Raw genomic sequence first — 260,826 nt, forward strand, 5'->3', positions numbered from 1 at the left:
AGCGGGGACCCGGGCCGGAACCCGCGCGGCTCTGCGGCGGCTGCGCGCCCGCCCGCCGCCAGGGGGCGCCTCCCCGGGGGCGTTGCCTAGCAACGACAGGGGGCGGGCCAGCTCGGCGCCCGGCCTCCGCGGGTTGCTAGGAAACGAGGGCTCCCGCGAAGGGAGGGGTGGTGGTGAGCAGCCGTAAAGCTGCGCTGCGGCTGTCGTAAAAATCCGGGGGAAAATGTCGTGAAGCGCGGTCGGCGGGGCCTGCGGCGGAGAGAGCGACCGGGCCCGGCTCCCCGCACTTATATGCCCCGTCCCCTGGCGGCCGCCTCCCCCTCCTGCTCCATGTGGGGCCCGGGCCGGGCTCTCGGCCTCTCCTCCTCCTCCTCTTCCTCCTTCTCCTACTACTATGGCCCGGAAAACAGTTAGCAGGAAGCGGAAAGCGGCGGCGGCGGCCGCCGCGGGGCCCGGGGGGCTCCAGGGGGAGCAGGTAGGCCGGGGGGGGGAGGGGTGACCCTGACCGGGGGTGTCCCGGGGCCTGGGGAAGGGGCCCTGCTACCCTGCTAAATGGGGGGAGGGGGGCAGGAGGCAGTTCCCCCCCCCCCCCCCCCCCCCCCCGCGCCCCGTCCGGGTGGCACCGGGGCGGGCGGGCTCGAGGGCGCCGCTCGGTTCCTTCCTCCCCGGTGCTGCTGCTCTCGTTGGGTTCAGTCGTTCGGGCCGTTACTGCCAGTTCCCCCGCGGGCTGAGCCTCCGCCCGGCCCGGCCGCAGCCCTGCGGGATGCTGCGGGGCCAGCCCAGACCGGGCCGCAGGAGGCCGCTGGGCCCCGGGGTCGGTACCGAGCGGCTCCCGCGCCCCCCCCCCCCCCCCCGGCGCTGCCCCCAGCGGGCTGCGCTGGCGGCGGGGGTCGCTCGGACTGCTCTCCGCTACCTAAAGCTCTCCTAATTTCTTCCTTCTCCTCCTCCTCCCATAAGCATTTTGCATTTCAACAGTGGGACCGCTGCGAGCAGAGCTGTGTGGACCCCTTGTAATGTCACCGCTTGGCTGCTCCCCGAGCAGATATTCATGCTAAATTTTAAAATATTATATTATTAAGGGCTGCACCAACATCCCTAAGTTAACTTTCTTGGATGATATTTTGCAGATAGTTTGGAAGACTTTAGTCATTTGCTCAAAAAAATGTGTCTTCGAATTGGGAAGGGTGGTCTCTTAGATTTGTTCTCTTTGCTCTGTCTAATTTCCATGTTTGTTTTTCACAGTATGGGTGGGATCACTCAGTTCACAAAAGGAAAAGACTCCCCCCAGTGAAAAGGTCTCTGGTGTACTACCTGAAAGGTAGAGAGGTCAGGATGCAGAATGAGTCTAGCTACCACCGTTTGTTGCATGGATATGCAGCCCAGCAGCTTCCCAGTCTTCTGAAGGAGAGAGAATTTCATCTTGGAACCCTTAATAAAGTGTTTGCCTCCCAGTGGTTGAACCACCGACAAGTGGTGTGCGGGACAAAATGCAACACAGTAAGTGCAACCTCTCTCTGTTTCTCTTTCCTCTGTTATTTATTCCCTCTTCCACTTCCCCCTTGATGCTTATCATAATGAAACTATGTAGACTGTACGTATGTAGACTAATATCAAGATATTAGGAAGTAGTTATGAGTGGAATCAAAATGATATGTAATTCATTTTGAATGAATATGATAAACTATGACCCATTCTCATGTGAAAATACGGCACTATGCAGATGGTCTGAGAATCCAAATGCAAGGCCTATACCTAGATCCAACATCTCTCTAATCTGCAAAGAGCAGTTTACTTTCTGTTTGAGGGACGAGGGGTAACAATGGACTTGAATCTTTCTTCTTGTCCTGCAAATGGGAGAGCTAATGAATGTCGTTAGCTTTGGTAAATGACAAATTTTGTGCTTTACAGAAACTGCTAGTAAGACTGTTTTTTTTTTTTGCATTGTGCTCAGTCTTGCACACTGTACCTCTATGAGTTTTTCTGTGCTAATGGCTTTGAAAGCTGTGCTACAAAACTAAATACTATTGTTAAACTTCAGATACTCCTCAGCCTTGCTGAAATATTGTGAACTTAAAATCCTGAAAATGAGATTAATTTTTCTTTGCTTGCTTATTTTGTGATATTTTTTCCTCTTAATCTCCTTTTGGCTTTCAAATAATTGCTATTGTTTATATATTTTGATTTAATGAGAACTGAAGCCTTCTCAGGTTTTTGTAGTGGTGTTTTGGACTTGAAACATTACTGAGGAATATTGAAATGATGTCCTATGTGAATAATAAATGGAAGAGATTATACTTCATAGGTAATATCCTCTCTTGAGTTAGTAGCGTAATTTCAGTGGACGAGGCTGGAATTTCATGTGTGTAGTTCTGTTTGAATTAGTGCAAAGTTCCAAAATGTTTTTTTTGCAGCTTGATTAGAGTTACGGAAATGATTCAAGTATTATAAGAAATGCATAGATGAAGCAGCTCATAAATTTCAGAGTTTAAGGCAAAGAAGCAAGCATATAAAGTTTTTCTTTTTTTGCATAGAAGCTGTGTTCAGTGGTGTGACTTATAAAGAGCAGCAGTATTTTTCTCATTTCAAATACAGTGTAATTGTTCAGTTATATAGCAGGAAGCTTTCATGAAGTAGCTCTAATAGGAAGCAAGGCCTAGCTGTATAAACAAAAGTCTTGTAACAGGAATAAGCCTTAAGTTAAAGCTCACTGCCTTCTTTATTCACACATGTTCATTGCCTCAACTGGGCAGCAGCCAGCATTGTTCATAAAATAACTTGCTTACAGGAGACATACTCCTGCCGAAACAGAAGCACTCAATCTTGCTTACTTTAGCAAGTACGTTGCATGTTTTATAGGGCTACAACAATTTTGCTGTGTTCTGTAACTTCTTTAGTTCCATTGCCGCTGCAGCGAAGATAAATGGGCAAGTGTAGCGTTAACGCAACCTTGCAGAAAATTGTTTGTGACCAGACAATCACAGCACTGAAGGGGGGATTCAACCATGTTGTTTTTGCTGCACACACTACAGTGAAGTGTAGGTTTCCACAGCTGAATACCTAAACTTAGTTACGCATGGACCTTGCCTCTTATTAAGCAAAACATAATGATTACACAAGAAGCCAGCTTCATCATTGTGGAAGATTATATACAAATTAACAATACTGCAATAGCTCTAGCTTGGCTGCTTTGTGTCTTCATTTTAACAAGCAGAGTTTTAAACTCCACACTCTAATTAATAAGATTCTCTCTCATCTTCCATGTAAGCAACATAATAAAGATGAATTCCTTTGATTCTCATACACTGAAATTGTGGTATTTTCATTGAGTGTAAATCTAAAACAACTTGGTAAACTTTAATGGGGTTTGCTACATTGGACTTGCACATAATTAAAGCTAATGCATCAGAGGAATATAAACTATAGCAGTTATTTTAATCAAAGCTTGAATGTGACACTGAGCTTTTAGCATTTAATTTATAAATTGCCTTTAGCTATGTTGTGCCAGGAGTGTTTGCTCCTTTTTAATAGTAAAAGGAAAGTATATTGCTGTTGTAAGAGGAGTAGCTTTGCATTTAGTCTCTTAACAGTACTGGTCACTATAAACACTGAAAGGAATATAGAGCTTTCTGTCAATTGCTCATTTTTATTGAGTATTGTAACTTGTTTGTTTAATTATCTGGGCAGACTTTTTAATCTTTAAATATCTCTGGATCTGGTTTTGTATATTGGATAATTACTCTTTAGTGAATCTTGCTCTTCAGTTGGCCAGCTGTAGAACAAATTTAGATTTCTTAAAGCTACATTTTTATTTGTGAATTTGTAATTATGGAACCTATCCAAGTGTCTGTCTAAAAATTCTGATGCAATCACCTGAGATTTCTTGAGGCAGACTAATGGTTGCAAGAATCTTGTTATTATATATAATGGGCTTCTTAATGTTGTTGAAAAACCAAATTAATGAACAGGCAAACCTGTAAAAGGTGCAGATGTCTAGGGTGTGTGTCACCACAGTATCAAAATACCAAAGGCTGATACCGTGAAGTCTTGGGAGACGGTACTGCCTATAATTAGTGTCTTCTGTTCAAACTTTGCAGAGAGACTTTGAGACTGTGAGAGACAAGCTTATGGCGCAAAAAGAAATTGGGTTGTTGAACTTAATTTTGAGGTTTTTTTTCTGTTGCAAGGAACAGTGGTGGATAAAGCTGTTTCTTCTAAAAAGTTCAAATCATCTTGTAGCTTCTCTGCCTTCCTCAGGTTCTCTGTATTCAGACATTTTTTGTTAATTTTGTTTATTTTGATGTTGAAGGATGGAAAAACACTAGTTTTTCCTACTGATTCCTAAGCGGCTCTCCCTCAGCATGTATGACTTGCTTTCTGGATACTAGATAATAGATACCTTTTCTGTCCTTGATAGATTCATATGTTGCCTTGGATGCCTTGTTGTAAATCACCAGTTCTTGTTTCTGTGTAGAGATCTGTAACTTTTTTGAGATCCCATGTCTGTTTTGTGTGTCATGCCACTGCAGTCTAGTCTTGCAAGTCCTGGGGTTTGTGGTAGTGAGAATATGATGTATTCTTGCATTTATGCATATGTAGTCTGCAGAGGGAAAGTGATTTATTTGCTTTGCAAGCTAATGTGTCTTATGTTTTTGCCCATGCGATAAGAAGAATCTAGAGGAAGGCTGTTTGTTTCCTGATGCCAACGAGAGAATGAAGTCATGTTCCTGCAGTTTGTAACTCCACTCCAAGTCCACTGAACACTGACCAAAACTCAGTGTAAATAAACCTCTGACACCTGTAATTGACACCTCTGCTCACCTTTCTTTCAGTGGCTTTTCAGTAAATAGTCAGGTGTCATTTCTTGTCTCTTAAGAGTATTTGGTTTTCTGTCGGCTGCATGTGATACCCATCTTGGTCTTCAGAGTCTGTTAGCTTCTTTGCCAGGTATAGCGTGGGTGGCAGTGATGCCCTTTAGCAGACTAAGTCTCTCACTTCTCTATCCTTTGCCATCTGTCAACATGTGTTAACTGTCTGCCAGCCTCCTGAAATTAAACATGGAGGGCAAGACGAATCAAAACTGACAAATATGGTTTTGGCTGTGAACAACTCAGTGACATCAAAGTGTGTGCTCGTCAGCTTGCAGCGCTTGAGAGTTTGATAGCCAGGTGGAATGTGCTGTCTTGTCTCTGCGAATGTGAATTCAGAGTCAGCCAGCTCACTGCTTTTACTGTTGCTCGCTTCTTATATGCTACTTTACATTCTTTGTTTCCCTTTTCTTTGGACCCTTTCAGAAAGGGGATAAGGCCATTACCACTTGAGCCACCTGTACTCAACAACCTGTAAGTGGATTTGTGCTAAAATTAGTGCCTGTTCTGATCTCTGCTGGAAAGGAGTCATACCAGTTTCAGAGATTAGTCTTGATAAAGAGTCAGTGTTTCTTTGGGGCTTGACATATGTTAAATTTCTATTGCCATACAACTAAAGAACCTTATGCCAAGCATTTTTATTCAGATTGTAAACACCATGTTCTATGTTTGTTTGACTTTCCCAGTTTCTCACTGTTTTCTTTACAATGTTACTCAGAGTAACAGGCAATGATATTAGTGTAATGACACTGTAAGCTTTGTGTTTTTGTTGTGTTGTTAGCAAAGAAGAGTTTGAAGGAGAGCAAGCTTAGCTGACAGTGAATTTTTTGTGATCAGCTTCAGCTGGTCTAGAGAGCTGTGCTGTTGCAGAACAGGATGTTCCCACCTGCTCATCTTTGCTGGCACTGATGCTCACAGGGCTGGGTAGTCAGCTGGATCGGCTTGCTGCTTTGTATTCAGACAAGTTTTCTGGTAGGGTTCGCTTTCACCTAAGGCAGAGATGTGATCTGGCTGACCCCGGAGGTACCTGAGCACTAGTTGTTGCCACAAAGGTGGTGAGACTGGGTGGGGAGAAGCATGTGGGTTCCCAAAGACTGGCTTAAGCCAGTTGTAAAACTGCATCCCAGTTTATTGTCTCTTGGTGACTGTTTTTAGCAAGGCAATATGTTTATTTTGTGTTTCTTTCAAATGTGAATACAAGAATGTTTCTGATTTCTGAGAGTGGTTTCATGAAGAGCTATAGTGCAGAAAGTTTTATTAGCATTTTTTCTTGTGTGAAGAGTAAGCAGTTTGTCCTATGCATTTTTTTATGCCTTGTGAATCCAAGTCCATCCTGTTCATATAATTAAAAACATACCATAGCTCAGGGTGGCACCCTCTGATTTGCCCTATCAACTAAAGATAGGGCAGCCTGCAGTTCTGGGGGGGTGAGGGGGCAGCAGCAGAGGACACCAGATAGGCCTATGAAACACCAGCATGTAAGACTCATTTTTTTTCTTTTATCTTGCTGTTTATGTGAACATCAGGCTTTTCAAACTTTTTTTTCCTCACTGAAATGAGTAGCAGTATGTCCAGAACATTTCCCAAAGAAATGGATTGCTTAGATGTAACATTATGAAAGCACATGCAGAAATATCATCTGCTGCTTTGCGTAGTCTAATGCTTTGAATCAAAAATAAGGCTTGTGAAAGTCAGATAGTTATATTTAATGAATTAGTATCTTTGCTTTTTTTTCCCTCAGCTGTTGTCCCTGAAATGCAGGTCAGAAATGGAATCCTCTCGATGGAAGAGAAGGATAAGAGATTTGATTACCCACTTTTGGCAAATGGCTTAATTTCCTCAGTTATGAAGTGGAGGTGATTTTCTGATTAACCTGAGTTTTTGATGAAGGGACAACTTCTCAGTAATTATATGGGATCTATTTGCTGAAAGACATTACCATTGCTGCAATACAAAATAAAAATAAGCACATAGTAATCTTACTGGGTGTGAAAAGTGCGGCCAGATCATAAAAATACTTGGCTATGACAAATGTAGTACCCAGCTGTGCCTGTCTGCCCTGATCCTTGAGTGATAGAGCTGTTGCAGTCTGTACCTCTACATTCCTGAAAAAAATGAGAGGGAAGGGCTGAAGATGAATTTGTCAGGTCGTTCAGCCTGTTTCCTGTTTAGAGCAAGGTTGTCTGGCAGAGAACAAGATAGCTGAAGTCTGCTCTGTTTTTCACAAATGAGGTGTGGTTCCTTGGACCCCTGGTAGGTGGCCAAAGAATTCCTTGGTAAATCCTGGATACCAAATCATACCTCATGCTGACTGCTGACATGCAAATCTCTTGCTAGCAGGAAGAACCAAATTATGTGTAAAGCTATAAAATGAAGGCACAAATATGCACAGCTGACTGCTTGGAGGTTAATAGGGGGTTTCCTGCATCCAGTAAAAGTTTCAGTGACTACTTTTTGCTTCTTATACAGTGGCTTATTGAAAAAGGAGCTTTTATTGCCACCTGAGAAAAAAATAGTTTTATAATACAGCTATTGGAGACTTTCTCAAGAATCTTACAGAGATCAGGCTGCTCTAGTTATTTGCAGATGTACTTATTTCAATGTTGTGATGTTAGTGATGCTACCGGTTTGCTAGAGGAAGGTTAGTTTCTGTTTTTCTTCGGCTTTATGCCACTGTATGCTTTAGTTCTGAATAAATGGTTAAACTTGTTTAAAAGCTTGTTTAAAATAGTCAGGTATTTCATACTTATATTGTGGAGTCCTCGATACCCTTAAAAAGATGTTCACTTTTCTGTGTTCTAAGCAGGGAACCTATCTTGTTAGACCATTTTAAGTGCAAAAGGGAGAGATGTTAAAACAATTGTTGGACTTCTGTGTACTGGATTTGCAGGGAAATTCTCTTGGCAATGAGGAGTTCAGCTTTCAAGGGTGACCTATGGTCTTCCTCTCCTGCTCCAGGTGATGCAGTAATCAGAACATTCTCAGGCAGTGCTTGCTTATTTTAAGTGGTGTTTTTTCTTAAACTACATATGATATGTTAAGTTCATTACTGAGCATGTGGAGAAGCTGCTGTTTAAAACTTTGCAGCTGAAACTACAGAGCTAGTCCCTGAAGTAGGTAAAGTTTCTTGTTCAAGAGCGGTTGCTGTTTTGGTTAAGGTAAAACCATGCAGTTGGAGGAGAAAATAAGAAAATAATAAAAGCTATTTAAGGGCAGAAGAAAGCACTGCAAGAAGTTAAATGTGTCCTGTTGTTTCTTCTGAGAATGTTAGTGTAGAAACCTATTGTAGTGAAATGATGTTGAGGTTGAAGATTCAGAGCAGAAGTGAGAGTCTGTGATACTTCAACAGTTTTAAGCTTTTAAGATCTTTAACTTTTCAGAGTTTAGCTTTATCAAAGGTGTTTTGCATTGGAGAAAGTTGGTCTAGTTTTTAACCTAAGACCGAACACCTGGCCTGTGGCATGTATGGCTGTGGCACATGTGATACTTGACTGAAGAATATGCAGGGTTTTTAAATTTCATTCCTTGTATCTGTTGAGATGCTCTTCAAAGTGTGAATTGCTGACAGCTGAAGCATGGTTTTCCTGAGTGTGTGGACATCCTGAGGTGTGGATGTGTTTCCCCAATTAGCACTTTCCATGCCACCTTCAGGACCTGCAGATGACACTTGCAAGCCTTAGCTTTAGGTACTTTAATTGTAGTTATGATTTTTGGTTTTGTATTTTGTTCTTTTTTTTCCCACAGTAATTGGAGGATGGGGGGGAGGAATTTAGAGTTTCTGCTAGAAGGAAATACAAGGAAGAAAAGACTGTATATGTTCATAGGAGAAGGATAAAGGAGAGAGTTAATGGTCCTGTTTGTGCAATGTGGGTGTTAATTCTCAGGGACGTGGTTAGGGCAAGGGGCTGCTATGTACATCATTTTCATCTCAGAAATGAGCTGTGCTGTTAGACTTGAGTAAGGAATGCCTCTCTGCTACCCTCCTGCTGGGCTGCAGCTCTTGCCTGATCCCCACACCTGTGTGCAAAATAAAATTAAGCAAGAAACTTCAGTCACTGTAACCTGCTTGTCTGTGCAAGGCTGTTAATGACAGAGGGAGATCAACTGTTGGTTGAAGATGGTGCATAATTCTAGGTACAGGACACTAATCATGGTGAATGGATTTCTGTTCTCCTCTGTAGTCTTTTACAGGAGGATGTATGCAGCTAGATACCTTCTTAGGGAAGAGATGTTCACTCTGTGCTATCTGTAGTTACTGTTCTCTATATATCACCCCAAAAATAAGTGCCAGTTGTATTAATTTGTAAGGCATGGGTTTGTCAAAGCAAAAGCTTCATGGCAAGTAACTTATCTGGGATACGGGAAATGTGTTAAGTGCCTTGATTTTGGGGCTTACTGGCTATTTTGAGATGGGTGTCCATCTTTCTCGGTGTTCAGGGAAGCTTGAAGACTGTTTTGGTTTGTCCCATTATTGAACAAGAAAATAGGTTTAGATTCAAGATTTTTGAGAGATGGGAAACCTCCCTGACAATTACTGTATTACATAGCTTCTATCCTGCTTCTATCCTGCCTCTTCCATTACTGTGAAAACAAATGGAATCATTCAAACAAAATACACTGAAATTAAGTTAATTTACTTGTTTTAAGACGTAATTCATCTCTTCCTCTGTTTTTCTTTTGCATCGATTGGATTCAAAATTGGAAAGAATACTTGTTCAGACTGGGCAATATCTCTGACTATCTTGTTTTTCTAGTCTCTGTTCAATGATGACTTGCATCTCTTTCTTTTTTTCCAGTTGTTTGTGGTAGATGTCCAGACTGGTCAAATTACAAAGATTCCTATTCTGAAAGATCGTGAACCTGGCATGGTGAACCAGCAGGGCTGTGGTATTCATGCCATTGAGCTCAACCCCTCAAGGACCCTTCTGGCTACAGGTGGAGACAACCCCAACAGTCTTGCAATTTATCGTCTGCCTACACTTGATCCTGTCTGTGTGGGAGATGTAAGTGGAAGTATTTGGGGAAGTTTATTTTGTGACTTGTAAGAATTATTGCTTTGAAGGGCCTAAGGTTAGAGCAAGGTTGGGATTTGGGAATCTGATAGTCAAGAGTGGATTTCTGAAAGCCTGAACCAGTATTCCTGATGAAGTTGTTTTTTGAAAGGTGTTTTTAAATGAGTGAGCAAGTAGCCAAATGTGTGAGAAGACTCTCTCAGTTCTGGGTCTGTTTTTTTTTTTTATCCATTTAAGTCCACTTCAGACTTCTTTTAAGTATCGAAGACTGAAACTTGTAAATGTTAGTGAAGTCTAATTGTGATAGTGACCTCTGAAACTGAGACAAAACCAGTTTCAGTGAAAAAGCTCTTTTCAGAAATGAAAAGATAGAAGTTCAAGTGTTCCCCTTCTCTGACGCAGCCTAAGCGTGTATTATTCTGAAGACAGAAATTGCCTCTCAGGATTAGTTCTAACCCTGTGGCTTCTGCCTGTTTGATATAAGCAGTCCCAGAGTATTTTTGAGATGTCATGAGGCTTTTTTAAAATAGCCAACCTTAAAGAGAAAAAGAGCTGAAATGAGTAAACTGGTGTCCTGTAAGCCCTTCTCTCCTCTTTCTCCTTCCTTTGGAGTTAGTACTTCACCTAGACATTAACTACAACAGCAGAGGTCAGAATTTCTATGGAAGCAGATAACCAGCTGCTGAAAAGCTTGACTCTCAAAGTTTGTATTCATTTGCATGCTACTGTGACTTTGCAGCTTTTCAGGCAGAACTAGAGCCTCATTTCCACCCAACCAACCCCCGCAGGCTTCTGATTAGCTGAAGGATTTTTTTTTTGAAAAATAAGTCTTGAAAAAAAACCCTCATATCTTAGTAATCTAATAAATAGTATTTTGGTTACTACTTTATTGTAGATATGTACATTTTAGGTAACAAAAGTATACAACTGCTTTGCTGAAGTGAAGAATGCTGCTTTCAGTGTGGAAAAATCTAACTCCTTAATTGAGATCAATTCATTTTTGGTCAGAAGCCTGCTTCCATCACCTAATGACTCTTTAGCATTATACACTTGGTTTAGTCAAAGTTAAAATTATTTTTAGATATTGAAGCTACTCCAGCCTAACATTGAAGTCTTAGCTGTAGATGTTTTTACATATGCCTGATCAGAGCTGAAAATCAAACTGTTCATTCAAAGAATGCCTGTTGTCTTTGAGGCTGCTTTAGAGTATAACAGCACAGGGAATCTGACTGACTTTCTTTCTTTTAGGATGGCCACAAGGACTGGATATTTTCAATTGCATGGATCAGTGATACTATGGCTGTTTCTGGTAAAGTCAAACTTTTCTTTTGTAAATATTTGATAGTGAAGCACAGCACCTGATAGCTCTTAGGGAGGTGCATTTATGAAAGCATGAGGAGGAGGCTTGTTTGAGTAACAGTGGTATTAATGTGGCAGTATCCTTGTTCCCAATCCTTTTGTTTGCAATTTTCTGTGATTGTAGAGCTGGTGTGGGGGGGAAAAACAACTCCAAAGCTCAGTATGCTGCAATATACCATCCATATTTCCTGATCTCTAGAGGATGACATGACCAGGACCAAAGCATGATTGGATTTGAAGTGCACGTTGGGCTTAAATGGATTCTAGTTTGTGGGGTGGAATATAGGGCAGTATAGCATCCAGCAGTTCAGAGTCATTGCAGTTAACCACTTCAACTGAATGACTGTACAGGGGATCCTAATTATATTTGCTCCTTTTAATCAGTGGGAAGAAGGAAGTACCTCTAGAGGGAGATTCAGTCTGACTTCCCTTCTGGAGTGGCATCCCTTTCTGTTGTCTGAAGGAAGCTTATGGTCAGATGACTTAAGTAACTTAAATGGGATGAACCTGAACCCAGGTGTCTGAGCCATATGATGTCATCACTAAGATATTTTCTTAATGTGTTTCACAATGTTTCACATTTAAGCCCAGCTAACATAGATTCTTTTCTTGAGTCATGCCTCAAACTGTAAACAGCTGTTCCTATTGCAAAAAAAAAAAAAAAAAAAAAAAGTAACAAGCCCTGGGACCCTGTTGCTTAACCCTTACATAGTGTTTTTTTTTTTTTTTTTTTGTGTGTGTGTTGGTGACTGTTCTGTTTTTAAGAGATTGTTTGGAGTCTGTCTGTTTTGGTACAGCTACATTTAAAGCCACTGGGAACCACCATGGCTATTTAAACCATTCTCAATCTTAGGACAGTGCTTTGTTTTTTTTATTTGTAGGGCCCTGGTTCTGATTTTTTTTTCTATCATGAAAATTACTGTTGTTTAACAAATGATGCTATGAGAGGGTCACTAAATTTAATGAATTAGTTGAGGATTCTGCACAAGAGGAAGAATTTCTAGAGCGATATTGGTTAACAGTTAACTTTGAAATTCAGCATAGCACTATCAATTTCCTGAAAAATGCTTTGAAAGCCTATGATTAATGAAAAGTTGTTTTGTGTTCTCCAGTCATTAGTCTATGTATTTACTACAGCAGTTAGTACAGAAACCTGTAATCTAAAAGGTTAGTTACTGACTTTTTAGTAGCTATATACTTAAAGTATTTACTCAGTTAAAGGTAACAATACCAATATGCTAATGTATTAATAACTTTAATATACTGTCTTTCTGTGACAGCATATAGTAATCCATGCAGGGAGGTGTTAGACTGCAGATGACAAACTATCTCATATAGAACTGAAACACTTTAAATTGTTAATTTGATACAACTTTCCCCAAAAGTGGCTAATCTTGGGATTTGGTTTTTCAATTTAATATAAATGTTGATCATTGTTTTTTTTTAAAAAAAAAAAAAGAAAAAGAAAAAAAGAAAAGAAAAAAAAGGTCAGCAAGAAGGCCAGAAGAGTAGAGAAGATTACAGGTGTCCTAGGGGAAAGATAAGGACCCAATGGAATAGAGAAGTCCAGTATGTGAAACTGAACTATGTTGCTCTGAATGTTTTCTGTATGCTCAAGAGTGGAAGTGTGAGTAGAATAATGCCATCTCCTCTATGTTGTATGAAATTTCAGACAGAGTGTACTTGCTAATGTTCAGACTTGGGAGATACTAGGAAAAATCTTCTAAAACATGGTTAGAAAGTCTGATTGCTAAAGTGAGTTCTTCAGAACTTTGCTGATAGTCCTAATCAGGAGAAGCAATTGCAACCAACTTCTGACATTGTTCTAATGCCACGGGTTACAATTACATCTGTATCTGAAAGTTTGGAATGGCAAATACTTGAACTCAAGACATCTGCTAGGAATTATCAAATGCTTTTATTTATATTGAGGAACTAAAGGTAAATTCTTCTCACTTACTTGAGACAGGTTAAATACCACAGGAGGAGAGAAATGGGCATTTGATTCCATGGTAGATCATGTTAAACCATGTAATTTAGCTGGATGTTAGAGATCTGGCAGTACATTTTCTCATGTGGGTATTTGGAGATGTCAAAACCTTTGAGAGAGTACAAAGAGGAGCAAGGGCTTGATTATTCCTCTTGCTTGCATGTGTTAATTTCAACAAGAAAAAGGTAAGGATCTGCTTCTAAAATGTGCAGCAGTGAATTTAACTAGTCCATAAGCATAAAATTGCTTTTTTTGACCTAAAGCAGCCTTGACAGAGGAAGAATGTTTGTTGCTTTACTGACTGGGCAAAAAATTTTCATGGCAAAAGCATCAGATGGGATGACTAATTCCTAGGATGACATGAGCCTAGGGTAACAAATGGTATTCCCTTTGGCTTCAGGGCTGACCAGTTGAACAACATGTGTTGACTTTTCCCCTATTAGAGTTATTAAAAGGGATAACTTCCTCCTCAAGCATGTCAAGAGTTTTAGAAATTCTACTGCTGAGTATTCAGCCTCCATGACAAACAAGATTATGTACCACTGAAAGCCGTGAGCATGTAAATTGAGTGACAGGATGTAGTAGTGTCCTGTGCTACTTGTTGCTATGCAGTGCTATTAGGAAGCTCTTTTGTATCTGTCTGTAGTAGGCGATGATATTGGCAAAGGACTGGACCTGCCTGGGAGGAGGTGAAGCCATTTCTGCAGTGATCGACCACCAGTATTGCAACACCGTATTTTTGACTCCTTAATGTTTATCTGTCTCTTCAGCTTATTTCTCTGAAGATGACATACCAAAATGTGTAAATTTAGTGGTCTGATGCTTAGTGGTTATTTAGTTTTTTTCAGTATCTTCAAGATGGGAAATTTCTTATGCCTTCCTTGGAAGGAAGGAAGGGATATATTTTTTTTTCACATTGTATGTGGAAGAAATTGAGGTGTTTGTCAGATCTGGCAAACCAGACTTAAGTGGAAGTGAGTTGTCTAGATGCCAAGGGAGATTGATACTAGGTCTTGGATTAAACCTCTGCTAATCTATCAACCAAAAATCTTGGTCAACTTTTTGTCCAGTGTTACTCCTCTTGATTCATGTTTTGGATTATAATCAGTAGAAAAATAAAGAGTTCTTGCTTGCTCAGCCTCAGTTCCTGTGTTTCGTTCTTTTTTCTTTTTTTAAACAAGATGTTGCATGGATTTAAGGAAATCTTTTAAATTAGACTTGATCCAAATCTGTATAAATTGTGGCTTAAAAATAGCTATTTCTGTTCAGTATACAGCACTACACACACATATGCATACACATGTACATACAAATCAAATGATTCAAGACATAAATCTAATGAAGACTTTTCTTAAAGTTTTTGTGCTGATTTAACAGACTGAGTCAATCTCAGTCTTGGTATGCCAGGCTAAATGCACATGAAGGTGCTGTTCTAGTCACCCTGTGAGTTTATTCTGTGTGTGAGTTTGTGATGATGATTGTTGTGCAGGATTGCCTCTCTTGATGACTTCTAGCCAGTATGAAAATGGATGAGGTGATTTCAGCTGCTTAAATATCATGTAGCCATTGATGAATCTTAATGAGTTCAATGTTCTGAACTTCATAGTTTGTCATTTTTGTTAGCTCTTACTAATATTTAAACATTAATGGTATGTTCAGTTAGATTAAACCAATAGCAATGCTATTCTTCTTTCAGATCTGTTTATCTCAATTCCTTTTTTCAGAAAAACGATAGAAATTGTGAAATGTTTTTGTACACTATTTATTCAGGTTCCCGGGATGGTTCGATGGGTCTCTGGGAAGTCACAGAGGATGTGCTGTCTAAAAGTGATGCCAGGCACAATCTCTCTCAAGTTCCTGTCTATGCCCACATAACGCACAGGGCTCTGAAGGATATTCCCAAGGAGAACACCAATCCCGACAACTGCAAAGTTCGAGCATTGGCTTTCAACAATAAGAACAAGGTCAGTAAGATAAACAAGGCAGTTGAGACAAGTCCTAGAAGTATCTATATGTATTTTGTTTTAAAGTGATTTAAGTCAAATATACTGGAGATGCAACCTGGTTCTTGTATCAGATGGCCATCTTCTGTTTCTGCCCCAAGTGAACAGAGAAGACCTGAGAGGGTGGAGGGAAAAATCGAAAGGAAGTTTTCCTGTTAGTTGGTTTTTAGTCTCACACCTTAAGTGTGTGTATATGGGCTGGGGTGTGGGGGGGGGAGGTTTGCAAGATGCTAGTAAAATGTTTCTTGCATCTTGGCTCCTGCTCTTGGTGCTTGCCCCCTTTCATGAGTACTAACTAACATTCAGGCTGTTTCTGTTTTGATGGCTGAATCATTGCTCAGCGAGTGATATGACTGCCACAAGACAGATACTGATACCTGCTTTTGTGTTTGTGTGTTGTGTTTTGTTGGCATTTGACATGAATGCGAACCTCCTCCATGCTGATGTTTTGTTATTACTGGGGATGAATCCCACTGAGGGAAGTGGGAGGAACACTTCTTCCTCTGCTACTTTTGTTTCTGCCCTTCAGTGAACAGGGAAGGTTTGGAGATGAGACTGTGCTTTCTGGGAGTGCAGTGCTTGTGGGCTTTATTTTATGCTATAGCTATTAATTCATCTCCCTTTTGCAGACCTCATCTAACTCTTTCAATAGAGTAGTAATTGGAAGTAAATGATTACTTCAGAGGAGAACCAGCATGAAAGGTGCTGAAGAGAATTGCCAGCTCTAGCTTGTACAATGAAACAATTCATTATTTGATTGTTTGTTCTAATAAGATTTATATTTTTAAAGTTATTTGGTTATTTTATTGACTCTTATTTTACCCAGCACCTTTGTGCTATGTTGCATTCTATCAATCAAAATCAATATAAAATGAAAACTTGTTTTGATAAGCATGTACAGGATCATGGATGAATTCAGCCTGCCTCATAGTCTGAGCCTGTAAGGACATGTATCATATAGAAGCAATTCTTTTTTTTTTTTTTAGGAGCTGGGAGCTGTGTCGTTAGATGGATATTTTCATCTTTGGAAAGCAGAACACACACTATCAAAGGTATTTTTCTATTTGATGTGAAATTTCCACAGTGGTCTAGCAACTAGGGCTGTTCTCTACTTTTCTTCTCCTTCAAATGCTTGAAGAATGTACAGCAAAGTCTGTAAAATACTTAAAAGCTTAATGTTAAAGTGTCCTAAAAACTAAATTTGAGAAGAAGAGCTCTTCATTCCCTTTTTTGGAGGATAAGAGATGCTCTTAGCTTTTTCTAATTGTGGGTGAGCTGGAGATCACTGTTTTGTAGAGTATGATGAACACTTGATTAGCTGTGTTCATAAAGGAAATTGCACTGGTTTAAGTAATTGCAAATGTAAAACCAGCCATACCTATGCTATTGTATGAAGTAAACTATTTCAGCTGGGAGCAGATGTCTCTATACAACTGTATAAGTCTTTCTAAGCTGTAATTCCTTGAAACAGTGTTCCAGTTTCTATAGGTAAGGTTGTTGCTGTCCTCTTAAACCTCTATTTTTGTGATGAACCTATTTTTTAAATGCAGTTTGTTTTTTTCACAGCAACTTTCTTGAATATAGCTTACAGAATTATTATGTTAACTTGCTCTTTTTCTTAGTTGAGTATTTTTATTTCCAGTTACTTTCCACAAAGTTGCCGTACTGCAGGGAGAATGTGTGTTTGGCTTATGGTCAGGAGTGGTCGGTGTACGCAGTAGGATCGCAGGCACATGTCTCCTTCCTGGATCCAAGGCAGCCTTCTCACAACGTTAAATCCGTCTGTTCCAAAGAACGAGGCAGTGGTAAGGAACTTTTCAAATAGTCCTTCAAACAGTTTGCTTGCTGCATCTTAAGGCTGCAGTAAGACAAGCTGCTAGTAAATAGGAAGAAGTTTTCATGTGACAGAGTAAAATATCTGTAGTGTGTGTAGGTTTCACTTTTTTACACTAATATTACTTAAACTAAGAGCATGAGCAATACTAGAGCTGTCATGTCCAGCTAAACTATCCAGAGAGTACTGAATTTCTAAACATGTACATTCTACTTCCACTCTTTTTTTTCAAGTCTATTACTAATACTTCATTTGAAAATAAATGCAGTGTTTGCACTACTGTTAATATTGTCTGTTCTTGCATTTTTCTCTGGGAATGGAGCTCTGCTATCGTATTGGGAGTCTACAAAGTAAGCATTCAGTCATAGCATAATTTTAAAGCCATGAATGTGACTTTGTGTATTCAGGGTATATTTGCCTCAAATATGCAAGAGTTTACCATTAAATTCACTGCAGATTTGAGTGCTCTATTTTCCTTTTCTGATGTGTGGATGTACTCTGTGTGCTTCAACCTTACACCATGGTTTTGTGTGAGGGCTTGCAGGGCGAATGGTCTAACATATTTCTCCCCATGACTTTTATTTTGAAGCACAAGAATGCACTGTGGTGTGATCTGCTACTTAATCCATACTAATCCATGACTAATAAGTTGCAGTCCTTGTTTAGCTAGGCTCTGAACACTCATTTCTTTTTTATCAATCAATTTATCTAAATGGAATGCATGTAGACAAGTATTAGGAAAATTTTACTTATAAGGTTACTGGCGTTTGAGCAATGCTGTCTAGATGTATGTCAGGGTCTGTTTCTTTCATTTATGGGAGCATTTTCTGTAATGTGAGAATTGGTGCTTCACACACTTAATGCTGTCCCTTGACCAGCTTACCAGCAACAGTTTTTGTCCTGAACCACCCTCAGTGAAGGTACTGTGGAGCCTGATACTCTTTGCTATCATAGGGAAGAGGTACCGTGATGCTTGACTGTTGCCCAGTGGCTGTTGGTGGCTAATTCTATCTTAAGTCTGTGATCATTTGTGCTGGAAATCATATGCATAGGTAGTACCTCTAGGGTACTAGTTCATGTCTGGAGAAAGCCACTGTTCTGTACAGTCAGTGTTCTGCATAGTAGGCAAATCTTCAAACAACTATTACTGGTGCTGTGGTACAGGCACTTAAGTAATACTACTTCCCAAGATGCTGAGTGTTTCCACTTTTTTGATCCCCTTGGGACTCGGTGTGGTGCAGCGCCTCTAGAAAGTAGGCTATTGATTCTTAGACTAAATCTGGATCGTTGTTTTTTTTAAGAGCTCTGAATCATTGCCTATGGGCTTTTGTCTTCCAAATGCACCTGCTGAATATGGGAAGTGCACATGGTCTTTGGATCATTAATGTCATTGTACACAAAGGCAAGCCAGAGAAAGGTTGCAATTTATTAAGACTTAAATTAGGGTTGGTGTTTCCCCACTGTAATCCCAAGTGCTCTGTGCAATGTAAAAAGGCAGGTAATGCATTTCAGTGTCTCTTGTAAGTGTTGCTTTCTCTAGCAATTGTAGGTGAAAATGCAGGACTCTGAACTCTAGATCTTGGTCTGCAGCAATGCTTGCTTTCTCTTTGGCTGGCATACAGTGAAGTGTTTTGTGTTCTTTCATACTTCAGTGATGACTTTATATTCTGAAGGCAGGAATGTTACATAGTGGATAAAACATGTGCAGCACAGGCTAACTCTTCCCTTTGGCCAGAATACATCTTCACTTTCTTCTTAAAAATATATGGCCTCCTGGTCCCTCAAGAGTGAGACTCCATTTGCTACCTCAAATATTCCAAGTCCCACATAGTGCAGTGCTGGGTATGTTGAAGGGTTTAATGTGGTCAGCTGTAGGAACAGGTTGTGCTTTTAGTTTGATGTGAATGATTAATCCTAGGTAATTTGGCCTTTTAGGAACTAATTTGAAGTGTTGTTCTTGAAAATGTACTCTAAATATCCTATTAGTAGTGGGTATATCGTTGATTCCTTCAGTTCTTTGATTAGAAAAAGATTTCACATTCTTTATTAATGAAAGGCTATAATTGCAGAAATAGCATTGAAAAATATCTGCCATTTGCATTCATCCTCCACCTATTTCTGTTAAGCAAGTGTTCTGCTGGGTTGCTTCTCAAGAGCACTTTACTACCAAACTTTGACTTTTCCTTTTGCTCCAGTGACTGGTCTCACTGCACCAGCTTAAAGCCTTTTGAAAGCATTTGCCTGCCAGAGCCAGGTCCTTGTAATGGGAAAAGAGATGTCTGACTTGTTCAGATGCATTTGCAGTTCTGTGAATAAAATAGGAAGTTTTTAAACGAACCTGGTGAATGTAATTCACAGATGAGACTTGCACAGTGGTTTCCCACTCGTTAAGCTAGTTTTCAGCAAAGACCTATCTTGCGTCTGAAGCACAGCAGTGTGGCCTTGCCTGATCTGAGTGTGTGCCGCAGATGCACATGACTGAATAGAACATCAGGTTGTGGAGGCAGAAAAAGAGGTAGGTGCTTCTAGTTAGGACCCTGTCTAAAGAGGGCGGGATGCTCCCTGGAACTGCATACCTGCCTTCTGGATGTCTGCAGTCATATGCCCTGCTGAATACATTCTGATATCCGATGTTTTTTGTGACTTTTAATCCCCCTCAGTTGGTACAGTGATGACAGTTGGCACTTGGATTTAGCTGGCATAGTAATTCACTTTTCCCCCTTCTTTTTAGATGCTTATTTTGTCCTTTCCAGTGGAGTTTTAGTCTTAACACCAGTGTTAATAACCTTGCATCATGTTGTGTATGTACCAGAAACCATACAAGTAATGGAGTTTAATCTGTTTAAAAGAACAGTTTGTTAGATTGTATGCGCAGAACAAATATTTTGTAAATAGTGAAGAAAGGACCTTTAGCAAATCACAAATTCATACATACCGAATCCTCCGAGACTATTTTAGAGGGATCCTTGTTTAGTTGAGGGTTCAGATTTAGGTTTTATGAAAGCAAAATGTACTTCTCTGACTATAATATAACTGCTAGAATATACTAAAGTTTTGCTCAGACTGGAATCTTGCTATGGTTTCCCATGTGCTGCTGAAACGTAGTGTTGCTTACTATGTGGTCTGTGTTCATTGCTAGGGGAAGTGCTGATAAGGACAAAAATGCACACACTATAAAAATGTAAGGTGCACTTGCATGAGAATATTTGAGTAGTAGTAGCTTCAAAGTTATTTAGGAGTTTGACCTATCTGAGCAGGAAAAGGAGTAGTGATTGTTATGGTTATACTTGCATGCAGTTATTCTGGCTGCTGCTGATCAGGAAAATGCACTTGATATCAGCTGGGACAGTAATTTTGTTCACATGTTAATTTATCGCAGCTTGGCAGGTATCTAAATGGGGTGTGGATTCATGGAGGGAAACCAGTATGAGTTTCTACTGTGTGCTGCCATGTACTCTGTCACGGTGTGCTCCCTTAGAGCCTCTTCTCATAGTAAAGCAAAGCTTTTCTTCATCCTAAACTACTTGTGATCTTTGCTTATCTGGCAGAGCTGGGGCCTGCTGAGAATGAAGCTTCTTACAATGCACCATCAGTGTAGCTGATGGCCTCAGAGAAGGGGGGTAGCATATAAATAATTGGACCTGCTGTTTCAGTGGAATAAATGGGATTTACCTGCACTGCTTCATAGTGATGGGGAAGTTATGTGCTGCAGGGAATAGCAGAGGTAGTTTCACTTATATTAGACATCAAGCAGCAATGCTGCAGAGCCAGGGTATGCATCTTCCTTACTGGACCATACGTCCTTTCTTTCCGACAGGTATTCGATCAGTGAGCTTCTATGAGCACATCATCACAGTGGGAACAGGACAAGGTTCCTTATTGTTTTATGATATCAGAGCTCAGAGGTTCCTGGATGAAAAACCTCCACGTGCCTGCTACGGCCAGAAGCAGAAACTAGGTGGAAATGAAATTCTGAAGTTGACTACTGGGAAAGGTTGGCTGGTGAGTAGCTTGTAGCTGTAGGAGTCCTTTTATGTAAGAGTGCTACAGGGCTTGAGCACCAGTTCATTTTACAGTAATGGGCTCTATTGTATGAAATGAGTCCCAGTAAAACAATCACGTGGCTAATGATAACTGTAATGAGGAAAAGTAAGAACTTCTGCAGAAATGTTTTCTTCAAAAGCTATGTGCAAGTGTGTTGAATGTGAGCGTAAGGCATGAAGACTACTTTTCCCATGGGCTGGTTTATAAATGGACTAAATATTATCTTTATACTTCTGAAGGTAATCTGACTTCTAGTTCTCAATACCTCATATACAAAATACACTATTTTTCAGAAGAGATGCTAATCTAACATGGTCCTCAAGGTAAAGGAGATAATTTTGTAGAGTTTTAGAAATTATAGCTTCTTGAAATAGTGCTGTGTGGCATGTACTTGAGTCCTGTATGTTATCATAAAGCAGTTAGTGGCTTTGTCTAACTTATCTCCATTTTCTTTTCTATCATTATGATATAACTTTTAAAACTAAGAAAACCTGGTAACATTTTTTTCCCCCATCCTGGCCAAAAAGAAGAGGCATAAACTTGCTCAGAAAAAGCTTCAGGAAGTGTCTAATATATTCTAGTTCAAACTGATCTAAAGCTTCAGGGTATATTCCAGGAATATTAATAGAGAACTTCCCTTTTTAGGCTTTGGAAAGCATCTTTCAAAGTATCTGGATTGATACTTTCCTAAGTATCTAGACAAAACAGATTTTTCATTTTTGTTTGGACTTCAACAATAACAATCTGAACTTTCCTTTAACAGAATCATGATGAAACCTGGAGGAATTATTTTTCTGACATTAATTTCTTCCCAAATGCTGTTTACACCCACTGCTACGACTCGTCTGGAACGAAACTCTTTGTGGCAGGAGGCCCCCTTCCATCAGGACTTCATGGGAATTATGCTGGTCTCTGGAGCTAATAACTCTTCATAAATGCTGATCTTTACACAGATTTCCACTTTTCCTTTTTTAACAAAGAAATTGTGTGATGCCATTGATCTCTGATTTAAATGCAAGTTATTTTTTGGCAAAGTTTTCTGTTGGTCTCCAACAGTTTTGTACATCTTTTTGAACCAGTTTTTTGCTTTAACCTTCTTGATCCTTTATATGAAGGGTTTTTGAAATCCCTTTTTATTGTATTTACTCCAAGTGACTCTTCCCCGACGTTTAGGCTATCTTGGCCATATGCCCTCTCCCCTACTTTGCTGTGAGGTAGGATTCCTTTCTTATAGAGTGGTTGCTCCTGGGCTTTCTGTGAAAGTCTAGGGGCTGTGTGTGTGCAGGTACTTTGTCAGTTACATTACCTGGAGTGAGGACTACTTGTAATTAAAAAAAATATTAAAATATTTATAAGAGATAAGCTACTACTTTATCTGCAGAGCCTGGCCCGGGCCTGAGTTGACCTTATTTTTTAAAAGTACAAGTCTAATGACACTGTTTATATGTAGAGGAATACAGTAAATTTCAGCTGTACTCACTGGAACCCAGGAATGGATTCCCCAGGGATATTGCCCATCAAGCCCAAACTGCAGAAGTGTATCTCAACAGTGTATTTGTATTTGAATAGTAGTTTTCAGCAGTCCTAGGAGCAAAATTTGATCTTCTGTTGTTCTCTGCCTATCCCAGGTATCATCTTGCACAACTGGAGTTTCAGAGTAGGCTGTTCTGCAGCATGGCTATTGCAGGACAACATCACATCAAAACTGAGGGTTAAGGCTTAGAAGTGCAATGAGGAAATGGAGGCTAGGGACATGGGTTGTCTTGTCAATAAATGAATTAAAACTAACCATTTTCCAGATGAGCTAAGGCTCCCAAGTTCACTGCTGTGGTAGCTCATGGGTTCCTCACAGTCTTTCTAAAACCCAGGATCATCTTTGTCCCAGGCTGAGAGAGCTTTCTCAACCCCACTTCAGCTCTTCTGGTTAGTTGTTAGGAGAGTTGTTAGCCAGCACCTCTAACAAACAGATTGAAGAAGAAGAAGAAAAAATTTCCCTTAGGTTGAAAAGTGTATCACAGACTTTCTAGTGAAGGCTAGAAGCTTGCCATGTAGTGAGATAATTTAGCTCGTGTTTGTTCAGCATCTTCTGTCATCCTGCTTGCCATAGGAGATATTCAGCCTTCCCTCAGAGTCCCCTGCCTTCATTCTGCATTCATACTCCCTTGAGCTTCACCTGGGATTGTGGGTGAGGAGAATAGGTGTGTGCACTCCTGGAAGAGTCCAGATCTTATCCAATACTCAGCTAAAACACAGGGCTCCAGGGTGCTGCTTTTGGTCCTCTAGCAGGCACTGGGAACTTTGGGCTTCTTACTGATGCTTCCATCCTCTGCTGGGATGAACACACTCCTCCTGTCACCATCACTGGCAAAGCAGGGAACATGCTTATACCTAGGCTGCTTTCATGCCAAATGGACAGTTTGCTGAAGCTGAGAAAGAAGACAAGGCAGGGAGTCATGCTCTGCTCTCCTGTCACAGCTGGGGAGTACAGCTGCCATGGTAGAATAGCACAAGTCCTTTAAGCAGCTTTTGCCAGACTTACTGGAGCTGGTCTGGCCATGTCCTTAAAGGCCCTCTTGTTCTCCATCGATATGCGAAGCAGTGAGGCTCTGGCTGCTTTTCCAGTTGGTAGTGAAGTTGAGACTTGGATGAAAATCCTGTAAGGAATGCATTTCTCTCCCATCTGGGTGGAAGTCAGAGCAAGTAAAGAAATAGAGATGTGCACCTGTTCCAGAATTATAATTTGCTTAAACTGAGTCCTGACATGGATGCTTGACAAAGATATTTGCTACAGTTTGTAATTCTGCTTCCCTTGTGGGTTGGCTGCTTAAACTGAACCAGTTCAAGCACTGTGTGCTTGGATATTCAGGGTTTTCTCAGAAAAAAGTGGCTATTGCACAATAGTAAGTGAATGAATTCTCCCAAATTATATTTTATCTAGAGTTGTTCATTGATTTTTAAATAACATTTTAGTGTCATTTATGTTGTTCTGTGATGGCAATGTATTGCTTTGGGTATTTTGGAGGCTTTGAAGAGAGGAAATAGGCAGAGAAACAAATTTTGAAATATGGCAGGACGTGTTTTTCTGGGATTACTCCTTCAGCTGCTGTGGAAGATCACTGCTGTTGCAGGAAACATTCTGCTCAGCTCTTTTATTTGGGCTTGATTTGAGTGTGGGGCTTTTTTTGGGGGGGGGGGAAGTGGACATTTGAGCCTTTTTCAGTTTTTTAGAAACAACAGTTAATAGTTAGGCAGTTAGTGTCAAAGGAAACTCCTGGTCTAGAAATCCTTGCCCTGATGTTGATCTAACAAATTGATATTTCAGGTCTGGGCAAGGGGGCAAAGAGGGATGGATGTTCATATGGCCTGAGCTTTGGTGCCCAGATTTGGAGACTGATCATCGTAGTCAGCTGAGCCTTTAGTTTACTGCAGAGGAGCAGCTCAGCACCTCTGGAAAGCATCTCACTGACTGTGATACTGATCTCCCTGAGGTACTTTTATTTGTGGTCCTAAAGCCTGGTGGCTTGAGTGCCCTTTCCCTGCTTCCCCCACCCTCCCCTTTTCTGCCTAGGAACCTTAGGACAATTCCCAGAATAATCTGGAGAATGTTGTAAAATCCTCTGGAGTTTCACAAGCTTCTGTGTATTTTTCCAGAGTGTCTTTCCTCCCTTCCTGTCCTCCCAGTAACTTCTCACATGGAGGGAGCCATCATTGTTGCATTGTAGAAAAGCCCGTAAAAACTAGAAGCAAACTAGATAGCGCTGTCAAGCTTGCAAATGAATTTGAGGCAGAGAACTTCAGTCTGTTTCAGTGGTTTTTAAATGCTTGTAACAATACAGATGTTGCCTTTCCGAGTACTTTGTGTTTGGGTGTCCTTTTAAGGTAGACATGTGAGCCCTTCAGGCATGTCATATTCAATCCGTTCACTGGTAGAAACTGAGGCAGAGAAAGGAAATGCAAGAGCAGCTATCCAAGAGCAGGTTATAGGTGAAACAAGAAGAACCCAGACTTTCTCACTTGGTGCAGCTGTGTTACCCTACTGATGTAGGTGTCAGAACTGACATCCAGGGTCATGGTGAGAAAGGCAAAGGTTTCCAAATGAAGTACGGGAGAGCTGGTACAGCCAGGAGTCTGGGCTCAGCGTGGAGGTGAGTAGGTGGGCATTCCTCATCATTCAAATGGCAGTTATGCCCCTGTGATGGGTGGATATTGTCTTGCTACACTTCAGTAGCTTAAACAGCTTGCTGTGCTGAGACCCAGTGGAGTCTGAGTTTTCAGACCGTTTTAACTTTTACAGTATTTCTTAATAATTTCTCTCCCTCAGTCTTTCCTGCCCTCCTTGAATGATCTATTTGTTGTGCTTCTTCCCTCCCAGATTATCCCAGTTTTTATTGCAGCAATATTGTACTTGGCAGGGGTGACCTCTGTCAGACAGAAATGGGCCTGCTGGCATTTTGACAAGCCATGTTTGAGACCTTCAGTTAGCTTTGTTTTAAACCAGAGGTAGACTTCTGAGGCTGGGTAAAGCTAGAACTGGGCAGTTGCCATTCTGTATGTTAGCTGACTGACGAGATTGAAGGGAGAGGGAAACCTTTAATCGCAGCAGAAGACAGTCGGACTTTTTTTTTTTTTTTGCTATTTGATGTTTCAGTAATGTGGGATCTTAGGTGCTGCAGTTGAGTGTAACAAGCAGTTAATTTTACCGCTCAGTTCTTTTCATTAGACTATCATATTAATTGGGGGTATTTTTGGTATATCTGGGTATTATACTTTCAATATTCATAATCACAAGCAATCAAGCTAGTAACTAGTTATGGGTTCAGTAGTACATGACTCATGAGTAACTGGGTAGCAGCCCGTCAGTAGCTATCAGTTGTGTGATGCACATCCCTGAGGGAGCAAAAGCTGCTTTGCCATGTTAGTCTGAGCATAGCAATGAGAGTTATTCACACCTGCTTTCAAACACCTTATTCCTAGTAATTCCTCTGGCCTTTCCCCTTGTGCAGCAATGTCAGCCAAGGATAATCACTGCTGCTCTCCGCAGGTGCTTTCTGGGGTTGTTTCAAGGAAGTGCGTGAACTGCAATCCACTTCTGTTTAGTTCCCTCATCAGTCTGGTGTTAGCCCAAGGTGAATAGATCATGAAATAAGAGTAAACAGATTTCTAGTTTCAGTTCTTCCACTGAGATCCATTTGAAGGCGCATTGCAGGAGTGCCCAGTAATCTTACTGGATTTAGACTGTCCACAAAGGTTACACTCTGGGTGAGATTTGTGACTCTGAGGGAGACCCCCTGAACTTCATTATGGGGAATGAAGCCTCCTCCATTTGAAGTCTGTGGCAGTTTTTATATTTTAAGGATTAAGAGATTCCTGTTAGTTACTTTCCTCTAAAACTTCATACTCTTCTGTTGTCTGAGCACTTGCTTTGTACAAAGCTCGTAGCTGCAGAGACTGAGATTAAAGTTATGATCCAGCTATGTCAAGTGGTGGAGTTTGTTGTCTTAATTTCAGTCCCTCTGCTGAGAAACGCCAGCTGACCCTGTTAATTAATGTCCCTCACACAATCCAAATGTGAATTAAAGCAGGCTTGGTTAGAACATTTGTGGAAGCACCCATTTTATTTGTTTTCAAGAAACCAAAAACAGATCGGCTGTCAGTCACTGCATCTCGAAGAAGCATCTTCCAGCAGCCAGGTGGGAACTCAGAAGATGTGTTTGTGGTACTCTGATATCATTATTTGCCTTTAAACCCATTTTTCCATGGTGTCTGAGGCGCTCTTGATTTTTAGCTTATGCTGCAATTGCTGCTGTGATTAAATTACTGAACTTGAGTAGAGCTAATGTGCAGGAAGGCTGCTGAAGAGCTGTGTGAAATGCAGACCAGAGTTGATACTCTGCCTAGCCCATGCTGAACCCTGGGCTACTCCAGTGGCCATACGCAAACTCTAGTTTCAAGCCAAGTGAAAACACACCTATATGCCCTGTTGGCCATCCTGCAGTTACAGCCCATGGTGTGACCACAACTCAAAGTGCAATTGTCTGAGTGTCGCAGTCTTCCATAGCTTAAGTCTCTGAAGGACAGACACTAAGAATTTGCCCAGGCCCTAGAGGAGGGGGAATGGGAAGGAGAATACAGCTACATCTCATTTGAACGATTCTCCTGTGTGCGGTCTCCCTTGGCTTTGCGAGTGGTCACTTCAGTGGGAAGGATAGACAAGAGGGTACAAGGGAAGAGATAAAGGCCCAATAAAAGGATTTGCTATTCCTCTTTGGACACCTGAGGAGTTAATGCAGAGCAGGATGCTTCATCATTGCTCAGGAGATACTTTGTAAAAGGGCTGAATCTGAAATGTGTTTTCAGAGAGACCAAGTAGATACTCCTTTCATTCTCATATTCCCATGTGTAATTTCCAAGGATTTAAATTAGGAAGCATCCTCCTCTTTGCTTGCAATACTGAGTTTCTTCATCAAAACTGTCTGGTACTTAGTTAATTAAAAGAATGCTGTTGATGGAAAGGAATCTTCCCAGTTAAAAAATGGAGTGCCATTTTCTAACAGCTTCTCCCTCTAGTATTGTGCTGGGACTGGTCTGGTCTAAGGAAGTGCACAGAGCTAAAACAGAGTGCTAGGGTTGATGGAGTTGGGAAAGTCTGGGCTGCCTAATCACTTCTGGACACCTTCTCCCTTTGGAAAAAAAAAAAAAAGTAAAACACTTGATTATATACAATTTCTGGTCATCCAATTATTGAATTAAAACCAAAAGAAGGATGTATAATACACTTGAAGCAGTGTGGTATGTCTTTACAGCCCTAAATATATATATTTTTTTTGATCTCCCTCCCCCTTGAACAGAAATCGTGGAGTCAATGCTTTGTTTTCTTGGGAACTGTTTTTTTAGATTCCCTTACTAATAGGGAAAATTCAGGTGCTGAATCTTACATCTCATTAAACTTGTACTTTTTATTTGCCCACTCATTTGGTTTCCTTTCCCTTTCAAGGCCTCCCACAGTCTCAGGGTATATAAATCACTATGACTCATCCAAATAATAACAAAATGGACCAACCAGAGGTTAATGTGCCTTTCTCTTATGGTACCTTGATCTTTGTAAAGTTATCTCACAAACACGTCACTGTCTTAGGGCTGGGTACATGCATCATCTTTTTCTAAGATATACGTGTTGAAGTTGCAACAGGTTTGTACTGTTACTCGTGATTCATTTGCTTTAGGATGTGGTATAGACACAAATCAAATGCACTGGTTTGTCTTGGGGATCAGTCTTACCTGTGACATCTATCAGTGCTTGCCTGTGTGTTAACGTGTACACAAATGCTGGATCTTCCCCATTGCCTATGATGTACTTGTATATGATGCACAAACTACGCAAGGCATTTTAAAATGTGGTGATCACAACTTCCTGCCTGATGGTAGGATGTCCTACAGTGAACTGTTGTTTTTTTTTTTTTTTGTTTTGTTTTGTTTTTCCAAGTATATTTAAAGATCCAAAGCCTTGGAAAAAAAATTCAGGACTTGCTGACACTTGCTGGCTTTTGTTCTGAATCCAAGGTCTGATATTTCTTAACAGCTCTGGCAATTCCACCCCTCTAACAGCCTTTCTCAGCTTTCTATTTCTGTCACGAGCTGTGTCAGAGACAGCACTGGATCCTGAACTATCATAGAAGCTGTCAAGTAAAGTAGTAGCAGCTGTCTTCAAATGTAGTGCACGTTTTTAAATGTAAGGCAAAACTGTTTGAAATTGTTGATGCAGTTTGTAAATGAAGCTGTGGAAAATTGCAGATAGTACACAAAACTAACCTGTCTGTATGTACAGCTCGTGTTCAGCATTATTTTGTAAATTGTTTTTCCTCTCTGAAAAGTGACTTTTTTTGAAGACAAAGGCTTCACTTTAGGCTTTGTTTCTGAGACGGCTTTGTTCTTGCAAACTCAAACTGAGATCTGGAATTTGGGCCAGGTTGCTGCCTCTTTTGCTGTTAGCAGAGGATGGTGCAATTGCTACAGGATATCCCTTCCTAGTTCTAAGCTTAATCTGATCATGAGAGCATAGAAACAGGAACGCTTCCTCAATTGTGGCCTTAACTGGGTATGCATACACATAGGTTAGGTACAGAATTCTTCTGATCTATGAGGATACTTTTGTCTTAGAATCAATACAGTTGATGTACTGATATTAATCATCAGTCAAGGAGCTTTAGTATATGTGTATTTCCTGTTCTGTCTTTTCTCTGTACCCCAGCACAGATTTAACCTCAAGTTCAGGTTAAGTTTCTGCTAACTTTGGTGTTTCATAAAATTCAGTCAAGTACCCTCTTTATATGCAGTCACTTTTCAGAGTAGAACAGATTGGTTTCACCTTATTTTGTAATCTTCAGCACTTTTTTCTTTCCGATTTACCTTTCCCTAGCTTGCCTTTAATAATCAATTCAATTCAAATCAATTCAAAGCTGTTTGCCTAGTCCAAAAAATACCAAGTCATAATAAAAAGAAAATGTGACCCACTGTGGAAAGATCAGTTTGTTCTTTTACCATAAACTTCAGTTACTGTCTGGCTGAATCAAAAATGGTGACTTTCACTCCTGCAAAATCTGTGAAGCTGCAGTTCTCTTGCCTCCATATTGCATAGTTGATGTCAGCAGGTGTGGAAGTGGAGGTGGCCTCCTTCTGCATCTAATGTGTTGATCCTTGGTGTTCTAGGCAAGAGAATTGCACCTTTGGCTCTTTTTTCAAGGTCATAACTGAAGACTCATATAGAGGGCAAAAAGCAAAAGGCTCATCACTGACTTTTTGCTGACTTGATCCCATTTAAAGGCTTTTCGCACAGATTTTGTTTGTCTTGCAAATTGATGGGTTATGAGAAAACTGTACTACTAATCACAGCTAAACTCTGCCCTATGCTTAAATGACTAAACTTACTCTAATTGGCTTTGGCCAATTGGCCAGTGGTAATACTAAAAGCTGGCTGTGTTCAGAGATGAGCTGGTATTTGAATGTTTGAGCAATGGAAGCCTTGAGGTTTTGCTCCATCATGCCTTACGTATATGACTGCAGATTAATTGCTTCTAAAGTGCTTCAATGGAAACCGCTGGTCATCCATCTTCAGATGAGGTGTGTAGATGGCATGGGGAAGAACCAGTTTCTTCAGTGGTCATAGTCACTTACTCTCCCCCTCGTCACTCAAGGTTCCCAATGCATTTGTTGTTTCTTGTTTTCATGATTGACTAAGAGTACTATGCTTTACTGCTGCCACCAGCCACCTCCACGTGCTTCCTGCTGGCATGATGGAATGAAAGGGCCTTGTCTGCAGCTCTCTCCACCTGGCTGTTTATTGAATTAGCACTGGGAATGTGTGCAGGGATGTAAATGCCATCTGTGATTTACTACTTCAGTTGGGTGCTCTCCAGGCAGCTCTCACAACACAGGCAATAGCGGCATCATTGCTAAAATGTCTGGATTTAAAACAAACAAACAAACAAAAAAAAACAAACCAAAAACCCACTTCTAACAGGCACTGTCACTCTTGTTCAAATGCTTTGTCTCCATTCTCGGCCTCTTGTCCTGACCTCACTCCCTCCTGGCCACCCTCCACCCCGCTGGACTTGAGCAGGTTCCCTGTTCTTTTTTGACTTACTACTTTAGATACCAGTTCTGAAAAGCCTAGGCACACATGTTTAAGCTGTATTTTATGAAACTTCTGCACCCACTTAAGCAGTAACTTACTGAATTGGGGCCTTGCTTACAGGCTCCCTATTCATTTGATCCAGCTCTAGATGTCTCTCTGAACTAGTATCCCCCTTTCAGTCTGAAGGGCTTTGCTCCAAACTCATTCCTGCTCTGTGGAGGAGTTAGTTCCTCTACTAATGGCTATTTCAATGAGGTTGTTCTTATTTTCCCCCTATTTATACTGGGGTTCACTGCATATGTACAAAATGCTATTGATATTTTTTCTCAACTTCCTCCTGAATGTGGTATAGGGGTCCACCCTGTGGGGCATCAGAACTGTTTGTCCACTTTCAAAGTGCACAAAAGCAAGGATTTCTTAAATGAACAAGCTTTAGTGAGGAAAAGCAGCTGCATACACAGAATTGGAAAGGTATCTCTGGGTAGAATAGGTAAGGGAGCAGTTTAAGATTTTTAAATAAAAGAACAGAGTAACTGAGCTTTGGGGTTTTTTAAAATTGCTTTAACTAGATGCTTCTCTGTGTTCTTGTAACAGAAAGTTGCAATGTATACTGAGATTTTTGTTGATCAATGCAAAATGTGCCTCTCAACTATAATGCAAAAGTCTGTCTGTCTCACTTTGTGTTTGCAATGCAAGGAGTTCAACTGAAGACTTAATTTTAATTCTTGTTTCTTGCTCTTAAGTGTTAACATCCACAGAACAGTCCTTGCTGGTCTTTCGCAAGCATCATACAACACTATCTCCCTATTTCACGGCAGAAAAGGGGATTGCATTGAGCACTGGAACTTGCTGAACTTCCTTGGTTTGAGAGACACACTGGAGAGAAGAGTTCAGGTTCCATGTGCTTTAAATATAACTTTAAAGCAATGCAGCTACTCTGTCAGATCAGCACCATTTTCTACCTTTCGCTCCATTTAGATGGGAATATAAAAGTAAACCCAGCAATATGTGATCCAGTTGATGTGCTTGAAGGTGGAACATGGGGTTTTTGAAATTTGAGGACTGAGAATTTCTCTTGCATGGAAGAACTCAATGTGGGTACAAAAGTTTGGATCTCTGATTACAGCTCTTCTGTCAGCTTGCTAAATGCAAACAAGTACTTTGAACTCTTCTGAAGACAACTGTGGTAGAAGAGCTGTGAAGGTGTAGGCTGGAACTTACCATGTTGGGTCATCTGCGTGTTCCTCAACTACATGGGCAATGTATCAGTGATTTTACAGATTGATATCCATGTGTCTGTCACAAAAAACTGCTGTCTGGGGTGAACCTGTTAATAGATACATTTCCAGATCAAATTAAGAGCCTAATTTTCCATCTTGCATTAACCGGGTTACTGTGTTCACATGCCAGAAAGATGTTGCTCTTTGAAAAAGCATGTTAGTGTGTGTGGCAATGACCCATGCACTTTTTAAATACCTAGATCTTGTACATTCTCACTTGAGTATTGTTAATCATGCTGTAGTCTGACAAATGGATCTTTTACTACTGCCCTGTTATATAGAATAATTGTAATTAACTGCAGTTTGTTTTTCCACTACTTGAAGTTGTGTGATCTGAAAATTGGTGAACAAAAAGTATTTGTGCATCTTACTATGGGTATCTCTAAATAAAATGTATTTGTATAGTGTGTTGGTTGATGGGTTTTTTTACTTGCTAATCTTTCTGTTGCTAGTAGATCCAGGGCAGGCTGAGAGCAAGTAGCCTAGGGTTTCTCCAATAGTTTGGCCTTTGTGCTTACATGACTCTTTCAAAGGAAAATTTTTTTTTCTTCATCAGTGATTGGATTGATATCCCAAGAGCAGGTTCTTAGCTTGTACCTATTTTTTGTTCACTAAAACATCAGTCCTGTTCAATGTACAGCTGCATAACACTCCCTACTCCATAGGAAATGTATCTAATGGCATGGTTGGGACTGTTGTGCTCTTCCAGATGTTTTTGGTAAGGATCTCAAAGCATCCCCTTCCTATTCTTTTGTTCTGGTGTATCATTACTGCTAAGGTAATAGTTTCTTTTTGGCCCCTTTATCTTCATAAGAAAGAAATACCCAAGAGGTGTTAGTCAGTACAGAATGTAAATATAGAGCTAAGGATTTAAGAGAGATCTCTTGCACCAGAACTGTGCATCTGTAGCACTAGATCTGCCACTGTCTCCCCGTTGCACAGGAGAAGTGGGGATTTCAGTCCAGCTGGCCTATTTCACTGCCTCTTTTCCCCTGGCTGGAATTGGGACAGTGGTGTTGGGGAGAGGAGGAATGCTCTCAGAAAGACTACCTAAGCATAAAGCCACGTGCCTAAGAGCAGCTCCTACACCACCATTTATTTTGCATGTGACCTCAACCTGAAATTAGTTTCCACAGTGGCTTTTTGTTGGACAAACTGCAGCTTTGCACACAAGCTGGGAGAAACTATTTCTCCAGCTGCACTAGCTCAGCTCCCTGGCACTGTTACTAAAGCTTGCTGATGCCTGAAGAAACAAAGGGATGAGTAGAGTACCAAAAGCATGTGAATGCTGCTATCCTACTGAGCCTTGCAGTAAATTTTGAGATCTCAGAGATGCAGAAAAATTTCCATAGCCCTGAGATAGTCACGTGGTAAGATAGGACTGAAAAAATGTTCGTACTAGTACAACCTACAGCTCCTGGCTTGTCTTGTGTTATAGCTATGAATTCAGATGGATTTCAGCCACTATCTTAGTATGAAAGCTGCAGGTGAACTGCCTGTGGGCTGTGTTTTGTTTCTAGATGATCACGTTTCCTCTCTGGACAATTGCTGTGCCTGCTTAATGCAGAACCTGGCCCAAAGCCTGAGCGTTCCTGCCAGGTTGATGCTTTGTTTCTATCCCTAGACCTTATGAAAGAGAGGAGGATGAATGTTGAAGACCTCAGGAAGTCCTAAGACAGTCAGTACTCATTCTGCTGGTCCTAGAAGTATGTCTCAGCAATGAAGACTCCAATTCCTCTCTCAGTGGTTGATTCTGGCGTTCACTTATTTCATCCCATCCATCTGGCCTGCAGGTCCCCTTGTTTTTCCATTCACTGTGTAGACAGAGCACAGTTTGTTCCTTTCCATGCTGCAGCTCATCCCTTTGTATTAGAGACATTTTTAAAAATTGTTCAATGGCCATGGTCTTCACTTCTTAGACTTAGTCCCAGTTCCCTCAGCACTTTCTCACAGTCTACGCTTGGCATGCGTGCATGTGGCCATCCTCATTTCTGGCTGTAGACCTGAGAGATGGATTGCATTCCTTGGCCTAGAGCCTGTACCAGGTCTAGGCTGCTATTGATTGTGCTTTTACTGTACAGTACAAACACTGTGGCAGTGCACATTATCCCTCCCTTTCAACACTCAATCTCCTGCTTGTCTCGAACTCCCAGCCCAGCTATTGCATGTTTGCTTGGCTGTCATCACTTTCCTGCTTGAGTGTATTTTGTTTCTGACCTTTACAACTTGGGATCTCAGCTCTTGCCAGTTGGTGGCACCGCTGCTGCAGAACAAGGAAGCCAAATCCCAGCAGCCCTGTGGGAATAGCTTCATACTGGTACTGTTCAGCTCTTCCTAACCATAGCTGTACTCATCCCATCTCCTTCTGAATGAAAGACTAAAATAGGCTTCCCTAGTAAAGGGGTTTTCAAGGTGATGCTCACAGTAAATGAATACACAAATGAGGAGATGTCAAACATGCTGCCTGAGTGTTCCTAGAGCATGGGCAGCCCGTTTCTGTTAGAGACTGAAAGTGAGCAAGTTCACAGTGAACAGAAAACAAGCACCTCAGTGCCTTGTCTCCCAGCCTCCTCAGTTCACCCCAACCTCCTTATCTGGAAGAAAAAATGTCAGGATGGGTTTAGTCCCCTGCATAGCTCAAGGGACCATGCTGCCAAGATGTCACTCGGAAGCTACTGATTAGCTGCTCCAAAGCACTGTCCTGCTCACAGGTTCTTACCTGCCCCTCTTTATTAAGGTGCACCACAAGCTGGGAGAGGTAAGAGATGAGCCACAGGCCTTAGGTGCAGACGTGCAGTCAAAAAGGTCAACATGATGGATGGTTACTGGGACTTTCTGTAGCAAAGATGTGAAAACATGATCCATCTCTTCAGCTGTGGTGGCAGTGTGCTTCCTGTTGCTGAGAGATGCTGGACACCTTGCAGCAGCTGGACCAGCAAGGATACCAGTAACGCGCTATTAAGCTATAACTGCTTCTGATCCTGTTCTCTCATAAAGCCATTTGCTATGGACTCCCCCCCCGCCCCAGGAAAGAAATTCTAGGGTAATGACAACTTGTTATGTGTCCTTCCAGGAGCATCTCTTTCTTGCTAACCACAGGAACACAGCTTTAACTTTTTACCTGTATGATTATGCTTCAACTCCAAAAGATTTATTTTCACTGTCACCTTGGTGCTGCTGCATGTTGTGCTTGGAGCACATTTGATTTTGGAAAAAGGTTTTAATTCTGTACCCTGGGCTGCTGAACTCTTTGCTTAACGTGAGGATTATTTGCTTCATCGTCTTTTAGGGACTAAGGTGAGGTTGACCAGTCTGTATTTCAAGCTAACTGCTTTGTTCCTGCCACTGCCTGTTGCTGCATCTACAAATGGTTCTTTTATAATTTATAGCAGGTGATTGACATTTAAGTATAGTTGGCAAATATCCTTGGACATTCAATTCCAGACATTCTCTAAAATACATTACAGGATAAGAATGGCTGTTATTTATCCTTAGCTGAAGTTTTGGGGAAAATGGCAAATACTGGAGCACCTAGCTTCCTCTTTACAACACTACTAGTTTATTACCTATGAATTACAGGTGCACCTCCGTTATCTGGATTAAGGGAGAGTGGAGATTCCACTAGGCACATTAGAACACAGCTGATAAAGGCAGATGCTCTGTGAGCACTGAGAGAAGCTCTGTAGAGCATGAGGCAAAGATGCTTAAAAGTCTCTAACAGGGCACAATATTAGGTCAATAAAGCTTCACGTCAGCTCAGCAATGGCCTGGCTCATGTTGATGCAGCCAAGTAACTGAAATAGCTTTGCACTTGTGGAGCTGAGCTAATCATCCATCCCAGAGTGCCCTAGCTCCGCATGAAAACAACCTGTGTGTGCCTGCATGATTGATCTGAAACCTGGATACATTGCACAGAGATAAATTATGAGTGGCCTGTAACTAAAATAAAAGAGACAGAGATAAAGCAAATTCTTCTACGTTAGCCAGCTAGAAGAACTTTTATAAGCTGTATCAGCAAAAGGACATTTTACTTGCAAGAACTTTAAAGCTCTTAAAGAACAATTTCCAGCAATCATATTGGTCCATTAGTAGATGACTTTAAAAGTACTAACAGATGATTATAAAAGTAGAAGTATTCCAAAAATATTTGTTCCATTGAGAAGAAGCAGGATACTATGCTAGTGTCAGTAGAAGAGAAGAAATAGTTGGTTATTAACTGATGGTCTGACTAATACTAAGTAACATTTAACAGTCAGAAAATGCTTTTTTTTTTTTTTTTTAATCACTGAGCCTAGTGTATTTGCACCCAAGATTACTTTAAGACCTGACCAAGGAAACTTCTGTCTTGATGGGGATAATTTTAATCTTGGAAAATTATAGGAGGTTGGAAGTGTGCCATTGTTTGAGCAGGGCACACCAGATACCTACAGACTACTTTCCTTGATGTAAGAGGTAGGCAAAATAATGGAAAACTGATACAGGATTTGATTAATAAAGAATTCAAGGCTATGTATACAGTTAATGCTTGGCAACATGACTGTGTAGAAAACAAGTCTTGTTCAACAAAGTCTGTTTAATTTTTAGAGATTGTTTGGCTGATAAAGATAACAGTGAGCATGTCACGCAATTAAATCTGGGAGTATGATGGAACAAAGGCAGCACTCACCATTAGCAGAGCACACACTGCACGGATTAAGAACTGCCAACATCCTCCCTGAAACAGGTGTTTCTAATGAGGTTCTGCAAGATCAATACCAGGCTCAGATGTGTTAAACAGTCTCTTCAGAAATCTGGAAATAAGTAGAAAGTCACTGCGGATAAAGTCTTTCACAGGAAAGTTTGGAGGAATGGAAAATAACAAGGAGGATAAGGCAGTTTTACAGAGTAATTTCAGAATCTGGTCACATGAAAATGCATCATCTTTTTAATATAGCCAAATTACAAGGTTAGAAAATTTGGAGCAAGGGTTGCGGGCTGCACCTACAGAATATGGTCTGCCAGCAGGAATGCACCAATTCTGAAAGGATTTAAGGGTTATAGTGAACAAGCAATCGAGCATGAATTCCCAGGATGATACTTAGACACAAGAGACTAATGCAGCCCTTGGTTGTTAGGAACTTTAATGGCTTAGGCTATAGGAAGGCCAGACACAATGGTATCTTTACCTTTTCTACCACTAATGTTGCAAATCAGTGCATAGCAGCTGTATTAGAAAGGCTTGCTTCCATAACTGAAAATGGTAACCCTTTCAACCACAAACGTTGATGAAACCTTGCTTCTGCGTGGGTATTAACACAAATGCATTAAAACCTATTTCTAGACTGAATTCTTAGGAGCATCATCCCAAGTCTTAATGCAGCAGAACTCCTGGTACACCAATGGTGTAACATCTCTTGACACAATTCTCTTCTGCATCCAAGATTTTCAGTTGGCTCTACTATACCTAAGACAGAATTCCTAATTCCCTGTAAACTCAGCTAAAACCTTAGAGTCAAGTTTGGTTCTTTAGCATGGAACATCTCCTTTATAGAGTTTGTGAGAATGACTGGGTTATGTTAGCTTTCTGGGGCTATTAGAGTACATTTTTGGAGAAAGACAGGGCTGTTGACAAAGGTGTGATCGGTTAAAGGTATAAGAACACTTTGTAGAGAAGAGTAATATCCTTATTAGATCAAGTGATACAGTTCAGGAAAAAAAACACAAAGAAAATGCAACTTCAGACTAAATTGAGAAAAACTGCTCAGAACTTCCTTGTCCGGACAGTCTGAGAGGCAAGGGTAGGCAGCATTGGAAGTAGAAGTGAGCGTTAACAAGAGGAGGGACGATCAGTCACTACTATCCAAGCCTGTGAGGAATAAATGGCTCTCATTTATTGTCGTCTGTAACACAGAAGTAGCGCAGACTTCTGGAACACGGAGGTGTTCTTAACACAAGTACTTAACACACACACACACACAAGTAAATTTGACTGACAAGCAGATTGCCAGCCCACCACAATGGTGGTTTTCAGCCTGTAGTATGCAGACTGCAGGGTATTTAAGAAATCTGCAATAGGTGACAAAAAAAAAAAAAAAAAGCACTCCTGAAAGCTTAAAAATACAGCCCAGTGGGATTTGTTCCTCCACTGGAATAATTTTTAACAGCTAGAAAACTCCAAAGGTTGCAGATCCTTGTAATGACTTATAAAGTTCTGACATAGGCAGAGGTGGGTAGGTTAAGTAGCTAAGTTGGTAGGATTTGCCTGTCAGGCTTAATCAAACCTTTGCTCTGCTGAGTTCAGGGTCTTCTTTCCAACCCTAATGTAATGGACATCCAGAGCGAGGGTGAGAATCCCTGTCCCTGAGCCTCCATTATTTCATGTCTTTACTATTAAAGCTTTCAGAGGAGAGCTAAAGTACACCACTTTCCCATTTGTATTTAATCCACATACAGCAGAGAGAAGTCCACACTGTTTGTGTCCTGATATCCTCCTTAATTTTCTCTTATTCCAAATGCTCCTAGGCTGGATTCTGTGCGATATTCAGCGACATCCTCCAGCCAGCACCACACCATCTGACTATAGCATCCCAAGAGCTCTCAGCCTTTGTTGTTGTGTTGCTGCACATCAAGTATCCATCTTGATTAGCACAGAATTGCCAAGTCATGATGAAAGAATGCTAATACTGCTGATTAAATCTGCACAGATTATGGAGCCACAGACATGTTTGTCACAAAGCTCGTGAAACTTTGTTTAGAGCTGTAATTAACTCTCTCTCCTTAACAGTAATAAAGCAAAATATCAGCAGTTGCCTCAAGAAAATCAGTACTACCTGTATGTTGTCTGCGCTGAAGTTCAACTTCTCTCTAAAGGCCCCTCTGTTTTATTGGGAGAAGATGGGGATTGGGAGGTCTTGCTGCTTCCAAATGGTGGGAACTGTCATGGCTCCTTCCCATCTAGGGACTAAATGACCAAGCAAGTCATTTAAATCTATCTAGTTAATCTGGCTAAGCAGTGAAATCAGAAGCACAAACAACATTGAGATTTGATGCTCTTCTCTACTCACCTGGACAGCTTGGTCTTCGAGCGGAAGAGGATGAACAAACAGCAGTAATGGAAACGACTTCAGAAAGGGACAAAAACTAGAAGACATTCATTCCCTGGCACTTCCAGAGATAAACACATCTCATGCCTCAAGTGCTTTTACCAACTGCGCGTGCTCAGCAGAGACAAATCTCCACATAGGCTAAGGTAACCTCCTCTGCACCTTTAATATGCCAGGCCTTTCAAAGAAGGAATGCCACAAGGGTACATCTGCTACATTTTGGGCAACAAGACAGTTGTTGTGCAGGGCTCAAGGGGAAAGACACACAGACGGATGAAAGCAGAAAGGAAAAGGTTCTATTTTCTTCCTGGATTGCAGCCTGAACCTCCCCTCCCTAGAGGCCAAGCTACCCTTTTCCTCATCATCTGCCCTGTCATCATTCAAGTTACGTTGCCATTTGTGCTTGGGGGCACTGCCAGGAACTGCACGGAGCAGTCCAGACATGCCCCTGCAGCATTCCCCCCATGCTGCTCTCCATTAGTCTCCAGCATCCTCTCCTTCCCCTGGTCCTTCTGCACTGCAGCTATCCTTTGGCCTGGTGCCGTCTGGGACTCCTCCCAACAACAGGATGCCTCCCACCATCCAACTTGCCGAAAGAGCATGATATCCCCCCCCCCCCAAAAAAAAAAAAAACCAAAAACAAAAAACAAACAAACAAAAAAAAAACCTAAGCACGCAGTTGTTTCTAATTCCCTGGCCGCGCAGGCACTGTGCTGGGGGATGGCGAGGAGAGCACACAGAGAAGCCTTTGGGTCCTCCAACCCGCAGGGCGCCTGGGACAGCCGCAGGCCTGCGGTGACACCTCCAGAGGGGGCCGCGGAGCTCTACCGAGCCAAACCGGCGCCCTCCGCGCGAACCGCCGCCTCGGCGAGACCGGGAGCGACCGGGCGGGGATCTGGAGGGCCGGGCCGGGCCCGGCCGGCCGCGGCCACCGCCTCCCGGGCCGCCCCTCCACGGCCGCCCCTCCGCGGCCGGCCCGGGCCAACGGCCAAGCGGCGGCAACGGCGCTTCCCGTCAGCGCGGCGCCGCCTCGTGACGTCACACCCGGCAGCGGGCGGAGCCGAGCGACCCCCTTCCGCGGAACCCGGGTCACGTGACGGGGGGAGGTGCCGGCCTCGCCGGCCCTGCTCACGTGGTTCGGGGCCGGCGGAAGGGCGCGCGCGCTGGCGGTGTGTGCGGGGCGAGGCGCGGCCGCGGCGCGCGCGCGGGCTGGCGGCGGGGGCGGGGCGCGCGCGCGGGCCGGCCGGTAGGCAGGCAGGCAGGCAGGCAGGCAGGCGAGCGCGCCGCCTGGTGCCGCGTCACGTGGCGGGGGGAGCGGCCTCGCGCGCGCGTGGAGCAGGGGAGGAGGAGGAGGGGGGGAGGGAGAGCGAGCGAGCGAGCCGCGAGGGGCGGTCACGTGACGGTGGTGGGCGCCGCTGCTGCTGCTTTGTGAGCACATTGGGCAGGTACCGAGCGGGGCCGGGCGCGGGGAGGGGGCCGCGAGGCCGGGGCCCCCGCGCCCCGCTCCCCCCCACACCCGGGGGGCTGGGGGCGCGCGGGGGGCGGGGGGAGCGGGCCGCGCTGGCGTGCCTCGGGCCCCCTCCCCCACGCCTGCCCCGCGCCGGGGGGGGGGGTTTGGGCCCGCGCGACGCGGGTGGGTGGGGGCGACCGCCGCGGGGCCTCCCCCCCCGCAACGGTCCGGGCGCGGCGGTGACACCCCCCCCCCCCCCGCAACCGGCCGCCACCGCCTGTGGCCTCCGGGCCGGGGCCTGCAGCGCCGAGTCGCGCCCGCCGCTCCCCGTCCCCGGGGCCGCTCGCCGTCCCGGCGGGAGCTTTGGGGCGCAGGGCCCGGGGGCGGCGGGTGCCCGCCCCTGCCCTCCCCGCGCCGCGCCGCACCCGGGGCCTGCCGCCCCTTCGCTGCCTCTCGCCGCGGGCGCGGGGCGGGGGGGAGGCGGCTCTGCCCTACTTTTCCTGGCGCCCTCCCCACTGCCGGTCGCTGGGGAGGAGGCTGCGCCCTGCCCTACATCGCCGGCGCGGCGCCCCTTCCCCCCGCGGGGCGCGGGAAGGGGGCGGCGGAGCGCGGGCCCGGCGCCCTGTGAGGGCGAGGGGGGAGCGCGGCGGTGGCGCCCTGCCCCACACCGCGCCGCGCCCCCCCTGCCCCCGCAGGGGGCGAACGAGCTGCTGCCCCCTTCCTCCCCCCAGGCAGCACTGAAGGAGGCACCTCCGCTTTGCGCCCCCTTCGCTTCTGGCACCCGTTCTGCTGAGGCGGGGGTTTCTGCTGCTTCTCTCCTCCCCCTCCTCGTTTCTCCTCATGCTCTAGAAGAGGCCTCGGGTTTTCTCTCCTCGCTGGTTCGTGCCTCTCCTCGCTCTCCATGGGCGAAGCGGGGAGGGGGGAGAAAGGAGGACTGGGGTGCGGGAGATAAGGGGGCTGCGCCTGGACCCTTCAGAGGAGAGCAGCGGTGGTGGAGGGGGTGTGCCTTCAGGTTTCTTCCTAATCCTGACTCAGGTCAAAGGAGAGCTGACAGCCCAGGAAAGGAACAAGTGGGTGAATAACTATTGATTTGTATGTTGTGTATAGCTTTACTTCCATGTTGTCTTTCCTCATCTTCTTCCTGCGTGCTTCCTCTCCGGTAAGGGGGGCAGGGCAGCCGTGTCACCATCACAGCTACAGCTGTATGCAGTTTGCTAACAACAACACCTCAACAACAACAATGGGTTACTTGAGGACATGACTATGAATGAACTGTTCTCTGTTAACCTCCTGTACCTAGTCTTTCTCTACCCCTGGTTATGTGTAGTTGCTGAGAATTGTAAGTCAGGACAGGGCTTTGCTCTTGGGCTTGCTTATGTGCATTTTAAAAAGCAAGCTCTTCTGTGTTTGCTGCTGTTGCTGAAGGAAATCACAGCAGGAAAGTGAACTGGTAGAAAGAAACAACACAAGAAACTATGTGTAGAAGGGGATTTGTTTCTCCTTCAAATCCACTTGAAGGATTTGAGCTCTGTGATGTTAAATAGACTTTAAAAAAACATGCTGAAATGTCTGTAATGCTGTTTGATACTGCCTGAGAGTAGACTTGGGTGAACTGGATTCGAAGCTTCTCTTTTTTAGGTGTGTTAACGTCCTGGGCACGGATGTGCAGCCACTCTCAATTAGGTTCAAAGAAACATACGGTCTTGTGAAACAGAAACTAAGGGGTTTGTGTTGAGCTATGTAGGGGGAAGCTCACAAGGGCCTGCCCACTTGTTTTCTTGCCACCAGGCAGCAGTCAGTTCCTAGTCATCTCAGTTTGAATATATGATGAATGCTTATAATAAAGCAGCAGATTAAGGCAATGGCCTCTGGGATGGTGGTGGCTGGTGAAATGGAGGGGCCTTCTTGGCATGAGAGCAGCTGTTTTTTTCAAGGAGAGAAATTGGAGCTGGATCTGAGTGAAGGAAAGGGAGGGGGAGGATGTGCAGGCCTAGAGGAGCAGCACTTTCCGTTGAAATGGAGCCCTTCACAACAAACAGCATCAACTTAGCCTTTTGAAGGCCTTGCTTTTTCTAATATTTACCAGGTCCTTTTAGCAATTCCCTTGGTTATATCATATTCTCTAGTGGAATCTGGGTTTGGATTCCTACCTGACTGACTTGGTATTTATACCTGAGCCTGATCTCTGTGTGGTGGTTTGACCTAACTTGTTTAAAGACTTTATTTTTAACCTCATACTAGGTAACTTCAAGCAAGGCTTAATCAGTTTGCAGCATTGATGATGTTTTGGGGCTCCTAGAATGTTACGTGGAGAGACTGGATTAACTGATGTAAACAAATTTTGATGTATGCTCTGGGAAGTGAGCATGCACTGTGTTTATAAACTCAACAACATTTGGTAACTTAAAGGGAGGGGCAAGGAGTGGTGGGAAAGCTTTATTTTGCTTTTTCTAGTTGCAGTTCTATTTTTTTTTAATATAGTAGTAAAAACAAAGCTATGGAAATTCAGAAATTAAGACTGCCTGTTTCATTTCCATTGTTTTGGCCACTCCTCAAAAAAGGATCCTGGTGCCATGAACTGAGAAAGTGACTTTGAAGTTAACAAACTTATCTCTAAGATCTAAGGAAGTTAAGGAGAAACTGCAAAGAAAAATCTTGTCAATTACCAGGATCTTATCTTTTCTCTTTTTGGTTCTCCCATTTTTAAGCTGTTCTATTGGAACTTAGAAGTAAATTTGGGGTGTTTTATATTTTTTTTCCAGTGACTTCTATTTTAGCTGATGTTTTCTCAATAAAATGCATTTTGGTATGTTTTTTATCTCTTGCTAGTGTCCCCTAGTGATACTAGTAATAGCAGCATAATTAATAGTGCTTGAGAAATATATGTATCATAGAATAATTAATATTCTATTAATAACTAGTGTTAATAATAATGTTTATTAGTGATTTCAGTAACATTTAGTACCAGTACTTGGAACAAGGCTTTCATGAGAGAATAAGCACGCAAATATATATATATATATATATATATATATATATATATATATATATATATAAAATTTATCTTTGACTTTTATTTAGTTAAATCACAGGATCAAGATCCTGAAGAACTTCATTTTGCTCTCAGATTTGCAACAGCCTGGTATGACCTTGGTAAAAGAGAAATCAAGTGACTTTTCGCCTTTATAAGAGAACTGATTACTGAAACTCTGCTCGTGATGTATCTGTATACTTCAAAACTATTGAATAGAAATACAAGTAGTATCCACTTTAATACATTTTTTTTGTGATAGTCTTTTGCTGGATTTTGTTTTTTTCTGATACATTCTGCTCATTTGTAGCCCATTACAAAATTGCTTTTCAAAGAAGACCTGGTTTGAGCTAGTACTGTTTTTCCTATAACTTCCCTAAATAATTCTTACAGTGACAGATATAAAGAGAAGTTGTAGAGTAGCTCCTTTGCAATTACTTAAAGTTCATGTTTTTCAAAAGTTGTACAGAAAGTTTCTCCATTTTGCTCTAGCATCAAAGTCCACACTGTTCGAACTCCTGGCTCACCTGGGGAGGCTCTTACAGCCTGCCTAGCATTATGTTATTTTCAGCTTCCCTCCCCCTCCATTAGTTCTCAATACCGTGAAGAAAAAACAATGACTACAGAAAAGATGCAGTCCTGGATTTAGCAGGTAGATTATAGGTGATACAGGCTTATGCTTAAGATCTCATGGCTTGCTTTTACTACTTCACAACTCTTTTGCTGAGTCTGTTGTTTTATGTTCTGTATGGATTGTAAAACTTGCAAAGCTGTTCACATAACCTACCTTGCACACTGTTCCCTTGGATGAGGTTGTTGCTACTCTCAGTTCTCCTGAAATTTTCTTTTGTCTGTCTTTGTTGGGAGATACTGGGAGATACTCTGGCTTCTTTTGAAGGTAAATTCATCAAGCTTTCCCACCTCCCTCTCTACCTCCTTAAATCAGTCTTCCAACAGATTAGCTTGGAGGAGCCACTAACCTGATTGAATGTGCTGCCAGTTTAATTTAAAAACAAAGACATGTTTCTAGTTTTGAGAGAGCTTTGATCTTTCCCGAAACTTAAGGTTCACCCGAAATAGTACTGCTGTTCCAAACCTTACGATTTTTTTCTTTATCATGCAAGAAACACAGTTTATTCCAGATCTGCAAGAGATGCTAGTTCATCAGAATTTGTGTTCCAGAATCACTTAGTGTTTGAGTTCTATGGTACATGAAGAAAACAAAAATATTTTCTCCTCCAGAGAAAATATTTTAACCTCCAGATTTGAGCTCTCAGATTTATTTTCTTTTAGGCCTAGTTTAATGGAGGGGGGGGGGAAGTCAATCTGTTAGACAGCTTTGTGGTTGAAGGTATAAAACTTGAATTCTGTAGATGTGACCATGTTCTTAAATATACTTAATAGTAGTAGCTGTACAGTGAGGAAATCTTTGCAGTTTTACTTTGTGGCATGAGTTTTACCTAGAACATTTCAGTTGTTTCCTATGACTACAGTTCTGTTTCTAGAAGTAGATGTTTGCAGCATGATGCTTTAGAGACCATACTGAGATTGCTTTTGAGCAAAGAAAACTAAAATTTTCTTTATCCAGTATTTGTTTTGAGAATAGCGGATATAAAAACAAAAAATGGAGCATATGGCTTTTGAAAGTGTTTTTGTTTGCTCCATTTGATTTTAAGTATTAACTGAATTTTGTGGCTATTTAATAGTAAACATTTGACTGTGATCATGTTTGTGATCACATTGTTCATGTTTCCCTGTATTTGGGGGAAACTTCTGTTTTTTTTTTTTTTTTTCTTTGAAGTTTTGTACTTACTTTTCTTGCTTGATTTTAAAACTTGCAGGTCATCTTAAATAAATTTCAGCAATGTGAACCTGAAAGGAATCCTGGTGCCACCCCCCCGCAATAGAGGGCTGTGGGCAGGGAGCACATGGTTTACTATAACGACAAATTCTGGTGCGTGCTCTTGATGCTAAAGGGCTGATTATCTTTTGGTAGTGGTCTTCTATTTTGGATTTGGTCACAAGTTTTTCAGACCACTGACTTGTGATCCATTTTGAGACTGACGTGACAGTGACCTAACTTACAGATGTTAGCTTTGGGTGCTTGAGTGGACTGGGGAGGAGCAAGACTAAAAGCAACAGAATTGCACTTTCCAGTCTTGTGCTTTACCTTTCTTTCAATAACCACTGACTGAGTTTCTGAATGTTTTGAACATGTAGTAAGTGCTAGATGTCTGAAATTAAGTTTACAGAAGACTGAAGCAGCATTATAAGCTTATTGGAGGCAAGTTAATGAGTATCTAAAGGTTTTTTTCGGTGTTTGTGAAAAGTTTGTGACTGCTGATACAAGTCTTCAACCTGTTGAGTTTCTTTGCTGATTTGTGATGTCCAGATAGTGGCTGTGTCCAAGAACTTTTCTTTGTGTTCAGGAAAATATGAATATTATCTTTCTTGAATAGTTCTCCTGTATAAATATGATGGTTGTGGGATGCTATGGAAGAAAATACACCTTAAAAAGTATCTTGCTGCAAGGAGTTTTATACCTGTACTCCAGTCTTCATTGTCTGCAGTTTTCTCCTTTGATGTATTATGTTGTTGTATTGTAAGACCTAATGACTTTTATCCTACTTGGTTTAATTGAAGGAATTATAGTCTTTCACTTTTTCTTTATGTGACCAACTGAGCAAAGATACTAGAATTTAAGTACATAATGAAGCTGCTTGTGAGGCATTTTTTGATAACAGGTTGTCAGTTCCAAGACTTCCTTCCCATTTTATTTTACATTGTCAGATCTGTTGTCCTTCAGGCAAACTCAGTTGTGTCTCCTTAAATGCCTTTGAGAAGGGGGTGGATTCAAGCTGAATTTGGCAGAGGTGCTAGTGACAGTAGTTCATAACTCATGATAGGTGGAAAGCTGAATGGGTTTTGGATAGACATTTAGAAAAAATATTGCAAAAATATAGTAAGATTCATATTTTAAATGTGAATCATGGAGTAATTGGGTATCTGAATTCTAGCAGAACTGAAGATTATGATATAATCCATGTGTTCTATTAGGGAAATATGTCAAAAATTTAATCTTTTGACAGTGATAAAATTGTCCAAGTCCTATATATGTTTTGTCTACAAATTACATGGATTGTGAATGGTGTTCTAGTGTGTATATATAGTGTTTAAGGCAGGTTAAACTGAATTCTTACTGCACTTCTACATCTTGAGTTCACTTTATGAAGCTCTATACATCAGAATGATTTTTAAAAGTACTTTGTAATGAGATTAAAGCAAATATTTTGCAGAATTACACATGTCCTGGTAAACTAAAAGTGGAGTTGTGCAGCTTGTTTTTCTTATTCTTGATGAGTGAAATGCAAAGAAAAGAACAACCAAACTGCAGAGAAAGTTTAAAATGAGGTTAGATGGTTAAAATGGCTTTATAGGTAATCATGCTGTTTCTGAGAAATGTTGGGATTGCTGTTCTTGAATTGTTTTCTGAAAAGAAATTACAGTCAGAGATTTAGTTTCTGACCTCAAATATTTGTATGACTTGTCTTCCTTGCTGATGCTGCTTCCTGGTAGGGATGCTTTTGAATTCTTGTGTCATGGGAGTGAGGGGAGAGAAAATTTATGATTTTAACTATTCTTCTCAATGAACAACTGCATGGAGGTAACTCATCAATAGAAGATAGTATTTCTGTACTTAGGAAATGGCCTGCCTTAAATGTGGTGAAATTCAGGGCAAGAGACCTAAGAACCATCCCTTTTCGGTTGATTTTAATATCTAAGCAAAAATTGAGCACGAAAACATACTGAGTGACACGTTTCACCCTTGCAGGCCAGAACAAGCAAGTTTTGAACATTGAGTCAGTCTGTGGTAGCTAAAAGCTTTCTCACCTAGCAAAAAAAAGTAGATGTTTGGGATTGAAACTGAATATAGGAGAGAAATGAGGAGAGTTTAACAACTGGAGTTGTTGTTACCCTCATCAGGACTTCAAGGAGTTCTGTGTGATTGGGAACTGGTTTTATAGTTGTATATCCTGTTTATCAAGAGACCCTGACTGAAAAGCTGACATGCAACTCTTCCCCTTGGAGTTGCTTCATAGCATTGCAGAAAAGCCGGGATCGGTTGTTAGCACGCTCTTTTGATAGTATATTCTCTCCTTTGACTGAACGATAGGTCTTAATGCAGTATGTAGTGGGAGGGAGACTAAATGAGTTGCCTCTGAAGTGTGGATGAGTGAGGGGAGGATGTGACTTGGAGGTACTTGTAAGTTGAATTTGAGGTGAGAAAAAAATGGAGGAGACTGATATTCTCGATCAGTGATATATATGATGATGGTTTGTTACTTTCAAATTATCCAGACTCTGCTTCATAGCGGCAGAAATCAAGTTGTTAATGCTGGGGAACCTTAGGTGTGTCTTTGTAAACAAACAAAATTTCTGCTTTGATAAACTGCACTGAAGGTTAAAACAAAATATCACTAGAAATGATGAGACCTAATGGAATACTTTGAGAGGAGGGAGGGAGTATCTGTTCTCTGCATCGCTTGCATATGTTAAATTTACATGGTGAATTACTTGATACTTCGACTCTATTTCAGTCTTTTGAACGGGTGTTGCTCTGTTAGTATCTAGCTGTATAGCAAGTGAGGCTTCAGTAATGCTAACTGTAAAGTTAGGAGATCGTGTTTTGCATCTATTTCTCCTGGTATTTCTTATAAATGCGAAACAAAAATGCATTTATATATATATAGGTAGGTCAACACTGCTGATTTAGCATTTTTTCCAGAAGATTAATTATGAACATAATCACTGGGCAGTACAGTTTTTGGTTAGATAACCTCTTTGCTCTTTTTTTGAGGGAGAAGTGTTTTAAGGGGAGAGAGATAAGCTGTCTCCTGGCATTTTGGGGACAGGAGAATTAGCTCTGTTTGGAGATTCACTTCACTCTGCTATTTAATATAGTGAGACCATTGCTGCTATTTATTTTCTGAAAAATCTCAACTTCAGACTTCCTAGTTTATTTGCCAGATGACCTCACATAAACATAACTCAAAACCTAACATTGTTAAGATATAAGTCTAAAGTCTACTATTTCGTTATAGTTAAAGTCTAAAAGCATTCAGCTGAAGACAAAAATGATTCTATTATTCATATTTTATAGTAATAAGATATTTTATGGGTAAAAGAGTGTGGAGTTCCACTCTCTTGAAATCTTAAAGCCCAATTTGGAATTAGTGGTGTGCTTAGCTTTTCAAGAATGTGTTGTAAATTGATCTTCCAAACAGTACCAGTTCTGGGATGTCTCAAATTTTGTTGAACTACTGACTTACCATACTTAGCCTCAGCTTCACATTTTTGGAAGTTGTACGTATGTTTAAAATAACCCAAATTTCTAATTAAAGAAAATGGTGAAAGGATGCCATCAGTTGTTTTTTTCCTAAAACTTTATAAAGATGCTTTGAATATTTTTCAGTCTTTAATGGAACCAAAGCATCACAGCTCCATAAGTTTGAAAATTAAATGTTACTGTGCATTTCTGTGATACAAACTGAATGAAATAACAATAGAGCAAATATAAAACCACAGTTTAAAAGTACATATCTTTATGTGGGCATAAAAGGTAGCTTCTGGTAATGAAGATTATATTTTTTTGAAGGAGCTAATGGAATTTAGGCACTCAAGTCCTATACTGCAATTGGATGTTTAACTCAAACTTTGAAAAAATTCAAAGACACATTTTTTTACAGAATAAAAAATTTAGATTGACATAAAATGGAAATTGTTGCTTAAAAGTACAGTTATGATTTCAAATTCACACGTACTAAAACTTCTGCTGACATTAGAGCCCCAGATAAATGTTGTTGTGATATTTTTCTTCTTTTAATTGCCTTCTGTGGCTTCACATTAGTATGTGAGGTTGGTTTTTGACTCACTGGGTTTAATCCTAGTTTTTCTTCTCACCTAATGTCATTGGTTTCCTCAAGCTCTCAGTTTTATTCCTTTTTTAATTTGATAGGAGTTGTGACAATCTAATTGAACAAATGTTTTTGTTCTCAAATGTGCTTGCATAGGTAATATATATTAAATTCTAACTAACCAGCTATGATATAGAAGGCCTTAGTCTTACCATTTTGTGTTGTAGGATTTTTTGGTTTGTATTAATAGTATAATATCGTATTTGAGGAGTTAGGCTGGTTGAAGGGAAGTTGCCTTATGCCTTTGGAAGCAACGTAGTCTAATGGGCCTTTTCCTTCTCTTCCTTTTTTCTCCAGAAGAGAATTTTGAAAAGAGCACAGAATATTTTTCTTGGGTATATTTGTAACTCTTCAAATGGACTTCCATGAATAAATAGAAGTAAAAACTCTGTTCTCTAAAATTGCTACTCTTAGAGCCATATGTTCAGTGAAGTTTGAATGCAGTGTATTGACATAAACGTGACAAAAGAGTTTTCAATCTCTTGCATTTCATCCTGGAAAGAAATTGCTGTGATGTAGTTGTGATCTCACAGTAACTTCCATGACGACTGTCAAACTCGGAATCCACTGTGAGGTTCTTTTAAGATACCAAATCTGAGGCCATACTAGTGCCTGTCGCCTCTGAGTTATAAAGCGCAGCAAGAAGGTGGGTAAGGAGTGTTTTTCTAATTTTCGAAGTGGGGAGAATGAAGGGACCAAATGGGCAGTGGCTATATCTTTTGAAGTTTGTTTTCTTTTAGAAAATACCAGAAACCCCTGCAGATTAGCAAATCTTGATGCCCTGAAGATGAGATAGTGAGCAGCTGCAGCAGTTTATTTTCTCCTGATTACAGCTTTGGGTGAAGGATACCGTTTTAACTGTAGGTGTTTGGAGTTTGTTTTTGTTTTTATCAGGGAAAGCATGCAGATATGCTGAGTTGTGTTTTTTTCTTGTTGAATATTTTTATTTTCACCTATTCTAGTGAATTGCGTTATTCATATATTTTTAAAATGCTGCATTTTAGTGTACTCTTTGAACTTGAATAAGAGTTTTCATGTGTTAAATTGAGAAGATCTTGAAATATCATACTGTTGTGCATTTAAACTTGTGTACCGTTGCTTGTTTGCTTTATTTACAATGTTATCTTTTTACAGCAGGCGTGTTTAGCAGTTGTCTGGACTAGAATTTTTTAATAACATTCTGAAAATCATTGTGCCATCTGTAGAATAGCACTTGATTTTTTTGATTATCTTTGACTAAAAGAACATTATTCTAAGTTTGTCACCCAAATTTTAAAACTTGTAATATTTCATCTTGGCTATCCCTTGCTCATCCCTTGACTTCTACATACCTATGGCATTGCTTTTGTTAAAAGAAATGAACTGATATTTATAACACATCTTCTACTGAAATGATTTTAAAGATTGACATAACCAAGGTTCAGTGAAACTTTTACAGGTGGACTCTAAAACTAATATCTGTAACTTTTTAATGCTCTTGTTACGGTTTTATGCTGCTATTATGAAAATGTGTGTTCCAGAAGCAGTCTTGCACTTCGCCTGTGCGCTGAGGGTGAAGTACTGCAATTGATGAGGTAGCTGTTTCAGAAACTAAGAGTGTAATTTCCTTTTCTGACAGAAGTGAGTAACTTGATCTTGCAGTGGTGTGCTTGGTGTTTTAGACTGTTGGTAGAATATGCAGGTAGCTACTAATATCTAAGGATGTTTTAGAATTTTGTTTTTTCTGTGACAGAATTTCTGTGTGAACATTTTAACGTTGAGTAGCACAGTACATCCAGTCAGCTTACCTCTGCAGGCAAAGCGTGGGGTCCATGACTGTTTGTTTAATACAGCGTAGTAATAAATGACCCCACGGAATGTAGAAGTATAGGTAAAATGATAAGACATGTAAGTTTTAAGAAAATTAGTGAATAAAATGTAATTTCTTAATGGCTTATCGAGAGGAAGGACATTTTGGAAAAAAACCTTTACATGCTAATTCAGGTAAACATTTGAAAAGTTTCGATTCCTTGTGCATTCTTCATTTTTATTGTAAGTTAGTCTGGCTTGGAAAAGATGTGGTGGTGGAGAGCAACAACCTACTGGAAATACAACACGTGTGGTAATTGAACGCTTTAGTCAGTCAAGACTTGCAGAAGAAAGATAAAGATGTGGAGAGGAGGGCGGGGATAGCGAGTGTGCATCTAAAAGAAACCTAAGCTGCTGTGTGTTGTGCGTGTGTCTTTTTTTTCCCCCTCTGCATAAGTTGGAGATAAAATAAATAAATAATTTCACTAAAAGTTTGGGCAATTTAGAATTATGGGTGAGCTGCTTTATCTTTCTAATGAAAATATGAAAAGATGAAAAACTGGGAAGTGGGAGATAAATTTCCATTCTGCTTTGTTAATATTAAAGTGATCCAGACTGTTATTGTTTGTTTATTCCTGTTTTTAGATTTGAATTCTGTGTGGTAGGCACTGTAATTACCTGCTTCTTCATAGCATGTTCTGTGCTTGAAGTTGTACAGATTGTTGTTAGTCATTCATTTTTTTGGAAAGTTGTGTATATTTTTGGTCTAAATCAGTGTTAGATCTGGCTTCATTTAAAATCCTAACAAGATAGAGCAATAGTATCTGAATTTTTGCATGATGCCGAGTTGAGGAGTTACGATATTGAGGAAAATCATACCCCAAAAAGCCCAGTTTCCTGACTGAAGCAGGTTAACACGATGTCAAAGGAAATTAATAAAACTCACATTGTTTAAAACTATGCAAAACACTAGCACTGGTCAAGATGATAGAAGGAACAATACAGAATTAGCAGAAAAATGAAAGATCTCATGTTTTTCAGTTCTCTGTTCTGTTCATGTGACTGCTCCTCTTGGTGCACTTGACAAGAAGCTTTACAAAGAACTCAGCTTTGAATAAATAAGTTTTCACTAAACTGAACCAAAGGGATCTGAGTTTTCAGCAAGGTTTTATACCCAGTGAATGTATAAGATTGTTGAGGAAACTAGCTTTTAATACTGACTTAAGAAATTTTAGAAAGAAACAACAGTTTATTTAAAATGATATATGTTACTGAAAAAAAAGAGGTTATTTTAATGGGTTCTTCTGTGGCCTGAGAGGAAGCTTGAAAAATATTAAAATCTTGGGGGAAATTATAGAAAAATAGAATATCCTGTTTTTATTAAAAAAAAAGTTTTCTTTGACACTTCTGGTTTTCTTTATTTTTCTGAATGTGATCTTACTGTGTTTTTTTCCTTGAATATCTAGTTCAAGAAGTAGGGCTCTCTGCAGATACATAAGTGATATCTGATCTCTTTGATATTGCTACAAAACTATGGAACTAGAATTCAAAACTTCATATAATAACGTGTGTTATAGCATGTTTTATAGGTACAGCCTTTCTGGATTACTTAGTGTTTGCTTTTATATCATTTGTTGCTTCTAATTTAACAGATTTTTTTGAAATCTGTGGACGGATGAAAATGTTGCAAGTCTAAGTTAAATGCCTGCTCCCATCTGAAACTTTGAACAGCTCTGTGGTGATGCTTTCAACTTTGTTCCGAGCTGTCAGCGGTGGTGCGAGTTAACCAGGTGCCCTCTTTGGTGCGCTCGAGTTTGTTTCCGCCGGTTTGAGAACGTCATAAATGTCTCAGCTCTTACTTGGCTATTTTTAGTCCCGCTGCTTGTATCTGTTTCTATTCAAAGAATTCTTGTGGAAGCTGTTCCAGGAGAGCGCTGTGCAGCAGCGCAGCGGGGAGCTGAAAGGGGGGCAGGGAGAACACAAGTGTGGAGCGTGTTCTCCGATTTGGCAGCAAGATAGCCGACGTTGACTGCTGTTTCCTGTGTGCCGCCTTGCTTAGAAGAAGCCTGGTCAAAGCAAATTCCCACTTCTGAATAACGTCTCGACTCTGGCAAGGGCTTGTTTGAGCTGTTTCTTACTGTAATTTGGAGTGCCCAGGTTTCTACTTGAATCTTCTTAGAAATCTTAGCGGCTGTTTTGGTATGGTAACTACATCAGAGTGAATAGTTGAAATGCAAATTTCTACACTTTAATAGTAATTGATCATCTGACAGTCCCAAGTATTGACTCTTTTCTGTCCTGTGGCAGTTGAGCATCTTTATTTTTTTTTTTTTTTGGTTAAAAAAGCTTACTAGAACACCTCATCAGATTCGAACTACTACCAGAACAACAACAGATTTATTAGAAAGCTGATTTTGTTTTTTTTTTTTGGTTTTTTTTTCTTTTTCAGTTTTATGTATTGCTCATCTTGTGAGTATAGCTAACCACTGATTGTAACAGTAGTGTTTGATGAGGATGTGATTTGTTTATAATTTTAACCTTTATGTCTTACAGTTGGTACTATTGACAAATTGCAAGCCTGAAGCATCTTTGGATGCTTACAGCTAGCATTATATGTACTGAAGTAGCCAAGGGCATATATTATTTTGAATGGGTCTTATTGATACTGTCACGTGATGTGCAGGGAGTAGTGGTTCTGAGACGAGTCAGTCACAGTACAAAAAAGTCGTATATCCTGTGCAGCTTTGATGGTGTGCTTCAGTTCTGATTTGAGATGTTTTAGATACTTAAGTACTATTATTTTTTTGCTTGTGATATTGATAGCTTAACCAGTATATGGTCTGAGATCATATGTCATTTCCATGTGTTCTTTGAAGAGAACATCCGTAGCTTGTTTAGTTCGTACTCTGCAGCTGTTTGCTTACTTATATATATGGATGTGCCCTGAGCTCACCCAGATTTCTAGCTGACCCCTGAATTCACCTCGGATGGAAGGAAAAAGTGTACAAAGTAATACAGTCTGCAGTAAGTGGAGGCTTTGCCTTGTGATTTTTGGTGGAGGGGAGCCATCTGAAGGAGAGCTTCCAAGTGTCCCAGCCCTGTCTTTCTAGATAAGTCTGTCTGGGTTTTGTCTGCTGTGACTTAGTGAGCTGGCAGAGAAGAAAGTCTTTTCCATCGGGGGCTTTTGATAGGGAGAGAGGGGATATGAAGTGTATTAGGCCTGTGAAAGCAATATTCAAAGATGACCAGCAAAAAAGCATTGAAAATTTAGTGGCATATACAAAATCATTAAAGATTACTCTTACTGGTTAAATTGTTTTAGGGTAGTTTGTCTGTATTCAATTTCAAGCATTAAATCTAGGTACTCAGATACTGCTATGATTGAGGGGAAGTACACTATGTTAGTCAGACTATCCTGATACTGGTTGATTATATTCTCCTACTTTGTTTGAAAAGAAGCACTTCCAAGCTTTTATTTTTGTTTGTTTGTTTGAGGGTATTTTTCACTGAAAGTTGTGGATGCTAACATGTATCCAAGAGCCTGGGCATTAAAGAGTGTTTCTCAGTTTCTCGTATCTCAGTGATACGAGTCTCTATTTTCCCACTTGTGCTCAAAGCAGTATTTATAAGACAGTGGTGCTGTCAGAGACCGTTCCTGTGAGTTTTTAAAAAAATCTTTAAAACTACCTAGAAGGTGTGTTTTTCTTTCTTTTTTTTTTTTCTTAACAGTGATTTTTTTTGAGTGTGAAGGGCCTAATCAAGTCTTACTCTACCAGATCCTGCAAAAACAAAATGTGAAATGTCACATCTTACCTATGCTATAATGATGTGTGCCTGCCGAAATATAAGGTCCCCCTCTCCTCGTGAACTTGATCTATCCCTTGTGTCAGATCAAGCACTTATATAGCCACATAGTTTTCCACTGGATAAGCTTATTCAACTGACTCACTGTTTTGTTTTAGAGGGTTTAGTTTGCTCTTGGGTCAACTCACTGAACCAACTCACTCTGCAGCTGCACAATCATTAGTCTGATTAAAGGGAAGTAGCGATAGTATGTGGTTAAGGAATAGGGGAGCAGGAATGTCATATTTGATGACAGTTTGCACTTAGATTTAAGGTGAAACTTGATTTTAATGGAATAAAAGATTTGGGTCCTATCTGCAACACTGATTGAACTTTGAGCTAATATACAACCAGACCTCAAAACAGTTAAAGTTCCATAATTGGTTAGAGCAAAAACTCTTGTCAGGGGTTTTTGTGACAAACTCTGCTTGGCTGTCCTGTGCTTAAGTGCAACTTAAACAAGGTTGTGTTAGTTCTGACTACAAAGGCTAATGATTTTCAACCCAGAAAAACCTGCTAGTTCATTTTTTTTCTCAGCTGCAATAAAGTTTTCTTTCTGCAAAGTACTTGTTATTTTTTTTTTACAAGTCTCCTAGTTATGCAAAATATAATTCAGTTTGAGTATTTGTTGAGGAGGGTGACCAGAGTGTAACAGGGTTTTATTAGCAGCTTCTTTATTGGAAGTTATAGACAGCGTAGTTCCCTTTTAGGAAACCTTAGGAGGAGAAGCACCAAGGGCTTTGCCTTTTCTGTTTTTTTTTTGTTGATTATTCTGTTTTGTGTGATGAACAAACCCAGAGAAATGGGAATGAAGAAAAGATTTGCAAGTACTGTTAGTTCTTCACCACTGGGAGTAGTAATGGTGGAAGATGCAGTGAACATATCATAGAATCAGTAAGGTTGGAAGGAACCTCTGGAGATCATCTAGTCTAACCTCCCTGCTCAAGCAGGGTCACCTAGAGCTTCTTAGAGAGGGTTGCATCCAGGCGGGTCTTGAATATCTCCAGAGAAGGAGACTCCACAACCTCTCCGGGCACAGTTGTGTATTAACTTAGCTAGTATTTTCTTCTGTCTTTATAAGCTAGAAAATATGAGATCAGAAGGCTCAGAAATGGAGATGGATTCTAAAATAACTGGAAAGAACAAGACTTTTCTTAAAATATTCTTCAGCAGAGAGCCATGCTTCAAAAGCAAAATTGCTGTTCCTCCCTTACCCACTTGATCCCCACTGATAGCTGCTTCTCAAAGAGGAAATTCCTGTTTTCTATAGGTCATAACTGCATGTGGACCAGTATTGTTGTGTGATTTTTTTTTTTATTTTTGTGGTGTGTTTTTTTGTTGTTTTGTTTTTGTCTAGTTCATGGCAGCAACTGTGATCTGGTCTGTGCTATGATCCAGTAAGATCATCTTAGTTCTAGTAACTGTGCTTAGATGGGAAAGAATGTGCAATTAGTCTTTCTGGGATTTCTTTACAGCCATGGTAACTGTTGATAACTAGCGCATCTTGCAGGTTCTTGCAAACATGGAGCTTGTAGTTCAAAAGGACAGGGGAACACGACTTTATGCTGTTTGGTGTGTTAGAGCCCAACCAGTTGCTATCCAAAATGGCATTCTTGCAGAAAGACAACCAAATGAGAATAGAGACTTTGGAGGTACTGATTTCTGAAATATCAGACCAAGTCCTGTGAAACTTCCAGGACTATGACTATCCAGAATCACCAGTGAATGTTGTCCTTTGACAGCAGTAGAAATAGGTAGGTTGTACCAACTAATTTTTTGGAGTGTGAAGGTTACCTCTGGATGAAAGATGAATAAGAACTAGTAGAAACTAGTTGGATTGTGCCTTACACTTTACTTTCTTTGTTTATACCAGGCAAGGTTAAATGTGGAGAAATTAAGATTCTTCCTTCAGAAATTTTCTTTATGAATAAGAACACTTGCTGCCTCTTAAGATTGAATGCTTTTAAATAAATGGTGAGGATAGGACCATGGGACGTTTATTGCATCTAGTTAACATGTTTTTATTAAAACTAGGGAAATCACAAGCGTATGCGTAAAATATAACAGGTCCATAATGCAGAGACAGTGGGATAATGCCAAAGATTGATTTTGTAGAACTGGAAGATTTTTGAGTAATGTTAGTGATATTACTTCTTGTGACTGAAGCGTACTTTACTTGTGAAACACATGCTGTCTTTAGTCTCCTTTCAAAAATCATTTTTTTTAGGGGGCTGTGGATATGTGGCCAGTTTTTGCTGAACTCCATTCTGAAGATTATGAGCACTTCTTTGTCTTCCAAAACAATGTAGTCTGTTTTCCTTTTATTTATAAAACCTATTTGTGTAAATTTGTTGTTCTTCTTCTCAATATTTACTTAGGCATACTAATCCTTGAAATTAACTCTTTGTTTCTTCCCATCCTTCTTTTCACAAAATTTTTGGTTTATTTTTCCAATCCTAAAATATTTTAGAAGTGGTTTGCAAATGCCAGTTTTTTTATTTTCTGATTTTTTTCCCCCTTGGATGATGAAAAATTATTGTTTTGCTGTAGATCATAAGCGTATTCTTAGCAAATTACAGATTTGGTGAATCTACTGGAGAACAGCAATTTTAAGTAACACCTCTGGATTTTAAGAAAGATTGGTAACAGCATGCAGTTGCTTATTCATCAGGCTTTGCTAGTAGGAGGGAGAATTCACAACTGGAAGTGTATTTGTTATTTTGTGCTGGTACTGAAGCTGAGAGCTATCTTTATTACAAAATTTTGTCTTAAGTATTTTAAAGCTTGGAAAATCAAAAGAAATCTCTGAACCACATAAGCTCAGACTTTGCCTTTATCTTTGTGATAGTGGATATAGAGACTGTTGTAGAGTATTTCTGTAAACAATTGAAAAGCAGTATCATCTCAGGGAGTGCTAAGTTTACCTCACTTATTGATTGTGTGATGTATTTTAGAGCAGAGAAGTATTTTATGTATAGACCTGATATTACTGATCTGCTTTTGAAATGCATTTAGTGTAACAGATTTAGATGAGTGCATTTTGAAAGTTTATGAACTAAATTATATACAGATGAAGATAGGATACAGGTTTAGTATTAACAAATTTTATGGTATAGGAAATTCAAAGTGGGGTTTTAGAATACTGTTTAACTTGCATGCATCTGTTGCCTGTTTTGTGGGGACAAAATGAAATAAGTAGACTAAGATCTAGTGGGGTAATGGCAGTGAAAGTGGTGAAAGGTAGGATGCAAGGTTTTATCCTTTATCTAGATGTGCTCAATCCACAGCTGACCAAGACACAGTCTGATTTGCGTCCTACTCCCAGCAATCCTTTTCTCTTGGTGAATTTTGAGAGCATACCAATAGTATAATTTCTTTCCCTGGAGTGCTCTGCCAGTGATGGCTCTTGGCCATCAATATTCTTCATATTTGCCGTAGAAGAACATGAGATCAGGTATGAATCCTCCCATGTTCCGTAAGTTCAGCTTCAGTATTGTTTGCTTGGGGAACTACAAGCATTGAGTAATCAGCACTGCTTTTGAAGAGCATCCAACTTTTGTGAACTGTTTTCCCCTTTCAAGCAGTAATAAAAGATGGTGAGGATCCCTGGGCAGAAGTACAAGGGAAATGTATTGTATCGATGCTTTGCAGACAGTTTTTCTCCCCTTCTTCCTCAAGATCATGTCATGCTACTGCTGTATAGTTAGTCAGTCCAATGCTTGCAATAAAGTCTGGACTCACTGTGCATGTACTGTAGTCATGTCATCATGAGGCAGTGCCCTACAGCATTTTCCCAGGCCTGTCATTTCAAGAAATTCTTGACTGAGTAGCTTTGTGATTAGAGTATAAAAAAAGAAGTCATACTTGCGAAGTGTTCACAGAGATCTCTGCACAGTGGATTTTTTCGCAGCTCCTTGTCCAGAGAGTCAAGAAAATAATTTTCTTGTGACTGCCTGAGGAAAAGAACTGAAACTGCAAATGGTTTGTTCAGCTAATGAAAGTGAATATTTAACTTCAGAAGGATTCTTGAAAGCCAAGTGGTATGCAGGGCTTGTTCTGTCCCTGGGAGTTTAGCAATAGATTTACTGTCTCTTTTGCAGCCTGCCATGCTGTATTTGTATTCGGCATCTCCAGCATCTCCATTTTTTCTGACTTTCTTGTGTCCAAAAGGACTAGATTGTGTCACCCAAGAAAACTTAAATACAAGGTCGGAGAAAGAATTACTATAACTTTAAAAAGCTTCTTTTCTGTGTTGATATGTATACAGTTACTCTTTGATTCTTTGTTTTCCTCCTCTCCTTCTAAAACCCAATGCAAAAACCTAATTAAATGTACTGAATAAGATGACATGGAGACTTTTGGGGAAGGGATATGGTCTCTTTATAGAGGTTCACTGGTGGGATAGCAGTACTTCAGGTGCCTTTTTGGAAATTGGAATGGTCAGTGCCATTCCACCACAAGTCTGGTGATGGTTTATTATATAGTGGTATATCTAATATTGTTGTAGTATATCCTTGGGCTAAACTTGTATAGACAGAAACATTAAGACAAACAAAATCTGGAGACTTGGAGATTTCTCAGTAAATGCCTCTGTCGCTTTCCATTTTGAAGTATAGTCACTTGTTTTATGGAAAAGTGCTGAAAGTTGAATTTCTTAGTGCTTGAGAAGCTAGACATACTTGAAGGATTTTTTTTTAAGCTATTGATCAGTCTTTTGTAAGTAGAAGAAAAGAGAATCCTCTGGAGACACTAGATTTCACATCAGTGAAAGAAAGGTTTCCAGCAATTTTGCGTTTTTTTTACTGTCATGACAAAAAGTATGATTGCCTTCTTTATGCAATAATTTTGTAAAGTCCGCTGTCTGATAGTCTTTGTTCCTTAATGCTTTCTCCTTCTCTACTGTTAATGCTCTGAGGTTCTGTTTTAACATGTATCAGTTTCTTCAAAATACAACTGTTCTGGGTGCTTAGTGGAGTTGCAATGTGTCTACAAGGTTGAGCGTAAGCTGTTGATGAGGGACTTTTGCACTGAGCCAGACCTTGATGTGGAAAATGGAAGGCCGCTTTTTGAATATTGTTTTTGAGCTTTATTAAACAGATTTTTAGTTAGTAGTTTTCTTTCTCCAAGTTTCAGACCACCTTCTTCCATCATGTGAGCTGCAGTTAAAATGTAGTTCTTCAGTTTGTGACATCCTAGTCATTGCCACGACAGCAGATTGCCAAATAGATTTAACATGAAGGAGAGCAAAGAAGCTGGTATGTGAGTAAGAAAGTGTTCTTATCCAGCCCGATCTTTAATAGTACCTCAGTTAATACTCAAAATTCTGGTCGCTATGCTAATTTGGAAGCAGTGGGTCTCTGTCCTCCTTTTGTGTGCTACTGTAGTACTCTACAGGGTAGCTGTGGAATTTCACCAAAGTACAGTTAAAGCATGTCTGTGCCAAGAAGGTACAATGTTTCTTTGGACAATGTTTCTTTGGTTGGTGCACTGTCAGTAGTGGAATAAAGCTATTTAAATACTAGGTTATGCTCCCTGGGGCTGGACCAGTAACTGTATCTGGATGCTACCTGTTGATAGTGAGAGACAACTAAATGGAAATAAAATAGATTTATTTTTAAAAGTATTGTTATATCAAGCTGTCAATTGTGCTTTTAAGATGCCTGGTTTATGTCTGAAACGGATTATAGCGTGTTCTTGTTGACGTGGCAGGGAATGTCAAACTGAGGGTGCATTTCCAGCAACTGCATAAAGCAAGTGGAAGTTCACAGTGCTCCTAAAAAGGGTGTCTCACTTTGGCTTTTGATTTCTACTTTGGCCCTTTCACCAACTTTTGCTGCTTGTGGGCTATATGGTCAGCAAGATTAGGATCTTCTTTAAAGCTCTTGTTATACTGTTAAGGTGATTTGGCTTTCTTCCCGTTGGCCAGCTGATCTTGCTGCGCATCTTCATTCTCTAGCAGGGCTTCCTATGTTTTCCACTCTGAAAAACAAACATGGCTTGAACAAGCATGACATAGAAGCACCTTCCTGTTCAGGAATCATGTGCTGCCTGGGTATCAGAAGTGTATAGTATAGTTTAGTTTATGCTTTACAAACAAATAGAAGACTCCTTGTTTTAAGGTGTGTGTATGCTGACCATATCCAAAACATGGATTTCAGTGCTTGGCATAGCTTTGTCTAGTGAAAGTAGAGAAATCGGTATTTGAAATCTAAGCTAAAATTTTTAGGCACCATAATCTATTTAAAGGTGATATTAATTTAGAAATGAACAAATTGAGTTTAAGTGGAGTTATAATTTTTCAATATGTCTTCAATCAAAGTGGGCCAATTCTAGTTGTTAGTGGTATTTGAAACCATTAATTTGTCTTTCAGTGAGAGAACTTAGTGCTCTGTCATATTCTCTGTTCAGGGCTTTTTTCGTTGTTTGTTTTGCTAGGTTCAAATGGTGGTGAGCTGACTGGCTGGTACTCAAAGGTCGTAACTGGAATACATAAACTGAAGTTAGTTCTAGGACATTGGAAGTCCAGGCATCATAGCTTACAAAACACATTTTGACGTAAAGAGAAACTAACTTTTACTGTAGACTCAACTGAGGACTGTCTGCAATATGTTCGAAATGCCAGTGGAGAGCCATGACCAGAAAGCTTGTGATAAGTATTGAACTTGCTGTTCGGAGTGTTCAGCTACTTAATGTTTTGTTTTCCGTAGAACATTTTGTCAGATGAGTTCAAATTACCTCTCTTCTGATTGTATCTGGCTTTTAGGGTGTCAAACACAGTGCTTGAAGGTCTGTTTGTTCTGGAGCCTAGAAGACAACAAAGTTTGACTACCTTAAGAGGCTCAGGAACAGATTGGCTTTGGTGAATATATTCATAAAGCTGGAGAAACACTGTGTTCCAGTTCAGATCATACTGAAGTCAGTTCCTGGTAAAGGCAGGCCTTTTCTTTTTAAATATGTAAGAGTTCATGGAAATACACTTTCTCCTCAGACTCTATTGAATACTTCAACTATTGCATTAGAAGTTTCAATGTCAGAGTTCAATTTTGGTCAATAAAAATGTATTTGTAAATTGAAGAAGATATTTAGATCATAATGGGATTAATTAGCTTTTTGATTTCTATGTGAGACTCCTGAGTGTTGTGAATCAGTACTTAAAATGTAGCATGTCATTGCAGCTTTACTTTTTGCATGGTAAATACTCAAGTTCGCTTTAGTGTGTGTTATTTATGAATGCTAACGACCAACTGGCATTGAAGGTGTCCTTGTCCCTGCAATCGCCGTACTTTTGTGTCTGAGCTTTACTGCGTATTGAACTCGGGGACACAGCAAACTTGCACTAGAGCTGCTTACCCTGGCGAGTTGCGTGCTGAGGCGTGTTCTTGTGTCGAGGCTGCAGCAAAAGGTCTTTGCTTCCTCTTCGCACATCTCTTTCTGCCCAGGTGCACCACTTGCAGGTTGTCTCCAGTTCCCTAAACTTGCAGTCTCGCTTCCCAGTGATGTGGAGACAGAAACCAGGCTGTTGGCCACAACTGTTCTGATCGGTTGAGAAATCTGTTTTCAGTTATTACAGCTTCTATAAACCGTGTTCATCAGTTAGTCTTGTGTTAGGTGCTATACAGATACTGGGGAGTAGTAGTTTTCTTGTTTCAAAGTACTTTTAATGATATGAGATGAATTAGTAAAAGGTGTGTACAAGAAACAACAAGATAACACTGATATGTGCGTGAGTTTTGGATTTGGGCTCTTTTTTATGCTCACAGAACAAAAGTATATTTACAGCAGGATAACAGCTAGTTTTGAATATGAAAAAAATTAATGAAAGTATGAGAGAAAACAAAACACAAGAGTATTGACTATAGAAGCTTGATTTAAAGGCAAGGATCATCATTTCTTTTAGAAATGAGGACAAGCAGTGGAGTGGGCATTGGCCATGAGCTCCTTGAAAGTGTAAGAAAGCAATTTAATGATAGGGAAGAGAAGAATGCCATGTTCCAGGTGTTTGTTTCTGAATGAGGTATTTGCAAGAGTGTTCTGAGTGGATGTGTGTGTGGTAAAATTCCAAGTGTCAAAGCAAGATGGGTGTTAACAGCTGGAGCTGAAATTTCAGCAGACTGACAGGGAAGTCTGAATCTTAAACTGAAAAAATATGTGAGATTTAAATGTAATCTTGACGCACAGATCTAGAGAGATCCAAGTCATCTGATAAAGATGCTATTATGCACTGCATTTCCCCTTTACTTTAAAGACTGTGCAATAAATCCAATAGTAGTGTGTTTAAGTTACTTTTTCAGGAACTTCTGCATGGAGCACATGTTCATTCTACTACATTTGTATATTATCTGGGTATTGAATCAGTGCCCTGTCCTAACTCACCTAACTCATGTTCTTGTTTTTTTTTCTTTTCAGATTTTCTATTTTGTACATACATTGTTTTGTATATACTGTATATGATGACTTCGGTGGGCAGTGAACGTACCCGGGGCACTCGGGACAAAACACAAATTTCAGCCACACAGCCAACACAACCACAGAAACAAGTAGTACAGGTATGTGCTACTATGTAATATTTCTTGAGTTAAGTGTATGCACTGAATAGTATGCACTTCTGTAAGTCATTAAAAACTAAGATAAGAAAGGAAGGGGATACCATAGTTTATTCAGAAGAATATGTTTAATATCTCATTTTAAATGCTCGCTAACTCAACACAGCATTAAGTTGTTCCTCTATTCTTGTCTCTAAATGAATTTTGTGTTCTTCAGCAACATTTTCCGTCAGTGAGGAATTTTTTATGCCTATGCTTATATCAAGATTTTTGTCTAGCGGCCTCAGTGTCCTCAGATTTCAGCTCTTTTATATGCTAGCCTCATGATGCTAGATTTGATTGTTACAGGAGTTTGGGTGGGTGGGAAAGCTTTCTGTTAGATGGGTTCCATACAGCACAGCATGATTCAGCATATCTACAAGTCATGCAGATTCTGAATTTTAAACTTGCGCAGAGTGTCTTCACTGAAAATGAAATGATGAGGGTCCATTAGTGGATTAAAACCCAGGTTATTTTCAGTATCGGTGAGATTGAAATTGATCTTTCTTCCCATTGTCCTGATATTCAGCAGCACAGTAGTTAAATTCTGTGCTTTTCAGGGTTACAGATGGTGTAAAGTGACTCTGCTCATGGCAACTCATTATTCTGTTGTCAAGTACTTCTCAAAATTGGACTCAATTCAAGAATTGCATCAGTTCTCTGCTGGCAGAGAATGTATCAGTCTAGAGGTGCTCTCTTGGGAAGTGGTGTCTTTTATTGTTTTCTAGACTGGTCTTTAGTGTGTAGGGGTTCCTGTTCTGTTGTGTATAGTATTAATTATATGAACTCAAGCCCTCATCGTCTTCTTGCATTGCAGCACTTTACTTATTTGTGGTTCATGTTGATGTGTGGATTTAGAAAGTGCCTTTCGACAGAAGCAGCTGAATTTGCTTTTGTTTTATAACAACTAGGATCGCACAAGTATAGCGAGCAGGTTAAGAGAAGTGATTCCCCTTTTTTGGCATTTGCAAGACCACACTGGAATATTGTGTCCAGTTTTGGGCTCCCCACTACAAAAAGACATTGACAGACCAGAGCAAGTCCAGCGAAGGGCTACAAAGATGGCTGGTGGCTGGAGCATGGGATGAATGAGGGAAGGCTGAGGAAAATGAGTTTGTTCAGACTTAAGAAGACAAAGCAAAGGCAAGATCTTACTCATCTATTCAGATGCTTCATGAGAGGGTGTAGAGAAGACGGAGCGAGACTCTTCTCAGACAGGCAATGATCCAAACTGGAACATGGGAAATTCCATCTGTTATAAGAAAGAAAAGGAGAAAAAAAAAAAAAAAAAAAGAAAAAAGGCCACTATGCAGGTGCCTTAACACTGGAATGCAGGTTGGAGAAGTTGGGGATCTCCGTCTATGGAGAAGTTTAAAACTTGACTAGACACGGCCCTAAGCAATCTCATCTGATGGGACCTGCCCTCAGCAGCAGGTTGCACTGAGTGCTGCTGGAGGTCCTTTCCAACCTACATGATTCAGTGATTCTAAGCATTATGTTCTACGGAGCATTTTCTGCATTTTGTCTGAATATAGTTGTTTTTCTTTTGCATAATGGATACTTGTTTGGCCAAGTGAATGGAGAAGATGCTTATTTAATATCCAACTGTTATGTTTTAATGCACCATGCTTTTTTATTCTTTAGATATCTGATAGACGTTTCTGCTTAGACCAGCTTTATCAGCAGCAATATGTGGGGTTTTACTGTTTGGTTGCCATTGATTATTCTTTATGAATCTGGAAGGATGTGGCTTTTCCAAGTGGAGATTTCAGTGTTAAAATATCAGATAGATCATAATTTCAGTTATTTAAGAAATGATGTTGCACATTTGCTCCATTACTTTTGAATAATAAATGTATTTATTCTGGACCTATCATTGTCACTTAATTTTATGTTTTGCTCACTTTTGTTTTCTGATAGTTGTAAGTTAATTAAAATTCTCTTCACTTTGTTACACTGCAAAGATTGTATTCCTTGCAAGATGTGAATAGTGTTTTAGCTGTTGTAAGATAATGTTTTCTTAGTCATAATTAAAAATTGATCACAGTGTTGTCTAGGATAATACAATGTTAGTTGTTAAGCTGATACCTTAAAAATAAAAGAGAACTAGTCATTGGAAAAATACTTCTTGGACAATGATTTGATGTGTGTGTGTGTGTGTGTGTGTGTTTTTATAATGAAAACATTTTGGCTTTTTTTTTTCTCCTTTGAATCTTCAATTCCAGCTGGGTGTAATGCACTAGCATAAGTACTAATGATGCTGAACCTATTTCTGTTTGCAATGTCTCTCTTTACACAAGAAAGCTGAAGATAATGTTGCACACTTTATGTATTGTTATAAAATTTGAATGTTTTATCTTTTAAATATGGAATTATTTAAAAATACTGGGTTAATAAAAAGATGAATCTTAATGGCTTCCTATTTCTGGTCAAATATGCCATCATGTCTGTATAGAAATTACATTCTTGTCCAAATTTTTCTATGCTGGATACCTTTAATGGAAATCTGTTTACCAGCTTAGCAATTGCATGGGCCTGGGGAGACTGAAGTTTGAACAAGAGAATATAATACGATTTAATTCTGGAAAATGATAGACCTTTTCTTCTTGTTCTCTACTGACCTTTTAACAGACACTGAGAAAGGGGTTCTTTGCCCAGAGCACAGAACGGGGTGCTGTAGTGTAGATGCAGTGCTGTGGGTAGCACAAGACCTGGAGTGGGGAATTCCAGAGTAGTGTCTCGTTTGTGTTACCGGCTGACGTATGAAGCTGTCAGCGTGACACTTTGAAAATGTGAAGCAGTACAAAGTGCTTAGCTCTGTTACAAACACAGTAATTGTCTTGGAACGTCGCCTCTCAGCATGACGAATGTCACTTCCCTCAAGGAACTGGGACAGCTGCAGTAACTTCTCAGCAAGTAAGCAGCTGATGGTATAAGCTGGAGTAATTTTTAGACTCTTCTCGGCATTTATGCTTAATGACCTACCACACCTCCTTGGTGTGGTAAACTCCAAAAGCAGAGCGACTTAAGGGATTGGTTACTTGGGCTCTTGAGGCACTGAATTTTGTGTTCGTGTGCTCTAAAGTGAGACTTCGAAAGCCCAGGATGAATCCTTTTAGTCTAGAATTTCAGTGGATGTTGTGATACTTCCGTCACGAAGAAACATTTCTCAATGCATCAATCTACATCTGGGATCCTAGTCATCTCTTCAGTATTAACCTTCTTCTCTAGATAGAGATGAGAGTTTTTCTGTTTAAGCAGACATCAAATTAAATCCAGGATCGTGTAGCCTGGTTATCTATCATATATTCCTGGGAATGCCATTCATGAAGACCACAACTATCTCACTATGAGATCTGGGTTTATGTGATACATTAGTGTTCTTAGGTTGCTTTTTCTTTGGGGCAGCCATAGTGTATTCTGATTTATGGCTCTCTACTGCAGCCATCCATTTTAGTCTGACAACTTTTGGAGAAGCTGTTAACGTGGCTTTGTTACAGAGACACCAAATGTTCCATCAATAGTAAGATCCTTTAGCAATTTTCAGAGACTGGTGAGACTGGTATTTGCTTATTGAGAAGATAAGTGCGGCTGTTCACAGGAAAAAATCTTGAGGCACAACCCAGCCTCCTATTAAGTTCATAAATCTACAGAGTCATGACACTGGAGTCATGAAGGGGATACAGGCAGGAATCACCAAAGATGCAGTTCATTTTAAAACACTATTGCCTGTTTCTCGTGATGAAGCGCTAACTCTGGGTTAATAGATATTAATTAAAAATAGAACTAATAATATCAAAGCATAGGCTTCTGTAGTAAGTTTTGTTTTAAGTGATTAAGTCTTCAAGTAGTGACCTTAATTGTGCTCTGAACACATTACAGTGTGCTGAAGCTGCTTCTGTCCCAGCAAACCTGTTGACTGTAAAGATGGGTGTAGGGCAAGAGATGTTAATCTCTTTCCTCTGTGTATGTTCCCTATATTCTTTTTGACAACCAAGAGGAAAAAAGATAGATAGCGATGCTAAGAGGTATTTTAAAAAATATACTGTTAACTTTTGTGAAATTTTTGGTTGTTTTTATTTTTTAGGCAACAGCAGAACAGATTCGCCTTGCTCAGATGATCTATGATAAGAATGATGCAGACTTTGAAGATAAAGTGAAACAAGTATGTTTCTTATGGTACAAAGTTTTTATGCTCTGCAATAAGGTGCTCATAAGTTAGTTTACGGAGCTGGAGTGGCTGTTTCTGATTTAGATTAAACCATTTTCAGAATGATGTAAGTTTAACTACAAAAAAGTGCTCCTATTGCACAACAAAAGCCTGTTTATAAGAAACTGCAGTAGTATAGCTCTGGCTGTATAGTTATGCTGGTGGACTTTCCTTTGTAGACAAGCCATGGAACCAATACTTATTTGTGCTGGTGTCTCTTACAGACTATCTCTCTAGTAAGGTCCTGCTAGTTAAAGATCTTCAAAATACAGACTGCATTCAGCTTGGCAGTGCCAAGCATTTGCATGGCAGTGCCCAAGAGAAAAAAATTTGTCACCTGTATAAACTGAATTTGCTAGTATCTTGGCTGCTTTTCAGGAAAAATGGAAGTGTAATGATAGCTTAAAGGTGAATTAAGTTTTTATTAAAAAAAAAAAAAAATCTGAGCTCCCAGATCTTTAATACTGTGGATTAAAATGATAGAATTAAACTGCAAAAATGAAATCTTCTCAAACCATTTCCTATATCATGCGGAATATTGGGTGTAGATATTCAAGCTTCTATTAACAGTTATATTAGAGATCATTAACTCCAGCAGTATAGAGAGTTCTATTCCTTGTTCTACTGTGTATGTTGGTGATTTTATCCCAGAAGACTACCGAACACATCACAGCTCTTGTAGAACCTAGCAATGCACCTAGAAGGACACAGGAGTTAGTGTGAATACATTAATGCAGCAGAGGGACAGATGTCTTGATTTCTTTTTTTCTTCCTTTGTGAAACCTTATCTGAGGAGTTGTTAACTGCTTTTTGTTATTCTTGTTTATAAAATTCTGTTGCTATCGCAATTTTGCCAGAGGTGAGGTTCAGTATTTCTTCCTGAAGCCTGTAACCCTTATCAGTAGTGCTTGTGGCTCTGCTGCTGGGAAGAAGGATAAAACTTAAAAATTCTGCAAAGGAAATCTCCAACATTTTGCCTGTGTGTGTATATTTCTAGCTCATATGATTTTCCTCTGGATGTTGTTAGATTTGCCACAGCAGAGACTATAATTATATCCATCTTACACTCCACAGGAAGTGCATCCTAGGTCCATGAAGCTTAATTCAGTACCAGGTCTCTGTGAGCAGCCATTACTTAAGCCCAGTTGTGTGGCCTTTTGCTGAATTAGATTGAGGGAGTTGATCGGGCTGAAAAATAACCTTTTTTTTTTCTTTTTTTTTTTTTCCTCAGTCTAGGTTCTTTTCCAGATGGATCAATTCTCTGCTGTTGTTTACCTTATAGCTGTTCTCACACAATAGAATAGAGAGAGTGATGTTTGGCAAGGAGGGAGAGAGGACAGTACTAGAGCAAGGCTGTTCTTTTGCATTTTTCCACTCATATACAGCAGTCTGAGTGGTGGCAGCATTTACTGCAAACATAAAGCCTTAAAAAAAAAAAAAGTAGTACTTCCTTGATTACCTTTTGAATTTTTTTTCAGCCTGTTTCTTGTTTGAATCCCAAGTATATTTGTAAAATGCGGATACCTTTACTTAGGATTTTAGTTTTCATTGACACAGTATCTGTGTACTTTCTCAGAACCTGTGGTGGTGCTTATTCTTAATTTCTTATGATGATAATTTGGATATCTTAACATATTTGACTTTTACTGCCAGCTTATGGAAGTGACGGGGAAAAACCAGGATGAGTGCATAGTGGCACTACATGACTGTAATGGGGACGTGAACAGAGCAATCAACATACTGCTGGAAGGAAGTTCGGACACAGTAAGGATTTACTTTTATCTTAAACTACTGTTTGTTTGTTGCTACTTTATACTTTGAAGAAATGTTTGGGAAAGTCATGTGTGTATTTTGGGAGCTTTCAATTTCTGTCTCCTTTCAAATTCCTCTGAAGGAAGTGGAGACCAGGGCAGTTTTTCTGTCATGTGCATGCTTTAGAATAGCCCAAACTTTGAAAATGTGGTGGATGTCTGCGGTTATCCTGCAGAGTTTTCCGACTTCTGTTTATGTGCAACAATTTTAATACTGTCATGAACTGAATCCTCTGTCCGATACTGTCCTATTTTATGTTTCACGGTTGTGGAGATGCTCCAGTATAAGTGATACTGTACATTGGAAACAAAGGTCAATTTTTATAAACCTAGAAGGGGAAACAGATACTTTAAGTTATATAATTTATTTCTGTAGGTATGCATTGCAGGTATTGAAGTAGAAAGAGGTCTCCACATTGCAAGTTACATTAAAAACTAATTTCTTTTAGGCAGAAGCCTATACGGCAAATAGTTGCTCCTTTCATTGAACTTGTGTATTATCATGGCTTTATTGAATGGTAGAAAGAAAACTCTTTAAGCGGTGTGTGTAGCGGCAAAGATCATTGCATATAACTTGGCATAGAACAACTTTATTTATTTATTTATAATCCCAGGAAGTATCAGGCATATGTCTTTCTGTGTCTGAAGTTTTAACTAGAGGGATTTTCACAGTATACTAGAGGAAGCAAACTAAATTCCGTCTCACTTAAATTAGGGAAAAAGCTTAGACTTCCTTTTTCTCCCCTCCCTCCCTCCCCTCCCTCCTTTCTCTCTTCTTTTTCCCCTTTTCCTTTTTCCTTCTCCCTTTTCCTTTTTCCTTCTCCCTTTTCCTTTTTCCTTCTCCCTTTTCCTTTTTCCTTCTCCCTTTTCCTTTTTCCTTCTCCCTTTTCCTTTTTCCTTCTCCCTTTTCCTTTTTCCGCCTTCTTTCCCCCCTTTTTTTTTAATGATGACCATTGTCGTGTTTTTCATGTTTAATGAGGAAAATACCCCCTTTCCTCAGGAAATGTCTAGAAGACATGCCTTTCTTTTTGAGGGGACTCCCTTTTCTGCCCCCTGTTCTAAAATTGAGATGATATAAAGCATAGACGTATATGCTGCCAAGTGGGTAAGTTGGAAGTAGAAGAGAGAGCATCTCACCTGTCTTGGTAACTTGCTATCTATTTTTGTATTTTCTCATACTTTTGTATTTGTCACCTTCTGGTTGAAAATAATTTTCTGGTTGAAAAAGAATATTAAATGCTGTTTCAGTTTATCAAATTCATATAAGTGATTATGACATGGAAGAAACGTTTTGAGCTCGGTTATCAATTAGAAGCAGCATATTCAGCGTTCGGCTATTTTGACAAGTCCCTCAGAAGCCGTTGCTCCTCAAATAGAAAATGCACCTCAGAAATGGCTGCAGAGAACTTAAAAGCCTCAATGAGGAAGGAAGAAAGAGTATGAATTAGAAGGGTCCTCATAAGAAGGTGAATAAATGTATTCTTTATGGAGATCTGTGGGCCTCTGAACTTGAAGGGTTTGCTGTAAGGCCATTATACTCCAAAACAGTTTTACCATGGATTTGGTGTAAGCTTGGTAGTGGTGATACTACTTGTTCTGTATGCAAATTGACATCTCTTCTACTAGTTTCATTTTGATGCACTAAACCTTTCCCCCCCCCCCCTTTTTTTAGTTTACCTCATTTGGAGGATTTATCTACCAAATTTGAGGAATTAGAAGAACAAGGAGTGATAGAATGTCTACTTGTAATTTCTTTTGCACTCTGCAAGTTTTGTCTTTTTTAAGTTGTTGTGAGCTATAAGACTTTGTTCTGTACGACTGTTAGTTTTTAAGACTTTCAACTTGCAGTGGATGTGACAGTCTGGCCTTGGATACAAGGGGCTTGTGGAGAAGGACGTGCTTCTTTGCAGAAGACTTTTGGGGGATTTTTTTTGTTTGTTTTTTTCTTTAATTTGTTTAACTTCTGCAAGCATAAGAGCTGTTTTAAGCCTGACCTTATTTTACTGGCTAAAGCTTTTGAAGCTAGAATAAATAGAGGATTTTTCAGATAGTCCATTTTTCTATTTAAGATAAGACCAACAAGAAGGCTGCTGTTACATTTTTTCAAGGATCAAGCCTGCAGCTCTAACTTGGGGTTGCCTCAGGCACGCTTAGCTGAAATCATTTAGCTTCTTAAAAAAAGAAAAGGCAGCTTTGATAATCTATGAACTATCTATAGGATGGATTCCTATGCCCATAGATAGCATCATCCTCTACCTTAAAGCACACTCCTAAGAAAATGAGACTTTTCAAGGCCTTTTCCAAAATTACGTTAGATTTTCTGTATATAAATAGCAGTAAATGACTTTACAGATCCTCAAACTCTAGCAATTATCTGAAGAAGTTCTTATTTACGGGAAAACATAGATCTGATGCTTCCAAGGTCCTCTGTTTATTAATACTTCTCAATAGGTGAATTGGGAAGCAACTTTTCCCATCAAGTCATGTAAAACCTTACTAAGGAGAGTCTGTTTTCTTCTAAGCTTTGCAAGAGCTTCCAATTTCAGGGACTCCTTAAAATGATTGAAGATCTCTAAAATGCTCTGTGACTTTGTTGTTATTCAGCTTCTTTTCATTATGGCACCATACTCACCAGTGAAGTGGTAGTACGTTCTGAATTATCTAGATTTGACCCTTTTGTTGTCAGTGCATTGAGGTTTGTTCTCCTTTGACGTATCTTTAAAACTCCTGCAGCGTTTTTCTTTGTAATATAGTTACCCAGGCTATGGCAGGTGAAGTGATATGATAGTTGCCATATACTGGAAGAAACTGAGTTTTTTGTCACACAAATAATGTGATATTGCTCAGACTAGTAGTTTTGTATTTTTTTTACGTACTCTGTCTTTGCTTCACTGAAGTTGTCCCATGGTAGTGTAGTCATACTGGAGATGAAATTGAAAACTGATTTCAGCCTTCTTTCTTACTTCCACTACTTCAGATAATGAGACTAGTGATTTTCTTAGTATATGTTCTCTGAAAAGAGTTGCAGAAACATTGAATTTATACTTGTCAACTGTTATGTTATTGAGAAAGCTAGTAACAATAGTTTTTTAAAGTTACAGGCAGCTTGGATTAGCTAGTCTTTGCTTAGCTTGTGAAGGCTTCCAGTTACTGTTGTCTGAATTGAGAGGAGGCAGGGCGGGACCTAAAATTACTGATAGCCAGACTGATTCTTTGATGTAGCTGCGTGTCTTGAGGTCATGGCTTTATCAAGTGCTTCACATTTGATGGCACCTTATTTACATATGCAAATTTCCCGCCCTACCATCTTACCTACACTCTTAAGCTCCTTGAGGTGGGGACTCTTGGTATTTGCATAAATGTGTCTGCCATATTAGTGGTTTGAAAATAATAGATTTTTCCTTCTTTGCTTTGCAGCTATGGCTTAATAGACTGTCCATACAATTACCAGTTGCCATCCTATTCTTAGCATGTATTTTAGTTATTTGTTTTCAGCTCCTATAGATGTTCCAGTGGGGCTGATGGGTTCCCTGAATTCATTTTAATGATAAGTTTAATGTTAAAGCTGAGGTCTGATGTAGCATTTCCTAAGTTTTGCTGTGGATGATGAACCATAAGTTTTATAATAGGTGGTCTAGTTTATCACAATCTTAGTTCTTGAAGTTCTTACTGTGCCATTCTGGCTTTCTGACTGTCAGTGCTTGGATTCTACTAGATCAGCGTAATCTGTTTTTTTGTGTGTGTTGGGGAGGGGCGGGTTCCCTTTCTTCCCCAGATATTCTCATCAGTCTCCTGTTCAGTGATGCTTATAAGCATTTTTTTAAATTCCCTTTTAGAGAAAAAGGTTGTTCTGTGCATGCTCCCTCATTAGCTTTATATAGGTGGTTGAGGACTGTTGCTTATTTTGCGGATTTCTCACAGTGTGGTCTGCCTAGGCTGGACTAATTTAAGTCCATTATAGCCAGAGGTATGTGGGGTTCCTCACTTTGCATGAGAAAATTAGGTTTCCAAAACTTGTTTCTTTCTCATCTCTACCAAAAAATACAGCTTGCCTTTTTTCTGTTTGTACCAGTGTAGTTTCTGTTAGGTATTACATGTGTAACATTACACAAATACCTGCTTTTTTTCCATGAACTGGAGGGGTGTGAGGGGGGAGTGTATAGAGAGAGCTGAGCTGTCTCTTTGTTTTTGACTTCTGTATTTAATTCTATTCTACCCAAATAGACTTCTTGGGAGACTGTAGGGGGAAAGAAGAAAAGCCTTGGAAAGGAAAGTTCAGAAAACAAAGAGAACAGAGAAAAACGAGGGGACAGAGAAGTGAGTCGTGGACGGGGAAGTTCCAACAGACGGGGAAGAGGAGGCAGCCGTGGCCGAGAGTGTACGTATAGGGGTTAATTTTTAAAGGTTCAGACACTTTTCTTGCAGCTAAAACTGGTTGAGTTGAGGGAACACTTAATAAAGTCCATCAGAGCTATAGCTCAATGCTGAAGTTATTATAACTTGTTGCTTGTGTGACAGGTATGCTTGATCTATCTACGTAACTTGTTTTGGGGGTGCTATGTGTATATATTTTTCAGAGACAAACTCAGTTTGAATTCAACTTCTGTCCTTTTTGATTAATTGATCTTGTGCAAATTGCTGTTCTTTTGTATAAGTTTTAGAACTGAGTCTTTGTAAGACTGCTTGAGAGCAAATATGTCACTGCACAGCTGATACACTTTTTTGTTTCTTTTAATGAAAAAATTATCCAGCTTTGACTCCATCTCCTTTTATGAGTGGGAGAACCTGAAGATGTTCTCATCTTCTCATAAGGGGAATGAAAAGACTGGGATCATTATTAATCTCTAGCATATATTACTCACATAAGCCAGCCAAAGGTGAGTTTCTGCAACAACAGAGAAAGTTCTTTGTGAATTGAAACATTTAAAAATTTGCTGCAGTTCATACAGGTGCAATAATACATTGTCCAAAAGAGGACTGATGTTTTCCGAGTTAGGTAGCATCATGTTAGATCGCCATTGGATATATATTTCCTTTTTATATAAGTTGTTTTATCAGTAATATCTAAGGTATATATATTGCCCATGAGGAACTTCTAAAACACCAATATGTGAGCAGAGAAATGAAAATGAAAAAAGAGAAAAAAAAATGGAACTTTTCCGTAAAAGCAGGAAAACGGTTTACAGTATTAGCCAACATCTCTAATTTATTGTTGAAGGAGCTTCAAATTTTGTGACAATGAAGACATCATGTATCTTTGTAGAATAGAGTAACATACAATAGAGTAATGGGAGAAATATTAATGAAAATTGCAGCTGCTTTTGAAACAAATAGAAATCGGATGCATCAAAATCAAAGCTGGGGCGGGGACAATGATGACTTCTGCAAGAGCCAAATGCTGCTTGACTGTTTTCTTAAACTGGAATTAAAAACTTTCAAATGGTTACTAAATCTTGAGATATTCTTTTCCCACCTTTATGTGCATGTATTCATGGTTTTGTTGCTACAATTAGGACAAGCTGTGCAGTGCAAAATTTTTAACAGTGTTATAGGTGGTCAGTCATTATTTTCCATCAAGGAGTCAGCCATCTTTCTCAGAGCACTTGCCTTGGAGTTTTCCACAGAATATAAGTTGCAGTACTTTTCTAACACCTCACCTTCTAGTTATCTTCCTTTCCTCTCAAATTTAATTAGAGAGGAGACTTTTTTTTAAGTTACCCTAGCTGTATAGGGATGTGGTATGGGTAGTCAGGAGAAGAGTTTCTGTATCTGTTTCTCTTATTCTTTCTCTGTTACCAACCAGCACATGATCATGTATAAAGCAGTGAGGCCAGCTTTAGTTCCTGCTTTTTCAGAGAGATGAGGCCTTGGTTGATTGACAATGTAGTGCAAACCATAACATTTTTTTTCCAAAAACCACCAGTATGTGTGCTGAAGGACACTTTTCTCCTGTGAGATACTTTGCTTTCTACTTTGCTTAGTGCAGAGTAAATGTAGTTGCTTGTAGCCAGACCCCCAAGGAAGGAGGGTGTTGACCATTATCCTACTTTTGAAAATCTTGCTTTTTCTTTTGGGGTTCAAGTTAAGCAGTTGGTTATATTGTCTCATGTGTGAGTCACTAAAGTCTCTTTTAAGCTATCCTCTCTCCACAGTTAGAGCTGAAGAGAATGGAGTGGACAACAATCAAGGGGACAGGCCTTCAGACCGCGGGAAACGTGGCCGTGGGAGAGGTGAGATGGTGGCATTGATGTGGGACTAACACTGTTTTGATTTCCTGAAATGGAACTCCATCATCTTTAAAGTCTGTTTTTACAGCATTTGTTAGCTGTTCTTTGATTTGATAAGCATCAGTTGTCTTTAATTTAGGTTTCTCCACCCCACTCTCTTTTTCAGTATTTGGTATCAGGGTGTCTTAAAAAAATAGACACAAATCACTTTTACGGTAATTTCGTGTGTGGTAGGTTGGCTTTGGAGAGATGCTTTCCCAGGTTGAATACTGCCAGCTTGCTTTGAGAGTGCACCTCAGGATGCACCCTGACAGCAGGGGAGTACAAGACCTGTAGACTTCTTAGGGAGGGATTTGATGTGTACTTGTGTCATTTCTTTTGAGTGGATGTCATTGGCAGGATTACAGCCTTTTTTCAGTACTCTATAAAGAGTGTTGGTCACCTTAGAGGCTTTTTGTGAGAGAGAGGAAATGGTGTGGAAGAGCTGATAAGGAGAGCTGTGGAAGGAGAATAATACAGAAAGGCATAGGTATAATTCAGATTTTATCCTACAGAAGAGATAGAAAAGATATTGCTTATGGGTTTGTTGTGGAATCAGGGGATACTTAGTTTGGATTCAGAGGGTTGAGTGGAAAGAGGTTTGTTTTTCTTAGAGTGAGAGGAAGGGAAATGGGTAATCTGGATACTGTACAGATTGTAAGGGGAAGGGACTGTTAAATGAAGTGAAGTGGTAATGTGCATAGCAGAGCTAAAGCACTTAATAACACCTGACTTAAGAAAAAAAAACTTTCCGCCTTCAAAAGACTCTTCTGTTCTCTTTGGAATACTGAGTACTCAGGCATTTGCAACTTCAGTGTCTCCAGCTCTGCTTCTTTAGGGACTGGAAAATGCAAAGATGTGCAGCTTTCAGAGGTTGTCGGAATATGACTTGGTTGTGCATGTGAATCAGCAGATACCAAATGGTGTGTGTAGAGAGGTAGCTTTGCAGAGGAAGGGTGTGGTATAACTCCCTGCTAGATTTTGGTATGTTAACACTATAAATAAGAAGGAGTTTAAAGACTTCAACATTTGTTTTAGAAACTAATTCTTTATACTCAAACTATAAATTTAAAGGTAGGATTTTCTTTAAGTTGTTGGATGTAACTTAAGTCTATTCCAGAGATTAATTTCAAGTTCAGTCTATCTTTTTGATTTCTAACTTTAAGAACAAAAATACACGGTTTTCATTGCTAGCACTGTAGCTCTCTACATAACTATCAAATGTCTCAAGCCAGAGCATTTAATCATCAATCTCAAACTGAAGTATCTTACTGAAGGAACAGGAACAAACTCAGCCAATTTCTGTTCACTATATTAGCGTATATACTATTTCTGTATCTCCTTACCAAATGTTTTAGACTGTACATTCATGTGAACAAAGTAGCTTAATGAAATGTTCTCAATTGTCTATGATAAACACTTTGAACAGCTCCTGGATCATTATATTACAAGTGTATGTGTTCTGTGGCAGTAAATACTTAATTTAATTTTATAATACCAGCTCTTGAAATCTGCAGGGAATTGTGTGAAGCTTTTTAATTCACTTCTCTGTTACAAGGACACATGACCTTCTTTTTTTGGATATTAGTAGGAATAAAAAAAAAGTTTCCTGCTGTATTTGTTCATTGTCTTACTTTGCAGTTGTATAGAATAGTCAAATACAGGCATAGAATTATTCAACTGAAAATAAATAGGTTTCTGATGATCACCGCAGAACTTTCTTTAGAAATGTTTCATGCTGCGTCTGTGTGTGTTCAGGAATCTAGGCATCAGATATAAAATTAGGGGATAGTTAATACCTGAACAATGCACTCCTGTCTCTATTTTAAGCTGCCTTCTCAGGCTGGAATAATCTTACTGGCTGCTTTCTAGGAGATGATTTGACATGTTACTGCTTCATTATAGAACAACCTAATTTAAAAAAATGACATGCACTGAAAATAGCAGAAATGGAAATTGACTGTGGTAGTAGTGTGCTATTTAGTAGGAAGAATGCTTGATACTAAGAATTTCCGCCTTAATGCTGCAGGCACTTGCTTCATTATGTAGTAGATCTTCTGCTAACAACTGTGTGATGTTCCTTGCAACTATATGGGATAATAGGTTTACAGTGTACAAACAACAGTTTGTACACTGTACAGTGTAGCTGCTGGCGTGCAAGAGATCAGTGGTTTGAAGTAGGTACGGATTATTGCCTGATTAATAGAAAGCAAAAGCGTGTCACTGGATGTGTTTCAGGACACATCCCAGCTGGAACTGCTCTTCTCCTCAGCCCTTAATCTCTGCTTGCTTAAACAGAGGGTATAAACTTTGGTTTGGAAAGGAGTCTTTATTGTTTTTAATGATGGCCTTACTGTCTTTCATTTTCAGAATTGAATCTCTTGAATGAGCTTAATTTAGCCATTAAAAATACTATAGTGGTGATTGACAGTAATTGCATCAAAGTAGTTAGATTTGTGCTTCACTGTTGCATGGATCATAACCATCTCAAGTGGAATCTAATGAAGGAAGTATGGAGAAAGATGTTTGTTATAATCTTTAGCTCTAAAAGTGTTTCCTTATTTGTGTTTATACCTAACATTGCAGGTGACTAAAAGTAACATAATTTGCAGACACAATCTTTCTTATGCTGCCTTTTTGTACTGTTCCCACATCTTTAATTTTAAGTGCCGGTCTGGTTCTCCCCCTGTCTTCCACTCCATCTTGGAAAAGGCTATGGAATGGAAATATTACATTTATGGTGTATGAGGAATAAGTAGGCTAGGACTTCTCAGCCTGCAAAAGAAAAGGCTGTGAGTGGGTGTGTGGTAGAGATCTGTAAAGTTTTTGTGGAGAAGGTTCTGTGGGGAAATCAGTTGGATCCCTCCCTACAAGTATGAGAATGAGGGGATATTAAATGAAATTAGTAGGTTATGAGTTCCAAATGAACTGAAGAAGTGGTTCTTCATACATGTAGTTAACTGATGGAGCTCACTCCTTTCAATGAGACATTGTGGATGCTGAAAATTTACCAAGGGGAGACTGGTCAAGGTCACCCTAGAAAACCAAAAATCACTGAGGGTTGTGAAGCATGTAGATTGATTCTCTCTGGCTCAGGAAGTCTTTGAGCCGCAAATGGTTGAAGACCAGGAGATTGTGCAGGGGGGAATGGACTATGATTTCAGCTCCTGTACTCTTCCCTAGACATCTAGTTGGCCATAGGTGATAATGGAATAGCAGGTAGGTGAACTTCTGATCTTGATTCAGCATAAAAACTGTTAGGCTTGTGTGTAGCAATTAGCCTGATTTGCAAAGTGAAAACGAATTTCAGTTTTACTTCTATTCTTAAACACCCTCCTTCTCTTCACGTTCTTCCAGAGCAATGTGTGCATGACAAAAGCGTGGATACTGACAGAGATTTTTTTTCTAGCATGATAGAAACAAAAATGAAAGGAAAAACATTAGGTTTTAATTTTGGATCTCAGGTACCTGAAAAGGAGCCTTTCAAACTCTCTTTTTGGATATGTAAGGAAGTAGAGCTGTTTGCTGTTTTTGTACATTTCTGACTAGTGCAGTAAATCTACTAGTGTTCTGTGGAGTCTTTTTAACTTTTTTAGATAAAAAGTATACTGTTTTTGAGAAAAGGAGCCAGTAAGGAAAAAAGGAACCAAAGTTGCATGCCTAAACATTTCCTTGTTTTAAAAGCTTAGGACAGTTGGCACAAAATACATTTTGGATTTGCTTTGCAAGATCTAGTAAGGATGTTAGTTTTTCTGAAACGTGAATGTAGAACAGACCTTGTAGAGGTCACAACCTGAAGTCTGTTTGTTTTTGCTGTAGTTGATTCTGCATTAGTTAAGACGCTATGTTTTATATGATCTTTTTTCTTTGAATTAAACCAGAACTTTAGCAGATTTTTTTTTCTTTTAAACATGACTTCAGTGTTGAAAGAGATTTCTGTGCGTGCTGTTGGAAATGGTTATTGGAATTCATGCAGTATATAAAATTGATCTAGTGTTTTTAGCTTTACAAAAACTAGTAAGACAAAAGTGATCTGAGTTAATAAATACAACTTCAGTGTTTATTTGGGTAGTGTGGAAGTTTAGACCTCTGTCGTCTCAACTTCTAGGAGAATAGCTGGCTCTGCATTTTTAGAAACACAAATCTAGGATTTTGCCTGCTTTTCTGGTTTGCGTTTCCTTTTCATTTCAGCTATTTGTAGGCCTCTTTCTTACCCTTAAAGTCTCTTCATCTATTTAAACTTCACAGTGTGAAAATCTTAGTTTTGAAATAAAGTGTATGTGTTAAAGTGGAAGGATTTAGGGCTACAAGTTAAGCTAACTGTGTTTTCCATAAAATAGTTCATTAAGTTAATGGAATGGTCCCACTGAAGTTGTGGTACACATTTATCTTATACTCTTATGTAGTGTTTTCTGTTTTGGAGGAGGGAACATTCTGAATCAGATGAACAGTTCTTCCCATGCATGGATGGTACCAGAGTTAGGACTTTATTGTGTGATCATGAGTGTCCTGAACTCCTGATGGACTTTCCTGGCAACAGAGAAGTCTCACCACCTGCCTGGATATGGCTGTGTTAACTTCTGTAGCATTTATGACAGAAAATAAAAATGTAAATTGAACAAGTGATGGCTAATGTGAGTCTGCTTGACTGAGTGAGAGAAAGCGAGATCCTGGAGAGCAGGAAGAAAAACACAGTACTCAGCTGAACAGAACTAAAATGCTAAAGAAAACAAAAACATGTTTAAGTAGCTCATAATTCAGAATAATGGTATCAGGTAGGGGTAGGGGTAGTAGCATGAATGTTAAACAGAATCAAATTTAAACTTAGCTCCCCACTCCTGATTTCCTGGAACAGATATGAGTAAGTGATACTTGCCTTGATATTTCAGTCTGTTGCTTGTAGGTCCAAATGTAAAGGAATGTGAAGGAATGTTACGAGGGATCATAAAAGGCAGGGCATTAATCTTACTCTTTGCATGATATCTCTGTTGTTTGGTTTTGTTCTCAATATGCTGATTAATTGTAGGAAAACCCATTTCTGTAGTCTCACTGGAAGGTTTAATGAGCTACTGTCAAGTCACGTATTCTCTTTTTGTGGGCAGATAAAAAAGTTGAGAGAAGGATTACTGCTTGTGAATTACTACAGTTAAAAAAAGTTTTTTTTTTTGGAAACATTGACCATTATGATATATTTCTGAGTAAGCTATAGATGTGGCTCTTTTTTGAGTAGTGTTAAAGTTATGCTTTTGTGCAGCATAAGCTAGCATTACTGCTGGAATTGGCCCTGTCTGTCCCCTTGTGCCTTTGAACTGTATCAGAGCATTGATCTAAGTTTAAACTCACCCAGCCAAAAATAAAAAGTTGTTGCTTTTAACCTAGGGAAATAATGATCTGCTTCACTGCATGGTAGCAGTGAGCAACAGGTTTATCTTCTTTCTGGTGACTTATACTAGCTTAAGGGCGATTGGATTACTAGCTTTTAGCAGACAGTGAACTTGTTCAAACTGCTGATTTGGCAGTAAACTAATTATTTTATTTTTCAATGTTAGTTTTGTGCTCACTCACTGGTTGTATGAGCCAAAACTGTCAGTGCAGGGAAGAATGTAGAACTTGTGGTCACAGGTGAGAATGACTTCCATTTTAGTAGCTCTGGTTTAAATGGGTTTAAGCTACTGGGGAACTGTATGCTTAGAATTTGTTTTCCTGCTCTTGAATTTCTGTGTCAAGTGCCACTTGCTCGCTGACCGTAGTCACTGGTAAAAAGTACTAGAAATCTGCAGATACAGGATGGGAATTTGTAGTTGCTTCATAACTTTAATTTCTTTGTAAGCTGTAAGGCTGTACCTTCTAAGATTTTAAGGCCATTTTTTAGTTTTGTCATCAGAGGAATAACACTCTTAGCATGAGAATTTCAGAGTGAATTAGCGACCTAGTTGCAGCAAAGAGAATAATAACCCTTCCCACGGGAGCCTTATCATGATCATGAGATTTCCTGTCCAAGTTAAGTTGGTCTTTCAGTAGCCGAGTATTCGCTGTCCCACGTTTTGAATTTATTCTTCAAAAGCTTCTTTTTTTTAATTTTGAAGTTGGTGCTTTCTGTAACTGGTCTGAAACTTCCCTTTGGTCTTCATTAGGATGCTTTTTGTTGCACTTGTTGATTAAATTAAATGAATTGCACTTCAGTTTTGACAGAAAACTTTGACATAGCTTTATGAAGTTAGGGGAATCCACTTGAAATTCAAGTTCTCGTAAATTTGGTATTAACTTTCAAAGTGATCTTTTGTGGACAAGTCCCTGCTAGCTAATAGTCTTCTAAGATCATGTGTGGAACTCCATGAACAGCCCAATTTCTTTTATAGTCAAAGTGCACTTGAATTGCAAGAGGTCTTTGCTGCTGCTTTTAGCTACTAGTTTACTCTGCGTATGCTGGTAGACAGAAATTGGCTAGTGGCACTGAAAGAACATCTTACATGCACCTCTCTTGCTAAAACTTCATTTTCTGTTTAGTATGCTAAGGTTATTCTTTCAGACTTTGGGGACTGAGAAGACTAAGCTCCTTTGCTGAAACCCATATGGGCTTTCATGCTGGCTGTCCCAGCTAATATTTCTATACCTAATGTGTACTTAACTCAAGTATTTCCACTCAACAGTTCTGTGGTTTGCACCTCCTAATCTGTCTTGTAGCTGAATTTTGCTCAAAAAAGTGTTGGCCTGTGTTCTGCACATCATCAGTAAATGGTGCTTAATGCTGTATTGATAACTGTTAAAACTGGTACCATGTTGTCTCCATCAGAAGCCTAGACTTCCAAGTGGTTTATAAGAAGTAAACTTATTATGTAGATAGCTCCTGCAGTGTACCCTAATAAACTTGTTTAGCCAGTTCTACCTTTTTAATTATTTACTGAGCAGAATGGTAATCTGGAGTGCACTGACTTCTATATCTGTGTGTCTGAGTGTTGCTACCCTGTTATTCCATATAGTAGCCTCCCAGAATGGGAATTTCGGATGGTGAAGGAGAAGAGAACTAAGGCTGGAATAGATAGGCTGGGCTAGGAAGGCTCAGAGCCTGGGTTAGAATTGGTTGGGTACAGTGAGGTTTGAGGCTGTGGTGTTCATGGCAGAATGAGGTACACACATCCACATCTGGTCTTGGTGAAGAGGGGTGGCAATTGCTCGGTCTGAGCTGCAGCTGTTGTTACCTCCTCCTTAACTTCCATCCTCTTGGCAACCACTTGATAAAAGGAGAGCAAAGAGGGGAAAATTGTAGATGTAGCAGGCCTGGCCTCGCGTCAGACCTCAGTTCTTGCATGTTCTTCTCCCACCGAAACCCTGTGCGTTGCTGGACGGGAATCCTTCCTCTGTGGAGTCCCACATTTTCCTTTGAACTAGCAGTTGTCGTCTTGTGTCTTGTGTGGAAATATAAGTAAACTCTTTCATCTAAATGACGGTAAAGCTGTCCTCCTATTGTGATGCTTCTGAGAAGTCCTTAAAACATAGGTAGTAGACACTCAGTCCTTCAGAAATATCTTTTTAAACTTGGACAGTGAACTAGGGCAAGAGTAAGAATGAGTGGTGAGGAGTGGGAAATGAAAATCATTAAAGCAGAAACTTAAACTGGTTTTACCATGTCCTGGAGCTACAGCTCTTATTCAGTTAAGGTGATCCCCTGAAAATAAGGGGTGGTTTTAATCCAAATTCAAGCTATCTATCCTAGGTAATTCTGATATTTTGACAAGCAATATTTTGGTAATTAAGAATGATAACATTCGTGTTCTGATAAATCGTAGTTGCTTGCTGACTTGCAACTACTGCATAGTTTTGTCATTAAAATAATCATTACTTTTGCTCTCTGTTTGCAGCTCTTGACCTGCTCCTGTTCTGTAATACAAGATGATATTTTCCAAAACAAAAAAAAAAAACCCTCGTAAAAATGACAAACTGGAATAGCCTCAAATTTGCTAACATAGAAAAAGAAAAACATCTGTGTAGAAATATATACTACATGTAAGAAATGTTTTCTAAACAGTTATGCAGAAGTGTGCTTCATGGATGGTTAAGTAATACAAAAATTCTAGTTCCTCATTGGCACTCTACAACATAAGAAAATAAAGCCATCCACTGTAGCCAGAAGCTTGTAAACTGAGACTGGTATATTGGAAGCAGTGAGGAATGTGCTTAAACAGGAACTAAAGTTTCTGTCAAGTGATAAGGAAGTTTGAATAATTTGAATTAGTTAATTTTTGTGTCAGTAACTAGGAGAGGGAAGAGCAAAGAATGTGTGGTAGCAGCTTGAAGAATGCAGGAGGTAGGGGTGGACGGTGAATTTGAGTGAGAGAAAGAAACAGATGGGATATTGACCCTTGCCTTAGTTGGGAGAATCGAGGAGTGAGAGGAAGTTTTTTGAGAGATCAGGGCACACATGCAGGCTAGGATTTTAGGGCCTTGTAGACCAGAGTAAGAAATCAGAGAGAAGTTCTCATATAATATCTGATAATTTAACGACAACAATGTCACGTTTTAGTTTAGGATGAGGCTTTAGTTAAGTCCTTTTCTTAGTGTTTGAGCTTCTACTTCACTGGATAAAGAAACGATGCCAAAAGTTTCAACTCTTACTGAAAACGTGTATCCTAATTTTCTTCTTCAATCATAGCATATTTTTAATGTGACAGACTAGCAATTGGGTCCTTCTCTGCTCTTGCTGTTAAATGGTATTTTCTCTCCTAGGCTTTGGACGTGGCAGAGGGAGAGGAGCGGGGAGGTTTTCAGCCCAAGGCATGGGGTAAGACACACGCAGAGCACAGATTCTGGGGAGGATCAAATACAGTGGCAATATTAATTGCCATTGTATCTATTAATAACTCTGTACATTTGATAAAGTAACATGGTTAAAAAAAATTCACAGATCTGTTAGATGATGGTACATATTTGTCTTAAGCCTGTATTTATAAATAGATACGCCTATACAAGCCCTAATGTAAGTTCACTTAATGTTCGCATGTCAAACTTCATCGTATCTACCAGTAACAGCCACAGCATCACAGAATGGTTGAGGTTGGTACTAAGTTTCACAGGTGCCTAGGAGGCTCAAAGTTCTCCATGGTGCTTATAGTTCTAGGTTAGTTACAGAAGAAATTTCCGGTGTAAATGCTGAACATGCAAATCCCAACTAAGACCAGAAACACTAGTGATTATGAAGTTTCCCTTCTTTATGAGGTTTCCTGCTTCAAGGTGTTTGGACATACACGTACCCTAATACAGAATCAGAAGAAGTTAGTCAGCACCTCTAAGGATTTTTCAGTTCTGTTAGAAGAATTTGCTTAAGGGAAGTGTAGCCTCCACTAGGTTTATTTACTCAGTGTTGCTCTCAGAGACATTTTATGTAATACCATTCATGATGAATGGGAGGCTTATTCTACTTCTCTAAAAAGCCTTCTTTTTCACACTTCTGTCTTATAAACTGAAAAATGATTTTTCTTCAAAAATCCTTTTTCATCTTTTAGCTGCATCTGTGTTTTTGGATTGGTGTTCGGGAGTACTTCTGAAATACTCTTACCAGTGTTCCAGCTGTTGTCCTGCAGAAGTCTGGTGCTGTGAAAGTGCACAGTTCTTGTTTCTCATCAGTCAGTTGCCTGCTGAGAAACTATCAACTGAGAGAGGCTTAATGTTTTGCATATAAACTAATGCCTTAGAGTGCGAGGAGTAGGTATGCTGTTACTGCTGTTTTCAGGAATTCCTATTTTTGTTCAAATTCTCTACTGTCATTTTTTTCAAGTCTCCTGACTTTTTTCTCCTCTTTCTTATTTTCTCCTTTTTTCTTTTTTTTTATCAATGACTGCTTATAGAAGAAAAATGATCTTTTTAAAAGCAATGACTAAACTAAATATATGTGGAGATCAAGATGTTAAATCTAATACGACTTCAGCTAAAAATCATGACACTTATGTTCATTGAATGACCCATGTGTTCTCTTCCATTTCTTAACTTTTAAAACTCTAGGACATTTAACCCTGCAGACTATACGGAGTCTTCTGCCACTGATGGCTTTGGGACAAAATCTGAGATTTGGGAGACTGGTCAGAATGATGCAGATGATGGAACTGGTAAGATGTTTCAAGAAGTGGAAGGATTGGAATGAAGACCTATAAAATTACAAATTACAGTTAAGATTCTGTTAGTGTTAACTTCTGAAAATGTGAATACATCTCACCTGGCACAGATATTAGTTCATTTTTATAGCTTACTGCTACTGATGTGCTGAGCACAAGCTCTAGCCCTAGTGACTCTCTGGTTAAATGCGGGCAAGGCAATTTTCAATTTTTTGTTTGTTCAGTATTAACAATCCTTTGAGAGAGAAAGGGATTCGAAGGGTTGTTGGAAGAACCTTTTGTATGAAGAATTGTTTAGATCTCCGAAGCGCTGCTTAAGATCTCACCCAATGTGCTTCAGGAGCATAAGTCCCACTAAAAGTGATTGGTCTGCAGACATTGGGTAATAGGGTCTGAATATCTAAGTAAATGTCTAAAAACTATTTGTAAGTATGAATCCACTCAGTGACACTGAGATGTCTTTGGAAGTCCCACCTATACAGTATAGCAATGTAAGGATGCAAGTCTCTGGGATGGAGGAGGTGGAGTTTTGAGATCTGCCACCTTTGAAGAGAAGAATTATTAACTAAAGCATGAGCAGGCACTTGAATAAAAGCCAAAAGAACAGTCTGCCTGTCTGAAGATGGAGGTGGCTGTGTGTTTTTGTATGAAGTTTCAAGGGTGAAATATGCAATCCTGGCTAAAGGCAACAGACATATTAGTCTGAAAAGGAACCACTTAACAGTGGTCTCATGTGGTGACTCAGAAACGAAGAATGTTACCAGCTTGTCTGTGACTTGGAAAAACAACTGGATAGATTGCTGCCTCCCATGTTCTGCGACAGCAGATGAAGACCAAGGAAAGACTCTGTCGGGATGGAGAAATTGTATATGTTGTTGTCCATACTTGGGAACCACCAAGTGACAGGACAGACTACTTTCCTCCTTCCACCCTCCAAATAAAGGATGATCTCGAATAAAGGTCTGATCTCTTCCTCATGCTGAAGCCTGCTGAAATGATTTTCATGATCTTTTCTGAGTCAGGTGTGGAAGGAAGAGACTGATACTGGAGGCCAATGTGTGACTTCAGAATATTTCAGCTTCATTGAGCCCTGTCATGAATCTCTTAAGATGCAGCTTTCTAAACTATATAAAAGCTGTTTTTCACTTAACCAGGGAAGACGATAACAGGCTCAGAGTTTAGGAGGCCTTCTTATGTAGTTGTCTTGTCACTCTGAGTGCCTTGTAGTCCAGTGTGAAAGAGTGGCACTGAGTAAATTAAGGGCTATTGAAAAGGAGCTCTTCTGCAAATACAGCATCTTTCCAAGGCATTACCTTTGAAGTGACTTGTGTTATAGCAAACAGAAGTGCGTCTTTTACTCTCGCTCATGTTAGTTTTTCAAATAAGTTTATCAGATAATGAGTTAGAAGGATATTTAATGAATTGAAAATTACTCCACAAATGCAGGTACTGGTGTTTGCTATATGGCAGTGGGAGGCAGGGTACGTTGTCACAAGTAATACAGAAGCAATGAGATTAACTCACCAAAGAAGTAATACAAGAAAGGCATAAGGGTACTGGAACAGGGGTGTAGAGAATTAATCAGTTAGTTATTAATGAACGCAACTTTTAAGACTGTGTTTTACAAACCATTTCACTTATGCTCCGTTTCCTAAGTGAACTTGAATGTTTGTGACTCTTCCTGCCCACTATGTGTAGCTTTCATATGCCTTCCCTGTTGCAACCTCTATTCCCTTTTCTTGTATGCATTTCTTCAGACTTCATTAACGGAAGTATCCTGCCTAGGAGTAGGAATAGTTGGCTGTGGGTAAACTGATATCCGTGAGAGTGTGAATGAGTGTATCTACATGGAAGGTTTGCTGCAGAGTAATTGCATTGGTTGAAATTCAAAGTGTATAGTTAATGTATGGATGTTCTTTTTGGATGCCAAATACCTTTTTGCTGTTAGGGCCTGTGCATGTCACTTAGAAGTGCGCTGGATTTTGATAAAGCAACTTGAGGTGTTTGTACAGAGTTGCTAAGTGTGATTTGGGGAAGAACATGTGAGAAAGCATTGTGGAGTTTTCCCTAACCTTGTCAGATTGAGTCTTAAGGGGAAGAATGTATGTTTGTCTACATGGGGAATTTTCTACAGAATAATTTAGTTGTTGGAAATTAAAGTAAACTAGTTAATATGTAAATGTTCTATTTGGATGCTAATTACCCTTTTTCCTGTTAACTTACTTTCAATGAAAATGGAAAAGATACCATAACTGGTGAAACAAATGTGCCTGTATATATTAATATAGGGAGAGAGTTTTATTTTAGAGTGCTGCCTCTTTAGACATGCCCTAAGAACATAAGAAACAAGTCCCTAAACCAACAGGAGGAGAAGCCTGTTTAAAAATAACAGGCTTTATCAGTTTCATCCAAGTGGGAAGCACTTTGAACCTTGGAATGGAAAGGATCTTGGAGGGTCTTTAGAGAGTAGACTGCAGCTGGGGCAGTAGTTTTAAAGCAGAAGAGGGAGTGTTGGGGAAGAGATGGAGCAGGAGGAGGGAAATAGAGGTGAGGGGAAGGAGTGACAGGCAACGTGTGGGGCTGGAAGCAGATTGTAGAAAGTAGAGCTGTTGATTTGTCTTGTTAATAACAAATACTAGTTTTTAATTGTTTGATTTTATCCTGTTCAGTTGCAATGCTGTTATGCTAGTTACAAATCAGCAGTCCCAGTAATAATGAAGTTACCAGTGTAGATTTGCCAAAGATATGAATGAGGAGCTATATGTCTGTCTGGAAATTGATACAGCCTGCAGTGGGATATTGAAGGATATCAAATAAGAACGTACATGGAAGAAGGTCAGGAGGGAAATCCCTCTTTATTCCTCATTGCCCAGCCTCATTTTTTCTTTCATCTGTAAAGAAACAAATAAAATTAGTGTACTCTACCTAAAGGAGCTGGAGAGTTAGTGTCTTTAATTTGCGCTTGCATTAAAAAGGAGACACTGGGCAACTATCTGGAGACACTCTAAACTGGTTATCAGTATTGAAATGTTTTCTGAAGACATCATTCAAATTTAAACTCTGTGCAGTTCAGAATATTTGGAAATATTTCCTCTGTAAGTTGGTGCTTGGAGAGGACCAGTTTCAAAATTTTCTAAGAAAAAAAACTTTGTTTCTGAAATTGATTTTTTCTCTTATGTTCTCTGAAAACACTCTAGAACATCTTGTCCTGAATTATTGCAGAAGAATTACAGTAGATTGAATGAAAAGCGTGAGTTCCATAGAAGAGCTGTCTGGTTCTGTGGGGCTAAATTTTAGTATAACTGTTTGGAATAAAAGGATAAGAAAGGATGAAATCTGATTGATAGAATTTAACTTTAACTTTATTCCAACTAATTTTGCATCAGTTTCTTTTTATCTAAATTTTTATAGTAGAAATGTATAGTTGCGAAACAAAGAAGGGATAGATGGGAGGAAACTAAATTATATCAGTCCACTTCTGAAAAGGGATAAATTTAAACAGCATGTTTGATTATTTTTTAACGAGCATGCAGAGTGTTCATTCTCTTGCCTTCTTCATAATGTACAAAGCAATGGGAGATCAAACAAATTGCCTTTATTTTTATAACAAAAGTTATGACAGAAGTGGTCCCTTGCCATATCAGATTGTAAAAATGTGTATTGTATTCTAATAATTTACTATACCTTTACTTTGATACTATTTCATAAATTTCATAGTAAAATTTAATTCCCATTTGCTTGGCTTTGAGGAGCCTTAAATGACTTTGAAACTTAAGAATGACAGACAAGAAAAATATAAGTTGTAGTATATCTGTCAAGGAGGAGAAAGGGAATTGTGTAGCTTGGAAGCTGTAAGTAGTTGTTTGGTTTAGGATTGGTGGATTGGTGTAGAATTTGGTAGAAACATTTTAAGGAAACCTTCGGATTATTCCATTATTGTGATTCAACAAGAATAATATTAGTACCTAAGTTTGGGGTAGACCAAACTAAAATGATTTTCAGGGGGATAATATGGGAGAATATGTATGGGGGATAATTCAGAAGAGGGAAAAAAATCGCAAAGATGTCATAGGAGCAACGAATTGGAGGAAAGGAGTTAGGATGTACTGAGAATACATAGTACAGTTTTTATTTACTTTCTGACTTCCTACAGATGAGTTAATTTGGTTTTGCAGAAGTAAAAAGGGAAACAGTTACAGGTGGAAGTCTAGGTTGAAGTTGGTATGACAAATACACTTGAAAACAGAAAGCATACTTTTGCTGGAAAGCAGAGAACTGATAAATGGTGGTTTCTGGCAAGACCTGGGGGAAAGGGTAGGGAAGAGAGCGAATGGACTTGCAGTAAAGCCAAGGTGAATTTTGGACAAAAGGGAAGCTGTTCGGCCCGTGACAAGATCAGGCTTGGAATCCTTTTGGTATCGAGAAGATGTTAGCAAATTAGATTTAGTTCAGAGAAGAGAGTAAAGCAATTGAGGCTGGAAGGGTTGACTTTAGAAGCTAGAGTGAGAATAAGCTACGCTAATAAACTTAGTAACTTGCATAAACTAATGAAAGCGTAAAGGGTTACGTTCAGTGTTTGAAAAGAGTGAACAGAGAGGTAAGATGAAAAGTAGGAGCAGTGGGTAAACCTTGAAAGTGAATGGCAGGAAGATGTTCTGGGTGTTACTCCAAATAGATCCAATCTCCCAAAGGTGGTGGGGGATACTCGGGAGTTAGGCGTGTTTTGTCTAGGGTTTCCTTGTGTTTAAGAGTCCCATTGCTAGAATTCTGGCACCAACATGAGCTTTATCTTCGCCAGAGACTGGCCTTGCTCTGCCAACTGTAAGATACATATTAATAGGGCAAATTTGAGGATGTATTTCTTTGAGGAAAGCATGTTGGAGGAAATGATCCCGTGCTGGTGAGGAGGCGGGGGTGGTGGTGGGGGAAATCAACGGGTTCCCTAGTAAATAGCGCTGCTCATTTGGCTCTTGCTCCTTTCTAAAATATCTGTGGAAATGTGTGGGTTAGTCTAGAAATTTGAGGCATGGTAATTATATCTGAGCATGCCAAAATTACTGTTATTTTTAAATGTGCCTCAATATTTTGCAGTGTGTAGAAAGCTCCTGGTTAGGGGCTATTTGGTATAATGTGAGCAAGAAAATAGGTTTCAGGCAATTTTACATTGCTCCACAGAGCCAACACAAAGTGGATGTTACCTTGCTCAGGACCTGGCAAATAATTTTGTATTCCAAGGTATAAAATCTGCCCCTTCTCTGGATATGTTTGTGGTAGGCTTGTTCAGTTCACTGGATTAGTGCCATTCAACCCTGCTCTGGCCTAGATACTGCTTTGTAAAATGTGCAGAAGAATGCACTAATTTAGTGATCGGATTAGCACAGACTGGATTTGATGCTGTCTTCAAGGGACTTTGTTTCTGAATGAATTTGTTTCAGAGTGTTCCTATTTAGATAAAAGGATATGGTTAAAGTAGTTCCTCTTTTGCTTTTTTTTACTTGATCAAAGGTGATGTTACCAGAAATCTTACTGCTGGTGTTTTCTTTGCTTGTGGTTGTAGAGTTTAATGAACGCTCTGTTTTTTGCTGGGAGAACCTTACTTGTGCTTATGCTGGTAGACGAGGCCTTCAGACCATTTGTTGCTCTTGCACGTCCGTTTCTGCTGCTTACGTTGGAAGGGATCGGTTTTAAAAAAAACTTTAGACTCATTTCCTGTGTTTTACCATTGCTGCATGCTGCAGTCTGTGTGCTCTGCTCCACTGTTCGCAAATCAGTTCTGCCACAAGTCACAGGAAGCAGTATTTTGCAGTTACAGTGGCAGCGTACTGACTCTTCTGGTGCTTCTGTCTGGATTATATAAGTTTTAAAATAAGATTGCCCTGTCAGGGGAAGGGAATGAAGTTGTTCTTCTATGAGAAGAGGGTCAGCATGTTGGAAAGGAGCATTTAAGAGGCATAGCTTGGGTCTCAAATATAAGTAGGTCTAAAAGTAGGATTATGGAAGCCAGAGCAGGTGCTCTGATTGTGTTTTGATTAGACTCTGGACTGGATCTTGAAGACTGAGTAACCTCTCGCTGTCAGTGTGGACAGGTAGACGGAGGTAGTTTTTGTCCATGTTTGGTGTTGATCGCTCTTGTTGCAGACATGTTCATGTAAGTGATGTCTGTTACCACACTGGCTAAGAAATTCCTGAAATCATAGATAAAGCTAAAAAGAGGGGGAAAAAAAATCCCCAAACTGCACACCAGTTTTCAAGAACTTTCTGTGTTTCTAGCCACCATCCTCCTTGCTTTGTTTTCCACTAATGATAAGAACAGGATGGCTTTTAATGCAGAAAGTTTGAAACACAATGTTGTGCTTTCAGCTTTTAACTGCTTTTCTTTCCTTCCCCCAAATTACAATAGGAGCATGGAAAAATTCCATAGAAGAATGGACAGCAGAAGACTGGAATGAAGATGTAAGTGTACCGCACTGGTTACACAGCATTTGTTATTTACCCTTTGCAGAATCTGTGTGTTTACTTCGGAAATTAAATGTTCTAAATAATACTTTGCTGTATTTATGCAATGATACTTCTTAGCATGTTTCTCCCTGTAATTCGTGTTTAAAACATATATTTAAGTAATCTTTCTTACTGAATAAAGTTTAATTTAAAAATACTCATTTATTTTGCTAGATGGACTATTGATGAATAATAACATTTTAAGTTGTGTCCCAAATTAAGCATTAATGAGTTACAGTTGTCTGCTGCCTAACACTGAGTGTTAATTGCATATTTTCCTCTAATAGTGTGTGGAAATATAAAGCCATTGTATCACAAGATTTTTATGTAGTTTTTTCTTTTAGTGCTACAGCTTATTGTCAAGTTTAGACCCGTCACTCGATCCATTTGATTGAAACATAAATAATTATTTCAATCAATCCTCTTGATGTTCAGAACATTAAAAAGGGAGCTAATCGTATGATGAAGTTATGACTTAGTCGCTTCATTCTTGTGTTTCATCATGTTGTGTTGTCTAAAATACTAGAACAATTTTTATTCTAATTCTTTAACAGGTGAGAGACTTGTCTTCATGTCTGCAAAATATTTGGCATGTTGTATTTATTATTTAACTGTTCGTGATTTTAAGTTGTCATTCAGTCTACTGTACCAAATCACTGTGCCTGAGCAGATGAGAGAACTAATCAGGTAGCAAGGAAATATGGAAAAGAAAATATAGCTTTTAAGAAGCTTTTAATCTTTTATAGGAACATCTATTATTTGAAGTTTGTTTTCACAAGAGTAAGAGATTGTCTCAAAATTCATCCCTTCTGCCTCCCCATGTAGGGAGATATGTCACTGTTATCCCTAGAAATATATGAATGTGTTCTAAAACAGAGACAAAAGCTCTGTTTTTAGCTGTTAAGGAGGATGTGTGTTTGGAGGAAATCAAATGAATTCTAAAATGTTACCTATTTCCAGAATCAATTAAAGATGCCAGCTTTTGATGCTCGTTTTAAATCTGTCTTCTGTTTCTGCAATATATGCTAGTGGCGTACTAGGGATAGTGAAGTACCTGGCTTCATTTCTCTGCCCTCTTTGGTGCTGGTATAATACAATATTTACAGTGTAGGAGGGATATTGAGCAATGCTGACTAGGGATAGATTAATTTAGTTAGTTTTTTTAATTATTAGACCTAGGTAATTCGCATATGAATCTCAAATGAGCAACAAATGAAATCTCTAGCCTGCCATTATTTTTTATTAATTTTGGAATACTGGAAATATCTGTGAAACTCTGAAGAAAGTGTTGATATGCTAATGCTCAGAAAGAGTGAATGAAACAGAGAGCTGCAAAAAAAAAAAAAAAAAAAAAAAAAAAAAGAGCCTCAAACCTGCCTGGGAAAAAATAAAGGGAAAAAATGATTTGTCTGATTTTAAAAAATGGAGGTGTAGGGAAGTACAGTCTGTGCCACTAAATGGAGTTTTATGGAAAACAGGTCCTTGAATAAAGTTGTTCTTGATCTTTAAGTAAATTATAAATTAACTGTGACAATGCAGTCTGTCCTGCTAAGAGATAACTGATCTTGCATCTTTTGTTGTGTTTTAAAAATAACTGTGTGATATCAGAAAACACACTAGTGGATTAAGATCTGACTTGCAGATTTCAGTAAGCAGCCTTTTGCAGGAGACTCCTTACTGAGTGTGGGCATTTCCAGGAGGACTGCATGGGAATCCAGTCTTAGGCCAGATGCCATCTAGTGTCTTCATCAATGACTTGGAAGCAAGCAGAAAATCGCTACTGGATAAAATGTGTGGAAAATGCAAAAATTATTGGAGTAGCGAATAAAAGTAAGCTTGTCATGCAGAGAAATCTGGAACTCTTGCTAGATTCGACCTGTTCTAGTGAAAACTTTTGATATAGCGGAGTCTGTATTTCTTTTATAGGAATAAGGAATGCAAAGCTTTGCTTCTAGAACAAGGGACTGTTTTTTGGGAAGCAATAACTGAAATATTTCAGAGTTATAGGGGACAGTGGAAAAAGAGCAGGTCAGCATGATCTCCTAAAAGGATAATGCTTTGGCAAAAAAAAGCTGTTTTAGTCTTTCTGCATGTAGGTGTTCTTTCCTCTCCCCTAATCATTCTTGATTGATATTATTGTATTTGGACTCTGCTGAACTTGATTCCGAAAGTTTCAATCAAATTGGTAGTCAATTACACATTGCTTTTACAAAACAGAGGTTGTAGAGAATAGCTGGAAATTATTTACTGATGAGAAAGGTACTTTAGAGCAAGGAGTGAGATTTTAACTTTCGTTGGCATAGTTTACTGAACTAAATGTGAAAAACTTACTTTATTAGAATATAATGGGCTCTGTTTTTAATCTAGCAGAAAAGGCATGATATGAACCTGTGGATGGAAAATAGACCCATACCTTTAAATGTGTAATTAAGCAATTCTAGAAATGAACTATTGAAGCTATTGAAATGACCAAGGAAGCTAACGTGTTTTCTGTCTGCAAATGAAGACTAGGTGCTTTTCTCAAGAGTGTTTTTGGTTAATATTGTTCTCCAGTCAGATACAAGGTAGCAAGTTCAGTATATGAGCAGCTGGGGGAAGTTTAATTTTTTTTTTTTTTTTAATCTGAGAAGGATTAGATTTTGTGATCTAATAATCCTGTCTGGAATTTATCTTTGGACAGTGTTTGGACAGTGAAAGATCAGATACATTTTAAGGTAATAGAGAGCTCTGTTTTCCTATTACATTTGTGATCATTTTCTCATATCTAAAGAAAAAAATGTATAACTGCAGAAACTATGAACAGAGGAGAAACAGAACTGCTGGAAAGTGGATGAAGGCGAATGTTTCCTGAACAGTATTGGTTGTCATAGTTTTTATTTGAAACAGCAACACTTAAAAATTTTGAAAGTATACTTTAGTTAGTGTTTCTTTTACCAGGAAGCAGTACTCATGCTGCTTGTTTTTAATTTTTTTAACTTCAGTTCCTGATACTGAAACACTAATGAGGTTTTACTGTTTCTGATTTGATGATGTTGATTTTTATCAGGATGCTTGAGTATATTTTTGCCTCTTCTCATCCCATATCAACTGGCAATAGGAGATGGTAGCTCGTTGTTAAATATGTTGTCTCTGTGGTGATTGGAGAAGGATAGATTTAAGAGCTGAACTGCAGAGGTATGCCAATGCCTAAGTGAAAAATTCGAGTATAACTTATGGTTAGCCTAACCAGTTTTGTCAGGGGAAGATAATACTATTTTTAAGAAACAGTAGCTATATCTGTGTACCAAAAAACTTCTCAGCTGTTGCATGTGTTATGCATTCTGACAAATGCCATAATTCCAGCAGACTTAGTTACTTGATTTGAGCTTGTGGCGGAGTTTGCCACAGTGTGTAGCTTAAACTTGAATGTAGCAGAGCTGGTAGCTAGAGACTTTGTATGCTAGTTTATCTGAGGAGAAAGATTCCTCCCTACTACTTAGATTATGCTTTTGTGGGTCCTCACAAACGTCCTCAGTCTCCTTGATTTGCTTAATTTTCAAGGTTCATCAGCATTTTGGTCACAGTTGGTCTTATTCTAGGTTAAGTGGATGTCAGAAACTATTGGCATTGCAGAGAATTGAATATTTAATAGCAGGACTGCAGACCATAGGCTGCCATTAGTTGACCTCCTTGAACCATATGATGCAGGAATCTCTTAGTGCTACAAATAGCACAGTACAATTTGTTTTAACGTAGTGCGTAAGGTAGGAGAAGGAGTGAGCAACAGAAGAAGAACCTTTCTTTATTGCAAATATACCTGAGCTGAAATTTCTTTTTTGTCAGTAAATAGTGTTGTGGCCATGCAACAATATACACAGAACAGAGTGGTGGAATCTGTTCCAGAGGGCCGAGGTTAAATATGTATTGGCAGCAAGGATTATGGAGGAACTGTGGCGAATTTCATTTTTTTGTAAGTGTTGCATGTAGGTAGATGATAGCAGAATACATATGAAATAGTTCCCTTGCCTGTTGGTTTACTTCTATTTGTGTAACAGGGCTTGAACTGTGCCTCTTGAGTGCTAAGTGATTGCTCCCAGTCAGCCCTACTGTGTTCTGCTTAAATCAACAGTGTTCCATAAAAGAATCCCAATCAGATGAATATATTTGATTATATATGTGCTTTCAGTGGAGCTGCCCATGGGATAGTAGATGAAATTGGCTCATGTCCTTGATGTCCTTTAAGATGGGCTGCTGCCAATATATGCAATTAAAAATACATAATTTCCTGCAAGAGTTCTATTCAAATATCATGTTTTAATGGGGTTCTTTGTAACTGTTTGAATAGATCAGTTATTCTTTAGTTTCAATATAGAGTTACACCAATGTAGTTAAGGATGATACTGTGCAAATTTAATTTAAAGTATGACCGCTATATATACATATTTTTATCTTGTTAAACCTAACCCATATAAGTTTAAGAGCTGTTCTAATTTTAAGTATTCTTGTCAAAAGAAGGGAATTAGCACTAGGAAATTGCACCTATTTAGCTCTATTTTTCAGAAAAACTGTTAAGAAGCAAAAGAACCCTCCAAAAGACTCCTCAGTCCCCCAACAACCTGTGCAAATTGCTCTGTCTTTATTGTATCAGAATGGTAATGTGAGCTGAAATGTAAAACAAAGGTATAGATGAAATGAGTGACTGGAAATGGTGGGATGTGTTAGACTTCTGCAACAGATTTTATCAGAGCTCCTCTGCTGAAGTCCTAAGTTACGTCTATGTGAGCTGTCTTCACACTGATGATATATTTGCTGTCACAATAGTTAGTTTCTACTGGTAAAATCTTCCCTTAAACTGTTGCCGAAACTTACATGATTACACTGGTGTGTTCAATAAATTACATTTCATAACATTTTAGTTAAATTGGTACATGATTCTATGGAAAAGAATTTATTGAAGTTGGACTAAATTTTCTTAGCTTTTTAAAGGGAGCTGCATCATGACTGCTTGTAGTGGTAGCCTGACATTACTGTTTTCTGAAAGTATGTGACCAGGATGGAATTTCTGCAGATGTTGTAGCAGTGAGGTGTCAACATGTGTATGATTAAAATACTATTTCTCTCTCTTTCAGCTTTCTGAAACAAAGGTCTTTACTGCTTCCTCTGTTCCAGCTGAGAATCATGTCACTCCTGGGCAAAGGTAAGCTCTTCTTTCACCTTTTCCTCTACACCTAAAAATGATTCACTTACTGAAGCAATATTAGCTTGCACGTGTTAAAATTAATGTTGAATAAAACACAAGGATGATCCTGATCAGAGATTGCTCAAGCTAATTTTAAAATTGTGAAAGCCTTATTGTAAATAGTTGGTTCTATGTGTGTTCCTATGTTACCTTTATTTGACTGTGGATGTCAAATACACGAAGATAATACTGAAAAGACTGTGTCTTTACACAAAGACTACAATATAGTAGGGAAAGAAAGTGTTCTACTTTTGAAAAGGAAGCATGGTATTGCTGGGCAGAAAATAGAAAGCCGGACCCTCTAGGTTCAAGAAGTATTGGATCTCTTTGACAAATATATTAACAGAAAAGCTTGCATTAGCAAGAAGGTGAATTTCCAGATCATCATCCAGGTTACTTGCCTTTGCTCAAGCTAGTGATTTCATATAGAGAACCAAAAATGTGGTAGCTACTCCCTTACTTGCTTTTCTTTGTCTTCACTCAGTGCCTGACAAATGGTGATGTGGAAATAGTTGTCTGGTTTAGCTAACACTTCCTCAGCTTACAGGAAAACCGAATAAAGCTGTGTGATCAGTATTTCTGTAGTCAGAAAGCGTGATATCTGAAACTAGATGGCCTTATGGTCTCAAACATTTTGATACAGCTTAAGTTCTATACTTAAGAGTACAGTAAAACTTTGCTTACAACATGGATGGAACTTGGAGGTGGCATGGTGTCAATTGTTGTAGAGTCTATATTCTTTTAATTCTTAAACGATATGCATTAGTTCTGATGTACAGAAAACATTGCAGTTTATAAATTCAAGTTCTAGTTTTTTTTTCTTGCTTTTTTCCCCTCGTTTCATAGAAGAAGCCTTTTGGATGCTTGCTTCAATATCTGATCAATATCTCTAGTATACTTTATCCATAGTAATAAAAGTACTGAAAGTAGCTCTTCAGCCCAAGCTTGCAGTGTATTTAGGATAAACTTCAGTCATAATTTTTGGAGTAATTTCTTTTTATTGTATGAATACTTTGTTTTACCTTGGATAAACCTCTGCTAAATGTGGTAGGGGATGATGAGCCATGTTAAATATATGAAAATATGTGTTTCTTACCTTGCTTAGATATATATGTTAGAACAATTTTGGATATGTGTCTACTGTCTGGAAAACTTAGCTTCTATTTCTCCTGCTCTTGTGGTTTCTATGTAATCAGGCAATCACTGAATTGCTACTTGTGTGACGTTGTCTGTTACCATCCTCATGCCCACCTTGTACAGGGGTAGGCCTTTCATCCCTTACTCTTTATAGGATTATGTGAGGCCCAGGGGATGTGGATTATTGATGTGTATAGTGAGTTGGCAGATCGAATTCACTGAAATGTGGCATCTCTTTTATCACTTGTCTCAAGTTACATACTTATTTTAGTTATATAGGTTACTTTTATGATGCATGATGTGGTAGGAGTTGATAATATTTGAGGAAAGGTGCAAAAGATGCTTAGATTCTCTTTGTAGTGGAAAGTTTCAGCTAGCATAATTTCCCTTTCTAGTAGAAACCTCTATTCCACTTCGTCATATGGAGAGTTCTTGTAGGTAGATGAGCAAAATTCACAAAGACTTAATGCTTTCTTCAATTTCAACATTGCTTAACTGTCATGTTTATTCTAGCTAAACTTTGCTTTTTCTTACAGCATTGATTTGGTAACACTGCTTCAAAAGCCTGTGACTTCCACCCAAGAAACAGAAGGCAACTCATTTGAGGCTCCCCAGCAGCAGACCTTTGGCCAAGCCCTAGTCTTCACAAATTCTCAGCATAGCACGCAGATGGCATCAGGAACTGGCAGCTCCAGTGCTGTAAACTCCTTTTCTCCTCAGAGTCTGGTAAAATTGTTTTACAGTTTCTAAATATTCTGTATCTTGAAGAGTAAATATTTCAGGTCAAACAACTTTTCCAGTAGTGGCTATTTCATGAGTTATTTCAATATTTGTAAAATTTAGGATGCAGATGTTGAAGAAACTGGATTAAGAATATCCTCACAAAAATGTAAAATACATGACTTCTTATGTTTTTGCTAGGTGATTCTTTCTTAGTCTACATGAAGTACTTGTATTAATTTTTTAGTAGAGAACAGATGAGTTTAATGCATCCTGATTTGGGATGGTATTGTTTGTTTATAAAGTGAAGTTCTATGTCAGAAAACTATGATGTGGTATTTCCAAGCACATATCTGACTGCTCTTTGTGGAAAACTGACTATTTCTGAGTTTTCTGGAGTGAAGAAAAGTGACTTCCCTTCTTTAATAATTTTGAGGGCTTGAAATTGGGTATTTGAATAGCTTCTCAAATAATGAATACAACTATTAGTAAATTTTAATTTGGGAGGCCAAACCTTCTAGTCCAATGGAGTGACATTGCTGCAGCAACGTGATCCCGGGTCCAACCAGGAGCAAGGCTGAGAATATATTCCCAGTAGGCATCTACACAAACACATATATACAACATATATACACAGCCAGCCACACACATCAACACGGACAGGTGCACACAGTACTCACACAAACAGCACCAGCAGCCTCACCGTATTCCCTCTGGCTGATCAGGAAGAAGGTCCATTAGGGGGATACAGATATACCTGTATGCACTGTGGATACCTTCAGCAGCTAGGCTTAGATGCTGAGCCCGTTCAGGAGCTGGCCCTAGATCCTCAGTCTACCCAGTTGCTGGCATCTGGACATAGGAGTCCCCAAGGCCAGCAGCAACACTCCAGTTGCTGGTATAACTCCCCTCCCTAATTACCACCCACCCCTCATGCACATATGTGTGCATGCACATACTGTGCACACACAAGACTCATGCTAATGCAAATAGGTCTCAGCTGACCTCACAGTGTCTCTGGCAGTTGACTGGGACTCCCCGACCTCCCCAGTAGCCAGCTAGTTGCTTCTGTGGGCTTGCCCTCAGACACGCACACCCAAGCGGGTGTCCTAGTTGACCCCCAGATCCTACATACGCACACACAGCTCCAGTGTCACTTTGCCTCTTTGCCTGGCTTGAGGTTTGTTAGCAATTGTACACTCACTTGCATACCCTTGCTCACTCCAGTTTCTGGCACCACAAATGCATCAGCCCTCTGACTTATGAACCCCCTTCAGTTACTGACACTTAATTTCACTTGGTTTGGTCTCTCCAGTTGCTGGCACCACAGACACGTGGCCCCTTACTACCTGTGGTCTGACTGCAGTTGCTGGCACTCAGACATATGTTCCACCCTCACCACATACACACACACACACACGCACGCATACAAAATAGAATGTCCCTCACCCAGAAAAACAGAAAGGAATTTAAAAAGAAGATAGGACAGACTGCACTACTCTGGTACAGGGCATAGCCAAAGAAGCCTACAGCCACCTATTTAGCTGCGACAGGTCTTCTTTATCCCCCTAGTTTCCCATATTTGTTCCTCTCCAAATAGCCTGGATGCCTCTCTTTCTCCCCTACACATCTCATGATGAGTCTTGCACGATCCCAAAATGCTCTTCCCCTGCATCCCATAATGCATAATATTGTCCTTAGGCAGTAACCCCCTCCCCCCCCAGTGTGAAAGGTGCTTTGGAGAACTGCTCCTGTTGACTCGTCTTTACTGGGGTTCACATGTGCACAGTGGGGCTGATGCTCTACTGGGACAGCTCTGGGAGGAGCTCGGTTAGTTCCTCTGAGTAGGTAGTTCAGGTTCCTCCAACTGTCATTGTGCTTCTGCGCTCCTTAGTGCATGTGGAGATGAGATTTTTATCACATAACCTAATGATAAATATGCACTATTTTGAGGTGCATGGTTTCAAATAAATAAACACTATTCCAGGCATAATGATGGAAGTAAATCAGTGCATAAAAAAAGAATCTGGTCTTACCCTGCAATAGTTGAATTTTTAGTTGGTTACTTATTAGTAATCTTAAGTATTAGTAATGAAAAGGGTTGAACCAAGTAGCAGCTGAAGGCATGGATCTTAAGGTGATGTTAAAATTATTTACTACATGCTTATCTCCCCCCTTCCTTTTCTCTTTCTCTTTCTCTCTCTCTCTCTCTCTCTCTCTCTCTCTCTCTCTCTCTCTTTTTTTTGGGTGTGTGTGTGTTTTGCTAGTCTGCAGTTCTCTGTTCTGGCTTTGGAGAACTTGGATCCTCTAAACTGGCGAACTCTACTGGATCCCAAATCTTGGACCAGTTGAAATCTCCAGGTTTGGGTCAGTTTACCTCTCAACAAAACAATAGTAGCTCTACCACCACTACCACGACTACCACATCATCTTGGGATCTAAAGCCCCCCATTTCTCAGTCTTCAGTCCTTAGTCAGTTTGGTAAGTACTTTGCCATAGTTTCCTCTCTCCCTCTCGCTCTCCCTCTCCCTCTCCCTAGTCTGAGATTTCTCAGCAAAACAAGAGTTTAAAATGGACTTGATGAATGTTTTTTTTGAAATGTAAGCTTATTATTGATAAGTGATGCAGCTTTAGAAATTGTTGAGCTTTCATGTAATGTCTTTGAATTAAGGTACTGAAAATTTAAATGGAAATTTAATGTGGCTGTTTCTCAACAAATTGTAAAAATACTTATTTTGATCATTCTGTTTATGCTGCTTCTAGCTAAATATAAAGGTGTACCTTATTTTGTCTTTTTTCATTTTTTTTTCTCTCCTAACCACTGCATGGATTTGCAATGAGTATTTTTCCTCATAATGTGCATCGCATATCAGTGTTCTTTCTTCATGTACAAGTCTACACTTCCTGAGAATGATGCAGATTATGTATTTTGTCTTTTCATAACTGTATAGATTTTTCATTTAATTGAGTAAAATTAAGATAAATAGAGGTAAAAATGGCATGAACTTTATTTTGGCAATGTAGCTTGTGGCAGTGCTCTCACTGTGAAGAAAGATAGGTCTTGTATCTATTTTGCGTTTACATGTGTCTACGCATGTTTCCAAATAGATAAGCAGCCAATTTGGTAGCAGTTATAATCTTTTGCACACAGTAATGCTGCTAAAATATTTATGTACATTTTAAATTGCTTTCTAATGCAGTTTACCAGCTAAATATACAAATCTTGTACATTGTGAGTGCTGTGGATCTCTTACGATTATTAGCCACTGCTCTGAGCCATTGCTGGACTTCCACGATCTGAAAACTATGAAAGGGAAGACTTGGAAAAAAATGCCCATATCTAGTATCTCTTGACTTTCACACAGATTAGAATGATAGATGACTTCTTGCTTGTGCTGAGAATCTCCTTTTTAGAGTCAGGAAATCCTAATTCATAGTACCTCTAAATGGCAACTCCAGACTCTTTGAAAGTAACCAAAATTTAGAGGCACAGTTAACTGTAGTGAAAATTGCAGCGTTTGGCTGTTTTTTGAGGCCTAATATGTGGTAATACTATGTGACTGTAATATACATTCTGATATTTTTAAAGAAGGTTAAATAATGTTAGCTCAAAACTTGGGGAATCACGTGTTGGCTTTTATTATTGGAATGGTAACCTGCAGTGTTAAACTTGCGATGATACCTGAAAGAGATGGTACACATAATAGCTGTAAACTGTGTGAAATAAAGAGTGCCACAGCAGCAAACTATGTTGTGTGTCCTGCCCCCCGCCCCGCCCCTCTTAGTTCTCAACATTAGAGTAGATGTTCTGAGAGCAGATTTTAATGCTTTAATTTTGGTATTTCTTTTTCCAAATGCTGGCCAGACTTCAAATCCCAGCCTGAACCATCTCCAGTTCTGAGCCAGCTGACTCAACGACAGCAGCAACAAACACAGGCAGTCCCTGTTCCTCCTCCTGGGTTGGAGTCCTTCTCCTCCCAGGTGAAGCTCCGAGAGCCGTCGCCAGTAGACGCCTCTACAGCTGTTAGCAAAATGTTGCAGCTCCCCAGCATATCTATGGATAACCAGGCAGTGACTGCCCATCAAACCCAGCAGAAACAGATGAAACCACAAAAGCGGAGGATAACTCCGGCATCCAAGGTGTGTAATTCAGTGGAGCTAGTCCTCTGTAGACATGCACTGTAAATTACTGGGAAGGAAGAGAGCATGTGGTCTGTTTCTTGCCTAAGAAGGAGTAAACTCTAAGCTAGATAGTTTTACAGTCCAAAATACAGTGATGTGGTCTTTCCCAAGCACATACCTGATTGCTCTGTGTGGAAAATGATTGTTCTGAGTGATTTTGGATTGACTTAGTGGTGTCTACAAGGTAAATGTTGGATGAAGGGGGATAAGCATGGATGATGCCTTGAAATTACAGAATAGCATAGCTTACTCTTTCAGCTCCAAATTAGGGCATAAAATCAATAAATCAATTTCAGGTTAAAAAATATAGTTAATTTATGCAATGTAAGCTGTAGTAGATGTAGTTAGCAGCAAACATTGAGATGGTAACTGAATAAGCCTGTAGTTAAAGGAAAGGGGAGATCTTATTTTCATATAGCTTTAGCTAGCGTATATGAAAGAATTACGTCTTTTTTTTTTTTTTTTTTTTTTTCTCTCTCTCTCTTAAGATTCCTGCCTCTGCAGTGGAGATGCCTGGATCAGCTGATGTGACGGGGTTAAATGTTCAGTTTGGAGCTCTGGAGTTTGGGTCAGAGCCTGCACTCCCAGAGTTTGGATCAACTTCAAGCAACGAGAATACCAGCCAGACAACCAACAATAGCTTGTACTCAAAATCTGTAAAGTACGTGCGAGTTCCCTTTGTGTACTCTTACGTGTTCTCTTCAAGGGTCAGGTTTTTGCCAAAAATGTCACGGCAAAGTTATCATGTAATGGAACGGGGAAATACAATGACTTGTAAGACTCTGTTTTCTGTGGGTGACATCTTAAAGGAGGAATCTCTTTTCTAATGGCAATCAAAATCTCTTTGAATGAGTGAGTGAGAAGCTGGAGATAACACTGATGTAAATAAACTTTTAATCAAGTGCCCTTTTCAGCATTACTTTCTCATGTTTAATTGTCCTGTTTTTCAAATCTTTTCGAGGGTTTGTTTCCTCAGAGCCCCAATTCTTCTACTTCTGATCCAGGAGAGGTGATTTTTTTTTATCTATCTGTGTCAATAAATTGGCACCAGATTGCAGATCTAATGTTCCTATAGGATGAGAAAAGAGTATGCAGAAGCTCTAACTTAAATGCTGAAATTGCCAATGATAAGTACAACCATACTAATAACACTTATTGTTTCTATGTTAAAAAAATTTACTTCAGTAAAAAACTACCAGAAACTTTTTCAAAAATATTGTAAAATGAACTTTGACCTATAGTTCATAAAATGATTTAAGCTGTTTAGAAAGTAAGTCTTGGATATTTTTAGAGTATTTTTTCCCCTTTGTGCAGTTTATTCTTAGAATTATAATATTATAAGTAACAGTCTATTGCAAGAGATCAGGTCTGTGTCATCATATACCAGACTTCTGTGGACCTATTTAAAAAAGTGGGATTATGATACTTGAACTCTGAAAGCAAAATTACAGGTTTCTCATTATTTTGATTTCTAATATAAATTATATGGATTTGAGCATCTCTTACATGGTTCTAGATAATTGTATAGGAGCTGATATTTTCATGCAGGTATTTGAGATGATGTTTACCAAGATGATAAATAACTTTTGCTTTTTCCAGTGATCCTTTGAATACCTCTTTGACAATATCCAATACAGTACAGGAGTCCACCTACACAACCTCTGCCATCACCTCTTCCAGTCTGACCTGCTCATCCCAGAGCACTAGCCCAGTAACAACAACGTCCTCCTATGACCAGAGTTCTGTGCATAGTAGAATAGCGTACCAAAGCTCCATGGCTCCATCTGAATCAACCCCTGTTGCAGTTACGGTGAGTGAATTTCAGAAATAAGACCTTCAAAAGAGTTTAAATATTCATGTTATATACGTTAGACTTGTATCACTCTGCTATTTTAATACTTTTAACCAAACCAAGTGATATCTTTAATTCCCAAGCCATTCTGTTCTTTTTTCTTTCTTTTCTTATCATGTAGCCGTTTTCTTGCCATACTGTATTTGGGATACAGTAGCCTCTGATCTTACAGGTTTTGACATCTTAAATTGCTGTCTGACCTTTTTTCCTAGTAACACCATTCTAGTTGAGTTTCCTTCCCTGAAGCTTAGCTTTTCAGAAAGGAACCATCTCTCTATATAAATATTAGTCATGATATTTTGCTGTATCTTGACAGTTTCTGTCCAAAGGTAATATCATTTATTAAGTTTATATGGCACCTAGCAAACGGATCTAAAACTGTTTGTGGATCCTGCAGCATTATTCTTTCTGTTAGATTTAAACGCCAGTGGGAATTAGTTTCATGTTTTATTTTAAAAAGCATATCGGAGATCTTATCTAGGACGGAGAGGCGCTCTCTCTCTCTCTCTCTCTCTCTCTCTCTCTCTCTCTCTTTCTCTCTCAGTATTCAAAAGCACCTACTCTCTTTGTATAAGGAATGTAGGTTTATTTAGTTATTTAATTTATTAAATGCTTAAGGAACTTGTGAGAATTTAAGGTTTTTTTTTTTTTTTTTTTTTTTTTTTTTTTTTTTACATCTGGCCTTTGATATGTAATGGCTCAGTCAAACTTGTCTTCTGTACTAGCTCGTATGTACTGGTGAGGATCAAGCATAGACTATCCACTTCTGTACTCCAGCGTTATCCAAAAAACAACTGGTGCTTCTCAAGTCTTATCTTTCAATGGAAAAAAATGGCATTTTGGCGTCTCTGTGTAACTTGGATAGTTAAAATTGTGAGTTGCATTAGATCAAAAGCACAACCATTTCCTATATGTTAACGCAATTCTCTTTCTTGCATATCGGTGTGAACCTGCAGTTTATGTTGTATACCATACATGGGAAAGTCTTTCAGATGGGCATAGTTTGGGCAGTGTGTGGAGTTCTGTTTGTTCAGGACACCTTGCACTTGAGACAACTTTATTATGTGGTTTTGTTAAAGGCAGTTAATTTCCTGCCTTTATTGTCTTTAAGTTTAGAATGAACATAGAATTTTGCATGAAGCATGTTGTATGTGTGAATCAGTCTGAAAATTTAATAAACCGCTGTAAGGTGACTTACTCTTTTCTCTTTTGTTTACAGAATGGGCACAGTGGTGTTCGAACACAGCCAACTCTTGACAGTAAGTTTTCACAAAGCTCCATTATACACAGAACTCTCTTTCTGACCTGTCCTCACTACTTGGTATGCACACGGTAGTAGCAGTGATACCTGATTTAAGGTTTTGTACCGTTCTTTCTGTTTATCTTTGAGCAATTTGAGTTTATTTTGTACTTGCAAAGAACATAAAGCTTGCTAATTGGCTAATACCAATATATGAAATTAGCCCTATTAAATATATACCCAAATGTGCAACCGTAGGCAGTCTTAGAGTTAGAAAAGCTGCCACATTTGTCAGTGTTTTTTTTTAATTTTAATTTTTCTCCCTGAAATTTGTGTGTATGTGTGTGTACATATTAAAAAAATGTGTGTGTGTATTTTTAAATCTATATCTCTATCTATCTATCTGTTACTATTTTTAACTAATTTTTCCAGTTCCCATTGGGAAGCCTGTAGTGGTAATTCAACAAAGCCACATTCTTTTAAAGTATCTCTTACTGCCTGTAGTGCAACTTATGCCTTGTTGCAACCCTGTGAGCAATAAAGGTAACTTCCATGCTCCCTCTGCTGGGTGGCTTACTGTCTTGCAGTAGAGTGAAAATACTACAGTGTTGGCTCCAATATAGGCATTATTGTTTTCGTTGCATTGGCTTGTTTTTAGCGTGCTGCTTTACTTGTAGTGCCCTGATAGCTCTTTTCCTGGAGTTAAAATAATTAAAATACAGTTCTTGCTCTTCGGGCCTTTATGTGCAGCTTTATGGAAGTTTTCAGGGCAGCAGTGTGAATTAATCTATTTTGTAATTACTGCACTTCAATTTTAAATCTGTCCTCCTCTTAAACATCTCATCAGTTGTGTCAAGAGTGGGGCAACTTCTTGTTTATTTATACTTACGAGTAGAAAGGACTTGAGTATTCAAACCTGTAAACAATATTTTTTCTTAGCAGCAGATTCTGTTTAACTTACCTCTTAAAAGAAATTGTAATATGTAAGACAGCTTTTCAGATGGAAAACTTTCTTGCTCTCAAGTACAGAATTAATAAACAAGGTGTTGAAATTCACTACAGGACATACCTTTTTGGTATGGAAAACAGTTCCAAGAATTTCTAATATTTTTGTAGTTATTTTGTAAGAGTTTCATAATTGGTTCCTTTTTCTATGCCAGTTCTCTTTTGACTTCTGTTTTTTTCCTATATCTCAAGCCTGTAAGCTGGAATCCACCTTCTTCCATGTGTCCTAATTATTTTTAACCTTTCTTTATTACCGTGTAAAAGTACTGACCTTTATCTTTCTATATGTGCTTCTAATAGCCTTAGTTAATAGTATTTTTCATCTCTCATCTTTGCTATTGTTGTTCTTTACTATTCAGATTTCATCCTCTCTAAAGCTTGAGTCATTCAAAACATGACTGTTGTTATACTTCGGATACTTCTGACTTTTTCTTTTTTTTCTTTTATTGGTGGTGGTGGTGGGGTATTGTGCTTCATGTCCAGGCATCTTGCAAAAGTCTCTTAATGAAATTGATTATTCATTCCCATAAATAAGGGACATCTACTCTGACTTCAGGAAGTGAACAAATCACTCTAAATATATTGAGAGCGGTTAACGTCTATTTATTTATTTATTTATTTTTAAAGGAATATTGCCAAGAGATGTGGGGTGATTTAGTTGTCTCCTTCATGATGGTGCTTTCACTTCTGTCACTTTTATTTCCTTCTCTGTTCTGTTACCCTTATGTCTATTACTGAGGCTGAGAACTCTTGATTTCTTTGAGTGTAGCATTCAATTCAGCAACCTAACTTGGGACATTTAGGGAAAAAACCAAAAGAATAATGTGAGCAGTGATGCTTAACTTCCAAGTATGTATTTGGCTTTTGGTGAGCATTTTAAGTTGACTACTTTTATCCCCACAAGCATACAAGTTAATGATTGAGCCCTTGGATAGTGATCTCTGGTGTTGTATGAAAGCATGGTCCCGCAGAAGGCAGGGCTAAATTCACTTCTTGAGTTTTATTGGTGAGTGAGTATTTCTAATTCTATGTTCTTCAGAGGACAAAAGAAAATAGTATAGGAACAGCAGGAGATTTATCCTGGATGGTAGAGTGTTTCAGTGTCTTAATAAAAGTTAGTCATCCTCTGGAAAGGCACATTTATGGTAAATTGATTCTACCATATATAGGCCAAAAATATAACTTCAGTGTTAAGCGTTTCTTGTTGTCGGTGTCAAATAAAGTAAGTCAGTATTTGACAACTCCTTGGCCTTTAAAGGTGCTTAATGCTATATTTGATGCGGCCTTTTTATTGTAAGTTGTTTTACTCTATACTTTTGACTGAGTGCTCCGAACTGTGTGCCCTCGCACTCCAGTGATCCAAATTTCAGACTCGAATAGTGCTGCAGAAGAGAAGAAGCAGGGGTAGAGGCAAAAGTAGATTTGTGCAGTGCCTTGAAGACTCTGTGTAATTCCCTTTGTGGAAGGGGCTGGAATCAAATGCAAGGAACTTTAAAATGTGGACGGAATTGTGGGCAAAAGCTAGTAATCAAATAGTGAGAGATGAAGTGCACAAGGCTGTATTCTGTTACATATGTACCAGTGAAAATCATAAATCTATTATAGATGACAAGCTTGAAGGGAAAAACTGATAGTTCTGTTGCTATCTGAATTTTCTTTAGTAGTGAGACTTCTTGATACTGTTACTGATTCTCAACCATGTTTTTTGTAAACCCAGTGGAGAATACCGTTGTGTTTCTGAATCCAGCTTGGGATATTATGTATGCTGGAATTCATCTCTGAATGCCTTTTTCTAACTTTATTGCAGCTACTTCATCAGTTCCAGCGTCTAAGACAGAGCCCTCTCCCTCTCTACCTTCTGCTGGTTCACTGCCTAGCGTGGTGTCCACCACTGCTTCGCTTCTGCCTTCAGCATCACAGCACTCAGCAGCGTTGCCCAGCTTGCCTCAGTCCAGTGATTTGGCCAACAGCTCACTGTCCCAGTTAAGCAGGTACAGCAGGAGTGGTGGTAAACTGAAAGGAGCTGAATTTTGGGCTGAGAGTAAATACAAGGCTGATTGTGTAGGGAGACTGTCAGACAATATGGTCCCCTTTTCTGTCATTAACTGAAATTAGGAGAGGTATTCAAAGAGAACAGGATCTTTCTGGCTGTGAAGTGTAAGCCCTGGGCTCCCTCTTAATGATATAGCAGCTGTTACCCTCAAATTTTCATGGTGTGAAAACAACTTTGTGTTTCAAAGGGCTTCTACTTCCATTTTATGCCAGTTAGTTAATTGATCCCCCACTTTTTTTTTTTTTTTTTTTTTTTTTTCCTTTTTCCTGTTTTGTCTGCAGTGCCTGCTATTTGTTTGGTATTATAGATCTGAAATCATTCTTTAACAGTTTACTTCCTTGCTGATTTTAAGCATTGTAGTTTCATTCATGTTTATATTTCTTAAAATTAAAAAACTGAAATGTTCCCGTAGGGACAATGTGTGGATTCTTCTAAGGCTTTTCCTTATGACACTTCCAAATAGCAGACTATTGCTCTTGGAAGTGCATTCAGCACAGCTTAGCTCGTTTACATTATCTATTTGTTTTTCAGAACCTGTTACTTGAGCTCTGTCCTCAGGCATGTGACATCCTGAGGATGTACTGGTTGGTTAAGTTTTTAACACTGACCTTTGTTCTGTGTTTGGCTATTCCAAAAAATATATGGGATATCACAAGTTTTTCTCTGTTTCCCAGGCATGGTTGATACCCTTTATACCATAAGTGTTTTCTGTTGAACAGAATTGTGAATATATCAAATAGTGAGAGTTGTTCCATTCACATTAGAAACATCACCTCTCTGAATTTTCATTTTTTGAAAGACTTTTAATATTGATTGAAATTTTGGTTGGAGTGTTGATGCTGTGGGACAGATGCTTACTGACATGAAAAGATGATGCCTGAATTCCAAGCATGTATGACTATTATGCTGACAGCTCTTATCTGAGCCTCTGCTATAGGTCAGGTAATGAATTAGGGCTGCTTAGAAGAGTGATATGTGGGTGAGGGAATGTTTTAGGTACTAAAACCATTTCTTTGCTTGCTACCTGAAGTCCTATCATCCTGATTCCTACAGATGGGGAACAGTTTTAAAGACTGAAAGTGAAATGAATCTGTGAAACTTCCAAGACTTGCACTAGACCCTCACCTTGACCAACTGACAGAACTGTCTGCTCTTAAATTAGGGCATATTGTTTAGTCTGAAACTTTATTATAAACACTGCTGTATTTTCTTATGGCTATTTCCATGGAAAATACTAAAATATTTGTTGTGTTCAGGATCTCTCTTGCTTCACTTGAAGAGGAGCTTGCTGAACACCAAACCATAGATATTTTGAAGTGAACGTGCAAATACAGGAACGGTTACAGCCCACTTTTTAAGTCATTGTGTGATGGTTGGCTTTGTTCAATGTTTATTCTTTTTATTCGATATCATACTATGAAAACTCTGTTTTTGACATTGAAAGTAAGGTATAACTTTCGTCAATGTAAATATTTAAGAACCGATTTCAGCCATCTTTCAAGGAGACATTAATGGTCTTTGGATTATAGATGAGAACTGGTGCTGCTGTTACTGCCTCAAGTTTACAGGCATACTCTACTAGGGAAAAAGGTGATGCTGAGACTAGATTTGCTTCCTAAAATTTAAGTTGTCTGAGGATGTCCTTTAGTAATGGATTCTTTATTTTGGCATTTTACAGTGTACAACTGAACCTTTTTCCAGTGTACAACTGAACTGGTTGTTCTTATTCATGTTTTAAATGAGGGAATGGCTTTGGGGGGGAGTGTAGCAGTATGAATGGGACTTGATTGAATTTCCAGATGCTATAGTAGTCCAATTTTCCTGCTTTCACAGATTATCTTTGTTTGCTGTTTTTTTTAATCTTTGTCTTCCAAGAAAGTGTTGGGGCTGTTGGCAGGCTTATGGGGCAAATACTCTATAGTTTTAATTAATTGAACAAATATTATGCAGATTAAATGATCAGAAACACTCTAGTGAGTCAAAACAAAGCACTGCCTCACCATGTAATTGTTTCCAGTAGCAACCAGTAACAGTTGCTCAGGGAAAGAATGAGAAACAACCCATGTGTCCTGTGGACCTTCTTCTGGTGTACTCTTCTGGTTTTGGCCATCAAATGTCCTGGAGTCATTGCTTTGTAATTCTTGAAGCAATTGTTGATTTTTAAAAAATATAGTAAACTGATAAATAGGAATGAGTAGCGTTTTAGATTTTTATCACAACATTTCTTGCAATGTGGTCAGGTATTAGCATGTTATCGTGATCTTTTGACAGACTGTGTTCATTTCATGTTGTAAATAATGGTTGACTATGCACTTAAAAATTTTACACTAAGCCGTAGATAGTAAGAAAATAGTTAAAGGAAAGATTGTCCATATATTTTATATACGTGTTTAAGATATAAGCTGGGTCTAGGATATAAATTAATTGTACTAATTCTTTACAATTTCTTTCTAGCTCCCTTTCCAATCATCAGAGCAGCCTTTCCCCTGCCTCAGTGTTGTCTTCAAGCACATCACATGCAGTAAGTTCTCTTTGTGTTTCAACAGATGTTTGGCATGTAGTCAGTTTATCTGATGGTTAAGACCTTCTCTCAATTCTCATTGTCTCCCAGTACACCAAGAACTGAGATGAGCTTTATCTCAGGGGAGAAGGAAGACTGCCAGCCCTCTAGTGGCAAAAAGGTTGTCTTTGCTACTTGTGATTTGTACTCCATCGAGAATAACTTACAGAGATTTGCCTGTTGCACAACTGCAGAGGAACTTTCCGTTCCAGGCAGGGGGAGAGAGTAAAGAAAGAATTTCTTGTAGCAAGTATATTTAAAATAATCTTTAAAAGTGGCTCTGGGAAACCGTTCCAAAATACGGAGTGTCAGCAGCCTTCACTGAAGATGTTAACTGGCAAAGTACAAGTACATGCATGATGCATGTAATGACAAATGTCTCTTAACAGGTTATTTTAAAATTTACCACGTGATATTGCTGTTACCTGTGTATTTAATGCATTTGAGATAACAAGTAAATAGTGTTGAATAGGGTGCTCTGGATGAGGTTGCACAAACTTAAATGAAAGGAACACTGCGTGGAAGTTCTGTGATGGGATACCTCTGTACAGATCCCATCAGAGCGCACAAATAAGTTACTCCAAGCATGTCTTTTCCTAATATCTGTATTTCAGTTGTAATGTTCCGTCCATACTGAGTATATATCTTAAAAATTCATTTATCCAAATATGCTTCTTTCCTGCGGTCAAAGTTGTTTTGGCTACTGTGAACTGATGATACTGTTTTGCAAGTATGGAGCCACTGGAGAGAGTCCATCATAGGGCTACAAAAATGATCGAAGGTCTGAGCCTCTTCAGCCTGGGGAAGAGAAGACTGGGGGGGATCTTATCAATGTGTATAAGTACCTGAAGGGAGGGTGTCAAGGGGATGGAGACCTACTCTTTTCAGTTGTCCCGTGTGACAGGACAAGAGGCAATGGGCAGAGATTGAAGCACAGGCAGTTCTGCCTGAACGTGAGGGGGAATTTCTTCCTTGGGAGAGTGACAGAGCCCTGGAACAGGTTGCCCAGAGAGGTTGTGAAGTCTCCTTCTCTGGAGATCTTCAAGGCCCACCTGGATGCAACCCTGTCTACCATGCTCTAGGTGACCCTGCTGAGCAGGGAGGTTTGACTAGATGATCTCCAGAGGTCCCTTCCAACCTTACCGATTCTATGATTCTATGATCAGCTTACGGTTAAGGCACTGTATTGTGCTGGTTTCAATCCAGGAACTCCTTTATACTCACATGTTCCTGTATCTGATACATGTTCATGTATGTGGTCTGTGTTTCAGTTTACCATGTTGATCATATTATAGGGCTTTGTAGTTTTAATTTCCACAAATATCTTGAGGAAATCTTGATAGCAATGTTCTATTTTATTTTTGAAACAAATACTGTCTTTTAGAAGAACATAAGAGTTTATTTAAAATAACAAGTACTAGCTTAAAGGAGTATGCAATCAAAGGGCAAGAAATAATGCAATAGAGGGACATTTGAGTTATTGTAATATAATTTTGTGATGGATATAGCTATTCAAATTTAATTCTTAGTAATAGTTTTCTTTGAACACTTAAGAGAAAAAATTGCAAGCATGCAACTTAGTTGCTTGCCTGATACGCAGATAATGCATATAATATTGCACATTCTCTTCCATGTGCTGCTGCTGTTTAAAACGTTGTTTGTTTTCTCCCAGCATCTTCTGCTGTGGTTTATTTGCTCTGTGATCCTCATTCTTTTTGTCTCCTTTCTAGCACACTAGTGTTGAGAACACAACTTCGCTCCAGCCCTCAACAACCTTTTCAACTGCTTCAACCTCAGCCACTAGCACCACCTCTTCGGTTGTCAGCATGGCAAGCAATATGAACACTACAAACAGCCTTGGCCTGAGCGTTACCAGTGTGTCTATACCAGCTGCTACTACACGGGCAGCTCCCTTAGTATCTTCAGGTTCGCAGTATTAACAGATCACGTGGATAGAGGACTTCAGTCAGCAGGGTTGTCAGCTGAGCATCTCACCAGCAATAACTACGCTAAGAAATCCAGTCTTGGCTAGCATTTTCATCATGCTTATAAAATAAAGTTGCCTGCTTTTGTATATTTGAAATATTTGTTAGGGTGTTATGTAGCATTTATATAGCACATTCTATCCCCAAAGAGCTTTATAAATAGACACTAGAGCAACTCTGACTTTGTAAGTTTTGGACTAGCAAATTTGTCCAGTTTTCTGGACAAAGTATTCTAGGTTGTGATCAGCTCTTGGTGTGAGTTCACATTTGCTTTAATTTCAGTCTTCTCTGTGACTTCAGTTTATCTGGCAGTATCAAAATACACTGCAGTGTCCTCATTATCATATGTCACATCCCTGCTGCGACACTTACAGAAGTAAAGAAGGTATCTGATGTCTGGGTCATGCCACAACAAATACTGCTTTTGAAAAGGATATCCATAGAGAAAGGTGGCAAGGCTTCTTGCACTGAAGTGGGAACAATGCTAAATTGCCCTGTTGTTTCTCTGATCGACTTAAACAACTAAAAGAAAATCCTGTGGAGAGAAAGTAATGATTTAAGTACTAAGATCAAACACAAAGATTTCTTCTTTTCCCCTTCCCACATTTTTTAAGAGAAGCATCTGATAACTGGCCAGACAAAGTGTATTTTTACTCCTCTGTGTCTTAGTACTGCTTCATGAATGCTATTGAAACTGCCTCAGCCGCCTTCTCTTTGCTTTTCTTGAATGCAGTAAGTCACCCACAGAAAGTATACTGACAACATTTATTAGTTTCTATTGATGGGGACAAGGGAGGAATGTGTGGACACAGCAGAAATTTAGAGCAGAGAATTTGCTGTCTTAGATTGAGAACAATACCTACGTTTTACCTTCAAGAGAGGTCCAAGGAAAGGAGAAATTTCTATAATTCTTGTAATCTTCTCAGATGAAGTTAACTACAAAATCCGACTGTTCTCTGATACTGTTGTTTTCGGTCTAAAGCAATCTGTGCTTTCCCTTACTTGAGGTATGGGTCAAATTCCTCACTCTATTTTAAGCATTTTCATTAACTAACACTAAAGTCTTCTGTGCGACTCTGCTCTTTAGAAGCTGTGATAATGCATATGTTAGGGCTCATGAGCTCTATTGTCTCAAGGCTGACTCCCTCCTTTTATTTTTTCTTTCTTTGTTTTTTTTTTTTTTTCCCTTCTTCCCTTAAAGGCTTGTTAAAGTATCTGTATTTTGGTTCTACAGGCAAAGCTCCCCCAAACTTGCCCCAAGGTGTACCACCCTTGCTGCATAACCAGTATATTGTGGGACCTGGAGGACTTCTGCCTGCCTACCCAGTAAGCAATTTAATTGTATTTGTCATTAATTTGTCATTAATTAATTTAGCCTTTGCTGCAAGTAAGCCCTCTAGACCTGCTGCTGTCTATGCCAAGGCATTTGTGTTAGCACATGTTCCATCTAGGATCCCTATTCCAGGTGCTGAAGAGTATGTGAAATGCGTTCAGTGGGAGTTTACTGTTGATTATGAATTTCAAAACAGGCTTGATTTGACTACTGTTGAAGCTGAATATGCATTTTACTATGGTTTTCAATGGAATCAGGTTTTAGGCTCTTTTAGTCAAATTAGAATCGTTCAGGTTCGTCTTACTGAAGTAGGTTTGTTGTAGTGCTTGAAATGTGCTATGTCCTGTCTGCCTGCTTTGGAAGATTGCACATAGCTTCCTGATATCTGACTAGGTTCAGTATCTTTTCATTTGCTTGTTTTCCAAATCAGAAGTTTTATTCTGATGTTTTCCTTCGTCTCACCCAATGTTGAGGGATCATGTGACTGCTTTGTGGCCTTCTCACTAAATCTTAAATCATCATATTTTGAGAAGGATTGATTGCATTTACTCCCAGATCTGAATGCCTTGTAGATTTTTCAATAGTTGTTGAATGACACATCTGTGAAAACAGTATTGAAGACTGGATAGTTAAGTGCTGTTCAGAGGACTGCTGTCACTGAAAAATAATATTAGGGTGACAAGCCATTTTAAGCTATACTAGCCTTAAAATCCTACACTGCATCTTGATAGCACGATGTGACATGCACTTTGCACCTTCAAAATGGGCTGGACCTAGATCAAGCTCAGTTTAAAACCCCAAATCAGTCATTGTTAGAGAAAAGTGTTATAATGATGTTGTATTTTTTATCTGTCTTTAAGCAGATTTATGGTTATGATGATCTCCAGATGCTTCAATCCAGGCTGCCAATGGTAAGTAAATGGCTTGACTTCTTCATTTTAAACAAGATATCTTCAGAGTTGGCCTCTATTCAATACAAACTTGATGGTGATTGTATATTCTGTTTGGTTGATCATCCACAAACAGAGTTTTTCTAGGTGGTGTAAATTTAAAAAGAATGATTGTTGCCACCTGCATTTGTCCATCCTGCAAATTCTGTAAACATACTGAAATACTTTCTGCTACTGAGTGGAGAACTTTTACTTGGATTGTCACAGCAATATGAGATCTTTTCAAACATCTTTGAAATCTTGAGTGTGGGCTTTTCCTCTTAGCAATGAGTAAGGTTGAACTGCATATGAGAGAAGCTGAGCTTCTAGATAGAGTCAGAAAGAATCTCAGCATAGTTTCTGGAAAGGTAAGGATTTTATTTCCAGAAGATTGGAGTCAGGAACTTGGAAAGTTTGGTCATGTGCACCTGAGAAAAATAAGGGGATTATGTGATGCGCTGTGTTTATAGGGGCAGAATTGGAGCTATAAACAGCAATCTGGAGAGAGGTAGCACTGAATGAATTTTGCAGTCAGAAAGAGTCAAGTCAATAACAGGTCTTCCATGTGGAATCTGAAAGGAGCTAAAGATTCAGAGTCGAAAGGAATAGAGGGATGTCCCAGACAAATTCCTGTTTGGTTGGTCATCCTGGGAAGAGCGAGAAAAAAAGAATTGAGGGTGAGGGAGAAGAGAAAGCACATCTGTGAAGATCTTAACCTGATGAAGGCATAATTCTTGGAAGAATTATCTACTAAAACGAATGGTATTTTCTTTCAGAGAGTTTGATAAGTAACAACATATTGGCCGTTCTTCTGGGGCTGGGAAGATGCAACCTTCAGACTGGGCAGGCTTCTGAAAGTGGTGAACAGATAACTCCAGGTGGAGGTCATGTGGTACCGCAGCTTTAACACCACAATGCACAGATGGGTTCAGACAACTTAGGAGGGGAATTTTTTCTTGGACATCCTGGATGCCCCAGAAACGCAGAAGGTTTGGGAAGTATGCCACTGGCTGAAGGGCATAAGACTAGAATGACATGTAAAATGTTGGGCCATCCTTGGGAAGGCAGGACTGTATCTTTGTGGTTACATTGGTAGGAGATGAAGCAATTTCTAGCAGAGCGGCTTAGCTTTTATCAGCCTACGTTTCACATCTGTTAGCTGAATTGTGCACTGTTTTCTGGGCAGGAGAACTTTGTACCTGTAGCTGTCTCACAGGGTCATGCCAGCAGACTGTACTACTTGGGTGGGCAAGTTTGGTTCTGAGGGTGCAGGAACTGGTAATTATGGAGGTTATTTACAGGTGGTGGCAGTAAATGGAGGAAAAAAAGCAAGTAGATAACTCTAAATCTGATGCAGCAAAGCACATGGAGAAAAGAAATTTGTTAATTGCCTCGAGCCCATTCAAGCCCAAGAGTTAAGGGTGAACAAGAGGAAACAGAAGGATTGATACTTAAACGTGTATATGATATTTCTAAAATAACATATAATAAGAAGGCACATGGAAATGGTAGCCTGTAGACTTCTAATTGGCTTTTCTCTGGGAGCTCAAAGTTGAATGATTTTGAGTGGTTTTTTATAATTGTTCCAGTGAAGCAGAGTTTGCCATTCTTGACTGTGTTTGTCTACAGGATGCTAAATTGTACAGGTATGATAGGTTTTAGTGTTCCTTAACTCTTCCCTCTAGGATGCATTGGGGAAAATGCATTGTTACTGTGAAATACTAAGTCAGTCAGACTAGAGTTATACATCAGTGCTGCATCATGCTGGAATTTAAAAATATTACATGACTGTTTCTGAATTCAGATGTGATATGCACCAAATAGGAATTCTCCAATTAACATCATCTGAAAATGAGGAATTATTCTGTGGACTAAAAATCAAAGAAGGAATAGGCAAAAATAATAATGATGTAGCTAGAGATGAAACACTTCAAGTTAAAAGAAATGATCAAATTAGAAGAAATGATGAAGCTAGGGTCAACTCTTCAAGTTGGAAGAAAAAGTTAAAATGAAAAATCTTATTGAGAACAGATAATGAATTAATGCTATACTAAAATCTTCTTTATGGTACGAAGTAAAAACAGCTATCAATGCATTTAAAAAGAAAAACCTGAGAAGTATTGCTTATAGTGGACATAATTCAGAAGCTAGGAATTACAGAAAATAGTGGAAGAAAATAACAGGACAAAAATTGCTGGAAGAAATGAAAATTGAGACCAAAAACTCAAGTATTAGATAATGATAAAAAGATGAAATATTTCATACAATGAGGAAAAACAAAACTGTGAAAGAGATACTATTCTTTTGCTTCAGAAGAACCTTCATGTCTGTATTACAAGATAAAAATGAACAACAGGCCATTCTGTTATTGGGAAGTTGTCCATATATTTGGTAGATAGTGTTAAATCAGGGTCCCCTATAACTGGGATGCAATGACTTGGAAATAAGTGATGAAGAAGTGTTATTGAAGATTTTGGGGGATGTCTTTTTTCCTAGCAAAAGTTCTGAAACCTGGAAAAGTTCCAGAGAGAGCAGATAACTCCATGTTGGAAAAAAAGGAAAGACCTGGCTAAATGAAGATATGACAACTTGATATCACTTCCGGAGAAGTAATGGATGGCTGAAAAAATACAGCAATTACATAAATTGAGATGAAGTTATTAAAAGCAAATAAGAGATTCCATGATGAATTAGGAAAATTGATGTTAAAGTTGAACCTCCCCTGCCCCACACACGTATACACTATCCAAAACTTAAACCTATGGACAAAATGTTTGCCTTGATGAATATGAGGCAGAGAAACAGGAGAAGCAAGGAAACAGAAAAAAGGGGCATATTAGATTAAGATTTAACAAAACAAAAAAAAAACCTATAATAAAAATAATAAAAATTATATTGATCAATATTCAAAAAAATATTAGGAATAGGTTTCTTGGTTCTACACTAGACGCTTTCTCTGCAAAAATAGAAAAGTGATGATAACTTTACTGAAAAGAGGAGTATATGAGGCATGTTGGGAAGAATTAGTTAAATACAAAGGGATGAACTATATTTGGACCATGAGAAAGTGTTGCCTTCTCAGCAAGTGGATGTGCAGGACATGAAGCATGGGAGTAAAGATGTGAACTGTGGCCTGGGTGTGCACACAGTGTATGTGAGCAGCAGGGGTGGAGATATGAGAGCTGTAGGCTTTGCTAGGTGACAGTCAGGGTAGGTGGGTGCCCAGTGCCACCTTCCTTGGGGGAGACTTAAAAGGCTGAGTGTACCTCCTACTTGGGACAAATTGCCATCTGTCTAGAGCTGTTGGAAGCCAGGAGCATGTTTGTGATCCCCCATTTGGCCCCTACTCTTCTGTGGGATGTTGGGAAGGTTTGTGCCAAGGATATGGTTGTAGATTTTGCTCATTGTACACTCAAAGAGGATAGTGAAGGAGATGAAGTGAGGATCTGGATGTTGCTGGTTTTACATCCTGCTAAGAGAAAAAGCACTTTCGGAAGAGAGCAGCAATGAAAAAGAGGGGCCAGTTGATGGGACAATATACATCCAGAGTGAATTTATAAAGATTTGAGCAGGCGAAGTACAGGCTTTCTGAGCTCAGGAAGAGGATGTAATGATGTCTTTGTCAATATCTGGAGTTTCTACTGTCTTCAGTTGACAAGCAGAGTACATTTACCTATGCTGTGGTGACTATGGGAGAGTGTCAGTGAGGCTACAGTTTATTGGAGGGAAGCACTGGAGCTGGCCCAGTGGAGCTGCTTGTTGTGGCCTATGTGAGGCTGATAAGGAGGGAGAGGTTTCTGCTGGAGGGTACATAGCATGGGCAGAATAGTTGGCTATGAACGTTGGGGCAGACTGTGCCTTCAAATACGGACAACTTATTATTTTGGACAAGGTAAGTTTTCAATAAAAGATACTTATATTTTTAAACCTTCTCAAATAAAACTAACGAAAAAAAATATAAATAAATGAGTACTCTTTCCAGCATGAGAGTATTGATCAGTTCTTGAAATACACTGATTTCCTGGGTGAGGGTAGTCCATAGCACACAGAAAGATGTGGGTACTGCGTGAGCACAAAAAAGTGCACACCATGAAAGCGTGTGTGCAGCTTGTGCGACAAGCGGCTGAGCATAAAGACGGGTTTGTGCAAGGTCTTGCGCGTGGGGTGGCGCAAGCCGCTGTCCCCGTACAGGGGGTGTCCCGTCCCCGGCTCCTCTGGAGACGGAGGTGAGCCCCCCGCCGTGGTGCGAGGTGTTTGGAGAAGAGTGTTGGAGCAGGTGATGCCTGGCGGTGGCTTCCCACTGGAAGGGTCGTGCTGAGATTCTGTGAGGCCCGTGACGCTCAAGTTTTTACAAAAGGTCTTTATTTGCCTCGAATAAATAGAAGGAATAAATAGAGGGCTACGCTTATCAGAATAAATAGAATAAGTTAAATAAATAGAGGGGTACACTTATCAGACTAAATAGAATAAGTTAAATAAATAAGCGGAGGGGTACTTTTTGGAGCGGTGCGTGAGTGTGTGGGCAAGTTGGTGGCACCAGGCGTTTCCGTTGTTGAGGGGCGTGGTGAGTGCAGAGCAGGAAGTAGCGGGTGTCTCGCGTTGGGGCTGGGTCTGTGGACGTGGCCTCTGTGTTTGCCATCGGTGGTGTCCTGTGTGGGAGGAGGCGTGGGGTCGAGGTGCGCGGGGCGACGTTGGTGGGCAGGGTGCCCGAGCGTGGCTGTGGGTGTTCACGATGCTGCTGGAGTCTGCGTGGTGGAGGCGGTGGTGGAGGCGGGATGGTGTGGGTGTTGCGGGGTGATGCGAGGAGGGTGCCATGGGAGCGACCGTCTGAGGGTGAGGGGCAGGTGTAGGGTGAGGGCTGCGTGGGTGGTCGGTTGTGGTGAGGAGGGGTTGTGTCTAATCCGCCATGATGCGGGTGAGGTTGTGGATGCGCTGGAAGCAGGTTTGAGCTTCGATGCGGACGCTGTCCCAGGCGCAGGGGCTGTGGTTGTGCGTGCGCAGGAAGTTCTGGATGTGCCGGAAGTATGTGGCGATGCTGAGCTGGTGGGTGAGAGGCACTCGGGTTTTGGAATCCCTGCCGGCGCCCGGGAGGCATTGCTGGAGGTGTTGGATTTGGTCGTGGAGCTGGTTGAGGAGCTGTTGGTGCGCTTGCGCGTCCCAGTGGGCGGGGGTGTTTTCGCTGCTGAGAGTGGTGAAGAGGTGGTCGAGGATGCGTAGGATGGCGGCGGTGGCTTGTTGTGGGTCCTGGATTGTGAGGAGGGTGTTGGGGAAGGGGAAAGTTGGGTCCTGTTGGGCGCAGGTGTGTGTCAGGCGAGGAGCCATGGCGAGGAGGAGCTGGAGGCTGTCCCAGTTGAAGGTGGTCTGCTGGGTGCGAAGGTTGGCGCAGCGGAGGGCAGTGCCGAGAGCGGGCAGGAGGAGCAGGAGCAGCGTGGCGCCGTGCCACAGGCAGGGGTGTCGTGCTGCGGGCGCTGCCATGGTGGTGTGTAGAGTTGTCCGGAGGTGCGATGCAGCAGGCTTGTCAGCCGTGGTGGTGGTGTCGAGTGGTGTGCTTGAGGCTGCGCGTCGCGTCCGGCTTTATTTGGTGCGGCGCGTTTCCCTTTGCCGTTTTCCAGTTGCGGAGAATTTCCTGCTGTCGTTTTCAGTTTTGGTTGTGGCTTTGTTGGCGTTTGTGGTTTTCTGGGGAAGTAGTCTTGCGGGTGCGCGGTGCGCCGTAGGGCGATGGTGGTGCTTCCGCGGTGCTGTGGTTGGTGTTTTGGGGGCAGTGCCGTCGGGGAGGCTGGCTGTTGTGCTGTTGTGTTTCCGCGGGGGAAGTGGAAGTGGCAGTGGCGGGGGCCTTTGGGGCAGCTGTGGTGGGGGGTGTGTGTGTTTGAGCGTTTCCCTTTCGCCTTGCCGTTGTGGTGGTGTGCCCGCTGTGTGCGTTTGAATTTCCCAGCCTCGCCAGCTCTGTGGTCTTGATGTCATGTGCGCGTCTTGGTGGTGCTGGTTTTGCTTTCAGCATGCCTGTTGCTTTTGTTGTGCTCTTAGTGTATGGGAGCTCTTGATGCTCTGGAAGGGTTGCTGCGTGCCGTGTTTTGGGAGAACGTTGGGAGGTGCGCGCTGCGGCCTGTTGCAGAGGGCCGGTTGCGTTAGAGGAGGTGTCTCGGTGCCTCGTGCAGCTGAGCTTTGAGTTTGTGCGGGCATGAGGGTGGCAGGGCTCGTGCGCTCCCTTTCAGCGTGTTTGTATGTCACGGTGGTTGGTGCGTGTGTGCGTGCGTGCGCGTGTTGTGGTGCTTGAGGAGGCATTGTTGGTGTTTGTGCTGGTGCCCTTGCATGTGGTGGTGCGTCTGTGGCCGGGCGAGCAGAGCGGCTCTGTCTCCTGTGTTTGTTTACGCGCGGCATTTGTCGCGAGCCCTACCGTGGCGTGCGTCGTGGATGGCCACGTCGTTCTGTGGGGAAGAGGCCTGGGTGAGTGCGTGGTCCAGCCTGGCGGTCGAAGGAGGGTTGCTCGGAGGCGGTCCTTGGTGCACGAGGCGTTTGTGGAGCCTGGTGTTGAGAAGGGCGAAGTCTGGAGGGAGAGGGCGCAGCGTTGGTGGGTGGCGCGTTTGAGTGGGTGAGTGTCGTTGCGGGAAGGCGCTGGTGCCTGATTGCGGTGGTACTTTGCGGAGTCCATGCGGAGTAGCAGAGGTGCCTGGGATGACAGAGAGGTGTTTGTGGAGGTTGTTGGCTTGGAGAGGTGAAGGGGAGGGCGAGAGCCTGCGAGGCCCGTGTGTCGTGCTCCGGGGTGGAGGTGGGGTTATGCTGTGTGAGAAGGGGAGTGTTGAGGGCGCGGAGGTGTGGAGTGGGGAGAGGTGGCGAGGCGGTCAGGTGTTTGTGGGCTGGGGCTGAGGCTGAGGAGAGGAGCTGAGGAGAAGTGGTGGTGGAGGAGCGTGTGCTGGAGGCGCACCGCTGCAGAGCGAGGTGCAGATGCTGGCTGTCTTTGGGAGGAGGCGGGAGCCGTGGAGTGAGAGGTGCTAGTGCTCCCGGTAGAGCTGCAGCACGGGAGTAGGTTCTGGGCGGGCGGTAGGGGTGGGTGCCAGGCACCTTGTGGGTTAGTGGCATGTGTGGAAGGGAATGTGATTGAGGCGGTGATTAGTGAAGCGCCGTGGTGTTGGAGCCACTAGTGATGCGTAAGGAAGAGGTGTTGGCTGTTGCCAAGGGGTGGGAAGCGGCCTGGTGTGGTGCTTTGCCACAAAGAGGTGCCTAATCTTTGCGGAGTGCCTGCTGGGAGCCTACAGAAGGTCTCTTGCAGTGTACAGCCATGGTAGGCATGTAGCGTGGGCGAACGTGGCACTGGTGCCGAAGGAAGAGGGGAGGGGAGGGGAGGGGAGAGGAGGTGGCAGGCGGGCGAGGAGCGTGTGCTTGGGAGGGGAGTGGAGAGCCTGGGTGGGTGCGTAGGGCTGGAGTTGGGCCAGGGCAAGGTGAGCTGGAGCTGGAAGAGAAGGGTTGGAAGCGGAGTGGGCATTGTGCGCGGTGTTTTTTGGGAGGCCTTTGACGGAGCCTTGCCTGTTTAGCCTCCTGCCCCGTTGCTGAGGTGTGTGCTGCGTGGGCGGAGGAGGTGGTGGGTGTGAGGTGAAAGAGAGCGCCGCTGTGGGAAGAGCGGCTGCGGTCAGTGGTGCAGCGTGCTGTTGGCAGGCAGTAAGTGGTGGTGTGGGCGCCTGGCATCCAGGTGAGTGGTGGTGCCAGAGCTGTTGGCCGTGTGTGTTGGCAGGGTGGGTGATGGGAGGGCTGCGCTCTGAGGAAGGCTGTGTCGGCCAGGGACCCGTCCGAGTGGAGCGATGGATGGGCGGGGGGACGTGGCGGGGTGGGAGAAGTAAACGGTGTGTTGGGAAGCTGCCGAAGTTGAAGAAGGGCCAGCGCAAGGTCTTGCGCGTGGGGTGGCGCAAGCCGCTGTCCCCGTACAGGGGGTGTCCCGTCCCCGGCTCCTCTGGAGACGGAGGTGAGCCCCCCGCCGTGGTGCGAGGTGTTTGGAGAAGAGTGTTGGAGCAGGTGATGCCTGGCGGTGGCTTCCCACTGGAAGGGTCGTGCTGAGATTCTGTGAGGCCCGTGACGCTCAAGTTTTTACAAAAGGTCTTTATTTGCCTCGAATAAATAGAAGGAATAAATAGAGGGCTACGCTTATCAGAATAAATAGAATAAGTTAAATAAATAGAGGGGTACACTTATCAGACTAAATAGAATAAGTTAAATAAATAAGCGGAGGGGTACTTTTTGGAGCAGTGCGTGAGTGTGTGGGCAAGTTGGTGGCACCAGGCGTTTCCGTTGTTGAGGGGCGTGGTGAGTGCAGAGCAGGAAGTAGCGGGTGTCTCGCGTTGGGGCTGGGTCTGTGGACGTGGCCTCTGTGTTTGCCATCGGTGGTGTCCTGTGTGGGAGGAGGCGTGGGGTCGAGGTGCGCGGGGCGACGTTGGTGGGCAGGGTGCCCGAGCGTGGCTGTGGGTGTTCACGATGCTGCTGGAGTCTGCGTGGTGGAGGCGGTGGTGGAGGCGGGATGGTGTGGGTGTTGCGGGGTGATGCGAGGAGGGTGCCATGGGAGCGACCGTCTGAGGGTGAGGGGCAGGTGTAGGGTGAGGGCTGCGTGGGTGGTCGGTTGTGGTGAGGAGGGGTTGTGTCTAATCCGCCATGATGCGGGTGAGGTTGTGGATGCGCTGGAAGCAGGTGTGAGCTTCGAGGCGGACGCTGTCCCAGGCGCAGGGGCTGTGGTTGTGCGTGCGCAGGAAGTTCTGGATGTGCCGGAAGTATGTGGCGATGCTGAGCTGGTGGGTGAGAGGCACTCGGGTTTTGGAATCCCTGCCGGCGCCCGGGAGGCATTGCTGGAGGTGTTGGATTTGGTCGTGGAGCTGGTTGAGGAGCTGTTGGTGCGCTTGCGCGTCCCAGTGGGCGGGGGTGTTTTCGCTGCTGAGAGTGGTGAAGAGGTGGTCGAGGATGCGTAGGATGGCGGCGGTGGCTTGTTGTGGGTCCTGGATTGTGAGGAGGGTGTTGGGGAAGGGGAAAGTTGGGTCCTGTTGGGCGCAGGTGTGTGTCAGGCGAGGAGCCATGGCGAGGAGGAGCTGGAGGCTGTCCCAGTTGAAGGTGGTCTGCTGGGTGCGAAGGTTGGTGCAGCGGAGGGCAGTGCCGAGAGCGGGCAGGAGGAGCAGGAGCAGCGTGGCGCCGTGCCACAGGCAGGGGTGTCGTGCTGCGGGCGCTGCCATGGTGGTGTGTAGAGTTGTCCGGAGGTGCGATGCAGCAGGCTTGTCAGCCGTGGTGGTGGTGTCGAGTGGTGTGCTTGAGGCTGCGCGTCGCGTCCGGCTTTATTTGGTGCGGCGCGTTTCCCTTTGCCGTTTTCCAGTTGCGGAGAATTTCCTGCTGTCGTTTTCAGTTTTGGTTGTGGCTTTGTTGGCGTTTGTGGTTTTCTGGGGAAGTAGTCTTGCGGGTGCGCGGTGCGCCGTAGGGCGATGGTGGTGCTTCCGCGGTGCTGTGGTTGGTGTTTTGGGGGCAGTGCCGTCGGGGAGGCTGGCTGTTGTGCTGTTGTGTTTCCGCGGGGGAAGTGGAAGTGGCAGTGGCGGGGGCCTTTGGGGCAGCTGTGGTGGGGGGTGTGTGTGTTTGAGCGTTTCCCTTTCACCTTGCCGTTGTGGTGGTGTGCCCGCTGTGTGCGTTTGAATTTCCCAGCCTCGCCAGCTCTGTGGTCTTGATGTCATGTGCGCGTCTTGGTGGTGCTGGTTTTGCTTTCAGCATGCCTGTTGCTTTTGTTGTGCTCTTAGTGTATGGGAGCTCTTGATGCTCTGGAAGGGTTGCTGCGTGCCGTGTTTTGGGAGAACGTTGGGAGGTGCGCGCTGCGGCCTGTTGCAGAGGGCCGGTTGCGTTAGAGGAGGTGTCTCGGTGCCTCGTGCAGCTGAGCTTTGAGTTTGTGCGGGCATGAGGGTGGCAGGGCTCGTGCGCTCCCTTTCAGCGTGTTTGTATGCCACGGTGGTTGGTGCGTGTGTGCGTGCGTGCGCGTGTTGTGGTGCTTGAGGAGGCATTGTTGGTGTTTGTGCTGGTGCCCTTGCATGTGGTGGTGCGTCTGTGGCCGGGCGAGCAGAGCGGCTCTGTCTCCTGTGTTTGTTTACGCGCGGCATTTGTCGCGAGCCCTACCGTGGCGTGCGTCGTGGATGGCCACGTCGTTCTGTGGGGAAGAGGCCTGGGTGAGTGCGTGGTCCAGCCTGGCGGTCAAAGGAGGGTTGCTCGGAGGCGGTCCTTGGTGCACGAGGCGTTTGTGGAGCCTGGTGTTGAGAAGGGCGAAGTCTGGAGGGAGAGGGCGCAGCGTTGGTGGGTGGCGCGTTTGAGTGGGTGAGTGTCGTTGCGGGAAGGCGCTGGTGCCTGATTGCGGTGGTACTTTGCGGAGTCCATGCGGAGTAGCAGAGGTGCCTGGGATGACAGAGAGGTGTTTGTGGAGGTTGTTGGCTTGGAGAGGTGAAGGGGAGGGCGAGAGCCTGCGAGGCCCGTGTGTCGTGCTCCGGGGTGGAGGTGGGGTTATGCTGTGTGAGAAGGGGAGTGTTGAGGGCGCGGAGGTGTGGAGTGGGGAGAAGTGGCGAGGCGGTCAGGTGTTTGTGGGCTGGGGCTGAGGCTGAGGAGAGGAGCTGAGGAGAAGTGGTGGTGGAGGAGCGTGTGCTGGAGGCGCACCGCTGCAGAGCGAGGTGCAGATGCTGGCTGTCTTTGGGAGGAGGCGGGAGCCGTGGAGTGAGAGGTGCTAGTGCTCCCGGTAGAGCTGCAGCACGGGAGTAGGTTCTGGGCGGGCGGTAGGGGTGGGTGCCAGGCACCTTGTGGGTTAGTGGCATGTGTGGAAGGGAATGTGATTGAGGCGGTGATTAGTGAAGCGCCGTGGTGTTGGAGCCACTAGTGATGCGTAAGGAAGAGGTGTTGGCTGTTGCCAAGGGGTGGGAAGCGGCCTGGTGTGGTGCTTTGCCACAAAGAGGTGCCTAATCTTTGCGGAGTGCCTGCTGGGAGCCTACAGAAGGTCTCTTGCAGTGTACAGCCATGGTAGGCATGTAGCGTGGGCGAACGTGGCACTGGTGCCGAAGGAAGAGGGGAGGGGAGGGGAGGGGAGGTGGCAGGCGGGCGAGGAGCGTGTGCTTGGGAGGGGAGTGGAGAGCCTGGGTGGGTGCGTAGGGCTGGAGTTGGGCCAGGGCAAGGTGAGCTGGAGCTGGAAGAGAAGGGTTGGAAGCGGAGTGGGCATTGTGCGCGGTGTTTTTTGGGAGGCCTTTGACGGAGCCTTGCCTGTTTAGCCTCCTGCCCCGTTGCTGAGGTGTGTGCTGCGTAGGCGGAGGAGGTGGTGGGTGTGAGGTGAAAGAGAGCGCCGCTGTGGGAAGAGCGGCTGCGGTCAGTGGTGCAGCGTGCTGTTGGCAGGCAGTAAGTGGTGGTGTGGGCGCCTGGCATCCAGGTGAGTGGTGGTGCCAGAGCTGTTGGCCGTGTGTGTTGGCAGGGTGGGTGATGGGAGGGCTGCGCTCTGAGGAAGGCTGTGTCGGCCAGGGACCCGTCCGAGTGGAGCGATGGATGGGCGGGGGGACGTGGCGGGGTGGGAGAAGTAAACGGTGTGTTGGGAAGCTGCCGAAGTTGAAGAAGGGCCAGCGCAAGGTCTTGCGCGTGGGGTGGCGCAAGCCGCTGTCCCCGTACAGGGGGTGTCCCGTCCCCGGCTCCTCTGGAGACGGAGGTGAGCCCCCCGCCATGGTGCGAGGTGTTTGGAGAAGAGTGTTGGAGCAGGTGATGCCTGGCGGTGGCTTCCCACTGGAAGGGTCGTGCTGAGATTCTGTGAGGCCCGTGACGCTCAAGTTTTTACAAAAGGTCTTTATTTGCCTCGAATAAATAGAAGGAATAAATAGAGGGCTACGCTTATCAGAATAAATAGAATAAGTTAAATAAATAGAGGGGTACACTTATCAGACTAAATAGAATAAGTTAAATAAATAAGCGGAGGGGTACTTTTTGGAGCGGTGCGTGAGTGTGTGGGCAAGTTGGTGGCACCAGGCGTTTCCGTTGTTGAGGGGCGTGGTGAGTGCAGAGCAGGAAGTAGCGGGTGTCTCGCGTTGGGGCTGGGTCTGTGGACGTGGCCTCTGTGTTTGCCATCGGTGGTGTCCTGTGTGGGAGGAGGCGTGGGGTCGAGGTGCGCGGGGCGACGTTGGTGGGCAGGGTGCCCGAGCGTGGCTGTGGGTGTTCACGATGCTGCTGGAGTCTGCGTGGTGGAGGCGGTGGTGGAGGCGGGATGGTGTGGGTGTTGCGGGGTGATGCGAGGAGGGTGCCATGGGAGCGACCGTCTGAGGGTGAGGGGCAGGTGTAGGGTGAGGGCTGCGTGGGTGGTCGGTTGTGGTGAGGAGGGGTTGTGTCTAATCCGCCATGATGCGGGTGAGGTTGTGGATGCGCTGGAAGCAGGTGTGAGCTTCGAGGCGGACGCTGTCCCAGGCGCAGGGGCTGTGGTTGTGCGTGCGCAGGAAGTTCTGGATGTGCCGGAAGTATGTGGCGATGCTGAGCTGGTGGGTGAGAGGCACTCGGGTTTTGGAATCCCTGCCGGCGCCCGGGAGGCATTGCTGGAGGTGTTGGATTTGATGCTCAACGTGGTTGAGGAGCTGTTGGTGCGCTTGCGCGTCCCAGTGGGCGGGGGTGTTTTCGCTGCTGAGAGTGGTGAAGAGGTGGTCGAGGATGCGTAGGATGGCGGTGGTGGCTTGTTGTGGGTCCTGGATTGTGAGGAGGGTGTTGGGGAAGGGGAAAGTTGGGTCCTGTTGGGCGCAGGTGTGTGTCAGGCGAGGAGCCATGGCGAGGAGGAGCTGGAGGCTGTCCCAGTTGAAGGTGGTCTGCTGGGTGCGAAGGTTGGTGCAGCGGAGGGCAGTGCCGAGAGCGGGCAGGAGGAGCAGGAGCAGCGTGGCGCCGTGCCACAGGCAGGGGTGTCGTGCTGCGGGCGCTGCCATGGTGGTGTGTAGAGTTGTCCGGAGGTGCGATGCAGCAGGCTTGTCAGCTGTGGTGGTGGTGTCGAGTGGTGTGCTTGAGGCTGCGCGTCGCGTCCGGCTTTATTTGGTGCGGCGCGTTTCCCTTTGCCATTTTCCAGTTGCGGAGAATTTCCTGCTGTCGTTTTCAGTTTTGGTTGTGGCTTTGTTGGCGTTTGTGGTTTTCTGGGGAAGTAGTCTTGTGGGTGCGCGGTGCGCCGTAGGGCGATGGTGGTGCTTCCGCGGTGCTGTGGTTGGTGTTTTGGGGGCAGCGCCGTCGGGGAGGCTGGCTGTTGTGCTGTTGTGTTTCCGCGGGGGAAGTGGAAGTGGCAGTGGCGGGGGCCTTTGGGGCAGCTGTGGTGGGGGGTGTGTGTGTTTGAGCGTTTCCCTTTCGCCTTGCCGTTGTGGTGGTGTGCCCGCTGTGTGCGTTTGAATTTCCCAGCCTCGCCAGCTCTGTGGTCTTGATGTCATGTGCGCGTCTTGGTGGTGCTGGTTTTGCTTTCAGCATGCCTGTTGCTTTTGTTGTGCTCTTAGTGTATGGGAGCTCTTGATGCTCTGGAAGGGTTGCTGCGTGCCGTGTTTTGGGAGAACGTTGGGAGGTGCGCGCTGCGGCCTGTTGCAGAGGGCCGGTTGCGTTAGAGGAGGTGTCTCGGTGCCTCGTGCAGCCGAGCTTTGAGTTTGTGCGGGCATGAGGGTGGCAGGGCTCGTGCGCTCCCTTTCAGCGTGTTTGTATGCCACGGTGGTTGGTGCATGTGTGCGTGCGTGCGCGTGTTGTGGTGCTTGAGGAGGCATTGTTGGTGTTTGTGCTGGTGCCCTTGCATGTGGTGGTGCGTCTGTGGCCGGGCGAGCAGAGCGGCTCTGTCTCCTGTGTTTGTTTACGCGCGGCATTTGTCGCGAGCCCTACCGTGGCGTGCGTCGTGGATGGCCACGTCGTTCTGTGGGGAAGAGGCCTGGGTGAGTGCGTGGTCCAGCCTGGCGGTCAAAGGAGGGTTGCTCGGAGGCGGTCCTTGGTGCACGAGGCGTTTGTGGAGCCTGGTGTTGAGAAGGGCGAAGTCTGGAGGGAGAGGGCGCAGCATTGGTGGGTGGCGCGTTTGAGTGGGTGAGTGTCGTTGCGGGAAGGCGCTGGTGCCTGATTGCGGTGGTACTTTGCGGAGTCCATGCGGAGTAGCAGAGGTGCCTGGGATGACAGAGAGGTGTTTGTGGAGGTTGTTGGCTTGGAGAGGTGAAGGGGAGGGCGAGAGCCTGCGAGGCCCGTGTGTCGTGCTCCGGGGTGGAGGTGGGGTTATGCTGTGTGAGAAGGGGAGTGTTGAGGGCGCGGAGGTGTGGAGTGGGGAGAGGTGGCAAGGCGGTCAGGTGTTTGTGGGCTGGGGCTGAGGCTGAGGAGAGGAGCTGAGGAGAAGTGGTGGTGGAGGAGCGTGTGCTGGAGGCGCACCGCTGCAGAGCGAGGTGCAGATGCTGGCTGTCTTTGGGAGGAGGCGGGAGCCGTGGAGTGAGAGGTGCTAGTGCTCCCGGTAGAGCTGCAGCACGGGAGTAGGTTCTGGGCAGGCGGTAGGGGTGGGTGCCAGGCACCTTGTGGGTTAGTGGCATGTGTGGAAGGGAATGTGATTGAGGCGGTGATTAGTGAAGCGCCGTGGTGAGCTGTGGTGTTGGAGCCGCTAGTGATGCGTAAGGAAGAGGTGTTGGCTGTTGCCAAGGGGTGGGAAGCGGCCTGGTGTGGTGCTTTGCCACAAAGAGGTGCCTAATCTTTGCGGAGTGCCTGCTGGGAGCCTACAGAAGGTCTCTTGCAGTGTACAGCCATGGTAGGCATGTAGCGTGGGCGAACGTGGCACTGGTGCCGAAGGAAGAGGGGAGGGGAGGGGAGGGGAGAGGAGGTGGCAGGCGGGCGAGGAGCGTGTGCTTGGGAGGGGAGTGGAGAGCCTGGGTGGGTGCGTAGGGCTGGAGTTGGGCCAGGGCAAGGTGAGCTGGAGCTGGAAGAGAAGGGTTGGAAGCGGAGTGGGCATTGTGCGCGGTGTTTTTTGGGAGGCCTTTGACGGAGCCTTGCCTGTTTAGCCTCCTGCCCCGTTGCTGAGGTGTGTGCTGCGTGGGCGGAGGAGGTGGTGGGTGTGAGGTGAAAGAGAGCGCCGCTGTGGGAAGAGCGGCTGCGGTCAGTGGTGCAGCGTGCTGTTGGCAGGCAGTAAGTGGTGGTGTGGGCGCCTGGCATCCAGGTGAGTGGTGGTGCCAGAGCTGTTGGCCGTGTGTGTTGGCAGGGTGGGTGATGGGAGGGCTGCGCTCTGAGGAAGGCTGTGTCGGCCAGGGACCCGTCCGAGTGGAGCGATGGATGGGCGGGGGGACGTGGCGGGGTGGGAGAAGTAAACGGTGTGTTGGGAAGCTGCCGAAGTTGAAGAAGGGCCAGCGCAAGGTCTTGCGCGTGGGGTGGCGCAAGCCGCTGTCCCCGTACAGGGGGTGTCCCGTCCCCGGCTCCTCTGGAGACGGAGGTGAGCCCCCCGCCGTGGTGCGAGGTGTTTGGAGAAGAGTGTTGGAGCAGGTGATGCCTGGCGGTGGCTTCCCACTGGAAGGGTCGTGCTGAGATTCTGTGAGGCCCGTGACGCTCAAGTTTTTACAAAAGGTCTTTATTTGCCTCGAATAAATAGAAGGAATAAATAGAGGGCTACGCTTATCAGAATAAATAGAATAAGTTAAATAAATAGAGGGGTACACTTATCAGACTAAATAGAATAAGTTAAATAAATAAGCGGAGGGGTACTTTTTGGAGCGGTGCGTGAGTGTGTGGGCAAGTTGGTGGCACCAGGCGTTTCCGTTGTTGAGGGGCGTGGTGAGTGCAGAGCAGGAAGTAGCGGGTGTCTCGCGTTGGGGCTGGGTCTGTGGACGTGGCCTCTGTGTTTGCCATCGGTGGTGTCCTGTGTGGGAGGAGGCGTGGGGTCGAGGTGCGCGGGGCGACGTTGGTGGGCAGGGTGCCCGAGCGTGGCTGTGGGTGTTCACGATGCTGCTGGAGTCTGCGTGGTGGAGGCGGTGGTGGAGGCGGGATGGTGTGGGTGTTGCGGGGTGATGCGAGGAGGGTGCCATGGGAGCGACCGTCTGAGGGTGAGGGGCAGGTGTAGGGTGAGGGCTGCGTGGGTGGTCGGTTGTGGTGAGGAGGGGTTGTGTCTAATCCGCCATGATGCGGGTGAGGTTGTGGATGCGCTGGAAGCAGGTGTGAGCTTCGAGGCGGACGCTGTCCCAGGCGCAGGGGCTGTGGTTGTGCGTGCGCAGGAAGTTCTGGATGTGCCGGAAGTATGTGGCGATGCTGAGCTGGTGGGTGAGAGGCACTCGGGTTTTGGAATCCCTGCCGGCGCCCGGGAGGCATTGCTGGAGGTGTTGGATTTGGTCGTGGAGCTGGTTGAGGAGCTGTTGGTGCGCTTGCGCGTCCCAGTGGGCGGGGGTGTTTTCGCTGCTGAGAGTGGTGAAGAGGTGGTCGAGGATGCGTAGGATGGCGGCGGTGGCTTGTTGTGGGTCCTGGATTGTGAGGAGGGTGTTGGGGAAGGGGAAAGTTGGGTCCTGTTGGGCGCAGGTGTGTGTCAGGCGAGGAGCCATGGCGAGGAGGAGCTGGAGGCTGTCCCAGTTGAAGGTGGTCTGCTGGGTGCGAAGGTTGGCGCAGCGGAGGGCAGTGCCGAGAGCGGGCAGGAGGAGCAGGAGCAGCGTGGCGCCGTGCCACAGGCAGGGGTGTCGTGCTGCGGGCGCTGCCATGGTGGTGTGTAGAGTTGTCCGGAGGTGCGATGCAGCAGGCTTGTCAGCCGTGGTGGTGGTGTCGAGTGGTGTGCTTGAGGCTGCGCGTCGCGTCCGGCTTTATTTGGTGCGGCGCGTTTCCCTTTGCCGTTTTCCAGTTGCGGAGAATTTCCTGCTGTCGTTTTCAGTTTTGGTTGTGGCTTTGTTGGCGTTTGTGGTTTTCTGGGGAAGTAGTCTTGCGGGTGCGCGGTGCGCCGTAGGGCGATGGTGGTGCTTCCGCGGTGCTGTGGTTGGTGTTTTGGGGGCAGTGCCGTCGGGGAGGCTGGCTGTTGTGCTGTTGTGTTTCCGCGGGGGAAGTGGAAGTGGCAGTGGCGGGGGCCTTTGGGGCAGCTGTGGTGGGGGGTGTGTGTGTTTGAGCGTTTCCCTTTCGCCTTGCCGTTGTGGTGGTGTGCCCGCTGTGTGCGTTTGAATTTCCCAGCCTCGCCAGCTCTGTGGTCTTGATGTCATGTGCGCGTCTTGGTGGTGCTGGTTTTGCTTTCAGCATGCCTGTTGCTTTTGTTGTGCTCTTAGTGTATGGGAGCTCTTGATGCTCTGGAAGGGTTGCTGCGTGCCGTGTTTTGGGAGAACGTTGGGAGGTGCGCGCTGCGGCCTGTTGCAGAGGGCCGGTTGCGTTAGAGGAGGTGTCTCGGTGCCTCGTGCAGCCGAGCTTTGAGTTTGTGCGGGCATGAGGGTGGCAGGGCTCGTGCGCTCCCTTTCAGCGTGTTTGTATGCCACGGTGGTTGGTGCGTGTGTGCGTGCGTGCGCGTGTTGTGGTGCTTGAGGAGGCATTGTTGGTGTTTGTGCTGGTGCCCTTGCATGTGGTGGTGCGTCTGTGGCCGGGCGAGCAGAGCGGCTCTGTCTCCTGTGTTTGTTTACGCGCGGCATTTGTCGCGAGCCCTACCGTGGCGCGCGTCGTGGATGGCCACGTCGTTCTGTGGGGAAGAGGCCTGGGTGAGTGCGTGGTCCAGCCTGGCGGTCAAAGGAGGGTTGCTCGGAGGCGGTCCTTGGTGCACGAGGCGTTTGTGGAGCCTGGTGTTGAGAAGGGCGAAGTCTGGAGGGAGAGGGCGCAGCGTTGGTGGGTGGCGCGTTTGAGTGGGTGAGTGTCGTTGCGGGAAGGCGCTGGTGCCTGATTGCGGTGGTACTTTGCGGAGTCCATGCGGAGTAGCAGAGGTGCCTGGGATGACAGAGAGGTGTTTGTGGAGGTTGTTGGCTTGGAGAGGTGAAGGGGAGGGCGAGAGCCTGCGAGGCCCGTGTGTCGTGCTCCGGGGTGGAGGCGGGGTTATGCTGTGTGAGAAGGGGAGTGTTGAGGGCGCGGAGGTGTGGAGTGGGGAGAGGTGGCAAGGCGGTCAGGTGTTTGTGGGCTGGGGCTGAGGCTGAGGAGAGGAGCTGAGGAGAAGTGGTGGTGGAGGAGCGTGTGCTGGAGGCGCACCGCTGCAGAGCGAGGTGCAGATGCTGGCTGTCTTTGGGAGGAGGCGGGAGCCGTGGAGTGAGAGGTGCTAGTGCTCCCGGTAGAGCTGCAGCACGGGAGTAGGTTCTGGGCAGGCGGTAGGGGTGGGTGCCAGGCACCTTGTGGGTTAGTGGCATGTGTGGAAGGGAATGTGATTGAGGCGGTGATTAGTGAAGCGCCGTGGTGAGCTGTGGTGTTGGAGCCGCTAGTGATGCGTAAGGAAGAGGTGTTGGCTGTTGCCAAGGGGTGGGAAGCGGCCTGGTGTGGTGCTTTGCCACAAAGAGGTGCCTAATCTTTGCGGAGTGCCTGCTGGGAGCCTACAGAAGGTCTCTTGCAGTGTACAGCCATGGTAGGCATGTAGCGTGGGCGAACGTGGCACTGGTGCCGAAGGAAGAGGGGAGGGGAGGGGAGGGGAGGGGAGAGGAGGTGGCAGGCGGGCGAGGAGCGTGTGCTTGGGAGGGGAGTGGAGAGCCTGGGTGGGTGCGTAGGGCTGGAGTTGGGCCAGGGCAAGGTGAGCTGGAGCTGGAAGAGAAGGGTTGGAAGCGGAGTGGGCATTGTGCGCGGTGTTTTTTGGGAGGCCTTTGACGGAGCCTTGCCTGTTTAGCCTCCTGCCCCGTTGCTGAGGTGTGTGCTGCGTAGGCGGAGGAGGTGGTGGGTGTGAGGTGAAAGAGAGCGCCGCTGTTGGAAGAGCGGCTGCGGTCAGTGGTGCAGCGTGCTGTTGGCAGGCAGTAAGTGGTGGTGTGGGCGCCTGGCATCCAGGTGAGTGGTGGTGCCAGAGCTGTTGGCCGTGTGTGTTGGCAGGGTGGGTGATGGGAGGGCTGCGCTCTGAGGAAGGCTGTGTCGGCCAGGGACCCGTCCGAGTGGAGCGATGGATGGGCGGGGGGACGTGGCGGGGTGGGAGAAGTAAACGGTGTGTTGGGAAGCTGCCGAAGTTGAAGAAGGGCCAGCGCAAGGTCTTGCGCGTGGGGTGGCGCAAGCCGCTGTCCCCGTACAGGGGGTGTCCCGTCCCCGGCTCCTCTGGAGACGGAGGTGAGCCCCCCGCCGTGGTGCGAGGTGTTTGGAGAAGAGTGTTGGAGCAGGTGATGCCTGGCGGTGGCTTCCCACTGGAAGGGTCGTGCTGAGATTCTGTGAGGCCCGTGACGCTCAAGTTTTTACAAAAGGTCTTTATTTGCCTCGAATAAATAGAAGGAATAAATAGAGGGCTACGCTTATCAGAATAAATAGAATAAGTTAAATAAATAGAGGGGTACACTTATCAGACTAAATAGAATAAGTTAAATAAATAAGCAGAGGGGTACTTTTTGGAGCGGTGCGTGAGTGTGTGGGCAAGTTGGTGGCACCAGGCATTTCCGTTGTTGAGGGGCGTGGTGAGTGCAGAGCAGGAAGTAGCGGGTGTCTCGCGTTGGGGCTGGGTCTGTGGACGTGGCCTCTGTGTTTGCCATCGGTGGTGTCCTGTGTGGGAGGAGGCGTGGGGTCGAGGTGCGCGGGGCGACGTTGGTGGGCAGGGTGCCCGAGCGTGGCTGTGGGTGTTCACGATGCTGCTGGAGTCTGCGTGGTGGAGGCGGTGGTGGAGGCGGGATGGTGTGGATGTTGCGGGGTGATGCGAGGAGGGTGCCATGGGAGCGACCGTCTGAGGGTGAGGGGCAGGTGTAAGGTGAGGGCTGCGTGGGTGGTCGGTTGTGGTGAGGAGGGGTTGTGTCTAATCCGCCATGATGCGGGTGAGGTTGTGGATGCGCTGGAAGCAGGTGTGAGCTTCGATGCGGACGCTGTCCCAGGCGCAGGGGCTGTGGTTGTGCGTGCGCAGGAAGTTCTGGATGTGCCGGAAGTATGTGGCGATGCTGAGCTGGTGGGTGAGAGGCACTCGGGTTTTGGAATCCCTGCCGGCGCCCGGGAGGCATTGCTGGAGGTGTTGGATTTGATGCTCAACGTGGTTGAGGAGCTGTTGGTGCGCTTGCGCGTCCCAGTGGGCGGGGGTGTTTTCGCTGCTGAGAGTGGTGAAGAGGTGGTTGAGGATGTGTAGGATGGCGGCGGTGGCTTGTTGTGGGTCCTGGATTGTGAGGAGGGTGTTGGGGAAGGGGAAAGTTGGGTCCTGTTGGGCGCAGGTGTGTGTCAGGCGAGGAGCCATGGCGAGGAGGAGCTGGAGGCTGTCCCAGTTGAAGGTGGTCTGCTGGGTGCGAAGGTTGGCGCAGCGAAGGGCAGTGCCGAGAGCGGGCAGGAGGAGCAGGAGCAGCGTGGCGCCGTGCCACAGGCAGGGGTGTCGTGCTGCGGGCGCTGCCATGGTGGTGTGTAGAGTTGTCCGGAGGTGCGATGCAGCAGGCTTGTCAGCCGTGGTGGTGGTGTCGAGTGGTGTGCTTGAGGCTGCGCGTCGCGTCCGGCTTTATTTGGTGCGGCGCGTTTCCCTTTGCCGTTTTCCAGTTGCGGAGAATTTCCTGCTGTCATTTTCAGTTTTGGTTGTGGCTTTGTTGGCGTTTGTGGTTTTCTGGGGAAGTAGTCTTGTGGGTGCGCGGTGCGCCGTAGGGCGATGGTGGTGCTTCCGCGGTGCTGTGGTTGGTGTTTTGGGGGCAGCGCCGTCGGGGAGGCTGGCTGTTGTGTTTCCGCGGGGGAAGTGGAAGTGGCAGTGGCGGGGGCCTTTGGGGCAGCTGTGGTGGGGGGTGTGTGTGTTTGAGCGTTTCCCTTTCGCCTTGCCGTTGTGGTGGTGTGCCCGCTGTGTGCGTTTGAATTTCCCAGCCTCGCCAGCTCTGTGGTCTTGATGTCATGTGCGCGTCTTGGTGGTGCTGGTTTTGCTTTCAGCATGCCTGTTGCTTTTGTTGTGCTCTTAGTGTATGGGAGCTCTTGATGCTCTGGAAGGGTTGCTGCGTGCCGTGTTTTGGGAGAACGTTGGGAGGTGCGCGCTGCGGCCTGTTGCAGAGGGCCGGTTGCGTTAGAGGAGGTGTCTCGGTGCCTCGTGCAGCCGAGCTTTGAGTTTATGCGGGCATGAGGGTGGCAGGGCTCGTGCGCTCCCTTTCAGCGTGTTTGTATGCCACGGTGGTTGGTGCGTGTGTGCGTGCGTGCGCGTGTTGTGGTGCTTGAGGAGGCATTGTTGGTGTTTGTGCTGGTGCCCTTGCATGTGGTGGTGCGTCTGTGGCCGGGCGAGCAGAGCGGCTCTGTCTCCTGTGTTTGTTTACGCGCGGCATTTGTCGCGAGCCCTACCGTGGCGCACGTCGTGGATGGCCACGTCGTTCTGTGGGGAAGAGGCCTGGGTGAGTGCGTGGTCCAGCCTGGCGGTCAAAGGAGGGTTGCTCGGAGGCGGTCCTTGGTGCACGAGGCGTTTGTGGAGCCTGGTGTTGAGAAGTGCGAAGTCTGGAGGGAGAGGGCGCAGCATTGGTGGGTGGCGCGTTTGAGTGGGTGAGTGTCGTTGCGGGAAGGCGCTGGTGCCTGATTGCGGTGGTACTTTGCGGAGTCCATGCGGAGTAGCAGAGGTGCCTGGGATGACAGAGAGGTGTTTGTGGAGGTTGTTGGCTTGGAGAGGTGAAGGGGAGGGCGAGAGCCTGCGAGGCCCGTGTGTCGTGCTCCGGGGTGGAGGTGGGGTTATGCTGTGTGAGAAGGGGAGTGTTGAGGGCGCGGAGGTGTGGAGTGGGGAGAGGTGGCAAGGCGGTCAGGTGTTTGTGGGCTGGGGCTGAGGCTGAGGAGAGGAGCTAAGGAGAAGTGGTGGTGGAGGAGCGTGTGCTGGAGGCGCACCGCTGCAGAGCGAGGTGCAGATGCTGGCTGTCTTTGGGAGGAGGCGGGAGCCGTGGAGTGAGAGGTGCTAGTGCTCCCGGTAGAGCTGCAGCACGGGAGTAGGTTCTGGGCAGGCGGTAGGGGTGGGTGCCAGGCACCTTGTGGGTTAGTGGCATGTGTGGAAGGGAATGTGATTGAGGCGGTGATTAGTGAAGCGCCGTGGTGAGCTGTGGTGTTGGAGCCGCTAGTGATGCGTAAGGAAGAGGTGTTGGCTGTTGCCAAGGGGTGGGAAGCGGCCTGGTGTGGTGCTTTGCCACAAAGAGGTGCCTAATCTTTGCGGAGTGCCTGCTGGGAGCCTACAGAAGGTCTCTTGCAGTGTACAGCCATGGTAGGCATGTAGCGTGGGCGAACGTGGCACTGGTGCCGAAGGAAGAGGGGAGGGGAGGGGAGGGGAGAGGAGGTGGCAGGCGGGCGAGGAGCGTGTGCTTGGGAGGGGAGTGGAGAGCCTGGGTGGGTGCGTAGGGCTGGAGTTGGGCCAGGGCAAGGTGAGCTGGAGCTGGAAGAGAAGGGTTGGAAGCGGAGTGGGCATTGTGCGCGGTGTTTTTTGGGAGGCCTTTGACGGAGCCTTGCCTGTTTAGCCTCCTGCCCCGTTGCTGAGGTGTGTGCTGCGTAGGCGGAGGAGGTGGTGGGTGTGAGGTGAAAGAGAGCGCCGCTGTGGGAAGAGCGGCTGCGGTCAGTGGTGCAGCGTGCTGTTGGCAGGCAGTAAGTGGTGGTGTGGGCGCCTGGCATCCAGGTGAGTGGTGGTGCCAGAGCTGTTGGCCGTGTGTGTTGGCAGGGTGGGTGATGGGAGGGCTGCGCTCTGAGGAAGGCTGTGTCGGCCAGGGACCCGTCCGAGTGGAGCGATGGATGGGCGGGGGGACGTGGCGGGGTGGGAGAAGTAAACGGTGTGTTGGGAAGCTGCCGAAGTTGAAGAAGGGCCAGCGCAAGGTCTTGCGCGTGGGGTGGCGCAAGCCGCTGTCCCCGTACAGGGGGTGTCCCGTCCCCGGCTCCTCTGGAGACGGAGGTGAGCCCCCCGCCGTGGTGCGAGGTGTTTGGAGAAGAGTGTTGGAGCAGGTGATGCCTGGCGGTGGCTTCCCACTGGAAGGGTCGTGCTGAGATTCTGTGAGGCCCGTGACGCTCAAGTTTTTACAAAAGGTCTTTATTTGCCTCGAATAAATAGAAGGAATAAATAGAGGGCTACGCTTATCAGAATAAATAGAATAAGTTAAATAAATAGAGGGGTACACTTATCAGACTAAATAGAATAAGTTAAATAAATAAGCAGAGGGGTACTTTTTGGAGCGGTGCGTGAGTGTGTGGGCAAGTTGGTGGCACCAGGCATTTCCGTTGTTGAGGGGCGTGGTGAGTGCAGAGCAGGAAGTAGCGGGTGTCTCGCGTTGGGGCTGGGTCTGTGGACGTGGCCTCTGTGTTTGCCATCGGTGGTGTCCTGTGTGGGAGGAGGCGTGGGGTCGAGGTGCGCGGGGCGACGTTGGTGGGCAGGGTGCCCGAGCGTGGCTGTGGGTGTTCACGATGCTGCTGGAGTCTGCGTGGTGGAGGCGGTGGTGGAGGCGGGATGGTGTGGGTGTTGCGGGGTGATGCGAGGAGGGTGCCATGGGAGCGACCGTCTGAGGGTGAGGGGCAGGTGTAAGGTGAGGGCTGCGTGGGTGGTCGGTTGTGGTGAGGAGAGGTTGTGTCTAATCCGCCATGATGCGGGTGAGGTTGTGGATGCGCTGGAAGCAGGTGTGAGCTTCGATGCGGACGCTGTCCCAGGCGCAGGGGCTGTGGTTGTGCGTGCGCAGGAAGTTCTGGATGTGCCGGAAGTATGTGGCGATGCTGAGCTGGTGGGTGAGAGGCACTCGGGTTTTGGAATCCCTGCCGGCGCCCGGGAGGCATTGCTGGAGGTGTTGGATTTGATGCTCAACGTGGTTGAGGAGCTGTTGGTGCGCTTGCGCGTCCCAGTGGGCGGGGGTGTTTTCGCTGCTGAGAGTGGTGAAGAGGTGGTCGAGGATGCGTAGGATGGCGGCGGTGGCTTGTTGTGGGTCCTGGATTGTGAGGAGGGTGTTGGGGAAGGGGAAAGTTGGGTCCTGTTGGGCGCAGGTGTGTGTCAGGCGAGGAGCCATGGCGAGGAGGAGCTGGAGGCTGTCCCAGTTGAAGGTGGTCTGCTGGGTGCGAAGGTTGGCGCAGCGAAGGGCAGTGCCGAGAGCGGGCAGGAGGAGCAGGAGCAGCGTGGCGCCGTGCCACAGGCAGGGGTGTCGTGCTGCGGGCGCTGCCATGGTGGTGTGTAGAGTTGTCCGGAGGTGCGATGCAGCAGGCTTGTCAGCCGTGGTGGTGGTGTCGAGTGGTGTGCTTGAGGCTGCGCGTCGCGTCCGGCTTTATTTGGTGCGGCGCGTTTCCCTTTGCCGTTTTCCAGTTGCGGAGAATTTCCTGCTGTCGTTTTCAGTTTTGGTTGTGGCTTTGTTGGCGTTTGTGGTTTTCTGGGGAAGTAGTCTTGTGGGTGCGCGGTGCGCCGTAGGGCGATGGTGGTGCTTCCGCGGTGCTGTGGTTGGTGTTTTGGGGGCAGCGCCGTCGGGGAGGCTGGCTGTTGTGCTGTTGTGTTTCCGCGGGGGAAGTGGAAGTGGCAGTGGCGGGGGCCTTTGGGGCAGCTGTGGTGGGGGGTGTGTGTGTTTGAGCGTTTCCCTTTCGCCTTGCCGTTGTGGTGGTGTGCCCGCTGTGTGCGTCTGAATTTCCCAGCCTCGCCAGCTCTGTGGTCTTGATGTCATGTGCGCGTCTTGGTGATGCTGGTTTTGCTTTCAGCATGCCTGTTGCTTTTGTTGTGCTCTTAGTGTATGGGAGCTCTTGATGCTCTGGAAGGGTTGCTGCGTGCCGTGTTTTGGGAGAACGTTGGGAGGTGCGCGCTGCGGCCTGTTGCAGAGGGCCGGTTGCGTTAGAGGAGGTGTCTCGGTGCCTCGTGCAGCCGAGCTTTGAGTTTGTGCGGGCATGAGGGTGGCAGGGCTCGTGCGCTCCCTTTCAGCGTGTTTGTATGCCACGGTGGTTGGTGCGTGTGTGCGTGCGTGCGCGTGTTGTGGTGCTTGAGGAGGCATTGTTGGTGTTTGTGCTGGTGCCCTTGCATGTGGTGGTGCGTCTGTGGCCGGGCGAGCAGAGCGGCTCTGTCTCCTGTGTTTGTTTACGCGCGGCATTTGTCGCGAGCCCTACCGTGGCGCACGTCGTGGATGGCCACGTCGTTCTGTGGGGAAGAGGCCTGGGTGAGTGCGTGGTCCAGCCTGGCGGTCAAAGGAGGGTTGCTCGGAGGCGGTCCTTGGTGCACGAGGCGTTTGTGGAGCCTGGTGTTGAGAAGGGCGAAGTCTGGAGGGAGAGGGCGCAGCGTTGGTGGGTGGCGCGTTTGAGTGGGTGAGTGTCGTTGCGGGAAGGCGCTGGTGCCTGATTGCGGTGGTACTTTGCGGAGTCCATGCGGAGTAGCAGAGGTGCCTGGGATGACAGAGAGGTGTTTGTGGAGGTTGTTGGCTTGGAGAGGTGAAGGGGAGGGCGAGAGCCTGCGAGGCCCGTGTGTCGTGCTCCGGGGTGGAGGCGGGGTTATGCTGTGTGAGAAGGGGAGTGTTGAGGGCGCGGAGGTGTGGAGTGGGGAGAGGTGGCAAGGCGGTCAGGTGTTTGTGGGCTGGGGCTGAGGCTGAGGAGAGGAGCTGAGGAGAAGTGGTGGTGGAGGAGCGTGTGCTGGAGGCGCACCGCTGCAGAGCGAGGTGCAGATGCTGGCTGTCTTTGGGAGGAGGCGGGAGCCGTGGAGTGAGAGGTGCTAGTGCTCCCGGTAGAGCTGCAGCACGGGAGTAGGTTCTGGGCAGGCGGTAGGGGTGGGTGCCAGGCACCTTGTGGGTTAGTGGCATGTGTGGAAGGGAATGTGATTGAGGCGGTGATTAGTGAAGCGCCGTGGTGAGCTGTGGTGTTGGAGCCGCTAGTGATACGTAAGGAAGAGGTGTTGGCTGTTGCCAAGGGGTGGGAAGCGGCCTGGTGTGGTGCTTTGCCACAAAGAGGTGCCTAATCTTTGCGGAGTGCCTGCTGGGAGCCTACAGAAGGTCTCTTGCAGTGTACAGCCATGGTAGGCATGTAGCGTGGGCGAACGTGGCACTGGTGCCGAAGGAAGAGGGGAGGGGAGGGGAGGGGAGGGGAGGGGAGGGGAGAGGAGGTGGCAGGCGGGCGAGGAGCGTGTGCTTGGGAGGGGAGTGGAGAGCCTGGGTGGGTGCGTAGGGCTGGAGTTGGGCCAGGGCAAGGTGAGCTGGAGCTGGAAGAGAAGGGTTGGAAGCTGAGTGGGCATTGTGCGTGGTGTTTTTTGGGAGGCCTTTGACGGAGCCTTGCCTGTTTAGCCTCCTGCCCCGTTGCTGAGGTGTGTGCTGCGTAGGCGGAGGAGGTGGTGGGTGTGAGGTGAAAGAGAGCGCCGCTGTGGGAAGAGCGGCTGCGGTCAGTGGTGCAGCGTGCTGTTGGCAGGCAGTAAGTGGTGGTGTGGGCGCCTGGCATCCAGGTGAGTGGTGGTGCCAGAGCTGTTGGCCGTGTGTGTTGGCAGGGTGGGTGATGGGAGGGCTGCGCTCTGAGGAAGGCTGTGTCGGCCAGGGACCCGTCCGAGTGGAGCGATGGATGGGCGGGGGGACGTGGCGGGGTGGGAGAAGTAAACGGTGTGTTGGGAAGCTGCCGAAGTTGAAGAAGGGCCAGCGCAAGGTCTTGCGCGTGGGGTGGCGCAAGCCGCTGTCCCCGTACAGGGGGTGTCCCGTCCCCGGCTCCTCTGGAGACGGAGGTGAGCCCCCCGCCGTGGTGCGAGGTGTTTGGAGAAGAGTGTTGGAGCAGGTGATGCCTGGCGGTGGCTTCCCACTGGAAGGGTCGTGCTGAGATTCTGTGAGGCCCGTGACGCTCAAGTTTTTACAAAAGGTCTTTATTTGCCTCGAATAAATAGAAGGAATAAATAGAGGGCTACGCTTATCAGAATAAATAGAATAAGTTAAATAAATAGAGGGGTACACTTATCAGACTAAATAGAATAAGTTAAATAAATAAGCGGAGGGGTACTTTTTGGAGCGGTGCGTGAGTGTGTGGGCAAGTTGGTGGCACCAGGCATTTCCGTTGTTGAGGGGCGTGGTGAGTGCAGAGCAGGAAGTAGCGGGTGTCTCGCGTTGGGGCTGGGTCTGTGGACGTGGCCTCTGTGTTTGCCATCGGTGGTGTCCTGTGTGGGAGGAGGCGTGGGGTCGAGGTGCGCGGGGCGACGTTGGTGGGCAGGGTGCCCGAGCGTGGCTGTGGGTGTTCACGATGCTGCTGGAGTCTGCGTGGTGGAGGCGGTGGTGGAGGCGGGATGGTGTGGGTGTTGCGGGGTGATGCGAGGAGGGTGCCATGGGAGCGACCGTCTGAGGGTGAGGGGCAGGTGTAGGGTGAGGGCTGCGTGGGTGGTCGGTTGTGGTGAGGAGGGGTTGTGTCTAATCCGCCATGATGCGGGTGAGGTTGTGGATGCGCTGGAAGCAGGTGTGAGCTTCGATGCGGACGCTGTCCCAGGCGCAGGGGCTGTGGTTGTGCGTGCGCAGGAAGTTCTGGATGTGCCGGAAGTATGTGGCGATGCTGAGCTGGTGGGTGAGAGGCACTCGGGTTTTGGAATCCCTGCCGGCGCCCGGGAGGCATTGCTGGAGGTGTTGGATTTGATGCTCAACGTGGTTGAGGAGCTGTTGGTGCGCTTGCGCGTCCCAGTGGGCGGGGGTGTTTTCGCTGCTGAGAGTGGTGAAGAGGTGGTCGAGGATGTGTAGGATGGCGGCGGTGGCTTGTTGTGGGTCCTGGATTGTGAGGAGGGTGTTGGGGAAGGGGAAAGTTGGGTCCTGTTGGGCGCAGGTGTGTGTCAGGCGAGGAGCCATGGCGAGGAGGAGCTGGAGGCTGTCCCAGTTGAAGGTGGTCTGCTGGGTGCGAAGGTTGGCGCAGCGGAGGGCAGTGCCGAGAGCGGGCAGGAGGAGCAGGAGCAGCGTGGCGCCGTGCCACAGGCAGGGGTGTCGTGCTGCGGGCGCTGCCATGGTGGTGTGTAGAGTTGTCCGGAGGTGCGATGCAGCAGGCTTGTCAGCCGTGGTGGTGGTGTCGAGTGGTGTGCTTGAGGCTGCGCGTCGCGTCCGGCTTTATTTGGTGCGGCGCGTTTCCCTTTGCCGTTTTCCAGTTGCGGAGAATTTCCTGCTGTCGTTTTCAGTTTTGGTTGTGGCTTTGTTGGCGTTTGTGGTTTTCTGGGGAAGTAGTCTTGTGGGTGCGCGGTGCGCCGTAGGGCGATGGTGGTGCTTCCGCGGTGCTGTGGTTGGTGTTTTGGGGGCAGTGCCGTCGGGGAGGCTGGCTGTTGTGCTGTTGTGTTTCCGCGGGGGAAGTGGAAGTGGCAGTGGCGGGGGCCTTTGGGGCAGCTGTGGTGGGGGGTGTGTGTGTTTGAGCGTTTCCCTTTCGCCTTGCCGTTGTGGTGGTGTGCCCGCTGTGTGCGTTTGAATTTCCCAGCCTCGCCAGCTCTGTGGTCTTGATGTCATGTGCGCGTCTTGGTGGTGCTGGTTTTGCTTTCAGCATGCCTGTTGCTTTTGTTGTGCTCTTAGTGTATGGGAGCTCTTGATGCTCTGGAAGGGTTGCTGCGTGCCGTGTTTTGGGAGAACGTTGGGAGGTGCGCGCTGCGGCCTGTTGCAGAGGGCCGGTTGCGTTAGAGGAGGTGTCTCGGTGCCTCGTGCAGCTGAGCTTTGAGTTTGTGCGGGCATGAGGGTGGCAGGGCTCGTGCGCTCCCTTTCAGCGTGTTTGTATGCCACGGTGGTTGGTGCGTGTGTGCGTGCGTGCGCGTGTTGTGGTGCTTGAGGAGGCATTGTTGGTGTCTGTGCTGGTGCCCTTGCATGTGGTGGTGCGTCTGTGGCCGGGCGAGCAGAGCGGCTCTGTCTCCTGTGTTTGTTTACGCGCGGCATTTGTCGCGAGCCCTACCGTGGCGTGCGTCGTGGATGGCCACGTCGTTCTGTGGGGAAGAGGCCTGGGTGAGTGCGTGGTCCAGCCTGGCGGTCGAAGGAGGGTTGCTCGGAGGCGGTCCTTGGTGCACGAGGCGTTTGTGGAGCCTGGTGTTGAGAAGGGCGAAGTCTGGAGGGAGAGGGCGCAGCGTTGGTGGGTGGCGCGTTTGAGTGGGTGAGTGTCGTTGCGGGAAGGCGCTGGTGCCTGATTGCGGTGGTACTTTGCGGAGTCCATGCGGAGTAGCAGAGGTGCCTGGGATGACAGAGAGGTGTTTGTGGAGGTTGTTGGCTTGGAGAGGTGAAGGGGAGGGCGAGAGCCTGCGAGGCCCGTGTGTCGTGCTCCGGGGTGGAGGTGGGGTTATGCTGTGTGAGAAGGGGAGTGTTGAGGGCGCGGAGGTGTGGAGTGGGGAGAAGTGGCGAGGCGGTCAGGTGTTTGTGGGCTGGGGCTGAGGCTGAGGAGAGGAGCTGAGGAGAAGTGGTGGTGGAGGAGCGTGTGCTGGAGGCGCACCGCTGCAGAGCGAGGTGCAGATGCTGGCTGTCTTTGGGAGGAGGCGGGAGCCGTGGAGTGAGAGGTGCTAGTGCTCCCGGTAGAGCTGCAGCACGGGAGTAGGTTCTGGGCGGGCGGTAGGGGTGGGTGCCAGGCACCTTGTGGGTTAGTGGCATGTGTGGAAGGGAATGTGATTGAGGCGGTGATTAGTGAAGCGCCGTGGTGTTGGAGCCACTAGTGATGCGTAAGGAAGAGGTGTTGGCTGTTGCCAAGGGGTGGGAAGCGGCCTGGTGTGGTGCTTTGCCACAAAGAGGTGCCTAATCTTTGCGGAGTGCCTGCTGGGAGCCTACAGAAGGTCTCTTGCAGTGTACAGCCATGGTAGGCATGTAGCGTGGGCGAACGTGGCACTGGTGCCGAAGGAAGAGGGGAGGGGAGGGGAGGGGAGAGGAGGTGGCAGGCGGGCGAGGAGCGTGTGCTTGGGAGGGGAGTGGAGAGCCTGGGTGGGTGCGTAGGGCTGGAGTTGGGCCAGGGCAAGGTGAGCTGGAGCTGGAAGAGAAGGGTTGGAAGCGGAGTGGGCATTGTGCGCGGTGTTTTTTGGGAGGCCTTTGACGGAGCCTTGCCTGTTTAGCCTCCTGCCCCGTTGCTGAGGTGTGTGCTGCGTGGGCGGAGGAGGTGGTGGGTGTGAGGTGAAAGAGAGCGCCGCTGTGGGAAGAGCGGCTGCGGTCAGTGGTGCAGCGTGCTGTTGGCAGGCAGTAAGTGGTGGTGTGGGCGCCTGGCATCCAGGTGAGTGGTGGTGCCAGAGCTGTTGGCCGTGTGTGTTGGCAGGGTGGGTGATGGGAGGGCTGCGCTCTGAGGAAGGCTGTGTCGGCCAGGGACCCGTCCGAGTGGAGCGATGGATGGGCGGGGGGACGTGGCGGGGTGGGAGAAGTAAACGGTGTGTTGGGAAGCTGCCGAAGTTGAAGAAGGGCCAGCGCAAGGTCTTGCGCGTGGGGTGGCGCAAGCCGCTGTCCCCGTACAGGGGGTGTCCCGTCCCCGGCTCCTCTGGAGACGGAGGTGAGCCCCCCGCCGTGGTGCGAGGTGTTTGGAGAAGAGTGTTGGAGCAGGTGATGCCTGGCGGTGGCTTCCCACTGGAAGGGTCGTGCTGAGATTCTGTGAGGCCCGTGACGCTCAAGTTTTTACAAAAGGTCTTTATTTGCCTCGAATAAATAGAAGGAATAAATAGAGGGCTACGCTTATCAGAATAAATAGAATAAGTTAAATAAATAGAGGGGTACACTTATCAGACTAAATAGAATAAGTTAAATAAATAAGCGGAGGGGTACTTTTTGGAGCAGTGCGTGAGTGTGTGGGCAAGTTGGTGGCACCAGGCGTTTCCGTTGTTGAGGGGCGTGGTGAGTGCAGAGCAGGAAGTAGCGGGTGTCTCGCGTTGGGGCTGGGTCTGTGGACGTGGCCTCTGTGTTTGCCATCGGTGGTGTCCTGTGTGGGAGGAGGCGTGGGGTCGAGGTGCGCGGGGCGACGTTGGTGGGCAGGGTGCCCGAGCGTGGCTGTGGGTGTTCACGATGCTGCTGGAGTCTGCGTGGTGGAGGCGGTGGTGGAGGCGGGATGGTGTGGGTGTTGCGGGGTGATGCGAGGAGGGTGCCATGGGAGCGACCGTCTGAGGGTGAGGGGCAGGTGTAGGGTGAGGGCTGCGTGGGTGGTCGGTTGTGGTGAGGAGGGGTTGTGTCTAATCCGCCATGATGCGGGTGAGGTTGTGGATGCGCTGGAAGCAGGTGTGAGCTTCGAGGCGGACGCTGTCCCAGGCGCAGGGGCTGTGGTTGTGCGTGCGCAGGAAGTTCTGGATGTGCCGGAAGTATGTGGCGATGCTGAGCTGGTGGGTGAGAGGCACTCGGGTTTTGGAATCCCTGCCGGCGCCCGGGAGGCATTGCTGGAGGTGTTGGATTTGGTCGTGGAGCTGGTTGAGGAGCTGTTGGTGCGCTTGCGCGTCCCAGTGGGCGGGGGTGTTTTCGCTGCTGAGAGTGGTGAAGAGGTGGTCGAGGATGCGTAGGATGGCGGCGGTGGCTTGTTGTGGGTCCTGGATTGTGAGGAGGGTGTTGGGGAAGGGGAAAGTTGGGTCCTGTTGGGCGCAGGTGTGTGTCAGGCGAGGAGCCATGGCGAGGAGGAGCTGGAGGCTGTCCCAGTTGAAGGTGGTCTGCTGGGTGCGAAGGTTGGTGCAGCGGAGGGCAGTGCCGAGAGCGGGCAGGAGGAGCAGGAGCAGCGTGGCGCCGTGCCACAGGCAGGGGTGTCGTGCTGCGGGCGCTGCCATGGTGGTGTGTAGAGTTGTCCGGAGGTGCGATGCAGCAGGCTTGTCAGCCGTGGTGGTGGTGTCGAGTGGTGTGCTTGAGGCTGCGCGTCGCGTCCGGCTTTATTTGGTGCGGCGCGTTTCCCTTTGCCGTTTTCCAGTTGCGGAGAATTTCCTGCTGTCGTTTTCAGTTTTGGTTGTGGCTTTGTTGGCGTTTGTGGTTTTCTGGGGAAGTAGTCTTGCGGGTGCGCGGTGCGCCGTAGGGCGATGGTGGTGCTTCCGCGGTGCTGTGGTTGGTGTTTTGGGGGCAGTGCCGTCGGGGAGGCTGGCTGTTGTGCTGTTGTGTTTCCGCGGGGGAAGTGGAAGTGGCAGTGGCGGGGGCCTTTGGGGCAGCTGTGGTGGGGGGTGTGTGTGTTTGAGCGTTTCCCTTTCGCCTTGCCGTTGTGGTGGTGTGCCCGCTGTGTGCGTTTGAATTTCCCAGCCTCGCCAGCTCTGTGGTCTTGATGTCATGTGCGCGTCTTGGTGGTGCTGGTTTTGCTTTCAGCATGCCTGTTGCTTTTGTTGTGCTCTTAGTGTATGGGAGCTCTTGATGCTCTGGAAGGGTTGCTGCGTGCCGTGTTTTGGGAGAACGTTGGGAGGTGCGCGCTGCGGCCTGTTGCAGAGGGCCGGTTGCGTTAGAGGAGGTGTCTCGGTGCCTCGTGCAGCTGAGCTTTGAGTTTGTGCGGGCATGAGGGTGGCAGGGCTCGTGCGCTCCCTTTCAGCGTGTTTGTATGCCACGGTGGTTGGTGCGTGTGTGCGTGCGTGCGCGTGTTGTGGTGCTTGAGGAGGCATTGTTGGTGTTTGTGCTGGTGCCCTTGCATGTGGTGGTGCGTCTGTGGCCGGGCGAGCAGAGCGGCTCTGTCTCCTGTGTTTGTTTACGCGCGGCATTTGTCGCGAGCCCTACCGTGGCGTGCGTCGTGGATGGCCACGTCGTTCTGTGGGGAAGAGGCCTGGGTGAGTGCGTGGTCCAGCCTGGCGGTCGAAGGAGGGTTGCTCGGAGGCGGTCCTTGGTGCACGAGGCGTTTGTGGAGCCTGGTGTTGAGAAGGGCGAAGTCTGGAGGGAGAGGGCGCAGCGTTGGTGGGTGGCGCGTTTGAGTGGGTGAGTGTCGTTGCGGGAAGGCGCTGGTGCCTGATTGCGGTGGTACTTTGCGGAGTCCATGCGGAGTAGCAGAGGTGCCTGGGATGACAGAGAGGTGTTTGTGGAGGTTGTTGGCTTGGAGAGGTGAAGGGGAGGGCGAGAGCCTGCGAGGCCCGTGTGTCGTGCTCCGGGGTGGAGGTGGGGTTATGCTGTGTGAGAAGGGGAGTGTTGAGGGCGCGGAGGTGTGGAGTGGGGAGAAGTGGCGAGGCGGTCAGGTGTTTGTGGGCTGGGGCTGAGGCTGAGGAGAGGAGCTGAGGAGAAGTGGTGGTGGAGGAGCGTGTGCTGGAGGCGCACCGCTGCAGAGCGAGGTGCAGATGCTGGCTGTCTTTGGGAGGAGGCGGGAGCCGTGGAGTGAGAGGTGCTAGTGCTCCCGGTAGAGCTGCAGCACGGGAGTAGGTTCTGGGCGGGCGGTAGGGGTGGGTGCCAGGCACCTTGTGGGTTAGTGGCATGTGTGGAAGGGAATGTGATTGAGGCGGTGATTAGTGAAGCGCCGTGGTGTTGGAGCCACTAGTGATGCGTAAGGAAGAGGTGTTGGCTGTTGCCAAGGGGTGGGAAGCGGCCTGGTGTGGTGCTTTGCCACAAAGAGGTGCCTAATCTTTGCGGAGTGCCTGCTGGGAGCCTACAGAAGGTCTCTTGCAGTGTACAGCCATGGTAGGCATGTAGCGTGGGCGAACGTGGCACTGGTGCCGAAGGAAGAGGGGAGGGGAGGGGAGGGGAGAGGAGGTGGCAGGCGGGCGAGGAGCGTGTGCTTGGGAGGGGAGTGGAGAGCCTGGGTGGGTGCGTAGGGCTGGAGTTGGGCCAGGGCAAGGTGAGCTGGAGCTGGAAGAGAAGGGTTGGAAGCGGAGTGGGCATTGTGCGCGGTGTTTTTTGGGAGGCCTTTGACGGAGCCTTGCCTGTTTAGCCTCCTGCCCCGTTGCTGAGGTGTGTGCTGCGTAGGCGGAGGAGGTGGTGGGTGTGAGGTGAAAGAGAGCGCCGCTGTGGGAAGAGCGGCTGCGGTCAGTGGTGCAGCGTGCTGTTGGCAGGCAGTAAGTGGTGGTGTGGGCGCCTGGCATCCAGGTGAGTGGTGGTGCCAGAGCTGTTGGCCGTGTGTGTTGGCAGGGTGGGTGATGGGAGGGCTGCGCTCTGAGGAAGGCTGTGTCGGCCAGGGACCCGTCCGAGTGGAGCGATGGATGGGCGGGGGGACGTGGCGGGGTGGGAGAAGTAAACGGTGTGTTGGGAAGCTGCCGAAGTTGAAGAAGGGCCAGCGCAAGGTCTTGCGCGTGGGGTGGCGCAAGCCGCTGTCCCCGTACAGGGGGTGTCCCGTCCCCGGCTCCTCTGGAGACGGAGGTGAGCCCCCCGCCGTGGTGCGAGGTGTTTGGAGAAGAGTGTTGGAGCAGGTGATGCCTGGCGGTGGCTTCCCACTGGAAGGGTCGTGCTGAGATTCTGTGAGGCCCGTGACGCTCAAGTTTTTACAAAAGGTCTTTATTTGCCTCGAATAAATAGAAGGAATAAATAGAGGGCTACGCTTATCAGAATAAATAGAATAAGTTAAATAAATAGAGGGGTACACTTATCAGACTAAATAGAATAAGTTAAATAAATAAGCGGAGGGGTACTTTTTGGAGCGGTGCGTGAGTGTGTGGGCAAGTTGGTGGCACCAGGCGTTTCCGTTGTTGAGGGGCGTGGTGAGTGCAGAGCAGGAAGTAGCGGGTGTCTCGCGTTGGGGCTGGGTCTGTGGACGTGGCCTCTGTGTTTGCCATCGGTGGTGTCCTGTGTGGGAGGAGGCGTGGGGTCGAGGTGCGCGGGGCGACGTTGGTGGGCAGGGTGCCCGAGCGTGGCTGTGGGTGTTCACGATGCTGCTGGAGTCTGCGTGGTGGAGGCGGTGGTGGAGGCGGGATGGTGTGGGTGTTGCGGGGTGATGCGAGGAGGGTGCCATGGGAGCGACCGTCTGAGGGTGAGGGGCAGGTGTAGGGTGAGGGCTGCGTGGGTGGTCGGTTGTGGTGAGGAGGGGTTGTGTCTAATCCGCCATGATGCGGGTGAGGTTGTGGATGCGCTGGAAGCAGGTGTGAGCTTCGAGGCGGACGCTGTCCCAGGCGCAGGGGCTGTGGTTGTGCGTGCGCAGGAAGTTCTGGATGTGCCGGAAGTATGTGGCGATGCTGAGCTGGTGGGTGAGAGGCACTCGGGTTTTGGAATCCCTGCCGGCGCCCGGGAGGCATTGCTGGAGGTGTTGGATTTGATGCTCAACGTGGTTGAGGAGCTGTTGGTGCGCTTGCGCGTCCCAGTGGGCGGGGGTGTTTTCGCTGCTGAGAGTGGTGAAGAGGTGGTCGAGGATGCGTAGGATGGCGGCGGTGGCTTGTTGTGGGTCCTGGATTGTGAGGAGGGTGTTGGGGAAGGGGAAAGTTGGGTCCTGTTGGGCGCAGGTGTGTGTCAGGCGAGGAGCCATGGCGAGGAGGAGCTGGAGGCTGTCCCAGTTGAAGGTGGTCTGCTGGGTGCGAAGGTTGGCGCAGCGGAGGGCAGTGCCGAGAGCGGGCAGGAGGAGCAGGAGCAGCGTGGCGCCGTGCCACAGGCAGGGGTGTCGTGCTGCGGGCGCTGCCATGGTGGTGTGTAGAGTTGTCCGGAGGTGCGATGCAGCAGGCTTGTCAGCCGTGGTGGTGGTGTCGAGTGGTGTGCTTGAGGCTGCGCGTCGCGTCCGGCTTTATTTGGTGCGGCGCGTTTCCCTTTGCCATTTTCCAGTTGCGGAGAATTTCCTGCTGTCGTTTTCAGTTTTGGTTGTGGCTTTGTTGGCGTTTGTGGTTTTCTGGGGAAGTAGTCTTGCGGGTGCGCGGTGCGCCGTAGGGCGATGGTGGTGCTTCCGCGGTGCTGTGGTTGGTGTTTTGGGGGCAGCGCCGTCGGGGAGGCTGGCTGTTGTGCTGTTGTGTTTCCGCGGGGGAAGTGGAAGTGGCAGTGGCGGGGGCCTTTGGGGCAGCTGTGGTGGGGGGTGTGTGTGTTTGAGCGTTTCCCTTTCGCCTTGCCGTTGTGGTGGTGTGCCCGCTGTGTGCGTTTGAATTTCCCAGCCTCGCCAGCTCTGTGGTCTTGATGTCATGTGCGCGTCTTGGTGGTGCTGGTTTTGCTTTCAGCATGCCTGTTGCTTTTGTTGTGCTCTTAGTGTATGGGAGCTCTTGATGCTCTGGAAGGGTTGCTGCGTGCCGTGTTTTGGGAGAACGTTGGGAGGTGCGCGCTGCGGCCTGTTGCAGAGGGCCGGTTGCGTTAGAGGAGGTGTCTCGGTGCCTCGTGCAGCCGAGCTTTGAGTTTGTGCGGGCATGAGGGTGGCAGGGCTCGTGCGCTCCCTTTCAGCGTGTTTGTATGCCACGGTGGTTGGTGCGTGTGTGCGTGCGTGCGCGTGTTGTGGTGCTTGAGGAGGCATTGTTGGTGTTTGTGCTGGTGCCCTTGCATGTGGTGGTGCGTCTGTGGCCGGGCGAGCAGAGCGGCTCTGTCTCCTGTGTTTGTTTACGCGCGGCATTTGTCGCGAGCCCTACCGTGGCGCACGTCGTGGATGGCCACGTCGTTCTGTGGGGAAGAGGCCTGGGTGAGTGCGTGGTCCAGCCTGGCGGTCAAAGGAGGGTTGCTCGGAGGCGGTCCTTGGTGCACGAGGCGTTTGTGGAGCCTGGTGTTGAGAAGGGCGAAGTCTGGAGGGAGAGGGCGCAGCGTTGGTGGGTGGCGCGTTTGAGTGGGTGAGTGTCGTTGCGGGAAGGCGCTGGTGCCTGATTGCGGTGGTACTTTGCGGAGTCCATGCGGAGTAGCAGAGGTGCCTGGGATGACAGAGAGGTGTTTGTGGAGGTTGTTGGCTTGGAGAGGTGAAGGGGAGGGCGAGAGCCTGCGAGGCCCGTGTGTCGTGCTCCGGGGTGGAGGCGGGGTTATGCTGTGTGAGAAGGGGAGTGTTGAGGGCGCGGAGGTGTGGAGTGGGGAGAGGTGGCAAGGCGGTCAGGTGTTTGTGGGCTGGGGCTGAGGCTGAGGAGAGGAGCTGAGGAGAAGTGGTGGTGGAGGAGCGTGTGCTGGAGGCGCACCGCTGCAGAGCGAGGTGCAGATGCTGGCTGTCTTTGGGAGGAGGCGGGAGCCGTGGAGTGAGAGGTGCTAGTGCTCCCGGTAGAGCTGCAGCACGGGAGTAGGTTCTGGGCAGGCGGTAGGGGTGGGTGCCAGGCACCTTGTGGGTTAGTGGCATGTGTGGAAGGGAATGTGATTGAGGCGGTGATTAGTGAAGCGCCGTGGTGAGCTGTGGTGTTGGAGCCGCTAGTGATGCGTAAGGAAGAGGTGTTGGCTGTTGCCAAGGGGTGGGAAGCGGCCTGGTGTGGTGCTTTGCCACAAAGAGGTGCCTAATCTTTGTGGAGTGCCTGCTGGGAGCCTACAGAAGGTCTCTTGCAGTGTACAGCCATGGTAGGCATGTAGCGTGGGCGAACGTGGCACTGGTGCCGAAGGAAGAGGGGAGGGGAGGGGAGGGGAGAGGAGGTGGCAGGCGGGCGAGGAGCGTGTGCTTGGGAGGGGAGTGGAGAGCCTGGGTGGGTGCGTAGGGCTGGAGTTGGGCCAGGGCAAGGTGAGCTGGAGCTGGAAGAGAAGGGTTGGAAGCGGAGTGGGCATTGTGCGCGGTGTTTTTTGGGAGGCCTTTGACGGAGCCTTGCCTGTTTAGCCTCCTGCCCCGTTGCTGAGGTGTGTGCTGCGTAGGCGGAGGAGGTGGTGGGTGTGAGGTGAAAGAGAGCGCCGCTGTGGGAAGAGCGGCTGCGGTCAGTGGTGCAGCGTGCTGTTGGCAGGCAGTAAGTGGTGGTGTGGGCGCCTGGCATCCAGGTGAGTGGTGGTGCCAGAGCTGTTGGCCGTGTGTGTTGGCAGGGTGGGTGATGGGAGGGCTGCGCTCTGAGGAAGGCTGTGTCGGCCAGGGACCCGTCCGAGTGGAGCGATGGATGGGCGGGGGGACGTGGCGGGGTGGGAGAAGTAAACGGTGTGTTGGGAAGCTGCCGAAGTTGAAGAAGGGCCAGCGCAAGGTCTTGCGCGTGGGGTGGCGCAAGCCGCTGTCCCCGTACAGGGGGTGTCCCGTCCCCGGCTCCTCTGGAGACGGAGGTGAGCCCCCCGCCGTGGTGCGAGGTGTTTGGAGAAGAGTGTTGGAGCAGGTGATGCCTGGCGGTGGCTTCCCACTGGAAGGGTCGTGCTGAGATTCTGTGAGGCCCGTGACGCTCAAGTTTTTACAAAAGGTCTTTATTTGCCTCGAATAAATAGAAGGAATAAATAGAGGGCTACGCTTATCAGAATAAATAGAATAAGTTAAATAAATAGAGGGGTACACTTATCAGACTAAATAGAATAAGTTAAATAAATAAGCGGAGGGGTACTTTTTGGAGCGGTGCGTGAGTGTGTGGGCAAGTTGGTGGCACCAGGCGTTTCCGTTGTTGAGGGGCGTGGTGAGTGCAGAGCAGGAAGTAGCGGGTGTCTCGCGTTGGGGCTGGGTCTGTGGACGTGGCCTCTGTGTTTGCCATCGGTGGTGTCCTGTGTGGGAGGAGGCGTGGGGTCGAGGTGCGCGGGGCGACGTTGGTGGGCAGGGTGCCCGAGCGTGGCTGTGGGTGTTCACGATGCTGCTGGAGTCTGCGTGGTGGAGGCGGTGGTGGAGGCGGGATGGTGTGGGTGTTGCGGGGTGATGCGAGGAGGGTGCCATGGGAGCGACCGTCTGAGGGTGAGGGGCAGGTGTAGGGTGAGGGCTGCGTGGGTGGTCGGTTGTGGTGAGGAGGGGTTGTGTCTAATCCGCCATGATGCGGGTGAGGTTGTGGATGCGCTGGAAGCAGGTGTGAGCTTCGATGCGGACGCTGTCCCAGGCGCAGGGGCTGTGGTTGTGCGTGCGCAGGAAGTTCTGGATGTGCCGGAAGTATGTGGCGATGCTGAGCTGGTGGGTGAGAGGCACTCGGGTTTTGGAATCCCTGCCGGCGCCCGGGAGGCATTGCTGGAGGTGTTGGATTTGATGCTCAACGTGGTTGAGGAGCTGTTGGTGCGCTTGCGCGTCCCAGTGGGCGGGGGTGTTTTCGCTGCTGAGAGTGGTGAAGAGGTGGTCGAGGATGTGTAGGATGGCGGCGGTGGCTTGTTGTGGGTCCTGGATTGTGAGGAGGGTGTTGGGGAAGGGGAAAGTTGGGTCCTGTTGGGCGCAGGTGTGTGTCAGGCGAGGAGCCATGGCGAGGAGGAGCTGGAGGCTGTCCCAGTTGAAGGTGGTCTGCTGGGTGCGAAGGTTGGCGCAGCGGAGGGCAGTGCCGAGAGCGGGCAGGAGGAGCAGGAGCAGCGTGGCGCCGTGCCACAGGCAGGGGTGTCGTGCTGCGGGCGCTGCCATGGTGGTGTGTAGAGTTGTCCGGAGGTGCGATGCAGCAGGCTTGTCAGCCGTGGTGGTGGTGTCGAGTGGTGTGCTTGAGGCTGCGCGTCGCGTCCGGCTTTATTTGGTGCGGCGCGTTTCCCTTTGCCGTTTTCCAGTTGCGGAGAATTTCCTGCTGTCGTTTTCAGTTTTGGTTGTGGCTTTGTTGGCGTTTGTGGTTTTCTGGGGAAGTAGTCTTGTGGGTGCGCGGTGCGCCGTAGGGCGATGGTGGTGCTTCCGCGGTGCTGTGGTTGGTGTTTTGGGGGCAGCGCCGTCGGGGAGGCTGGCTGTTGTGCTGTTGTGTTTCCGCGGGGGAAGTGGAAGTGGCAGTGGCGGGGGCCTTTGGGGCAGCTGTGGTGGGGGGTGTGTGTGTTTGAGCGTTTCCCTTTCGCCTTGCCGTTGTGGTGGTGTGCCCGCTGTGTGCGTTTGAATTTCCCAGCCTCGCCAGCTCTGTGGTCTTGATGTCATGTGCGCGTCTTGGTGGTGCTGGTTTTGCTTTCAGCATGCCTGTTGCTTTTGTTGTGCTCTTAGTGTATGGGAGCTCTTGATGCTCTGGAAGGGTTGCTGCGTGCCGTGTTTTGGGAGAACGTTGGGAGGTGCGCGCTGCGGCCTGTTGCAGAGGGCCGGTTGCGTTAGAGGAGGTGTCTCGGTGCCTCGTGCAGCCGAGCTTTGAGTTTGTGCGGGCATGAGGGTGGCAGGGCTCGTGCGCTCCCTTTCAGCGTGTTTGTATGCCACGGTGGTTGGTGCGTGTGTGCGTGCGTGCGCGTGTTGTGGTGCTTGAGGAGGCATTGTTGGTGTTTGTGCTGGTGCCCTTGCATGTGGTGGTGCGTCTGTGGCCGGGCGAGCAGAGCGGCTCTGTCTCCTGTGTTTGTTTACGCGCGGCATTTGTCGCGAGCCCTACCGTGGCGCACGTCGTGGATGGCCACGTCGTTCTGTGGGGAAGAGGCCTGGGTGAGTGCGTGGTCCAGCCTGGCGGTCAAAGGAGGGTTGCTCGGAGGCGGTCCTTGGTGCACGAGGCGTTTGTGGAGCCTGGTGTTGAGAAGGGCGAAGTCTGGAGGGAGAGGGCGCAGCGTTGGTGGGTGGCGCGTTTGAGTGGGTGAGTGTCGTTGCGGGAAGGCGCTGGTGCCTGATTGCGGTGGTACTTTGCGGAGTCCATGCGGAGTAGCAGAGGTGCCTGGGATGACAGAGAGGTGTTTGTGGAGGTTGTTGGCTTGGAGAGGTGAAGGGGAGGGCGAGAGCCTGCGAGGCCCGTGTGTCGTGCTCCGGGGTGGAGGCGGGGTTATGCTGTGTGAGAAGGGGAGTGTTGAGGGCGCGGAGGTGTGGAGTGGGGAGAGGTGGCAAGGCGGTCAGGTGTTTGTGGGCTGGGGCTGAGGCTGAGGAGAGGAGCTGAGGAGAAGTGGTGGTGGAGGAGCGTGTGCTGGAGGCGCACCGCTGCAGAGCGAGGTGCAGATGCTGGCTGTCTTTGGGAGGAGGCGGGAGCCGTGGAGTGAGAGGTGCTAGTGCTCCCGGTAGAGCTGCAGCACGGGAGTAGGTTCTGGGCAGGCGGTAGGGGTGGGTGCCAGGCACCTTGTGGGTTAGTGGCATGTGTGGAAGGGAATGTGATTGAGGCGGTGATTAGTGAAGCGCCGTGGTGAGCTGTGGTGTTGGAGCCGCTAGTGATGCGTAAGGAAGAGGTGTTGGCTGTTGCCAAGGGGTGGGAAGCGGCCTGGTGTGGTGCTTTGCCACAAAGAGGTGCCTAATCTTTGCGGAGTGCCTGCTGGGAGCCTACAGAAGGTCTCTTGCAGTGTACAGCCATGGTAGGCATGTAGCGTGGGCGAACGTGGCACTGGTGCCGAAGGAAGAGGGGAGGGGAGGGGAGGGGAGGGGAGAGGAGGTGGCAGGCGGGCGAGGAGCGTGTGCTTGGGAGGGGAGTGGAGAGCCTGGGTGGGTGCGTAGGGCTGGAGTTGGGCCAGGGCAAGGTGAGCTGGAGCTGGAAGAGAAGGGTTGGAAGCGGAGTGGGCATTGTGCGCGGTGTTTTTTGGGAGGCCTTTGACGGAGCCTTGCCTGTTTAGCCTCCTGCCCCGTTGCTGAGGTGTGTGCTGCGTAGGCGGAGGAGGTGGTGGGTGTGAGGTGAAAGAGAGCGCCGCTGTGGGAAGAGCGGCTGCGGTCAGTGGTGCAGCGTGCTGTTGGCAGGCAGTAAGTGGTGGTGTGGGCGCCTGGCATCCAGGTGAGTGGTGATGCCAGAGCTGTTGGCCGTGTGTGTTGGCAGGGTGGGTGATGGGAGGGCTGCGCTCTGAGGAAGGCTGTGTCGGCCAGGGACCCGTCCGAGTGGAGCGATGGATGGGCGGGGGGACGTGGCGGGGTGGGAGAAGTAAACGGTGTGTTGGGAAGCTGCCGAAGTTGAAGAAGGGCCAGCGCAAGGTCTTGCGCGTGGGGTGGCGCAAGCCGCTGTCCCCGTACAGGGGGTGTCCCGTCCCCGGCTCCTCTGGAGACGGAGGTGAGCCCCCCGCCGTGGTGCGAGGTGTTTGGAGAAGAGTGTTGGAGCAGGTGATGCCTGGCGGTGGCTTCCCACTGGAAGGGTCGTGCTGAGATTCTGTGAGGCCCGTGACGCTCAAGTTTTTACAAAAGGTCTTTATTTGCCTCGAATAAATAGAAGGAATAAATAGAGGGCTACGCTTATCAGAATAAATAGAATAAGTTAAATAAATAGAGGGGTACACTTATCAGACTAAATAGAATAAGTTAAATAAATAAGCGGAGGGGTACTTTTTGGAGCGGTGCGTGAGTGTGTGGGCAAGTTGGTGGCACCAGGCGTTTCCGTTGTTGAGGGGCGTGGTGAGTGCAGAGCAGGAAGTAGCGGGTGTCTCGCGTTGGGGCTGGGTCTGTGGACGTGGCCTCTGTGTTTGCCATCGGTGGTGTCCTGTGTGGGAGGAGGCGTGGGGTCGAGGTGCGCGGGGCGACGTTGGTGGGCAGGGTGCCCGAGCGTGGCTGTGGGTGTTCACGATGCTGCTGGAGTCTGCGTGGTGGAGGCGGTGGTGGAGGCGGGATGGTGTGGGTGTTGCGGGGTGATGCGAGGAGGGTGCCATGGGAGCGACCGTCTGAGGGTGAGGGGCAGGTGTAGGGTGAGGGCTGCGTGGGTGGTCGGTTGTGGTGAGGAGGGGTTGTGTCTAATCCGCCATGATGCGGGTGAGGTTGTGGATGCGCTGGAAGCAGGTGTGAGCTTCGATGCGGACGCTGTCCCAGGCGCAGGGGCTGTGGTTGTGCGTGCGCAGGAAGTTCTGGATGTGCCGGAAGTATGTGGCGATGCTGAGCTGGTGGGTGAGAGGCACTCGGGTTTTGGAATCCCTGCCGGCGCCCGGGAGGCATTGCTGGAGGTGTTGGATTTGATGCTCAACGTGGTTGAGGAGCTGTTGGTGCGCTTGCGCGTCCCAGTGGGCGGGGGTGTTTTCGCTGCTGAGAGTGGTGAAGAGGTGGTCGAGGATGTGTAGGATGGCGGCGGTGGCTTGTTGTGGGTCCTGGATTGTGAGGAGGGTGTTGGGGAAGGGGAAAGTTGGGTCCTGTTGGGCGCAGGTGTGTGTCAGGCGAGGAGCCATGGCGAGGAGGAGCTGGAGGCTGTCCCAGTTGAAGGTGGTCTGCTGGGTGCGAAGGTTGGCGCAGCGGAGGGCAGTGCCGAGAGCGGGCAGGAGGAGCAGGAGCAGCGTGGCGCCGTGCCACAGGCAGGGGTGTCGTGCTGCGGGCGCTGCCATGGTGGTGTGTAGAGTTGTCCGGAGGTGCGATGCAGCAGGCTTGTCAGCCGTGGTGGTGGTGTCGAGTGGTGTGCTTGAGGCTGCGCGTCGCGTCCGGCTTTATTTGGTGCGGCGCGTTTCCCTTTGCCGTTTTCCAGTTGCGGAGAATTTCCTGCTGTCGTTTTCAGTTTTGGTTGTGGCTTTGTTGGCGTTTGTGGTTTTCTGGGGAAGTAGTCTTGTGGGTGCGCGGTGCGCCGTAGGGCGATGGTGGTGCTTCCGCGGTGCTGTGGTTGGTGTTTTGGGGGCAGCGCCGTCGGGGAGGCTGGCTGTTGTGCTGTTGTGTTTCCGCGGGGGAAGTGGAAGTGGCAGTGGCGGGGGCCTTTGGGGCAGCTGTGGTGGGGGGTGTGTGTGTTTGAGCGTTTCCCTTTCGCCTTGCCGTTGTGGTGGTGTGCCCGCTGTGTGCGTTTGAATTTCCCAGCCTCGCCAGCTCTGTGGTCTTGATGTCATGTGCGCGTCTTGGTGGTGCTGGTTTTGCTTTCAGCATGCCTGTTGCTTTTGTTGTGCTCTTAGTGTATGGGAGCTCTTGATGCTCTGGAAGGGTTGCTGCGTGCCGTGTTTTGGGAGAACGTTGGGAGGTGCGCGCTGCGGCCTGTTGCAGAGGGCCGGTTGCGTTAGAGGAGGTGTCTCGGTGCCTCGTGCAGCCGAGCTTTGAGTTTGTGCGGGCATGAGGGTGGCAGGGCTCGTGCGCTCCCTTTCAGCGTGTTTGTATGCCACGGTGGTTGGTGCGTGTGTGCGTGCGTGCGCGTGTTGTGGTGCTTGAGGAGGCATTGTTGGTGTTTGTGCTGGTGCCCTTGCATGTGGTGGTGCGTCTGTGGCCGGGCGAGCAGAGCGGCTCTGTCTCCTGTGTTTGTTTACGCGCGGCATTTGTCGCGAGCCCTACCGTGGCGCACGTCGTGGATGGCCACGTCGTTCTGTGGGGAAGAGGCCTGGGTGAGTGCGTGGTCCAGCCTGGCGGTCAAAGGAGGGTTGCTCGGAGGCGGTCCTTGGTGCACGAGGCGTTTGTGGAGCCTGGTGTTGAGAAGGGCGAAGTCTGGAGGGAGAGGGCGCAGCGTTGGTGGGTGGCGCGTTTGAGTGGGTGAGTGTCGTTGCGGGAAGGCGCTGGTGCCTGATTGCGGTGGTACTTTGCGGAGTCCATGCGGAGTAGCAGAGGTGCCTGGGATGACAGAGAGGTGTTTGTGGAGGTTGTTGGCTTGGAGAGGTGAAGGGGAGGGCGAGAGCCTGCGAGGCCCGTGTGTCGTGCTCCGGGGTGGAGGCGGGGGTTATGCTGTGTGAGAAGGGGAGTGTTGAGGGCGCGGAGGTGTGGAGTGGGGAGAGGTGGCAAGGCGGTCAGGTGTTTGTGGGCTGGGGCTGAGGCTGAGGAGAGGAGCTGAGGAGAAGTGGTGGTGGAGGAGCGTGTGCTGGAGGCGCACCGCTGCAGAGCGAGGTGCAGATGCTGGCTGTCTTTGGGAGGAGGCGGGAGCCGTGGAGTGAGAGGTGCTAGTGCTCCCGGTAGAGCTGCAGCACGGGAGTAGGTTCTGGGCAGGCGGTAGGGGTGGGTGCCAGGCACCTTGTGGGTTAGTGGCATGTGTGGAAGGGAATGTGATTGAGGCGGTGATTAGTGAAGCGCCGTGGTGAGCTGTGGTGTTGGAGCCGCTAGTGATGCGTAAGGAAGAGGTGTTGGCTGTTGCCAAGGGGTGGGAAGCGGCCTGGTGTGGTGCTTTGCCACAAAGAGGTGCCTAATCTTTGCGGAGTGCCTGCTGGGAGCCTACAGAAGGTCTCTTGCAGTGTACAGCCATGGTAGGCATGTAGCGTGGGCGAACGTGGCACTGGTGCCGAAGGAAGAGGGGAGGGGAGGGGAGGGGAGAGGAGGTGGCAGGCGGGCGAGGAGCGTGTGCTTGGGAGGGGAGTGGAGAGCCTGGGTGGGTGCGTAGGGCTGGAGTTGGGCCAGGGCAAGGTGAGCTGGAGCTGGAAGAGAAGGGTTGGAAGCGGAGTGGGCATTGTGCGCGGTGTTTTTTGGGAGGCCTTTGACGGAGCCTTGCCTGTTTAGCCTCCTGCCCCGTTGCTGAGGTGTGTGCTGCGTAGGCGGAGGAGGTGGTGGGTGTGAGGTGAAAGAGAGCGCCGCTGTGGGAAGAGCGGCTGCGGTCAGTGGTGCAGCGTGCTGTTGGCAGGCAGTAAGTGGTGGTGTGGGCGCCTGGCATCCAGGTGAGTGGTGGTGCCAGAGCTGTTGGCCGTGTGTGTTGGCAGGGTGGGTGATGGGAGGGCTGCGCTCTGAGGAAGGCTGTGTCGGCCAGGGACCCGTCCGAGTGGAGCGATGGATGGGCGGGGGGACGTGGCGGGGTGGGAGAAGTAAACGGTGTGTTGGGAAGCTGCCGAAGTTGAAGAAGGGCCAGCGCAAGGTCTTGCGCGTGGGGTGGCGCAAGCCGCTGTCCCCGTACAGGGGGTGTCCCGTCCCCGGCTCCTCTGGAGACGGAGGTGAGCCCCCCGCCGTGGTGCGAGGTGTTTGGAGAAGAGTGTTGGAGCAGGTGATGCCTGGCGGTGGCTTCCCACTGGAAGGGTCGTGCTGAGATTCTGTGAGGCCCGTGACGCTCAAGTTTTACAAAAGGTCTTTATTTGCCTCGAATAAATAGAAGGAATAAATAGAGGGCTACGCTTATCAGAATAAATAGAATAAGTTAAATAAATAGAGGGGTACACTTATCAGACTAAATAGAATAAGTTAAATAAATAAGCGGAGGGGTACTTTTTGGAGCGGTGCGTGAGTGTGTGGGCAAGTTGGTGGCACCAGGCATTTCCGTTGTTGAGGGGCGTGGTGAGTGCAGAGCAGGAAGTAGCGGGTGTCTCGCGTTGGGGCTGGGTCTGTGGACGTGGCCTCTGTGTTTGCCATCGGTGGTGTCCTGTGTGGGAGGAGGCGTGGGGTCGAGGTGCGCGGGGCGACGTTGGTGGGCAGGGTGCCCGAGCGTGGCTGTGGGTGTTCACGATGCTGCTGGAGTCTGCGTGGTGGAGGCGGTGGTGGAGGCGGGATGGTGTGGGTGTTGCGGGGTGATGCGAGGAGGGTGCCATGGGAGCGACCGTCTGAGGGTGAGGGGCAGGTGTAGGGTGAGGGCTGCGTGGGTGGTCGGTTGTGGTGAGGAGGGGTTGTGTCTAATCCGCCATGATGCGGGTGAGGTTGTGGATGCGCTGGAAGCAGGTGTGAGCTTCGATGCGGACGCTGTCCCAGGCGCAGGGGCTGTGGTTGTGCGTGCGCAGGAAGTTCTGGATGTGCCGGAAGTATGTGGCGATGCTGAGCTGGTGGGTGAGAGGCACTCGGGTTTTGGAATCCCTGCCGGCGCCCGGGAGGCATTGCTGGAGGTGTTGGATTGATGCTCAACGTGGTTGAGGAGCTGTTGGTGCGCTTGCGCGTCCCAGTGGGCGGGGGGTGTTTTCGCTGCTGAGAGTGGTGAAGAGGTGGTCGAGGATGTGTAGGATGGCGGCGGTGGCTTGTTGTGGGTCCTGGATTGTGAGGAGGGTGTTGGGGAAGGGGAAAGTTGGGTCCTGTTGGGCGCAGGTGTGTGTCAGGCGAGGAGCCATGGCGAGGAGGAGCTGGAGGCTGTCCCAGTTGAAGGTGGTCTGCTGGGTGCGAAGGTTGGCGCAGCGGAGGGCAGTGCCGAGAGCGGGCAGGAGGAGCAGGAGCAGCGTGGCGCCGTGCCACAGGCAGGGGTGTCGTGCTGCGGGCGCTGCCATGGTGGTGTGTAGAGTTGTCCGGAGGTGCGATGCAGCAGGCTTGTCAGCCGTGGTGGTGGTGTCGAGTGGTGTGCTTGAGGCTGCGCGTCGCGTCCGGCTTTATTTGGTGCGGCGCGTTTCCCTTTGCCGTTTTCCAGTTGCGGAGAATTTCCTGCTGTCGTTTTCAGTTTTGGTTGTGGCTTTGTTGGCGTTTGTGGTTTTCTGGGGAAGTAGTCTTGTGGGTGCGCGGTGCGCCGTAGGGCGATGGTGGTGCTTCCGCGGTGCTGTGGTTGGTGTTTTGGGGGCAGCGCCGTCGGGGAGGCTGGCTGTTGTGCTGTTGTGTTTCCGCGGGGGAAGTGGAAGTGGCAGTGGCGGGGGCCTTTGGGGCAGCTGTGGTGGGGGGTGTGTGTGTTTGAGCGTTTCCCTTTCGCCTTGCCGTTGTGGTGGTGTGCCCGCTGTGTGCGTTTGAATTTCCCAGCCTCGCCAGCTCTGTGGTCTTGATGTCATGTGCGCGTCTTGGTGGTGCTGGTTTTGCTTTCAGCATGCCTGTTGCTTTTGTTGTGCTCTTAGTGTATGGGAGCTCTTGATGCTCTGGAAGGGTTGCTGCGTGCCGTGTTTTGGGAGAACGTTGGAGGTGCGCGCTGCGGCCTGTTGCAGAGGGCCGGTTGCGTTAGAGGAGGTGTCTCGGTGCCTCGTGCAGCCGAGCTTTGAGTTTGTGCGGGCATGAGGGTGGCAGGGCTCGTGCGCTCCCTTTCAGCGTGTTTGTATGCCACGGTGGTTGGTGCGTGTGTGCGTGCGTGCGCGTGTTGTGGTGCTTGAGGAGGCATTGTTGGTGTTTGTGCTGGTGCCCTTGCATGTGGTGGTGCGTCTGTGGCCGGGCGAGCAGAGCGGCTCTGTCTCCTGTGTTTGTTTACGCGCGGCATTTGTCGCGAGCCCTACCGTGGCGCACGTCGTGGATGGCCACGTCGTTCTGTGGGGAAGAGGCCTGGGTGAGTGCGTGGTCCAGCCTGGCGGTCAAAGGAGGGTTGCTCGGAGGCGGTCCTTGGTGCACGAGGCGTTTGTGGAGCCTGGTGTTGAGAAGGGCGAAGTCTGGAGGGAGAGGGCGCAGCGTTGGTGGGTGGCGCGTTTGAGTGGGTGAGTGTCGTTGCGGGAAGGCGCTGGTGCCTGATTGCGGTGGTACTTTGCGGAGTCCATGCGGAGTAGCAGAGGTGCCTGGGATGACAGAGAGGTGTTTGTGGAGGTTGTTGGCTTGGAGAGGTGAAGGGAGGGCGAGAGCCTGCGAGGCCCGTGTGTCGTGCTCCGGGGTGGAGGCGGGGTTATGCTGTGTGAGAAGGGGAGTGTTGAGGGCGCGGAGGTGTGGAGTGGGGAGAGGTGGCAAGGCGGTCAGGTGTTTGTGGGCTGGGGCTGAGGCTGAGGAGAGGAGCTGAGGAGAAGTGGTGGTGGAGGAGCGTGTGCTGGAGGCGCACCGCTGCAGAGCGAGGTGCAGATGCTGGCTGTCTTTGGGAGGAGGCGGGAGCCGTGGAGTGAGAGGTGCTAGTGCTCCGGTAGAGCTGCAGCACGGGAGTAGGTTCTGGCAGGCGGTAGGGGTGGGTGCCAGGCACCTTGTGGGTTAGTGGCATGTGTGGAAGGGAATGTGATTGAGGCGGTGATTAGTGAAGCGCCGTGGTGAGCTGTGGTGTTGGAGCCGCTAGTGATGCGTAAGAAGAGGTGTTGGCTGTTGCCAAGGGGTGGGAAGCGGCCTGGTGTGGTGCTTTGCCACAAAGAGGTGCCTAATCTTTGCGGAGTGCCTGCTGGGAGCCTACAGAAGGTCTCTTGCAGTGTACAGCCATGGTAGGCATGTAGCGTGGGCGAACGTGGCACTGGTGCCGAAGGAAGAGGGGAGGGGAGGGGAGGGGAGAGGAGGTGGCAGGCGGGCGAGGAGCGTTGTGCTTGGGAGGGGAGTGGAGAGCCTGGGTGGGTGCGTAGGGCTGGAGTTGGGCCAGGGCAAGGTGAGCTGGAGCTGGAAGAGAAGGGTTGGAAGCGGAGTGGGCATTGTGCGCGGTGTTTTTTGGAGGCCTTTGACGGAGCCTTGCCTGTTTAGCCTCCTGCCCCGTTGCTGAGGTGTGTGCTGCGTAGGCGGAGGAGGTGGTGGGTGTGAGGTGAAAGAGAGCGCCGCTGTGGGAAGAGCGGCTGCGGTCAGTGGTGCAGCGTGCTGTTGGCAGGCAGTAAGTGGTGGTGTGGGCGCCTGGCATCCAGGTGAGTGGGTGGTGCCAGAGCTGTTGGCCGTGTGTGTTGGCAGGGTGGGTGATGGGAGGGCTGCGCTCTGAGGAAGGCTGTGTCGGCCAGGGACCCGTCCGAGTGGAGCGATGGATGGGCGGGGGGACGTGGCGGGGTGGGAGAAGTAAACGGTGTGTTGGGAAGCTGCCGAAGTTGAAGAAGGGCCAGCGCAAGGTCTTGCGCGTGGGGTGGCGCAAGCCGCTGTCCCCGTACAGGGGGTGTCCCGTCCCCGGCTCCTCTGGAGACGGAGGTGAGCCCCCCGCCGTGGTGCGAGGTGTTTGGAGAAGAGTGTTGGAGCAGGTGATGCCTGGCGGTGGCTTCCCACTGGAAGGGTCGTGCTGAGATTCTGTGAGGCCCGTGACGCTCAAGTTTTTACAAAAGGTCTTTATTTGCCTCGAATAAATAGAAGGAATAAATAGAGGGCTACGCTTATCAGAATAAATAGAATAAGTTAAATAAATAGAGGGGTACACTTATCAGACTAAATAGAATAAGTTAAATAAATAAGCGGAGGGGTACTTTTTGGAGCGGTGCGTGAGTGTGTGGGCAAGTTGGTGGCACCAGGCGTTTCCGTTGTTGAGGGGCGTGGTGAGTGCAGAGCAGGAAGTAGCGGGTGTCTCGCGTTGGGGCTGGGTCTGTGGACGTGGCCTCTGTGTTTGCCATCGGTGGTGTCCTGTGTGGGAGGAGGCGTGGGGTCGAGGTGCGCGGGGCGAAGTTGGTGGGCAGGGTGCCCGAGTGTGGCTGTGGGTGTTCACGATGCTGCTGGAGTCTGCGTGGTGGAGGCGGTGGTGGAGGCGGGATGGTGTGGGTGTTGCGGGGTGATGCGAGGAGGGTGCCATGGGAGCGACCGTCTGAGGGTGAGGGGCAGGTGTAGGGTGAGGGCTGCGTGGGTGGTCGGTTGTGGTGAGGAGGGGTTGTGTCTAATCCGCCATGATGCGGGTGAGGTTGTGGATGCGCTGGAAGCAGGTGTGAGCTTCGATGCGGACGCTGTCCCAGGCGCAGGGGCTGTGGTTGTGCGTGCGCAGGAAGTTCTGGATGTGCCGGAAGTATGTGGCGATGCTGAGCTGGTGGGTGAGAGGCACTCGGGTTTTGGAATCCCTGCCGGCGCCCGGGAGGCATTGCTGGAGGTGTTGGATTTGATGCTCAACGTGGTTGAGGAGCTGTTGGTGCGCTTGCGCGTCCCAGTGGGCGGGGGTGTTTTCGCTGCTGAGAGTGGTGAAGAGGTGGTCGAGGATGTGTAGGATGGCGGCGGTGGCTTGTTGTGGGTCCTGGATTGTGAGGAGGGTGTTGGGGAAGGGGAAAGTTGGGTCCTGTTGGGCGCAGGTGTGTGTCAGGCGAGGAGCCATGGCGAGGAGGAGCTGGAGGCTGTCCCAGTTGAAGGTGGTCTGCTGGGTGCGAAGGTTGGTGCAGCGGAGGGCAGTGCCGAGAGCGGGCAGGAGGAGCAGGAGCAGCGTGGCGCCGTGCCACAGGCAGGGGTGTCGTGCTGCGGGCGCTGCCATGGTGGTGTGTAGAGTTGTCCGGAGGTGCGATGCAGCAGGCTTGTCAGCCGTGGTGGTGGTGTCGAGTGGTGTGCTTGAGGCTGCGCGTCGCGTCCGGCTTTATTTGGTGCGGCGCGTTTCCCTTTGCCGTTTTCCAGTTGCGGAGAATTTCCTGCTGTCGTTTTCAGTTTTGGTTGTGGCTTTGTTGGCGTTTGTGGTTTTCTGGGGAAGTAGTCTTGTGGGTGCGCGGTGCGCCGTAGGGCGATGGTGGTGCTTCCGCGGTGCTGTGGTTGGTGTTTTGGGGGCAGCGCCGTCGGGGAGGCTGGCTGTTGTGCTGTTGTGTTTCCGCGGGGGAAGTGGAAGTGGCAGTGGCGGGGGCCTTTGGGGCAGCTGTGGTGGGGGGTGTGTGTGTTTGAGCGTTTCCCTTTCGCCTTGCCGTTGTGGTGGTGTGCCCGCTGTGTGCGTTTGAATTTCCCAGCCTCGCCAGCTCTGTGGTCTTGATGTCATGTGCGCGTCTTGGTGGTGCTGGTTTTGCTTTCAGCATGCCTGTTGCTTTTGTTGTGCTCTTAGTGTATGGGAGCTCTTGATGCTCTGGAAGGGTTGCTGCGTGCCGTGTTTTGGGAGAACGTTGGGAGGTGCGCGCTGCGGCCTGTTGCAGAGGGCCGGTTGCGTTAGAGGAGGTGTCTCGGTGCCTCGTGCAGCCGAGCTTTGAGTTTGTGCGGGCATGAGGGTGGCAGGGCTCGTGCGCTCCCTTTCAGCGTGTTTGTATGCCACGGTGGTTGGTGCGTGTGTGCGTGCGTGCGCGTGTTGTGGTGCTTGAGGAGGCATTGTTGGTGTTTGTGCTGGTGCCCTTGCATGTGGTGGTGCGTCTGTGGCCGGGCGAGCAGAGCGGCTCTGTCTCCTGTGTTTGTTTACGCGCGGCATTTGTCGCGAGCCCTACCGTGGCGCACGTCGTGGATGGCCACGTCGTTCTGTGGGGAAGAGGCCTGGGTGAGTGCGTGGTCCAGCCTGGCGGTCAAAGGAGGGTTGCTCGGAGGCGGTCCTTGGTGCACGAGGCGTTTGTGGAGCCTGGTGTTGAGAAGGGCGAAGTCTGGAGGGAGAGGGCGCAGCGTTGGTGGGTGGCGCGTTTGAGTGGGTGAGTGTCGTTGCGGGAAGGCGCTGGTGCCTGATTGCGGTGGTACTTTGCGGAGTCCATGCGGAGTAGCAGAGGTGCCTGGGATGACAGAGAGGTGTTTGTGGAGGTTGTTGGCTTGGAGAGGTGAAGGGGAGGGCGAGAGCCTGCGAGGCCCGTGTGTCATGCTCCGGGGTGGAGGCGGGGTTATGCTGTGTGAGAAGGGGAGTGTTGAGTGCGCGGAGGTGTGGAGTGGGGAGAGGTGGCAAGGCGGTCAGGTGTTTGTGGGCTGGGGCTGAGGCTGAGGAGAGGAGCTGAGGAGAAGTGCTGGTGGAGGAGCGTGTGCTGGAGGCGCACCGCTGCAGAGCGAGGTGCAGATGCTGGCTGTCTTTGGGAGGAGGCGGGAGCCGTGGAGTGAGAGGTGCTAGTGCTCCCGGTAGAGCTGCAGCACGGGAGTAGGTTCTGGGCAGGCGGTAGGGGTGGGTGCCAGGCACCTTGTGGGTCAGTGGCATGTGTGGAAGGGAATGTGATTGAGGCGGTGATTAGTGAAGCGCCGTGGTGAGCTGTGGTGTTGGAGCCGCTAGTGATGCGTAAGGAAGAGGTGTTGGCTGTTGCCAAGGGGTGGGAAGCGGCCTGGTGTGGTGCTTTGCCACAAAGAGGTGCCTAATCTTTGCGGAGTGCCTGCTGGGAGCCTACAGAAGGTCTCTTGCAGTGTACAGCCATGGTAGGCATGTAGCGTGGGCGAACGTGGCACTGGTGCCGAAGGAAGAGGGGAGGGGAGGGGAGGGGAGAGGAGGTGGCAGGCGGGCGAGGAGCGTGTGCTTGGGAGGGGAGTGGAGAGCCTGGGTGGGTGCGTAGGGCTGGAGTTGGGCCAGGGCAAGGTGAGCTGGAGCTGGAAGAGAAGGGTTGGAAGCGGAGTGGGCATTGTGCGCGGTGTTTTTTGGGAGGCCTTTGAAGGAGCCTTGCCTGTTTAGCCTCCTGCCCCGTTGCTGAGGTGTGTGCTGCGTAGGCGGAGGAGGTGGTGGGTGTGAGGTGAAAGAGAGCGCCGCTGTGGGAAGAGCGGCTGCGGTCAGTGGTGCAGCGTGCTGTTGGCAGGCAGTAAGTGGTGGTGTGGGCGCCTGGCATCCAGGTGAGTGGTGGTGCCAGAGCTGTTGGCCGTGTGTGTTGGCAGGGTGGGTGATGGGAGGGCTGCGCTCTGAGGAAGGCTGTGTCGGCCAGGGACCCGTCCGAGTGGAGCGATGGATGGGCGGGGGGACGTGGCGGGGTGGGAGAAGTAAACGGTGTGTTGGGAAGCTGCCGAAGTTGAAGAAGGGCCAGCGCAAGGTCTTGCGCGTGGGGTGGCGCAAGCCGCTGTCCCCGTACAGGGGGTGTCCCGTCCCCGGCTCCTCTGGAGACGGAGGTGAGCCCCCCGCCGTGGTGCGAGGTGTTTGGAGAAGAGTGTTGGAGCAGGTGATGCCTGGCGGTGGCTTCCCACTGGAAGGGTCGTGCTGAGATTCTGTGAGGCCTGTGACGCTCAAGTTTTTACAAAAGGTCTTTATTTGCCTCGAATAAATAGAAGGAATAAATAGACGGCTACGCTTATCAGAATAAATAGAATAAGTTAAATAAATAGAGGGGTACACTTATCAGACTAAATAGAATAAGTTAAATAAATAAGCGGAGGGGTACTTTTTGGAGCGGTGCGTGAGTGTGTGGGCAAGTTGGTGGCACCAGGCGTTTCCGTTGTTGAGGGGCGTGGTGAGTGCAGAGCAGGAAGTAGCGGGTGTCTCGCGTTGGGGCTGGGTCTGTGGACGTGGCCTCTGTGTTTGCCATCGGTGGTGTCCTGTGTGGGAGGAGGCGTGGGGTCGAGGTGCGCGGGGCGACGTTGGTGGGCAGGGTGCCCGAGCGTGGCTGTGGGTGTTCACGATGCTGCTGGAGTCTGCGTGGTGGAGGCGGTGGTGGAGGCGGGATGGTGTGGGTGTTGCGGGGTGATGCGAGGAGGGTGCCATGGGAGCGACCGTCTGAGGGTGAGGGGCAGGTGTAGGGTGAGGGCTGCGTGGGTGGTCGGTTGTGGTGAGGAGGGGTTGTGTCTAATCCGCCATGATGCGGGTGAGGTTGTGGATGCGCTGGAAGCAGGTGTGAGCTTCGAGGCGGACGCTGTCCCAGGCGCAGGGGCTGTGGTTGTGCGTGCGCAGGAAGTTCTGGATGTGCCGGAAGTATGTGGCGATGCTGAGCTGGTGGGTGAGAGGCACTCGGGTTTTGGAATCCCTGCCGGCGCCCGGGAGGCATTGCTGGAGGTGTTGGATTTGATGCTCAACGTGGTTGAGGAGCTGTTGGTGCGCTTGCGCGTCCCAGTGGGCGGGGGTGTTTTCGCTGCTGAGAGTGGTGAAGAGGTGGTCGAGGATGTGTAGGATGGCGGCGGTGGCTTGTTGTGGGTCCTGGATTGTGAGGAGGGTGTTGGGGAAGGGGAAAGTTGGGTCCTGTTGGGCGCAGGTGTGTGTCAGGCGAGGAGCCATGGCGAGGAGGAGCTGGAGGCTGTCCCAGTTGAAGGTGGTCTGCTGGGTGCGAAGGTTGGCGCAGCGGAGGGCAGTGCCGAGAGCGGGCAGGAGGAGCAGGAGCAGCGTGGCGCCGTGCCACAGGCAGGGGTGTCGTGCTGCGGGCGCTGCCATGGTGGTGTGTAGAGTTGTCCGGAGGTGCGATGCAGCAGGCTTGTCAGCCGTGGTGGTGGTGTCGAGTGGTGTGCTTGAGGCTGCGCGTCGCGTCCGGCTTTATTTGGTGCGGCGCGTTTCCCTTTGCCGTTTTCCAGTTGCGGAGAATTTCCTGCTGTCGTTTTCAGTTTTGGTTGTGGCTTTGTTGGCGTTTGTGGTTTTCTGGGGAAGTAGTCTTGTGGGTGCGCGGTGCGCCGTAGGGCGATGGTGGTGCTTCCGCGGTGCTGTGGTTGGTGTTTTGGGGGCAGCGCCGTCGGGGAGGCTGGCTGTTGTGCTGTTGTGTTTCCGCGGGGGAAGTGGAAGTGGCAGTGGCGGGGGCCTTTGGGGCAGCTGTGGTGGGGGGTGTGTGTGTTTGAGCGTTTCCCTTTCGCCTTGCCGTTGTGGTGGTGTGCCCGCTGTGTGCGTTTGAATTTCCCAGCCTCGCCAGCTCTGTGGTCTTGATGTCATGTGCGCGTCTTGGTGGTGCTGGTTTTGCTTTCAGCATGCCTGTTGCTTTTGTTGTGCTCTTAGTGTATGGGAGCTCTTGATGCTCTGGAAGGGTTGCTGCGTGCCGTGTTTTGGGAGAACGTTGGGAGGTGCGCGCTGCGGCCTGTTGCAGAGGGCCGGTTGCGTTAGAGGAGGTGTCTCGGTGCCTCGTGCAGCTGAGCTTTTATCAGCTCCACTGGGTATGATTTTCATAGCATTTCCATTTTGTCTTGTGGTGTTGTTTCATCTGTGTTGTAAAACTAATCATATTTTTTTTCTCTTATTTTGACTTTCCCATGTTCCGACCTATGCCCTTTAACTCCTTCCTATCCATTTTCCTGTCTCTGTGGAGTCTGGCCTAGTGTTGTGTGTGGGTTGCATGAGGTGGTTGAAGAGGGCCGTCAAGGACCACCCTGCGCAGGGTTGCGGGAGATTTTTGGGTTGGAAGGGGACCCGTCCATCTGTCTAGTGTTAGCTGGAGGTCGATTGCGCTTCAGAGACCTCTTGGTGTGGGCCTGAATATATTTGGTTCCGTATGTTTGCTTTCCTTGCTTTATGGCTCCATGCAATAGCCCGTTTTGCATTTGCACATAGCCTTTTCCTTGTAGTGCTGGTGAGGTGGTGGAAGTGCATCCCTGTTGAGGTGCTGTGGTTGAGCAGAGCATGCAGTGTCCTTCCCCTGTGCTGTGTTTTCCATGCGTGGGGAGGCCAGAGGAGGCTTATCCTGGGGTTGTCCTGGCTTGGCTTAGTTGTGGTGTGGGGAGGGGCAAGCAGCTAGGGCAGAGTTTTTTGGTGTGGTGGCACTGGTGTGTGGAGGGCAGTGGAGGAGCTTTGATGGGTCCCCTCCTTGCTGCTTCTTGGAGGTGAGCCATGTGCATGGTGTGGCGTTGCTGAAAGATTTGCCTTTCCGTAAGAAGTTTGACTGTGATGTAGTGGTTGTTTTGCGGTGTGGGGTGCAATGGGATGTGGGTGTGGTGCCTTGTGTCTGGGAGAGGCTTGGGAGTGGAGCAGGAGCGTGGTGGGAGGCAAGGAGAACTTGGGGCAGGCTGTGTTGAGGCTGCGAGTTGTGGAGGCCCCAGGGTGCTTCTTGGGAAGGTGCAGCAGCAGTGAAGGAGAGGAGGCCGTTGGCAGCAAAGCCTTGAGCTGTGGCCTGTATGGAGTGGTGTGCAGGACAGACGTGGGCGAGGTACTCTCTTTTCAGTAGTGCCATGTGACAGGACAAGAGGCAACGGGGACAAACTGAAACACAGGAAATTTCGCCTGAATATGAGGAGGAAATTCTTTATTGTGAGAGTGACAGAGCCCTGCAACAGGTTGCCCAGAGAGGTTGTGGAGTCTCCTTCCCTGGAGATATTCAAAACCCACCTGAATACAGTCCTGTTGAACATGGTGTGGGTGACCCTGCTTGAGCAGGGAGGTCAGACTAGATGATCTCCAGAGGTCCCTTTGAACCTTACCAATTCTGTGATTCTTGAGGCATGAGCCTTGGCAGGCCCAAGAGTGATTTGTATTGCGATCCCTGTTGCGGGCCTGGCATCCCATTTACCGTGCGGATGCAGGCCCCCCCCATGAGCGAGCGTGTGGCTTCAGTGGGAGAGACATGTGTGCCTGGTGGGACATGGTTGCATGTAGGGCTGAGTGTGAAGTTCCCAGCCATCTCCCTGGCTTGTGGTAGGGGGCTGAGAACTGTTTTGTGGGGGTTGCAGTATCGGGGTCTCATCTTTGATCTGAAGAGCCGTGCCCCTTGGTGTGTTTGCCTGGCTGCCTCTTGAAAGCTCCTCTTCGCTTGGCCTCCCTGCTCAGTGCCCAGGTCTAGCTGTGGGGTTGTGCTCAATGGGTTTTTGGGGCCTCCTCTGCTCCGCTCTGCTCCTGGCAGGCCAGGGCAGGTGGAGCGGGCTGTTGGTCAGGGAGAGAGCCTTGCTTGCATGGAGTGGGCTGCAGGAGGGAGGCTCCTTCCTGCCTGCATTTGTGGGTCTTGCCTTTTCCCACCTAATGTATTCATGATGACCACCGTTTATTTTTACAAAAGCTCTTTATTTCCCTAGAAGAATAAATAATTAAATAAATAAATACAATAAATAAATAGATTTTGGTAATAAATAGTCATCAGCATCTGAGTGTCTTTGGCAGGTGCCACTGGGACCTTCCTCTCCGTCGAAGGAGATCTCAGTCCAGAAGGAACATAGACCGCCACGAGTAATAAGTACTGCCCATTTTTCCATAGCTTCGCTGCTGTCTCTTGATCTGAAACACGTCTGTATGTCCCCCTAGCTTTCTTTGCCTAGAAGTGGTGTCCCTGGCGAGTGCAGGGTGACGTGGGGGCTGTGCCACAGCCTGGCTCCCGCATGGTCGTGGTGCCGCTGGGCTGAGCACTGTCACGCCTGTTTCACAGGCAGCGTGGAGCCACGCCTGGAAGAGGGCTGAGTGGTGCTGAATAATCCGAGTCCTTGCTGAAGATGCCTCCTGTGGCTTGGTGGCTTGTGGCTTTCATTGGAGACAGTCTTTGAACGAAGCTGGGATTGGAGGGAAGGAGCTGACTGGCTTTCCATTCTGCGTGTGAGCTTGTCAAGGTGTTGGAAGCAAGTCTGAGCTTCGAGGCGGACGTTGTCCCAAGCACAGGGGCTGTGGCTGTGCTTGTGGAGGAAGTCTCGGATGCGCCTGAAGTATCTGGTGATGAGGAGCCGTGTGTTGCGGGGCCCTTGGCTTTTGGAATCCATGCCTCCAGCTGGCAGGCATTGCTGGAGGTGTTGGATTTGATGCTCAATGTGGTTGAGGAGCTGTTGGTGCGCTTGCGCGTCCCAGTGGGCGGGGGTGTTTTCGCTGCTGAGAGTGGTGAAGAGGTGGTCGAGGATGCGTAGGATGGCGGCGGTGGCTTGTTGTGGGTCCTGGATTGTGAGGAGGGTGTTGGGGAAGGGGAAAATTGGGTCCTGTTGGGCGCAGGTGTGTGTCAGGCGAGGAGCCATGGCGAGGAGGAGCTGGAGGCTGTCCCAGTTGAAGGTGGTCTGCTGGGTGCGAAGGTTGGCGCAGCGGAGGGCAGTGCCGAGAGCGGGCAGGAGGAGCAGGAGCAGCGTGGCGCCGTGCCACAGGCAGGGGTGTCGTGCTGCGGGCGCTGCCATGGTGGTGCGTAGAGTTGTCCGGAGGTGCGGTGCAGCAGGCTTGTCAGCCGTGGTGGTGGTGTCGAGTGGTGTGCTTGAGGCTGTGTGTCGCATCCGGCTTTATTTGGTGCGGCGCCTTTCCCTTCATCATTTTCTAGTTGCGAAGAATTTCCCTGTTTCCATTTTCATTTTTGCTTTCCATTTGTTTGGATTTTTTTTTTCCCGTTATGGTGTCTGTGGCCCTTGAAGTGTATCCATGCAGTGTCCATGCTACAGAGGGGGGAGACAATTTTCCTTTTGTGCTGCTTTGCTTTGGGTGCTGGGAGAAGACCCTCTTGAGGAAACCTGGCCATTGTGGTATTGTGGTTTGGTGGGGGATGTGAAAGTGCCTGAGGCAGAAGTTTTGGAGAAAGCTGTGTTTAGGGTGTGCTTAGGCATTTTCCTTTCCTCTCTGCTGTAAGCCATCTAACCTGTTTTTATTCTGAAGATCCCTTGCCTACTAAAATCCGTTTTTCTTGTTTAATGCTTTGATGTTTTTATTTGTGAGTTAATGCATACTTTACAGTGTTTTATTTGCTTTTTACTGACTTTTTTGTGGTTTTCAATAGCACCTGTAGCTTTGCTAGTGTAGCATGGTTTTTCCTTTTCAGAGTATCTTGCAAGCCAGAAGGTTTTTTCAGTTAGTTTTCGTCAGTATGTGAAATTTGTAAGGAAGTGACTAAAGATTATATAGAAGATTTTTCATGAAAAATCCTGTATGATTTATTTTACTTTCTGTATTTTATTTTCAGAGTTTTTTTTTCTTGTTTTAGAAGCTTCGCTATATTAGATGTATAGGAGGAATGATCTGATGGGAATGTTTTTGTTTAATTGTCAAATTCTGTTTGTTGTTTCACTTTCCTTTACATCTAGAAAGTGAAAGTGGTTGGAGTTCCGAGTGAAAGTGATCCCCTCTGCCAGCAGTGAGAGCAGCAGAACTGTTGACACAGTGTGAATGCAGTTTTCCCCTAACTTTTCAGGTTTTTCTTTTCTATTTAAACTGAATTTCTTAATGCTTATTGATTCTGTGAATTCTGTTTGTGTTAGTTAGATGTGTAATCTCTTCTGTCATTCCTGTGTATTAGAAGTCTTAGAAATGTCTGCAGGACTCCAGCCTTAATTGGTGTGTATACTACCTTCTTAGCTAGTTGATGAAGCTTAAATATATTACATTAATGGGATTTTTTTGTTGCAAGTCCTTTATGAAATTTTGCTATATCAGCTTTTGAGTCTGTACGTGATGTTTTTGGTTTTGATTTTAATCAGGTTCATCCATGTGCCTTCTGGAGGGCCAAGAGGTGTCTGTGTTGTTTAAAGAACAGAGTATTTCTTCTGATGCATTCCTATGAGCAGGCTTGAAGTTTGAAGATAACTGGCTTACAGTTAGATTTTCTTATGGCAGTGTGTGTGTGAGTGTGTATGTATGTGCAGCTGAGGGCAGGGATTCAGGGTATCATTGAAGCAAATTCTGCTCTTCCCTCACCGGAGGGGTAGGAGGAATAGCTGGATTTTTTAAACCTTGTTCTCATGCAGATCTGGTTAAACTTTGTCTACTTTCTATAGGCAAAAGAAACCAGTGTGTCACTTCCAGTTTGTATCCATCAGGTCCTGTTCAGGTCTCTTCTCCAGATGTGCTTTTGTGATTTCCCCCTCCCCTCCTGCCCCCGTCTCCGAAGGAGGAGAGTGTGCTACTTTGTTCTGGCAACATTTTTGATAGACAGTTTAGTTGTGTTCTGTGAAAAGTGATTCATCCTGGACTTGATAAGATGCCATTGCTAAGGGTGGTTATAAGGGTCACTGCTGCCCGCGGGGCATGGGGATCCCTCCTGTCGAGCCCCTGAGCCCACCCCAGAGCACCCACAACCCAGGGGACTCCTCGTCCCAAGCCAACTGATGCGGCTGCTGCTCTCCCAGTTGCAGGTTCAGCTGGGAGCGAGGCTGAGTGTGTCCCCCGGGGACATGCACTTGATGCAGACATGACTGGCAGCACAGGTGGCTGCAGACATGGTGCTGGGCACCATGACCTGTGGCCCAGCTTCTGCTGCCGGTGCTAAGACCCTTGCTCCACACACTCTGGGCCTCCACAGCTGAACTTGGCACACAGGGCTCTCTAGCCCCTCTCCTGTGGTGGCACTGAGGACCTCCCTCTGCAGACGTGGGGCTGCCAGCATGAGGGTTTTACTCTGGGTGCTGGCCCCAAACTCTCACTTGAGTGTCTCTGGGTGCAGTCCCCTGGACCTGACAGCACTTGGGCACAGGGTAGGGAGTGAGATTACATGGAAAGATGGATAAGAATGGGTTTAATTAAAAAAAAATAATAAAATAAAAAAGAAGATGGAACAAATGACGGTAACCAGACACAGGGCTTGGTCAGACAAGCCTGCTGCCTGGCAGCTCCGTATGTGTGCCCAGTCACTTTTATACCCCCTCCTCTCTATTACCTCCTCCTTATTCTTCTCCCATCTTCTTCTCCCAAATATCCCTTATTAAGTTTTGCATAATCCCACAGCCCTCATGAACAACCCTGAATCCTCATATCTGTCATCTTAGTTGCAGCAAAGTCCAGCTTTCCAAAATTGTGCCCGTACTTCTCATGGCCTGGTGCTCGGTGGCCAGAGACTTTTGCTCCTTGTCACTGTTTCTCTTTATCCATTGTCCAGCAGGTCTGTGCATCTGTGTATTTTGTTAAGCACTTCCCTGTTCACTTATAATCCCCTTTGCACTGAAAGGTCTCTATCAGATAACCCTAATGAAGCAGATGCTCTCACGTTCCCCATAGCTGTACAGCCACATCACAAAATTGCCAGGTGAAATAGATGGGAAGGAAAGGACGATGAAAAGTGATCCTGTGTCAAGTTACAGAAAATATCTGTAATACTAAATCTGTGCCAGATTATTTCCTGTTCAATAAGGGAGGATTGTGTGTAGGAAACCAGGCAGTGATACGTAGAAATACCAGTGATGTGGAAGGTGCTGTTAACTCAGAGAGAAAAGCATTTGAAGTGTCAGGGAATTTGCGGAGATGTACATGAAGAACAGTATTTTTCCAGCTTTGGGAAATGTATGGAAATGGGTATATTAGTTGTTAAAGTGTTAACTCTTGATGGTTTAGAAATGGTGAGGGGTAAGTGGTGAATGTTAAGAGGAAAACAGCTTAGGAGAGTACCAGCTTCACATGTGGGTTGGTTTTTCTGGTGAAGGTTTGCTTTTCTTTTTTGTTCTTCCCCACTCTCCTCCAAACTGAAGACAAAATGCAGGCTTGTTTTTGCTGGCATGTCCTGTTGTCTTAGAGGTCAGGCTTTCCAGGACTGTCTTACATTTCCAAAGAGTACCCAGAACAGTGATCTAAGGGCTCCTGCAACATAGCATGAGCAAATGTTCAGTCATCTGCTGGTAACTCTTTCCTGTAGTTTCCTTCATTTAAGTTCATACCGTTTCTCTAGCTCATATTTTCACTTTTTGAAAACAGAGAGTATTACAAGACTAAAACCTTTTAACTAATCTACATTTCATTTATGATTCTGGCCTGAACCCAGTCTTTGGCCCAGCAAACCTGATGATCTGCTGCTGCTCTAAGCACAGTCTTACTGGAAGATAACAGCTCAAAGCTGAGGATTGGAAAGGAGAAGCTTTTAGTTGTTGCCTTGGAGCTGGGGTGGATGCTTGGTGAGGAGTTTGTATCTTCTATGTGTTCTAGCTGAAGCCACTCTGACTTTTCGGTTGTGGAGGGAAAGGAGTATTCACAGCCATGGAGACCATGATGTGTTGAGAAGCTGCTCTTACCTCTGCTCGGTTGACAGTGGCCACCTCTTGGTCTGAGCTTGTGTGCAAAAGAGCAAAAATTTGTTTTTGTCTCTCAGGCTCTAAACATCCTTTCTCCTAGATGGATCAGCAGATTAAAGCAGAAGCTTTGTCCTGGGCCTTAAATTTACTACTAAATGATGACATATTTGTATTTGATGTTAATGTCCCTGAATGGGTGGTTTTGGTGGTGTAGGGTGTTTTTTTTGTTTTTTGTTTTGTTTTTTTTTTTTTTTTGTTTTGTTTTTGGTTGGGGTTTTTTTGTTGTCACTTTTTGCAGTTAGGAGTTCAGCTGCCCTAAGCTGGAAGGCCAGCTTCTGCCCAAGCCTCCTTTATTTCTTGCTTTTTAAAATTTTTATGCACATAACTGGCATAAGAACTTTCTGACTCTGTTATGATTTTGATTATTAATAAATGATGTTGTCTCTCTCTAAGGATTACTATGGAATTACATTCCCTGCTCCTGCAACCTTAACAGGCAGAGACGGGAGCCTTGCTAACAACCCATACTCAGGTGAGTGCCAGCTTGAGAAGAGAAGGATAACTTAGGTGTAGGTCATCATGCCACTGCTGAAAGAGCAATTATTATTCCCTTCTACGAACAGTTTAACCCTCAGTCCAAACTGGTCAAACAAAACTGACATTAATTTTTCTCTGTGGTTTTGGTCAGTAAATTGTACATGAGTCCTTCTGGGATAAAATTGGGTAATCTTTGAGAACAAGTGCAAAATTATTGAAAATAACTGACAGTATCATCCACTGTATTTCCCAGGAATGTACAGATTATCCCATACCTTGGTCTGTGGTGGTTGGTGGGGTGTTTTTTGTTCTTTGTTTTTGTTTTGTTTTAAGAAATTCAACTAGCTTTCTATCTATCTTTCCACTTTTTGGCCCTAGAATAGACCCTTTCAGACCTTCCTCAGCAGTTCCCCTTACTTTGTTGTTGCTGTTTTAGCACTCCTGTATTTCCATCAGGAGCTGAGTCTAGCAGGCTCTCCCTACTCCCTCCCTGAGTCTGATGGACTTAATTTCTGAAAGCATATGCAGTCTAAAACCCCCTTCCTCATCTCAGCCCATGTTCTTTAATTATCACCCTGCTCAGATTATATTAATTTCATCCAGGATTTTCAGCTTGTGGTTTTCTCCTGCTGGTATTTCATTACAACTGAAAGTTGTAGCCATAGGTGTTATTGTTCCTATAATGCAGCTATTAAAATTTATCATACTTATTGGCAGCTAGCAAACGGAGTACTGGGTACGAATGAGACGTGATACGTGTCACCTCCCTGAAAAGAGTGAATATGCTACTTTGTAGGCTGCCCCCCCCCCCAAAAAAAAAAAGTGTGTTGGAGTTGTCTGCTTGGTTACTCACCTCTCTTAGGAGGCTGCTTTGGAGTTAATAACCAAATTTCCCTTCCTACTTCTTCAATAAGGTGGCCCACGATGCAAGCCTTGCTTTCCTGGCCTCCAGCTACTGTCTCCAGACCTTTGGTGGTGTGAGGAATCAGACATCTAATTACTCATGCTTGACAAATAAACAGACATTGACAAAAATATGCCCGTCGTTGCCTGTATATCCTAACTTGCTCTCGACCCATGAAGCTTAACTAATCAGGTTAACCTTTAGGAGAGCCGTGCTTTAACCCGGCAACCATTTGCTCTTTGGCTATTTACCATGCTTATGCTTTTAGCATGTTTTATTGCCGTGGTCTAAGAGTGATGAATCTTCTCAGACTGTGAGAGAAGGGTAAGTATTGTTACCTCCACTTTATGAATGGATTAACCACAGCGCAGAGTTCTCTGCCAAGATCGAGCGATGTCCCTTGTGACTGTCAGGAGTAGAAACCAGGAGAGCTCTTCCCTTGAAAATCTATAGCTTTTCAAGTATAGGACACAATCTCTTTTTGGAGTTGTTTACTTGTATTCAGAGGATCCTCTTGGAGTGGCTTTTATAGCTTTTCTGAGCAGTTATTTCTTTTGCAGGTGATGTAACAAAATTTGGTCGTGGGGATTCTGCCTCCCCTGCTCCTGCTACCACGCTAGCCCAGCCGCAGCAGAACCAGACGCAGACGCACCATACAACTCAGCAGCCCTTCCTCAACCCTACCCTGCCCCCAGGGTACAGCTATACTGGATTACCTTACTATGCTGGTGTGCCAGGTGTACCCAGTGCGTTCCAGTATGGGCCAACCATGTTTGTAAGTATGACAGCCGAAACCATAGTCCTCTCTTTACGCCTCTCTGGTTTTACTCTCTCCAGCCCTGACTGCCTAAATGTTCCCCATTCTGCAAGGGATTTCCGACAAAGCTGTTGTGCAAGCCCGAGAAAATAATCACAGTCCCTCCCTCAAGAAAAGAGGAAATTAAAAAAGCTGGAATTCATAGACTCCTACACAGGCTCATGTAAATAAGACAGCTACAGCTCACTGATTCATAGTGTACCTGAAACCCTGTAGCAGCCTTTGGTTGCTCAAAGGGAAACCTAAAGCTGAGTCAGTTTACTGAGAGTGCTTGGGAAATCCTTTGGAGGAAGGAGGAAACCCCTTAGAGCCACAGAGCAGCGCTGGGAGTCTCTGGAGGAAGAAGGTTACTTGGGAAGAGGTGAAGCTCGAGGCAGAAGAGTAGATGAGTCTATCTTAGGGCCTTGTAGGACTGTGTTTTATGAAACTGCCTCATACAGGACCTTCCAGGTGGTTGTTTTGTTTGATTTGGGGTGGTGAGCACTGTGGTTCATCCCTCTTTGGTTTGTGGGTAAGAACTTGCTGCTTACTGTTGATTTTATACATATATAAAAGAAATCCACAACCTGTTCTGAGATGTGGTTCTGATCTAAGCAAAGGCCATGTAGTGCAGGAAGGAGCAGCTCTAGCAGGAAATCTGTGGCTTGCACAAAGCTGCTCCAGGAAGTTACGGCTGAAAGGGAGAGTGCCACCTCCTGTGTGCAGCGTGGTAGATCCCAGAGCTGCTCCAGTTTTTGCATTTCCCATGTGACTTGCCTTCCCCACTAGATGGCAGCGGGAGCTTGCTTTTCATGTGCCATTTCCCAGTGAAGAAAGCCTTTTGTTCCCCTTCTTTGTCCAGGTACCTCCAGCATCCGCTAAGCAGCATGGAGTCAATCTGAACACTGCTTCGACTCCTTTCCAGCAAGCGAGTGGCTATGGACAGCATGGTTATGGAGCAGGTATGCTTCTCTCCGTGCTGCTCACTTGAGCATCCGCAGAGCTGCTTGCACACCGTAACACGTTGTCTTGTACACACTGGCAGGCTATGATGACTTAACGCAGGGAACGGCAGCTGGAGATTACAGCAAAGGAGGCTACAGTGGGTCATCTCAAGCACAAAACAAATCTGCTGGCACTGGACCTGGGAAAGGTAACACATAAGGCTTGAGGGGATTCTGAGTGGGATTTAGTAGGGCAAACTCCCAGCATTGCCAGTGCTGTGCAGTCAACACAGCAGCCAGCTCTAAACAGAGTCAAAATCCAAGCTGTTTCTCCATCTCCCGTATACAAAATGCTTTTTTTAGTGTCCTAGTGTTCCTTCTAAACCTAATGGCTGAACTGCATAAGGATTTGTGTGGCTGACGTGCAGCTTTGTTCACAATTACACATGGGAGAAATGGTGAACTGTTTCCTCCGCCAAATTTTGGGTTTGGTGAATAATAGTGGTCTGGCAGCAGTATCATGTCACTGAACCTTGGGCAGTTAGATACTGCTGCTGAAATGGTCCTCTGCCAAATGATGACAGGATTTTGAGTTCATTATTAGGCACCTGAGTTAGCTGTGTGTTAGGAGTGAGCAGGGCAGTTCATGCATCTCTAAGCTGTTGTTTCAGCTGCTGTCTGTACAATCCATAACTCATTGCATTGTTTCATGCCTGGAAACATTCTCTTTGTAGCTGCAAAGGCTACAGAATTTATACAGCTTATATGAGAGCTTTATTCTGCACATGCTGGTTAGAGCTGAGAAATGTCTAGTGAACTGCTTAGCACTAACTAGTTCATCCCGGGACTTAAGCAAATACCAAGCATTTGCTGTGCATTTGAAACACCAACTGCACTGGGCAGTACTTAAATCTTAAACCAAGAGTTACTCAAACTGTGGCCTGCAAAGAGGAGCAACCTTCTAGAAAAGGTACAATCTTAGAACAGTACAGAGCCACCAAATCTAGTCCTCTGATTCAGTAGCCAAAGGAACCACTGCTTTTATTCTGATCTAAGTGAAATGACTAGAGCTGGTCTTTATAAGACCAGGAATGAGTGACCAGCTTAAGAGTTGCCTTGCTGGTAAGTGACTGTTTCTGTGTGTATTGTGGCACCAGCTGATCCAGGTGGAAGCCAGCCTGAATCTGTGGCATAATTTAATTCTCTAGGGGTGGAGGAGCATTGCAAACCTCACCCTTCTGCATGATGTGAAAGCACAAAAGTGCAAATGTGTGGCAGATGCTGAGTCTCATTGCTCAACGTGCTACTGGAAAGGTCTTGAATGCTGTAATAGAGCCAAATGTGTTTCTAATCCTAGGGGAAAGCTGGTTTTTCTTGAGCTAAATGAGTGTTCTGTGCAGCCAGCTGCTGCCCAATGAAGTACATTTGAATCCAAGCTGTAATCTATGTGTAGTGGAAATGGATGACTTATTCCAGTGGGCTAGTTTTCTGTTTTGCATTGGGAGTGAGGAATTGAGCCTTTTTTTCTGTTCCTGTGTGGGGTGCTGTAGGTCTGAGAGCATGGAAAACCCAGCAGCTGCAGCCCAGTAGAGCATATGGTGCAGTGGCCAAGGATGAAGGTGCATCCACCAAGGCCTCAGGAGTTGCAAAGAGCAAAGCCAAGCACAGGGTTTGAGTTGGATAGCATTTGGCTTTCTCATTATCAGTGGCTTTTTGTTTTCCAGGTGTTTCTGTGACCTCAAGTAACACAGGTGTGCCTGATATCAGTGGCTCAGTCTATAACAAGACTCAGGTGAGGAACGCTGGACCCTCCTTCCCCTGGCCTGAGGCTAGGCCGATGGCTTCCTGCTCACTGACAACTCAACAAGACTTCACCTATGGCAGATAGGGGCAATTCCCAAGCCTATTTATCCTGTGGGCAGTAGATTTCGGCATTTTTTACACTTGCTCCATTTGCTTTTAGGGAGAAGCCTCTCCTTCCATCCCACTACTCTCACATCAACTCATGATGGAAGCTGCTAGCGTAGACACAGAACTTCCTACGCTATCACCCTGTGTGTGCTGTGTCCTGGGTGCAAATCAAATGTGATGGCTCCAGCGTTTTTAGTCAGAATAGCCCCACAGCAGCTGAGTTAAGAGGCCCTTTGCTTTTCTCCGGAGAGATCAAGTAGTAATCAGCCCACCACTGATATCTGTGTGTCCATATGATGGGTACCAAAACCAGCCTGCTCCACTTGCAGGCATATGGCAGTCTTGTGGTTATTGGCTGTGTATGTGGTTTCCCAGAGAATGCAGAGAGCGGTTTGACAAGCTGTGGCCTGCAGTGGATTTACACCCGACTGCCCTTTCCTGCTACTTTGCAGGATGGATTCTTCGCACTCTTTCTAGTGGGAATCAAGCCCTGTGTTGTATCTGGCTATGATCCATGCTGGTGGGTAGGATACCACCTCTCAGATACACTGCTTGGCACCAGGTGTGAAGCTTTGGCCAGCAGGAACGAAGTTCTTGCTAGAATTTTTTTCTCATGTTCTTGTTGGGCAACCATGACTAGGTTGAGTAATTCCAGCCGGAGCCCCCACAATGTGCAAAGGACTGATTTCAGGCGACTATATCCTCCCATGTCCCACTAAGTGAAAAGAGGTCAAAGAAAAAGGAACATAGTAGCTATGGAAATGAAATAGAAGAATTAAAAAAAGAAAGGAGAAAAAAAAAAGGTTGCAGGCATTAGAGCAGCATAAAGGGTGAGAACAGGAACTGAAACTAATCTGCTAAAGTGCTCGCAGGTATCTGATCCGACTTGGCTTGCTTACAGGGTTGATGAAAGGTTCAAGTGATCTTTGTTCAGGCCACTCTTGTTCTTGTTTGGTCACCGTGGGGCTGCTAACGCAAGTCTCTGACCTCCCCGTTGCCTCCCATGCAGACGTTTGACAAGCAGGGATTCCACGCTGGCACACCACCTCCTTTCAGCCTGCCATCTGCTCTCGGATCTACTGGGCCCTTGAACCCTGGTGCTGCCCCAGGTTATGCTCCAGCCCCTTTTCTCCATATCCTGCCTGCACATCAGCAGCCTCATTCCCAGATGCTGCATCACCATCTTCAGCAAGATGGGCAGGTGAGTTGGCCCCTTCCGCCCTTACACAGTGCCTGAATGCAGATTGCTCCTACCCACCTCCAAGGGGTGTGGGAGGGGCGAGCCCAGCTGTGAGGAGGCCCTTCCGATGTGGGGCACAGAATGGAGATGAGCAGTGGGGTCTGAAGCTGAGGAGGCCACTGCCAGTCCTGGCCAGAGCAGGGAGAACAGGGATTTGAACACTTAGAGTATAATTCTGGAACAAAAACCAAGTGTCCCCTTGCAAATTGCATGTCAGCTCCTATTTCTGATTTGGTTTCACTAACCGTTGCATTTCCCTTCCTCTCCATAAGTGTTCCCTGAAAAACAGTATTCTGCTTTAGAGTCCAGAAATAGGAAATGGCTTCTCTCTCTCTCTGAACATTTGATATCTTTGGCTGGTGGGTCGTCTTCGTTAACCTTGAGAAAGCTCTTTGCCAGTCCCCAGTCCTACTGTTCTCCTTCCTTATGTTCCTGTGCCTCTGACAACATTTTACTGTACAGGCTGTTGCACAGAGGAATTGTCTTCTGAAAGAGAGAAATTGTTTTGTTTTGTTTTCCTGAAAACAGCATGATTACCACTCAAGCCTCTCTTGTCTCCACAGCATTGCCACTCTGGGAGTCGGCTGTCTCCCTCTGCAGTAAAGGTGGTGGCAAAATCCACCTAGGAGTTTCTAGCGCGGAGTAGGAGCTCTGCAGTGGTTGTATCTGCAGGCTCCTGTGGGCCCTTTCTCGCAGGAGGCAGCCCCTCTCAGTAGCCCCTTTGCACCTTCTTCTGTGTGCTGGGAGATGGCTGCCTTCTTTTCCATGGCTGAGTGGAGCTGCCTACCTTGTCCCAGACAGCGGGGGTGGGATGACACTTCCCTGTTGTCCCCTGTGGTGTTTTTGTGGCCACTTGTCTTGGACTGTGAGACCTGGAGTTGTTGAGGAAAAGCAGAAATCGTCCCATGGGAGCTTAGGTGTCTTTGAAGGTGTCAGGGCTGCTTCGGAGTCCCTGGTGGAAGCAGATCTTCTGCTGGTGACGTACTGAATGCAGCGTGACCCTGGGAGCGCTGATATTATGGGTCCTGTGACGTGGTGGCAGCTGATACGAATGTTTACGTCCTTTTTAATTTCTAGGGTGGATCTGGCCAGCGCAATCAACCCAGCACCATGCAGCAAAAGTCTCAGGCTACCAAAACCGCCTACGGCACTTCTCCATACTGGACAAACTAAATCCAAAACCAGGGAGGGGGAAGAGAATGAAAGGAGGAGAGGGAAAATAAAAATTAAAAAAAGCCGAAGCCCATTCCTGGAACTATTAGGAGAAGAAGTAACTGCTCAGCCAAACGTCTGTGCGGGGAGAACTGCAGCCAGCCGCCATCCTGTGTGACTCGCCCGCTTCCTCTTTGAGTTGCTGTTGTATGTAATATATTTATGTATGTATTTGTAAATGTAATAGAGCCTAAATGTGGTTTTCTGCATCTTGCAGCCTGTTTTATTTTCTTTGTAGGGGAACTAATTATTCATTTCCCATCTGCACCAGGGCATCTTTCCTTGTTTTTTTTTTTTTTTAAAAAGCTTTTTAGGGGCGTTATAACTCTGTCAAAGACAAACTGCGCCATTTCTATTGGAGCTGGAGCCCATTTATTTAATGCAGTTCTAAATTCGGGCAAAGAAGAAAAAGAAGGAGGCCTGGCCCCCAGAAAAGAAGAATCGAGATGTGTCCTGTAGGTTTGATTTCTGCCTCCATCCCCCAATATAGCTGTTACTCTTTAAAAAAAAAAAAAAAAGAAAAAAAGAAAAAAAAAAGAAAAAAAAAAAGAAAGAAAAGGAAAAAAAGAAAAAGAAAAAAGAAAAAAAAAGTGTTTTGTGGGCCTTCCCCTTTCTTTTGTCTCCCCTCTCCCTCCTGCTGGGGAAGACGAACTCCCAGGGGCAGTTTGGTCACTGTGACCCTGAGCTGCAGCTTCACCTTTTTATTTTTCAAATTTTAATTAAAAAGACAGGGGTTTTTTTTGTTTGTTTGTTTCTCTAGCAAGAGACTTTTGGATGGCTCAGTGTGTCCTGGAACCTCCTTTGCATCATTAGAGGCAAAAACTATGTAGCGGTTTCTTAAATAAAAGTATAAGCTGTGTCTTGTACCTCTTTTTGCCCTGAGCCACCCTGCCCAGGATAGTGAGAGCTACTGGATGGAAACTTCACCTGTCCCTCCCCACTTTTTTTAAAACGAAGGCTGTGGAGGCATCTCCTGGTCCTTCTTGTCCTGCACCACTGCGGTGAATGTTTTAGGAGTTTCATTTCTTTTTAGCCCTTACTCCACCTAATAAAGATCTGAGCGTATCACTGGTGTTTGTCTGCATTTTCAAAGGCTCCAGGAGCAGTTTTGCTTTTACAGCCTCTTCCTTTTCTGCTCCTGAAATGAAAGCAAGTAAAGCTTGGCCACCTCTGCCTGGGAGAGTAAAAGCAGTAGTTGGGCCTGCAGGGGACATGGAGTGACGCAGGTGAGTGCGCTTTGGTGCTGAGAGCTTGGTGTCCCTGGGCCAGGTGGTGTCAGCACATCCAGTTGTGTGGAGAGGAGATGGGGAGGTCCTACCACGCTGGGCTGGGGCAGCGGGGACAACCTGACTTCGGCTGGAAGCAGCACTGACCCCATGATGCTCTCCTTTCATAGCTGCCCCTGTGGAAGTGCTATGCTTTGGGAAAGAAAAAAAAAAAAAAAAAAAAAAAAAAAAAAAAACACGCCTTTGCTTTTAGAGTCTTATTTATAAAAGCAACACTTGTGTCCCACAGGAGAGGTTGCACAATCCATGCACATACCCTCAGTGTCACCTCTGACCATGGCAGTACTGCAAGGCACTTTCTTGCCCGCCTTCCACCAGTGTAGCTACGGAGCAGGAAACGTCTTGTCCACACAGCACACCATCGAGTTCTTAGCAGGGCAGGAACAGCCACAGCTTGGCTAAATCCCAGCCTCAAGAGGCCTGGCTTTGCCTTACATCTTACCCTGGAGGTCAGGGTACTTCTGAGTATGTCCTAGGGAGGAAGCGCATGTTCTGTCCTCTGCTATGGCAAGGAGCAGCAGTAATGGGTAGCAGCACAGGTTGTGGTAAGCCAAGCTCAGGCATGTCCATGAAGGATGGCTTCCTAAGAGCCTTTAACATAGCAAGTTGGAACACACATGCACACACGCTGCCAGTGCTCTGCAACAGCACTCGTGCTGTGGTGTTGCAGAGCAAGTGCAGGGACTGCCAATCTCCTGGGCAGGGACTTCCCAGGTGCAGCATTTTCTCATGGGCCCCAGGTGCAAAAGCTGCCCTCAGCATTAGCAGCAAGGGCACTGCTTTAACTGCTGCATGTATGGCAGGACTGCCAAGACCCAAAGCAGCTGCTCCAGCTGAACGCTGTAGCTGTCCTCTTCCACAACACACCCAAGCAAGTGCAACTGAAAGGCTGCCCCTCATGTCCCAAATTCACTGGGGCCACCCCAGCCGCTACCTCCAGGCAGCAGTACTTTCACTTCAAGCAAAAAGTGACTTCACCACCACTGTGTGTTGCACAACCCCCAACCAGCTCTGGTCCTTTCCACTACAGGCCAGACTAAACACGGTGTTTCCCCTTTTCTGGTCTGTTACTTCAGGCTTCTTTTGCAGCTTTGCCTGCTCCTCTGGAGGCACCAGCCATGGTTCCATGTTGGAGCCAGTGCTTCAGAGTGGCTCAGCAACATTAAAAGAAAGGGCCAAATGCTCAGGCAGCACTAACCAAAGGGTGGACTAGCGGGTGCAGGTTGTGCTGTAGTGTTTAGCCTGTCTTTACCACTAACACTTCATGCTGAATGAGGGAAACCTCTGCTGCAAGCTGAGGATCAGGCATCAGAGTGCTGCTGGTCCCCAGGCAGCTGCAAACAACTCTTTCTTACTCAGTTCTGAGGAAACTGAGACATTCACTGCTCAGTTCCCTTCCTCTGGTAGTCTGAGGCCTCAATTTTTTTTTTCTCTGAAATGCAGTAGCCTTTCATACAGCAGCTCTCAAGCGTGGCTGCTCGTGCAGCCAACAAGCTTAATGCAGCAGTAGCCGCATCGCTAACTCTGCCAAGCGCAGCGCATGCAGCTTGCACGCACCAGGCCTTGCTCCTGCTAATTTTAGCCTAACTGCAGCCTTCACTCACTGCAGAAAACCCTCCTCATCTATCTAGCTTGCAGGGAACAGCACGGCAGCAGAAGGTGGGTTTCCTTGTAGCACTGAAAGAGCAGCTACATCCTAGATTCATCCTCCAAAAGATGCCAATGCAAGCTCATTGACCCCCCCCCCCCCACACACACACACACCTTCCATACAAGGCCTCCAGCACTGTCCTTAAGGACAAGAGCCTTACTGAAGGCTCTTACTGCAGCCTGTCTAACACCACACGCTGCTTGGGGCCCAACAGCAAAGATCCGAGTCCTGCCACTGGGTCAGCAACAACATAGCGAAACATGAGGGAGGTCAAACCTCCCAACGGCTTTGGTGCCTGCTCCCCCAGGGGACGCTTCAGAAGACTATACAGCACAGCAAGGAGCTCCCAGCCTCTCACAGAGGTGCTGCTCTAAGGCAGTTTGTTCTTTATTCTAGTGGAGAACAAGGCAACTTTGAAAAACCAGCTTTATTTTTCCCATAACCTTTTATATAGCTGTATATGCAATGATACTGGAGATGCTCTGAAAGCTCAGTATGCAGAGCTTGCTTCTAAATAGCTGCTATTCAAAGCTTTAAATAACCAACCCATGCAAATAAAACAGCTCAATTAACAGGGAAGTAACAATACAGGGCTATTTTCATTTCACATTTTTATTAGTAGACAGATGTGCAGAAAAGACAAAATATAACTACTGAAGGGGAAGACAACACAAAAATGCATCAGTTAATTCTTTCTGGTAAATTATACTGAAGAAAAAAAAAACATCTGGGAGTTCAGCTAAGAAAACTACTAGGAAATCTAGTGTACCCTGCTGGTTTCAGAATGGTTGAAAACTGCATTTGAATGGGGTTAGCAAATGTAAACGCTAATATTGGTTGAGACAGGAGAAAGAGGATAAGAAACCAGAATACTCAGATTAGGTAAACACTTTTCCTCAATTTCTTAAATATTATGCTTCAAAAAAAGCTCATACTTCAGTTTGTATCTCAAAAAAAGGAAACCAGCAAGTCAACAAGCAATGACACTGAAAGGGACAGTGGGGAAATTAGTCTGGTTAATGCAGGAGCTCTCAAAATAGGATTTTTTTTGTTTTGTTTTTTTTAAACCTTTTAAAAAAAAGGCTAACAGAAGAGTCATGATAATGCATCTTACAACACCAAGCTTGAAAATACAAGTCACTGGAGAGTATACAGTGAAGACGGTCAAAAGTACAGGGGAAATCCTGAAAGATGCAGTATCCTCATTTCAAACCAAGTCATCAGCAGCACAGTCAGTATTGCAACACTCTGCTCATTCCCTTCCCTCCACCCCCACCGCGAAAAGCTGTAGGTTGGTTTCCCTGCTAGAGGCAAGCTGCCCAAGAGCCAGGAGTTACTGGCCCAAGAGCAGCCCTGCAGCAAGGAGTCTCAGGGATAGGCCTGGCTCTTGCCCTCTGACCACATCCCACACATCGCCGCTTGCTGAAGCCAGTGCGCCCTGTGTGGGGCTGGGCTGGAGCTGCTGGCCTGGCAGGGCCCGTGCTGTCCCCACAGGGGCTAGCGAGATGCACTTGAGCCCCAGCTGCTGGCTCTGGAAAAAAAGTGCTAGAGGCCAAGTCACTCCTTCCTGGAAGGATCAGGAGGACAAGCAAAACCAAGAGGGGCCGTACGAAAGCTGCACACACCAGACGGTTCAGGAAAGGCCCAGCTAGCTCCAGAAGTGACATGCAAGCAGGAGAGCAGACCCCCTCAGGAAGCACTAAGGGACAAGACACCACCATTTAGGCTGCCTTCATTCCACATCACACAGCAGGACATACCCCACAGGCACGCTGTGAGGCAAAAGGAGCAGGGCCCACCAGCAAGGCAGCCACAGCGCTTCACTCAGCAGCTGTTTCTGCTGCAGCGAGTCCCAGCCCCAGCAAACACGTCTGCCTCGCTCACTTCAGCATATGGATCTGAACACTAAAAAAGCATCACCAACCCCCCTCTGCTCCCCGAGGGCGGGCTGTCCCCTCCTCTCCCTGAGGGCACTGTGCAGAGCTGAGAGCTTGCACACTCACAGCCTGCTCACTGCCCCAGGGACACTTCCGCAGGCCAACAGGCACGAACAACCAGGATACCCACCCCAATCACACAAAGTTTGCTCCCACCAAAGCACCACTTTGGGGACCACAGCTGGTGACGTACCATTGAAAACCCTGAGATAAGAAGGGAGGCATAGCCAAATGTCTGAGCCAGCAGCTCTTACCCAGGTAACATCCTCTGCACCTGTGGGAGTGGAGGTACTTGCCCAGGTAGGGACAGCACCTAGGAGCTGACACTTTAATCTAACTAGGAGTTCCTGGAAATGCCAGGGCTCAGCACACTAAAGGCAGGACCGGCTGCTGATCAAGGTATCATCCTAAAGGTGAATTCAGGCCACTGCATCACAGCCAAATGAGCACACTGCAAAGGGTTTAAGGTGCTGAGGGACTGAGTAATCAGGTTCTGCAGAAAAGAGCATGCAGGATCCCCCTTCCCCAAGAGGGAAGGGGAACTAAGTTTTGCTAAGAGCTCCCAGGAACATGCAGGAGGCCAAGCTCGGTGCACTGGCTGAAGCACACTGCTAAATAGCCTGTCAAACCCTACCACTTCCAGCGCCCTAGCCAGCCTGCGGCAGGACAGCCCGGCACACACACCTCTGCCCCATGCCATGAACACAGCTGCAATGCAACCACAGCGCCTGTGGCAGGGAGAACAGCTCTGGAGCAGGCACTGTCAAAAGGAGTTTTGACTCCTACCTACCCCCGGAGCCCACGAGCAGCACAGCTTGAGCAGAACTGTTTGCCACCTCATGAGCTATGTGCACAGCAGAAAAGGCTCAGGCAGGCACCGGATTTGAGCTGCAGGAAGCAAGGGCTGCTAGCGAGCATTGAGGCAGGAGGCTGGAGCACCTAACAGTCTCTCCCCACTTCCAAAGCCAAGGTCAGGATGAACGCTGGCCAAAACAGCCTGCCGTTGCCCCTCAGGAGGCCCACGTGGCAGCAGAAAGCATGTCTCTCCTCCCTTTGGAGAGGGGCAGCTGGCAGCGGACATTGGCAGCACTGCAAAACTGAACAGTACTTTTTCCAACCCCAACCTAGTCTGAAAAAGAAAAATAAAACAAAATAAATAGCAACCCAGGGCTCAGTTGTACAGACGTGAAGTGTTAAGTGTTTATTTTAGGGTTCATAGAACAAGCCTTTTTCAGAGACAAAGCTGATTGTGCCCTCTGAGGCTCCAAGGGCCAGCTATTTCCTAACTTGAGCAGGCTGAAAAGGAATACTGTACCTTTCAGTAACATCCCATCAAGCTCAACACACAGTAGCTTTACACTCTCCGCCCCACACCTTAAAAAGGAAAAGCCACCACCACAAGGCTAAACGAATGTACACACGCTATTATTGTAAATGGAGCAGCTAAACCTTGGCAATTTGCTTTGTGTGGATTTTTCTTCCCAGTAAATGCAGCACTTGAGCTCCCAAAAACCCAGCTTCCAATGGGTTTGTTCCAGCTTTAAATACATTAAACATCTCAATGCAAGACTGTATTTAATTCAAAAATCTAAACGCGAGCAAACCTGTTTCGCTGTGAGCGTTTCGTAGAGAAGTGAAAAGGGGAGTTTCTTTTTTAAAAAGAAATCATAATACAGTGATGAAAGGGTTAAGAATGCAAGAATTCAGACATTCTGTGGAGGGTCTCTAAGAGGTCCATAAAAAAGGAGCAAACAGATCCATACAACAGGAGACAGCAGGAGACAAAAGTTTGTTGATCCCCCCCCCACACACTTTTTTGCTGGACTGCTGCTAGGTTACCGCTGCTCCCTTCTGGCCTGAGTCGGCAGGGCAGTACAGGGGCATAGAGGGAGCAGGTCACGACTCCTCATTGCCAGAATCATCGTCATCATAACAGTCGGCATCTTCCTCCTCCTCGTCTTCATCATCAATGTCGTCATCGTACAAGTCGTCGTAAAGCAAATCCGAACTGTTGTCATTGGAAGGCACTTTAGTTTTGATGCAGTACTCTGCCAGCGTGGTGGGGACCTTCACGCCATCCTTCTCTGCCTCAGCTTTAGTAGCCAAAACCTGTTTCCTAGGGGAAGGAGGACAGAGCAAACATGACCAGGGCTGCGTGCCAGCTGCAGCACAGATCAACTCTCCAACTCCCTGTACTCACAGCAATCCCTCAACACCCCCAAACACTGCTGGCAGCTCAGAGTCAGGACAGTTACTTCACTGCTAATGCTTGGCTGAAGCATCACAAACAGTACTGTAAACAGATTTAGTTCCCATAGCCCTGGTCTTGGGAGTACTCCAAGTTTGTTTGCAGCATGCACAGTCTGCAACACATGAAATCATTTATTCTGCAGGGTTTTGTATTAGAGATCTATCAGAGCTCAAAGCGAGTTTCACTACATTAGCTGCCTTGCCATGGAAGGGGTGTTCAGGGGTTTCCCAAGTCATCTTGGGTGGCTTTGGAGATGCTATACACACCCTTCTCCACCACTGATGACTCTATCCCAGTATGCACACAATTGAGCTCTCCACCAGCATTTAGCACCCCTCTGCTCCCCCTGGAGAGGGCATGGGTTACACCTGTGTCCCAGGGTGCAGCCAGAGCTGTCTGGGGGTTGGCAGGATACAAGTTTCCTGTTGCTTCAGGACAGAGGCTCTGACTGGTGCCTCCAGGCAGTACCTCTGTCATGAACTGTTGATCACGTGTGCTTGCTTCCCAGCAGTGAAGGAGCAGATGGCAGCCTGTCCCTTCACCCCCCCCCTCCTGTTGCCTGCTCTTCAGGAACAGTCTGCGATACCCTGGTTATGCAATAAATCCAGCTCCTCCGAAGCCAATGCAGCTTGAGGGGACTAAGATAATCTCCCAATGAGGCTCCTTGCACAGCTCAGGCCAGAGACTGACAACCCTGCTCAGCTCCAGCAACAGGTATTCTGCACACCCAACAGCTGCACCAGTGCAGATGTGGTCTGCAGTAAGGGTCACTCATTTGTGTTCCCACAGCCACACTGGCTAAAGTTTCATTGCTTTCCAACAGTACCTGTTTTATCAACATCAATTTCTGAGCAAAGGACAGTCAAGACTGAACAATGCTTTAAGCTAATCAAACCCAGCTTCACAATGCTTGACAAATCCTGCTGCTATTCCTTCAAATTGAAGGGACAAGATTACGATTCATGAGTGCATTAAGCACAGAATTAGTGGGATGTAGTCAGTTTGAATCACATCCCAGCAAAGCAGACAGTGCTCAAAGGCAAGTAGTGATTTTGACTGGGATTTACTAGCAGCCAGTAGACTTTGCAGAGCATCGTGCCAGATCAGTCTGAAAAGACCAATTTGAATACAGATGAGCTTTGTCCTTCTGTTCTAGAAGTTTGGGCCACCTCTGTGCTGAAAAAACCTACTGGGATCAGAAACCAGGACTTGGAGTAGGATTGCAAAACTGAATTTGCTGAAGCCAAATTCTCACTGTGGCTGCTTTTTGGAAATTCTGGAAGTAGTCCGTTTTGCAGAATTGAAAGCAGGGCACTGGTAGCATCACACATGACAAAACTTACCTAATGATTTCAGCATACTCCTTGTCTTTTCCTTTGCTGTCCCTCCATTTCCTGAACATGACTGATGCATCCACATTGGCAGGAGAGAACGTGTTGGGCTCATTAAGCAAAGAGATTACACTCAGTAAGATAGTCCTAGAAAAGGTAACCACAACAGCAGAATCAGGGCTAACCATTCACAGATTCTGGGCACCAATTAATCCTTTAGGTGATACATCAGAAACTTGTTTAAGGCCAAAACTTAAGCTAAGGATAACTGAACCAATAGCTGAAATGAGAGCAGCTATTTATACTGATGGTCAGGCACTGAAGCTCACAGGGAAGGTGACATGATACAAACTGTCAAGGATCTAATTTTACTACAGACAGAATAGCAATGCACTTCAGAGCACACCAGAAAGCTCTTTCCTCTTGGACAAGCTAAAAAATTTTTGTTGTCAGAGCACCTCTGCAGACCTGACTGAAAGATACTTTTGGTTTGAAAGTGCCTTTGCACAGATTAAGAACCGCAGTTCAGAAAGTCATCCAGCTGCCATGGCCAAGTGTTCCCACCAGACCAAAATTCAGTGGCCATTCCTTTGTTATCTGACCCAAAAGCTCAAATTCTAGCCAGCTAGAAGATAGGAGAGGGAGGAAAACACACCAGTAGAAAGAGGACACAAAGCCAGGTGTACTTCTGTACCTGGCCTATCACTCCTATCCATGTGTCTGGGATGAGGGGTGGCAGGCAAAGCTCAGATGAGTCCAGAATTTAACTTGCCCATGCTGCCTGTGGATAGTACAGGGCTGAGAACATGCTTGGTGAGGCTGTTCCTCAGGACTCTCAGCTTCCCAGTAAGAAGCCAGGCCGTCCGTCTACCCCAGCACAGCAAGGGGGACCACTCAGGCCTCAGGCCCTCAAATAAGGCTGCACTGCCTTCTCTGCTTGACTGTTAGGAGTCTGGTACTGTGGCTAGTTATCAGCTCTCCTCAGACCTTGGCCTGTGCACCTTTAAGTACACTGCAGCAGCATGCGAACACGGCAATGGGAAGACAATACAAATGTTTTTCAATACTCAGGCAAACCACCAAGGGCCCAGCAGGATTTGGCTGCTGGTACTCAGCAAAACCAGCATGAGCCAGTCACGTAACCCCCAGCAAACAGACAACTTTCCTGGATTTCTAGCAATAGCATGGAGCTAGCTGTACTCCTCTATAGGTGTTTACGGAGGACAAACAACACTTACCTTACCCAGAACCTTTTCCTGCTTTTCCTACAATCCTCTGAATTTCAGAGCTTTTGGTGCTCACATGTTGCCATGAGAGGCAAAAGCACAAAACTCAAGAGCAGGCCATATTTGGCAGCTCCACACACCCAGTCACTTGGCTGTAGCCACCATGACAATAGCTTCATATCCTGAGGGCATTCCACTGTCAAAAGCTTTAAAAGTTAAATGTAAGGAAAGAACATAGAAAAAGAGGTCTTGAAATACATCAGTACATAGAAACTTCTCTGCAAAACTTGACTATTAAAGATGACTACAGTCTCAACTGTGCTTGCATTGATTTAAAAATGCATGCAGAGTAGTATGTGCTAAGTACGTCTAACATATCTGGGATACAATTCCAGGAAATGCTTTGTCACTTCGATGGTTAGTTTCTTGAAAATTTTTGAAATAAAATGCTTATGTCCAGACTGTTCAGCACAGCTATCAGGACAGTCTTGTAGAGTTTATTTTCCAAATGTCATAGTTCAGTAAGAAAGGAGAATGATAGCTCCAGAGAAGGTTGTCTGGTCAGACTGGAGTGATGGACAGAAGAAAGTCTCTTTTGCTTCATCCATCTCAGGATTTTTTTTTTTTAAAGGCATCTGATTCTTAACAAACATGCTATAAAACCAGTACATTAGCTCCAGCAGTATTACAGCAGTTTCAATGCAGAGCAGGGACAACCTAGGGAAGGCCTAAGGCAGGAGTCAGTATCAAAGTTTAGCATCTACTCTACCACACTTCCATCAGTGGAGTGAGGACAAGCCTATTTACACTTTGGTGCCCCAGATTTCAAAGTCAAAGTCATTTAAATATGCCACCAAGGTAACTGGCTATTAGAGGTGAGGCCCTCTGCACCGTTCATTCATGGAATTGGTTTGCCACATTAGTCAGGATTGTTGATATCCCAAGAATTGGCCCCCTCACTGATTCAAACCCTGCTTTTGTGGGTGGGTAGATGAGGCACTCCAGCAGAGGAAAGATCACAGTACATGGAATCCAACAGGCCAAAAACCACAGAAGAGCTTGACTGAAAGCATCTTCAGCACTGGACACTAACCGCAGTAACTGGCAACAGACTGACCTGTACAATATTCTTAGGGATCTGTTTCTCACTTAGGCTAGATTCATGAAAGTTGTCTGGATGAAGAGTGAGGATTTCAAGCCTCCCTTCTGTTTTCTCACCTTCATCCCTCCCCATTCTGGGAAGCAATTACCCTATAAGTTTTACCCTATCAACCACCATGCTATTTTGCTTTAAATATTTAGACAGTGCTGTTGTCTTCACCAGAACTAGTCACTCTAGATCCCTCAGTGAAGAGAAACCAACAGGCTCAAGGAATCAGACCTGTTCAGAGTCTGTTTCTCTCCACATGTCAACAGAAAAGCACAACAAACTTGAGATGGATGAACGTCATCTAAACCAAAACAGACATTTAGGTAGACTGAAGTTTAAGGGCTCTCAACCTGTTATATCTTGTTGAAAAGAACGTTGTTCTAGCTTTAACCCACACTGACTTTTCATAGCCATCTCCAGTACATCTACACTGTAAGCGTAGATTTGGCCTAGCACATTTTTACTCTCCAAAGTGAAGGGACTTGGCTTAGGACTACACCAATAGTAATATTTGATCTGGACAGCACTCTGCAACCAGTTCAGTGCACTAAGTCTGTCAAAAAGCCAACAAAAAGTGGGCATCCTCAGGAAGCATCACTTGGCTCCACAAAGTGTCTCAAGTATTGTGCGCAGTTCTGCCCTGTCCACCTTTTAAGAACATAGTGAAACCAATGAAGATAGAGAAAGACATATAAAACTATCAAAGAACTTCAGCTCCTAAGCTCTGCCACCACTTTCTCAGCTTTATTGGACTCATGACACAGAAGAGGGAAAACAGTGTTCTCTGCTACACAGATCATAGCTGCAGGCCTTGACATCTTGCTGGCTGTTAGTGACATTTACTTATTCCCAACTTCTCTTTACAAAAGAAAAGATGAGTATGTTCAATACCTTTTAACGGTAGAAAAGCAGTTGATCTCAAAGTTGAAGAATGGTTCCTGCTCCCCAACATCTATACCATAATAATCTACAGTAAACTGTCAACTAATAGCCAGCAGGGATTACAAAATTATGCAGCTGAAGAACACTCCTAGGTTATGCATGTAGCTCACAATAGATGACTGTGCTCCACTCAAGTATCTTCCAAGTCCTGCTGCCTCCTATCTGATAAACTCCGGAGCCTTGAGCCAGACAGGACCCTAACAGGGAACCATTCTGTATTGCACTTTGCCCAAACGATGTTGCTGGTAGTGGGCTAACAGTTAAGTACAAGTTTTATCTGTGCCTGCTGATATATGAGGAATGTTTTCGCCCCCTAAAATGTCACTCAAACCTAAAATATTCCATGAGAGTAAGTGCCAAAGAATGCACCAGAGTAAGGAAAAGCAGAAACAGGAAAAGAAAAATCAGCAAGAGAAACTTCAAGCTTTCAGGGTTCTATACAATGAACTACTTAAATGCTTACATGATCTAAACAATCTATATCCTAAGCTGTTTCGTAACTGTGAATGCAAGCTTGCCAGCAAGTCCTAACAGCTGGAGGAAATTATGTCAAATGTAACAAAACCAGTTTAATCGCCATGTGAGCAGTGAGACAGATGAACACAGCTCAGCAATATAAACTTTAAAATTGCATTTGAGTTTTTTTGTATTTTGTTGTTTTGTTTTAAATCTGACTATAACTTTTTAGAGGCTGCTTTATAATCCCTTGCACTTGAGACAGATTGATTGGAAAATGATGCCCTTCAGTGTTTAATGCAAGACTCCCTACTCTTCAGAACTTCATGCAACCAAGATGCATCATTTCTTGAGCCTTTTTAACCTTGAAATGGTGCACTCCAGCAGAGGATATCAGTTGTTATAATTTGCTGACTGTTACCTTTTCTAGTTTCCTGCCACATTAGTTCTGGCTCAGCACTTTGTAGTGTGTATTACAGCCCTGTTCCAAGGGTTAAGAAACCAATAAATCCCCCTTGCTAGATCTCTGCTTGACAAAGGCTCTTTTCAAATCAGGGTTATCAAACTAAATGAAATAGAAGCAGAATCAAGCTATCAGACAACCCTTTTCAGATCCTTCTTATGGGCTGATTCCTAACTTGATTTACCAATTAAAAATAGGAGTTTAGAGTTGGGGACCACCACCTAATAAATCACTCTGAAAAGTAGTAGAATTCTCATGTAACAATCAAAAAATCTGAAGTAGAGGCAACAGGACAATACTTTACTCCAACATTTTTCCCTACTATGTCATTATTCCTGCTGCACATGTCAGTGATTTGCTGCTTGATACTACTTTCATCAGTTCTTTATTAGAGGAATCTTGCAATGGAAATGAAAATCATAGTTAAGACATTTCAGAGAAACAGGTTAATCTTGAATGCCTTTGCCAAAAACAGAAGCAATCACAAGATACCAATGAAAGAAAACTACCTAACTGTTTAAGATACCAAACTGCATGGTAAAAAACAGATAAAAGTATTGGAAGGCAGTATTAAGTAGGATTATGTAAAATGTTATTCTTACTGGGCCTGAATACTCAAAAATGTTCTTTCCACTAATCCTATCTTAGAGGAGTTTGATTAAGTGTAAGATAACATGGACTGAAAAAAGACTACAACATTTGAAGTAATTTGCTTCAAGAACACAAAAAACTGCAAATGCGACAGAATACTGCACGGTTAGCCCGGCCTCAGGACACAAAGTACTCCTGTGTCTAAAGAGGCAACTGAGAAAGTCTGGGCTCTACTTGACTCAAGCCCTAAAGACCTCTAAAGTCTTAAATTTCCTTCTGCATCTTCCTCCACCATAGGCTTTATTCTAGGAAGGACAGAGATGACAGGCCTTGTGTGTTATGCATCACCAGTTTCACGCTTTTACCTGACATTTTGGGTAGGATTCCACCTCTCAGATGGCAGCTCTCCACTTTGTGGGTCATCTACAGGTGGGTGAAGAATTGAAATACATACATCTCCATTCTGCAAGATAAAAAAAATGAAAGTTGATTATAGGCTTGCTTGAGGTAAGGTCTGATGACTGACTTCCACTACTTTGGCTATGTTCTGAGCAAGTTAAAGGTGTGCATGGGGAAGCCCCCAAATATAAGCAAACATACAGAAGAGCTGGAAACAGTTCTCAGTTCTTCCTAGGTCTGTTGTATTTACAGGCTCAAAAGCTTCCCTTTCCTAAGAGCAGAACTGGTCTGCAAATGGGTACAAAATAATCCAAGTTCAAGAGACTTAAAGAACATAACAAAGTAAACAAAAAGAGTAAAAAAGTTGCAGAGTTACATTGGTCTCCACCACAACGATAGAAGAGCTGTAGTCACACCAGACCTGAGGCAAGGTTAATCCCCCCCTCCAGTGGTTACTGGGTTAGCTACAGGAATCTTTAAATCCAAGGGTTTAGCACTCTACGCTAGCCAAGCTCTCAAAGCAATACTTCTCCTGGGACACAAGAAGGTTGAACAGATGGTGAGGGGCAGGCTTAAGCCACTCCCCCTTCAGACACAGTTGTTCTAAATATCAAGTGAAAAAGAGATGCTCTCTGAGGGTTTCACTAAAAATTCATTCCAGCATGCAAGAGGAAGAATATTTTGGCAGCATATGGAAGCCATACAGCTACATAAGCCTCAATCTGTGTATTACTTACCAGTGTTACAGCCTGAATATAGATTTAAAGCTTCATAATGCCTTCCATTTATAAACACTTCAAAAAGCCTGTAACACCAATTCTCTATCAGTTACAGCACTCTGGGATGCAACTACTGCGTAGGAGTACTGTGGCAGTATTCCTCATGGCCAGTACCTTCCACTGAAGCTGACTCCAGTGACTCCTGAGATGCCAATGCCTTACTGCAGGATGGGCAAAGGTGCAGATGAGGTCCAAGGCCAGCTAACAGATGTTGTCCTCATCAGCTTCAGCTGATGGGCATCTCTCATGTTGTCCCTTGCCACCCTGATCTAAGGTAAAGGTCGATCACAGAAATAGGAGAGACTTCAGATCAGTTTTGTCCAACACTATGAACCAGCAACACCCAAAGGATCAGGTTCCACATATGTCCTGAGGACTCTCCAGTGCTACCCACAGAAGCTGGGGTAAAAAACAGGGCTGCTTACAGCAGTATTATCCATGCCTTTGAGCCTGAGTCAGTGATCACAACTATAGGTAACAACAACTCGCCTGAAGAGCCTCCCCAATACTCACCATTATTAATGGTGACATTGGTTTTATAGTCAGCTGCAATCCTGCTTCGATGATGAAGGCTTGTGATCAGCATCCAGAATTCAGCTGCTTACTACCCCTTCCAGGTATGCTAATCTAGTATAGAAGTTCCTAGTATAAAAGTAGCACCTGGAGGTGCTGAATACCCAAGTGTACATCTACGCTGTTGGAACTGCATAGTTTCCTTTTCGGGGCCTCAGAAGTCTTGTCCAGTCTGTAAATCTTAATATTAATATCACTTTAAAGTGAAACTAAGCTTACCAACGTGGTCTATTCTGATTTTATTCCCAATTTCCCTTAGCTTAGTTTCTTCTCTAGACATCTCCTGGGACAATGCAGCACTGCTGACCAGGAGAAAGCACCCTAACACTGAGGGGAAGTTCCTCATGCTATCGAGTAAGCAGAATGTGGGCTAACAGATATTTTGTAACGTGAAAAACAAAGAAAGCAAGGAAGTAAAATGTTTTCCTCTCAAAATCATGTTAGGTGCTTTGGAATTCAAGTAGGGCAGCACTGCACAACAGAGTTTGGAAGAGCAAGAGTGCCATGTGACCTGGAAGATCAACATGGATTTTTTAGGCATCAGTATAGTCAAGACAGCCATTGTCTGCACATTTTTGAAAGGCATGAACAAGAAAGATGGTATACTCATCTGCAGAAGGAATAAACAAAGCAGATGAAATACACTCCTGTTAGGACAGAGAAATGGAAGGCCTTGTTACCTCGTTAAAATAAAACCTAGCATTAAATGCAGCGTTATCAAAATTGAACTGATGACCTGAGTAAACTAGAGACGCAGAAAACTCACAAGTTACTCGAGCCTTATTGCTTAAAACTGGAATGTCAGCCTCAACCTCTCCATCTGGTCTCACGAGCAGATTCCACAAACTGCTACTTTCATCTTCATTACACTGAAAGTGTTGTTTTTTTTTTTTTTCTCCTTTTTAAAATTCTGACGAGAAACCCCCAAAACTGAAGTCCTTGGCTGATTTATTCTCAGTTTTATTTGGGGTTAATCTCAGTGCCTCATCTTCACTGCTTGGACATTGCTTCCAAAACAGCCTGCAAGCTGCTTCAGATGCCCTCAGCTCCAAGAAACACTCCAGCTCCCAGCCTTGTACTTTGTTCATAGCAGTATTTGAGGAGTCACCACAAAAATACACCCATCAAGTTTTGAGTTAATTTCCCCTCCTACCTTCAGTTGTTTCTGGAGACAGTTTTTCATATTTCCCATCAGTACCGAGAAAGGCCCTTTCCCAGATTCAGTTTTTGTACATACCGTTTTGGTAACATAACCATTTCCCACTCACTTCCTGCATGAGAATTTCTGGATTCAGAAACAGTATCTAGAGTATAGATCTGCAATAATCTGCAGGCCTTAAAGTTTGTTATTATAAATCCAACTCCCATGTAGTTGAAACAGAGAAACATCGTCCTTGGCTACCCGTTAGATTGTGTCAAGTCCAAGGCTCAAGTCAGAATATGGTCAGACAACTGATTCAGGATTTCCCCTAGGCATAACACAATCCTCCTAAGCATCCAGTAATTAAAGCAATTACTATCCTGTTTTCCAGTGAAGTCTAGCAAAACTTTTGGCAAATTATGACTAAGCCATCAGAGCAAGATAAGAGGAAAAAAACAGGTTTTACTAAGACATCTGAAGTACACTCATTCCAGGCTGGACATTTAGCAGCAGCAACTTGTTAGAAAAGAGCCTTCCAAGCCCAAGGTGTCATTTGAAGCCATTGATCATAGAGAGGAAAAGTGACATTCCTATTTTGAACTAGAGCCAAAGGAAGCGTGCTGAACATCTCCTGTGATAAGATGGCACAGGTATACCAATAGGAACATATTTTTTAAAAATCTCTTGAGCCCTCATAAGAAACTATTCAACTAGCAGCTGTAACAGGCTGACACTTGCTTGAAACGTCCAAGCGTTCAGCACGGATTTGACTGGCTGCCACTAAAAGGTTAAATCAAGCTTGATTCAAAATGGGCCATCAACTTCCAAATACAGCTCTATGAAATTTGGTAGGTTTGAACTTTTAGTACTGAGATTAGGAGCAATACTGATCCAGATAATGAAAGGCTTGTTCTGACCACCTTTGCACCATCACTACTGTGTAATACAACAGCTCAAATCAACTAGGCTCCAAGATAAACTGCAAAGAGCACTTGATACATGAAAGCCCAGCAAGAAGCATAACTTAAGTCTATTCACACTGCACAGCACAGGGCAAAGATCCCTAAGAAAACACCATAAATCTGGTGTTTTATCACCAAATAAATCAGTCCCAGAAACAGAACAGCCTCACAGACTGCTGTGCCCAAGCTACGGCGCAGGCTAGCTGGAGTGCTGCAGTACTAACACAGCTGGGCCACCATCAGTTCCCAAGCCAGCACACTGGCAGAGCATTACACCATATCAAGACATGTGTGCTCATGCTTTAAAACAGACATCCTCATTACAGCATGTCCCTGGCACTCTGCTCTGCGCTCAGTTTACCCTAAATCTCTCCAAGTAGCCTGTATCATGCATGCTTTCAGACTGGGAAACGTTACTTCTTAAAGAACATTTTATATAAAATCATTCTCCTGCAAGGAGCTGCCACACACTTGTGCTTGCACTGTGATCCAATTACAGACTTCCAGCACACAGCATTACCTCCTCTGAACGGGCCCCAAACATGCACTTAACTAAGGGCCACTCCAAATTGGCTGACAAACATTAAACCCAGAGCTATCTGTCCATCCTTTCTGAAGGGTGGCCACAGTGAGCATGACTTCCAAAAAATGGGGAACCACAAGTTAAAGGCTCTCAGGGGCAGAAGGAAGAAATATGAGGAAGCGTGACTCAGTCTTGCCCAGACTTATCCTACTGTGAGTGGCCTGGGTCTCCAAATCCTTTGTTTGTAACTAATAGCTGTAGGAAACTTTCCAGTTCCTGTTATTTCTCATTTCCAAGAGTCATTTGCAGAATGAGCGCAAATTAAAGCGTACTTGAATGCAACATACAGTTACTCATTGCCAAAGTATCACAGGTAGGGATAAGACGCCGCACAAGAACTCCCTCAGATTGTCAATGTTGGTGGCATAGTGCTTCAGCTGCAACTGCCTGCTGTGCTTGCAGGTACAAGAACGGCTTCATCCCTGCTAGAAAAAAAGCAGCACTTCCCACAAAGTTTAGATTTAACTGTTCAGCCATGAAGCTGACATTTAACACAAACCATTAGCCATTTAAGTCATGGCTAGAAATAATTTAATACCTTCAACACCCTAAATTTCAGAACTAGAACATATTCCCATATGCCTGAAGAGAAATTCATTAGCTTGAAGAAAAGCCTTACCTCATAAATGTTGGGATGCCACATTTTGGTCAGGAATCTGAAGGTAGGTGGTGAATATGGATAGTCAATAGGAAATTTAATGTGAGCCTGCAAAAAGTAGAAATATTTCAGTCATCATGAAACAGAATGAAGAGAGAACAGCAAGCTGCCTTTAGAGTGAAAAGTTGGAAAAAAAACCAATTAGAGCAATTACATTGTTTCATATACAAGTGCCTAAGCAGACTCTGCTTAATCCTACAAGTTTTTTAAACAAAGCTGTAACTGAACAAAAACAAGCAAACAAAATCTTGAACCCAGAACTGACAATGCTCAGAAAACAAGCTAAAAGGTATTTATCATGTTTCAGTTCAAGCAATGCTATCCATTAACTGATTTTCAACAGAAAAAATAGATTCAATAAGCTGGCACTCAAGGTATGATTGTTTCTTGTTGGGTTCAGAAGCAGGCTAAAAACATTTACTGAGGTTAAAAGGCTTGTTTTATGCATGCTAGTGCAAAGTATTTAAATCACGTTTTGGAGAAGGAAAAAAAATATTAAAGTCTTGCTCAACTAAAATCTAAGGGTTTTTGCCTTCCTTGTTTGAAAGTTTATCATCTAAACTGATGTAGCTACCTGCATTCTTAATGCTACACTTCTTGCCACAACAGACATTTAACAAGTCTGAATATTGCTTGTATATGCTTAATAGTCTCTAACTTGATGGCCCAAATACTGGTGGGCTCTGACAGTAAACATTACCTTCCAGCACCTATGAGGTCAGCACACAGCTGTGGGGCAAAATTCTCAGATCTCTGCAAAGATTGCAACTTTTCTGTACTACCCTGGGATTCACAACACTCAAAGCCAAACAGCAGGAAAAACATCTCAATGGCAAATGATTTAAGTGCTAGAGACTCTGGAGGAGGGAAGGACTCGCACACTGCTCTCCACACTCTGAAGCCCAAGTCCTTCCCTTGGCATTGTTCAACATGCCAAGAGTCCCAACCACCAGTCCAACGGGTATTCTCCATTGAAGCATCTTCTGCCTGCTGTGCTACAGCTGCGCTCACGTGTAATGGAGAACACAAAACAGATCCCAAAAAAGCCAAGTCACATGCAACCAGAGCTGAGCCCTGGGCACCTCCTTCCACCCAAGTGACTAACCACTCAAAAAGGCATGCCACCAGCCCTATTCAATGGGACATCCAACTCTGGGACATTTTAATCTGGAAGAGCAGATTGTTTGCATGCCTGCTTACCTAATTGGCTTACTGACCTATTAAGTACCTGGCTACAGTTTCACTTACAGACTGGCACACACCTTGGCATTGTAACCTAAGTTTTATTTCATTTGAGTGCCAGGTAGCCAAGAACAGAAGGTCTTTTGTTCAACTTTAAGGGAAGCACAGTAGCTGACATGTCTAAGCTCTTCACATATTTGCTTGTGGTACTACCTGTACATGGAGTATGCCGTAGTAGCACAGCAGCATCAAGTCCTTACATCATGGTAATTTGCCACGGCACATATACAACCAAGAGATTCATGACCTGCTTTAGCATCTTAGCCGACAGTTTAAGGTCAGCTACGTGAATGGCATTGCTCCAAGGCAAACGCCCATTATCACTGGACTACTACTAACAGTTGTAGCAAGGAAGCGCTTAGCTCTGGAACATGCTACCCTGGACGGGGAGCAGAGTAAAGATTTACCAAAGGTAGGACAAATTTATGTCAGCTCAAACGCCTGCATCGTGGAGCTGCAAACTTCTCCAGACCACTAGGGTTTTCCCAAGAATGCCTGTTCTTGTGCTTACATGCTGAAGTTTCATCAGATCTAAGGCATAAAACAGCCCAAGGCCTGAGATTAAAAATGTAAGAGACAATAAAATTCAGGACCGAGCTAGTTACAAGATTTCTCAGCAAAACCTATATGCGTGTCTTTACGTACACACAGGTTTAGTTTCCAGGCCACTCTAAGGAATAATATTGCTAGCAGTATTTCAGTGTTACTGTGTTTAAATCTCATATACATGGTCAAAAGGGATGAGGGAGCAGGTCTCACTCCTCTCAGTAATCTTTTGCTCTCAAACCAGTCTAACCCTGATGGTATCACTCCAAGACCACCACAGCACAAAGCTGTGTGGAGCACCATTTACCCTCTCTGTTCTCCCCCCACTAGCACTAGGCATGAGTCATGCAGAGGTTGTAGACCCTAGAGACTGTCTCAAACTTCTAAATACTATCTTGCAGCCACAACTCCGCAGCAAAAAAAGGGCTATTTGACTAAGAATTAAGTAAAGTTGGTATTTTGCCATGTAAAGGATACCTCTTGAGCTCTTGTGCCAGAAAATGTGACTTGAAAGAAATTAGAGAAATCTTTTCTTCCCATGTGGAGGCATTTGAGATCCAAGCTTGCCTTTAACTAGTTGCATGTCACAGTTGCAGCGTCACATCATTTGTGAATGAGCCATTTTCAGCTAGTCTGTAAGTGTTTAGACATCGAGATGCTCTACTGGAGCACAAAGCAAACGAAGCTGCTTCTGTACAAGGCCTGACTTCAGAGCCACAAGCCACAGAATTAGGCAATCCCAGATCAGAAGCAGGGAGTTTTTACAAGCACTTTCAGATCCCCAACTTTGAGATCATTCAGAACTTGAAAAACAAAACCAATTTTTCCCCCCTAGGCCTTACAAATAGGTCCCAGAGTATTATTTGATATCTCTTTCGTAACAGAAATTATCACCTAAAACAACCTTGCACTTGCTGAATGCTGTTCAAGTTTCTGAATAGGTTAAGAAAGGCGAGAGTTTCAGAGATAAGCTGTAAAACAGCTTAAAAAGCTGCATTAATAGCCATACTTAGATGTCAGGTCTCCCCCACCCACCTACACACATACACTAAAAGCCCAATTCCAAAAATAAATGACAAAAATAAGCCTGGATTAGGCAATAAAATTATTGTTGAAAATAAAGCAGTAGCTCACAGAGAGGCTTTTGCCCTACAATTTCCATGATCTAAGGCAAAGCAACAACCTGAGCTGCCTGTCACATTTGCTAAGATTCAGCCAGGCAATTCTAGGTACTAGAAAGTGACATAGTTTTAGGGTAGCTTGTTTTTAGTCTAGTTAAAGCCAGACAAATGATTCCCCCTCCCCCAACTTGCATCCTAAAAGTCTACTACTGCAAGCACCCAACCATTACTGGCAAACCTGTTTCTACCAACTGCTGAATCAAGTCCTGGTAGCCAGTTACAATGACTGACTACTACCGTGACCGAGCTTCTAGAATTATTAGCATGATAATATATAAATGTTGATTCAGGTATATCCTCTTCCTCTCAGTGGGGAGTATTAACACAAATAGTATTCCTTTAACTTCAGCTGTCTAGAAATTCAGTATTTATCCCAGCCTAGTTGTATATGCCAAATCCATAGCCTGACAGGAAACAGGCCTCTGACACCAATTTATTCTACTTTTTCTCACTGACAAAGCCTAGATACTTTGCTTTTAAGCAGCTAAGGTAGAAGTGTTGAAACCAACCTATCTGCCCACACAGAAAGGTAAGGCGAGGGGAGCAGGAGAGGAGGGGGTGCACACATTTCCTGGAAATCTACCATCATCACAACAGACCTGATTTTGGGGGTATCGGGATCACCTGTTGTAGTTGCCAACAGAAACCGCAGATGTTTGGCAGATGCTGAAACTGCCATTTAGAGACCATTTTTTAAAAAAGTCACAACTATAATATAAACACACAGCACCAGTGAAACTAAGCCTCTTTTGAAAGCTCTTTAAGTTCAGGTCCAAGTTGCAAGGTTTGCACTTATAAACTATACTGTAGCGTTTCGCAGTCATCTGCCACAGCCAAACCATAGACAAGCTCTTCCTGACTCAGTGACCGAGTATCCCCAAGGGCTCCATCCACTCCGCCCAGGCAAGAGTTACAGCATTTGCAAGCAGCACAAGGCCTCCTCATTTTACTTTGTAACATGTGTAACCAGGCTCCTTGCTGTGCCCATCACTCCCCGCAGCTGCATTCCTCCTGCCAGCATGTTGCTAACTACACCGTACATTTAACATGCAAGAAAGCCAACAAGAACGGCTACCGACTGCTACTGGGTTAAACGTTAAAAATCTAATCTCACGGAATGCCTCTTACTGCTACTAGCACATCATGCATTTATACAATTCATTTAATGGATTTCCCTCTTCCACATTAAGCCTGGATTACTGAATGCAGTATTAAATGCTATGTGCCAGAAAACACATTTAGCAGAGGTCAGCAGTAAGTATTAACAGCCTGTTTTGCACATCAACAGGGTTTAAAACACCTTGATACTGTTCAGCTTCAGAACCTGCAAAGCAGCATTAAAGCCAGCCACACTAAATTGTCAGTTATTTGACAAAGTGAACATGAACGTAGGACTAGTGTTGCCTTTTCAGCTCCAGATAAGACGACTCAGGACCTGAGCAATTTCTTACAGTAAAGCTGTGCACTATCTGGTAATTTAGTCCCAGTTTTGACTTCATTACCCAGAAACACCCTATCCACATTTATTGATATTCCTTGTGCTTTTATAAAAAGAGTTAAAAAAGCACATCTTTCATCCAAGTTAGAAGATGAGTGACCAGGTAAATAAAGTCTGGTGAATCCTGAATCCCCCCCCCCCCCCCACTGCTGTAGGTGGCCATATTAACAGTAGCAAATATCTGATGTTCTGTTTTATCTCAACTGTTTCATAAGCAATTTAAATCACCAAGATCTGAGTATGAAAACCAAAATAGATCTCAAAAGAGGCTGTTAAGCCACAACAAAAGGAAAACAGAGCCTCAATTCAGTAGACTGAAAATGAATCAAGCAAGGTTAACTTACAAAACCAGAAACTGCTTTGACAGGCAGAAGAGTCTGTTTTTGTTTCACATTAAGTCATATCCTGTATATAGTTCCTAATTTAGTTATCCAGGCACAGCATTACTAAAAGCTATTATTTTCAATGGATGACTACTTGGTTATAAGCTAGGTTACCTTTTGCCAAAACTTCTTTTAGTAATAAAATTTTACTGTTACATCTCTAATTAGACATTGTACATATAGGCTGGACTATTAGACATGAAGATCAAAATTACAAATACAGCTTTAAATAAAAGGCTTCGAATATTAGTCTTTTACTGCTTAGATCTGACAGCAGAAGGACAAACAGGAGTGGGGGGGAGGGAAATCACTACAGCCCCACTGATGAGCTGGTTTACATCCAAGCTCCTGGGATCGCACACGTTCGCACTCCTGTTGCCTGGGCCGTCTCTCGAGGGATCTGAGTAAATAAAATTGCTCTAAACGGTAGAGTTAGTCACAACAAGCAGTGCCTGGAAACCAAACCATTTTCTTCTAACAATATTTTAAAAAGCCTTTAAAAAAAAAAAAGATAGCCTTTCATATCCTAGAAGTTCAGTCCAGAATTTTTTTTTTTCGCCTGTATGATGATAACTGCTCATGACAGCCATTACTCATTTAGAGAGCGAGTTAGCCTACACAAGTCAGCTGCGTTTAGGATCTCAAGCATTTTGGTAGTCAGATAATAGATTCTCTTGCAGCGAGTTCCACCACAGGGACAGTCCATGGTATCCAGGAGAGCACCACTTTGACTCTGGTTAGAAAGCCCTCGCCGTCAGCACTCTCGAACGAGGGAACACCCAGCTTCAGACAGAGCAGCCGCTCATGTTCTCCTTTGGATAGCTTGCTTGGGAGCTGTTCGAAAAGCCAAGGACAGGCTGAAAGCCGAATAATAAGTTTCCCCTGGCAACAGGCCATCTGCACATTTTGGAAGCTATTCCTTTTCCCAGGCACATGGCTGAGCACCACCTCTCCGGCACAGGGACAGGAGGTGCCCATCTCCACCTGCGCGTAACTCAGAGCTGTGGTGCCCCTTCTTTTGGGCAGAGAGGTTTTTCCTAATGCAGCAACACATCCCGGGCTAGTAAAGGCAAAGCAAGGGTGTCTTTCCAGCTTGGGATGGATTTGTGAACGCTTTGGTGTAAGCCCCAGTCTATCAGTAAGCTCTTCACACGCAGGAGTAGGCTAAGGTCACAGGGCACAACAGAGACAACTTTTCAAACTACTGCAGCTATCCCCAAACCCTTGGTCACTGCCCTCAGAGCTTAACCAAACGGGAGCACTCCCCTGTGCTAGTGTGAGAACAGCCAGGTTCACTTCCACTACTTTTATTGTCAATTTTTACTTTACACAGTGCTACAAAAACCACTATCATTACAGCAGCTGCAGGAGAGGCAGCAACTAGCAAAAGAATTTAAGAACTGGAAATGGTGGCATCCTGAGCCATCACAGCATTTCTTCAATAGCCTGTTTGTTTTTACTCAGTTTTTGCATTTTTCTGCCATCTCATCACAGAAAAGGCAACTACCAGCAACTATACATGGCATAAAAATCAAACAGAACAACTTGGTCCTCTCCTGTAGTGCAAGCTGCTAGCCCAACAGCTTTGCTAAACCTCAAACCATGGCAGTTGAGTGCTAAAGCAATTTCAGAGTCTCATATGAAAAAGCTGATGTCATACTCAGGTTTCTGTATTTTCCTAGAAACATCCATGCTAAGGTATTAGCAATTTCTGCCTCTAATTCAACCTGAACTTCAGGATCAGACTTGATCTAAAGAACAAAAATCTTTTCAGTAAAAATTAAAGATTTTGACAAGCCAGATAAAAAGATTTGTGATCACCAATTGCCTCAAGTGGAGATTGGGCTCCCTGGGTTGGATGATTTCTGACTGCCCCCAGATTTGGTGTTTATATGCGAGTTGTATGGCTTGAAATCAGGTTTGTGATTTTGTGTTCTGCAGAAATCAGGCTATAGTCTATTTTCTGGGAAGAAACAGATGAATCAATTCTTATCTGCATCTGTACAAACATACAGACTTCCAAATTCAGAAAATAGAAAGAATTTCTAGTATGCAAAACTGAAGTCTCTATAGTGCTTAATCCTTCTCAAACAGCCTAAAGATACTTTGTGATGCTGTACCTAAAACTTACTCCAAGTTTACATCTCCTCCCATGTCTCTGCTTTAAAGGAGAACCTGGCACTTGAAATACAGCAAGATATTGGTACCTGAATTGGCAAAGCTCTGCAGTGCTAGTGCAGCTGCTCTAAAAGAAATCTGGTGTGTCCATTACAGAAAAATGCCCCTCCAGCTCTTTACTTGCAAAACTGATACAGCTTTGCTGGAGCAGCAGCAGGAATCTTTGAGGCTGCTTATTCAAAGTATCATACTACATTACTGGCATCTCTGGCAGCATGTGTGGAAGTCCTCCAGTTAAGTGTGCGCTTAACATTCTGAGTATCTGCCTCCACTTGCCAGGCTTCAGAGTCCAGAAGATTGTCATTTATTAGAAACTGCATTAGGCTGTGACATATTACACATCCTATTCAATCTCAGGAACATGTTTTGAGCTTATATAATCTGGGTAAGTAAACTATTTTCTTTACACGGACTTATCACATAGGAATGCCTTTGGAACAGTTGAAAGGAGACAGTATGATACAATTTTTCAAACTCATACTTTTTCTTATAGCTTACTTTTCTCAAATTCAAATGATTATCAGCAAAACATAAGTTTCACAGAATTCTGTATTGGGCTGGACAGAGTTTTGATGAACTTGACTTTGACAGTTTGCATATCCACTAAAATGCAGCAGATTGCTCTATTCTTTAATAAAATAGGCCATACAGTATACATCTGCAGAGTGAAAAGATGTCCAAACTAGCTTGATACAGAAGCACCCTTTCCTTCAGCCTGCTTAACTATTTTTAGACAATTCTTTAAACAAAACACCAGCCTAACCATTCATGAGTCAGTCAATGACTAATTGCCTTGATTCTCTTCATATGCAATCCAGGCTCTATGCAAGAGCAAAGCTTTCCCCAAGGGACAGCCAATCACATGTTCTGCTAAAAAACACAGGGCTAGTCTCGATGCAGTCACCTCTTTCATAAGCAGCAAGGGGAAAGAAGTATTTATAGCATAGCAAGTGTAAACCAAAGCACTGTGCTGCAGTGTTATACAACTTGGCATTTCTCATCCAGGCAGGCAGGCAGTTCTTTCGATGGTGTTTCTCAAGCTGGCATAGCAGATTTAGCTTAAACGAAAGGTAGGTGCTGTCGTTCAGTTTCTGGAAACCTAGGAAATGCAATCTCCAAGAAATTTCTGTGCTGAATGTCACACAAAGCCAACTAAGCACGGTTGCAGCCATGCTGCTTGTTCATCAGCTACTGCACTGCTGGTCGTGAATGCTCCTGTTTGCCTGGACTTGCTGCCTGTGACCAGCTCCTATGGCAGTTAACACTTGCTTGGCAGTGGTAATCGAGTCTGCTCTACTGTCTCACTTCCTACCCAAAGAGCTAAATACAGCTGCACTCTCTCTTAGAGAGGAGACACTGTCAGGATCATATTAATTTAGATTTATAATACTATACTGATACAACTGTGTTAGGCACTAGCCCTAGTGTACAACCTAACTGCCTCCTAGTTCCTGCAGGAAATAGTACCACAACACAAGCCTTTTACTAAGGAGAAGCCTATACTTGAGACACAAAAGTATGTTTTGCTGTGCCATTACTTTAGATGCTTCAAGCAGATCAAGTTTAAAGTTTAAGCTAAAGTAAGTACATTAGCCAACACATATCCATCCTGGCTCCTCAGGTTATTGTTTCTGTAGCAAGGTGAGTGTTGTTGTTGTTAGCGAGGAGTCACAGTCAAGCGGCATTCAACACTCATTCTCTGCTTCTTTTCACCCGCCATGTGCTCTAGGTGATTTGGAACTCTAAGCGTGACAATCAACACAGCTTTATTCGTAAGAGGCAATGACTCAGTTTGAAAAGTGTACTGCAAGGGATGAGAATTAATGAAAGATGAACCCTAGCTCAGGTTTACATTTTCTAAAACCAATTTAACATTCTGATAATGTTAGCAGCTCCATGTGAGCTTTGGCCTGCTACAGAGAGGGAGAGCAGTTGACATTCAAATGCAAGTTTTAAATTTATTTCCAAACATTAATCTATAGTCAAAATCAAAATACAAGGGCAGATCACTGAAGGCTATGTAGTATGAAGCTACTACATTTCATACTACAAAGCTTTCTGGCCTCGCAATATTGCAAAAGGCTACAACAGCTACCCAGAATTTGTCACTGCACAGCTCCTGCAAAACTACATTAACTGCATTAAAGAGGACAAAAGATCACTTCATACACTAAACGTCTCCTTTAATAAAAGGCAATCATTAGACAGTACCATTGCTGTACTGGACATGGACATGAAATTCAACTGCTCTGGCCTTTGGTGGTTCCAAAATACTACCGGATTTGAATCACATCTGGTTGCTTTGTGCTAGGCACTATAATAGATAATCCCCTCAAAGTGTGGATATAAGGAAATGAGTACAGAACATATCATTTGCGGTCCCCAGCTTCTGCAGATCGCTAAGTTACCTCCCTGCTATTAAAAAAAAAAAAAAAAAAAAAAAAAAAGCTCCATTTAAAAGCTATTTACAAGTGGTCAGAAAAAAAAAACCTGTGAAATGGTTGTTGTATACCATCATTAATACGTGGATGCTTACAAAAAACCCACCCAACCAAAAAACCTACAAACACCCTCCCCCCATATCCTACCAAACAAAACAAAACACACACACACACACACATCATATCTTCACACCACACAAAGATATACAACACTGAAGCAGGAGAACGCTAACATTGATACTGCTACCTATATTCCAGCAAGTTACCATGTAAATGACTAAGATGACATTTGGATAAAGCTAGTATTCTCAATTTGCTCAAAAGCTGAAAAAGCCAGCAAAAGGATGCAAAGCAGATTGATTCATCTGCAGTGCAGCATAGATACTTCAGATGTCTTTTATACTTCTGATAAAGGCAGAGTAGGTACAACAGAGCTGAGCTCTGTACAAGCATGAACATCCTTGGAACATAAGCATGTATCCAGATCTGCTGGAAATATTCTCATTGAATTTGAAGATAAACCTAGTAAGGGTAGCAGTTAGGAAGAACCGCTTCAGAGTGTTGCAGGTCAAGAGGATTTCAAGGTCAAAACAAAGTTTTAACTGGATAAATTTGTGATGAAAATTTAAGCACAAGATCTGGCTGTTTGGACAGAGAAAGCAAGATCTTGTAAGAAAGAGTCAAAGAAAACTTGTAAAACTGCATAGAAGTGGCCTTTAAATAGCTCTAACATTATGCAGCTTTGCCTGTCAGTACCAAGAAAGGAATGGAGGAAAATTAAAACCTGTCTTTCTTTCCTCCCCTCACCCTCTCAATAAAACACAAGTCACATCTATTATTCTTGATTTAAAGTGGCAGGTCTGACTGCATAAGAGAAACCTGAGTGACAAAAGAGATTGCTCCAAAGTGGCATATTAGGAAAGAGAAGGGAAGGTCTATTGTAAATCGATAGTTTTAGTTTACTCTTGGTGAGAATTGGAGAGTGTGGATGCAAAAAAAAAAAAAAAAAAAAAAAAAAAAAAAAAAAAGAGAGAGAGAGATGCAAGAAGTTTAAATGGCAGAGGCAGATTCACAACCGTAAACATAAAGCTCTGGCAAGAGATCCTACAGCTGATGTTATGGAGAGGCAAGGCCTGAAGGAGAAAAAAAAAAGAATCTAGAATCTAGAAAGTTTAGAGGATGTTCTCTATTGTGAGATGCTCCTTTGTGTTGGGACCTTCCTGGCAACCACCTTTTGGTGAATTTTGGAGAGTTTACTTTTCAATTTCACCCTTCTTTTAAGATCATAAAGCTTAAGAACATTAATTAAAAGATTAGAGCAGAGAATGAGAAAACAACCTCCCCACTGGTTGTGCTGCTCATTGAGAGTAGCCAGAGAGCACCTCCTGGTTCAGAAGCCTCCACAGAAGCAAGTCATGTGGCTTTTCTGCAAAGGCTCCAGAGAGAAGGTTATACCCACACATCTGGAAAAACTTAAGACATGAGCACAGGACTTGTTGGCTCACATGCAAAATAAATTGAGGCCATCAAAACTCAGGAAGGGCAGAGACCAGAGCAGAATATTCAGATTTATTGGTATGCTACCCATAGTCATATGCTTATATTCTTTACAGTGCCTAAGACTCATTTGTGAAAACTTACTGTTTTAATTATGTTAGGCTGTTCGATCAGCCCCTGTAACTTAGATACACTGCACTTTATATGAATGCCTACACACTATCAGGTTACAATGCAGTAATCATCAGTCAGCAGCACAAGCTGGCAGTATTTTGAGAACACAAGCATGAGCACAGCCCTGTCATGGGAAGCCTACCCCAGACATAAAGGCCAAGTGTCTGAACCCTAAAGTAGTCTGCATCAGTAAATAGAGCCTTATCTAGGCTGAGAAAAGATGTGTCAATGCTAGAAGGAAATGACTTATGCACATTTAACATTATAGGCATTTTCATACTATATTTTTTTCCAGTTAATAGCCAGTAATGCTATAAGGTTCTGTTCATCATCAGCTTAAAATACATTAGTAGTTAATGACCAAATTAATGATTCAAATTCAACTATATCATCAGTAGTATGACTGATTAGCACTTCTTTACAAGCAAGAAAGTATATTTTAATAAAAAACAGATTCAGGCATCTGTGTGATATTTAAAGCAGTAGATGCTTCTTCATACAAAAACATATTCAAAGCATGACTTGGAGGAGCCTCTAGTGGTGATGAAGTAGATGTGATTATGAATTAACAGATACTCAAATATAAGCTAACAATCTTGCTGGTATTCACACTAGCCTACAGATACATTACTAGTCAAATTACCATCCATCAGCATCTGAAAGTCACATACAAATACTTAATACCAACCAGGATCTGTTAAATGGCGCGAGGAGTTTTATGTTGCCTTGAATTAATAAGGAAGCAAACCAACCTGCTTTTGCTCTTCAGAGTCTAGACAGTACTTGGTTTAACAAAGGAGTTTGAAAGTTTCCGAGAACATGGAACAGTGTTCGTACCCGATCTATACCCCAACATATGCATTGATAGGTAGACCACTATTTTTAATCAAATGCTATCTATATACATAAAGTAAGCTGGTTTAAGATTTGCACTTTAGAATTAGATCTGTTGAATACTTTTACACAGACATTAGAGCAGTATATTCCATATGTATCGAGACTGTAGAGTGCATTGCTACCAGAAAAGGACTTTTGCAGAGTACAAACTTTGTTTGACAGTATCAACTGGAAGTAGTTATGTTCACACTCCATTTGGCTAGCTTGAGAACAGCTCTCATGAACTATGCAGTTTCTCACATCTTGTGACCTGAGCACGAAGCCACCATAACAATGTGGCATATAGCAAAAAATGGAAAGCTAACTTCACTTCTGTAGGAAGCTAGGAAACATTAAGCCTTTTGATAAGCACTAATATCGATGTAATGCTTTCTTTGGCCTACCACAAAAGTCAAGTCCAAGCACATTTGCAAGTTTGCTTGCATCCATTCACATGCCACCAGTGTGCCAGTAAAAGCCCTTAAAGAGCTGGAACACTGACCTCTTTCTTACAGGACTATCTGGCATTGAGAAGTAAAAACGGCAACCAACTTCTGTCTGTAGTGACGGGTAGTGAAAAGGTTAATGCTATTTCAACACTTCATAATGATAACTGCAAGCTAGAATCAAAGTACTTTTGAGAGATTTGGTTATTAGCAGATGAAAGATTTGTTTGACAAAAGACTACAGGTCTCCATTTCTTTATGACTATTTCATAAAGAAACTAACAAACTTCTGAAAAATTGAATCTTTAATAGAGATAAGCTGAATTATATTTCAAATATTGCCAGAATTATACAGCTATATACAGACTAACTGAAAAGCCGTCTATATACCATCAGTACATTTACAGTAATTGCTGCTTGACAGAGTTTGCTTTAGAAGACCTGAATATAACAACATAAAAAAAAAAAAAAGTATAGCCCTCAAGGCATTCTCTGACTAATAAATAATATATAAAAAGCTAAGCATCATCATATATTATATAAATTATAAATATAATAAACCATGGTGCTGTGCTAGATTTCTGGATGAAAATTATACTGCAAATTGACGGGAAGCCAAATACGATTCCCCCTCCCTGATAGCCTACAAAGCTGTATTTTTAGCTGGATACAATTCTGTTTCTGTATGAAATTTATTTCCTGAAAGATCAGGGTTACCCAGTTGCTACTGTGGAGCAAGCACACAATACGCATTTAGAGCTTTGTATGGCACAGCAGTTTGGGGGGGGGGGGGAAGATCAGCAGCCTATTCACTGGGACAGGAGAATCCTGCAAGGTGACCAACAGAAGTCAAATGCTGTCCTATAGATGCTCTATTCTGTGCTTCGCATTTGCCTTCCTGTACAGGAGTAGCCATGCGCTAGAAAATTTAGTCTGAGAAATGCCTTATGTCATACATATGTTTTCAGTTTAAAAAATATCTTGCCATGCAAGTGACAATTATAGAATATAGTCAGCTCAAAAAACATCTCAGATCTGTTAACTTGAAATTTCTTGCAACATGATAGGTGGTGGAAGTACCTGCAATACATCAGTAGCAGCACAAGGGACAATTGCACTGACTGATTCCAAGCTCCTTTCCAAAAAGCCAAAATTATCCTTGTCCCCTTTCTGGGGCATTTGGCATCCTTCACTATAATCATCATTCAGATCCTTCTCCTCTACTTGGTCCCAGTTTTCATAGCTTCTAAAGAAAAAGTGAGTTTTAAGTAGAGCAAAATAGGTTCCACAGGAGACAGTAATCTTCTCACGCACTGAAGGTGGTCTGAGAAGTCAAGCACCAGATCCAGAAGGTCTGTTCACTGTACCAAAAATGGGTATGTTTTTTTTCCACAGATAACACAATTTGCCATCCCACAATTTGCCACCTTAAGCTGGCCCAGTGAAACAACAGGAAATTACAGAGCCTCCCCCCCCCAAGAAGAGCCCCTTCCAGTGCTTATTAGGTGCACCACGCTACAGTTCACGGCAATCGGTGCCAAATGCAGCTATCCTGGCATGACAAAAGGATCAGCTGCACTGATCATTGCCACAGCAAATTCATTTTCTGTTCAAAGCACGTTAGCTCAGCCAAGCAGCTCTACCACCTCTGAAGGCTGCTGCCTATGTGACCCTTAAAATTACTCCCCCTTCCAGCTTACTCAGCACTATATTGATTTATATCCAACATTGTTAGTTCTGTTGCAAAAAAGAATAGCTTGCAGTACGCTCAAAAGTGTTTGACCTTTTAGCTGTCCCACTAGAAGCAGTTTACGCCACACTACTCAAACTGTAAGGCCAAAAAGTTTTTTTTTTTTTTTTAATGCCTTTAACATCTTGAACTTAACTCTATCAGTCTTTAAAAGACAAAGTGATTCAACAAAACCACACATACTAATGCCAGCATCTCTTCCTATGCACCAAACCCATGGATAGGCAATATAACCTGCATTCATTCTAATGTCCACACAGTCATTATATCTTGAACTCTTGATTTCTTTAAGAAATGGAAACATTCCATTACCAAAAAAAACCTAGAAAAAAAAAAAAAAAAAAAAAAAAAAGAGAGAGAGAGAGAGAAAAAGAGAGAAAAGAAAAAAGCAATACTCCACTTAAAAAAAAAACTACATACTACAAAGATGCTTTACAGTAACAAGTGAACTTTCTTCTCCTGCACTGCAATAATTAAGAAGTTGTACAGAGGTAAGAGAATCCCTTCTGCTCCCACTTCTCACCAAGTCATTACTAGTTGTGAATCCTTACCCTCATAGGGCTGCCTACAGAGCTTTTTAGAAAGCTTTATTACCTTTGGCATCAGCACCAATAAGGTCAGCAGAAGTTGGGGTTTTCTAAAACCCATGAGAAAATAAGATAGCTCACTTACCACTTCCATGTGAACTTAGGGGAACCGAAGTCATTACTGTCATAGTAAGTAGCAGAATACACATATAGCATATATGGCATCAATTATTTATGCTTTTGTTTCAAAAATCAAAAGCAGAACCAGGGAAAAAAGGAAATACAGACAAGGATTTCCTCCTCCTGAACAAGACACTTGCCTTCAGCTATGTATTTCTTGATGCTTAATCTCATCATGTCTTGGCCACACTGCTGCTGAAGGATTAAAGTGTATTAAATTCTAGCCCTTTATTAGCATCTCTAACATTAAATATACTTGTTCAAGACAAACTAAGTTTTAGCAGTAGGGTGATGACTTTGTCCTTTTAAGTCTACAATTCAAAACATCCAATACAGTTTCAAACTAGCATGCTATGCTTTGAAGTTTGGATAAGGTTTTTTTCTAGTTACCACTACAGATAACAAGAGATTTCCTATAAAACCCTGTCTAGTAAGTTACAGAAACTACACAAGTTTTGTTCTGAAGGTTACAGTTCACTATTCACTATATGAAAAGAGAAGTTCCAAAAAAGATCACTTTTCTTCAGAGTACTTTGATATTGCCATCATTTGAAGATCTCAGGTAAAAGCTTGCTGAGAGTTCACTGCTGGCAAAGTACAGACTGCATTTAACTCATTTCAACGCACACACACACAAAAGCCTGTTACAATGAGTTATCCCCTATGATTTCTTTTAAGTAAGATGCAACATTTATACAATATTCCACACTAGAGGAATCCTTGAACTTCCCATCCAATTCCTAAAATGACATCGAGGAGTTACACAAATAGATAAATGATCAGTATCTGCCACAGAGACTAAAAAGCCACTTGCCTTTGACTGCTTTACTGGTTTTCATTTCAATGTCCTACAAAATAAATTTCTTCATATTGATTTTTCTAATGCTTTCCAAGTGATACACGCTTGAAACCAACCCGGGGAGTCAGTCAATTAGACAACACCAACAATCTAGTCAATGAGTCCAACAGCGAGAGGGGAACAACATGTAATTCCTTCATGGTTTCTGCTCTGGTATCCCAGGAAACTAGCAGCAGCTGCTTGGTTCCAGTTGTGTACTATGGCAAACATGTCTGCAATTCAGCTCTAATGACCAGCATTTCTTCAGTCACTAAGTAGTGATTATAAACCAGAGCAGCAGCTCCTCGAACACAGCAGCTCTTCTCTAGAATCTGGAATATGACTTGCACGTTTGAAAGCATGGTATGTCTGTGAAGTCAGGGCACTCCCATCTCAAAAATGTTTCAGCTAGGTCATCAGCTGAATTGCTGCAGACACGGACTACAAGAGATTTGCAGAGACATCAGTATGAAAGCTAGCTGACTCGCACAGAACAGCCTAACCAAACAGGAGAGCATGTAGCGTCAGGATATTGCAAGCTGAACGGTCACTTAGTTCCCTTCCAAGGAAGTGCCCCAGTAACTCCTTGGTCTAACTCAAGACTACTTAAGAACTTTGTAAGACATTTAGCCCTTCCTCCAAATGTAAGCAATAAGCTTCAACAGGAAATTTTACTAGCTGGTACTATTTTATTTTTAATTCCAATATCCTAACAGCACTAACTCCAGCAACAAAAGAAATATGAAGTGTCTTCAAATATTGAGAACTTTTGCCTAAACCTTATCATTACTCCTTTGACTGGATTTCCTTTAGACTTTACGCCCTCCTACCACTGAACTATTAGCTTATTCACTTCAAGAATAGTCTAAAATTCAAACTATTTTCAGGTAGTGTGTGCCACCTTAGTCTGCCATGTAGTATTCAGAAGTGTTCAACAGCGTGTACTGGAATGGCCCAGAGAAAACACCAAATTGATTATACACACTTCAAAAGTTAGTACATGGCCTTCTCAGTGGAAGAAAATTTAAACGGTGTTTTCTGAAAGAAAATCATATTTAAATATTATTTTCAGTGAATTACACAGTTTTGGTAGTAGTTACCAAACTTGCAGTGCAAAAGTAAAAGCTGCGAGAAAAGCCCCAGATTTATAAGGTTAACTGAGATGCTTAGTGGACGATCTTTGTGCTCAAATGAAAGAAATCATAACTACTAGCCTTCTACTAAATGGGGCATTCTCAGCCAAAAATCACTGCACAGAGACCCCATGCAAGACTTACACAACTGCCTTTGGTGCAAAAGGCTACCACCGTTGATGTGTTAGCAGCGAGCACAGATGAGAAGCTGAAAATAACTCCACACACACAGAAATCCTCCAACCCATTCCCAATCCTTTACCAGAGGTGGCCAAACTGTTTTTAAAATCTCGTTTCTTTTGTTTTTCTGCTCCTCCCCAAAATGGATAGTTAGTGTAAATTTAGCTACCTTACATTTTAGTAAGAGCACAGCAGGCACTAAGACGGACAGACAGTGGACTGAGCAGACATAAGCAATTGCAATTTATTACATAGATCAGTATTAGGACAGGAAAACAAATTAAAATACAGTCATCTGACTTAGATATCAACTGTTCAGAAGTAAATGCATATCAGAGCCAAAAAACAAATTGGAGACTTTAAGCTTATTTTCTGTACAGTCACCTTCACTGTTCTGCAGAACTCAGAGCCTGTCAACAGTAAGGAGGTATTCTGAAATAACAGAAAATGTTATAGTGAACCCATTAAAGATGTGAGGAAGCTCACGGGGGAGTAGATTGTGAACACAGATGGAAACTTATTTTAAAGGAGATTAAAGATGTGGCTCTAGCTTCTCAGCAGACTAGATAGACTTCAGTTTTAAGAAGGCACATGGAAGAAAGCAGTGTTCTTGTAAGCTTAATTAATAAAAGTTGTGTAGGAGAAATGATCACAGAACATCTCCACATCACTATCTGCTAAAAATATTTTTACCTCAGTTCAGTATCTGAATTTGTGTATATATTTCTTCCCCATTAATGAAGCTGTACTTCCCCAGCTATCTTTGAAGAACACCACAGATAACCTTAGCACCAAACTTGCTCACTGCAGATATGATTCTCTCCGCCTCTGTGGACATTTAGGGTAGCAGCTATTCCGATGCTCACGTGTACAGTTCTGCTTGTGTACAAACAGCTGCAGTGCACTGACTACAAAGGAAACAGCAAAGCACAGGAGGCAACAATAGCAAAACAGTGAGAGTTTATTTAGATTTATCAACTTTAAACAAGCAGGGACCAACAGGTAGGCTAGGAGGAGCTCACCAGCTGGACACTGAGCATGACAGCTTAGGATCCAAATCCAGCAATTTATTTATTGCAATGTATTGCAAAATATTTATTGCAATTTATTGCCACATTCTATTTAGGTTGTCACCCTAGGACATAAGCAGCAATCAGAATTACTATGTCAAATCAGTTATTAAAGGAGAGGTGAATAATGGCATAGTGTGGGCAGCAAATGTTGTTACAGGCACTTGATCCTCCTCAAAACAAACATACATGAACTGTTGCTTCTTCCTGCTTGCACTGAACTGAGTTCTGGTAACTCATTAGTATTTAGTTCAGGAAAATCATATTGTTGAAAGATGATAAATTCTAAACAAGAAATTCAGTGCTCACTAGCCATCATCCACACTGCAGTTTCATGGTCAGTAAACTAACAACCAAGCACAGTTGCAGAAAGAGGTTCTTCTTCCTGTTTGCTCGCACCAGCACTAGCATTTGTGCAGCTAGGTGACAAACAGGCCAGAAAGCCCCTTGGTTTAGCCCATTTGGTTTCTTTTGGCACATGTGACCATTTATATTTTTGTTTCTGTAGTTGCTCCAAGCATCAGGAGCTTAGGCATGAGAAACAGTCTAAGTGGTCACTTCGTACAGAGTAGGAAACTCACGACAGTTTTGCATACTGTAAATAGTTAAAAATGCATTTAAGTGTTAACTGATAGTCTGAAAGCAGCAAACTTGTAAGCATACACTGTACCATCACTTTTCTACTCTTGGAGGGGAAAAAAAAAAAATCTATAGGCTAAGAGTTTTTCTTCCTTTCCCATTCCAATATAGAGGTAATACCTTGGCAGTCGTAGTGCAAGGGTAAGGGCGGGGGAGGGGGGAAAGAATAGTCTAAGCAAGCCAAATTAGTCAACCTAGTAGCTTGTTTAGTGATAAAGATAGCCAAACCAGCAATTTTGACTAGACTTAGTAATCAGCTAATCTACAACGTGCATTTTAAAATTACAGCTTCAGCAGCAGCACATGTACTCCTACAGTATGTCATTAACATCCCATGTATAACTTTGGCGGGGGGGGGGGGGGGGGGAATCCAAACAAGTACTCACAAGAAACCAGCTCTTACATAGCCTAATTATAGAAGAAAAGTAACTTGTTGTCACCCATCTGAGAACGTTGGTCTTTCAAAACAGCTCCAATTTGCTTATATTTGCATACAACAAGTCATACAGTAACAATTATTTTTGCAGTTCATTAATAGCCACCAAGCCTTCACTGCCTTGGGGGCTGGGTTAGCTTTACAGCTTGCAGACACTGTTCTAGCACTATCAAATCAAGACTTCATCATATTGGACATTATACAAACAGCAAAACTTGTCTTGCCCTTAAGTTATGCCAACAGCACCACCTTCCTCAAGCACCAGAAGACAAGTTTCAAAATACGCTTCTTTACTCTCTTGTTTTGCAGAGATGATTAGCCTTAGCTAAGTACAGATTGTTTATTGTCAGTTCAAATACTTGAGTTACACTCCAATATTCTCAGTTGGCCTTTTCCAAACAGAGTACTATTCAAGGCAAGTGGCAATGTGTGAAATCAAGAAGCCTCAGATGCTTAAACAGCGACACAGGACCACTAGTTACAAAGCAAATTCTAAATGCTGGGTTTGGGTTTTTTTCCCCTGTTTTTGTGTTGAGTCAAGTTTGAGTTTTGCTCTGGAGTTTATCATTACTGGAACAGGGCTAAATGAGGGAGGATTTTGTCAGTTGGTAAATCCTACTAGTGCTTGTGCTACTGCACCACAGCTGCCTTCTATAATGGTCAGTCCATTCGGTCTGCAGAAAGGCCAGTGCCTCTCGCACACTGCCCCGGTTTCTGTTATATACCTTGAGCCATGACATAGGGGTGACTAAGCTGTGGTGGTGACACTTAAAATGTGAGGTCAGATGCAGCCTATTTTTTTTTTTTTTTTTGGAAGGAAAAACTACATGCTCTTGCTGCCAAGAGGACTTCCATGCTGAAGGCAAATGCCCAGGCAGCTTTGCTGCAGATCCAGTGGATTTTGTAGCTTCAAAATATTTACTTCTAAACAAACATCTGGAAGACATCTACATAATTAACTACTGTTTAGCATAGCTGATAGATAAAGCTGAGCTACCTTTATCTTTTCAAGGTAAAAAGCATGCAGAGACAAAAGTTGAATACTGCTGTTTACAGCCCACAGCAGAGGGACAGCATTTCAGGTTCAACAGTCCAGATCTTCCTCACAAGGGGAAGACCAAGGAGTCAGATGTTGGGGAAGGGACCTCAGGAGTATCCAAGCAATGACATAGGCAACACAAGCTCTTTCATGTATGCTGGATACATGCCCAATCTTTCAGAGTAGTATGTCTTTGGACAACATTTCTTATTTCATTTAGGACAGTTCTAGCAGGTGCAGCTATAAGGATTAAAATGCTGTTACTCTCCCATCAGCAGGAGAAATGTTTTCTACGCAAATCCAAAGCAAATCCTAAACTCACACTGTCAGCTAAGCTGTACATGCCACAGATCTTGCATCGATTGTACAATCACTTCTGCATCAGGCATTGCAGCCTATGTGGTAGTATTTTGTGCTTCTGCTCTAATCTGCAAAATAAACATACAAGGTAGCGTATCTAACTATATCACAGGCAGCACATAGCTCATTTGCTTTTTTGTCTGAACAGTTAGCTGTAAACACAGTTAGTGCACTACCAGATTGGTGATCATAGAAATCTGCATCACCAGTTCATTATTCTTACAGTTCAGTAGTTTAACACAAAAAGCCACAACAAGAAGATTCTTAATTCACAAATTAAACATTGACTAATCCGACATTCTTGTGCATGTCATCATAGGACACTGAAGTTGTTTCTAGTGTGAAATGACTTCTTTAAAGTCCTAGTTTCATCCTGTTTGCCGATCATAGCAAACTAATGACAAAGAAGAAACAGTCGAGGCTACAACCCTAGCCCACACATTTTTTTTGGAGGACAGTTAAGTCCAGAAGCTTAAGTATGTAAAAAAAAAAAAAAAAAAAAAAAAAAAAAAAAAAAAAGATTCTGCATGCTCCAGAAGAGGGTATTTATTAATAAATATTTCCAATAGCTCATCCTATAATTTTCCTGGATGCAGCCAGAACAGAAGCAACACTGAGCATTGCAGAGATGAGTGCTTGTGGATTGATTCTCTAGAACCATAGGGACACATGCTGGAAAAATCACTTGTCTAAATAGGATTCTCTGTATATCCCTTCTCTGTAAGGCTTGGTAAACTGCCCAACAGAAGTGAAGAAAGAAGGAAATGTCTGAAAGTGCCCTGAACTTCAGTACCAAATTCCAGGTGGCAATTAAGTTATTTGTATGAGGTTGAGTCTGAGATCCTATACATGACCACCTCTGCCACACATTTGGTTCAAGTTCAATTTGGTTCAAGGTCTACTTCCTCAAGGGGAAAAACAAAGCACAGCTAAATTGGGATACTTTATTCGGTCAGTTAGGCCTAAGGCTTTTAGCCCCAAAACACTCATAACTTGCATCTTCCACCTTCTAGGTGGCATTAAGCACAGCCCTCTTCACCTTTCCTGCTGGCACCAGGCTGCTGACCAGACAAGCACAGAAGTCCCAGCCAGAAGACAAAAGGAGCCTGGCAGAGACTGCAGAAAGCTGTTTCCATGTCAGGATCTCGCACGTACCCATTTCATGCCGCACAGTGAGTCGATAAGCAGGAACAGTCCTCCCTTGCAGGTGAGCACCTCAGCTCACAGAGACACGTTTCCTCGCTGCCTGCTGGGTTTTGGCCCTATCCCACTACGCAGCCATGAGCACAGAAGGAAAAGTTTTGACAAGAGGAAGGAGAATTAAGGATTCCCCTAGGTATATTAATAGCCTGATAACTATGTTACTCATTCAGAAAACAGAAGATATGGGCTCAGTCTCTTTGAGATGAGGGGCAAATTGAACTCTCTCTTTTCCTCTTTTTTTTTTAAGCAATAAGCCAAGAGTGGCCAGTACCTTTGGCACAGCCATACTCAGTTTCTTGCACAAGACAGAGCCCTGAGGAGGGCATAGCTGTCCCCAGGCAAGACATGACAGAACTCCTCCATGATCTCCTACAAACCAAGGTAAGTCTGGGTAGTTGAAACGGGGGGGGGGGGGGGGGGGGGTTAAAAAAAAAAAAAAATCACTCTTCAGTGCTGAAGTTATTTACACTTCAGGCACCTCTGTGCAATTTTAGAGCAGTATGTGTTAAATAGGGTAAAGAACTAAAACTGATGAAGTTACAAAATGCAGAACAGACCCTACTATGCTTGTTGCAATATTAAAAAAAAAAAAAAAAAAAAAAGAAACTATATGGAGTTCTTAAAGCAGAACTTTGAAGAACCAAACTTGCCTAACACACAAATGAGAAAAGTTACCAGGAATCGAGAACCAAAGTAAGGCCTTCCCCAATATTCTAGCAAAACTACACGTCCTCTAGTTGACACATCCAAGAAGTCCAAACACCAGCTATCACTATCATAGTCATAAAAAAAAAGAAAAAGAAAACTCTTAGATTTAACCCAGAGGTTAAAGTGAAAGCCATAGAATGGAATCCAGCAACGCAGCTGCCAAAGTTGCATAAAAGGAAGAAAGATGCTTCGTTTTCTTTACGCATCAAAATTCTCCTACAAACTGTTCCACAGTAGTAAGAGTGCTTGATGACATTGCAGACTTCTAGGAAGGATGTTAAGTGGGAACACAACAGAACATATCCATGCTCAGGACTGGCCATCGTGCTGACGTGAGCATAGTCTGGACAGATTAGCACACATCATTCAGCAGCATGTTACCAACACAAAGTGTGACAGGTTAGCATAAAAAGACGGTATCAAGGTTTGTTCAAGGAGTTAAACAATACATAAGGCACCTATAAAAATTATTGCTAAGCAACATACAGGCCAACAGTTCAGCAGCATTCAAAAGGGATTAGACATTGTATGGATAATAAGAACATCCACAATTACATTAGCCAGGATAAAACAGTTTATCAAAGGATTAAAGGAATACCAAGCCTTGTGGCATGAGTTACTACACCATAGTATACCATAGTCAAACTGTTCTTTCTGAATATTTTGCTTGGTATGGTATGGCAGAAACCACATCCACTGTCCTAACAACTGCTGGCTAAGTTATACTAAAGATCAACTTAAAAAAAAAAAAAAGAGGACCTTAAACTCACACACACACACCCCCAAACCAAATTTCATTTGCTCAGCTCAAAATTTCTTCAACGAGCTCATTCTACTATATGTTGCATTTATTTTGGAATAAGAGCAACTCAGGTCACCTGATTTATATTCATGAACACTTGCAACACAGTAAACTGGCATGAAGAGGGGCATTTAAGTCATGCAAGTTTAATACTGACTCATCTTAAGTCAGGTCATCCCAGAGAAACACCCAAACCATCACAATGAAACACTTAAGTAAGCAATTTTGCACTGAGTTCAGTAACCAGCTCGTGTTGGAAACCTAGAGAAACCAAAGATCTCTTTGGAAACATAGGGTTTGCCCTGTCTTGCATATGATCTGTCTTAAAACAGATCAACCAGAGAATCAAAATCCCTCTGCATGCAGAAGAATGGTTTGTCTCCTGCAGAAGGACTACTCATTCACTTTGGAAAAGCTTAAACATTCCAGTCTAACACTTTGGACTCCAAGCTTTCAAGCCAGTGCAAGTTGGATGGAATAATTGAAGACATGCAGAAACCAAACATTTTTAGCAGCATGCCTTTCCTTACATCTACAAGAAGCAGCTTAATTTGCTGTTAGCCCCATGAAATGGCAAAGGGATTCTGACAAAGGAGCTATAATTACCAAGTTATCTCCAGCTGAAGTGTCAGCTAACATATGCTCTTTTCAGAAAACCCAGACTACTCATGTGCATAGTTTAATCAAACTCTCTATATCAAGCTCTATTTTGACAAGAGGGTGGTTTTGATTGCACCAAGTTTTTTGGTACTTTTAGTTTTTGAAATAGTGAATAGACAGGAAAGACAGGAAAAAAAACAGAAAATTCAAACAGAGTAACTCATTATTAATACATAATTTAAAGGGTTGACACTGAGTTATGCAGATTTCATCCCTTGCTCTCTCACGTTTATGCAACAATTTTGCCCATGATATCAAATCTTTGGATAGTGTGCCCCATCCATTTTCAGAAGTGACTTCTGAAACTTAATTTGTTGATTGTACTGTCCGATGAAGTTTCAGAAGCCTTAAAAAGCCTGAAGCCATATATCTGATATTAGCACTTTTTCAGTGAAAAAATACTTTGAAGGATGATTGAGATGCAAGAGATAGGTGAAAGCTTATGAGTCAGAAGGGGAGACAAACCTAACCAGGTATTCATGCCACTGCTCCTTTTGCAAAAGTTACCTCTAAGTAAAAAATCCTGCCCTGATTATCTGCATTATGCCAGTGACTGGAATTTTACATTAACATTTCAGTACTGCAGAAGCTGATGTCATTTACAAGGAAAACTTCCCTCTCCTATTTGGCAAGGATTCAGAAGTCCAGTCAACTCTCAACTGTAACACACTAGCTTTCATTGCTAGCAGAGAAAGTTTAAAAGTTTCAGCCACATTTCTTAAACCTAGTCAAAGCAGAAATAGCTAGTCAAGTGGAAGTTTTGAATGAACTAGAGCTCCACCAGGATCTGAATCACAGGATGTTCAGAATCTACCTAGTATCTCAAACACTAGGAGAAGAGCAAGTAGCCTTTAAACATACTCAAAAAAATATATATATACACACTTTATATACACACACAGTGACCATTACTATTTCAGCAGAGTAGGACTTTTCTTAGTTAAACTTGATCCCATCACCCTCTTTCACCACTTACTGCCCTTTGCACCAAGAAGTAAACTTACAAGTCCTCACTTTATGTCAAAGAAGCTTAAGACAGCTTTGGCCACTACTTTCCCCAAATTGGTATGCAAAGAGAAGATCAGAAGAGAATTATTAGATGAGAGGCAGAAAAATGCATGCTTAGTCTTCTGTAACTTCTCTTAGCACCTGGTGTTCTGTTTAAGATTCAGTGTCTGTAGAAATACCTGTCATAGTTGGCACTTAAAAATATGCTTGTGGCAGCAGGAAACAATTGGCTCATACACCGCTTGTTTTACTCAGTCAGGCTTTCTCTGAAGTTTTTTGTGCCAGTGTAAAAGAGAATTAAGTGTTCCATAAGGAAAGAAAAAGATTAAAACCTTACCCATTTTACCTACAGAAATGCAAAACAGCATGCACAATCATGATTAACAAAACACACATGGTAAGATGTCTCAACTTCTCATCACAATAAGCACTGAGGGCTTAACAATCCCTGCCTAGTCGCTGTTTCAGTGATTTAGCTCTGAAAAAAAAAAAAAAAAAATCAGTTCTCATTTCTATCTTTGCTTGCATATAAAGTTTATTTTGCACCCATTTTTGCCGTAATAATTTCATGACTACATTGAACAGCAGGGCTGAAATATGAAGCACTCCAATAGTGTCAGCATTCATACTGCATTTGTCTCAGTATTACAGGAATGACCGTGCATAAAGTGTTTTTCCCCCACAGATCCTTCTTCATTCAGCAAGACTGTACCCAGATAAGCCATGATTATATGGGGACCACCATCATGGTTACAACACTGAAGGATCCCACCACTGAGAACACCGACTTTCAGTTGCAGTTCCATATAAGCTTCAAGCAGCTCATTGCTCCTAGTTCTGTCTACCATTACCATTTCTCAATTTTAACATTTGGTAGTTATTTTCCTAGAGATATTTAAGAGACTGCAGTTGCCAAGACAACTGCTTTATCAACATCAGCACCAAGATAGATATCTTGGGCTTCCCTTCAGTTCACCATGACTCCCAGGATGTCAGTTGTCACAGAAGCATCATTCTGAAATTGGGCTTAAAAAGAATCCCATCCTTTTAGTGGCCTTTGAGGTCATTCTCAAGAATCACAAGTTCCTTTAACAGGCTGCTTGCTCCTTCTATAGGAGATGATTAATTAGACCCTCAAAAGTGATATTTCCTGTAAAGCTAGAAATTTGATAACTTTGAAATTCCAGGGCACTGAGGTGATGAAAGGGAAAGATATAATCACAGAGCTACACATCTTAAACCAAGTTTATACATGCCTATGTTGCAAGTTTCAATAATTTACTGAAGTCACATTCTATTTTGTTTTGTTACTAAGAGAAGCAGCAAGTGTCTCAGTATTTGTTTGAATATGCATCAAACTTAACCAGGCCTTTGAAATGCATGCCTGTATCTATATTTAATATCAGAACTTCCACAAAGAAAAAAAGTGAATAATCCCCAGTTATATTCATACTTTAACTAAGCGAGGCCTAAGCAGTCATACTGTCAGCCCCCTTCCCTTGGCAACCTGATGGCCAATTCAACTAAGCTTTGCAAGGTTCTAAGGCCTCAAAGTATACTATCCAGTTTCACTTAGTATCACAAATGCAAACAGGCAAATAGGAAGTAAGATCCTGCATAGCCCACTCCCCCATGTTTCATCTACATTTAACACAGAAAACACAAATTGGTACTATACCAACCACAGCAAGATCTTTGATCAGAGTTTATATAAGAAATGAGGTAAGCCAACTAAAACAGAAATAGTAAGGGTCAGGTTTTGTTAAGTTCTACTGCTACTGAAGTGACCTGCACCTTTATACAATCAATATTTGAAACAATACAGAAGTAATTTCCCAGGTCTATGTTTATGTCTACATGACCGCCACTGCTGTGACAGATTTACAGCTGTCACCGTACTAGCTTTGAATCACTTAGCATGGATGCTGGTAGCAATCTAACCATGGCAACATGGGATTAAGCCTGGGCTGCAAAACCAGCTCATAAGCTGGGTCAATTCACAACTGGTGTTGAATATCATGCTGCCGGTACTAGACCACTATACTGTGCTTGAGACAGGTTGACTATGCAATTGCTGCAATGCAGACATACTTAAACACTAAAATGATCTCAGTTTAGTACTGTGAACCTTAGTTATTTGCTATGCTTGACAGTGTTAATGGAGAAAGCACTGTGTGTTCCTTTCATTGTATCTATTTATATAAGGTTAACAGAATTAGAACAAGAAAATACTTTATATTCTGACTGAAACTCAAACTCTACCTTGCAATCACATTAAAATAATATTTGGTCATAGTTTAACAATTAAGTATCATACAACAGCATTTATCAATACGTTTATAAGTAAACTGAAGAAGTCCTAGCATTTAGAAACCCTGGCTTCCCTTATAAAAGGAAAGGTACCTGCAGGTCATTTGTGCTGTAGTTTTCTATTTAAAGTGCTTGCTAAGTGTAGAATTTGGCTTTCTGCCCATATGTTTTAAGCTCAGTGTCGTGGCATAGCCTCAGTAATTGCACTGAGGGCGACAAGCATAAGAGAACTCTAAGGCATGTCAATAATATATTTCAAACTACAGCTTAACTTAGTAGGACCAAATCTCACTCTGCAAACACACTCGTCGCACAAAACCACACATGAGGCTATTTACCTGGCCATGCGACAGAACTGCCAAGCCATTCCACATTTTAGCACTTGACACTCAAATCTCCCATGCTAATTTCATGATGTTTAGAGGCTTTATTCTGAATCTAATCTTCTCTCCTGTGCTTTGAAGGCCTAGGGTGCCTGTAGTAGTACAGGAGAACAGGAGCTGGAACAATTAAGACAGCATGAGTAAGAAGTCCCAGAGGTGGAAGAGATTAAAGAAAAAGTGTGGTAGTTCTGAAATCAGTGCAGATCTCTCTGACATTTCAAACTTGATGAGGCAGCCAAGCTTTGCCTCCTCCAACAATTAGAAGTTTACCCAGATTATCTCCTGTATACTGTTTCTGAGAATTATTTGTGAAACTTGCATAGCAGAAGTCTCCCCCAGCAAGCCTACATACCCAGGCCCTGACTTGATGGCTTTCTCTCCAACACTAGGAATGTCCCCCTCCTCCCCCAGGTTAAGTTACACAACCCCAGCTTTATTTTTTACTCTTGCAGAATTGCTACAGCTGCCTCATGAACAAAGTCTGTGCAGAGGAGTGACTTGTCAGTACATCAGGATCCATGCTGGGGATCTTCAGGAAATCACTCAATATTTAACCAGCCATAAGGAGAAATTCTTATTCTAAAAATTTCCCTTGCTTTCCTAGCTTAGGCATCCAGAGAACTATTTACTTGACAATTTCCTCAACTATTCCAAGTTTAAATAATGTGCTTGTAAACACACAAGTTGAATTTGTTTTGGAAGAAAGCTCTCATGTACCATTTATAAAAAGCCAAAAGCTTTCTACCTGCACATTAAGTCAAGGATGTGATTACAAAATATGCCCATTTTATCAAAAAAAAAATGTTAAATTTATCTAGAATCAGGCACACAAACCCATTACAGACAAGAGACTTTCAGACCACATCTTATTCACTAAATTATACTGCCTCCTATTGTTGTCAAAATTCATTTTTAGCCCTACTTTAGACTTAATCAAAGCTGAAACAACAAAAAAACCCCACACTTCTACATTTCTCTTCCAACCCCAGCTATACAACCTTCAGATGAGTACCTCTTCCAATTGTCAAGAGAGCTAAAACAACGCACTGTGTTGGCCGTTTTCGTTCTGCCCGTGTGGTAAGGGCGGACTCTGCTCGGCGAGTGCCACGCTTCACCCACACAAAGGGCCTACCAGATGAATTCTGGACTGTGCATCCCTCTCACCCAGTCTAACATCAGACTAAGTATTCACATTCAGAGTTAAGGGCAACACAGCAATATTTAATAGCTTTACCAAACAAAGCTCAACAAAACAGGCACTGAAGAAAGCTCGTTGGCTGTTATGTAGCCGAAGACGAAGGTTAGTTGACCATTAACAGCATCCAGTAATGGACAAACTTACCAGCTTCTTGGACGGAAGCAGTTAATTTGCCATAACCTTTTTAGTCCATACAGACATCATTTAGTTGTTAATCTGCAAATTAAGGACTAAATTCATCATGCCAATCAACCATTAGTAGTTGGCTTTAGGTTCAGCCTAATTTTTCTTATCTCAGTTTTACCGCATTACCACAGCTTCACAACTGATGTGTCATAAAAGTAGCCTAACAAGACTCATGTCCCTTCCAAGCATAGGAATTCTCCAGCCCATTTCCACCACTATCCTCTGACATGAAATACATTCTTCAACTACACCATTATAGTTTTTGGGGGGAGGGTGTTGCAGAGGGGGAAGGGGAGGATGATTTAAAAGGGAGATTTATAACACAGTTTAGACTACAGCAATGCAAAGCCATTTATACTGAGCCTGTTCCAGGAAAAAAAAACTACTTTTCTCCTTCCTAGAATACAGGAATCACTATTCTACACTTACGTAAACAGGAGAAGGGAAGATTAAAAACAAACAAACAAAACTTATTTACACCCCCAGCTATGAATTAATGCTGAACAAGGCAGCCAGGTCACCGTGACAAATTTATGCATGCAAGAGTTAACAATACAACACAACTGACGCTGTTTCCAATAGCTGAAGTGTTTCTGTCCAATAACCTCCATCCAGAGCTTTGGTAGATTTACTGAAGAAGAATTCATAGGTTCCACTTAAGACCACCAGCAAGTTCACTTTCATGTTAATGTTAGAAACCAGCCACCTTAGAAGTCTTGATTAGGAGTACACAGGTCAAAAAATACTGGTCTCTTGGAAATAGGTAAAAGCTGCCCACATTCTCAGCAAGGTTGAGAGCTACAGAGGAAAAGATGAAACCGAACAAGGACGAGACATCAGGAGCCAGATCAGAAGCTCTATTTAGGTCACACTCAGTAGCCTTTTGCCAACCCTCAATCATGCCCCAAAGCACAGTCAGCCCAGTACAGGAAGAGATGGAGAAAGGAGTCACACTTGAGACTGGCTTGGAAACCCAAAAGATCCAGGGATAGAGTAAGAGGCCTGTCAGAATCACAGATGACAGGATTTTGCACCTGAGCATACCTAGAGCCCCATCCATGCCCCTGCCATTGCACAGATCTGCTGCATTAATGTTGCTGACCCCACAGTATGCAGCATTAGCTACTTAGATTGCAGGGTAGAGCTTGGAGATTGTACAAGTGCCAAAAGACTGCTAAATAAATCCCTGTGTGATGTTTCAGTGCATCCTCATTAGATTCAGGAATACATAACACTTTTTCAGAATTGCTGCTTATAACCCTACCCCAGCCTGGTCTGATCCACCACCTTAGCAACATGCCTGCAACCCCCAAAGGCAGCTCCCGGCTGGAGATAGGCAGCACATAGTCAGCCTAACTGTGGTCTCCATGGATGTTCCTATTAAGCAGCATTATTTTTTGCAGCTTTTGTTGACTGCTCGTATGTTACTTAGTTGTCCCTTGCAGGCCAATTATGGTCCCTGGCTGAAGATCTGAGGCACAGCTATCAGTCATATTAGAGGAATGAACCAAGATGAGCATCCACAGAATAAGCATACAACTTGGATAAATCATCACTAACTTGGATCCAAGTTGAACATTAAGTGGGCTTCTTCTAATTAGTGCAATCTGAGTAACAGCACTAAAAACCAAGATGTTTTCCTGAAGGTCCGGAAGAAAGTGGCCAACACCAGCAATCTTCAGATCTCATCCCTCCTTTGTATCTTTAGCCAATAAAACTATTACTTCTTTCCAACTGGAGAAGCCATAGACATGGGGTCTCAAAACAGATCCAATTATGCTATTTTTGCCACTTGCAGTAAAGCTCCAGAGTGACACTTCAAATGACCCTGCCTAGACCAGCATTTATCCCTGGAAGAGTCTGCCTATAATCCTCTGAGGGTCAAAACAAGCCTCTGTATAAGTAAGTTTCCAAAAACTATCCAGCCTGTTACAAAAGTGTAAATACCCAATTGCTCACAGCCTCATTTAAGTCTACCCTGCCTAATCCACTGCCCATGGTAGAGTTGCTATTGTGGTATTTCAGGTCAAAGACAGACAAGCTTCTTCCACATAAATTAAAGACTGCTAACAGTGATAGGGTAGGATAGGGGGGAAGAGAGAAATCTGATAAGTTTCAGAGAAGGAAAATATATTAGTCAAATTTTGAAGCATACAAGCCTTCAGATTTCTGGCAGAAAGAGAAATGGAAATCATTCCATATGTTGGGCTCAAGATTTTAATATTTATATGTTCAAATGGAGATCATGCAGCAATATAAGATGTCTAAGTCCTCTTACAAAAGACTAGTGAACTTTTAAATGAAGTGAAAAACAGGTCCTCTATACAAAATCGTTTAAATGTGATTGTGGTTGTCTCAGGAAATAGCTATTTGACACTTAAGAGAACTACACAAGAAAAGAAACATTTCTATCGTTCACTGAATTCTGAACACTCAGTGCTTGACAAGAGTGGAGCCTCAATGCCTTTTTTGCTCTGCATTTTGAATACCTTATGGCCATAATACACTTTGCTGCCAAAACGTCTTAAGTTAGGTTAGTGATACAACTCAACCAGCAATATCATAAAAGTATTTCCCACTCTTTCCACATTAAGGAAAAAAAAAAAGTGTCACGATCCTTCATCTGAAACATTTGATTTAGGTGCTTTGTTAACACATCAATGACAAATTAGAAAGAATTTAGGTAATACCTACAGGACACTTAAAGGTACAAAATAGATGTTATCCTCTCAAGTTACATTGTTTAATGCACTACTGAAAAGCCTTCAGCTAAGTGTGAGTGCAGTTACTGTTCTGCAAGATAAATAAGTAGGAGCACCGAGATGAAATTCAGTCTCCTACACATTGTAAGCCTATTTTTGATAAAGGTGAATGTTTTTAAAGATACATTACTCCAGTCAAGATAAACTACACTGGTGTGCAAGTGTTTGCCAGTATTCATGAATTAAAGGCTTATACCACTAGACTTTATGCAAGAATAAGTGCATCTTCATGGAATGTATTACAAATTGTGCCTACTCCACTGATTGCTTTTGTTTTGACAAGGCCAAGCTGCGAAAGGTGATCTTATTTAAGCCTTTGCCTAGCTCTGACAGTGAAAGGATTCTTGTTGTACAGAAGTCTAAGGATTGTTTTGTATTATTGTATCTAATCTTAAAGCTAGATATTTCATACAATGGACAAGTCTCCATCACATAAGAATTGACCTAAGTGGCATGACAGGTTAAACACTGGTCTTCACAACATTCTAATATTCAAGCAAATAACTTTGTATTTTAACCTTCCCAAATATTTTCCTATAAGGAACAAAAAATTCCTAAGTTTTAAACTCTAACCAGGACACACAGCTTGGAAGAGTCACATGGCTATCACAAATATGTCCCTACTGCTACAGTCTTAAGTATTGTCTCCCCCATAGTAAAAGCCCTTTAAGTTTTAAATAACTTGCATAATTTTAAGAGAACAAAAGAGGCAGATAGGAGTATCATGTCACACTTTGAGTAGCTAAAACACAGCAAGACCTCCCTGTTAATGACAAATACAACGACATACCTGAAAGTCTCTGTTCATTCTCCTTGTTCTCTGCGCAGTACCCTCAATTTAAAGAAAAAAGCCTCAGGGGAGATTTCTTTAAATCAAGTAGAGACTCCAAAATATCCTACGTGTGGCCCAGTTGAGTAGCTTTACTATTTTTCCTCTCAATTGCAGGCCGCTTTGGGCAAATGCTTATCCATTTTAATTATTTCAGAAAGTATAGAGATAGGCTATCAATTTGCTCTGCTATAGGATAATCTTGGCTGCAGGTATTTTAGGAGAAGGTACAGAATGCCAAAGTTAAATCATTGTAACCTGTTCTGGTGAGACGGGTCATTCTCAATAAGTAGCTTCTGCAAAAGCTTAGTAAGATTAATTGTAACTCCTCTAACTCACACTGCTGAACAATATATTAATGTTTTAAAAATAAAGTACTGGAACCCTGGAAATACTAGAGTAATTTTGCACACATGCATGTGTATACGCACCGTATCCAGTCATGAACTGCCAAAAGTTACAACTGATCTTTCTATACTATAACATTCACATAACCTCTACTCCATTCGCAATGCAGTTCATTTATAACTCAGTTATATTCCAGTTCAGTGCAAGTCCCTCCACTATTTAGTCCATATTATTAAGAAATGATAATAATTCATATCTGAGGATAGGGTAAGCAACATAACTTGCTTGTAGACACTTAACTCCTATCTTTTGATGACACAGAGTTGGAGAAGGGTATGTGCAGGGATGGGGGGGGGGTGAAGATTTTCTATCTTCAAGAGGTAAAGAAGGAACCATGCAGTGGACTTAATGTGCTATTAAAGAAACAAAATACCCAGTGTAAAAGGGTGTTGCTACATAAAACAGTGCTACATTAGAAGCAGGTCTGAGCTTTTACTAAAAGCTACAGATGTGTCCTGCAGTCAAACACTGGCATAATGTCATTGGAATACTGGAGCTCTTAAAAGTTTACGAAAGGAACAAAATTCAAAAACAAAACAAAAACTCCACCCTTCCAACACTACAGAGTAAGAAATTTCCACTAATCCCCAGAACACTAACCAATTCTGAAACACCATGTACACACTTCAAGTTACCATCACTTGAATAGACTGGCAAGAACTTCCAAGAGGCCACAGAATTAACCTGCACAGTTATCCAAGAGAAAAAAATTAAAGTATCTTGTATTTTATCTCATCCAGAAATCATCTGGTGCAAACTCATGGAAACAGAGCCAAACAATGGAAAAATTATGCAAGCCAACACTGTTCAGTCTTTCCAAATGAAAAGGTTTCCATTTTTCATTCTAATGGCAGAAGTGGGCTGTGCTACAGCTCTTCCTTTTCATACAGCAGGACCTACTTAGTACAAATGAGCTTGTATTTCCAGGCAGCATCAGAGCTCAAAATTCAGTATCTGTCTTCACAGTATACACTACCTGGATCAGAGGAGCCCTAGGGAAAGAACTAGGAGCTGGCTACTGACATCAGAAGAATTTTCTTCCCTCCTTGACAGCAGATGACTTTTTTTTTTTTTTTCAAACTTCATAGATAGCCCACTGTCAATGGGAACTCTTCAGACCCTGAAGTGCACAACTCCAGACTCTATTAATGTGCAGTTTCATATCCCTTGTCTTATCAAACCTCTGCATATTGGTATCAATGATACCTAAAGGCAACAAAAATTGAAAATTAAGTACAAGTAAGGAGAAGATCTGTAGAATCTTACAAGGCAGATGCTTCACAAAAGACTAGGTCTGCAAGCTTACAACAATTTTTCCTTGGCTTTAAGTAATACTTTGTGAAGTTAGATGTTCTACCAGTTACATAATCCTAAGTGCCTAAGGATTTTCTATTTGCTTAGTTTTAAGCTTTCTAGGAAGTAGCCTACAACTGGAAACTTTTAAACATGGTGTTCATTCCTGGTAACAGTTAACCAGAGAGTTTTATACCAATTTCCTGCTTTGAAAAAAAGTATTTTCGTATATTGCTCATTGCTCCAAATTCAAAACAAATCACTTAGAAGAAGCTAAGATCCAACAATGCAGATTTCTAAACAGTACACGGTTAATGAGTTACAAAAAGCAGGGAAAACAATGCCTATGACAAGTATTTAGTCCCCAAATTACTCAAGACAACCAAGCATAATGCTTGTTTTTCCTCTCCAACTTATGCGTCAAGACTTGCTCCTTCAGGTAGGAAAAATACCTAATGAAGTAAATTGCCTTAAGAACTATCAAACAGCAACTCTAACAACACAGTTTTGCTTGTTTCCTTTCATGTTAGGTGTACTCATTTTCATCTACCCAACCTAAATCACCTCTGAAGGAGCTTTTAATATTGACTTTGCTCTACATTAAATATGTTTCTTGACACAGCATACTTGGTCAGACTGTACTTCTGGGCAGTGCTACGCGATTAGCAACGAAGTTTCTATTTGAATAATTTTTTACTTGTACCTTTCCTGAAGGTTTGCTCCCCAGCACAAACAGAATATTATTCAACTACAAAATGAGAACAGTTTCCTTTTCCAATCAGAATCTGTGATGCTAAGGAGCAACTGCAACAAATACACAGAGCTGAGTAAACCATCAACAAGCAAACTCTCATAATTCTGCTATATCTTGAGACCATCACTTGATTAAGGCACTGCATAGAGGCTTATCAATCTCTAGCCTTTGAAGACCCAAACGTGAAGTTGTTGAACACAGAATTACAAGGCAGACTGAGGGGCATACTTCACCCTCAGTCACTGCAGTCTGTCACAACCAGCACCCATCATCAACAGATTATAGCTTAACAGGCTTTGCTGTGCTGATCCACACTTCAATATCTGCTGCCAAAGTTGAAGGCAAAAGAGTTCTCCAGCCACATAGCAAAGAACCTTCTCAGCTGCAGTAAAGATGCCTACAGAGTAAAGGTGGTATGGATAAAATTGTTTACAAGCAGTCCTGCGGGTGACGGCAGGATCCAGTTCTCTGTACCTCAGGCACTATCAGCAAAACAAAGAACGTATTCCCATAGTTCTCAGAGTAATCCATAATTACTACGTAGGCTGGAGGAATCTCATCCAAAGATCTGTTTTATCAGACCCTGTCATTCCCAGCCAACCAAGGGAAACAGCAACTGGTATCTTCTATGACCAGGTCAAGAAGTACTTTATTCTGAGAAAAATCTTTCCTTTCTTATTCAGAAACCTTCAACAACTGAACCAGCCATGAATAAACCTACACATTAGACATACTAGTTCTCCCCACCTTTCTCCCTTAGGCAAATTCAGAACGAGCCAAGGAGCAAAAACCACATTCACTTAATATAATCAAATATACCTGAAGCCCAACACAGCAGATTTTGAACAGAACAGGGAGAAACTTCAGCTATACTGATGGATGATTCCCCTGCTTACAGCTACTGAAGGACAGATACCGGCTGTTATCTTCTGACCTATATGAAGGATTCAACATCCCTGACTATGAGATTCTTTTGTCTTGCCAGCAAGGAATGAGAGGGGACCAGCACAGGAGCTTAACTCCTTCTTCAAGGGTGATAATCTATAACTTAAGTAAACAGTTATCCAAAACTTTATTTCCAGTTCTACTCAAAAATGGGACTTGTGACTTCATAGTCACAAGATAAACCAAAAAAATTAACAGAGGACAGGACAGCAATTCAAAAACATTTGGATGTGTGATATAACCTTGCAGATGTGCACCTTCAGCTAATTGCTTAGGGGGGCAGCGGGACTTGCAGTTTAAGAGTGCTCTTATCCCTCGCTGAAGCCACTCTGCATGAAACATTGCTTCTGAATGATTCTGCCATTTCCATTTAGCTAGGAAGTCCTACACTATGAAGTACTGCAGCACATCTCAGCATGCTATCTCAGTTGATAAAAATCTGGGTTTATGTTTAAATACTATTCTTAAAACTTTAAGAGGTCACCAATTTTACTATAGCCTGCATTAAGATACTAATAATCTACCATTTAAATATTAATAGTATGTTTTCTGCTTAAATTTATCAATTGATAAAGTTACTAGATTAGTAACTGAAACTAGAATCTGTTGAAATGCTAAACCAGCTTTTAACAGCAGTAGCTCCTTTCAAAAAAAGGTGCAAAGAGAGCTCTTTCCTCATTTCAGTTTATTCAGCTAGTTCAACAATCCATAGAGAAAGGTCATATTTCTCCAAGAATAAACAAGGTGCAAAAAGCCACCTCTGAAAACTTCATGAACCAAAGAGTTTTATTCCCAACCAATCGTTGCTAACGCTTTCTTTATTGATGCGATTTAAAATGCATGTTTTCCCTCAAAATACTTACATTTAAGCTTAAACAAAAGATTTTGTACCCTCCTTCTTGTTCCTACTCTCAAACCACACCTCAAGCAAATGGCGGAAAAGAAAATGTTTCAAACTCTCAAATCCACAAAGCTGAAAAAGATATAACCTATAATTATATATAGGTTATTATAATAACCTATAATAGCTTATTTCTCATCCTTCTTACCTAATCTCAGGAAAGTAAAAAACACAAAACATGATGAAGATAAACTATTTAAATTAGCAAGCTGAGAAACCTCAAAAAAAAAAAAAAAAAAAAAAACCACAAGTGGTGATTTAAACTAAAGCATCCACCTTGAAAGTGCTGTGAATATATCACAGAAGTAACCTCACAAAATGAAGTTCCAGGTATCAATCTTATCCCTAGATCATTCAACAAACCAAGTCTAACACATCTAAAGGTTTGCCTAGAGGTCCAGTACAAAACAAAGTCAAAAGCTTCACTCCTCAGGTCAAGAGGATCCCATCTCCCTAGGGAATGAATCAAGATCTAAGGCTGCTTTTTCAGTGGCTGAGAATTTAGGGTGAATACCAAAAACTGAACACTATCAAAACAAGAACACCACACATGGATCCTCCTGAAGAAAAAGATTAAAGAACAAACTAAATACAACGGACTTCAGTCACACTGGTTGAAGGCAATCACCCAACTACAGCAGCGATGGAGGCACAAGGAGAACTTAGGAGTCTCCCATTCTCAAAACAAACATCACACAGCATTTGTAGAGACTCCTCAGTGCTATCTTTTCACCTGTCAGAAAAATTTAGAGGAAAAGCACTGCAGTAAAGGAAAACATCAAATGGCAAAAGAAATATCATAGCCACAATATTGAAATAAACCAATACTGGCAATCTTGCCAAAATCTACACTTGTTGAAGGTAAATCCTCAGAGTATTTTACCCATCTTCTTTAGCTTTCTTTCCAAAAAATCAATTACAAATGTAGGAACCAGACAGTTCCTAAACAAAACAATAATATTTTGATCCATCCTGGTTTGTTTGGAAAAAAAAAAAATCAATGAGTAGTCTAAATACAGGAAGCGTTAGCCAAGCCATTCTGATGTAAAAATGACCCAGTTACTAATCCAAGGCTAGAGCTATTTCCTGAATAAGTAATAATGGAGGTGAATCTAAGAATATACATATCACACCTATATGAGTAAGCCAGTCAACCCATTACAAAAAGAAAGGCTTGTGCCAAAACCTTCCCTTCCTTCAAAACAAGGAGGCCAAACTGAAGGTGACTCAGATCTATTCCCTAAACTACAGGTTATTTTGGTTTTGTGGAACAGAGTGCTCAAACCTTGACCCAGAGAGGCCAAGAGGCATTGAAGATGCATGTTCACCAAGCAAAGAGATCATCCAAAAATACTTTTCCCCTCCAGTTTGACAGGAGCTAAAGGTCACTAACTGGCATGAAGCACCAATCACTCCAGGGAGACACAAGTTGAAGGCAGCACTGTTTTTGCCAGAGACCAAATGGACACTGCAAGGTTCAAAGGGGGTATGCCCAATACAATATATCTTCTGCAGGCAGCAATGTTTTTCTTTACTCCAAGAGAAGAGTTTTTTCTCTACTAGTTGTTTTGAGAATTTCAGTCTTCTCTCTTTAGTTCCTTTTTGGGAAGGCAGTGCCAGATTTCTTGCTCACTATGTTTACAAGAGGGGGAAATGACAGCCACAAAAGTTTTTTTGGACTAACAGGAAGATTGAGAGAGGAATTGAAAACACTCATCTGCCTTCACCAGATAAGCATTTCTCTAGCCCCTTGATGACTGTCCTAGCAAAGGGGAGGAGGCAAAAATTCATAAGAAAACAGTACTAGAATACTATGAAGATTGGGAGGAAAAAAAACAAAAACAAAACACCGGAGGAGGGAGAGCCTCTACCCGAATTAGGATGCTCCTGACGGGAAGGCTGGGACACTCCGTGCTTTGAAATAGCTGTACACAGACCACGGCCCAAAGGGCGACGGGGGAACGGAAGATGTTACCACAACCCCCCCCCCCCAAAGGGGAGGGGAGAAAAAAAGAAAGCGAGAGGGAGAAAAGGAGGCTTCGGAGCAGCAGCCTCCCCCAGGCCCTCGCCGGGGCCGCGCCGGTGCCCCGCTCCGCGGCGAGGCCTCCGGCCGGGGGCTGCGCGCGGCCCAGGCCCCGCGGCGCGCCGGAGGCCTCGGCCGGATTTGTTCCACGTTTTCGGCCCCCGCGGAGCCCCCTCCCTCCCTCCGCCGGCCCTACCTTGAAGTAGCCGCCCTCGTAGAGGGTGTTGGGGGGCCCGAAGATCGCCACCTCCCAGTTGTAGAGGTCGGACTCGTCGACGAGGGTGATGCGGAAGCCCTCGACCGGCTCCTCCTGCAGCGACTTCAGCTCCAGCATCAGCGCCTTCTGCGAGCTGCTCATCTGCTGCTGGGCCATGGCGCGGCGCGGCCCCGCCGCCGCCGCGGCCCGGCCCGGCCCGGCGCGGCTCCCCCCGCCGCCGCCGCCGCCGCCGCCCGCGCTCCCGCTGCTCCTGCAGCCGCCGCCGCTCCTCGCGGGCCCCCCGCGCCGCGCCGCGCCGCGCCGGGCCGAGCCGCTCGGCCGCCGCCGCCCCTCCCCGCTCCGCCGCCGCCACTTCCTTTTGTGACGGCGCCCGCTCGCCGCTGACCTCAGCGCGCCGCTCCACGCCTCCCGCCCCCTCCCCGCCGCGCCGCGCCGGCCACGCCCCCGGCCGCGCCACGCCCCCGGCCACGCCCCCCGTCCTGGCCACGCCCCCGCGCCGCCGAGCATTGCGCCGGCGGGAGGAGGCGGAGAAGGGGAGGGGCGTGGCGTGGTGGGCGTGGCGTCACGCGGCCGCCCGCGCCTCGCCCCGCCCCTACCGGCGCCCTTAAAGCGGCAGGATCCCCCGCCCCTTCGTGGTTGCCCAGAAGGGGGGATAAACGGTGAAAACGCTACTGGAGATGGTGCAAATCTGGATACTCTTCTGCAGACGTGAATGTACGCACCTGCCTTTTAGCATATGGGACCGCTCAGCGGCTTAACACGAACCAGGCACAGGCGTACTTGCAGGCTGGGAGTCTTACCTCAGCCCGGACGAGAGCAATAATGAGGAGGCGACTCAGCGCTGAGGGAGAAAAGTTGATGTGTGTTACTTAATACAGAGTTAACGCGGTTCGAACAGGAATAACTTAAATAGCTAATGCGCTGTGATAAGTTCTCAGCTAATTGTAATTCCCCCCCAAATATCAGATTTATTTGAAGGAAATCTCTGCAGTCTGTGTACTGGCGGTCAAATAAAATATGTGGATGAATAGTGGAGTAACGTGGAAAACATATAATGTCTTAAAATAAATATAAATGTATGGTATTGGCTTACATGGGGTTCTCCCGGCTGCAGTCCCACCTGCACCTTCCAGCCCAAGGCACGCTGCAGAGGTGTGAAACCAGTGTGAGGCAGATGCTGCAGCTGGAAGGAGAGTGGTATTGCCCCAGTCCTCCACGAGTTACGTGGGGGTGAGCAACCACGGCGGCTGCAGCAGGGTCATCTAGAGGAACATCCCTTGCCCACTCAAGCTGCAAGAAGACCCGCAGTCCCATCCACGTGCCTCTTTGCAGGCGACGGGCTAACTGCCTGCACTCACTCCTCACTGCACGTGAACGCCCTGGAGTTAGTTCAGATTTACGGAAAGCTGTTTAGTCTCGCTCCCAGATCTTCAGCTTCTGAGCTGGAGGTCAGGATCACAAATGCTTGCATGTTGTCTGTGTGGTTTAACCGCTGTGTTCGTCAGAGGGGCTCTCCAGAGGTCAAGCCATAGTGTGCTGGGGAGGCAGAGTGGCTTTTCTGGCGAGAGGTCAATTCTGTATTCTTTTTACTTACATCTTGAATTGACAGATGTAATACTTTGACAAGAGATCAGATTGACTGGCAGGACACCTGGAGCTGGGAGCTGAGTTCTGCCTTCGGTCCCAAGCTTCTCAGGTGGTAGAAACTCTTGTCACTGTTGGGTCTGGCCACCCTTCTCAATACCTCAACATCTGGATCACATCTGGAAGGGCTCCAGACACAGCATTGTTAGCAGGGCTCAGAGAAAGAGCTTGACCTCTGCCTGCCACATCCCATCTGGCCCAGTGATGAGGGGTTAGAAATGAGTCTCCGGCTTCATCCCAGTTCTTCCCAATAGCATGCCCATGTTTCATTACCATTCCCAGCTACCCAAACTCTACTAGCCCTGTTCAAACCTCCAGCCCTACCTGTCCTACCCAACTTTTACTACCTGAATGCTGAGGTCCAACATCCTGGCCACAATCATTTCCAAACACCCCAGCCTCAACACTCACTTCCAGCTGCCCCTCCAAGTGCCCTATTTTCACTGCATACTAACCTAACGAAGATCCAACTCAGATGGCTGTTCCCTTCCCCATTGACTTTATATGGCAATGACCTGACAGCTTTGTTCAGTTAATGTGTTGTCCCAGCTCTACCGTGAAACATGTCTTTGCTCAGACCTGAAGGAAAATGTTGCATTGATTTAACTGGCTGGAGCCTAGCCCTTTCTGGATTGCGCTGTCCCAATTTCTATGGTAATCGAAACACCTTTGCTTGCAGCCAGCCTCAAGCGCAGGCATTGTCTGAACCAGCCTAATGCTGGGAAAGGTAGGAGAAGCAAAGTTTGTAGCTATTCAAGACTTATCTCTGCCTGTTGCCTGTCTTGAATGTTAATGAAAGAGGTAATCATGCAAGGCAGAAAGTAAAGAAAGCCCTGGTGTATTCAATAGGGCAGGCTGAAAATTTTCCATCAGGCCTTCTTTTAGCGAGAATATAGGTCTTTTCCCCCCAAACTATTTTTTTCCCCACAAAGCAGCTACTCTCCACAGAAAATAGAGTATCTCAAAGAAACAGAGTGCTTTGAAGCTCTTCTCCCTGAAGCAGCCCCCCAAGCTCCGGTCTGCATTTCCACCCTGCACCCGCAGGGAAGCACAGCCGCTCCGCCTGGTGTTCCCTTCCTTTAGCCCAGGCATATTTTTTTGTTTATTATATGACATTTCCCCTTTCTAACCAGCCCCAATATTAGCAATGAAACTATGAAGCCTTTTTCCCACTCCTTCTTTAACTGTTGAGGGCACCTGCTTTTGCAGATGGTCATTGCATGCCTGCAAGCAGAGATCCTCCATGAGGTGTGCTCTGCCAGAAACCATATGGTTCTCTCTTCATGATGATATTTTTGCCTGCAGGAATCAGTTTGCTCTCTGCACTTAAAAACACAAGAAATGGGGTCTAGTGCATAAAACATGACTTCAGGAAGGGGAAATCTCACCAGAAGAGGAGAATGTTACATGTGCAATTAATTTGGCTCCCAGAAATGGAACTTGTCACTGTAAACTGGACTTTAAATGCCACCAGCACCTTATGCAAATCTGAGATGAAAACTTCTCTTCAAGTCCTTTTGGCTTTGTTCTCATAATCTATTTTTAATATTGCTCTTCCTCTTCTTCCTCCTTCCTGAGAGCCACATTGATGAAAGATGACAAACTGTGAGTTAACTCCTCTGCTTAGCAACAGAAGAGATCTGGGCACGGGAGCTCTGAAAATGCATATCTTGTATCAGTGTCATGTTGTAGGGTTCCTGCCCCATGAACCAGCAAAGAGAGGGGAGAGGAGGTGCAGATCTCTTTCAGGCTGTTCAGTTCTTTGGGCACAATGGTCTCATATGATATTCTGCAGAGCATTATCCAATGTATTTCTTGAGTGACTCAAAGGATGAGACATCTGCTCCTTCCTCTAGGAAACCAGACTAACCTGGGCTAAAAGATGACACCATCTCCTCTCCTGATGCCTCTTCTCTGCTCCTCTGCTCTGGCGAGGTATCAGCAGGGATCTCAGTGACTCTTGCCTCTTGATTTTGACACCATCTCTCTCCTCCTGGCATGTCAGATGGATGTTCCTGTGATGGAGGAGATCAGGCAGGAGGTGGGAGCTCTGCTCAGCTCCCCTATGAATCACTGACAGCCTCCCCAGAAGCCCTGCATAGCTCAAACCATCAATAGCTTTTCCTGCAGCTGTGCACAGAAACAGAGGACAGGCTGGGACCTCCTAAGGTCCATGTCATCAACCCTCCTTCTCCAAGGCAGGCAAAGTGATCCCAGACACATTTTTCTAACCAGTTCTTTAATGTGTCCAATATGCTCTTCCAAACTGCCTGTGTTGGAGATTTGCTTGCTTCCAGGACAACACGTCTCTGAGCTCAGCTCACCTCTCTGTTGGAGATCCTTCCTTATTGGTGCTTTTAGGTGTCCCTATCCCAAATTGTTTCCTGTTATTTCTTGCCCAGGCCACTATGCGTTGAGAAAAATAGGATAGAGAAGGCAGGGTTTTTCTCCTAGCTCTGCAGCTGCTGTCTCTTTCCTGAAGTGCAGTTCCCAAACTGGGTGCAAATCTCCAGCCAAGGCCTCGCCAGGATTTGCCGACTACTGCAAGCCTTCCTGCTACAGCACCACACTGCCTCTGTGTTGAGCAAGAACACATCTTGGGGCCACAGCAATGGATCTCTGCCCTGGCTCTAATGCCCCGTTACCAAGGAGAGATTTCCCCAAGAACTCCACAAATGTTTAGTTTGGGAAATCAAAGTGTAATTCTCAGCTCTTCTTGCCATGACAGTGTATTGGCATCCACATAGGTTACTGTATTTGAGCACCAGAACATGCAAATACTCAGGGCAAGCAACAGTGAATCTTTCAAGAGCACAGGTCTATCCGCAGTTCATCCTTTGCCTCTGTTTCCGCTAAAAATGAGACAAGCAGATGCTCAGGCAGAACTCATCACAGAGGTGAAAAGATGCTTATGAGAGTCAGTCAGCAGCATCTGGGTTAACAGAAGACACATGCATCAAAGCAGCCACCAGCAGAGAAATGCAAAATTTGTAAGATTCAGAACAATGTAGGCAAAGTTGAAGAAAAAAATGAAGGAAAAAAATGTCTTTAGTTTCTCTTATTGTATTTTGATTTGCCTTTTTCCCTGCTTGTTTAAATTTGAATGCAATAAAGTTACTCCCCTTGCCCTTCAATTCTAGTTTGCTCTTTTAAAATGGATGAAGTCCATCACAGGGGTTTGATAAAAGAGTGCCATGAAAATGCCTGCTGCTGCTCTCATTCAGCTGATGAATAAATTATAAGCGCATTACAATGCTGTTTCAGCTGTGATTCCAGGGTGTGGGGAGGGTGATGACTGTGACCTTATGCCTGTCAGACAGTGGTTTGCATTTCCAAAGAGTTTGTGTAACCCACTGTTAAGGTCATCTTACACCTCCTGTTCTGAGCTTAGCGCACAGCAAAATATGAGCACCAACCAAAACTGCTGTCCCTGGCACTTCACCTTTACCTCTGCTGCGGTGTTAGCACTGCAGGACCATCTTACCCTCAGGAGCGGGCAACCATCAGGCAGGACTTCTGGCTGTTCCTGTCCTTGGAGATGAGCAGCCAGGTTTAGGCAAGAGCCTAAGAACCAGCTGCCTGGTGCGTTCTTGGGTCTATCGGATCCCAGTTTTGCCTTCAGACTGGCAACACTACCACTGCCAGTGTGAGAGCATGGAAATGCACCCCTGTGCAAAGGGCTTCAAAGGCAGTGCAGGGAGAAGTGTGTATGTGTGGGAAATTACTGAGAGATAATGGCAGACTCAGCTATCCATGAGGGAAACTGCGCATCAGGGTCTAGCTCTCGTCTTCTCTCCCTTTAACGACCTCGGAAGTTTCTCTGAAGAGCTCGAGGCCACTGCCTGGAGATTTAAGCTTTGTGGGCTGGAGAGCTTGAAACAAAAGGAAGCTGCAGAAGTCGGAGGTGAGAGGGAGGTGTATGAAGACATGGAGAAAAAGGAGGAAAGCGTGAGAGAGATAAGGCATGAGTCTGGGATAAATACACCCCTTGGTCTCCCATCAGAGCATCCTGACATGAGCAGGGAATCCCACTGAGTGAGGCTGAGGCGTTTTGGGACAGAGCGCATATTTTTTCCTCAAGCATCCCCTGTCTATCTGCACCTTTGCTAGCCGAACTCTGGGTACTGCTAGCAATTGAATAGGGAGCTGTCTCCTTGTAATGCCATCTGAGCTGAAGATGCATAACTCAGATGCTGAGCAGGACCTTGAAAATGTAATGAAAAGGAGTTGCCATTAGGAAATAAAAAGGGCCCATAGTGAGTCAGTAGAGTAGGTCTTGTGCCACAGCTGAATCTGGCCTTTACATGACAGCTCCCACAACAAATATGAATAAATTCAGAGGAAGGAAACCAATTTGCAGTGTAAGTGCCAAGGCACAAGTTTAGACAGCTGGCTTGGGTGGCCAAATGGCAGAGAGACTCACTTGGGCAGGCTTGCAGGGCAAAGAGAAGGTCCAGAGGTGGGATGGAGAAGGAGAAGTTCTTATAGAGATCCCATCTCCAACTTCCTAATAATATGTTCTTCTAAAAAAAAAAGTTTGCAAGGCTCATGTAATGGATGCAATGTCTCACTCATCTGTATGCATGTGCAGGCTATGAGATTTGAAAAACACACTGTGTTGAGTGTGAAGCCCTGTGTGAAGCAATAGGCTGGACTAGGCCTGCAAACTGCTCTGTGCATCCATGTGCAGCTGCAGGAGCCTGAATCACCATGAGGGTAATTAATGCAAATTCCCCAGACAGGTGAACAAGTCTGGAGAAGCCTCTTTGCCTGGCCTGAATGCACTGTATGGCATAGTCATCTTCATCCTGGGGCTTGCAGTCCCTTGGAAATCTGGGGAAAATTTCTAAATGATCTGGGGGAAATCAAGCAAAAAACACTAACCTGATCTTAGAACGCATAAATCCTACAGCCAAGGGCCTGCAATGCCACTGGGAAAAAGTACTAGTTTTGTGCTTTAGAAGGCTGAAAGCTACTGCTAAAGAATGCCCAGAGTTAGACTTTGATGATGCTCCTGGGGTCTAGATGTTGTGCCCATATCTGTACCGACAGCTTGTTACCTGCGGTTTGCTCTATAGTAGCCTCGCTGCCAGCAGGTCACTCTGGGTTTGATGTTGTCCCCATGGGACAGCAGTCAGCTGGTGCTCATGTACCTTCCTGGAGAGAAGACAGACTGGTGGAGGGCAGAGACCCTCAGTGCCAGCAGGCAGGGAGGAGGACTCAGGAGGCAATAGCTGGAGGCTGAATGTTGACCCCTTCTCCCATCAGCCCCCTTGCACCGCATGTGCCCCAGCCACTCCCTTGCTTTTCCCCTCAGCTTCACTGGCACCTGGGGCTTTGTCAGGCCTTGGGAAAACACCCAGTTATGCCCCTGCCCCATTTTTATGGTCCTGGCTACAGGCCTTAGCCCTGCAAGAAGGTCCATGGGAAGGCTGTGGACTGTGCGGAGGGATGGGATGGGATGTACCCCATTGATGCTGTGCCTCTGTGCTTTGCTGTGCTGCCACCTCAATTCCTGTCTAAAGTTGGCCCTGAGGTCAGGTAAGTCACCTCCAGACTTGTTGGCTTGCAAGGAGGTTGCCATTAGTTACTCCAAGTGGTTCTCCATCCATTGGGCAGGGAAAGTGTGGAGGGAGCTGGCACTGGGTGGCAAGCATGTGCTTTGGTGTGCATCAGCACTGGTCCTCTTTGCGGAGCTAGCCCCCTTTTATAGGTGGGGAAGGCTCTGGTGCTGCTGAAACCATGAGCAGAGGCAGGCTGAGTATTTTATCTCAGATGGGTTTGTTTTGTGTTTGTGTTCATGTCCCCATGGTCTTTTATCCCAAGAGGCTGGAATGGAAGTTTTATAATGCACATTTAGAAACAAGTGAACAGGAAAGTTTCCCCTTGAGTGACTACTGCGTCCCCCAGCACTGATGCAGCCAACATCTGGCAGAGCTTCCTGGACCACTGCTGCCTACAATGGTGAGGTCAGTTCAGTGCTAGGGCTCTCCCCTTTTTTGGTGAAGGTAGTCGAAGCTTAAAAGTAGTTTAGCACCTATTCTGTCTTGCTCAGAGTGACTACAGCAAGCAGAAAAGGGAGGAAATTTAAGAGCCAGGCCAAGTCTTTGCATTGGGACTCTTTTTTCTGCCGCCCAGCTACCCTGAACTGAAATAGTCTTGTTCCTGTTTCTGATACAGGTTGGGACACAGGTGAGAGAGGCCAGTGCATTCCTGTGTGCTCCAGGGGAGAGGTTCAGCTGGGCAAGCTGGCTGGAGCCCAGGCCAGTCTGGTTTGTGCTGCCCATATCTCTGAGATAATCAGAGGACCTTTCCTTGCTCTCACCCTGGTGGGGAAAAAATGCTGAATGTACCTGCTGGCTGGTAGGAAAGACTGGAAAAGGCAAGTTTGAGGTATTTTGCTCTTCCTACTGCCCGTCTTATAAGATGGGGGGAATACAGTAAAAAAAGGAAAATCATGCTGCAAGGAGTCAGGTGTCCCACAAAAAATGACATCTGCGCCATGCCAGTGCAACACTGGCAACACAGTGCTTGGGGCCAGCGCCAAGCACTCTCAAGAGGCACTTTGCTTGCTCCACCTCCTCAGGTTCAACTTAGCACCGCCTGAAAGCAGCTCTTTCTGTAGGGAAAATGCACCGAGTGGAGGTTGCAAAATGTGAACTGCTGAGCAACAAGCATCTCAGAGTGAGCAAAACCCTCCATTTGCAAAGAAAAAGCCTCAAAATACTGCAAAGGCCGCCCAGCTCTGATGAGAGCTTTTCTCCATCTAGTGTGCGCTCAGCATCCATTTTTAATATATTTCTCTCTCTCTCTCTCTCTCTCTCTCTTTTTTTTTTTTTTTTTTTTTTGTTCTCCTAAGTGCAACGCTAGTAAGCAGTGCCGGGCACTCTGATCCTTCCCTTGGCAGCAGAACACGTGCTCCTGCGTTCAGCTGCAGAAATGCAGAGTTTTTCCCTGGAGTGAGATGTATAATTGTTTACCTGGTCAGCTACAAGTGAGAGAAATTAGAGGGGAGAGGAGATTTTGCCTAGCTTGTCCTCTAACCAGTATAAAGATGTTCCTTCTAGACCCATCTCCATTCCAGCTTGACGTGAATACAGGACATTCTTCTCCTTTTGTTTTCATATATGTGAAAATATTGTCCCATTCATTCTCCTGTTTGCTTCAGCTGCCCTACCCTGCCTTTTTCACTCATTGATATCATTTCCTTCCTATTTATTTGGGATGGATATACATATATGCTTCTTTCACATCTGCTTGCTGTCTGAAAATTCATGAAAGCTGTCAAAGAATCTGATAAAAGAACATGATGAAAATGCCTTGCTGTTACTCTTAATATTCTCATGATTAATAAGTAATAAAAACATTAGAGTAATATTTTATCTGGGACTCTCAGAAACAAAAATATATGCAATGTGGTGACACTCCTGGCAGTTCTCTTCCTTGGTGGCATTTCCAAAGCCCTGGCAAAGCATGAGAAAACAGAATACTTCTTCTTTATCAACTGGAATTGCTGCTGTGTTCCTTGGGCATCATGTTAGCAATGTGGCCAGTGGCATTTTACTGAGTGGGGAAGTGCCCACAGAGTCACTCACATGGACTTTACAGGAGACATTTTGCATATGTAGAGAGGAATGGCAATAGTTTGCCCACGGTGACAGCTGTGTGAAAGAAGTATCCTTTTTATTCTCAGTTGTTAGACAATAATATAAGGGCAATGGAGAACTTAAAGACTTGGGTACTGTTTTTTGGGGGGGCAGTGGGCTTATCTCTTTTAAATGCAAATGTGACAGCAACCTAAAAGAAGAAAAGATGCTACCATCCAGCAAGATGACTCTGAATCCAGCTCTCACCAATGCTTTAACCATCCAGCACTCATGGCATTACAGTCAGAAATGCCAGGAAGATATAGCACATGTCATACCCCACTCACACATTCTGATCTTGACTCTGCAGCACAGAGGTGGGGCGCCCAGGCTGGACTGTATCTGCTCAGGGTATGTACTAATTGTTGTAAATATTTTCTTTTTTGGTCTCACTTTCCTGCATCACAGAAACGAAAAGGGAGATTTGGAAATTCTCACAATCAGGTCACAGGCTGGCTTCCTTCTGCCCTTTGCCCTCACCTTATCTCATGGCCTTCAGGCTCAGTTTCGAGAGCCAGCTGCGGGTGCTCTATCTGGGCTCTGCACTGAAGAATTCTCCCCTCATCACCCTATCTCTGGGCGCCTGCCTGAAGGCCTTCAGCTGAGCACTATCTCTTTTCACCACCTGCCGGTTGCTGCCCTCCTGGACCCGAGGCCTCTGGGAAATGCACTGCATGGCCATATAGAGAGATTGCCTCTCTGACTCTGTTGCCTTGCACTCCGCGAGTTTGAAGGCTGGATGTAACTTTGGGTTTTTGCTAGTGCAAGTGACGGCAGAGAGCAGCCCTGCTGTTTCTCATCACTGGGCCTCACAGCATCTCTCTTTGCTCTTCTAATTCTTCACCCCTTATTGAGCCTGTCCATCTCTCTATCCACGTGCCCTTGAGAAAGTTTCCCCTGATCTGGGCACCTTCAGTTCTTTTTGCACTTTTTGAAGGTTTCTCTTCAAAATTAATTTCCTTCACTGTCTGCTGGTGCTCAGCTACATCTCTGCCTCCCTCACCTTCCTCACCGGATGCCCGTTCCCCACTGACTATGTCCCCCACCTCACACACAAGCTCATAGGGCTGAGTTCCAGGGCCAGAATCATGCAGATGACTAACAAACTTATCACAACTGATATGATGTCTCAGTACTGGGTGACTGAGACCACTTCATTACCTGTGGTTCCCAGAGCCTGGCTCCTCTTGACAGTGGAGAGAAGCATTTGCAGTGTCAAATGGGAGAATCATAGCCAGCCTAGAAACAATTATCTTCCCTTTCCTGAATATAAAAAATGGTCTCCAATGGTCCTTCTACCACCGTATCCTCTCTTTAAGAAAGTCTACCTCTGGATGCCCAGGGAAGAGTGTAAGAAGATGTATCTAGTGATACCTCCCCAGAATATCTCCCCAACCTCCAACAATTTTTCATGACTCAGACTCCCTGAGTCAGTGTCTTATTTAACAGCTCTCAGTAGATTTTTCTTCCATGAATTTATTTGGTTATGTTTGAACCCAAGCAAATTTTAAGCATTTGCAACATCTGGTGGAAAACAGCTGCTCAGTCTAATGGCTGGTTGGGTGGAGAATCATTTCCTTTGGTTTGTTTTGATCCTACTGCCTGCTAGCTTACCTGATGCCCTCATCCTCGTGCTGGAGGACATGATGACTGGTCATTTTCTATCCAGTCGCTTTCTGCCCTTGTGATTTTACAGGCCTCTACCATAGACCTTGTCCAAAACTACATGTCTCTTCCTTGTATAGATGCAAATACGTCATAGTGTTAGGATGGTCTGAAGATAATTTCTCTCTTTTATAACAAGCACCAATAAGTTCCACCCTTGAGTGCAATCCTCCCTACCCCAGACTGTTTAGAAAATAAAATCAAAGGAAAATGGTCCACAGGGAGATGTCTGCTATCCTCCCAAATACCTTCAGATTGTCCTGTGCCCATTTGTTCTTCCTTGGATGCTGCTATCATCCTAATCTTGACTACAAAACCTGCTGTGTAGGGAACCTGTCTCTGTTTCCTTGTATGCCAGACACATATAAGGCAAAGGAAACATCAAACAATAATAAAATACAAAGAATACTGGCACTTGCTGCTCTGGGGATCATAGGAACTTTGTGGGGTGTTCTAACATGACTGACTGTCTGTGTCTCTACAGTGTCATCAAGCAAGTAACTCAACAGGGGAGCGAGGATTCAGGAAGAGCCTCAATACCATTCTTATCTGGAATAAAACTAAGGTGTAGTAACTAGCATGCTTCATTACATAAACTCATACAAAAAAAAATCAAACAGGTGCAAGGAAGGCCTTCTGTTTGTGATTTAGTCATTTGTGGCTGGGCAGGATGGGCGGGTTCGTTCAGCTGGGAACTTCAAGCATACCTGTCACCACTAGGTGTAGGAATCTGGGATTTTCAGATCCACCTGAACATTAGATACCGCAATGAGTCCAAGCCTATCACCCTTGGCCACCTTTGTAGCCTTTGGTGCCTTCAGGAGGCCACTTGCATCTGACCTCTGTGTTCACATGAGTCATCTCTGGATACAAGAAAACAGGTTGTTAACCATTGATCCATCCCTGATGCAGATGGATCTCTGAAGTCAATGGTTCACCTCAGACACCTGGAAGTACACTAGGGAAGTGTGGGTGGTGAGGCTGACTTGGGACAGGGCATGTTCCTGCAGTAAGGTCTCCTTTCAGTATGCCTTTTTACTGGTTCCTATTTGCTGAGATTCCCTGTAGTGGTGCCTGGTTTTTGTTTTTGTGCAAAGACCCTCGTGTAGACCCCAAAATGTAAGGAACACTGGGCTGAAGCCATCTCTGACCTCAGCAGGCAGAGCCTCTTGGTCAGCCTCTTGGAGTGACCTTGCAGGGTATGTAGGGTTTGAGAAAGAGATTTATCCCATCTCAAAGCCAGGATATTCCTCTCTGTTCTTCCAGTTCCAGAGCAAGGCTGTAGAGTGAGGCCACAAACCCAGAACTCATCCTCACGGAGAAGGAGGCCCAGAGAGCAGATTTAACACCCACACTGATAGGGTGATAAATGATGCTGTGCTGTTGGCTCTGTGAGTACCCAGCGGAGGAGATTTTTGCAAGAAGGTCCTGAAGCAGCAGAGTTTACGAAGCCTGATTTCTGGTAGCAGCCTCTCGTGTGGAGTCTCTCGTGTCTAATAACGTGGTTCAGCCCCACAATCTTTCTCTCAGTGGAGGTGTTGGCTTCAATCTTTCTCCTCTTCTCAACTGAGCTACCTAGTTCCACCAAACATGTCTGAAACACTGCCATCTGGGGACAAAGCTGCCTCAAAAATATGAATGAGGAAACAGAAAATGCATAACCTCCATTTCTGTGGGAAGCGAGGGCAAAACGGAGAACTGTAAGGGACTTTTTTTGAATGCCCATCTACAGGCTGACTCAGGTCTTCGCTGCCTAAGCAGCCCTACGGCTGACTCAGCCCTGTGTCACTGCTCTGCCTCAGTTTCCACATCTGGAGAATAAGGATGGACCATACATCACATAGAGGCAGCATGATGGGAGCCTGTGCCGAAGACAAAAAGAGGCAGAGCTGTTAAATCTGAGCCAATTATGCCTGAACATTTCAATTAATCAAGTAATTACCTTCATCTCAGCTGACATTTTCCCATCATCCCCAGCTGATTCTCTCTCTCCTTTTTAGATGGCACCTGAATAAATAAATGTGCCATTTGCATGTTCTTGACTCTCTCCACTACATCTAGGCTCAGGAGCTGCTCTGGAGATTGAAAAGAGAGGGATTTTTTTTGTTTTTGTGGAAAGCAGAGCAATATTTTATGCAGAGAGATGCTAAGGGCTATTTTGGTGGGCTCACCATCCAGACATGGCAAAAAAAAAAAAAAACAAAAAAAAAAAAAACAAAAAAAACCAAAAAACAGTGATAAAACCTCACACTAATGCAAGAGGAAAGGGTCAGAGTTTTGCAGATGCTTCCCCTCCCTCAGTGTCTCTGATGTGATTTTTTGGAGGCTGCAGGTTATTTCTTAGTATTAAAAAAAAAGAAAAAGAAAAAAAAAAAAAAAGGTTTCTCCTCCTTGTTGCTATGTGTAAAGCCCACAGCAACAGTGGGGAGATCAGACAAATTTGCTCTCTAGCCTGTCAGAGCAAAACAAACTGAGAGCAACAGGAAAATAAAAACAGTAACACAAAACAATCTACACAAAAAGCAAATCAGTTATTTAAAGGGAGGCGAAACACTGCTAACACATTACGAAATGTATGAACTTTCCATTAGTTCTCTCCCTGTAATTCCAGTCATCTCAGTTTCAAGATAAAGTGGACAGAGCCGCTGACTTTGGACAGTTCATATCAGTCTCTCCCTCTCTGCCCCTGACCTATATATATGGATTGTTTTAGTCTTCATCGAATGTTTGACGTTTTAGGCTCTTCTGCATAAGGAGGAGCTCAGCACTCTGCCGAAGTGCAATGTACCACGGCAGGCTCAGGGTGTTATATGATCCCATGAATCCAGGAGCTGGACATCTTCTAAAGCTCTTGAGCTGGTGTTATTGCTTGCAGGGTTTTCCAAAGCCTATGCTTTAGCAGAAGCTGAAGTGTGGAAAGATAAGACTTAAAGAACTAGGCTATCGTCTGTCCAAAAACCAAATTATGACTGAGGCTCTGATTAGCCTATTTTAATAGGCACCATGCTGCATTGTGTGGTCGGTCACTGAATGCCAAGACCATGTGGCCAAGAGATGAACCATTCTGATGAGCTCAAAATGAATTTTTTTCTACAGCAAGGCACAAGCATGGGGAAAATGCTTGTGAAATACAGTGGAAGAGCAGCATTGCAGTCCTCATTATAGGGCGCTCAGTCCTTCTCAGCCTCCCTGTTCACCCTATCTCCGGAGAGGGACTCAGGCTCCTAATGGCTAGGTGACATGGTCAAAGTCTTGTGGGAAATCTGTGTCAGAGCTGAGCGCTGGGCTCCGGGTCCATCTGCACTTTTTGTCTTTCTATGACTGCCAGGAACATGTGGGTGCCTTGCTGAATCATGAGGCAAAGCCTTCAGGCTTTTGTTTAAAGATTCAGCCTCTATAAACATTTTCTTTACCATTTTTTCCTGATGCAGTCACCCACCTTTTGACTGTTGTGAAGACTGTTTGTCCACTATGCTTTAGCATAACATGGCCATACCTGGGATGGAGAATAAAATATTATGGGAGTGTTTTTTTACCCTCATTTTATTTAGGTCTTCCCTCTCTACCAGATTATTTTTGTCTGGGAGTTACGTATGCTTCTATCATACAAGTATTTAATACTTTACTATCCAAAGTAACTGGAAGTACTTTAGCAACCTAAGAGAGGAACTATCCAGTCTATGTGGAAATGTAGCTTCCTCTGAGGGCTCTTCTGGGCCTGGGGCGATGGGCTGCCCCTTCCTCTATACCGGGCCCTGCACTGCCAGGACCATTTCCGTGGCAGAAGCAGGAGCCCGGGAAAGGCCCAGGGGTAGGAAAAGGAGATGTGGGGGGAGCAGCACGGCTGTGAGATCATGGAGGCAGCACTGGCTGCGTGGATGTGGTGCATCACCAGGATCCACACGATGGCTAGACCCTCTTGGTGGCCCAGCTCCTCTATTTCCTGGCAAAGCTGTGCCCAATGCCCAGAGGTATTCCTGGGCAGAAAACCAGGATGGATGGAAAACCAATGCTCTTGGGGAGAGGCAAATTGTCCGCGGCTCGCAGCCGGACTTGGAGCAGCTGAGCTTGCTCACAGCACAGCCAGTGCTCTGGGCAACCCTGTGCCTTGTCCACATCCTCGCTGTCCCCTCTGCTATCTAAACAGGTTCAAAGGTCCAAGGCTGCCTGTGGGAGGTTGTCAAATGCTTCGTGCTGGCTGCTCAAACTGCTGCTGGGCTGGTATCTAGCACCGTGTTTGCAAAGGGCTTTGGCAGACCTGGGCCAGGCTCTGGCCTGGGTGTAAGCCTGAAGTCACACTTAGAAGCACAAGGGCTCCCCTGAGCCCTGTTCACGCCCCAACCTGCATGCCTTTGCAAGGGGCTGGCACTAGGGCAACCCTGGCCCAGTGCCACCTGCCCCCCTGAGTTGTGTCACCTTTATTTACCTGCCTACTGCTGGCATGGTGCCTTCCTGGCCATGGCAGGGAGCAAAGCTGGGCACTTCCCAGCAGAGCAGGAGCCGGGAAATGATTTGCCCTGGATCAGAGCTGCCCTTAGCATCCCCACCTCTTGCCCAGAGAGCCCAGTGAAGAAGCAGAATTGGAATTTCTCTAAAAAAACTCAGAAACACTGTCCACAAATAACAGCCTTTTGTTTTGCACAGCAGAAAGGGATGGGAGGAGACAGGGCAGGGGATGACAATCCTCTTTTCCTTCTGCAAATTCCATTTTCTATGACCAAAGGTTCTCAGCAGTAGTTCGACACTGCTGCTAGCCTTCCTTGCATTCCCAGGAGAAAAGCAGGGTACCACGGCTCTGGTGCTACATGAGGATCTGCTCCGCCAGCATGGATGAACCAAGTGCAAAACAGATGGAAACAAAAGCAATGCAATGGGGAGGGGAAAAAACCCAGTTCCAGCCTGTTGGTCCCACCAGCCTGTAAATATGGTGTGTGGGGAGAGCTGTAGGAAACAAAATAAAACAGCCACATGCAGGAGGATCAAATCACCCCTGAATTATAGTCAATGGATCTCAGAAGCAAATGCCAGTTCCTGAAGGGGTGAGTAAAGCTGCTGCAATGGCTCTGCCACCCAGGACTCCTGGGTCCTGCCACAGGCTTTGTCTTGTCTCACCCTTCCCTGAGCTTCTATTTTGCATTTGTTTCTCTTTCAGAGACATGAAGAAGGACCTGTGTGCACAGAAGCTGCCTTTTCTCCACATAACCAGCCTGATAAAAGCTATGCTCCCTCCTCACAACCATTAAATTCTGTCAGTAATTTGCAAATCTGATGTTCCTCAGCACAAAGAGGGAGCCCAGGCTGGCAGGCAGGAGGCTGTGCCACGCAACAGGAGAGCTGCACTGTGGGACTGGACCTGCTGCTGGTCCTGCTTTCTGGCATGGAGCAGCTTGCAGCCCTTCTGTCCCAGCTAGCACTCTGCTGGAACCATGGCTGTCTCTCGTGCTGTGTCCTCAGCTGTGCCACCCCAGGGGTCTGTACTGTGAGTGGAATGGGTGAAGGGACCCACCATGGACCAGCCCTGGTCTCTGCAGCCATACTGGGACCTCTGATGGGATGGCGTGTTGATGGGGTGACAGGGACAAGCACCCAGCGGTGAGGTCTGGCAGGTTCCTGAAGCCCCCCATATAGCACCTGAAAAGCAGAGCATTGTTAGCAGGATGCAACCATGGGCTCTGCAGCACAGAAAGTGGAAAGGGTCTTAAAACCAGCCAGGAGCGGTCAGAAGAATGCAAAATGATGGGAAGCAAAAGCAATGAACCCTGTGAGTCCCCAAGTCTTTTGTGTCAGACTAAGTTACGAAATGTAGTTCCCAGGCTTGTGTTTTGCAAGTATTTTGTAGGTCTAGGGAGCAGGAGTGAGAAGCCAGGGTTGGAGATATTATTTTGTAGAGGGTGTTTCACCAACTAGCTGAATGGGGTTGTGTGGCAGGAGGCTGTATGCACCTGCACAGTTTCTACATGAGCACTTGCTGCTTGGAGCAATGGGCTCTGGGTGGCTGAGAAGAGGTGTGCGTGGGGGTTGCGGTTGTTGCCCTGGGAAGGGCTGCAGGGCTGGTTATCCACAGACATTTGCTTCGTGTTCTGGGATTTGGGGTTGGTTGTGCAGGACACAGCGTCAGGTGCTTGTGTAGCTTAGCCAAAGATGGGATTTATGCCACAGTATGCCAGGGGCAGTGTGTCATGACTCCTTTAGTATAATTTAAATATTTTTTTATGGAATATTTGTGTGGTTTAGGGTAACTTTGTCATTCATAAGATGTGATTGCTATATATTGACTACAGTGTCTGCATCCTTGATGTTGATGTAGGATTTTCCCAGGATGGTTTGATGATGGGCAGACGGCATGACAGTGAGGAGGGATGCTGGCTCTCCGTCTGTCTGTGCATCTCTGTACAGCATGAGCACAGGGATG

At 45.2% G+C, this 260,826-nt stretch overlaps 17 protein-coding genes, 1 long non-coding RNA gene, 2 other non-coding genes and 1 pseudogene across 27 annotated transcripts; 4 read left to right on the forward strand and 17 right to left on the reverse strand.

The window, feature by feature from the left end:
- Positions 1 to 201: 201 nt before the first annotated feature.
- DCAF12 (DDB1 and CUL4 associated factor 12) lies at positions 202 to 32,425 on the forward strand. Of its 2 annotated transcripts, XR_009961277.1 has the most exons (10): positions 202 to 475; positions 1,243 to 1,497; positions 9,662 to 9,868; positions 11,126 to 11,186; positions 14,997 to 15,190; positions 16,216 to 16,281; positions 16,872 to 17,034; positions 20,881 to 21,065; positions 21,871 to 22,321; positions 31,482 to 32,425. XR_009961277.1 is itself a non-coding variant. In XM_062600479.1 (9 exons), exons 1-9 carry the CDS (start codon positions 395 to 397, stop codon positions 22,027 to 22,029), a joined length of 1,371 nt encoding a protein of 456 aa, XP_062456463.1. In that variant the 5' UTR covers positions 202 to 394; the 3' UTR covers positions 22,030 to 32,425. The 2 variants fall into 2 exon arrangements, 1 of the variants encoding a protein (XP_062456463.1); XM_062600479.1 differs by having other exon boundaries at positions 21,871 to 32,425.
- LOC134153911 (uncharacterized) lies at positions 26,489 to 40,046 on the reverse strand. 4 transcript variants are annotated; one of them, XR_009961280.1, is made up of 7 exons: positions 39,768 to 40,046; positions 39,062 to 39,075; positions 38,828 to 38,958; positions 36,685 to 36,808; positions 31,960 to 32,065; positions 30,033 to 30,565; positions 26,489 to 27,787 (listed from the first exon to the last, which is right to left on the reverse strand). It is a non-coding gene; the product is annotated as an uncharacterized LOC134153911 (long non-coding RNA). The 4 variants fall into 4 exon arrangements; XR_009961279.1 differs by lacking the exon at positions 26,489 to 27,787 and adding an exon at positions 34,738 to 34,853 and having other exon boundaries at positions 29,509 to 30,565; XR_009961281.1 differs by lacking the exon at positions 30,033 to 30,565 and having other exon boundaries at positions 26,493 to 27,787.
- Positions 40,047 to 40,246: 200 nt separating this feature from the next.
- UBAP2 (ubiquitin associated protein 2) lies at positions 40,247 to 185,922 on the forward strand. Of its 4 annotated transcripts, none has more exons than XM_062600148.1 (28): positions 40,247 to 40,269; positions 63,594 to 63,733; positions 67,857 to 67,934; positions 69,633 to 69,743; positions 74,015 to 74,168; positions 75,943 to 76,020; positions 84,781 to 84,835; positions 86,053 to 86,156; positions 92,563 to 92,615; positions 97,769 to 97,836; positions 99,552 to 99,741; positions 102,003 to 102,216; positions 103,601 to 103,875; positions 104,406 to 104,578; positions 105,517 to 105,727; positions 106,989 to 107,028; positions 109,822 to 110,005; positions 112,522 to 112,588; positions 114,358 to 114,553; positions 115,847 to 115,938; positions 116,806 to 116,856; positions 178,786 to 178,864; positions 180,334 to 180,548; positions 181,432 to 181,531; positions 181,615 to 181,722; positions 183,238 to 183,305; positions 184,434 to 184,625; positions 185,742 to 185,922. In XM_062600148.1, the coding sequence occupies exons 2-28, from the start codon at positions 63,635 to 63,637 to the stop codon at positions 185,835 to 185,837; spliced, it is 3,351 nt and encodes a 1,116-aa protein (XP_062456132.1). In that variant the 5' UTR covers positions 40,247 to 40,269; positions 63,594 to 63,634; the 3' UTR covers positions 185,838 to 185,922. The 4 variants fall into 4 exon arrangements, with proteins under 4 accessions (XP_062456132.1, XP_062456129.1, XP_062456130.1 ...); XM_062600145.1 differs by lacking the exon at positions 40,247 to 40,269 and adding an exon at positions 41,535 to 41,620; XM_062600146.1 differs by lacking the exon at positions 40,247 to 40,269 and adding an exon at positions 41,535 to 41,620 and having other exon boundaries at positions 116,809 to 116,856.
- LOC134154032 (small nucleolar RNA SNORD121A) lies at positions 100,051 to 100,134 on the forward strand. Its single transcript, XR_009961316.1, has one exon. It is a non-coding gene; the product is annotated as a small nucleolar RNA SNORD121A (small nucleolar RNA).
- Positions 103,997 to 104,080, forward strand: LOC134154031 (small nucleolar RNA SNORD121A). The gene has a single exon (XR_009961315.1). It is a non-coding gene; the product is annotated as a small nucleolar RNA SNORD121A (small nucleolar RNA).
- On the reverse strand, positions 121,771 to 122,397 carry LOC134153389 (interferon-like). Its single transcript, XM_062599554.1, has one exon. The coding sequence runs from the start codon at positions 122,347 to 122,349 to the stop codon at positions 121,771 to 121,773; it is 579 nt and encodes a 192-aa protein (XP_062455538.1). The 5' UTR covers positions 122,350 to 122,397.
- LOC134153391 (interferon-like) lies at positions 125,499 to 126,125 on the reverse strand. The gene has a single exon (XM_062599556.1). The coding sequence runs from the start codon at positions 126,075 to 126,077 to the stop codon at positions 125,499 to 125,501; it is 579 nt and encodes a 192-aa protein (XP_062455540.1). The 5' UTR covers positions 126,078 to 126,125.
- On the reverse strand, positions 129,222 to 129,800 carry LOC134153392 (interferon-like). Its single transcript, XM_062599558.1, has one exon. It carries the CDS (start codon positions 129,798 to 129,800, stop codon positions 129,222 to 129,224), a length of 579 nt encoding a protein of 192 aa, XP_062455542.1.
- Positions 132,960 to 133,586, reverse strand: LOC134153394 (interferon-like). The gene has a single exon (XM_062599559.1). The coding sequence runs from the start codon at positions 133,536 to 133,538 to the stop codon at positions 132,960 to 132,962; it is 579 nt and encodes a 192-aa protein (XP_062455543.1). The 5' UTR covers positions 133,539 to 133,586.
- On the reverse strand, positions 136,703 to 137,403 carry LOC134153395 (interferon-like). The gene has a single exon (XM_062599560.1). The coding sequence runs from the start codon at positions 137,279 to 137,281 to the stop codon at positions 136,703 to 136,705; it is 579 nt and encodes a 192-aa protein (XP_062455544.1). The 5' UTR covers positions 137,282 to 137,403.
- LOC134153398 (interferon-like) lies at positions 140,433 to 141,133 on the reverse strand. The gene has a single exon (XM_062599562.1). It carries the CDS (start codon positions 141,009 to 141,011, stop codon positions 140,433 to 140,435), a length of 579 nt encoding a protein of 192 aa, XP_062455546.1. The 5' UTR covers positions 141,012 to 141,133.
- LOC134153399 (interferon-like) lies at positions 144,186 to 144,812 on the reverse strand. Its single transcript, XM_062599563.1, has one exon. The coding sequence runs from the start codon at positions 144,762 to 144,764 to the stop codon at positions 144,186 to 144,188; it is 579 nt and encodes a 192-aa protein (XP_062455547.1). The 5' UTR covers positions 144,765 to 144,812.
- LOC134153400 (interferon-like) lies at positions 147,914 to 148,540 on the reverse strand. The gene has a single exon (XM_062599565.1). It carries the CDS (start codon positions 148,490 to 148,492, stop codon positions 147,914 to 147,916), a length of 579 nt encoding a protein of 192 aa, XP_062455549.1. The 5' UTR covers positions 148,493 to 148,540.
- LOC134153402 (interferon-like) lies at positions 151,642 to 152,268 on the reverse strand. The gene has a single exon (XM_062599573.1). The coding sequence runs from the start codon at positions 152,218 to 152,220 to the stop codon at positions 151,642 to 151,644; it is 579 nt and encodes a 192-aa protein (XP_062455557.1). The 5' UTR covers positions 152,221 to 152,268.
- On the reverse strand, positions 155,380 to 156,006 carry LOC134153403 (interferon-like). Its single transcript, XM_062599575.1, has one exon. It carries the CDS (start codon positions 155,956 to 155,958, stop codon positions 155,380 to 155,382), a length of 579 nt encoding a protein of 192 aa, XP_062455559.1. The 5' UTR covers positions 155,959 to 156,006.
- LOC134153404 (interferon-like) lies at positions 159,123 to 159,749 on the reverse strand. The gene has a single exon (XM_062599576.1). The coding sequence runs from the start codon at positions 159,699 to 159,701 to the stop codon at positions 159,123 to 159,125; it is 579 nt and encodes a 192-aa protein (XP_062455560.1). The 5' UTR covers positions 159,702 to 159,749.
- LOC134153406 (interferon-like) lies at positions 162,861 to 163,487 on the reverse strand (annotated as a pseudogene).
- Positions 166,595 to 167,221, reverse strand: LOC134153407 (interferon-like). Its single transcript, XM_062599578.1, has one exon. The coding sequence runs from the start codon at positions 167,171 to 167,173 to the stop codon at positions 166,595 to 166,597; it is 579 nt and encodes a 192-aa protein (XP_062455562.1). The 5' UTR covers positions 167,174 to 167,221.
- Positions 170,333 to 170,959, reverse strand: LOC134153408 (interferon-like). Its single transcript, XM_062599579.1, has one exon. The coding sequence runs from the start codon at positions 170,909 to 170,911 to the stop codon at positions 170,333 to 170,335; it is 579 nt and encodes a 192-aa protein (XP_062455563.1). The 5' UTR covers positions 170,912 to 170,959.
- Positions 173,791 to 174,531, reverse strand: LOC134153409 (interferon-like). Its single transcript, XM_062599580.1, has one exon. It carries the CDS (start codon positions 174,529 to 174,531, stop codon positions 173,791 to 173,793), a length of 741 nt encoding a protein of 246 aa, XP_062455564.1.
- Positions 185,923 to 191,921: 5,999 nt separating the features above from the next.
- On the reverse strand, positions 191,922 to 243,654 carry UBE2R2 (ubiquitin conjugating enzyme E2 R2). Its single transcript, XM_062600149.1, has 5 exons — positions 243,439 to 243,654; positions 204,217 to 204,303; positions 199,526 to 199,623; positions 194,345 to 194,479; positions 191,922 to 192,866 (listed from the first exon to the last, which is right to left on the reverse strand). Exons 1-5 carry the CDS (start codon positions 243,613 to 243,615, stop codon positions 192,647 to 192,649), a joined length of 717 nt encoding a protein of 238 aa, XP_062456133.1. The 5' UTR covers positions 243,616 to 243,654; the 3' UTR covers positions 191,922 to 192,646.
- Between the last annotated feature and the right edge of the window lie 17,172 nt (positions 243,655 to 260,826).

This window comes from Rhea pennata, chromosome Z (genome assembly GCF_028389875.1).
Source record: "Rhea pennata isolate bPtePen1 chromosome Z, bPtePen1.pri, whole genome shotgun sequence".
Classification (NCBI taxonomy): Eukaryota; Metazoa; Chordata; class Aves; order Rheiformes; family Rheidae; genus Rhea; species Rhea pennata.

Bases quoted from the DNA above. Each gene is read 5' to 3' on its own strand.
- DCAF12 (XM_062600479.1), top strand. From the start codon at position 395: ATGGCCCGGAAAACAGTTAGCAGGAAGCGGAAAGCGGCGGCGGCGGCC. The intron at 476-1,242 runs GTAGGCCGGGGG...TGTTTTTCACAG, and splicing joins GGGGGCTCCAGGGGGAGCAG to TATGGGTGGGATCACTCAGT. The intron at 16,282-16,871 runs GTATTTTTCTAT...TTTTATTTCCAG, and splicing joins CAGAACACACACTATCAAAG to TTACTTTCCACAAAGTTGCC.
- UBAP2 (XM_062600148.1), top strand. From the start codon at position 63,635: ATGATGACTTCGGTGGGCAGTGAACGTACCCGGGGCACTCGGGACAAA. The intron at 74,169-75,942 runs GTACGTATAGGG...CTCTCTCCACAG, and splicing joins AGGCAGCCGTGGCCGAGAGT to TTAGAGCTGAAGAGAATGGA. The intron at 105,728-106,988 runs GTGAGTGAATTT...TTTTGTTTACAG, and splicing joins CAACCCCTGTTGCAGTTACG to AATGGGCACAGTGGTGTTCG.
- LOC134153389 (XM_062599554.1), bottom strand. From the start codon at position 122,349: ATGGCAGCGCCCGCAGCACGACACCCCTGCCTGTGGCACGGCGCCACG.
- LOC134153391 (XM_062599556.1), bottom strand. From the start codon at position 126,077: ATGGCAGCGCCCGCAGCACGACACCCCTGCCTGTGGCACGGCGCCACG.
- LOC134153392 (XM_062599558.1), bottom strand. From the start codon at position 129,800: ATGGCAGCGCCCGCAGCACGACACCCCTGCCTGTGGCACGGCGCCACG.
- LOC134153394 (XM_062599559.1), bottom strand. From the start codon at position 133,538: ATGGCAGCGCCCGCAGCACGACACCCCTGCCTGTGGCACGGCGCCACG.
- LOC134153395 (XM_062599560.1), bottom strand. From the start codon at position 137,281: ATGGCAGCGCCCGCAGCACGACACCCCTGCCTGTGGCACGGCGCCACG.
- LOC134153398 (XM_062599562.1), bottom strand. From the start codon at position 141,011: ATGGCAGCGCCCGCAGCACGACACCCCTGCCTGTGGCACGGCGCCACG.
- LOC134153399 (XM_062599563.1), bottom strand. From the start codon at position 144,764: ATGGCAGCGCCCGCAGCACGACACCCCTGCCTGTGGCACGGCGCCACG.
- LOC134153400 (XM_062599565.1), bottom strand. From the start codon at position 148,492: ATGGCAGCGCCCGCAGCACGACACCCCTGCCTGTGGCACGGCGCCACG.
- LOC134153402 (XM_062599573.1), bottom strand. From the start codon at position 152,220: ATGGCAGCGCCCGCAGCACGACACCCCTGCCTGTGGCACGGCGCCACG.
- LOC134153403 (XM_062599575.1), bottom strand. From the start codon at position 155,958: ATGGCAGCGCCCGCAGCACGACACCCCTGCCTGTGGCACGGCGCCACG.
- LOC134153404 (XM_062599576.1), bottom strand. From the start codon at position 159,701: ATGGCAGCGCCCGCAGCACGACACCCCTGCCTGTGGCACGGCGCCACG.
- LOC134153407 (XM_062599578.1), bottom strand. From the start codon at position 167,173: ATGGCAGCGCCCGCAGCACGACACCCCTGCCTGTGGCACGGCGCCACG.
- LOC134153408 (XM_062599579.1), bottom strand. From the start codon at position 170,911: ATGGCAGCGCCCGCAGCACGACACCCCTGCCTGTGGCACGGCGCCACG.
- LOC134153409 (XM_062599580.1), bottom strand. From the start codon at position 174,531: ATGGCAGCGCCCGCAGCACGACACCCCTGCCTGTGGCACGGCGCCACG.
- UBE2R2 (XM_062600149.1), bottom strand. From the start codon at position 243,615: ATGGCCCAGCAGCAGATGAGCAGCTCGCAGAAGGCGCTGATGCTGGAG. The intron at 204,304-243,438 runs GTAGGGCCGGCG...TACTTTTTGCAG, and splicing joins ACGAGGGCGGCTACTTCAAG to GCTCACATTAAATTTCCTAT. The intron at 199,624-204,216 runs GTAAGGCTTTTC...TTTATCTTGCAG, and splicing joins GGCATCCCAACATTTATGAG to AATGGAGATGTATGTATTTC.